The sequence below is a fragment of the Haliotis rubra genome, unplaced genomic scaffold (genome assembly GCF_003918875.1).
Source record: "Haliotis rubra isolate DU_JTF1 unplaced genomic scaffold, ASM391887v1 Scf703, whole genome shotgun sequence".
NCBI lineage: Eukaryota > Metazoa > Mollusca > Gastropoda > Lepetellida > Haliotidae > Haliotis > Haliotis rubra.
In genome coordinates, this window is record NW_025767417.1 from 221,519 (window position 1) to 464,580 (window position 243,062).

The 243,062-nt window shown below is 40.4% G+C and overlaps 8 protein-coding genes and 1 long non-coding RNA gene across 11 annotated transcripts; 7 read left to right on the forward strand and 2 right to left on the reverse strand.

The window, feature by feature from the left end:
- Positions 1-82,797: 82,797 nt before the first annotated feature.
- On the reverse strand, positions 82,798-137,396 carry LOC124258936 (abnormal spindle-like microcephaly-associated protein homolog). The gene is given in 28 exon segments (XM_046692995.1): positions 82,798-84,207; positions 87,051-87,200; positions 90,864-91,018; positions 91,788-91,980; positions 93,102-93,293; positions 95,656-95,805; positions 107,141-110,875; positions 111,946-112,064; positions 112,067-112,139; positions 113,430-113,444; positions 113,475-113,675; positions 113,826-113,899; positions 114,217-114,412; positions 115,037-115,134; positions 115,497-115,614; positions 120,883-120,968; positions 121,633-121,778; positions 122,205-122,380; positions 124,058-124,188; positions 125,039-125,180; positions 125,910-125,977; positions 128,166-128,399; positions 129,842-129,991; positions 130,909-130,987; positions 131,630-132,145; positions 132,265-135,235; positions 135,237-135,874; positions 136,740-137,396. Coding segments are annotated over 28 exon segments (11,628 nt in total). The 5' UTR covers positions 137,289-137,396; the 3' UTR covers positions 82,798-83,934.
- A 112-nt stretch (positions 137,397-137,508) lies between these two features.
- On the forward strand, positions 137,509-155,011 carry LOC124258954 (probable low affinity copper uptake protein 2). The gene is made up of 5 exons (XM_046693022.1): positions 137,509-137,673; positions 140,430-140,499; positions 149,954-150,152; positions 152,782-152,897; positions 154,124-155,011. The coding sequence occupies exons 1-5, from the start codon at positions 137,662-137,664 to the stop codon at positions 154,285-154,287; spliced, it is 561 nt and encodes a 186-aa protein (XP_046548978.1). The 5' UTR covers positions 137,509-137,661; the 3' UTR covers positions 154,288-155,011.
- Positions 155,012-166,152: 11,141 nt separating this feature from the next.
- On the forward strand, positions 166,153-169,276 carry LOC124258953 (microsomal glutathione S-transferase 1-like). The gene is made up of 3 exons (XM_046693021.1): positions 166,153-166,360; positions 167,326-167,417; positions 168,859-169,276. Exons 1-3 carry the CDS (start codon positions 166,238-166,240, stop codon positions 169,097-169,099), a joined length of 456 nt encoding a protein of 151 aa, XP_046548977.1. The 5' UTR covers positions 166,153-166,237; the 3' UTR covers positions 169,100-169,276.
- Positions 169,277-172,305: 3,029 nt separating this feature from the next.
- Positions 172,306-176,526, forward strand: LOC124258933 (microsomal glutathione S-transferase 1-like). The gene is made up of 3 exons (XM_046692992.1): positions 172,306-172,610; positions 174,355-174,446; positions 175,883-176,526. Exons 1-3 carry the CDS (start codon positions 172,329-172,331, stop codon positions 176,121-176,123), a joined length of 615 nt encoding a protein of 204 aa, XP_046548948.1. The 5' UTR covers positions 172,306-172,328; the 3' UTR covers positions 176,124-176,526.
- Positions 176,527-178,089: 1,563 nt separating this feature from the next.
- On the forward strand, positions 178,090-181,629 carry LOC124258935. Its single transcript, XR_006893714.1, has 3 exons — positions 178,090-178,100; positions 179,445-179,447; positions 181,565-181,629. It is a non-coding gene; the product is annotated as an uncharacterized LOC124258935 (long non-coding RNA).
- Positions 181,630-182,369: 740 nt separating this feature from the next.
- On the reverse strand, positions 182,370-188,543 carry LOC124258934 (microsomal glutathione S-transferase 1-like). Its single transcript, XM_046692993.1, has 3 exons — positions 188,380-188,543; positions 187,141-187,226; positions 182,370-182,625 (listed from the first exon to the last, which is right to left on the reverse strand). Exons 1-3 carry the CDS (start codon positions 188,503-188,505, stop codon positions 182,382-182,384), a joined length of 456 nt encoding a protein of 151 aa, XP_046548949.1. The 5' UTR covers positions 188,506-188,543; the 3' UTR covers positions 182,370-182,381.
- Positions 188,544-192,710: 4,167 nt separating this feature from the next.
- Positions 192,711-210,632, forward strand: LOC124258943 (microsomal glutathione S-transferase 1-like). Of its 3 annotated transcripts, none has more exons than XM_046693003.1 (3): positions 192,711-192,863; positions 195,745-195,824; positions 196,237-196,882. In XM_046693003.1, the coding sequence occupies exons 1-3, from the start codon at positions 192,747-192,749 to the stop codon at positions 196,478-196,480; spliced, it is 441 nt and encodes a 146-aa protein (XP_046548959.1). In that variant the 5' UTR covers positions 192,711-192,746; the 3' UTR covers positions 196,481-196,882. The 3 variants fall into 3 exon arrangements, with proteins under 3 accessions (XP_046548959.1, XP_046548960.1, XP_046548958.1); XM_046693004.1 differs by lacking the exons at positions 195,745-195,824; positions 196,237-196,882 and adding exons at positions 209,309-209,388; positions 209,836-210,632 and having other exon boundaries at positions 192,714-192,863; XM_046693002.1 differs by lacking the exons at positions 192,711-192,863; positions 195,745-195,824; positions 196,237-196,882 and adding exons at positions 204,143-204,306; positions 209,307-209,388; positions 209,836-210,632.
- Positions 210,633-220,413: 9,781 nt separating this feature from the next.
- Positions 220,414-225,876, forward strand: LOC124258937 (microsomal glutathione S-transferase 1-like; the record flags this gene model as incomplete). Its single annotated transcript, XM_046692996.1, has 3 exons — positions 220,414-220,590; positions 223,929-224,011; positions 225,082-225,876. Coding segments are annotated over 3 exons (504 nt in total), but the record flags the coding sequence as incomplete, so codon positions are not given.
- Positions 225,877-233,817: 7,941 nt separating this feature from the next.
- Positions 233,818-237,330, forward strand: LOC124258941 (microsomal glutathione S-transferase 1-like). Its single transcript, XM_046693001.1, has 3 exons — positions 233,818-233,955; positions 235,300-235,382; positions 236,330-237,330. Exons 1-3 carry the CDS (start codon positions 233,839-233,841, stop codon positions 236,571-236,573), a joined length of 444 nt encoding a protein of 147 aa, XP_046548957.1. The 5' UTR covers positions 233,818-233,838; the 3' UTR covers positions 236,574-237,330.
- The last annotated feature ends 5,732 nt before the right edge of the window (positions 237,331-243,062 follow it).

The following is a 243,062-nucleotide window of genomic DNA, read 5'->3' on the forward strand; positions in this document are numbered from 1 at the left end:
ATAGCATCATATCAAACAGCAACACCAATGACAACAATAATAAGACAACAACACAAAACATAGCATCATATCAAACAGCAACACCAATGACAACAATAATTTAGACAACAACACAAAACATAGCATCATATCAAACAGCAACACCAATGACAACAATAATTTAGACAGCAACACAAAACATAGCATCATATCAAACAGCAACACCAATGACAACAATAATTTAGACAGCAACACAAAACATAGCATCAAATCAAACAGCAACACAATGACAACAAACATAGCATCAAATCAAACAGCAACACCAATGACAACAATAATTTAAGACAGCAACACAAAACATAGCATCATATCAAACAGCAACACCAATGACAACAATAATTTAGACAGCAACACAAAACATAGCATCAAATCAAACAGAAACACCAATGACAACAATAATTTAGACAGCAACACAAAACATAGCATCATATCAAACAGCAACACCAATGACAACAATAATTTAGACAACAACACAAAACATAGCATCAAATCAAACAGCAACACCAATGACAACAATAATTTAGACAGCAACACAAAACATAGCATCAAATCAAACAGCAACACCAATGACAACAATAATTTAGACAGCAACACAAAACATAGCATCAAATCAAACAGCAACACCAATGACAACAATAATTTAGACAGTAACACAAAACATAGCATCATATCAAACAGCAACACCAATGACAACAATAATTAGACAGCAACACAAAACATAGCAACCATAAACATTATCCCATGTAAGACAATAGCAACGAACATAACATCACACCAGACAGCAACAAGAAACACCACATTGATTCAGACAGCAACAATGAAGATAACATGACATCACACCAGACAGCAAAAAGAAACACCACATTTATTCAGACAGCAACAATGAAGATAACATGACATCACACCAGACAGCAAGAAAAAACACCACATTTATTCAGACAGCAACAATGAAGATAAAATGACATCACACCAGACAGCAACAAGAAACACCGCATTTATTCAGACAGCAAGAATGAAGATAACATTTCATCACACCAGACAGCAACAAAAAACACCGCATTTATTCAGACAGCAACAATGAAGATAACATGACATCACACCAGACAGCAAGAAAAAACACCGCATTTATTCAGACAGCAACAATGAAGATAACATATCACATCACACAGCAACAACAACTATAACATCACATCACACAGCAACAACAACTATAACATCACATTACACAGCAACAACACATCACACAGCAACAACAACTATAACATCACATCACACAGCAACAACAACTATAACATCACATCACACAGCAACAACAACTATAACATCACATCACACAGCAACAACAACTATAACATCACATCACACAGCAACAACAACTATAACATCACATCACACAGCAACAAGCTATAAACAACAACTATAACATCACATTACACAGCAACAACAACATCACATCACACAGCAACAACAAACATCACATCACACAGCAACAACAACTATAACATCACATTACACAGCAACAACTATAACATCACATCACATCACACACAGCACACAACTATAACATCACATCACACACAACAACAACTATAACATCACATCACACACAGCAACAACAACTATAACAACATCACATCACATCACACAGCAACAACAACTATAACATCACATCACACAGCAACAACAAACACATCACACAGCAACAACAACTATAACATCACATCACACAGCAACAACAACTATAACATCACATCACACAGCAACAACAACTATAACATCACATCACACAGCAACAACAACTATAACATCACATCACACAGCAGCAACAACTATAACATCACATCACAGCAAGCAACAACTATAACATCACATCACACAGCAACAACAACTATAACATCACATCACACAGCAACAACAACAACTCTATCATGACGTTAGGCAACTATAGACTTAACATAAGATTATGTTGTTTGGTAAACGATCTGTATGGTCTTTACCCAGAAGGTGTGACCAGTGCTTACTTCTCCTGGTGTGGTAAACACATATAAAGACTATTGACGATTTTTGTCGTGAAACCCAACACATTTACATAAATCATTTTTCGTGTCAGTTTGCCTCACTTTTGTCAGTAGTGTCTAAAACCTAGTTCACAGGAAACGGAACCCAAATATCAGTTTGCCACGTCTGTCTCTTGTATTAAAATTAAGAAAAACAATAACACTAGTTTCATTGCGAAATATCTTTCATTACTATTCACAAAGTTGCCTCTGCGAATTACATGATACATTTCATCTTGATTTTGATGATACAAACGTCGTATCATCAAAGGCAGAATCTCAGTTCTAAATGAAACATTCATCCTTTCAATTTGGACCTTAGCCACGCTATAAATAACATGAAACCTAATGCAGAACGGTAGGATTCAAATATTATATCAAGCGAGGCCAGGTAACATAATACGATACGATACGTTTATTTCCATTCTACCGTTCAGCGGGAATCGTTTGGTGATAACGAAGACATTGAGTGAAGCGACATTTTAACCAGCTCCTATGAGTCTATAATCTCTTGCTTGACAACGGTAAAAGGATCTATACCGAAACGTCGCATCATATATAACAAAGAAGTTGTTATCCATAAATTATCTTACTTCCTTATTACTCACCAACTTCTAAAATACCAATCAAACAGACCAAGTTTATGATCAACGGCCCTGTATATGTTCAAACATGCACCATATACTTAGCTCGCACTTCAGCCAGCAAGCCTATAGTGTGTAGCACAGCTACGATATAAACTTATTTGAAATTGCCACCCTTCAAGACAATTCTAATACAGTTCGCTGAAAGATCAAAGCGCCTATTGTATCCGGCGATAAAATACTCCAAAAGCCCCAAGGGCATGACGTCACGCCGCTGTTCAAATACCTCCTTCGTGATCTAACGTATCAAGTTGGAAATTCACATTACTTATCTGTGAAATAGATTCTTTAGACTTTATAAAAAATTCATTTTATACCCAGGAAGGAATATGGCAGGACTAACTGACTGACTGAGTTTAAGCAATATTCCAGCAATATCACGGCGGGGGACACCAGAATATGACAGGAATATGTCTTTCATTAGTCATACAGACAGATGTTTCTGAACGTTTTAAAACCCGTCAACATCCGGGGTAGAATTGGTCTTCAGTAACCCATGCTTGCCGTAAGAGGCGACTAACGGGATTGGGTGGTCAGGCTCGCTGATTTGGTTGACAAATGTCATCGTATCCCAGTTGCGTAGTTCGATGCTCATGTTCTTGATCATTGGATTGTCTGGTCCAGACTTGATTATTTGCAGACCGTCGCTATATAGGTGGAACATTGCTGAGTGCAGCGTTAACCAACCAATCAACCAACCAACCAACCAACCAACCAACCAACGCTTTCAAATCATTTTTTTATTCATCTTGATTTAGGTACAAAATCATGACATCAAATGACAACCAAATATAAACCATGCGCTTGTAGGCAGAGTTTGGCGGTATCTCACATTGACAAGCATATCATAACAAATGACATTGTAGGAAAATAGGCAAGTTGTACGGTAATATCAATCAAACAATTAATGGCAATCAGACCAGAATCAAACAAAGTTGGTAAAGTGACAAGAAGAGATGGCATGTGTTGTCTCGATATTGTAAACTTGACTTATTTTCTTTCTGATCATATCGAAACTTGGTGTACAAGTATATGTTTGTATTTTAAAAAGAGTAAATTTGACAACTGTCATCAGGAGATTGAGGACATCGTTCCTTTTATCAGAGAATCCAAATATGATTTTCATCTTATCGATATTCAATGTGATATCTGTTTTTGTTCTTATCCAATTGAAAAATTGATTCCATATGTTTCTAGATTTTGGACAGTCGTAAAAGCGATGAATTCCGCTTTTTGGTGCATTATTACAAAATGAACATAAGTTACTCTCTACACATCCCATCTTAAACAAAAGTAGGTTTGTTGTCAAGATTCAATGCACCAAAGAATACTGGGACTATCTATCTAAAGTCTGAATTTGTATGAGCTCGAAATATAATCTTTTAATAGGATTTCCATTCTTTTTCACTTATATCTGTTTCAGGTTCATCTTCCAATTTCTTTTTATGGCTATATATAGCAGAGTCTAAATCTGGAATTATTATATCATAATGTCTTACAACCTTTCTTATTTTTAAAGATGTCTTCAATGTGATAAGGAATGAATGGTAATTCAAGTTTCTCTCCAAATGATATCTTGTATGTTTTAAAGAATTGTTTAACTGCTCTTATTAGGCTTGCATATTCTAAGAAATTCGTTTTAAGTGGTTTCTAGTTTGCTCATGAAACTTTGGATATGTATACATTGTTCCATCAGTGTTCAAATCATGTTGCAGTGCTACAGAGAGGGTTGTCAGAGTCGGGCGAATTCCTAGTAAATAGATTCTGTTGTTGTCTCTGGACACAAGGATGGGGACTTAATACCGAGTTCCACAACTGAATACACTCCAGTTGTTGATTGCAGTAATAAAGAATGAAGGCTGTCGCTCTTTCTCCGCCATGTTTGTCCCACGTGACGCCATATCAGCCCCACCCAGGCCGTCGATTCACGTCGTGTATGGTATCATGCAGTGCAGTGAACTTAAGGCAATTGCCTTAGTCTGTTAACAAAGAAACAAAGTTGAAACGTTGTCGACAGAAAAACGCCAACTCACAATATCATGCGATGCATAACGCCAGCCATGAGTATGTGCGCTAGCTCTGCCCGACAATCACCTTGTGGAATGTTTCGACTCGCGACTCAGTTGAAGCCAATTATCTTTAAATTTAAAATTTAAATCCTTCTATAGTGAAATAGATATTTTGTGCAGATAGCAACATAATAGTTTCTTGAACCAACGTTTTCCAGTGATGGGCCTAAAACTAAACAACAGATATTTGGGGTACAAGGGTATTCATTGGTTATGATTATTCCCGATTTTTAGTTATTTTGCAATTCATCGTTATCATTTGGAGGCAAACTGTCGTAGAGTGCAAATGAAAGTGTCCAAGTAATACAAGTACACAGCTACCCACAGATTCAATTGCCTGATTCCAGCGTATCCTGCTTGCCCCACCGGCGGCGCCCGTCATAAACACACGCAAAGGCAAAATAAGTACACGTGGTTCGCTTTTGCCACTGATGCCTACATTTAGAAATGTTCTTCACATGTCTGTCACAAAACGTTTTGAAGGCTTTAATAAGGCGTAGAATGTTGAAACAATGATCAAACAGGTTTCTGAGCAAGATATAATTCTCTTTCAAAATTGCGAACAAAGAGTTAGTTTGTACCTCAAAAGAACTGAATGGAGACACCAAAGGCTGGGTCTTCACGAATATTGGAAAGTTGATAGGGGATATCATTTTGTCTCTCTGAATCTTTTATATTTATAGTTAGGTCGATAAATTAGTGGAACTGACTATTTTATTGCTTTTGAAAAATCGATAAACCTGAAGCTCAAGTTAAGCTCCCTGGTGACTGTCGCTTGCTTTGATTTTGCATAAAGAAGCTGTTCTAGCGATGTCGACCTTGTTTTCTATGACATCCTGTGTCCTTACATTATTTACAAAGGTCATACAATAAGGTCACAGACAGACAGACAGACAGACATATTTATCCAGTAATGTGGGCCTAACGGCCTATAATACAATTGAAAGATACAATATTTTACAATGCCACGTGATATTTTCATGTATAATGTTTAAACAGATGTTTCAAAAACAGAGCAACTGATTTAACAACATTAGAATCATTAGAGTGTAATACATTGATCATGCTTTGTTCACATTGTGCCGAATTTCATTATGTTTTGTACATTGCATAAAAAAATGGTATTCATCTTCAATCCTCCAAGATTTACAATTTATACAGATACAACTAGTTATACCACTGTCTTTATTTCTCCTTTAAGTAACAAATCTAAAATTATATAGCGATATTCTGAATTTACAAACTACTCGTAGAAGAGACTTATCATTCAGTTGTAAAATATAACATTCAGGCTCCAAAACTGCTTTCAGCTTACAGTAGTGCGTTAAATAGTGCGAGTTACAAATAGAATCATGCCAAGTTTGTTTGTGCATGTCAATTAATCTTTCTCTAAACTTCAGTATAAACACATTTGCATCACCGACATGTTGTAATATCCACACAAATGAGAACAAGATAGTTGTAATGTTGGACACCCAATTACATATTCCATTTTTATCTAAATTTTTAAGTAATACCTAACATTGATATGGATAACGATTTACATTCATTTGCAACAACTCAATCCAATACTTAATACATCGTATTTGAGATAATATAAACATGTGATACCTACCAGTCTCACCAAGTATAGCCTTGTTGGATGCAAACTTTCCCACCCTTAAATATCGTTTAAAGTATGTAGTTTGCACTTGCTCTATTACATGATGATAATTATTGCCCCAAATTTCACTTGCGTATAATAAAACAGAAGCAATTTTCTTATCAAATATTTCGCAGGCTGTAGTAAATGAGATAAATCTATTCTTACTAAATAAATAAAATACAGAGAACATTGCTTTAGATGTCTGTGCAGCAAGAGTCTTACAAGCGTTCGACCATAAGAGCCTTGAGGAGAATATTAACCCTAAGTACTTATAGTAAGTAACACTTTTTAGCTGTTTATCACCAAAGTACCATTTCTCATTTCTCCGCAATATACCACAGTTTCTAAATACTATTATATTTGGGTTTTCTGTATTCACCTCAAGACTCCATTTTATACAAAACCATCTAATACATTCAGTTGTCTTTGTAAACCTGCAACTGTAAATGAAAACATTGTAACATCCTCTGCAAACAATAGCATCATTATATCTTCAATAGTTTGGCTTATAAATATTCCATGATCACATTTATTATACATATCAATTACAAGTTCATTTAAAAAAATTATGAATAGCACAGGGCTTAAGACACAACCTTGGCGAACACCACATGAAGTTTCAAACTGTTGTGTGATGCCCTCTTCAGATTTGATACCAGCTTTAACTGATGAATACATACTCTTCAATATTTTATACATTTTGCAATGACAACCTTTTGTTACTAACATATATAGCATTTTTTTCCTATTAATGTAGTCAAAGACTTTTCTAAAATCGACGAATGCCACGTTAAAATCTACCCCCCTTTTTACAAAGATATTTGCTGCACAACGACTGTAGGATAAACCTATTGTCTACCGTAGAATAATCCGGACGGAAACCTGCTTGAGACTCCGAAACGAAATTATTAACATCCAACCAAATTCTTATTCGTTTTTTCTAAAACAGACGTAAACACTTTACCAATACCATTTAACAACGATATTCCTCAATATTTATTTGGATTTGATCTGCTTCCAGACTTAAACAAAGGGGCAATCATTCCAATATTCCACGCTTCGGGAAAGTGACCTGTATCTTATATCTTATTTAACAATAATTGTAAGTATTTAACAACAGTTGTAGTGTCAGCTAACTTAAGAAATTCTAGTGGAATACCATCTTCGCCCGGAGCCTTGTTTCGTCTCAGCATACCAATACTATCTTCAATTTCTATTTCTGTGATTTGACCCGATAAGAGTTCATCAGTAAAAGGCAGGAATGAGAATGTACAAATTCGGATAAGGTTTCATCAAAAACATTATTTTCACTGCCTGCTTCAGGGCAGATTAGTGATGTAAAATATGACAACCAGATATCTGGAGAAATAACACTTTGTACTTTCTAACACATATCAGGGATTTCAAAGTATTCCAGAAGGAATGACAATCCCCATACCTTGCTGCAATGCTTATATCATCTGCATTTTTCTTATCGTAATAATCTTTTTTAAGTTGGCAGCACTTCTTAAAATCACACTTTACTGATATGTATTTCTTTAAATTTAACTGACACTTAAATTTGCGAAAGATAGATAATGCTTTTTGCTTAGCATTTTTTAGAATACGACAGTCTTGATCAAACCACGGCGGCTGTTCTCTTCGTCTATTTGAGCTTGGGTTAAACAGTGACCAAGCTGGGGAACAATGTATCAGAATATCACCCAGTTTTCTAGCAGCCAAGTTAACATCGACATCTAGTAATGTAACGAAATCTTCAAATATGCTTGACTCGATGGTATGCGTGAGACAGTTGAGACGAAGGCATCAGGAAGTCTGTATCTCGGTACACGGGGTAGCACAGGAGAATCTGTACACGCAGAAACATCAGAACCTAGACCTAACAATACACTACATAAAACGAAAACAAATTGGCAGATGGTCTGAATTTGTACGCTCTGGTATTTGGAAGTCTTGCAAGTAACCGAACATCTCAGTGGACAAAATACAATGGTCCACAACACTTGTACCCATATTGGAAATTTATGTATACAAACGAGAGGCAGTTGGGTTATAACGACCATTTACAATGTGTATACCAAACAATTTACACAATTTGAGCAAACATCTGCATATTTATTTGTAACATCATCTTCTGAATTTCGAGGTTGGCCAAAAGTGTCCGTGTTATATGTGGCGGATCCAGAGGGGGATGCAGGGGTGCGCGCACCCCCTTTTGTCCTGGAAGTTGATTAAATGACCATTGACACTACCTACTGAATCCGACCCTGCAAAGTTATCATAAAGTTGAATAACTTTCGTAAAAGTGTGGAAGTCACCAACTGAGCGGTATTGACACTACCCGGTATATCCTGATGTGTTAGTTTCAAGTAGCATTCGGCGGTGGGGTAGTCGGTGGGGTAGCCTAGTGGTTAAAGCATTCGCTCTTCATGCCGAAGGCCCGTGTTCGATTCCCCTCATGGGTACAATGAGGGACACCCAGATCCGGTGTTCCTCGCCGTGATATTGCTGGAATATTGCTAAAAGCGACGTAAAACTAAACTCATTCACTCGTGTGGCATTCTCGACTTTTGTAAGAAAAACTTTGTAAGAATTGTAATAAAGAGCCGAGGGTGCGAGATAGCGACAACGACTCCAGATTACGACCAGGTTTCGCGTTCTCGCGATTTCGCATTCTCCCACTTTTAGCAGTTTAATCTTGTTTCAAAAGCTCGAATTGCGAGAACGCAAGAAGGCATGGACCCGAAAACCCGAGAAGAGTGTTTGATAACAACTGGTTGACGTAGGCTATGCCGTTTAAATGTCCTATCCCTTAATTTTCACATACGTGTAATGATCAAATCCAGCATATCACATTGATCACTTTTCAGAGCCCCATTGGTCAAAGAATCAAAAAGTGATATTTGTTTATACGTTGCAAAATAACATGTCCTGATAAACTCTGCCCTTTTCTGAGATACTCCTTGATATATTGTCAATCAACATCTTATCAATTTTATTTGTCTCAAACTCTGCAAATAAATCCTTTATTTTTTTGCATTAGTGAGTGAGTGAGTTTAGTTTTACGCCGCCTTTAGCAATGTTCCAGCAATATCACGGCGAGGGACACCAGAAATGGACTTCACACAGTGTACCCATGTTGGGAATCGAACCGGGTCTTTGACGAGCGACTCTTTAACCTCTAGGCTACCCCACCTCCCTATTTTGTTAAGAAAATAATTTTATATTAAGGATTGAGTGAGTAAGTGAGTTAGTGAGTGATGTATCACCATGTCCAAACATTACACACATAGGAATGCCACAAAATGCGGTAAACATTGCACTCAGCGGGAACCGAACCCGGTACGAGCAGACACTATAACCTTCAGGCTACCTCCTTCAACCTCCAGGCTACCTCCTTTGACCACCAGGCTAGCCAGTGAAATGAAGAAACCACAATATCTCCACCTTGTAGGCAAACTGACAAACTAGGCCACCCAAACCTCGCCTTCGTTTATAAATGTAGCAATTCTATTACCTCACTCTATGATGTGTCAACTGAAGACAAAGGACATTTGGACAGGAATAACCTTGTTATATCAAAGAGCAGGTTCTAAATAGAACACGATAGATTGCGAAACGTGGCCCAGGGTAGACGGACCTACATCTGGAAACTGGGACTTGCCACTGCTGGTGGTGTTTCACAGCTAGGGCAAACTCGTGTCTCATCTACTAATTACCAGATAGTAGGTTAGGTGTGGTACATGCTTGTTTCGCAGCGTTATCGTTAATTGTAGAAATGTATATTTCTGTCTTAATAGGAGTGACAAAAGAAATAATTGACGGTCGACTGTTGAACTTCTCTCTTGCATGCCTACGGGAAACATCTTTCTGTTTAGACGTTTGCTGCTTTGGCGAAACTCGCTAGAGGTACTCAACAGTGATATCACAATGGTCACCTTTGATGAAATTTCAGTTTCAAAGACTAATAAGCGGCTGAAACAATTACAGTTTAGATAACAATATCTTGATTCCGTCTTATAAATTGAACGGTTTGCCCCGATTATGTTTTCAAAGTGTGTCAGCGCGATACCCATGATCATGGGTTTCACCAAAATGGATCAGCCTTTAACATCTGAATTACTTCGGGTTTTCTGCCTGTGAATATATATTTCCGTTGTAAATACACATCGAGAATTATAAATGTAAATATCCTTAATCATAAGTTTAATATCTTCTGTCAGGAATAAGTACAATAGCGTCAAGTTAACGTGAAACTAATATGATAGCCAAAATATAATGTGCTTCTCAGGTGTTAATATGTTTGGTTTTGAAATGAGTATCTTGTAAGAGATATCATATCCTAAAATAGAGTTAGCACGTATGAGGAATTATTCTACATGGTTTTATTTTCAAATATAATCAGAGGTAAAAGTTATTGTAACATGAACCTTTATCAATGGTAATCTTGTAAATTTCTTTCGGATCTGAACCAGAGAAAGTGTGTCATAAAATGATCAAAGAAATGCAACCAAGCCGTTGTTGTTCGAATTGCACCAAACTTTGCAAGAAGTATGACATTCGAGAAACATGGCCAGCAATGTTCACTTTAAAATACCAGACAACCAGACACTTAACATTTCCACCCAGTCATAAGAAGTGCTTATGTTAGAAAAACACACCACTATTTTCGTTCTGGAATAAATTCGATGTGCCACCCCTCGGGGAGAATGACAGATAGAGAGCTGTGGGTATGTTCAGTTTGGAACGTTGCATCGTGACATCACTTGTCAACAACTCACGCCTCGGGGAAAATCACAGATAGAGAGCTGTAGGCATGCGTCAATCTGGTAATTTATTAACAGATTATCAATTCCTTTAAGTGTCATTTATTACCAATTTGTTTTAAAACAAAAAGATATCCAAAGGAAATCTAGCACCATTGAAGTCTTGAATATAACAAGCGAGCTAGTGGTTTGGGTTTAACAGCATTCCTGTAATATACTCTGCAAAAATAGAAACGCAAGCATTGTTTTCAGAGGTATATTTTATGTAAAAGTTTTTATAATGTATCACAAGTCATTGACCCAGGTCTAGGTTCATCATTACACATATGAAACAATCGAATGTCAAGGTGAACGTCATTTGTTCTCAATATCTTGTATGGCCCCAATGAGAGTCTAGAACTGCCTGGCATCGTTATCCCATTGAACAAATCGTATTACGAATTGTGGCCTGGGGAGTTCACCCGCTCTCCCTGCAGTGCTTGTTCCAACTGTTGAAAGTTCTGTGGCTGTTCAAGACGTTGTTCAAGAGCGTCTCATAACTGTCCGATGGGGTTTAGAACTGGAGACTTTGCGGGCCTTGGTAGTACATGGAGTTTGTGGCTCCTCAACATGGATTTTCTCTGTTTTGCCGTGTGAGGTCTGGCGTTGTCGTATTGAGAAATGACGCTTGTTGCAAGATTGGAAGGACGTGTGGCCGAAGAAATTCATCATTATGTCGTGAAACTGCCATTGACATGTACCAAGTCTGTTCTACCGGTATGGGAGATGGCGTCCCACATCATTACTCTTGCAACCAAGCCTGTCCACTTTCTGTTTGCAGTTTCCAGTGTAACGTCTACGACGTCAATAAACACGACGTCTTCCGTCTGTACGGAGAAGTTAAAACCGTCACTAAACCAATTACTAAACCATCGCTGTTGTGGCCATACTCTGTGTCCCTGACACCACTGACGTGTCAGCCGACTGACGCCCCTGAGATCGGCCCATGGCGTTGTTGTGTTGAGCTTCTGTCAGTCGTTGCATGTTGTCACTTTTCACCTGCGATGTGATGGCAGACAAATAAAAATCCATTGTTTTTATAGCCCAACAATTCATGTTGCACATTCATTCTGTATTGAGGTTTTGGCCTCCACCCTCCACGTGACTGCCTATTTCTCATATATGTATATGATATACTCTGCAAAAAAACGCACAGGTGAAAACTCAGGAATGTAAACACTTTATTTTGTTTCCAAATAAAACTTTAACTAATGATCGCACGAACGTAAAATTTCACATGGATGTTGTCAAGAGTCAGCTTTACAACATGCAGCTATCATTTGTCTCTGAAACCATTGCACCGGGCGTACAGATGGCGTGGAGGTCAGTACCTGTTGTGACCACCTCGAGCTTGCAACACAGCTTGGCACCTCCTGTCCATGGACATGATCAGTCTTTGAATCCGTGCTTGGGGGATCCTCCTCCATTCCTCCTGCAAGGCTTAGGACAGTTGTTGCAACGTTTGGGGTTGAGGCTGACGACGTCGAACGCGTTTCCCAAGCTGGTCCCACAAATGCTCTATTGGGTTCAAATCGGGGGATTTTGAAGGCCAGGGAAGAACTGTGATGTTCTGATTCGTCAGGTAGTCCATCGTGATGCGAGCCACGTGCGGTCTGGCGTTGTCCTGTTGGAAAACGTGACGTTGAGGGTTGATGACAGGTAAAGATGACGTTGCAGAATTTCATCCCTGTAACGAATTGCAGTCAGGTTACCACGGACGTGCACCAAGTCACTTCTCCGTTGTAAGAAATGGCCCCATACCATCACACTTCCCCTCAAATCTGTCCGCTTCAACTACACAATTACGGGCGTAACGTTCGTTTCTCCGTCTATAGACCCTCGTCCTACCATCATTGTGTCTTTGAAGTTGGAAACGAGATTCGTCGCTGAACCAAATTCGCTGCCAATGTCTCCAATTCCATCTCTGGACGTTCCTGCACCATCGAACACGTGCCAGGCGATGATGAGGTCGTAGTGTGCATCCTACGTGAGGTCGTCGAGGGCGTATCCCGTGCTGTCTGAGGCGATTTCTGATGGTCTGGGCGGAGACGCGGCGAAGACCTGGGACGTTCTCTGCTGTTTGTGTTGCTGGGACGGCCCGGTTACGTAAATGGAACACCCGGATGTAGCGGTCCTGTGCAGCATTGGTTACCCGTGGTCTACCACTCCGAGGTCGGTCGCGGGTCGAGCCCAGTTGATTGTAGCGCCTCCATAAACGGGAAATTGTTGTGTGATGCACGTTGAAGTGTCTTGCAACTGATGACTGAGATTCGCCAGCCTCAAGACGTCCGATGGCGATGTTCCGGTCAGCTTCGCTAAGTCGTGGCATGTTGAATTCGTCAGTAAACTGGCGTTGAAAGTGAATTGAACACGTTAAACTGCCTTCCTCATATACCCTACACACTGGTGCATAGGTGAAGCAACTTTCACGTGCATATCGTTCGAAGTGTCATTTACACGTGAAAATTTCATGATATTTTCAAAAACCATCATCAAACAACAATATTTCATGAAATGGTGTGTTTGAGCGATACTTAATGGATATGAACAAGTATACATTATGTTTGGTTAAAGTAACCGGGTTTTGTTTGCATAGAAATAAAATAAAGTTAATTTTAAATTTCATTATCACCTGTGCGTTTCTTTTTTTTGCAGAGTATATTTCTCACATGGTAGACACTACTGTAACCTCGCTGTCTGGCAGACACTACCGATGACCTCACTAGTATGGAGAGCAGTAAGCTACATCAAGGATACTGCTGTATTTTGCATAGATATTTCACAAACTCAGAGAATGTTTCTAAGTATTGAACTGCTCACCAACAAGTTCGTGTCAAAATGAATCAAGTATTTTGTACAGTATACCGTTATAAGTTGAGTACAGATGTACTGTATGATCAGCTCAGACAGATGGTTTCATGATGTACCAAGTTTGCAAAGTTACTTATATGTGTAACAATTATGCTATCAGCGTAGGTTCGCTATATTGGACTATGCTAACCAGTAAAGCAGACAACTAACAACGCCATTGCTTCAGAATGAGTGTTGAATGAAGAGAAATTCCAAGTTTAGGGTTAGTGTTAGCTAGGATGAGGGGCTTTGCTAGGGTTAGCTAGGTTTAGGGTAAGAACAGGTTGGAGCTAGAGGTAGGTTGATGGGTTAGGGTTGTTGTTACAGTTACAATTCGCTTTTGAAGATGATTGATATCGTGCTGTTTTAAAGTGCATGTCATCTTATGACATGCATGTACGTGCACAAGCTGTGAGAGGTAACAGCAAATTCTGAAAGATTGAAACCTCAGAAATTCTGATGTTGATCCAGTGAACAACATGTCAACCAACCGCATTCTTCTTATACTCTATATCTTATACTCTATTTCTTATACTCTATTTCTTATACTCTATATCTATATCTATAGTGTTGTTTAGACACATTCTTCTTATACTCTATATCGTGTTGTTTAGACACATTCTTCTTATACTCTATATCGTGTTGTTTAGACACATTCTTCTTATACTCTATATCGTGTTGTTTAGACACATTCTTCTTATACTCTATATCGTGTTGTTTAGACACATTTGGCATACCGTTCACGACGTCGTCTCGGAGCTCTATGCCTGCCGTCCGCGAATCTGAGGGTAAACCTGGATTCATCGCTAAAGACGACTCGATTCCAGTCTCTCTGGGTCCATCGGAGGTGACGTTGGGCCCACAGCAGACGTTGACGTTGATGAAACAGCGTCAATATTGGCCCACGATATGGACGTCGAGAATGAAGATTGGCGGCCCGCAACCGATTTCGAATGGTCTGCGAGGACAGTCGACCTCTAAACATCTCAGCCCTGGTTCGTGTAGCCGGCAGAAATCTATCACGTAGGTGACGTAGGACGATTTGACGGTCTTCTGCTCGTGACGTCACACGTGGACGACCCGACCTTGGGCGATCAGAAGTGGTGCCAGTTTGTTGTAGACGACCTCGCAAGTCATACATACAGTACGACGGCTGCATCCATTGCTCTTGGGTGACGTCAATAACTGATCTTCCCGCTTGCAACATGCCAACGGCACGTTCTACGTTACACATTTGACAATCAGTGGCATTTCTATTGAAAAGGTTTTTACCGTTAGAACTTGAAGAAAACTTCGATGCGAAGATCACGTGATCGACTGCACGCAAAACCTGATTTGGCACTCAACGTCATTTGCACGACGAATGGATGGGGTTTGAGTGGTTTTGCTAACGTTTTTCTAGAGTCGAAAGATAGATCCCATTTCGGATACATAGATGTATCATCAGAGAAAATTATTCATTATTTTCAAATTACATTTTGTGAAGTTTCTTTTTGACTCAGTATATTCTTATTTTTCACAGAACGTGTTGAGTAGCTTGTCTTTCTCACCTGGTAACCTCGCTGTCTGGCAGACACTACCGATGACCTCCACTGGTATGGAGAGCAGTAAGCTACATCAATATACAGCTTTATTTTGGATAGATATTTCACAAATTCAGAGAATGTTTCTAAGTATTGAACTGCTCACCAACAAGTTCGTGTCAAAATGAATCAAGTATTTTGTACAGTATACCGTTATAAGTTGAGTACAGATGTACTGTATGATCAGCCTCAGACAGATGGTTTCATGATGTACCAAAGTTTGCAAAGTTACTCATATATGTAACAATTATGCTATCAGCGTAGGTTCGCTATCTTGGACGATGTTATCCAGACATAATATAAAACCAGTAAAGCAGAAACTAACAACGCCATTGCTTCAGAATGAGTGTTGAATGAAGAGAAATCCCAATTTTAGGGTTAGTGTTAGCTAGGATTAGAGGAGCTTCTGCTAGGGTTAGACACATTCTTCTTATACTCTATATCGTGTTGTTTAGACACATTCTTCTTATACTCTATATCGTGTTGTTTAGACACATTCTTCTTATACTCTATATCGTGTTCTGTAGACACATTCTTCTTATACTCTATATCGTGTTGTTTAGACACATTCTTCTTATACTCTATATCGTGTTCTTTAGACACATTTGGGATATTTCAGGCAGGCGCCATCATATACACCAATACAATACATACAAACACTATCACCTCCATGATGCACGTATTTGTCAAATCTCTTATAGCCTGTTGAGCAGCATCTTTTAAGAACATGGTACGTTCATGGAATGTTAATTCATTCAACCTCCATGGATAAGTAACGAGTGATCAATGTGACTGACATGCACCACACGAAATGACTGTATTAACCAAATTTTCTAACGTTAGTAAATATACGTGTCATCCGGCGGCCATATGAACAACGTTTGAAATCTACGAATCATCTGGCCGTCAGATTTACACATGTTTAAAGGGGTGTTAAAATAAACGAACACTCAACTCTGCAGTTACATGTATTTCACAGGTGTGTTAATCTGGCCATTGTTTTCATGTATTTTCTTGCATGTGTAACATATGTTAAATGCTGTGATTGTAGGCCATGCATTTCAATACCTTTGAAATCTCGTATGACCAGGGTTAGGTTTGTCATATATTTAGTACATGCGTAAATGGTTGGTAATGGGTAACAAGACTGACCCTACTTTAACATGTATTTCAATGGTTCTGTAATATACTGTCACATAGGGTTCGTTAGCGCGTCCGACCACGCCATAATGTACTGAGATAATTAGAAACACATGGTGAAGTGATACCCATGACTGAGCACCACTATTAACGTGCATGTATTTCTTAATATACACATGATGCCTGTTTGAAAGGTTCAAATATCGGGTCTATGGACCAGAGCGATATGTATGTTAGGGAGTGTGTGTGCATGTGTGTGAGAGGGAGAGGCATATGACTGCACCAAGCATGGTATCACTATCTCCTTACGCGCAGCGTAAGGGCGTCCTCAGTTTGGGAACACGAAGCAGGCTTGTATGTGATGGTTGCAGACTTGCAGTTCACGAAGAGTCCTTAACTTGTATCTGACTTTCCACACTTTTACGACGTATCCCAGTAGCTGGTATGAAGCGCTCATGGCTGATGGTGATGGCAGTATGAATACAACATCTGCCTTCCATTGGTCCAAACTGATCATAGTTCAACAGAGACACCAGGAACACGGCTTTAAATACACTGCCTGGTTTGGGAAAACTCTCAAAGATTACATGCGCTCTTAGTCTGGTATGGACTTGTCGATGTCATGTTTTTATCACGACCAACACATTATTTGGATGCTTGGTCTTGATAGCATAGTCCACTATAATGAACATACATATACATCATGACATATCTCATAACCAGTCAGGTTGTACGTGACTGACAGAAACATTTAACATTGTACACACGTAGGGAATAAACACACACACACACACACACACACACACACACACACACACACACACACACACACACACACACACACACACACACACACACACACACACACACACACACACACACACACACACACACACACACACACACACACACACCGGACTTCCACTTTAACTACCCAGCTAACCGGTTCATGATGTCAGTCACTGGACTGACTGGTCCTGTCTGGATTATTTAGCGACACATAGTTAGAATACAGACCAGAGAAGACGTCCAGACCAGATCAGATCTCCCTAACAGAGATTTCATTCTGAGCATCACCCTGAACAGGTATTTCGGGAGATGATAGAGGTATCAGTTTCGATACGAACAATCTAAAAACAACTTCATCGTGAATATTACTCTAACTTATTTTACAATCTGACAGATACAAGCATGGTATAAAAATGTCCATATTCAATTTGACTTTGCAAAATATTGTTTTTGGACAGGTTTGAGTTAAAGTTAAATTTGGTCTATCGTTCACGTGTGATGCATCTCACGCACAGCTTGTACGTTTGATGCTAAATGTGCATTGAGCCACAGTTTGTCATTTAGTTGCTGGCAGTGGGTAACGTATCCAAAGGTCAGAAGACCATGGTAATCCAGATTTGTCTCCTCAGTGTAGTGTCATATGTAATATTACACCTGTAATGTTGATCCACATTTAGTCTGATTAAACAGGAGGATAAATATAGACTGGTCTATGTATAAATGCAATAATATGGGTCTGATATGAGAAATATTAACCACATTATAAACTGGTGCTATTAATTTTTGACAGAATTTGGCAGAACACACAGCACTGCAAAAGATGACCTTACATGCACAAAATGCCCAATCCCGATTCCACAGCATTGTCTTGATAGCTTAACAAGTGTTCTTGCATGCGGACAGACAGATCAGATAATACTTAATACTGTCATCAAGCTGGGCAGATCAAATGATTTTATTTCGAACTGTGGGGGCCGGGGGAATTTGTCATCTTCTGGTAGCTATTACGTCTATTCTGGCTGACTTCCAGAAACGTATGGTTCAATGGTCATTACGTCACTGTGGTAACGCTGAACCCAAATATTTCTTTCACTGATTCAGCCACCGTGCAAGGAAACTTGATATTGTAATCTATATCCCCTTGCTAAACGCAAGTGTACATCTCGGCGCTGCACAAGAAACCAGTTTTGTCAGGACACGTGGGTGGCGAACCAGTCTGTCGTGTTAACTGACAAAATGACTGACCATAGTCGCCGAATTACGTCATCAGGTAGGAACCGCCTCACGAATCCACTTTTCGTGTAGAGATCACTGCGATCATAACCAGATTTTGAAAAATATCAGAACATTTTTGGGTATTAGTTCTTGCGACAAAATGCAAATTCAATGAAGTTATGCGACGTTCGGATAATATCAGTAAGAATTGTTCTCCTTTACGCCAAACACATTAGACGTACTCAGCTTTGTAATAGAGCCCTAATCTGGAGACGAAATTTAATGTTAATGGATGTTTATTTTTGTTTTAATTCATTCCCTCGTCCCATCTTCATTTTTAGATTTTGGCTGGTTTACTTCCACTTTGCTGATAACGGTGTTAGTATCAGCACGGAAACGTCGCATCTATTGCAATAAAGAAATTGTCAATCTAGAAAATGTGTTTTTCTTTATCACACCAGCTTCCAAAATGTTACCTGTAGAAGGTTTTACTTTGTTATCGTTATCAAAGGAAATTATTCGTTCCGGGGCCTGATCAGTTTTATATCTGATGATGAGGAATGGAACGTGTCCCTGTAATGTTAATATCAAAGGAATAAAAAAGAAGACGCCCTGAGTAAGAAATTGAATGAGTGAGTGAGTTGGCGAGTTGGTGGGTGGGTGGGTGATTATTTTCACGGTTTCTTACGCAATAAACATAGAACAGATAATGGACACAAATAAGTGTCTTTCAACAAAAAAATCGTATCTGGTCTTCAGTCGACGGACTAATGCTCAAACAACTAGTACCACACCTAAAAACACCGACGTTCAAAAACCTGCCGAGCCCAGTTGTTCCGTGTAGCTTCCACAGTTTTATCAATTATAGTGATCTCCTTCTAAACCGACATCGCTCGGGACCGGTGAAAAAATGTCGGTTTAAATGGATGTCGGTTTAGAGGGAGGATCTTATATGATAAGATTTGTCTCCTCAGTGTAGTGTCATATGTAATATTACACCTGTAATGTTGATCCACTTTTAGTCTGATTAAACAGGAGGATAAATATAGACTGGTCTATGTATAAATGCAATAATATGGGTCTGATATGAGAAATGTTAACCACATTATAAACTGGTGCTATTAATTTTTGACAGAATTTGGCAGAACACACAGCACTGCAAAAGATGACCTTACATGCACAAAATGCCCAATCCCGATTCCACAGCATTGCCTTGATAGCTTAACAAGTGTTCTTGCATGCGGACAGACAGATCAGATAACAATACTGTCATCAAGCTGGGCAGATCAAATGATTTTCTTTCGAACTGTGGGGGCCGGGGGAATTTGTCATCTTCTGGTAGCTATTACGTCTATTCTGGCTGACTTCCAGAAACGTATGGTTCAATGGTCATTACGTCACTGTGGTAACGCTGAACCCAAATATTTCTTTCACTGATTCGGCCACCGTGCAAGGAAACTTGATATTGTAATCTATATCCCCTTGCTAAACGCAAGTGTACATCTCGGCGCTACACAAGAAACCAGTTTTGTCAGGACACGTGGGTGGCGAACCAGTCTGTCGTGTTAACTGACAAAATGACTGACCATAGTCGCCCAATGACGTCATCAGGTAGGAACCGCCTAGCCACGAATGACGTCATCGTGTAGGAACCGCCTCACGAATCCACTTTTCGTGTAGAGATCACTGCGATCATAACCAGATTTTGAAAAATATCAGAACATTTTTTGGTATTAGTTCTTGCGACAAAATGCAAATTCAATGTAGTTATGCGACGTTCGGATAATATCAGTAAGAATTGTTCTCCTTTACGCCAAACACATTAGACGTACTCAGCTTTGTAATAGAGCCCTAATCTGGAGACGAAATTTAATGTTAATGGATGTTTATTTTTGTTTTAATTCATTCCCTCGTCCCATCTTCAGTTTTAGATTTTGGATGGTTTACTTCACTTGCTGATAACGGTGTTAGTATCAGCACGGAAACGTCGCATCTATTGCAATAAACAAATTGTCAATCTAGAAAATGTGTTTTTCTTTATCACACCAGCTTCTAAATGTTACTTGTAGAAGGTTTTACTTTGGTTATCAAAATTATTCGTGGGCAAAGGAAACAGCCTCGTTTCGGGGCCTGATCAGTTTTACCTGATGATGGGGCCGGAACAGGCCCCTTAATGTTGTATCAAAGAATAAAAAGATGCACGCACACACACGCACGCGCGCACACACACACACATCAAATTACAGTGGACTCCCTCTAAACCGACATCGCTCGGGACCGGTGAAAAATGTGGGTTTAAAGGGATGTCGGTTTAGAGGGAGTTTCTTACATGATATTATATAGGGACAAATTCGGGACCAAATAAATATGTGGGTTTACAAGGAATGTCGGATTAGAGGGATGTCGGTTTAAGAGGTAGTCCACTGTACATTGCGGAACCTTTGAAATCTATGGATAAACTGAAACAATGAATATATTGTCTGGTGATTTATTTGTAAGAAAACCCCATCAAACCCTGTTTATCCAGATTAAACCGTCTCAGGGAAATGTTCAGAACGGATAATTGACACATAGTGTTGTATCTAAATCCCCGACTAACGAGATTCTGCTCCACTCAATGTGCCATAAATTAGTTCTACATATTTCTGTATATGTTTATCAAACATAGGCAATATACCTTGTGTTGATCGAACTCAAGTCAGTGTAGATATATTATATGATAAAATCAAAACCAACATTACACAGAAGATGCCGTTATTGTTTCAACATGAAACAACAATAATAAAAATATAATAAGAATCAGATCTTCAAAACATAAATATTTGTATTTTCATAATGTCTTTCAATAAGAGTAAAACACATATTTTCTTATTTCTTTATTATGAAAAATATAATTCAATATTTAACGCATGATTTCATGGGAAATGATTTAGGCAGTAAATAATATCTCGTTAAGAGAATGAAAGAATTATCTTCAATATGGGAACAAGGTAAGCTCAAAGTAATTCAATTCCTTATTTCAAGATATATGTGCATAAATACACATTCAAAGGGAAATGCGTGTAAAGTTGGAATGTTCTATAACAGAGAGTGATGTATACATGTGCGTGTGCTGTTATCTGGGATTCTGGTGGTGTTATCAATATTATCCTCGAAAGAAAATCTTCATTTGGAACTAACATTAAACATGAGCAATACAACATGTAACAACCAAAGATGGATATGATGAGATTAGATACAATGAGAAGAAATGAGCATAAATCTCATTTTTATTAAGATACATTCAGTTACACCTTGATCTACTTACGCTGGACTCTCGTCAAATGTCCCGTTAAAGTTTAAATATATACGGTCATTACTATCAATTCGAACTGATTTTTATATTAAATGAATTGTTTACACATATGTCAAAGATTATCAGGCAGTGTCATCCAAAGTCTGTCATCCAATTTGTTCCTTAAAACTCATATATTGTAATCAGGAAATATGATTATGATTAATAAGGTAAGCATTTACTGAAGGACAAAAATAACAAACAAATAACTTCATTTAGGAATGGTTGACATGATTTCATGATTTGATGTTTTAGATTCGTGTTCTACTTATTGGAATTTCTTTCTATTTTTATGGAAAAGGTTTTTCGTTTCTTCGGAGGGAGATTTCGTAAGCATGGTCCATATCTTCATTAAATGTTTTGTTTTTGTTTTTTTATGTTATGACACTGTCATCATCTTTACAGTCAAACTGTTTTCAAATGTATTCTATCTCATATTTTGTATAAAAAATGAATTTGAATTGATTCAAGTGATGTATTCGCCGGAAAGAACATCCGTTCTGGGACATTACCACGCTGTGTTCATAAAGGAAATGTCCTATTGTCGACTGTTCGATGATGAATGCTTTTACCTTGAAATTTAAAAAAATAATGCTTTTGAAGAATATGTGGGCGAAGCAGACTATTTGAGGCATTTTTGTGACAGGATTCCCGTAGCAGCCAATGTGTTTGTAGGGAAGAGCTGGCACGTGTTCTCACATGTGGGCCATTCCTTCAGCCTCCAGCGGTAAGCTCTATCTGTTCAGTATGACTCGTTGTCTGATGCCCTCCCTCTAAAAACATTCCGTCACGTTGAGAAATCAGAACATTTGTGACGCGGTAATTACTCATGTGCATTTTCCATTTATAATCGTACTGGTTTTCATCAAGGTCTTTTCGTTTACGTTGTACGCATATGATTTTTAAGGATTCTCCCATGTCACACCCCCGCCTCGTTGATTCTATTGAAAAGGTTGCCAGCATTTAGTAAATGCAATGATTAAGATAAAGTAATTAACCCGAATCAATTACTGTCTCAACCAAATTGATTTCATCATAAATTGATTGTTTGATAATATATATTTACATACGCCGTTTAGAAATAATATTTAATTAATCTTTTATGTCCATTTCAAATCGTAAATAGTTGTTGGTTTACATATTCGTACAATATGTCATTATTTGATTGTAATATTGAAAAGTAAACACCCTCCACCATCACAATCCTTGTATGCATTGTATCGTAATTTTGTACTTCATTGTACTGATGTCTGAATAACGTGTGAATTAGTGTGATCAATAGATATTATTCTATAGGGATATGTGGCATGATATATTACAACGAAACAATGCACTCAATTGTGTCCCCTTTACTTGCCCTTGCGTGTGTTTGTGAGGGGTGTCCTCGATCGGGCAGGATAGACTAACCTTCTATCGAACACCCGGTGTCAACACTAATTGATAATGAATCCTAACCACATGTTTGTGATGTAATATATATCGTAAAATGAACTCCGATTTCAGTAGACAAACGTTATGATTATGGACAGTTTTGGTTGCTTGTATTTACGTAACGTTTATATACTGTACTTGTGATAAATTATTTAAAATGTCTATACACCACGCACCGCCATATAGCTTCTGAGCGCGGCCTTGACCACCAACCAAGTATCTTTCTCTGGACCGATGCGATATTTTACATTGCTTTAATATTTCTTGTTAGTGTGGATTAAAATTAGAAATCTGAAAATAATATACTTTGTGTATACTTTGAAGTAAAATGTCTGTATCTTATCTGTTTTACTTTTACGGAGTAAAACAGTATGTTAATCGGCACAAGGTGTCTGATCATAGATATTGTGACGTAAGATTTCTGATGGAAATTGTGCCTAACAAAAAGGATATCTATTCAAACAGTCATTCGTAAACAAATGATTTTGTAGGACAGGAAATTTGACCTGTGAATATATGCGATAAAAAGCTTACGGTAATCATGAGGAATCTTCACTAAAAGCACAGTCCACTACATGATTCTGACATATGTGTATGTGTTTATAGATCACTCAGTGATGACACCAGGTGTTCGCGAAAAGGGATGCGGATACTGATTCAAGTTTGGCCCCCAAAGTTTACAGTTTACTGATAAACAGAATTCGCTTCATCTTTTGATTTTATCAAATATTTGATTTTGAAATGAAAGTGTCCTTAGCGATATTATATCAATAAACTGTAAACGGAAAATATAGTTTTTCTTTAAAAAATATGGTTTGATTTGAAACGATTTAAAATCGCATAATGCATTACTGCTTACGACATATCTTAAAACCAGACTCTGAAAATCAATAAATTCATAAATGGTAGAGGTTATTTGGTGCCAAATAAATCCTTACCCTGGTCTTCACTGAACCAAAGCAACATATATGTTACACCAATTTACCAAAGATTATTAATTGTGGATTATCCTGATGCAGGTATGAGTGATGGTGAAAAATACATAATTTTATGTAAAATCATGTTTTTCTATTTTATGTTACTGTAAATAGAAAAACATGATTTCACATAAGATTATGTATTTTTCATACTTTCCTTTGCATCGTATTAAGTATGTTATGGATTTTAGAGTAGAATCTAGAAGATAATTAAGATAACTTTAGTGACAAGGGGAAGACCATTACACCTTATCTGAATACACATGACTAAGCAATAACTGAAATATGTTCATTTCCATGTAGCGTCAACGGCTAGTCCATAAAGGTTGGCGATGCTAAATAACAATAAATAGGCTAATGTGTTCGTTGAAGAGTCTTGTATTGTGCAAGGGTTAAGTGACGAAGGTGTTTATGTACTCCGTATAATAACTATAACTACAGCAATGATGGATAGATAGATAGATAGATAGATCGATAGACACACAGATGTCCGAACGAACGAACGCATGCACACACGCACGCACACACACACGCGCGGACGTACTAACTAACGAACGAATAACTAACTAACTAAATGAATGAGTAACTAACTAACTAACTAACAACTAACTAACTAACTAACTAACTAACTAAATCAATAAATCAATAAATCAATAAATAAACAAATAACCATTTTATGGAGTATGTCATGAACATATGCTCATGCATCATAATTAATTCTGACACCAGGTGCTTGGCAAAGGCGAACCAATCCTGCCCTTCCACAGGGATCCATCACAAACACATGCGATGGCTAGTCAATTGTTTAACTGACACGGAATACAGGATACAAGTCATAATTCGCTTCAACTGATATTCACGGTGTGGCCATAAAGTTACCTCGTCACAATCTTAGTAAAAAGCCTTGAGTAAATTAATTTTCACTTCACTACAGTCGGTTCATCACCTTCACGTACACAATAACAGTAAGTGGTATTAACACCGCCGCTTAGTAGACTAGTTCGGAGATCTGATGTGGACTGATGCATCTGTGTCAGAGTGATTGACAGCAACAAGGCAATGTTCTACTGAACAGATTAAACCGTGGGGACATCGGCGCCATTGTGTATGTCTTATTTATTAAAAATTGTGTTTCGTTTTCTTATAATTTCACAATTTAATGTTGCCCGAAGTCTTGTATATCACAAACTTTTTCAATTGTCTGGCGTTTATTAGCTCAGTAACACATTCGCACGGACTGGAAACGTTTTTCCGGACTTCGTATTTACACGACACAGAGTGTCCTCGTCCCAAGAATACCCCGTTCTTCTAACCATGGCGCCATATGTTTTGCAGCCTAGTCCTCTTAGTCATAGCTGGGGTTATCAGTGAAATGAGGGTGCACTGAGTGAAATTATTTGTACATTAACCTTTATGAATAATGGTGCTTCAGATACGAATGCTCTAGCCATATGTGATTAAATTGGTTACAATTTGGATAAGACGCTTTGATATTGGATATTAATGTATAAAAATAGTTAATACATGGGGTATGGGTCGGGTGGTTGTGTTCCTGTAAACTATACATCTCCTCGGTAAATCGTGATTCTTAGCATGGCAGAAGTGAATCAGCGCCATCTTTCTGTTTCTGTTAGTTATATCAAATCATCCAATATCGAAGGTTAAATAATCTTCGAGAAAGCCAGAACGAAACAAAACACAATGTGAATTTATGAATATGTGTGTAAATAATCACTGTTGATGGGACACGAGATATTCTTACAACAGATCATCTTGAACCAAAGACACTTAGTAAATTTGTTCAGTCATTACAATAATTAACGCAGTTTTCGATTCTGTCCTGACCTTGATTCATGTATGCAACACAAACAATGGTTGGGCTTCATGAATATTTTGGGGAATATTCTAATGAAAGTCTATTGTCGTTGCTGACTACAAAAAAATTCCCTAAAAAAAGTGTGACCCCTTACGTTTTGTTCAGTATTTGTTTTAAATACTTGTCGTGCCATTTATTATGGACTTCTGAGTGCATGGACTTATCATGGACCTCTGAGTATAGACTCCTGGTGCAAATACTTACGGTTTCATTTTGTCTGAACGTCTGGGGGCACATAATTAAATTGCCATTTTGTTTAAACTTCTGAGTGCAAAAGCTTAAATTGCCATTTTGTTTAAACTTCTGAGTGCAAAAGCTTAAATTGCCATTTTGTTTACACTTCTGAGTGCAAAAGCTTAAATTGCCATTTTGTTTACACTTCTGAGTGCAAAAGCTTAAATTGCCATTTTGTTTACCTTTCTAAATGTGCAAATGCTTACCTTGTCATTTTGTTTACACTTCTGAGTGCAAATGAATAAAATGAACACCGCGCCATTTGGAATTTTGTATGGAATATCTCGTGCAAATGCGTATCGTGCCATTTTGTGTGAACGTCTGAGAGCAAATCCATTTTGTCTGGACGTTTGAAAAAAAGACTTCGTTACAAATGGTATTATACCTTCCTTGGGCTTTAAAATATACCAGATCAAACTAGGGTACCGTGTTATATTAGACTTAGACATCTACACATGTTGTGCACGTCTGGTTACATTACAGATTTTCCATAATCCATTCACAATTTTCCTCTCTGTTATTTCTTAACGCCCTATGGAATCTGCTGCGACAGATAATGCAGACTAAATTATATTAGGCGTTAACGTTTTGAATACATAGCCAGGTTTGTTATTCACACATTGTTTGGTCCAATACAGAATGAGGACAGCATTCATCCTATATTCCATCCTTACCATGGAAGCCAGCTCCTGCTGTAAAGAACAACAAACTATACGGCAGAGACACGTCGCCTGTCATAGAGATATAACTTAGAGAGCTCGCACATAATGAGAGTATGGATCGATATTTCAAATTTACACAAAAACGGTTTCCTGAGAATTTCCATAGCTGAAGATATGAGAATCAGCTGGTAGACATAATCATGAACAGGCATGATGACGTATGCTAGACGCATTATGTTTATTAGATGGTTGTAACTATGTTACATCACACATTGTTTCGGATTGCAATAATGCATGTTCTTATGCAAGCATTCAGTTTAGAGTATTCATGTTGGAAAATTTTGCACGTTACTTGCAGATATCCATATTCGAGTCAAATATTATCGTTAAGGGCAAGTATGTATATTAGAAGCAAGTATCCCATTTTGAGGAAAGTATGCATGTTAGAAGAAAGTATGACGAGGCGAGAACGTACACATATTAGTGGCAAGGATATATGTTACAAGCAAACATTCAAGTTGAGACAATTATTCATGTGAGAAGTTATAGGCAAATATACATATTTGTAGCAAGTATTGTTAAAGGGAAGTATGCTTGTTATTGACATGTTAGTCCATATTTGAGGCACGTATTAATGTTAAAGGCATGTATGCTTGTTATTGACAAAAGGCATGTTAGAGGAAAGTATTTATGTTAGAGGAGTGAGTGAGTTGGGTTTTAAGCTGCTTTTAGCAATATTCCAGCAATATCACGGCAGGGGACACCAGAAATGGGCTTCACATATTGTACCCATGTGGGGAATCGAACCCGGGTTTTCGGCGTGATGAGCCAACGCTTTAACTACTAGGCCACCCCATCGCCCCCATGAGAGAGGAAACTATGTTAGAGTATTCTTGTTGCGGGCCAGAATAGTCGTTAGTATTCATGTTACAGGCAAGTATTCATGTTGCAGGAAAGTGTTCATATTGCAGACAAGTGTTCATGATACTGACAAGTATTCATGATAGAGTAGTAATAGTAATAGTTTAATTAATAGTAACAGCAGTAGCAGCATAGTAGTAGCAGTGTTTGGTTGTGGTCGTGGTAATCGTAGTAGCAGCAGCAATAGAAGTTGTGGTGGCAGTAGTAGTGGTAGAAGTAGTTGAAGTAGTAGTGGTGAAGGTATCAGAAATAGTAGTAGCAGAGGTGATACTGGGTAGGAAATTGTAGTAGTAGTGTTCATACTGGTAACAGCCTCAGTAGTAGTTTAGGTAGTAGTTGTAATAGTAGTTGTAGTAGTAGTAGTAATAGTGGTGGTGGTAGTTGTGTTGGAGTCGCAGTAGTAGCAGCAGCAGCCTCTGTAGTAGTTTAGATAGTAGTTGTAGTAGTAGTTGTAGTAGTAACGGTGGTGGTAGCGGTTGTACTAGTAAAGTGTTGTTGGTGTTGCAGTAGCGTCTATAGGTCGTTAGATAAAGGCGATAGCTGTAGACGCAGTAGAGACAAGCAGTAGTCGTTGTCGTTGAGGAGGGAGGAGGGAATGTCAGCACAACACTAAGACACGCAGTGTTTACCAGTAGGTCTGGATGGGTCAAGGAATACCCCACTATATATAGGCTGTTGAAGACGTGACAAGGCGTCCCTGAGCACTCCCACACGTATGCTCTGAAGAGTCCTTCAAGGCACTTTGTTTCGCGCCCCCACACAATAACAGTGAACACTCAGCTTCCGTGGGACATATTGAAAGTTAGCTGATTGGTTACTGGATCTCCCCGAAAATCGTGAGAAGCATAATATTACGGTTGAACGGCGCGTGGGAGTGTTTTTGCCCTGTTTAAGGTTTAAAGGTATATTTGTATAGGAAACAGTGATATGCTGATCGGTTGTTGGTTGTGGGTGTATTTTATGATAGGTCGGTATGAACAATGATTTGTCACCCTTTAACAGCTGTAACAGATCATCTCCCGTTGTTGGAGGTTGGTATCGTCGAGACAGTGCGCCAAAGGCTGGCCTCAAATGACCTTGTACTCAACCCACATAAACATTCTTTGAGAAAGGGAAATACCAGGGTGCAACGTGTCAATGACCTATATAGGTTGAACGTTATCCAGATTACATACAATGCACATAAGGAAGTAATACTCAACCGTGAAGAAATACGGAACAGCTCGTTTAAACATAGCTAAATGTACAGCTCTGTGCTGAGAGACACTGCGTCGTTCTAGACACCGACAAGACTTGGTGGCAGGCTGTTGACTTCACGGGGTTGTTGTCAGGGGTTTGAGGTTTGTTGTCAGGGGTTTGAGGTTTGTTGTCAGGGGTTTGAGGTTTGATGTCTGAGGTTTTGTTGTTTCGGTGCTGGATTTCAGCGTTTAAATGTACGGGCCTGATTGTTCGGGTTTCATTGTTAGGGCTCAGATGTGAGGGAGTGAGTGTGAGGGGGAGATTGTAAGGGTTCAGATATGAGGGGTTGGTTGTGAGGGCCTCATTCTTAAGGTTCAGATGTGAGGGAGTGAGTGTGAGGGGCAGATTGTAAGGGTTCAGATATGAGGAGTTGGTTGTTCGGGCCTCATTGTTAGGGTTCAGATGTGAGGGAGTGAGTGTGAGGGGCAGATTGTAAGGGTTCAGATATGAGGAGTTGGTTGTTCGGGCCTCATTGTTAGGGTTCAGATGTGAGGGAGTTAGTGTGAGGGGCAGATTGTAAGGGTTCAGATACGATGGGTTGGTTGTTTGGGCCTCATTGTTAGGGTTCAGATGTGAGGGAGTGAGTGTGAGGGGGAGATTGTAAGGGTTCAGATATGAGGAGTTGGTTGTTCGGGCCTCATTGTTAGGGTTCAGATGTGAGGGAGTGAGTGTGAGGGGCAGATTGTAAGGGTTCAGATATGAGGAGTTGGTTGTTCGGGCCTCATTGTTAGGGTTCAGATGTGAGGGAGTGAGTGTGAGGGGCAGATTGTAAGGGTTCAGATATGAGGAGTTGGTTGTTCGGGCCTCATTGTTAGGGTTCAGATGTGAGGGAGTAAGTGTGAGGGGCAGATTGTAAGGGTTCAGATACGATGGGTTGGTTGTGAGGCCTCGTTGTTAGGGTTCAGATCTGAGCGGCTGATTTAAGGGTTCAGGTGTGATGAGTTGGTTTTGAAGGGCTGATTGTTAGTGTTCAGATGTGAGGGGTCGGTTGTGAGGTGGGTGATTCTAAGGGTTCAGATGTGAGAGGCAGAGGTGATTGTAAGTGTTCAGATGTAAGGGGTGGGTTGAGGGGTTGGATGTAAGTGTCTGGTTTTGAGGGTCTGATTGTAAGAGTTCAGATGTGAGGGGTCGGTTGTGAGGTGGTGATTCTAAGGGTACAGATGTGAGAGGCAGAGGTGATTGTAAGTGTTCAGATGTTAGGGGGGCTGGGTTGAGGGGTTGGATGTAAGTGTCTGGTTTTGAGGGGTCTGATTGTAAGAGTTCAGATGTGAGGGGTCGGTTGTGAGGTGGTGATTCTAAGGGTACAGATGTGAGAGGCAGAGGTGATTGTAAGTGTTCAGATGTGAGGGGCTGGGTTGAGGGTTGGATGTAAGTGTCTGGTTTTGAGGGGTCTGATTGTAAGAGTTCAGATGTGAGGGGTCGGTTGTGAGGTGGTGATTCCTAAGAATGGTACAGATGTGAGGGGCAGAGGTGATTGTAAGTGTTCAGATGTTAGGGACTGGGTTTGAGGGTCTGGATGTAAGTGTCTGGTTTTGAGGGGTCTGATTGTAAGAGTTCAGATGTGAGGGTCGGTTGTGAGGTGGTGATTCTAAGGGTACAGATGTGAGGGGCAGAGGTGATTGTAAGTGTTCAGATGTGAGGGGCTGGGTGTGAGGTGGTGATTGAAAGGGTTCAGATGTGAGAGGGGCAGAGGTGAGTGTAAGGGGTTCAGATGTGAGGGGGCTGGGTGTGAGGTGGTGATTGAAAGGGTTCAGATGTGAGGGGCAGAGGTGAGGTGAAGGGTTCAGATGTGAGGGGCTGGGTGTGAGGTGGTGATTGGAAAGGGTTCAGATGTGAGGGGCAGAGGTGAGTGTAGGGTTCAGATGTGAGGGGCTGGGTGTGAGGTGGTGATTGTAAGAGGTTCAGATGTGAGGGGCAGATGAGGTGAGTGTAAGGGTTCAGATGTGAGGGGCTGGGTGTGAGGTGGTGATTGAAAAGGGTTCAGATGTGAGGGGGGCAGAGGTGAGTGTAAGGGTTCAGATGTGAGGGGCTGGGTGTGAGGTGGTGATTGTAAGGGTTCAGATGTGAGGGGCAGAGGTGAGTGTAAGGGTTCAGATGTGAGGGGCTGGGTGTGAGGTGGTGATTGAAAGGGTTCAGATGTGAGGGGCAGAGGTGAGTGTAAGGGTTCAGATGTGAGGGGCTGGGTGTGAGAGCCTCATTGTTAGGGTTAAGATGTGAGGTGGGATGAGGGAGAGATTGTAAGGATTCAGATGTGAGGGGTGGGCGTGAGGTGGTGATTGAAAGGGTTCAGATGTGAGGGGCAGAGGTGAGTGTAAGGGTTCAGATGTGAGGGGCTGGTTGTGAGAGCCTCATTGTTAGGGTTAAGATGTGAGGTGGGATGAGGGAGAGATTGTAAGGATTCAGATGTGAGGGGTGGGCGGAGGGTGGTGATTGAAAGGGTTCAGATGTGAGGGGCAGAGGTGAGTGTAAGGGTTCAGATGTGAGGGGGTGGGATGAGGGAGAGATTGTAAGGATTCAGATGTGAGGGGGTGGGAAGGAGAGGATTAAGGGTTCAGATGTGAGGGGTGGGCGTGAGGTGGTGATTGAAAGGGTTCAGATGTGAGAGGTGGGATGAGGGAGTGTAAGGATTCAGATGTGAGAGGTGGGATGAGGGAGAGATTGTAAGGATTCAGATGTGAGGGGTGGGATGAGGGAGAGATTGTAAGGGTTCAGATGTGAGGGGTGGGCGTGAGGGCCTGGATATGAGGGATTGGTCTGATTTTGAAGGAAGAAAGTATCAGAAATCTTAGGCAATGTCCAAGACAGATTTAAACAGGTGTTTTTTTCTGTATTCAAATAATCAGCGCCAGAACTGTTCGTGCAATGATCTAGGTGTAACTGTTGAACAGCGATGAAACCTAATTGCTTGGATGTCTTGAGCTGAATGATGATATCAGGTTCCCTGCTAGACCGGTAGCATCTGCCACTTTCTCAATTTTCATAAAAGGTTTTCCTTTCCAAATGTGATGCATCAGTGACAAAAATGATGTCCGAGGCAATTCCTTATTTGCACTTGTACCATACGTTCCCGAATTATTTCAGGTGAACAATTGACAAGACTTTACATGTTTATGACTGGTGTCACCGGTGAGGCAGGATACGCTCACCTTTTTTGCGAACACCTGGTATCATCACTATTTCATAGTGTTTCATAAACATGCTCTGTCATCGTATCATATGTTGACAATCACTGGATTGTGTGGCCCAGACAGCATCGTTAAGCTGTAATACTGCTGAAACAAACACACACACACACACACACACACAGACAGACAGACAGACAGACAGACAGAGACAGAGACACAGACACACACACACACACACACACACACACACGCTTGTATTGACTAACGCTTTGGGCGCTTGTATTGAGTAACGCCGCACCCGTCAATACCTGTCGGACATGGACCAGACAACCCCGTGATTACCTGCTGCACACATATTTAAAAGGATCAATCCATTTACTTCAGTTTTTCAACAACAATTAAGTTTCCGAACAACTGTTCCACTATACCACCCAATGTTTTCGTAAATAATGGCCTCTGGTTTAGGCAACGTAACTAAATGTGTTCCCAAAATGTCGCAGCGAAAAAGCAATTTTCATTTGTGCTTTCTAAACAGACATGTATGTAAAGACGTATAAAACTCAATGAATTCTTCCCCTCGGCCTAAACACAACACCGCTAAGCCAGATGAACGTCGACCAAACCGTTATTTTGGTAATCAACTCTGTCCTTGCTGCAGGCGACCAGAAGCGACCAGTCAAAAGGTGTTGTAAACAACGCATGAGTCACGTATTGCTGTCCATGAGCTTGTCAGTGCAGCTTTGGCCCATCACGTGGGCGAGTTACAATACTGCTAGTATGAATTTAAGAGACCTCTGTCATATGTGTTGAATGGTTTATAAACTAATTACCTCCTGACCAAACTTTGTCTCTCTATTATGACATGGTTTTAGTATGCAGTATCTATTTCATATAATTGATAATTAATCACATCAGAAATTATATTTTGGGATGTCACAAAATTCATCCTCTGGTATCAAAGGATTCATTGTCAGATATCACAAAATCATTTGATGATATATAAAACTTGACTATCCTATATCCCAAAATCGAATAAATTAAATAAATGAACTTCCCGTGGGAACTTCACTACCGCACCCTGTATGATGAACTCAATAACAAGGCACAACAAAGTAGCAGACTAACTGGGAGAAATAGTTTGTCCAGAAGTGGCGGGGCAGGAGGTGCTTCACACAATGTAACCGTCATGTGACTTTGATCCAGTTCTTGGTCGTGATGGTCGGTTGAAAAATGATAAATGTTTCAGGTCATCTGTTCAGAATCGCTGACTGCTAAATAAATATTCTCCAAGAAAAACACGCCGTAAGTGCCATGTTGGTAAATATTTCAGGAAGTACTGACACGTGTGAAGTGGCTTTTGAGTGTTTCATGTTCTCCTGGGATATGTTTCAAGATTCCATGTTAATGAGCATTCAGGAAATGTATTTTTGTGCAATGAAGAATGTATCATTTCTATACCACCAAATGCCTTATGGGCTTCCTGTATTGAAACCTTTGAGCCATATATACCATTTTCAAAAATGCCATGAGAGAATCTTACTGCGAATATGGACCACAGACGGTTCACAGGATAGAATCTTGTGTGGAGGTGGGTTGTATTTCATATGTTTTACTTCTCATTACTGAGAAGGTTCGCTTACATTTATCTGTAACACGAACTAAGATCGAAAGGAAAAGACGATTTGGCGTTATCAATAAGCCTTTATTGATCTTGGATGAAAATACTGTCATAAAGCAAGTAATGTCTTTTTCAGTCTCTACTCACAAACACGCGAAATAGATGTGTCTCATGGAACGTCTTATAGACTGTCTTATAGACTGTCTTATAGACTGTCTTATAAACTGTCTTATAAACTGTCTTATAAACTGTCTTATGGAATGTCTATTCTAATCGCTTATGCAAACCCTGTTTAAACATCACCTGGTTAAGGGTTTTATTTGGGGATGACACAAGAGCAAAATTATCATTGGGTATAAAAGAAAGGCCCAAAGGCCTCTTACATGAACCAAACTAATTATGAAAGAAGGTATCACTGGAACACAACACTGTCTGCAGTCAAATTTCTGTGAACGGTACTCATTGGCAGAAGAGCTGTTATTGTGAAAATGACAAAAATCTGGAAAAATGCCAAGTGACCATGAGCTTGATAACAGGAGATGAAAGTCTTTATAATGTATTGGCATCTGCGACCATAGTGACTCATATCTTACTATCAAAGGGGGATTCCAATGTCCTTGAACATATGGTCAATGCAACCATAATGCCCACGTGCAGCAATATCTACCACTTCCGGTAAGACCTTCCGCGTGCAGCATTCCATGTGCAGTAATATCGTTGCATTAAGTATGATATTTCATGTGCAGTAATATCGTAGTATTACGTATGACATATACTACCCATCAAAAGTTTAGACTCACTTAAAGCACTCACTATATGTTATGCATATATATGTAGTTACATCGAAGATGAATTTATCCACTAACATTTGAGAACCAACTGCAAACTTTATGCATATGAATTGCACGAGGATCATGCATTAAATTGCTAAAAAGTATGTGCAAATATCGTGCATGTGAACAGCTGTGTTGTGGTGTAAAATTTTGTTAAAAATTCGCCAATTTTCATTCAGTTTCATCATTTTGTTAACCCATGACAAAAATCTTTTCAACGTTACGAATTTGTTATACAATATACAGTACAACCAGAAATTATTGAGAATTTAAAGATTGTAAATTTTATATTTCTTTCACTCATTACTCACGTATTAAATGTGAATATTAGCAGAAAATAACTCCAGATTCAAAGACAGGTGAACAGTTAGTATTTTGTCAAGTCACCATGGGCAGCAATGCAGGCTTCAATGCGTCGGGGCGTACTACTGATCAAAGAAGTTAGAAAGTCGTGGTCCATGCTGTCCCAATATCGGACCACCTCTTCTTTCATTTCAGCAATATTTGTCAGATTTTTCTTATTGGCACTTTCCTTCAAAAGTCCCCAAACATTTTCTATTGGATTTAGGTCAGGGCTATAGCTTGGCCAATCTAATAATGTCATATTTGGGGTCCGAAACCAGGCCTGTGAATGCTTTGAACGATGTTTTGGGTCGTTGTCCTGCTGGAAAATCCAAAAATTTCCATAGAACACGTGAATGTCCAATGTCCCTCGAGAATATCTGTGTACCGCTCACTGTTCATATTCCCTTCAAATACACAGAGGGGCGTTGCCCCTAACACAGATATGCTACCCCACACGTTAAATTTCGGACTGTACTTTGGGCGCTGATACAAAGGTTTTTCAGTTTGTTTGGTCCAGAATTTCAGTGTATTAGGAAACAGCCACACAGAACTTTCATCTGAGAAAATCACATTGTCCCAGTCAAAATTTCTATGCTGTAAGCACCAGTTCAACCTTCGCTCCTTTTGTTCAGGTGTCATGATCGGTGATGGAATTCCTCGACTTTTCTGCCAACCCATTGCATGCAGCTCAGTTCTAATTGTCTCCTTACAGACAGCCACAGTTCCTCTATCAATCATATCCAGCCTTAAACCTAAACTTCTTCGTTACCAAGCCGCCTCCTGTCACCTACAGTCAATTTTCTGGGCCTACCTGCGCTTCCCTGGTGCTCAATGCCATGTCCATTTGCAATATTTTTCAAAACAAGATAAACAGTGGACAAAGGGATGCCTGTTCTACTTGAAATCACTTTAGCTGATCTGATGTCCTTGTTATAATACTCTTAAATCAACTTCCTCTTCTCTAAATCATCCATACTGAGGATCACTGAAAATGTCGTCTCCTAGCAAGTAAACAAAGGGGGATAACTCTTCACAAACTAATGAAAAAGGATTAACAGAGTTGTCTCTCTTGAATGAAACCAAGCGCTTGATAGCTGTTCAAGGTTGTTTATACTAGAAATCCAATTAAACATATTCCTAAAATTCTCAATAATTTCTGGTCATACTTTATCAGTTCATGTGTAAACAGTACCTTTAAACAGTATGGAAAATTTTGCAAAATCTAGTTTAGAAGAGTTGACTGAAGTAAGTGGCTACATATACAGTTAGTGAGTCTAAACTTTTGATGGGGAGTATACTATGTGCAATTACATCGTAGTGTTAAATGACCTTCCATGTGCAGTAATATGATAGTGTTAAGTATGACCTTCCATATGCAGTAATATCGTAGTATAAAGTATGACATTCGATATGCAGTAATATCGTAGTATTAAGTATGACATTACAAGTGCTGTAATATGGTAGTGTTAAGTATGACATTCCATATGCAGTAATATCGTAGTATTAAGTATGACATTCGATATGCAGTAATATCGTAGTATTAAGTATGACATTAGAAGTGCAGTAATATGGTAGTGTTAAGTATGACATTCCAAATGCAGTACTATGGTAGTGTTAAGTATGGTATTCCATATGCAGTAATATGGTAGTATTAAGTTTGACATTACAAGTGCAGTAATATTGTAGTGTTAAGTATGACATTCCATATATAATAATATCGTAGTATTACGTATGACAATAGAAGTGCAGTAATATCGTAGCATTAAGTATGACATTAGAAGTGCAGTAATATGGTAGTGTTAAGTATGACATTCCATATGCAGTAATATCGTAGTATGACGTATGACTTTAGAAGTGCAGTAATATCGTAGTATTAAGTATGACATTAGAAGTGCAGTAATATGGTAGTGTTAAGTATGACATTAGAAGTGCAGAAATATGGTAGTATTAAGTATGACTTTAGAAGTGCAGTAATATTGTAGTATTAAGTATGACATTAGAAGTGCAGTAATATGGTAGTATTAAGTATGACATTAGAAGTGCAGAAATATGGTAGTATTAAGTATGACTTTAGAAGTGCAGTAATATCGTTGTATTAAGTATGACATTAAAAGTGCAGTAATATCGGCCGTCGTGACAAACCACCTACGCTCAAACCTTCTGTATGAGGTCTGAAACTGCATCTATAACATTCCATGTGAGGTGTGACTTTTACACTATTGTACTTACTTCCGTGTTAAGTATGTCAATCCGTGTGAGGTATGACTTTTACATTGTAGTAATTACTTCCGTGTTAAGTATGGCAATCCGTGTGAGGTATGACTTTTACACTATTGTAATTACTCCCGTGTTAAGTATGGCAATCCGTGTGAGGTATGATATTCATAGTGATATTCATAGTGATACTTGTAGGTATATAATATTCATCGTGTATTGATATGTTTCGTGTGAGTTATTCAATTCAGCATGAGGTATAGCGTTCCTGGTGCAGTAGTATGTTCTGTGTGAGGTAAGACATTCCTGGTGCAGTAATATGTTCTGTGTGAGGTATGACATTCCTGGTGCAGTAATATGTTCTGTGTGAGGTATGACATTCCTGGTGCAGTAATATGTTCTGTGTGAGGTATGACATTCCTGGTGCAGTAATATGTTCTGTGTGAGGTATGACATTCCTGGTGCAGTAATATGTTCTGTGTGAGGTATGACATTCCTGGTGCAGTAATATGTTCTGTGTGAGGTATGACATTCTGGTGCAGTAATATGTTCTGTGTGAGGTATGACATTCCTGGTGCAGTAATATGTTCTGTGTGAGGTATGACATTCCTGGTGCAGTAATATGTTCTGTGTGAGGTATGACATTCTGGTGCAGTAATATGTTCTGGTGCATTCCTGGTGCAGCAAATAGGTATGTGGTCTAATATGTTCTGTGTGAGGTATGGCATCCTGGTGCAGCAATATGTTCTGTGTGAGGTATGACATTCCTGGTGCAGTAATATGTTCTGTGTGAGGTATGGCTTTCCTGGTGCAGTAATATGTTCTGTGTGAGGTATGGCATCCCTGGTGCCGCAATATGTTCTGTGAGGTATGACATTCCTGGTGCAGTAATATGTTCTGTGTGAGGTATGACATTCCTGGTGCAGTAATATGTTCTGTGTGAGGTATGACATTCCTGGTGCAGTAATATGTTCTGTGTGAGGTATGACATGACATTCCTGGTGCAGTAATATGTTCTGTGTGAGGTATGACATTCCTGGTGCAGTAATATGTTCTGTGTGAGGTATGGCATTCCTGGTGCAGTAATATGTTCTGTGTGAGGTATGGCATTCCTGGTGCAGTAATATGTTCTGTGTGAGGTATGACATTCCTGGTGCAGTAATATGTTCTCCTGGTGCAGTGTGTGAGGTATAAGCATCCCTGGTGCAGCAATAGGTATGACATTCCTGGTGCAGTAATATGTTCTGTGTGAGGTATGACATTCCTGGTGCAGTAATATGTTCTGTGTGAGGTATAACATTCCTGGTGCAGTAATATGTTCTGTGTGAGGTATGACATTCCTGGTGCAGTAATATGTTCTGTGTGAGGTATGGCTTTCCTGGTGCAGTAATATGTTCTGTGTGAGGTATGGCATCCCTGGTGCAGCAATATGTTCTGTGAGGTATGACATTCCTGGTGCAGAAATAGGTTCTGTGTGAGGTATGACATTCCTGGTGCTGTAATATGTTCTGTGAGAGGTATGACATTCCTGGTGCCGCAATATGTTCTGTGTGAGGTATGATATATCAATGCAGTAATATGTTCTGTGTGAGGTATGATATATTAATGCAGTAATATGTTCTGTGTGAGGTATGATATATTAATGCAGTAATATGTTCTGTGTGAGGTATGATATATTAATGCAGTAATATGTTCTGTGTGAGGTATGATATATTAATGCAGTAATATGTTCTGTGAGGTATGATATATTAATGCAGTAATATGTTCTGTGTGAGGTATGATATTAATGGTAATATGTAATGCTGTAATATGTTCTGTGTGAGGTATGGTATATTAATGCAGTAATATGTTCTGTGTGAGGTATGGTATATTAATGCAGTAATATGTTCTGTGTGAGGTATGGTATATTAATGCAGTAATATGTTCTGTGCAGTAATATGTTCTGTGTGAGGTATGGTATATTAATGCATTAATATGTTCTGTGTGAGGTATGATATATTAATGCAGTAATATGTTCTGTGTGAGGTATGATGTTATTGTGTAACGTTATCTCCAGGGTAAAGTATACATTCCATGTGTAGCATTATCTTAGGTACGGAGTATGACATTCAGTGTGTAGTATGACATTCAGTGTGTAGTATGACATTCAGTGTGTAGTATGACATTCAGTGTGTAGTATGACATTCAGTGTGTAGTATGACATTCAGTGTGTAGTATGACATTCCTGGTGCAGCTATATCGTCCATGTGAAGTATACCCGTGAGAAGTTCCCAGTGAGTCAACCCATCTGTCTTTTACGCTGATTGTCTTGTTAGTAAGTGATGTTAGAATGTGTAAATGTTTAATTGGCAAGGCTCCAGTGAACGTGGTGAACAATGTAACAAGACCATGTCTCTTGAATGTGAAGTATTTTGTTACTGGCTGTTTATGCAATGAATATAAGGCATATACAATACATATCATTAATATAGGGTAAAGAATATGAATTGTGTAGATCGATGCTTATGCTTTTGATCACTGGATTGTCTGGTCCAGAGTCGATTATGTACAGAACGCCGCCATATACCTGGAATATTGCTGAGTACGGCATAAAACTAAACTCGCTCACTCACTCCATGTGAAGTATGACAATCTGTTTCAGGTACGATATTCTTGGTGTAGCAATGTCACACCTATGAAGTTTTAGCAAATTGCTGAACACTTCTTGTTTCAACTTTGAAGATCTTCACTTCAAGCGACAGATGCCAGGGATGTACCGTAGTGTAATGATACATACCTAAAGCTCCCCAATAATGTTAAAACTATCGTCAACAACCATGTAGGTCAATCGCCTTTTTTGAAAGCTTTGTCGCATCTGGGATAGCGTCTTTGGATCAGGTTGTGACAAGAATTTAAATTGAACGGATGGAAATGTCATGTTATTGAACTTTGCAAGCTGACATATACTACTGGAACAAAATAACTGTGCATTATTTGATTTTATGCCATTTATAATACAAAAAGATAATGATTTGTGGTGTTTTCCTAAATCGCTGTTTAACTGTTGATAGAATAATATCGAAATCAGTATGATTTGGCATCGTGACACCCTATTGAAGAGATATGATGTCAAAAAGTTTACAAATTCAGTATCGTGTGTGCCCACCATTGGCGTTGGTGCAGGCTTGAAAGCGAGGATGCACAAACGACACTAAGCGATTGAAGAAAGCTTGGGGAATGTTGTTCCATGTCTGAACCAACAGTTGTCCCAATTCAGCTAACGTCAATGGATCTGGGCTTGACGTAAACGTCACTCCATTTCATGCCAAGCGTGCTCGATAAACAACAGGCTCTGAGAAACAGTCCGCCCGGAGAGCGGAAGGTCGCGGGTTCGATCCCCGACCGCGTCATACCAAAACACGTTAAAATATGGCACTTGTTGGTCCCTGCCTGGCGCTCGGCATTAATGGGTACAACAAGGACTGGTCGGCTCGGAGTCAGTATACTGTGTCTGAGTGGGGTATTCATGCTTCACTGCGGCATGGTATCTCAGTGAGCTAGCACTATAAAACCAGCTTAAGTCTGGGCTAGTACAAGCAGCCGCACATACACATACACACGCATGCACGTCGTCATATGAGCGAAATATTCTCAAGCACGACGTTAAACCCAATTTCACCTCACCTCACATCTGAGAAACAGCTGACCAGGAAAGTACCGGATATATGGATGGACATTATCTTGTTGAAGTTATGCCTCTGTCCATGAAAGAATGGCAGCACATGAGGCCCAATGATCTTATTCATGTATCGTAGACCTGTCAGATTGCCATTGACAATGACAAGTTGTGTCCGACCATGAGATGTGATGCCTCCTCACACCATAACGCTTTCGTCACAAACTGTCGACGGTGAACAACGCGCCCGTCATCGTACCGTTCACCTCGCCTTCTGTACACCCTTACCCTTCCACCTGAGCTGTCCAGATGAAGTCTCGACTCACCAGTGAACAAAAACACCATCCCAATCTTGTGTCCTGTACCGTAGATGCTATCTGCACCAGACAAGATGTGTCTGTAGGTGACATTGGAGCAAAACTGGACGTATTGCAGGCCGTCGGGGCCGGATGCTGTGTTCCCTCAGTCGTTTCCGTTCATTCCTGGAACTGATTGGACGTAAGCCAAGAATGGTCCGAGCAATAAAAAACTGGCAGTCTGGAATCGATTCCTTAGATGTGTCAACCGAATGTGGTTGTCTTGCTGACGTGACGTCATGCGTAGACTGCCGGTCCGATTAAAGTAGCTCGTGTTTCCATTATGTTGAAAACGTCTTCATAGAAATGAGATCGTGTCGTGTTTCGATGGACACCAAAATGTCTGGCCATTTCCTCTCCAGCGTATCCACGGAGCAGAGACGCTGATTTTCTGTAAGCCATGGCATGACGTGCGCGGGGCGTAAGTTGAAAATCATGTGTTTTCTTCAGAGATTGGAGAATAAACAACCGTTTTTTCAATTTTCAATATCAGGTGTGTGAACTTCAGGTGTCAGAAACCATGTGCATGTGCACAAAATGAGTTCATTGTCCCATGTGTGATACATGACATCAAATTTCATGCAAAGTGCTTTGCTACATGTTTATTCATGGCTATTCTTATAACTTCTTAAATAACTTTTATTTTATGCAATATTATGTTATGCACAGTTTCTTTTTTCTGTTTGTATACAAAAGAAAGTACACACCTGGGTATGTTGGAAAATTTCTAAAAACCCCAACTCAGCCTAAATATTTTGAAAAGTGTTTTTATTGTGACCTTACAAGGACACAACCACGTGTGCGCTGTGTCAATCTTATACGCTTCTGTCTTGTGGACAGAATGTACACATACTTTTGAAACTGATATCAATTCAGCCACTTTATCATCTTAAAATATTTTCAAAACCGATTATTGTCAGGTTGAAATATAAAGCGAATCATAAGATTATACTACCTACCATACGTCTCGGGTTATTTCCTAAGCATGTGTTCATGAATTACTATAAACTTATGATGACACAAGGTATTTGCGAAAAGATTAGCGGCAGCATCACAACCACGGGCAAAGAAAAGGTCAATGGTTCATCTTCAAATCATGAAATAGAAAGCTTCTGATTTAAACATGAATCAGTAACGTCATCGAGCAAATGACATGAACACATATCGTAGCACATCCCGTTAATCCTTGAAGAGCTGCAGTGAGGAAGATGCCCAGCTAGGTTATTGCACGACACGTAAGACCCCAGCTCACCTACATACCAGCCTTCCAAATTCATGTAAGCCTTTCTACTTCATACCTTCATGCCAGTCTCACCACCCTGTGTTAGCTTCTACGAGTTTGCCTCCACCTCTGTTAACATCCAAACTGCATGTTAGCCTGTCCCCTTAATTTTGAGCATGCAATCTACATATTTGACTTGGCACTTTATGACAGCCTCCCATCTACATGTTTGACTCGGCACTTTATGACAGTCTCCCATCTACATGCTTGACTCGGCACTTTATGACAGCCTCCCATCTACATGTTTGACTCGGCACTTTATGACAGTCTCCCATCTACATGTTTGACTCGGCACTTTATGACAGCCTCCCATCTACATGTTTGACTCGGCACTTTATGACAGCCTCCCATCTACATGCTTGACTCGGCACTTTATGACAGCCTCCCATCTACATGCTTAACTCGGCACTTTATGACAGTCTCCCATCTACATGTTTGACTCGGCACTTTATGACAGTCTCCCATGTACATGTTTGACTCGGCACTTTATGACAGCCTCCCATCTACATGTTTGACTCGGCACTTTATGCCTCCCATCTACTTGACTCGGCACTTTATGACAGCCTCCCATCTACCTGCTTGACTCGGCACTTTATGACAGCCTCCCATCTACATGTTTTGACTCGGCACTTTATGACAGCCTTCCATCTACCTGCTTGACTCGGCACTTTATCACAGCCTCCCATCTACATGTTTGACTCGGCACTTTATGACAGCCTCCCATCTACATGTTTGACTCGGCACTTTATGACAGCCTCCCATCTACCTGCTTGACTCGGCACTTTATGACAGCCTCCCATCTACCTGCTTGACTCGGCACTTTATGACAGCCGCCCATCTACATGTTTGACTTGGCACTTTATGACGGTCTCCAAATGCTACCTGCTTGATTCACAGCCTCCCATCTACATGTTTGACTCGGCACTTTATGACAGCCTCCCATCTACATGCTTGACTCGGCACTTTATGACAGCCTCCCATCTACCTGCTTGACTCGGCACTTTATGACAGCCTCCCATCTACATGTTTGACTCGGCACTTTATGACAGCCTCCCATCTACATGCTTGACTCGGCACTTTATGACAGCCTCCCATCTACATGCTTGACTCGGCACTTTATGACAGCCTCCCATCTACATGCTTGACTCGGCACTTTATGACAGCCTCCCATCTACATGCTTGACTCGGCACTTTATGACAGCCTCCCATCTACATGCTTGACTCGGCACTTTATGACAGCCTCCCATCTACATGCTTGACTCGGCTCGGCACTTTATGACAGCTACATGTTTGACTCCCATGACAGCCTCCCATCTACATGTTTGACTCGGCACTTTATGACAGCCTCCCATCTACATGTTTGACTCGGCACTTTATGACAGCCTCCCATCTACCTGCTTGACTCGGCTTTATGACAGCCTCCCACATGCTTTATCGGACAGCCTCCCATCTACATGCTTGACTCGGCACTTTATGACAGCCTCCCATCTACATATGCTTGACTCGGCACTTTACTGACATGACAGCCTCCCATCTACATGTTTGACTCGGCACTTTATGACAGCCTCCCATCTACCATCTACATGCTTGACTCGGCACTTTATGACAGCCTCCCATCTACATGCTTGACTCGGCGCTTTATGACAGCCTCCCATCTACATGCTTGACTCGGCACTTTATGACAGCCTCCCATCTACATGCTTGACTCGGCTCTTTATGACAGCCTCCCATGTACATGTTTGACTCGGCACTTTATGACAGCCTCCCATCTACATATTTGACTCGGCACTTTATGACAGACAGCCTTCCATCTACATGTTTGACTCGGCACTTTATGACAGCCTCCCATCTACATGCTTGACTCGGCACTTTAAGTTAGCCCGCAAACTGTATATATGTTGGCCTCCCCATCTTATGTGAGGCTCCTATCCACATCTTGGCCTCTCTACTTTGTTTCATCTCCAAATTGCATTTTAGCCTTCCCACTTTATGATGCTCTGCAATCTACACGGTTGACTCAGCACTCAATGATAGCTTGCCAACTATATTTTAGCTTCCCCACTTTATGTAAGCCTGCAATATACATGTAGGTTTAAGCCTCTCTACTTTCTGCCTCCCCATTCTTTATGAGCCTCCTGTATACGTTTTAGTCACTCTACTTTATGTTAATCTCCAAACTGCATGATACTCTTCCCACTTTATGATAGCCTGCAATCTAAATGCTTGCTTCAATATTTTATGACGATCTCCCATATTATGTTATATGTTATAAGCCTCCCTATTTTATGTTAATCTCCATGCAACATTTTAGCATCCCTACTTTATGTTAACCTCCAATCTACATTTTAGCATATCTACTGAATATTAAGCTCCGATCTAAATTTTAACATCTCTACTGAATATTACGCTCCAATCTACATTTTAGCATCCCTACTTTATGGTAACCTACAATCTACACGCTTGCCTCTCCACTTTGCGTTAACCTCCAATCTGCATTTTAGCATCCCCACTTTATGTTAACCTCCAGTCTACATTTTAGCCTCCCTACTTAATGGTAACCTACAATCTGTCAGTTATTTTCTCCACTTTATCTTAGCCTCCATCTATATGTTGACCTCGAGACATATTGAAACGCTTATTCCTATCCCCATGAGACGTGTTGAAACGCTTATTCCTATCCCCATGAGACGTATTGAAACGCTTATTCCTATCCCCATGAGACGTGTTGAAACGCTTATTCCTATCCCCATGAGACGTATTGAAACGCTTATTCCTATCCCCATGAGACGTATTGAAACGCTTATTCCTATCCCCATGAGACGTATTGAGACGTATTGAAACGCTTATTCCTATTCCCATGAGACGTATTGAAACGCTTATTCCTATCCCCATGAGACGTATTGAAACGCTTATTCCTATCCCGTATGAGACGCTTATTCCTATCCCCGTATTGAAACGCTTATTCCTATCCCCATGAGACGTGTTGAAACGCTTATTCCTATCCCCATGAGACGTATTGAAACGCTTATTCCTATCCCCATGAAACGTATTGAAACGCTTATTCCTTTTCCGATGAGACGTATTGAAACGCTTATTCCTATCCCCATGAGACGTATTGAAACGCTTATTCCTATCCCCATGAGACGTATTGAAACGCTTATTCCTATCCCCATGAGACGTATTGAAACGCTTATTCCTATCCCCATGAGACGTATTGAAACGCTTTTTCCTATTCCCATGAGACTTTTTGAAAAGCTTATTCCTATTCCCATGAGACGTATTGAAAAGCTTATTCCTATTCCCAATGAGACGAGTATCAACTTACGTTTCTGGTTTCACACTATGCCACCTACGACATCTCCCCCCACTCCATAATGAACTGCTACAGAAGAATCATGAAACAAATAATTTATTCCATCAGGAATTCTACGTTAGATTTCTACAGTGGTTTTTAATTCATTCAGTCACCCAAACCATTCGTAATAATCCTTGAACATCTGAGACAAAAGGTCAGTAATGTGAAATTGAATGACTCACTAGGTGTTTCGTTGGGTTTTCTGTGTTTTTGTCTGTTTTCTCGCAAGCCAAACTGCTAATACTATGTACTTTGTCTGTACGAAAAAAAGTCTTTTTTAGAATACGTTACCTTTTGCGCTCCGTTATGTATTCAGCATATCAAGTGTGATATGCTTTTTATACAGCTGATTACATTCGATAGGGTGCATAAAGCGTGAAATGTGAGTTCTAGAGTACCCATAAGCTATATCGTATCTACTGTATATTGCCTCGATCTTCATGAAAAGTTACACTACCCTGAAAAAGTAGGACCAAGGTACTGCAGAAAGTATGTCCCACCTTTCAGAATGTTGAGGAATAGTGTTAAAGCGATGGAACGATAAAAAAAGTGATCACAATGCTGCATTGCTGATAACAATGCGATATGACGTCATCCACCAACAGAGACACCACAAATAGAAAATTTTACGTCATCAATACAGTATGGTTTACTGCGATTAAGTTCTTTGGTACAGTTGATGTTTGCTATGTTGTTTTTTGTTTATAAAACCGACAGTTCTTTAAAAGAACGGCCATTTTGACACTCGAAATGACAAATGATATGTTCCAAGTAAATGAACGTCCCATGTCCTCCAACCCGTGAAGATCCGGGTTAGAACTGATCTTCAATAACCCATGCTTGTCGTAAAAGGCGACTAACGGGACATTGTCGGACTGAAGTTTCAGGCTATCACCCTGGGTGTAATGGAGCAGAAATTCTGCAAATGTTGGTGATTTCGCAAAGTCATAATTTGAAATCAAGGTATTGTATAATGCCACAACAGATTATTCAGTTCAGTTACGTATAAACCATACCGTTCCACAGCAGATTATATACTTCTGCTCTGAAATAAGGGTACAATATTCCAACAGATTATTTAGCTCTGTTGTATGTAAACAATACAATTCCACTACAGGTTATTTACTACCGTTGCACATAAACCATACGATGTTGCTAACGACGGTCAAAATAAGTGTTCAGTAAAACATGCAATGTTACAAGATGTTATCAAGTTCTGCCATAAAGGAACCTGATTTCATATCATGACAACCGTCACACCAGATTATCAACGTCTATAATCTGATGAGGCCGTATAGCCTTCATACATTGTAAACATTGATATTCTGTTGTGACCTTATAGCTTTCATACATTGTAAACGTTGATCATCTGTTGTGACCTTATAGCCTTCATACATTGTACATGTTGATCATCTGTTGTGACCTTATAGCCTTCATACATTGTAAACGATGATAATCTGTTGTGACCTTATAGTCTTCATACATTGTAAACGATGATATTCTGTTGTGACATTATAGCCTTCATACATTGTAAACGTTGATAATCTGTTGTGACTTTATAGCCTTCATTCATTGTAAACGTTGATAATCTGTTGTGACCTTATAGCCTTCATACATTGTAGACGTTGATAATCTGTTGTGACCTTATAGCCTTCATACATTGTAGACGTTGATGATCTGGTGTGACCTTATAGCCTTCATACATTGTAAACGTTGATATTCTGTTGTGACCTTATAGCCTTCATCCATTGTAAACGTTGATAATCTGGTTTGACCTGATAGCCTTGATACATTGTAGACGTTGATAATCTGGTTTGACCTTATAGCCTTCATAGATTGTAGACGTTGATAATCTGTTGTGACCTTATCGCCTTCATACATTGCCGACGTTGATAATCTGGTTTGACCTTATAGCCAACATACATTGTAGACATTGATAATCTTTTGTGACCTTATAGCTTTCATTCATTGTAAACGTTGATAATCTGTTGTGACCTTATAGCATTCATTCATTGTAGACATTGATGATCTGGTGTGACCTTATAGCCTTCATACATTGTAAACGTTGATATTCTGTTGTTACCTTATAGCCTTCATACATTGTAAACGTTGATAATCTGTTGTGACCTTATAGTCTTCATTCATTGTAGACGTTGATAATCTGTTGTGACCTTATAGCTTTCATTTATTGTAGACGTTGATAATCTGTTGTGACCTTATAGCCTTCATACATTGTAGACGTTGATAATCTGTTGTGACCTTATAGCCTTCATTCATTGTAAACGTTGATAATCTGGTGTGACCTCATAGCCTTCATTCATTGTAAACGTTGATAATCCGATGAGGCCGTATAACCTTCACACATTGTAGACGTTGATAATCTGGTGTGACCTCATAGCCTTCATACTTTGTAAACGTTGATAATCTGTTGTGACCTTATAGCCTTTATTCGTAGTAGATGTTGATAATCTGTTGTGACCGTATAGCCTTCATTCGTAGTAGATGTTGATAATCTGTTGTGACCTTATAGGCTTCATTCATTGTAGACGTTGATAATCTGATGAGGCCTTATGGCCTTCATTCGTAGTAGATGTTGATAATCTGTTGACACCTTATAGCCTTCATACATTGTAGACGTTGATAATCTGTTGTGACCTTATAGCCTTCATTCGTAGTAGATGTTGATAATCTGTTGTGACCTTATAGCCTTCATTCGTAGTAGATGTTGATAATCTGTTGTGACCTTATAGCCTTCATTCGTAGTAGATGGTGATAATCTGTTGTGACCTTATAGGCTTCATTCGTAGTAGATGTTGATAATCTGTTTTGACCTTATAGCCTTCATTCGTAGTAGATGTTGATAATCTGATGAGACCTTTTAGCCTTCATTCGTAGTAGATGTTGATAATCTGTTGAGGACCTTATAGCCTTCATTCGTAGTAGATGTTGATAATCTGATGAGACCTTATAGCCTTCATTCGTAGTAGATGTTGATAATCTGATGAGGCCTTATAGGCTTCATTCGTAGTAGATGTTGATAATCTGATGAGGCCTTTTGGCCTTCATTCGTAGTAGATGTTGATAATCTGATGAGACCTTTTGGCCTTCATTCGTAGTAGATGTTGATAATCTGATGAGACCTTATAGCCTTCATTAATTGTAAACGTTGATAATGTGATGAGACCTTATAGCCTTCATTCGTAGTAGATGTTGATATTCTGACTTTGTATTCTTTTCATAACAGAACAAGCTATATAGTTGTGACACTGTTCATTTATAACAGAACCAGGCAGTCTCTTCCAGCACTATGTGCTTGATTCATAACAATAGCACATAATCTGCTGTGACGCTGCATGCTTTCATTCATATCAACTCAAAACATACAGTCATTTGTACAGATTTCCCTGGTCATTAAGCCCTTGCTGTATCTCATACTGATGCATCCTGATGAAAGAGATGGCTTGAAGCCTATTTCTTTTGTGTAGGTGGGCCGTCGGGTTTTCCTTTGATCTGGCGTTTATAGATGTCAAAGGACAGTGTGTCTTGGTCGTAGCTGGCATGGCGCAGAATAATGCCTAAAGCAAGATTATTCATTAAATGTTTATTCACTCTGGAACATTTTTTTCAAGAGAACCATGAATGGTTTTTTGGTCAACAATTACTGAATATCTACAAACGTTGAATAATATTTTTCAGGTATGTGTTTGTTATGGAGAATAATTTTACTCATTAAATGTTCAACGCCGCAAAAAACAAGCTTTGTGACGATGTCCTGTTAATTAGCATGGGATAGGCATAGCGATGGATAATAACAAGACGTACCATTTCTGTTCATGTTGACCAATGTTCCCCCTACAGCCTTTTTCACAACTGTACATGTAAAGCTACAATCCAGCATGCTCTTTCTATGGAGACTTAATTAGAGCTTCATACGACTCTAGCTCAGAGATTGCTTGATCAGTGACACAAAGTGTTAAAAAGCTTTCAAACTATTTTATGATAGACGTATTGAGGACATTTTGATTTGACGCATCACCGATAAAAATGTCTCTCGCAGTTTCCTATTGTGTCTTGAACCACATTTACGTGTGTTTTCAGATGAATATTTGACTTGCCGTTGCATGTGTTCGTGACAGATGCCATCAGTCTGAAAGAATAGGCCAACTTTTTTGCAGACATCTGGTATCATCACTATCCCATTTCCATGTGGCAGGGAGTTATTGTAATTATGATAACAATTTTATCACTTATATCCTACAGTTTCTGCCATTCGTGTATGATGACACTCAGCCAGATAAGACGCAGCTATCAACCGATCCTTGAGTATACCTTATCCCACAGGTAGTACACAATAAAATGGATCCTGATATGATCTGGGACGTTGGGGTAGCCATGTGGTTAAAGCGTTCGCTTGTCACGTCGAAGACCCGGGTTCGATTCCCCACATAGGTACAAACCCATGTGTGTTAAACCCATTTCTGGTGTCCCCCGCCGTGATATTGGTAGAATATTGCTAAAAGCGGAGTAAAATTAAACTTACTCACTCACTGATACGAGCTCTTCACTGGAGTATTTTCTACAGGATGTGTGAAGTGTTGAGGTATCTTTAACTCCTTGGTGTATTTGTTCGCCTACAATATTAAAGGTTTTGTTTTTCGGGTTACGGATTGTAAAGTGTTTCTTTGATACTGAAATATGTGTGTTGACCCATGTAGAATGGGAATTGACACTTTGGCTCTTTTAATGTATGTCAAATTGTGAAATCTCATATGTTTTCAAACAAATGAATGTTGAATGGACTTTTAACGATTGTAGGAGGGAAGGGGGAGGTTTAACTGTGTCACAGTTTAACCTACTGACTTTTGGAAGAAGTAAGTCTGGCAATGTTTTTCAGCAACGTCTTTGAAATTTTCCATTATTTACCAGTTGGCCCACGCTTAAAATCGACACAATCCAACAATTATTTCTTTAAGGGTTGTCATTTCATTGACATTCAGCCAGTAATTTGAAAATAATATCCAGTCAAAGTCCAAGATGTCATATTAAAAAAAAAGATCAACCTCGTCTTGTTATATTGTGACATAGTATATCTCCTAGCTACAGTTCCAGAAAAGGTAAACATGGGGTAAATATTCCCCCTTATAAACACCTACAACATCGCCATATATGGTATTGTCTATTTTGCTGCTGCGAAATCTCGCCGTGGCTTAATAGGACAGCCAGCAGCGAAAGCAGGTTAAACTCGTGACTGTCACGTGACGTCATCCAGCCTACTCACGTGCCCCTGGTCAGCAGATCGATGTTGCTGCACGTGATTGAGTGACATACGCCTACGGGCCTCTCGAAGTAAACACAGCAGAGAGCTTGGACTGACGTGATGTCTTGGAAACGCGGTTATTCATAGACTGGCGATGCCAATCAGCATATGAAATTAAAACAAACGTATAGTTTCATTGCGTTTCTAACAAGAATGAATGGTTTAGACCACGAAGAGTTGGTCGAAAACGCGTAGGCGATGTTTATTCAAAGCATACGTATCTGTAAGACCGTCTCCCTTGTACACAGATAACGCCATTCTGTCGTTGTTTTCGCAAAGCGAAAATAGCATTTTCTCTTCGGACAATTACAGACCAAGTCTGGCACAGTTCCTGCAGCAGTTGACGTTAATTGAATTTATCTGATATAAGAATTGAATTCAAATAGCGACATGCCAGTTAATGTTTATTTGGAGACATATTACAAGTTTTCTTCAATAACATTATTTTGATATAAATAATATGTTGAACGGGGACAAAGGCTTGAACGTCATTTAAGCGAGTAGGTGATAGATCTTGTCTTGACTGCACATGGAAGCATCTCTATTTCTTTGTTTCATGATCAATGATGATGTTATTAACTCCCGAAAGGTTAAGCCCTAGATGCGGAATTGATTTATAGCAATCATGGGTACATTGTATGACGCCCTTTTCCTCTGTATCTGTCAGAATGAGAATGAGTGAGAACTATTCCAGTTCCATAATGGCGTATTGGCTTCATGTGGAAGAACGTCCTGAAGTAATATAGAACTTAAACATTGATCACTTTGGTAAAGCTAGAACCTAGAAACATTATCATGGTGATTTCTAGGATCGGAACCCACTAAAAGAACTTTGAATACAGTAGAGCAGTTACGATCTGTTTGTCCCCAAATGAGGACGATCAATTGCAAAATTCCTACTCGTGAATAGTCCATTACATATCTGTTCGGTAGAGGGCAATGAATACCCTGTACCAAACAATATCTGTATTTAAGAAACTTACATGTTGTCGTGTGTACAAGTCTATTTGGTGTCTCTTCAGCCAGGGTTCCCGTGAAGATCCGGGTTAGAATATTGATCTTCAGTAACCCATGCTTGTCATAAGAGGCGACTGATGGGATCGGGTGGTCAGGCTCGCTGACTTGGTTGACACATAACATCGGTTCCCAATTACGCAGATCGATGCTCATGCTGTTGATCACTGGATTGTCTTGTCCAGACTCGATTATTAAAACTAAACTCACACACTGACTCTACAGCCAGTGAATGCCCTGTACTCAATATTAACAATAATCGTAACTATAGCATGTCACATCTGACCACGGTCTAAATGGCAGTGTGTGTTCCTAGCTCTCTGGGGGCGGTGGCGTAGCCTAATGGTTAAAGCGTTGGCTCGTCACGCCGAAGACCCGGGTTCGAATCCCCAAGTGGGCAGAATGTGTGAAGCCCATTTCTGGTGTCCCCCCGCCGTGATGTTGCTGGAATATTGCTAAAAGCGGCGTAAAACCATACTCAGCAAGTCATATCAAAAGTATTACGAGTTACATCCTCTGTTTCCTTTTCCTATATCTATAAATTGCACAGCTTAGAAATGTAACAGCTAAATGTCTGTATTTTTGGACAACTGCCTTGTCTTACAGGAGCAATAAACAACGCGTTGCTGCAGCAACGGAATTAGTAACGTTCATGTTGTTGTGGAAATGCATAAAAAAGATATTGTCTCGAAATGATTATATACACTGTTCTAGATGCTCAAAAGAACATATAAGTTTGGAAATTCATTTTCACTTGAATGCTTATAGGAGATATTGTCTAGGAAATATTGATCAATGTTCAGGAATGCCAAGAAGATTTTGTCTTGTAATGGTTAACGTTAATATATTTCCGGAATGACAACAGCTATTACAGCTCTGGAATTCTTATAAAATGTATTGTCATGGAAGACAGCTCCAGCATGTCGTGGTTATATCGAGGCAATCTAATTATAGTTTTCATCTCCTAGCAACGGCTACAGGGGTCCAAATTGAACGACACACCTAGGATCTTGATCTTTTCTAGTTCTGTTTATCTCAGCATCTGAGTTTGGAAAATGATAGTGATTGATATGTAGTTTAGGTGTTAGCTGAGAAGAAAACAGTCTTAAGTTTACATGACCAGTACCAACGGGGATCAGGGATATTTCACTGAAGCAGATGGACTTCCTGGATCAACCTGTCACGTGCAACACGAGATGTCCGTGGTTTTGGCAGTGGAGAGACGTAGATAACGAAAACATCTCGAGGGTGGAGATATTTTGTTTTATTTCGAAACCACTTCATTTCGCTTTTTTCTGATATGCCATTTATGTAATCAAATAGTTGTATGCCTACAATCTTGACGATTATCAGATACATCTTGGTTAGACAATCTGGGATCAAATGTGTTGTTCGTTATTCAACCAAAATGCTCCTACAAATAGACAAAAGTCAAAAACAACTGATCGCAGTCATACGAAATCTGTCCACGAGTCCGACTATATCATAAGCAGAACTATTTGTTAACGCCGTGAATGGTGCAACCCTAATGAAATGACATTTGAGCAAGAGCATGGCGCTGTTTGCAATCTTCATGGAATGAGCATGCTCAACGCTACTTCAAGACTTTGAAATGTTAGCACCAAAGGCTGGTACTGCTGGATAGTTGACATTAACGGAAACTAGACAACCGGAAGCTAATTTCCCTTGTCATGTGGTCTTCTGGAGAGTTTTTTCGCGAACACCTGCTACCATCACTAGTTGATAGTGGAGTATAGTCACATGATCCTAATATAGTCGGAACTGTACAAATGACTCTTTCTTTTAGCTTAGATGTCTTAAGGATGTGGACATGGGTTTTTCACTTTTATTGTCTTATATAATATGTATAGGAATACATGAAACAGATGAGGCTGTTTCCATGGTTACTTATATTTGAAATTCCCCATGTGGAAGGGAACAGATTATTTGGCATATTATCGATCTACTTAAAGCTTAAGTTCAACTTAAGGAAAAAAATTCCTTGTTTTCATTAAGAGAATCCGAGCAGAATATCTTAAAGATATGCAGAAAAAAGCAGGTCGGCATAAAAGTGGTGTCGAGGAGAGTGCCTACATCTGGTCTCAGTGTTATTATTCCACATGAACGTTGGCTGTGAGGAAGACCAATATTCCACGTACGTATTTCTCAGTATCTGTCAGAAGGTATTTGCTTATTTTTGTTGTTGACAAGTTGCCCTGAATACCTTGAAGAAATGTAACTATACTGACGGGCAAAAGAAACTTTCTCCTCGTTCAATTTGATCTCACTTAAACACAACAACAACAAATCGAAGTTTGCAATTTATAATTTGTGAAGCCAATGACATAGGCACGTGCTAAGTACAAACGTTTGATTTTGAACAAGGCTGATAACTTATTGAACAGGTTATGGTCGACATGGGGTCAAACTATAGAATTCACGATCAGTGGGTCCATTCGGGAAACACAGCAAAGCGTGAACAGAAGTCTCTGATAGCGAGTTTGTCCACCCCTGGATAGAATACATGCAAACACACGTCTTCTGACTGAAGTTGTGAGGCGTCTGATGACGTCAGCTGGGATTGGCCTCCATTCTTCGACAAGGGCTTGAGTCATTTGCTGTACTGTAACTGGTGGATTCTGTCGCCGTTGAATAACTCTATCAAGGTGGTCCCATACGTGCTCGATTGGCGACATGTCAGGAGAGCGTGCAGGCCATGGCAGGACGTTGACGTTGTTGGCGTAAAAGAAGTTTTGGACAACTCGAGCGACCATGTCTGTCTGTCAGAAGCGTCCCTCGGTACGGTCGGTAGGCCCTGATACCACAGGCCCGTAGTCTCATTGCACTATCCTTCGACTCACTGGGTGACCGAGTGCTGTTGACGCTGATGACGTTACCGTCAGGAAGCGGTTTCTAAGGTGTAACGTCCTCAGGCGGTCTTCCTGCGCAGTTGTCACCCGGGGTCTGCCTGTCTGGGGCCTGTCTGAGGTCTGACCAGTTTGTTGGTAGCGCCGACGAAGGTTCCTGACGGTCACGACGGAGCAATTGAAGGTTCTTGCAACGTGACCCGTTGTAGCGCCCATTTGCAGCATTCCGATGGCCCTCTCTCGCTCTGCTGAAGTTAACCTCGGCATTGTAAAGTGGTTTTCTGTTGAAGTATGATCTCCTCTGTGCTGTGAGGTGATTTTATACCATGCATTCACGTGCATTTTACCCTTACTTGCAAAACACGTGCATTTTGCTGTTTTAGATGCAAAGTTGTCAAGAGGTGCGTTTGAGCGCTGATGTTGGCCAGAATCAAACCCTTGTTGTTGGCAATAACTATGGGGCAATTTACATTTGATTATACTTTCTTATGTTAATATTATGAAAAAAATTGCAAGAGAAAGTTTCTTTTGCTCATCAGTATAGATTCAAACACGGTTGTATCGACGTTGAAGGGGCCTAAGTAACTGCTTCGTGTTATCCGAAATTTGAAAATAAAAGTGGTTACTAAAGAAGGATTATACTTCGAGACAAAGTGCCAGACTTGAAAGTTCGACACAACAGTCTTTGACTCACATACTTAGATAAACACACAAACACAAGCACACACACAAAAACACAAGCACACACACACATCCATCTATCTATCTATCTATATACATACCTACATACCTATCTATCTATCTATCTATGTAACATATGCTATATTTAGGATTACACTTTCTTAGTAAAGTACAGATTCTAGTACTTCTTGGGTTGAGTTCCATCCGGATTCGAACCCACACTTTCAGAGTCAGGCACCTAATCGCCAGCCCACAAAGTCAGCCGCCTAGCCCGCTTACCCACCGCAACTTCCACAAGAACCTTATGGTGCAATATTATGTGTTATCATATCTATCTATGGTTAGAATGAGAACTGTGACTGGGGTTCTGAAGTCCTAGTTAACACTACTGCTTAATCTTCCTTTAATGTCTCTGTAACCGTTGACATGGAGCTGCCTGTAGGACGTCATATGGAGCCTGTGTCGAGGTTTTCTTTGGTTCATACCTGTCAAAACAAAGTTGTCATATGACAATATTTACTGATTGCTCTTGATATTCCCCTACTTCTACTGTTGGATGCTGTTAACTTCCAGAAGACTAAACAAGTCAAGGAACATTTCTTCTTGCCTATTCCCCAGAATGCGAATAAGTTTGAATGAAATCTGTCTAGAACAGGAAAAAGCTTTGGCCTTGGACTGTTTGAAACTTAGAGCAAAGATTGACAGCGTAGGTTGTTTTTCGTGTCCACGTGGATCAACAAAAATAGCACTGGGATAGGATATTGGCATCAACAATAGCTGGAAGCACTTTATTTAGGGACTGGACACTATAATTCTTGTTTTACCTTCAGGGCATTGTATGCAAATAACATCATGATCACATGTGAGCGGTTTTTACTTGCACCATAAGATTCTTGACTTTCCTTTGGATGTGTTTGTGAGGGCTGCCACCGATGGGGAAGGATTCATTTCACGAAAACTTGGAAATCAACAGTATTTGATTGTGATTCATAAAGAAATGCCTATGTACAGTGGACTAGGGTTATAACGAACTCGCCTAGAACATACTGACGGATATATCCAACACGCCTATAACATACTGACGGATATATCGAGCACGCCTATAACATACTGACGGATATATCGAACTCGCCTATAGACACTGACGGATATATCGAACTCGCCTTTAACATACTAACGGATATATCGAACACGCCTATAACATACTGACGGATATATCGAACATGCCTATAACATACTGACGGATATATCGAACTCGCCTATGACATACTGACGGATATATCGAAAACGCCTATAACACACTGACGGATATATCGAACTGCTTTTTTGGTCCCGGGCAGTTGCTGTATATTTTATTCGAAATGCATATGACGAACTACGTTTATTTCGTAGAATATTTAAGTAAAATTAGCGGTCCCTTTGAGTTTGTTATTATTTGACTGTAGTTGGAATCGTACACAGTAGTGGTAGAGATTTCTTGTAATCATCGAAATGTTTATGTCGTTGTAAATGCTTGCTTTGTGACTCACCAGACCACTTCCGGGTCTAGAAAATCAATACAGTAACAGAAACATCCTTGAATTAATCCACCATTGTGTGTCATCAGGCGATGTATTCGGACCTGTTTATCATCAGCATTCTTTCAGAAGTGCAACAAGACAAGATTCGTTAACTGGATTGCCGATGCTGTCTCTTCCCTTGACGGGGCGGTGGGGTAGCCTAGTGGTTAAAAAGCGTTGGCTCGTCACGCCAAAGACCCGGGTTCGATTCCCCACATGGGCACAATGTGTGAAGCTCATTTCTGGTGTCACCCGCCGTGATATTGCTGGAATATTGCTAAAAGCGGCGTAAAACCAAACTCAGTCAGTCATTCTTCCCTTGACATAGTTCGGCGTCCCGATTGTAAAAAGTCCAATTCCCTGAAAAGAAAATGAGAACTGTCTTTTTTTTAACCGTTTAACAATTTGCTGTTTGTAAAGTAAGGCGATAGTGACAAGGAAATGGTAAGAGCGGAGGTCCTGTAGATAGTTTATAGGCATGGATAAACGCTGGGGCCTTCTTCACTGTTTGAAAGGACCCGTGAAAGTCCGGGTTAGAATGAGCCTTCAGTAACCCATGCTTGTCGTAAGAGGCGACATGCTGTTGATCACTGGATTGTCTGGTCCGGACTCGATTATTTACAGACTGCCGCCATATAGCTGGAATATTGCTGAGTGCGGCGTAAAACTAAACTCACTCAATCACTGTTTGAAAGGTGAATGGACTAATTTCTTCAGTTGTGAAATTGACAGAGCATTTCGAATTTCTTCTCAACGGAGGTTCATACTCCAGTACAACGCTAATGGCACTTGTAACTGAAGCCCCTCCTGGCTTGTGAGAAATATTGTAAAGTTCAAGGACAACAGGCGATTCCCCTTTCTCTCTCAGACACATATGAAATACACAATGCCATTTAGAAAGTAGTCAAATGTAACATATGTAACATATGAATCCCGGATGGGACTCAACCCAACAAAAGTACATGTACTAGAATCTGTAATTTACAAAGAAAGTGTAATCCCAAATATAACATGTGTTACATCAGACACATATGTGTCAATGATCCTCATCACAGTGTGCTTTCCATCACCGCTATGGAGTTCAGGTCGTCCGTGTTCTCGTTTACTGCCTACTCAGCAGTTTGTTTTCTTTACGTGGATGGCTAAGCTACATGCCATGGCCATTCTTGTTTCATCACGGATTCAGTCAGTTTCAATACAATGTATTCAGTAGACATATGTTGAATAAAATTATATTAAAAATGTACATCAGTATATAAGCAAATCTAAACGATTCCAGTTGTCTTCTTTCTATACACCTTTGTATTATAATGTTCATGCTGTTGATCACTGGATTGTCTGGTCCAGACTCGATTATTAACAGACTGCCGCCATATAGCCGGAATATTGCTGAGTATGGCGTAAAACTAAACTCATTCATTTTACATTATAACATTTCCCCTAAACTGTCAATCATACTCTGTTTCGTATAATTGCATCTACCGAAATTTGTAATTGTAAATATCTTTGTGTCATAACTTGAAGAACTTGTCCCGATCCTTTTTACTTTGTGAATAAAATATGTTTAAACTAAACTAACTGTTGAATGTGCTTCCCTCAGTAGCAAACATATGTGAGCGGAGAGGTAGCCTGAGATAGCACTGCAGTAACGAGTACTCTATACTGGATGGGTTCAAACCATTCGTTGTACAGCCTGTGTTATATTTAAGATAATCACTTCAGACGGTGTGTTCTTTTCCGTACTGTTTGCCTCCATATTGAAAAATATAATGATTGGTGTCTTAATAGCGATCTTATCCACAAAAACAATTACATATTATGTTGATTTCGGATGGGTTGAGTTGCATGTGTGGTCGTGCTGTGTATGACCTAATCCAAGTCCAATTATGAATTTATTATTGGCATGAATAATTATAATTTAAAATAATATTATATATGTTTTCAAATGATCTGTGTTGGATATTTTATTATTTTTTTACGATTAAATTTACTTTTATATTTACGAGGATGAGTAATTATTTGTAAAAACATTTATTTAGGTCGAGATCTTGAAAGGAAGGATATGTTGATGTTATTAAATGTCGGAAATGTACCCAATTCGAAAAAGAAAATCTCTTTTCATTACACATACTAGATGCAAAGTCCTTTGTACGATTCCGACCATAACCCACCGGTTGTTTATGAATCACTATAAAATGGTACTGATGCCAGGTTTTCGCAAAAGGTGAGCGTATCCTGCACCGCATGGTGGCACAAGTTACAAACAAGTTGAGCAAAGGCACGTCATTGTCAGCTGAAAAGATTTGGGAGCACAAGGTACAAGTTAAAACAAGAAATTGAAAGTTTTCTCCTGAGGCTAGAAAATTCTCTCAGTCGATTTCTGTCGCGGTTTATTTTTTGGTACAAAACGTATTACCTTACTTGCTTTCTGCGTGTTACCACGTATGTAAATTCAAACTGACTGTAGACCCGTGAAGATCCGGGTTATAATTCAGTAACCCATGCTTGTCGTAAGAGGCGACTAACGGGATCGGGTGGTCAGGCTCGCTGACTTGGTTGGCACATGTCATCGTATCCCAATTAAGTAGATCGATGCTCATGCTGTTGATCACTGGATCTGGCCTGGTCAGACTCGATTATTTACAGACCTCTGCCATATAGCTGGAATATTGTTTAATGCGGCGTTGAACAATCAATCAATAGATATAATTATTGATTATATAATTATTTAAAAGTGCCTCACCACCCTGACTGATAAAGGAGATTTTACAGCTGCCACAGTGATCGTTAGGCATCAAACAACTGTAGTATGATCAAGTGTTTGACCTTCCAATTGTCGTTGTCATTTGTTCCTGATGCTATGTTCTGGACTAACGATACCAAAACATCTTCTGTAATCAATGTCCTGATTGACTGACTGAGTTTAGTTTTACGCCGCTTTTAGCAAAATTCCAGCAATTTCACGGCGGGGGACACCAGAAATGGGCTTAACACATTGTGCCCATGTGGGGAATCGAACCCGGGTCTTCGGCGTGACGAGCCAACGCTTTAACCACTAGGCTACCCCACCGCCCCAATGTCCAGATTGTGTTCAACAAATAGCTTCAACATGATAAAACACATAGGGGAGTTTTTTTACGGAATAAAACATAACAATGTGGTGTCTACAGAAGACTTCGTGTTTTACTTGATCTCGGTGGGGGTAGCCTAGTGGTTACAGCGTCGCTCGTCACGCTGACAGGCGCGTAGCTAGCCAGTTGTTTCGTGTAAGCCCGATAGGTTGCAAAGCTTTATATTTAGATAGTATTGGGGGCTTGCCCAACCTTTTTAGCAACATTCATGTGTAAGCCTGGGATTTTTATAACGGTAGCTACGCCCCTGGCTGAAGACCCGGGTTTGATTCCCCACATGGGTACAATGTATGAAGCCCATTTCTGGTGTCTCCGCCGATTATGTATTGCTGGAATATTGCTAAAGGCGGCATAAAACCCAACTCACTCGTTCTGCCTCTTTGTCACGTTTTTCCTGATGCTAGCTTCTGGACTAAACATACCAAAAAATTATACTGTAATCAATTTTCTGATTTTGTTCATCAACGTAATGTTAGCTGCAAATAGCTAAAATCGTGATTAAACACACAGATTATTTTTATTAAAGTATAAGCATGGCCAACGTGATATCTCCAGATTTCGTATGTCAACACCTTGACACTGGCTGCCAGCACGATGACCAATGCCAATCATCATCATTATTTCTTAAACACGTGCATTTACCTCCGTATAAGTCTCGTTCATATGAGTCACTGCATAACGTCATGGGATAGTTTACGTCACCCGCGTTACCACCACTGTGACGTTTCAGACGCGGCAGCATGTGTGCACGTGGCAGTTCGCATGACCCTCTCTGAATGATAGGAGGCAGATACCGCAGTGATATATGCAGGCGCTATGCTGAACAAACACGTGGGCGATGGAACTCGACAACAGGTTTCTCTCATTGTCGTGAACCAGCTATTCATAAGATCTCTGTCATATTCCTCGTGAGGATCACGTGATCTGATCAGTTGGTCGGTTGGAGGGCAGCGTTCACAGTTAATAAATGGGGGTCGAGGGTTAGATTTATTGGAGGTGGCAGTCTTGGGGTCACATAAAACAATCACGTTTCTGAATGTTAAGCGATTTCTCGCATGTTAGACAGCTTCCGCCTATAAAGGATGTGTCACAATTAGAAATTAAAAAATGACTTCTTAACCAAATGTCCGGAAAACAATATTTTTGGTACTATGGTTATTTATCTGAGTTCAAGGACGTTCTGTTAATACATTATCCTCGGGGAATTCGAAAACACACCTTGTTATCTTGAGTCTGGAGTGGGGTTTAGGGTCGCGTTCGTGTCACATAGCGTGACTGGGGAAGGGGGAAGACGTACGCCGATTTTAGAACTAGCCGACGGAGATTCCATGCCATTTTATCATAGACCTGTCCAATGAGGGGAAAGCAGACTGACGCTCAACTTCGCATTTTAACAGTATCCCACTTAGTGAACATCAATTTGATTTGTATTGGCGGAATGACTTTAAAGAACAATCAGTTTTCCTCATCTCTATCCTACAAACAATATATTTACTAAGCACCATAAAGAATCTATTGATTTTCTACTATAACATTAAATTGACGTTTTGGATTTATAAAATGTTCCTATTAATATTTCGATTTCAAGAAAATAATTGAATAAGATTAAATGTTCAAACTAACTTTTTTCTTCAATGTGAACACGCTGTTTTGTCATCATTCTTATGAAAACAATTCGGTTAAAATCGTACCAACAACGATCCTGTTGGGTACGTGGCGTAAAACAGGGTGGAATGACCCGAGTCACCCTCTGTAGTCCAGTGAATGAATCACTTGTGCTGTCATAAATACCCTGAAATCATTCGCAATCTGATTTCGTTTCGGAAGTGAGGTCACAATCTTTATCTCTCGTGTCACAAACACCGATTTCATCACTCACGCGAGAAATTTGATGGCGCGGTTATTTTAGGCCTCTAATGAAGTTATATTGGGGCGGTGGGGTAGCCTAGTGGTTAAAGCGTTCGCTCGTCACGCCGAAGGCCCGGGTTCGATTCTCCACATGGGTACAATGTGTGAAGCTCATTCTTGGTGTTCCCCGCCGTGATATTGCTGGAATATTGCTAAAAGAGGTGTAAAACTAACCTCCCTCCCTCACTCACTATAGTGATGAATGGATCAAGGTTATATAATATAACATACATGTAATGTCAAATTACACTCCGCACAATCAAAGATGTCTTACAGATTGCTGACTTAAGGACTACATGCCTTATAGCATGTGTACATCATGTCTTAGATCATGTGTACAGTATGTTTCATATCATATGTACACCATGTTTTATGTAATATGTGCAACATGCTTGATATCATATACCTACACACCTATCTTCAGAGGTTCAGATACCCGTGAAAGTCCGGGTTAGAATGAATCTTCAGTAACCCATGCTTGTCGTAAGAGGCGACTAACGGGATCGGGTGGTCCGGTTCACTGACTTGGTTGACACATGTCATCGGTTCCCAATTGCGCAGATCGATGCTCATGCTGTTGATCACTGGATTGTCTGGTCCAGACTCGATTATTTACAGACCTCCGCCATATAGCTGGAATATTTCTGAGTACGGCGTAAAACTAAACTCACTCACTCACTCAGAGGTTTCGGACAATTGAGAAAAATGAAAGCAAATGTCAATTGAGGTTTACCAAGAAAACAATATGTGAAATGCTGGACTTTCTCATTGATAACATCTTTGTGAAATTTGGGAGTAAAACATTTCGACAAGAAGTAAGCATCTACATTGGCACCAACTGTGCTCCCCTCCTTGCAGATCTGTTTCTTTATGCATATGAATCAGAATTTCTGCTTTGGTTTGCAAAATCAAAACAAGTTAATTTGGCCAAGAAGTTTAACTTAAGCTTCCGGTACATCGATGATCTTATATCGTTCAATAACCATCAAATAGCCAATTGCCTTCCACTGATTTACCCACCTGATCTTGACATTAAGGAGACAAGTGACGCCGCCTCAACTGTTTCATTTAAACTCGTTCGTAAACTCGCTCGTTCACACGAGTTTGAACAACGCTTTGGCATCATTCATTCTTCAGTGCAGACACACAAACTGACATTCAATTCTTATAATTTCGTACTTTGGAGTTTAATACCTGTAAAATGTTGTTATGCCATTTTGTTCAAGACCGTATTGCAGAGATGTTTGTATACTTGGCGATTTTTTACACATGTATCCCAACCCTTGAAGAAATAGTTCTCAAAATTCCTTAAAGTATAACAACAAATTCGTCATTAGGTTTGAAACTGCTTTAATAAGTATAACATCAATAAAATTATCAAACAGAAACAAATATCAATAACAATAACAATATCATTTTAACAAACTGTCATTGTACCTTTACACTATGAAGAATTCGTGTGACCGCGTAATAATACACTGACCGACTTCGAAGTTGTGCGGCGTGGCGAATAGAAAGCAGATCTCTTTGTTGTATTCTATTTATTTGTGATTGTTTATTGTGAAATATATTGAGCAGTTGTTAAACAGACCAAGGGACAGAACACCGCCAGATGAACCCGCAAACTGCGAGAGATTAAACTCTTGTGAAAAGGAACAATGTTCGGCAATTAGAAATCCGTTTGGTAGTGAAGAAGTCACATTGCCAAAATGAGGGTGACTTGAAACAGGTTCGGTCGCGAAATTGGCATCACCACTTGCAGCAAGATCATTGGGGTTCCTTGAAACCGAAGCGGAAATTTGAACATTAGGTCAAACTGTGCTCAATTGGTGCTTTTCGTAATTTGAAATGGACCTATTGGACCTATTTATTTTGTTTACGTCAAACTGAAAAGACAGTATCCTGTGAAAACCCGAAAAGTAGTTTCATGACCTATATCGGCTCGAAAACGTTCACACACGTATGAACGATGTTTACACACGTATGAACGATTTGAAGGGTTCAAGAGAAAATAATGAACCTTGAAGTTCAGATCACATGACCACTCTCTCAAACAAACATCGTTCGGGAAACTGTGTAAACTTCAAAGTACGAACTTATATTTGTATGACAAAGGGATGATTTCAACTTTCCAATAGTCAACTTCCTTTTCATGTCGAGCAATATTCCAACACCTTCAGCCTTTGGTGTTTATATTTGACAACGCTTGAGGAACAATCGAGCGTGCTCTTTTTATATAGGATTTCAAAGAGCGTCATACCACTCTTGCTCAGAAGTTGTTTGATCCAGGTTACAAACATTCAAGGTCTCAGTAACACTTTCAAGAAGTTCTATGGCAGACATGTGGAGGACATTTCCAAGTCCGATGCATCAGTGACAAACATGATGTCCAGTGCAATTCTCATGGATGTGGAAAGGGTTTTGTCCCTTCTAGTTATATCATATTACATCATGTTATGCGTCATATGTACAACATTTTCATATACACAGTACCTCCCTACAAGCTTAAGACCTTCGGTCACAGATCCTTCTCACAAACTGCTGCGGTCTTGTGGAACTCTTTACCCTTTGACCTGAAGCTCGCACCAACTCTGGACTTCTTTAAAAGCCATCTCAAAACTCACCTTTTCATTCAGTTCTATGACTCATAGACAGCTCACTCTTACTGTACATATTGTTTTAATTGTAGCGCCATGAGCATGCTTACGAGCGTGGATTTGTGCGCACTATAAATAGGCACTATTATTATTATTATGTTATATATCATTTGTGTAGCATGTACGTCAAGATTTAGTTTGTGATAATCATTTGCATACATATTGAAGCTTAATGCTGTATTGGGCTAGAACTAGTTCCTTTATATCATACATTAATGTTTTATATAACACTTGAGCATGAATCAAGAACCACTTGAATCCAAGGGCAGTTTTACAAATGCTGTTCCAAACAGGTTATAATACCCTGGCATTGTGGAGTGCATATGTTAAGCTTCACACAATATCTCAAGAGCTATGGGTCGTATGTTCACTTTGTAGTAACTGCAATATATGCACTACAGACTTTTTAACTAATTTGAAATAACAAAACATAATCCTTCTTGACATGACAAAACGTAGAGTTTAAAAAAATACACGATGGCAAATTCTTGGTGTAACCATTCCCTGGCCAGCCGTCCGATATTCATGGATGACAACGCTGAACTTTACCGTTCTCGAGACGTCATCGCCCATTTCCAGAACAGTGCCATCGAAACATTGCTATCGTCCGCAAGGAGCCCTGATATGAGCCCCATCGAACATCTTTGCGGCTAATTTGGACGCAAACTGAATCTGCTGGAATTGACTCCATGATAAATGGCAAAATATACTCAGCAGCAAAAAAACGTCAGTGCGAATTAAAAATTAGATAGGCACTGTAATCAAATCATTACAGAAATGGACATTATAAGCGGATCAAAAACACTTTCTGTGTACAATATCTTGACCCATAAATGAATAACTCATCACAATTCCACGACATTACGCGAACGTTTGCAGTCTATTCAGACCCTTGAATTCAGTATCTAGTGTGACCACCACGAGCGGCAATAACTGCATCACAGCGTCTTTGCATGGAGTGCACCAATCGATTGATGAAGGCCATCGGCACCTTGAACCACACTCTGAGAAAGGCCTGGCGCAATAAATCGGCTGTGTTCGGCCTTGGTATGACATTATTCAGTCTCCTCTGAATTTCATCCCAAAGATGTTCAATTGGTTTTAAATCAGGACTAAGGGCTGGTTACCGCATAATGTTGACACCGCTCTGCTGTAGGAAGTCCCGTGTAGCTCTGGCAGTATGGGCCCGGGCGTTATCATGCTGGAAAATGTTGTTCCGGTGACGTGCGAAATGTGGTATGACGAGGGGTCTGAGAGCTTGGTCGATGTAGCGCACCGATGTGATGCCGCCTCCTCTCCCTGGACCAAGGTTCTGGAACACCACAGGACCCACTCTCTGGTTCAGGCCTATTCCACCCATACCATGATGCTTGCACCTCCTCATGAGTCTCTTTCCATAACACATTGGTCTGAGTAACGCTGGCCACGCCGTCGCCATATTCTTGTTCTGCCATCTGCAGTTGATACGCAGTACCGACTCTCATCTGTGAACAGAACAGTTCTCTATTGCCTGTATCGCAATATACAATCAAAACATCAAATGAGTTTACAGTTATCCGTTTCTGCGAAGGAAAATTCCAAACTGACGTTTCTTTTGCTGCTTAGTATATTTGGATGCTGAGAAACTTGATTAACAGTATAAGGAGGAGACTGTCAGATGTTATTTGATGAGAGGTGGCCAGAGGTGGAGATCCTGATATGGTCGCTAGTGGTGGTTCATGAAAACAATCATTATCTGTGAGCTGTGTGACAATCAGACTGGTGGTGAAATCATGGTGGCCACATATTCCGACATTTTTATATTCACGTTTTTGTATTCCTCTCAGATCGCAAGTAAATTGTTACCACATTTCATTTTGAATTTAATCAGAGTAAAGTATGTTACATTTACCATTTTAATACGCTTTGGTTTCCACAGCACATACAACATGTAGCCTTTTTGCACTTACCATATTAAAGGAATGTTGGCGGTGTTGTACTTATGCTAATGTAAAAAAAAATAGGTTATGTGGACAGTAATGTATCCTTACATTCAATCACATACTATCGTATGGGGTTTCTAATGGGGAGATAAACCTACTGTGGAACTTGGCCTGGGCTAACTGTAGATTAGATCGATCATATATTTTTTAAAAACCTTGTCTGTCACCATATCCTAAAGAAAGGATTAAATCTAGGGTCTGGATTGCCTCAATAAAGCATTGGTCTGGGATCAATTTGTGAGTTTCCTGGGATTCAGTTCTGCCCTACTTGGAAGCACATCTAGCGAATGTGAATGAGTGACTTTTTAAAAACATATTATGCCTCTGTTATCAAGCAGCGGCTGGGTACCTCGTGGGATTAAATGGTGATTGTTTTCGTCACTAGTAGAATAGGCCAAGTTCTATCTATCAGTTGGACGTGTCAAGCATTGTGCTAGAAACGTTTGTTTTTAATGTTCTAAATTTGTTTAGCCTTGAATGTTACAGCTGGTATTACCATGCCTGTCAAAAAGATATGGCTCATAGGCCAATTTAGTGATGTCAGCAAATCAATTCTGTATGTCTCGATAGTCTTGAGCTGTACCAGCCTAATGTCTTGATTATAACACCTAAGTAGCCCTGGTGTTGCAGGGGCTTCTTCTTGTGGAATCTTTGTCATCTGAGTAAGAGGTCTGCAGATGTTGATACTGACAGACAGACAGACAGACAGACAGACAGACAGACAGATTGTTTATTAAAGTCTCACCTCAACATAAAATAGATTCAGTATTAAAAAAAAACAATAAAGATTGAGCCACTCCTATAAGGAGTTATGAGAGACAAGTTCTGTAAAACGTGCACAGAGATAAAAAAAATTATTGTATAGAATGGTATATGTTACGAAATATGAATAAAATCAATTAAAATATAATGAGCTGGATTAGGTATTATATACCGACGCTTTTGCATATACATAAGACGTACGCTTACAGAGGATAACATGATAGGTCTTGGCAGCAATGAAACATACATTTGGGCTGGATAAGATATGATATAACTTTTGATTGTCATTAAAACCATTAAAATTATCACATTCATCATTACATTTGTCAATTAAAATAGACCTTTCAGTCTTATACAATGGACATTTGAGTAAAACATGGCATTCATCTTCCACCTCATCCTTGCAATATAACAAACTCTCTCATTTATACCAGTGCCGTCATACCGGCCAGTCTCAACCCGAATCGGGGCTACACCACATCTAGCTATAGCTCTGCTGTGTGACCTGGGGATGGGAAATTCTACATAGTGTGCAACATCAAAAAATTAAAATTACATTACACTGCTAAGCCAAGGTTTGGCGGTATCTACTTGTGATAAAGGGGGCGGTGGGGTAGCTCTCATGGTTAAAGCGTTGGCTCGCCACGCCGAAGACCGGGTTCGAATCCCCACATGGGTACAATGTGTGAAGCCCATTTCTGGTGTTCCCCGCCGTGATGTTGCTGGAATATTGCTAGAAAAAGCGGCGTAAAACCAAACTCAGTCAGTCAGTCCTTTTAAAGGAATTGCAGACTCTTACATTTTCTTTATGATTGTAAACGATCAGCTCTACGTCTCCAACAGACGTATCTTAAAAATATTGATAACTTGATGGATTGGTGAATTCAGGTTGTACAACTGTCATCATTAGTTGCCACAAGTGGCTGTGGGAGGATCTTCTATTTTTGTGAGGCGTCATTACAGTTCTGTTGCTCTTAACACATATTTTGGAACTATTGCAGTTGGTCAAACTTTGCACATTGTATTTACTCTGTGCTACTCATATATTCTTCAACCCATAAAACTTCCAAAATCCGATCTTCAAAGCTTTTTGATAAAGTATCCTAGCTATTCATCATTAGATATCTGAATGGCTACACCCTCGTTGGGGAACACTCTGAATTGAATGTTTCGAAGGCTAATTTGGCTTTCTACTTACAAACCTAACCCCTGAACGTTTGCAGGCTATTGAACATTATTCATTTATTATTCAGTCAGCTCAATCACATAGCAGATCACATAATTCCCAAGCACAATGCATGCAAATAAGCATAAAATTAAGGAAAAATAACAGAAAACATATACAGTATATATCCGGCGACATCCCAGTTTAATATTTTGACCATTTCCACAAATCCTGAGGCGATGCGTGTTTTTGAGCAAAGTATGTGCCAATGTTAATAATAATAATATGTGTATTTATAATGCGCTGAATTCCACACTTAAGGGGCATGCTCAAAGCGCTACATATTTACAAATATTTACAAAGCAAAGGTTATGCTAGAACGAGGGTGAAATGTTTGGAAAGTTAAGTTATAGATTGTAATATTTTCTGAAAAGATGGGTTTTGAGGGAACTTTTAAATGAGTCAATGGAGGGAGACATTTTGAGTTCTGTTTGAGTTGATTCCACAACTGTGGAGCACCATAGCTGAAGGAGCGAAACCCGAATGCCCGGAGTTTCTGTCTGGGAATGGCGAGAAGGTGTCTATTTGCCGATCTTAACATTCTGGAAGGAAATAAGAACTATTTCTCCAAAAGGAATTCTCGCTCTCCTATGCCAAACGTGTAGAATATAATGCGAAAGGTTAAAGCATCATAATGGTCTCTGATATGCTATTACCGAATAAACTAAACGCCCTCAATACACTTGGTATGCATAAGCCAAAGCGTATATATATTCTAATCACGTTCCTGAATTTCACTAATATCACAAACATCAAAAGAAGAAAAAAATCAGTTTTAATTCTTCTAATGATGAATACGGCAATGACGTATTTATATAACATGGCCTTGGACAGCATGTGAGCTAATATATACTCTACTAGCTCCTTAATTACTTGTCTGTATCATCATACACTTTAAGATATATTTGTTCAAATATGAATGTTTGGAAATTGTAATTCCTATACCAAGCCTGGGCGGGATGATACAGATCCCTTCAATTATCGCCTTTAGAATTTGTTTTGTGAATGATATATAATACTTGAGTTATTATTTGGAAACCTATAATTTGATTAAAAGTATTGATTGATTGAGTGAGTGAGTGAGTTTAGTTTTACGCCGCTTTTAGCAATATTCCAGCAATATTTCGGCGGGGGACACCAGAAATGGGCTTAACACATTGTACCCACGTGGGGAATCGAACCCGGGTCTTCGGCGTTACGAGCGAACGCTTTAACCACTAGGCTACCCTTGAGAAAGCCTATGATACTGTCGCGATACATGACATTGTGAAGCGTATATACTGAGTACATATATACTATAGAAACTTCGCAATCATATATTAAATGATATATAAAAGAAAGGACGCGAGAATGTGGTATAGAGGTTATCATTTATTTGTTAAGGTCGATAGGATGAACTGAGAATGATCACAATACGAACATTCGGTTCCTTGTGGTTACAGAATATATCAATAAAAGGCGTAAACAAAGTGTCAAGTCACAAGAAATTAAATCTGATGTTTCAAACGTTCAGTAGCTTGTATGGTCATCCCGTGCGATCACAAGTGCCAAGCAACGCCTCCTCGTGGACTGTCTGATGCGTGTAAAGACATTACTGGTGAGTCGGCGCCATTGTTCCTGCAAAGCAGCACCAAGATCCTGCAAATTCTGGGGTTGGTTCCTGAGAGTACCAAGAGCATCCCAGATGTGCTCGCTTGGACTGAGATCAGGTGACCTTGACGGCCGGTCAAGAATGTTTCCTGCGTTCTGCAGGTAATTCCTGGACAAGATGGTTGTATGGGGTCTGGCATTGTCATGTTGAAAGTGCAGACCCGGACCATGTGCTGAAAATGATTGGAATAAGTTCGGGGGCTAGCACCTGGTCGCCGTAACCTACAGCATTAAGGTTCCCACGGATAACCAGAAGTAGGGAATGGGCAATCCCACAGAAAGCAGCCCAAACCACGACACGTCAGCCCCCAAATCTATCAACTCCCTGTACACAACACTGAACATAACGTTCACGGCGTCACCTCCACGGCGTCGCCTCCACACTCTCATCCTACCATCAACGACTCTGAGGGTAAGTCGATCTTGATTCGTCACCATAGACAACTCGATTCAAGTCTCTCTGAGTCCATCAGAGGTGTCGCCGGGCCCACAGCAAACGCTGACGTCAATGTAATAGCGTCAAAATGGTTCCGCGATATGGTCGTCGAACACGAAGGTGAGCAGCTCGCAGCCGATTTCGGGTGGTTTGTGACGACAATCGATCCATAAACAGCTCATTTCTGGTTCCTATCGCCGTCAAAATACGGAGGTGACGTAGCACAATCTGACGGTCCTCCGCCTGTGACGTCACAGGCCTAGGGCGATCAGCACTGGTGCCAGTTTGTTGCAGTCGAGTCTGTAAACAGTCGGACGGCTGCACCCCATTGTCCTTCCAACGTCACTTACTGGCACGTTCACGCAGCACACCTGAGAGGCGCGGCATTTGAGTGAGTGAGTGAGTTCAGTTTTACGCTGCACTCAGCAATATTCCAGCTATATGGCGGCGGTCTGTAAACAATCGAGTCTGGACCAGACAATCCAGTGATCAACAGCACGAGCATCGATCTACGCAACTGGGAACCAATGACATGTGTCAACCAAGTTAGCGAGCCTGACCACCCGATCCCGTTAGTCGCCTCTTACGACAAACATGGGCTACTGAACATCAATATTCTAACCCGGATCTTCACGGGTGCGGCATATGAATTGGGTGCACGATGTTTGGATTGACTTGGAATTTCTTGAGTTGATACTTGGGCATTGATATTGTGATACCCGAAAACTGTCTACTATAACAATTCATATTTTTATTTACAAATATGAATTGTTTGAATATTTTCATTGGCACGCGTCAGTCTCTATTCACCACTGTATCCGTTTTACGTGACTCACGTTTCTTTTGAAACTGAGTATATGTTGAGCCTTTTCATTGTCAGGTCGCAGAAGCGTCACCCATATGGTTTTACATATTTGGATCATGTTATTAGAAGCTGGTACATTGATTTGCAAGCTTTGTTGGTATCTGCCCTAATCTGAGTTAATGTCTACAACAAACAGTTAGTAACAGTTCATATGGAAGGTGGGTTAAAAAGAAACTTGGATCCAAGAGGTTTACCCTCTTTGGTGTTGGTTTATGCCAGACTCAGCAATTTTCCAGCTATATGGCGGTGGTCTGTAAATAATCGAGTCTGGACCAGACAATCCAGTGATCAACATCATGAGCATCGATCTAAACAATTGGGATACGATGACGTGTGTCAAGCTCTTTGGTGAAATCCACGAGCACAATATATACTCTTAGAAAAAGTAGGGGAACTTCATGTTTAATTTATGACTGAAAACATTGGAAGATATATGAGTCAATCAGTGTTGACATGGTAATAATGAATGTTTTGATAGTGCATCACCACTTGCACGTCCTTATGACCATAGTTGTTTGTACAGTAATCGCTTTTGAAAGATCATTGGTGTATAACATGAAATTTGCATGTGTACGATTGTCATTTTAAAAAATAATTAAAATAATAATAAAAATGGCCAGAAACAAACACTAACAACTGTGTGATGCAAGATGATTGACAAAATTAAGTGTCTACAGTGATTTATCGACCTTCTTGAAAACCGTCAAAATAACAAATGACACCCATGCACGTGTATGGGGCTACAGCGTTGTGCACGTGCATCCCATGTGTTGTGTTTAGGGTGGTGATAGAGAGAAATGGTGGTGCATCTATCTTTGAAAAGTTTGTTAACGCTTATACTTCCTATCCAAATTGGAAGTTCAGGTTCCCCTACTTTTTTTAAAGAGTATAGTTCTGACATCTGCGCCTAAATCATTGGATCCTGTTACTTCTAAGAGATGCAAATTGCATAATAGAATATCTTGCCTGGATAACGCCTCCCTGTGTGTATCCAATGTGAAGTGTGTGCCATGAATTTAACAGAGTACTAGAGTGACAACTGTTGCCAGAACCTACATGCAGAGATGCCAACCCCAAAGTGTTGCAAATAGTAGCTTCAAGGATCATAATTAGTAGTTTGACCATAAAATTAGTAGTCAACTAAATACTTAAAATCATGATGAATTCTGAGAAAGATTATATGACACTAATCAAGAGTGAAGCTTTAATTTCACATACCTCCAACAGCAGATTTCCAAATTATCAGCATTACATGTCTTCTTCTTGTATCTTTTTTGGCTAAAATGTTTTGATGAAAATGTAATTTTTTGGGTAAATTGATATTTTATACTTATCCTGACTCATGCTCTTTTGCTTGTCTTCTTCTTCTTTGCGAACATAGTGGAACACTTGTATCCCCTAATTGAAGCTCCTTCAATTTAAAATCACTAATTAGTATTCACCACGAGTTACCTCCTTTTCCACAAGCGCGGGAACAGGGCGCCACCTCTACCCATGTGCCTCACTCTCTCTCCTCATATACTGAGCCCAACATTTGAATTTGCAGGGAAATCTAAAAGTGTTATTTTTGGGGAGGATGGGAGGGCTGACCTCATGAGTCAGGATAAGTATAAAATATCAATTTTACTTCAAAAATTACATATTTTCTCTTATCCTGACTCATGCTCTTTTGTTTGTAGCATCCTACGGGAACGGAGGTGGGAATATCTAATACTTTGGATTTTTTAATAATTAGTGATTTGAACTGTGATGATTGTAATAACCCTATGGGAACTTCATAAAGGCACTGAACTGATGAATTCCTGCTGCTAACTTATCGGCTGCCATATAAAAGGTTATTACCATGTACTTTATTATGATAAAGTATATATAACATTAATACAATGCTTAAGACTAATAGACTTAAGCTTGTTAATATGCTAGTATAAACTCCTTAGAGTTTGTTAGCTAAAATACTTTTAAGATATAACATAGTACTAAGCTTAAGATATGATTAAACTTAAGCTAATTATATAATAGCAAACTCTTTAGAGTTTGTTAGTTAATATACTTATATGATATAGATATAATGCTGAGCTTAAGATATGAATAAGCTTTAGCTACATATATAATAGCAAAAACTCTGTAGAGTTTGTTAGTTAATATATTTTTATAATATGAGTATAGTACTGTGCTTAAGCTATAATTAACTTAAGCTACATATATAATAGCCAAACTCTGTAGAGTTTGTTAGCTAATATATTTTTTATAATATTAGTATAGTACTGAGCTTAAGATATAATTAACTTAAGCTACATATATATAATAAAACTCTGTAGGGTTTTGTTGGCTAATATATTTTACAATATGAGTATAGTAGTGTGCTTAAGATATAATTAACTTTAAGCTACATATATAATAGCTAAAACTCCGTAGAGTTTGTTAGCTAATATATTTTACAATATGAGTATAGTGTAGTGTGCTTAAGATATAAAGAACTTAAGCTACATATATAATAGCAAAACTCCGTAGAGTTTGTTAGCTAATATATTTTACAATATGAGTATAGTATTGTGCTTAAGATATTATTAACTTAAGCTACATATATAATAAGCCCAAAACTCTGTAGAGTTTATTAGCTAATATATTTATAGTGTAACCATGAGTACTAAGCTTAAGATAAGATTAGACTTAAGCTAAATGTATATATAGCAAAATAAACTCCTTAGAGTTTATTAACTAATATACTTTTATGTTAAAACATAGTACTGAGCTTAAGTTATGATGAAACTTAAGCTATATATATATAATAACAAAACTCCGTCGGGTTTTGTTAGCTAATCTGCTATAATGTAAACATACTGCTTAAGATATGATAAAAACTTAAGCTAATTGTATAATAGCGAAAACAACCCTTTAGAGTTTGTTAGCTATGATATATAAACCTAGTATTGAGCTTATGAAGGAAAACTTAAGCTACATATATAATAGCAAGAACTCCGTAGAGTTTGTTAGCTAATACATGTTATAATGTAACCATAAAAGCTTAAAATATGATAAAACTTAAGCAGGAAATATATAATAGCAAAACCCTCTTTTAGAGTTTGATAGCTAATATACCTATATGATATAAACATAGTACTGCGCTTAAGATATGAATAAGCAAGTTACATATATAATAGCTAAAACTCTGTAGAGTTTGTTAGCTAATACATGTTATAATATAACCATATTGCTTAGAAATATGATGATACTTAAATTAAATAGCAAAAACTCTTTAGAGTTTGTTAGCTAATCTACTTATATGATATAAACATAGTACTAAGCTTAAGATATGAATAAGCTTCTAAGCTACCTATATAATAGCAAAACTCCTTAGAGTTTGTTAGCCAATATATATTTAATAATATGGTATAGTACTATGCTTAATGTATAATTAAGCTTAAGTTACCTATATAATAGTAAAACTCCGTGGGAGTTTGTTAAGCTTAATTAACTTAAGCTATGTATAAAATAGCCAAAAAACTCTGTAGAGTTTGTTAGCTAATGCATTTATCATGTAACCATAGTATTATGCTTAAGATATGAATAACTTAAGATTAGGAAAATATATATAATAACAAACTCTGTAGAGTTGTTAACTTATATATTATTATGATGTAATAATCATAGTACTGTGATGATAAAAGGAACTTAAGTAAAATTATATATAGCATGAAGCTATTTAGTATTGTTATAAGATAAGTAAAAATCTGTTAGATTGACTTATCTTCCGAGTGAGAACTGTCAGCTGTTGTGCGAGGACCATGGGATCGAATTGGTGTATACCTGAGGACGTCCTCGGTGGTGATATCTCTAGATAATGGTTTGCAACCACCATATCAGTTCCAGAAATAAACCCTCCATTATTTCTTTAATCATATTTGTGTACAACAATTGTAGAAGTTAAAGCTATAATATCATGAGTATTAAGCTCATGGAGGGTCAGAATAGGTCCATCCGCGATGCACATTATTATGACAGTTCTGATCCAAATGGAGATATAATACATGAGACTTCACTCTGCGTAAGTTGATGATAGAGAAAATAATCTGTTGCATTTTTCCTCCTGTTTGGTTTGGTGGAGATAAATTTACAGTGCTCTTGCTGGCCATCTTGATAGAATCATCGTATCATGCAGGGTCCAAGTATGTCATCCAGGCGTGTTCATAAACCTCACTTGTGAGGTGTTGGAGCACTATATTCATATCCCAGGTTGGGCGTGAAATTTCCGTTTTATTCTCCAAACAGAAGTTTAGTAGGTTTACTAACCATCTAGTTGTGTTAGTCGCTTGATGAAATTCAGCTGTAGTCTGAAACGCTGTGGATTTAGATCCACTTGTATCTTTCGTCTAGGTAATTCGCTCGCGAAGTCCTTGATGATGTAGGTGCACAACCAGGTGTGTCTGTCCTCGTTGAACTTTATGTAAAATCGCCTGACTGCCGATCCCTCGTCTTAACTTGACAGGGGAGGTCTCTAACTTGAAGAAAGGCAGTCTAATCATGAGATGTTCAGGTTAACTGGACTGTAATGAGGCTTGCTCGTTCACTGATATATAGTTGTCACTTGTGACGTAAGTCTTGAACTGTGAATAGAGATCGACCTCTGTGTAGGTCTGTTGTCCCTCAAGCAGTCCAATCAGAACAAGGCATTTTGATTCTGTATAATACCCGCTGTGATGTCACCGGTGTAGCGGAAAAAACCCACCTTGAATAAATTCTTGTAAATTCGTTGATATTAGCATAAACGTCGGTCTTCCCGTAGCTTCCCGAAGTTATCCGAAGTGACCACGTGTTTCGAGGGTTAATGGTAACCGCGCTTGAAACCTCGGCGCGAAAAATCTCGCTCTGTAATTTTATGCTGGGTAGGTTATTTTCCTGGTTGTCGCGAAAGTAATTTCAGTTTTGAATATAATTCCGACTTCCTTTATATATAAGGGTATAAACAACTTGCAAGTTGTGAGCTTGTAGACTGTATACATGAATGTATGCGTCATAATTGTAGAATTAACGTTGAACTTGTACATATTTCTTCTCAGAAACTTTGACGATTAAGAGTTATACTCGCTGTAACAAGGCTGCTGTTCAATTTCGATATTGAATTGTCTGCAGATATGCGTAATGGTCACGCATGTAGATAATCGTATCGTGCGTCCGGGATTGTATATTAGCAATTTATCACGGAATAGTTGATTTCTGTGAAGATCTATGAAATATGTCGTTGACTAATAATACAGCGGCGTTCTGTGTTGTAAAATAGCCTGAGCAATTATCTTCGCGTGGAGGCTTATAGGCGGCATCTGGCATACAGTTGATACTCAACTTATCGACGTCTTGAACGGACTGACGAGTAGCTATATATGACGAGTGGCTAGTATATGGAAACCTTGGAGGAGACTTCCTCGGTGAGCTGGAGACTTAGCGAGAAGTTCTCGAGTATCCTTCTAGATCTTCTGGAGTGAAGTAGACTTGGAGCCCACTTAGCCTTAGCGACCATCGCGAAGGTGTCGAGAATCAAAGTCCCGATTAGTATATATATATATATATAAATATATATATAGCCGCTTGCTTCGTGAACAGCCTCTGTGTTTAACAGGATGTGGGATCGGCCGTAGGCTTGCCTAAATAGGGGCAGCATGGATCATCTTATCATATTCAGAAGTCGAGGTTCACTGAAGTCTGGTGATAAGTGTCTAATTGATCGTTCTAGATCTATTTAGGCCAGCGAACATCGCACGTCTCGTCATGGATTCAACAGAACCAATATACGCATTGTAGTTCTTATAGTTGATATCGATGATCAACTTGTCTATGGGTTGATCTTCACGAGACTTGTGAGGGGAACGTTGATAGTTTTCTGCGAAGCTCTTGTATAGTCCCTCGATGTCCTTCTAGATGATGATGATCTGGATTCAGGTGTCCTTTCGCGCATGCCTTCGCGAAGCTTCCTCTCAAGATCCGTCCGGGGAACGACGATATGACCTTCGCGAAGGCTTCCGTGATGTCTGATGGTCCGAGTCCACATCTAGGGATGAAACCGCGAAAAGGTGATGATCTATCCTGCGCCTCGCTAAGTCCTTCGGGCTAGCCTGTACATCTAGGTTCTTTCGCTCACTTTAGCGAAGGCTGTACATCTAGGTCCTTTCTCGCCTTCGCTAAGGCCTCGCGAAGGCTGTACATCTAGGTCCTTCGTCAAGGTGGTCCGTGACTTCCTTCGCGAAGGTGACATCGTCCCTGGCTGCTACGTTGGCGGGGGTGCCTCTGGGGTGCTGTATCACGTTGGAGCCTTCGCTTGTTCGACCCTGCTACCGCGAGATATTGGTCCTCCATGATGTTCATAATTTGTCGCATCATGTCTTCTGGGATGGTCTGCGGCGACAGGTCGCCGGTGCTTTATCTGCGGTGTTAATGTTAATGAAGGGGTCCACGGAAAATCGTCCGACATCAGTGTAGAGGCATCAGGCTGCATGGTGATCTCTGCTGATGTCGTTGTAGCTGTCACCCGGTCGTTTCTTGTAGAAAATGCGTCGCCGGGATGATGATCAGCTGATCATCGTAGAGGTCCAGGTCATCGGCTGGAACAATCTCGGTGAGAAAGTCCTAGTAGACCGTTGATTTTCCTCAGAGGTCGACGCTGCCCTGGGTGTCGACGGCTGTCGCTGAGTGTTGGTGTAATGATGGGACCCTCAGGACGCATCATCATCGCATATCGCGTTGGTACATCAGGCTGCATGCTGATCTGTGCCGACATCGGTCAATCTTGATGTACATCCGGTATGATGACCGGCTGATCATCATACAGGCCCAAAACTTCGATGGGAACGGTCTCGGTTGTTGAGATGTAGTAGAAAAACCCTCTAGTCTTCTGCTGCGACGATGGGATGTCTGGGGAAGCAGGATGCTTCTTGGAGATGGCGGACTACGTCCCACACCTCTCCACCACTCTAGCGGAACACCACACGGGAGGGGAGTCGGCCAACAGCAGTAGACTGGCGAGGGGTTCCGGTGTATCAGTCATACTAGACTCTGCATACGCGACCTATCTGCCAATAAGCGTGCCAAGCGCAAAGTAAATATTAATAAAAAGGTAGAATTGGATAAATTAGTACCGCAACTGCAATGTGAATATAATAAACATGGCGCCGTACATCATATTAAAGGCGGATCAGCAGCAGCATAAAAAACGTAATCTGCAATAGTACAGAATTTTCATCAAGCGTATCCACTGAAACAAACACGCGTCCATTGACTAAACTGTAGAAAAAACGACTATTGAGTTATCATGGAGGACCAATATCTGCGGTAGCAGGGTCCGAGATTATACAGAGAGTTATACTCGCTGTAACAAGGCTGCTGTTCAATTCGATATTGAATTGTCTGCAGATATGCGTAATGGTCACGCATGTAGATAATCGTATCGTCGTCCGAGATTGTATATTAGCAATTTATAATGAATAGTTGATTTCTGTGAAGATCTATGAAATGTCGTTGACTAATAATACAGCGACGTTCTGTGTTGTAAATAGCCTGAGCAATTATCTTCGGCGAGGGCTTATAGGCGACATCTGGCATACAGTTGATACTCAACTTATGCGGCGTCTTGAACGGACTGACGAAAGTAGCTATATATGACGAAAGTGGCTAGTATATGGAAACCTTGGAGGAGACTTCACTCGGTGAGCGCCGGAGAGCGAAGTTCTCGAAGTATCCCTTCTAGATCTTCTGGGTGAAGTAGACTTGGAGCCACTTAGCCTTAGCGACCATCGCGAAGGTGTCGAATCAAAGCCCGATTAGTATATATATATATATATATAAATATATATATGGCTTTGCTTCGTGAACAGCCTCTGTGTTTAACAGGATGTGGGATCGGGCGCTTGCCTAAAGTAGGGCGCATGGATCATCTTATCATATTCAGAAGTGGGTATTCACGAAGTCTGGTGATAAGTGTCTAATTGATCGTTCTAGATCTATTTAGGCCAGCGAACATACGTCTAGATCATGGATTCAACAGAACCAATATACGATTGTAGTTCTTATAGTTGATATCGATGATCAACTTGTCTATGGGTTGATCTTCTTCGGAGACTTGTGAGGGGAGCGTTGATAGTTTCGTGAAGCTCTTGTATAGTCCCTCGATGTCCTTCTAGATGATGATGATCTGGATTCAGGTGTCCTTGGCATGCCTTAGCGAAGCTTCCTCTGCGTCGGTCCGGGGAACGACGATATGACCTTAGCGAAGGCTTCCGTGATGTCTGATGGTCCGAGTCCACATCTAGGGATGAAACGCAAAAGGTGATGATCTATCCTGCCTTAGCGAAGTCAGCCGAAGGCTGTACATCTAGAGTTCTTTTCCGGCGAAGGCTGTACATCTAGGTCCTTTCCGCCTTAGCGAAGGCCTTCGCGAAGGCTGTACATCTAGGTCCTTCGTCAAGGTGGTCCATTGACTTCCTTCAGCGAAGGTGACATCGTCCTGGCTGCTACGTTGGCGGGGGTGCCTCTGGGGTGCTGTCACGTTGGAGCCAGCTGGTTGTTCGGACCCTGCTACCGCCAGATATTGGTCCTCCATGATGTTCATAATTTGTCGCATCATGTCTTCTGGGATGGTCTGCGGCGAATTAGGTCGTCGGTGCTTTATCTGCGGTGTTAATGAAGGGGTCCACCGGAAAATCGTCCGACATCAGTGTAGAGGCATCAGGCTGCATGGTGATCTCTGCTGATGTCGTTGTAGCTGTCACCCGGTCGTTTCTTGTGGCGTGCGTCGGGGATGATGATCAGCTGATCATCGTAGAGGTCCAGGTCATCGGCTGGAACAATCTCGGTTGAGAAAGTCCTAGTAGACCCGTTGATTTTCCCTCAGAGGTCGGCGCTGCCCTGGGTGTCGCGGCGTCTGCGTTGAGTGTTGGTAATGATGGGACCCTCAGGACGATCGCGCATATCTGCGTTGGTACATCAGGCTGCATGCTGATCTGTGCCGACATCGGTCAATCTTGATGTACATCCGGTATGATGACCCGGCTGATCATCATACAGGCCCAAAACTTCGATGGGAGCGGTCGGTTGTTGAGATGTAGTAGAAAAACCCTCTAGTCTTCTGCTGCGGCGATGGGATGTCTGGGAAGCAGGATGCTTCTTGGAGATGGCGGACTCGTCCCACACCTCTCCACCACTCTAGCGGAACACCACACGGGAGAAGTCGGCCAACAGCAGTAGACTGGCGAGGGTTCGGTGTATCAGTCATACTAGACTCTGCATACGCGACCTATCTGCAATGCGTGCCAAAGCGCCAAAGTAAATATTAATAAAAGGTAGAATTGGATAAATTAGTACCGCAACTGCAATGTGAATATAATAAACATGGCCGTACATCATATTAAAGGCGGATCAGCAGCAGCATAAAAGCGTAATCTGCAATAGTACAGAATTTTTCATCAAGCGTAATCCACTGGAAACAAACCACGGCGTCCCGTGACTAAACTGTAGAAAAAGCGACTAAATATCAATATATAATCGTTGAAGGATACTAGCTAAACCTCTATAGATGTCTATCACGAGGTAACTAACTAAATATAATTCAAAGGATATAGTGTGTCGGAGACACAGGCGCTCTCCGCGTCCAGCTCACTGGGAAGAAGAAGAAGAGTGTGAGGCACATGGGTAGAGGTGGTGGCCCTCGTTCAGCGGCTTGTGGAAAGGAGGTAACTTCGTGGTGAATACTAATTAGTGATTTTTAAATTGAAGGAGCTTCAATTAGGGAGATACAAGTGTTCCACTATGTTGCAAAGAAGAAGAAGACAAGCAAAAGAGCATGAGTCAGGATAAGGAAAAATATATGTTTTGTCTATATATCTGAATTTTAATTAATTTTCTTCAAATTTCGTAGAATTTCTAGTGCAATCATATTGGCACAGTTTGAGGCTAAAATTCGTAGTGACTACTCGTAGAGGTTGGCATCTCTGTACATGGACGACAGGTCTCAGGTTGAACACTTCAGTAGATGTCACCAGCATATTTTGGTGCTGACAAATCTAGAAACATGTTAATTGCAAATCTGGGGGTTTATAATCCACAATCTTATACTGTTAAAACAAGCTGCACTTTGAAAAGTGCTTCAGATGACTGGGCAACTGGTGGCCCCATGATGAGTTTTTGCACCAACATATCTTATGAATATACAGTTAGTCTCCTACAAATAATTCTCAGGACAAATCAGAACAACTCTCAGAAGAATACCATAATACTGACCAAAAGTTGTCAGACAGCAGCTTTGGAAACATGGGATGTTGGGATGAATGTTAATTTTGAATACAGCTGTGAATTTTGAGGTTTCATGTGAACCACAAGAAGCATGTGTTCTTATCTTGGTTTCAGACACCTACTCTGCTGAACGCTGGATATACCTTCACACCGATTACAACACAACAATGATTCATAGTTTTATACATAGTATTTATTAAATCAGATTTGATTCAATGCAGATAGCGGATGACAGATTTAGCAGAGAAAGTCAAGAAACAATGAAATCTTTTACATCATTGGACAGACAATACAAAGTTACTTTAATGACACATGTCAATTTGTATGGAGTTACTCTAGTTGTCACAAGCAGGTCTTTAGATACATAACTACAGCCTAAACTAATCCCATTATATACAGGGTACTAGTAATCGGGACATTGCCAACCTACATGGCTTAATGAGTGTGGGTTAACATGGCTTTGAAACATCATAGATTCAGTTATACTTGTGTGATGAAAGCCGGAGTTGACGCTGCCCTTGGATGATACTCAGGACGAATCTGGGATTTGTAACCACTATCAGCAGAACCTGACAGGGCTAAGGGACATAACTCTGGAAATGTGCTTGCTTGTGGCAATGTTGGGCCGGTTTGTAAACTAGTTTGTGTAAACCGTGTCCATGTATTTACAGTCTTTGTGTATTTATTCCGTAATGACCCACTGTCAGTGCTGAACAATTACAAGTGGAATGGGATGTAAAAGAGAGTTTACAAACTTCATTGATATTTCTGACACATATTCACATCACTGAAATGACATCCATTTCATGATTTATATACATGATAAAACAGACAAACTAGATTCCACACTTAGTGGCCATACCCAAAACTTGTACATGTACATGTAAAACAATCAGTATTGGCTTAACCTTCGCAAGCACAGAATGAGAGTGGAATCACTGGGATTTTCTGTCTGGAAAGTTCACCAACAGGGCTCCAGGAATCATGGAGCGTCAGTCTGCACCACTGGTTATAGCACTTATTGCCCAGTCTTTCATCTAAACTAAACTTTAATCCTTCTCCAGACAGGTCTCTGCCCTTGCCAACCCAGGTCAGACAGGTCACCTCTTGCTGAGGTATGACAGTGAAAGATCCAATCCAAGAATTTGGATGATGGAGTAACATTTCCAGGTCTGGGACTGGCAACTGATACATACATGAACTACTGCAGAGCATATACAATACTCAGCAAGCTCTAACTACACCCTGCATCAAGAGTGTATGTAATTCTAGCACTGGAATAAATATTGGCACCCTTCCCTCCCCTCCAGAATCACTTTGCAGACAGATGTAGGTTCTCCAGGACAAAGTTAATGGCTGGGAGTGGATCGGACAAGGCGTGAAGACTGTCACGTTTCAGAGTCCACTCTGGTCGAATACGTCTCCGCTTGACCGGTGTGGGTAGTGGTAGTGTGGAGTTGAAGCTGCGTGAGGCGGCCATCCTGGCTTGGACAAGCTTGTGACGTTCGTCCACCTTGTTTTTGCGAGATACCAGACTCTGGATACTGCGGATCTTCTCCATGAGTTTCGTCTGTTGCAAGATTTCCTGGAGGAGGAAGGGGAATATGTACATTCAGTTATAAAATTCAGTAAAACAATGTGAATTTGGCTGATGTCAGTAAGACTGACTGACTGACTGAGTTTGGTTTTACGCTGCTTTTAGCAATATTCCAGCAACATCACGGCGGGGGACACCAGAAATGGGCTTCACACATTGTACCCATTTGGGGATTTGAACCCGGGTCTTCGGCGTGACGAGCCAACGCTTTAACCCTTAGGCTACCCCACCGCCCCAATGTCAGTAAGAATTGTACACTTTGTGTATGAAATTTGATCACAAAATTGCAGAGGGGTGAAGATCATCAAAGAAAGCATCTGAACAAGACCAAAGCAAAAGATTCAATTTTGATGTATCGCGCTTTTATCCTTAAGAATTTCAGTCAATCTATATATTCAAAATTCCTTTGGCCTTTAATTTTTTAAAACTATTTCACAGAGCGAGAATATAGAGTTAGAAAACACCTGATTATGTTAAATCAAGAATGTTGAGGATATTTCATGTGTGTAGTGAAATATGATGTACTAGTATCTATCATCAAGTGACAAGAAAAAAGTGACAATAAAGAAAACGTTTCCTTTTCTTGCTGTTGGTCCCATTTTCAATGAAATGCAGTATTCATATCATTAGAAAACATTTCAGAAACTGCCTCAGGAAATACTATCCTTGGAAAACATTTCCACTTTCCTTTTTCATTTTCACCTAGTATAACATTTCCTAGGGAAAGAATCTCAAGGCAATTGAACATCCTATAACACAACTCCAATTTGTGAATTGTTATTTCTGCCAACTTGGGCTTAAACATCAACCTTTGAGCAGATCTTGATGAATCCCAATAAACAGCTCAAAAAAGTTACTTTAGGGCTGTGTTTAAATGTGCAACAAATGTTGCTGAAGGGAATCCCATGTCTGCCAATGTTTGACTTGCTGCTTTCAGCTTTTAGCAATATACTTGCTTAGGTATATGGTGTGAATCAACCCAGTGATTTATGTCATGAGCAGCAACCTATGCAGTTGAAATATGATGAGTGAGTGAGTGAGTGAGTGAGTGTAGTTTAACGCTACACTCAGCAATATTCCAGCTATATAACGACAGTCTGTAAATAACCGAGTCTGGACCACACAATCCAGTGATCAACAGCATGAGCATCGATCTGTGCAATTGGGAACCGATGACGTGTCAACAAAGTCAGCGAGCCTGACCAACCGATCCTGTTAGTCGCCTCGTACGACAAGTATGGGTTACTGAAGATCAATATTCTAACCTGGACCTTCACGGGTCTGAAATATGATCACAGGCTTTCACCACAACAGAAGTGTGACCAACAGATCCTGTTAGTCATCTTCACAAATGTTGCTTAAGACTGATCCTAACCCAGATACTCAGGGGTCCTTGTCTGTACTACGACATACTGATTTGTCTGCACATTGTTTGAACACGACATGACGTGATCTGTTGTATTAAGTTATTGTGCCTTATACAAACTACAACATTACGATCATCAAAGCGTTTGTAACGTTACGATCCATCATAACTCTATACTACAGCTGGTTCAGCTCGACCTGATCAAGTGAATACTAATGAATTGCATAACCGTGTCACAGCTGGTTGGGTCTATTATTGTGAAGGGGTGCACCTTTGTCAGTTGATTGTCAACATGTCTGAACAGCCGAGACTAGGTCGCCATTTCACATCTCAGTGTTGAGAAATCATCAGCAATATCCTAACTTTCTTTAAAATTGAAGCTACAAACATATTGCAGTTGAACATGAATTAGGAAAAGTGATAATTGAACTGGGTGTAGCGGATTGTGAAAGTAACTGACGTCTGTACGTTGTAAAGTTAGTAAACCAAACTAGATAGCATATGACTGTATAAACAATTCAATTAAAACATGAAATGATTGTTTTTTTCAGAAGTGTTGTCTTCCGGGACAAGTTCTGTAACAAATCCATGCATGCATGTTTCGCACAAACGCAACATTAATAATATTCTTTGCTCCCCTATTTAATGAAGTTAACTCGACCTGCCGTTTGTGCCATTTGACCTCCCAGGTCATGCATATGTAGAGTAGCTCAGGTCAAGCTGAACGAGCTGTACATCATTGACTTACGAAAGGTGTAAAACTATGAATGCTTTGTGGGTAGGGTCCCAGGTTTTTCCAAATAACATGTTGAAGGTATTTTTAGTCATCAGCATATGTCAAAACAAGCATCCAAAACAGTAGGGGGAAAAGAAGGAATGGTAGAACAACAGGTCAGACTATATCAGATGAGCGTGCACGTGTCCATCATGGTGGACGTGCCCTATGATATTTAAATTGAGGAATTGATACGGAATGCCACTGTAATACTATACAAGATAAAGCCTGATACAAAACTCGCCAACTTTTTGTATGTCTATACTAGGTATTTAAACTGCAAAAAAATGTGAAACATTTGTAAATTTAAGAGATCAGAGATTTTTTTGCACATAAGTAGACTAAAGAAATGACAGACAAATTGATGCAATATGACGTATTACATAAAAAAAAAATCACAACGTCAGGTGATGACGTACATGAAAAGAATGATTAATTAGCTTCAGATTCTCCATAGTTTAGACATTTCATACAGTTTCCATCGTCTTTCTTAATCTGACGGGTGATCCTAGAATAACCTACACCTACTATTTCACTGCTCTGACCCTAGTGTTCTAATACTGCTGACAATATTCATTAAGGTCAAACTGCAAATTAACAGTTGCTAATTGCTGGCAGGTTTCTGATCATTGGTATTAATCATAACGCACGAAGTAGACAGCAAACGGATCCCACAAGAAAAACACTAACCTGTCTTCTGTGGGGATCCAGGGCTAGAATGCCAAGAAGCGAGCATGTCTTGGCAAAGATGGCGCTGCCTTTCTCCCGATAAATCTGCATTAGGTCCACAAGGATGTCAGTTGATTCAACATCATGTACAGCATTCACAGTCTTGTCGTACTGAAACAAAGACAAGTAGACATATAACACTGACACTTAATATCTAAATAGAAAGAGCGGGATCATTTACAGGCCCTGGGTTTTCAGGATACACGATATTGCATAACTGAGAATAGATGCAGATCTTGAGATAGGGAGTAAACATGGCTGTAGGAAACTAACTGGTTGAACACTGCATGAGCAGTTTGATTAACACTGCTTTGATTCACAAGGATTACACAGACTTTCTTCACTATGTGTTTGGCAAAGGATTCCAGAATGTACATTTCTATTTCATGAAACTCTTGAAAGGATAGGGTGCCATTGTCATTAAATTTAGTGTTTTGAAAAATATATGTATATTTTGTAATATCATCATGAAAACTGCAAAATCTTCCATGTAAACCATCCTATGTACACTTTACATGTGTTCTTGTTATACCAAGTATCCCGGCCTGAGCTTAATAAAAGTTCTGATCTGTTCTCATACCCTTCAGATGTCAGATGTCAAATTTGGCAAACATGGGTACTCGGTCTTGCATGGGAAAGAATTCACTGTCCGAACTACCTGATAATGTTAGGATTTTTCATCCCTTTCAAGGAACTGCAAAATTGTATTCAACATCGTAGCATTGCCTAAAAAAGCATATATGCAACAACAAAGCTCATTATCAGATCTTAGACTGCCTCTCCGGGCAGATGTTCTAACCACTTGAGACGGTAAATAAATAGGAAGAAAATGAGATGTGTGGAGAGGAGAAACAAGACACTTTTTTCAACTACTACTATATAGGAGATATGGCTGAAGACAATGTGTGTCTCTGAGGAAGAATGGATAACTCCTGATTGTAAGGCGGGCTTACACTGGATTATTGGGTGTCACTAGTTGTAGGCGCTGTCCTTGGAACACTCGGAGAATGATTTGAAAACTAGGGAAACCTTCAGATTGAATGCAGACCTGGGAAAACTAAGCAAGCGGAAGACCAAGCTCTCAAGTGCCCTCTAACCAATCTCCTTGTGGGGACCACTTGTCACGATCATGCCGTGTCCTTATTGAGGGCATGGAGTTGACACCGCTTGACACTGCTTGACACTGCTGAAGTAAGCATGACTTCTTGACCTGGTCTCAAAACATAAGTCACTTCCTGGCTGTTTAACTAGATCCTGTGTGTGTTTTCTTTACTGAAAATGTTCAGTGGTTGGTTTTGATAAACAACAGATGGACTTATCCCCTGGCTGACACAGGACAAAGTCTAATATGATAAAGTGAGTGGATAACAAATCAGGTCTGCAAATCCAATATCTATGTGAAAAAAAGGTAGCAATTGTGTCCAGAAAAAATATAAACATACATGTCAGATTGTTTTGTTTGTAATTCCTACAGATGCCTCTCACACAGAGAACATTTCCATAAACAACTGGCCAGACATGCCTCCCACGAGTCATCACATGACACAGAATGAACAGATAAAGTACATTTCAAGATGCTTCTTGTGAAGAGGAAGCGTGGGGAAGGGAATGTGACCCACATAATGCTGAACGCCTTCAACACCCTCTTCTGAAAGGTCGTGCACGTGTCATGGCATGTGTCAAAAAACATCTTCTCTAATCAAAGCGGAAGAGCAGTTGTCAAGAAAACGTCATCATCATTCCAAGTGTAGTTTGTAGGTGAGGTAGATACTCTGCTGATGGCACCTGTTGCATAGAACAGATGGTGCCTGTGTTTACAGACAAGTAGTGCAATGAAGTCGGAATAACTGGGCACCATTTCACAGGTTATTTCATTACAGAGAGACACTGCTTTAACATGGTAACTGGAGCATTCTGGTCGTGTCTTCACATCCAACTATAGATGTTGGCGATGGGAAGGAAGATCTGTTTGACCCAGAATGTAGTTTGACTTTTGGCTCCCACTAGATGCAGATGCCCAGCAACATGAATAGAATGTTTAACAGGGACCCTGTTTAATTCAGGGTCACCTGAACGTGCAGCTCCTGCCAGCACTTTCAAACATAGCATCTTCCTTGTCAACACTCCAGTAATGTTGATGCAAGGCTCCTGGCAGAGGATAGGTGAGGTGGAGGTGAGGTGGTGAGGTGAAATTGGGTTTAACATCGTGCTTGAGAATATTTCGCTCATATGACGACATGCATGTGTGTGTATGTGTATGCGGCTGCTTGTACTAGCCCAGACTTAAGCTGGTTTTATAGTGCTAGCCCACTGAGATACCATGCCGCAGTGAAGCATGAATATCCCACTCAGACACATTATACTGACTCCGAGCAGACCAGTCCTTGTTGTACCCATTAATGCCGAGCGCCAGGCAGGGAGCAACAAGTACCATATTTTAACGTCTTTTGGTATGACACGTCCGGGGATTGAACCCGCGACCTTCTGCTCTCCGGGCGGACGCTCTAACCACTACACCACGGAGGCGGTGGCAGGCCAGAATCCCCAAAAGATGCCCACTTGCTATCACACAAGCAGCTAGTGGATGTTCAGTGTGCCCTGGCAATCACTTGCACAGGAGTGGGTAACCTTAGCATCTGAAAGTTAGTGGTATACAATCCAGACGGTAGATCGAGGGATTCTAATGCAGAGGGCAAATGAGGGGATGTAAGACCAATTGTAGCCTGTTTGTAGCAGACAAACAAGATACGGGAACCTCATGAAATTCTGGAGCCTCAGAGTAACAGAAGCCAGCACCTGAAGCTGTATCTCAATGCTCCCAATGTAACTGCTGATTCTCATGTTTGCTCCGAAATAACTGTTGATCCTCTCAATCATTCCTAAAATGCTAGTTAATCACGTTAGTATGATCCCTGTAGTGAATGTCCGATCCTGTGGATCACTCACAAACTAGACAGGAGTAGACATGGGCTCACCCAGAGGGTCTGCACGCAGGCAGTTACGAATGGATTGTGTATGGGTGAGGCGTTACGAGGCAAGAAATATAGAGGACACATGCTTTAAATCTTGTTCAAACCAGCATCAAGAGTATTTAGCAGAAATGCAATGTGCGATGATAGTATAAATGAAAAGATTTTTAAAAAGTCATTACAAAGACATGATTTAGAGAAAAACACGGCAGATTTTATGAATTTCCTTTGCTATGTTATTAATGAGTTTAATTTGCAAACAAGAAAAAGAACAAAAATAAATTCCACTCCTACATGCAAGATGTAGGTTGCTTCTCACTGCTTCTGATGAATGACACAGTGTTCCTGAGAGGGATTGAATATCAACCACTGGCACAAATTAATGGCCTGGAGAGCAATTACACCAAGGTTTTTTTCTTCAACTCAGATTAGATTCCAGAAATATGTGAGTAATGCAATCAGTTGTCTACATGTATAGGACTTTTGACCCACATTTGGAGTAATGTATGAGGAACCCACAGGAAACATGGAGAGATACTGACAGGTGGGAAATCATGTGGAAGTATATCACAATTATGCTGGTCTGGTTCCGGCAAAGTTCACAAAACTTTTAAAACTTGAAGTCATCTTTCTCCCTGACACCTTGGTGAGTCTTAGGGAAGAGCAGAGATACTTCGCCCACAGAAAGAGAGAACTAAAAATATTTTTCATTGCATCCCCAGCAATTCCTTTATGATTTTAAGACATCATATAAAACATAAATGATCCTCTTTAATTGTAAACAAAGCACTTGTTCATGTTTTACCTTGGCCAGGTTGAGGAGGATGTTGACGGAGTACTTGATCAGCTCCATGTGTGGCAGGCTGCGGTTGCAGCTGCGGATGAGGCGGTAGATGACATGGACGGCATGCACCTCCACCAGACGTTGGCAACATCGTGGGGACAGTCGAGTAGCCACATCTGAGGACAGGAAGGAAGGGGAGGTGAAATGTGGAGTGGAGTGGAAACGACTCATGATCTATGAATTGTTGATACAGCCTCCATACACTTCAGACTTAAACATTTTAGACAGAGGTAATACCATCAACACCATACACGTTCATGTAATCATCACATTTTACAACCTCTTGTACACAAATTACAGGGATGGCAACAGGAAAATCTATTTTCAGATGAAAACTTACCATTGTGTCATAGAATGGGAGGTTCAGAATGATCAATTTGAAATAAAATTGGCGGAAATCCGTGGATCAGCGGAAAATTGCCACCCCGGAAATTATTGCATCCAATATGAATACAAGCTGAGAATACAATGGGCGAATAGCTGTTTAAATCATCACTTTTATCACTACTGTAGACTACATGCATACCTGACAATTCTGGAAGAAATTCATCAAATGTTGTCAAAGGTTGGTTTCTTCAATGTAGCACTAAAATCCCATAACATCCTATTGATGACATCTATACAATAGTTGGAAATGAAATCATGTGTGCACTTGACACGGGCCCATTGATCATACCTCAAAACTGTATTACTGGGAGCACTCTGTATTTGAAAATAGATAGCCCGTGGTAAATCTTGATTAACTCAAGAATGAAATAACCTGTGTCTGTATCTATATATGGAACTTTAGGAATGATCTCTCCATGTTCTAGGCTGCTGTCTATGGACACAACTGTGCTGACCTTGCCCCACAAACTGTATACAACACGAAGCAGATGGACGTACCGAGATGCATGAGGGCTTCCAGGATGTGAGACAGACTCTTGTACTCCAGCAGGTAGTCCAGGGCGGAGGTTGTACGGTTGCCCAGCTTCTTGTCTTCTGTAGCATTCTGACTGGCTTCATGGCAACGGGCCCTCGCACGTCGGATCTTCTTACAAGTAATGTTCTTCCTGGCCCGATAGCCTCGCCACACAGCCTAGCAACAAGACAACATCAACACACTTGTAGTTGGTAAGCAAGTGTATAACACACACTGTTTGTTGTTGATGATGGTGTACTATTAATCTGTTCTACTCTATATCAAATCAATATCAATAATTATTGCAAATTTTCCCTCCAATATTTTTTCTATATGGATAGGGATTATATTTTATAAAATTGTCAAATTGTTTGATGAACACCTTTTGAAACTTGTGAATTTGTTATTATAAATGTCACGTTATTGTTTGCAAAAATGAAAATTATGAGGTTTACATTGAAAATTGCCCAAATGCTCACATGCAAGGTTAATGAACTGAATCTTTCTACACTTATGCCTGACTGACGGACTGAGTTTGGTTTTACGCCGCTTTTAGCAATATTACAGCAACATCGGGGGACCTTCTACACTTATGGATAGCATATCTTTTCACACTTTTTTTCAACATTTTTATCACAAACTCTGGCTAATGCATTTTCATGGAACTGAAACCCATCCTCACCCCAATATCCCACCCACACAGGCCACCTGTGTCACTACGGCAACCCACTGTACACCCTTACCTGTATGTGACCACCTCCCACTCCTTCTGTCAATAAACACCCGTGAAGATCCAGGTTAGAATACTGATCTTCAGTAACCCATGCTTGTCGTAAGAAGCGACTAACGGGATCGGGTGGTCAGGCTCGCTGACTTGGTTGACACATGTCATCGTATCCCAATTGCGCAGATCGATGCTCATGCTGTTGATCACTGGATTGTCTGGTCCAGACTCGATTATTTACAGACCGCTGCCATATAGCTGGAATATTGCTGAGTGCGGTGTAAAACTTAACTCACTCACTCCTGTCAATAAACCCATCCTCACCCCAATATCCCACCCACATAGCCCACCTGTGTCACTACAGCAAGCCACTGTACATCCTTACCTGTATGTGACCACCTCCCACTCATTCTGTCAATAAACCCATACTCACCCTAATTTACCACCCACACAGCCCACCTGTGTCACTACAGCAAGCCACTGTACACCCTTACCTGTATGTGACCAATAAACCCATACTCACCCAAATACCTGCACACAACTTCATCAGTCAGGATGTAATCAAGATGCTCACCTGTAGTCTGGCCACCTGTCTGTGGAGTCGGAGCTGCCTCTGTCTGACGAGCCAATGCCGCACTGCACTCTGGATGACCACTGCTGACCTCTGCCGCAACGCCAACCACTGTCGACACTGGTGCTGCAGCAGCACGGTACTCTTGCGTAGCTTTACGTAGTGCAAACGTACCAAGAAAGCTCGTACACGGCGCTGTCAACAATCAGCAGGACATCCAACTTAAGGATAGCATAACTTCTTCTGTCCAGGTCGTAATAAACACTAAGGGCCTGTTCGATTATTAAGTAAACTGGTTTTGGTTTCTGAAACTGGTTTCTTCTGTTATAACAAGTGTCCAGTTTCGGATACATGGTTTCAAAGTGAAACTAGTTTCTAGTTTCATAAACGAAAGTGGATGGTTTCACCATCCGGTTTCAAAATAGATACCCCAAAAAAATGTCTCAGCTCTATATGTGGAACTTAATTGGGATACAGCATTGCGAGAAGGTAAATTGTTTTGGTCATTTTATCAGTGAATTATTAAATAATATAGAGATGAGATACTTTTGGAGGTAAATAGCCAAAATATATGTAATTATACTGTTACAAATAATTATATGTATACAAGTTACATAAAATAGTCATGTTCAATAGACTTTAAATAGAGTTTTAAATAATATTTTCCTACTTCTCAGTTAATTTTTATCATTATTTTGGTTAGAAACTGCTGCTCTATTTTGCCACAAAGACCAGCTGAACTTGCTTCCGCCATGTTTGTGGTGAGAGAGGTTTGAGCGAAACTTTAAACCTGCCTCCAGAGATGGTTTCAAGTTTCAGAACCCTGAAATGGGTTTTCACGACATAATGCCCATGTGTGCATGGTTTACTAGAAACCAAAACCGGTTTGCATAATCGAATAGGCCCTCAGATTTTGTTGACAACACAGTAAAACATAGATTATGAGAGCTTCAAAGAATATAAACCCATACTAACATATGTGATCACTTTTCGTTGAAAACTTATGCTTATTTTTTCTCAGGAAAAATATAACAACTTCATTTAAACTGGAAAGGAGCATCAGTGAGATGGATATTCAAAACCTGCCAACAACCTAAACTGGCTTCACTTGGGGCAATAGCATTACAGTGCTGCTGAGAGGAAAGGACAATGCTGTTCTGGGACTGTGGTACAGACAACTTGAAAACATGACCAATGAGTTTATGTGAAAATGATTTGAGCATGACAAAGTTTACTTTCCAGTTCCTGGGAGTGTTTCGAGCTTTGATCAATGGATGATGACCTTATTATCTCTAAACCAGATCACTGACTGTCATTTGTGTAACAATCTGCCCACAATAATAGAAACTATAAACCAGATAATTGGCTGATGGTCTTGTGATGTATAAACCAGGTCACGGGGTGTCAATTTCCCGTAACAATCTGCCCACAATAATAGAAAATATAAACCAGATGAATGGCTGATGACCTTGTGATGCATAAACCAGATCACTCAGAGTTACGTTAGTGTAACAATCTCCCCTCAATAATCTATAAACCAGATGAATGGCTGATGACCTTGTGATGTATAAACCAGGTCACGGGGTGTAACAATCTCCCCTCAATAATCTATAAACCAGATGAATGGCTGATGACCTTGTGATGTATAAACCAGGTCACTGGAGTGTAACAATCTCCCCTCAATAATCTATAAACCAGATGAATGGCTGATGACCTTGTGATGTATAAACCAGGTCACGGGGTGTAACAATCTCCCCTCAATAATCTATAAACCAGATGAATGGCTGATGACCTTGTGATGTATAAACCAGGTCACGGGGTGTAACATTCTCCCCTCAATAATCCATAAACCAGATGAATGGCTGATGACCTTGTGATGTATAAACCAGGTCACGGGGTGTAACAATCCACCCACTGCTGTATTGAGCCTAACGAGATCCAAGTGTGGCCTCCCCACCGACACCCACATGAGAGTCTGACACTACCCCAGATGGCAGCAGGCGAGCCTGTCAAAGCAGCATGCGCACATCTCGAAGTATGTTTAGGACCACCAAGTACAATAATTTGTGAAGATTTCTTTTCAGTAGGACATTAGCCCCAGTTTTATGGTGAGATATTCCATATGTATAAAGTCAACATAAGGATGATACAGCAACATGCGACCAAACAAGACCAATGAAAGGTAAAAGAATTGTGAAGCAGATTTTGCACTCTTCATTACTCAATATCTTATTTAAAAAATCCAATTTATTCCTCCATGACTTCTTCCACACATACCTATCCATTCATTATCCTTGGATAATGTTATCCTTTCAGTGATGTTGCGAGACACCAAAGGGGAGATTTGTAAGTGTACATACTTTCATTAATTTGGACTTTATAATAAATTTCACAACCCCAATCAGAAGAGTTCCTTAAAATCAAATGAAACAAAAAGTAAGGACTAGAACTTTTTGTTGACATTACCATGGTTACCAGTGTTTTAAAAAGTGTCCAATCACACTAGAGGTTCTAGTAAGTCTTGCAATTCTGGTTGCTGTACCAGTGTTACACTCACCTGTATGCAGATGATGCTTGCAATCCTCTGCCGTGCCTGCCGTAGCATCAAGCACTGCCTGTACCATGTCTGTATCCTGACTGCAGCAAGATGGACCCTGGCACGGCGGGCGTACATCTCCAGCTGGGCTCTCCGTTCTGCTTGTAACTTCTTTATGAAATAAACATGGAATCTTTTGAGCAATATTCCTGGGAAGAAACAGCATCCCCCTGGGAGGTCTGTCTGGTCATCGGTCAAACACTGGCTGTACAACAGCGTCATTGTCACGGTAGGTATTGCACTAGTTGAAATAAATAAATAAATGTTCTGAGCACTAAGTCCTCTTTGAGGATTGACTGCCAAACTCAACAATCTGGGAGAGACTGTCAAGTACGTGAGTCAGGTACACCTTGTTGTCAGGCACGACTCTACAGTCTGGAGTGTCAAACCACCAATGAAGATTATCTTCGTCTAATGACCACCCGCTTGGGCAACAGCTTTCTACTCTGATTTGTGCAGCATAATTGAGGTAACAATTCAGTTTAGAGCTCAGGTGATGAGAGTCTTATATGCCCCACTACCATCAGTGTCTAACACCTGGTTGATGTTCAACAGGTGTGCTGTGTGAATCCACCAGGAACAGTCTAAGGAGAATATGATAGCTCTCCCTCTGCCCCTTGCCTTTAAGTACAAGATAGAACCGTACAGATCATCTGCACACTCTTACACAAACAAAACCCTTGACAATAGAGATTAAATTTAACGACACCCCGAATCTATGCAAGCGTCCCAGTCCAGTCCTGAAACAAAGGCCCCCCCTCCTATTGAAGTCTTGTTTTGCTTTGCACCAATTGTGTTGTGATAGCACCCCTTCCTCTCGCCCTCAATGAGTGTAAGACACTGGCCGGTACAAAGGGCCACTCTGCCTCAGGGCAAGGACAGCCCTGGGGGGTCAGTAATTAGCATTAGTGGGTCTGGCCAATCTGTGGGATGGCTCTCTCAGTGGCTGGGGCCTGAGTGGACGTGATGGGCAGCAGAACTTTGTTCAACATGAATGTGACAGACTGACATCGAACTCGTCAAAACAAACGTTGCACGGATTGTTTCTAGTCATGTTAATGAGGTGATGTGTGTTAATTTAATAATTACAGGCCAGTAAACAGAAACATCACATACAGATCGTGGGTGCAAGTGTCTTGAAATTGTGACATAATTGCTTTATTATCAATGCCACTGTCATAAATGCCATTACGACAGCACATTGACTGTGGAGGTTCCTAATTAGACAATAAACTCTATAGACTGGGCCATGTCTGGTATTGCTTCCAACAATCATGGACCATAATAATTTGGGAATCATTTCTATCACCTTCACTTGTAGCATCTTATCACTAAATCTGCAGGGAATATACTCTTATCTACAGCTGTAATCACATTAATCTAACAATTTTGAACAGATTTAAATTTGCTTTAAATTAAACTTTCAAAATCAATTGAATAAAATTAGTTTCTGTACATTAATACAGTTTATCTGTCATGGCAAAGAAAGTGAAACCACCTGGTTGTTTCTTTTTCATGTTAATACAGTTTGTCTTGGTGACTCATGAAAGAATGAAACATATTTTGAGTTAGTTTAAATGATATGTACATATTTATATATATTTGAATCTGAGGCAGAAAACTGTTGGACATTCTTATTTATAGATAAAGCTTTAAATAACAAAGTGAAAAATAAATGAGGAAGAATAAGTGGGTTGGAATAGATTTATTTTCAAAAAATATTTATATTTATCTTTAACTTTTTATCATGGAGTAATAATTAATAATGAATATTTTTATCAGGGAGTAATAATTTATACAAAAATTCATCATTAATTATTACTCCATGATATTTCAGTGCCAGACGTTTTGTTTGCAAATAGACTCAGCATAACATTATATACTCATAAAGATTTTTATGTTTGATAATAAGCACATAATTCACTTTTTCTTTGCAATTTACATAATTACTCCAAAATATTTTGTATTTTCCCTGGCCTTCTGGGTAGGAACATTTTGACCAAGAAATCTTTTAATTCTTGTGAAATAATAAACTAGCCTTATTTAACCATTTCTTAAATTGATAACAGTGTGATTTAAAATACACCCAGACATGTAAAGCATAACATTATCATTAATTCGAACACCACGACTCGTGTGTGGAATGGGTAATAAGTTGTGTATACAGTGACACGAAAACAGCTTGAGCAGTGTCAGAGTGCCAATCAGGGAAATGTTTTTAGAAATCTTTACAGCATGCTTCAATTAACAGATCCCACCTGGGTATAAGGAGATTACACAACACAATCACTCACAGTGTAATCAGAACTCTCACTGCTTTATCAGCAGGGAGGAAGATGGGGCTGAAGGACTTAGCATCCCTAGCGTGACCTCCACAAGAATCACATTATTGGTAAATTGCATGTACAGTGATATAATCTGACATGCTTGAGCTGCAACACACTACTCAAAGATAAATGGGTGCACCATTGACTTAGTGGGAATTAAAGGGGAACCAATTAAAGCACAAGGCCAAAACATAAATTCAGGGAGCGATTTATTTGGGATTCTTCTTTACGTGGGGCAAAAAACATGCTGCATTCATTGCAATACTGTCAAACTGTGACATGTGCAGATCTGTAAGTTGTAGAATTACTTAAATTTATGACAATTTTACAAATATTTGCTCTGATGCTGGTCTGAACATTGGCCTCGACAAGCTAGGGGAAGTGCATTTGCAACTTTATTATGTTAGTCACATGTTTCTTCGGAGTGAGTGAGTATAGTTTTAAGGAACTTTTAGCAATATTCCAGCAAAATCACGGTGGAGGGGACCAGAAATGGGCTTCACATATTGTACCCATGTAGGGAATCAAACCCGGGTCTTCAGTATGATGAGCTGATGCTTAAACCACCTGGCTACCCACTGCCCGTTTCTTCTGATAACAAGTAACAAGATTACGGAGGTAAAACACCACACAAAACAGATCTCCTGTTTTACACATTATTTGTCAATATAGCAGGACCAACTCAAGTCTGGAACAATTGGGTGAATGTAGATTGCTACAGATCTGAAATTTGGAATTGTTCATGGTTCCTTTACGATTTTATTGACTTATTTTGGGGGAAGATATATTTTTTGAATTAAGGTAACTATTTCTAGGAGCAAATGTCAGTCTAGAGTGGGTGAATAGTGAAAACACTGTTCTAAAGGTAAACTTGTATATGTTTTCTCAAACAGACAAGAACAAATAACTCATATAGATGCATTATCATGATTAAAAACACCGGCATAATATTTTTCAAACACTTTTAGAAACCAAACAACAGAATGTTGTTAACAAGAAGTGAAAATCACAAAACAACAAAAACATGTGCTGATTGTGTCATTGACTGGACTGGGACAACATGGAGCTGTTCAGCCTTGACATGTGGCAGCAGGAGAGGTGAGACACTGGTACTGAGAGCTTGTACAGCAGCAGCTAATTAACATGTCTCCCTGGGAGCAGCACAAGCTGACACACCATATGTCCACTGCTAGACTTCTCACTTTCATAGATACTTGCATGGATCTTTACTCTAGTAAGTCGTGACTGCCATTGTGGATAGACTGACATTAAGTCCAAGAAATCTACCAAATATCTAAAATTTATATATATTTATCTACCAAATTTATTTACCTAATGAAGCCCAGAGGCAATCAAAACATGCCAAATCATTCTAGACTTTAGTAGGATTCAAGGAGTTAAAAAAATCCCACCTTTTTTGAGCGCACGGAATAAACAATGAGGTAAAATTTAAAAAATTATTATATCGATCTGCTTCCAATATTGCATTTGTTTGTAACAAATAAACAGAAAGTATTGAATTTCTTGTCTTGCTCTCAGGAACAAACAATATTTTGCAATGTTAACAACTTATTGAGAAAAGATAACCAATTTTGACACTTAAAATTGCTTCAATATGTTATTTAGGAATACAAACTAAGAGCCCTTGACAAGCAGACAATATTATATTTTATTCAATTTTTGATTTACAAAATGTACTTGACTGATAACCTAATTATCTGTCAGCATAGAAAAACGTATTTTAAATTAACTCTTTACATGAAGAACCCAAACATTCCCTGTTGTGTTAAAAGTTGGCATATTGCTTGCAACCATTTATTTGCAAAAATGTTTCAGTTAAGCTCATTTCAAGTGCCAAGTGCTATAACTCCTTATATGTTTATTTTCTGAGTTTGACCTACAGAAAACCCTGAACATAATAACAATGATAAAACAGACAATTATCCAAGATTGTTTTACAATTTGGTGAAATGAACCAAAAACAACGGACTTTAACATGAGAAAAACTCAGTCATCCATATTTTTTTCTGTCTGCTGTTTAAAACTTGCTTGTTTTTCATTGTCTAATGCAAGATGGTAACTGATGTTGGTCTGATTGGTGATCAACACAATGGCTACCCTAAGAAGCACTAATCCAGAATCTCAGGCCAAATTAGGCCCATAGAATGCATAATCGTTAAACACATTTTGAACTAATGTCTGCCTACTTTTTTGCCTGATTCAATTGGCTTGTTAAGCTAGATCTTAAGATCAAACCTATTGACCTGATCTAAATACTGTAATAAAATAAATACCATGTCTTGATTTTTTTCTTTGAAGTAAGCATTCTGATACCTATCTCAATATCCAAATACCCTCAAGAAATTTGTCTTTCCAAACTGAGGGCAATAAAACCATATTGGTGATAATAGATTAGAACGATGTACATCACTTTTCAACCTTGAGGGCGGGGGTCTAACAAATCAGGTAAATCCCCGATTGAAACGACTTCAAAGAGGGTGATTATTCACTCAGCTAACAGGTATTTACTGGTGACATAACCCGTCACGCCTCGCTGGTCACAGTCTCCAGCTTCAGTGGAACAGCAGGATGATTATCACAAGTTGTGTTATCTTTGTAATCATCAAAGCAGTGAATACACAATGTGGGGTACAGGGATTTGTCAGTCTTTGTCCCCAGAAAGTAGAACTTCATGATTGATTGTCTGATGGTATAATCACAGTTTGGTCTGACGATTCATTTCTTGGTTCAGAGTACCGGAGGTCTTTCATTTTGCCAGGTTCCAGATACAACAAAGAGTGTGTTTTGTAACTTGGATGTAATGGGTTATCTTGACTGACTCAGAAGCCAATAGTCTTCCCAAAAATATGTGGCAAATGTCAGTAAAAATAACCAATCTGGAATGACTTTCACTAATTCATATTAATATAGGTATATCTAATGTAAAAGCTTGTGCAAGGAGGATTGTATTCCACTCAACAGGACAATAAATATAGAATATAACTGACCTTAAAGAGGACATGGCTTTGATCATTATAGTTTCACAATACTACATTGAACATGTTTATATCACTCTAAATGTAAGAAAATAAGATCTTAACACCCCTTCATCACCCTATCCTCAAGTTTGAACAAAATAACGAATCACTCTACAAAGGGGACTATTTGACTAGTCGGGGATCCAATTTGAAGTTCATTTTAGCTGAACTAGAAGTGAGAGGCCATCAAATAGGATTATAGGAAAAATGTCCTTGGTAAAAAGTCCTTTTGTAGTAAAAACTGATTCAGTTATTTATTTGACAAGATTGACATCAAAGATTAAACACTAAAAACCATAATAAATCATATATTATGACAGAAGAAATTAAGATGTTTGATCTAAAAAAACCATGATGTGCTCATGGATTAAATATCTAAACTGACCTTTGATCTGTAGTAAAAACAGTTGAAATTGTCTCAGTGTGTTTACTGATCACCGATTATAGTGTGATGTGAATTGATTGCATCTCACCCAGTGCTAGGAATATTAATTTAGAACATTAATTACGTGGACTCGCTTCTGTTCATATTGTAAGGTATAAATATGTATCCTGGTATGACATTAGTACCAATTCCATTCCATGATGGAAGTCATTCAGACCAATAAGGGTGGTTTGAAGCTAGTCTTAGATGGTCATACGTACACCAAACACACAACTCGAAAAGCCAAGATTGTATGGAAAAGTCCAGTACCAACTGCACAGGCCAACTGTGGTCTAACCTAGACAATGGCAACCCAGAGCTGACAAAGCCTGCAGTCACTCTCCTGATGAAGCTCAGATATCCGAGGACTTCGAAGGCTGGAATATAAAGTTCCCCTAACTTAGTTGGTCACCACCACCCATCTGTCTGGAAGACCATCGAATGGTTCCAGAAGGACCAGAAGGCACTCAACTGTAATTGCCCAGGATGCCACTGGAAATGTCCAATGAAGAAGAAAACCCAACATGTCTTCCTCAAGACAAACTATGTGGAGACATTGTCGCTGGAAGGAAGTCCATCCCTGAGTTTTTACATGGTGTGGCAGTTAACACCTATCTCATGTCATCATGTAATGCATGATATAATTTATAATGTTAACTGTAGTCATTTCGTACGATATTACATCAACATTTCAATACGTCATTATGTCACAAGACCTTTACATTTGTTGTGTGTGTGACAATGAAAATATAAAAACTAAAAAGCATTGTTTTTCTATATATTTCTTGTTAGAAAATGAAAAGGGGGACTTTTTAACCTAGGCAAATTTAGGACTTTTTCACCGAGGACTTTTACCGAACACCAAAAATAGAGATGATGAACTGGGCATCTCTCGAATGAAGTACACATAACACAGAATGAATAAAGATGTCATGAAAAGAGGGATTATGGATCTGAAAGACCGTCCCGTCTTCTGATGTCAGACAGACCTGAGCACTGATTTTATAACATAGTTCACGAGACGAACTGATGGCTTTTAACAACAGACAGTTGCACTCAAAGGTGACAGGCAGGACATCTATTTCTAAGGGTTGATGAAGTACACATTCTGCAGGCTTTCAAACTTCTTGTGCTAGGATGATTAAGAGTTCCAAGCAGTAAATGTCATTTAAAAATTCCACGAATAGATTTACAATTTTTCTAATTAATGTTAACATGTATAACAAATAACTATTTGGTGAAATATCCTGTATGTTACTGATGATAGGAATCATAAATAAGAAGTGGTTGTTCCATATATTGTTGTATTAAATTTAATCTCCATCCCAGATAGCAAAGGTGTGTTGGGCCAATGTTGGTAGATGGTTGGTTGGTTGGCCAACAGTTTGACAACATTGGTCCAACGTTATCTTAATGACTTAAAAGTAACGGTGGCTTTTTACACGTTGGTCCAACAGTGGGCCAACATTTGAAAAACTCTGCCTATTTTCCCTGATCTTACATCTATTTCACAAAGTTGGGCCACCGTTGGCCCAACATTGTGAATAAAAGAGTGAGCACACGGCCATTTTTAGCCATGTTTTCTTATTAAAATTTTGATGAAAGTTGAAATAATTACACAGGCAAAAAGAAAGAATCCATTTCCCTGTCTTTCAACTATGATGCAGTGAATTTTACAGCGTTGTTTTCTCCAAATTGAATACCAAACTTGTCATCATTGATAGCTTTACCTGATATTCAAAGAGCAGACGACACTACATTTCTGGAGGCCTTCAACTGGTAAATATGCATTGTTATTTCTGTGATACTGAATTGCGAATATATTGTGAAATAATTGGTTTAAATCATCATTTAGGCTAAAGAAACTGACACATGCTGTATTGAAAGGCAATTGATTGAGTAGATAAAAGATTTAATTGACTCTTTTCTTTAGGTAGCCTGTTTTAACCACTTTGATAAATCTCATTTCATTTTAAATTATTTAAATTTATTGTGTTTACTTTATTAACATTATATGTTTGTCAGTTACACTCCTGTTTCCATCTACAACTCTCTCTATTATTCATCTTTACAACCAACTTCTTGTTTATTGTATAGAGCGACTTTTCGATGTAGATTCTTACACCGTTATCAAGCTAAAAGTGACTACAACCAAATGATGAGAAGTATATATATATACATGTACATAGTATGTTTTGTCAAAAAAACATAATTGGGAGCGGACAGTTGGGGACCAAGAACAACAAATGGATCTAGTGATGAAACCAATTAACAAGGAAGGGAGGGGGGAGGGGTGTTAGGTTGTAACAACCTGATAGGGTGATTTGATAGAGTCTATAGTTTGATTAGTTCTTCATATCCCAATGGTATGTAGTATCCTTGGTCTCTATTGATCAAAGGTTTGTGGCGGCTGATTTCGATGGCTTCCAAAAGTTTTCTTTTTGTGAAGTCCTGATTCTTGGTGGATAAGATTTCGAATTTGTCAAACCAGCCCCCTAAAACTAAGTTTGGTGTCATCTCAACCCTGATCAAGCACTCTAAGAACATTTGCTCCAGCAGCCATGACCTAGAACATGAGCAGAACCACCTACAACATGTCTTCACGAGCCTCAACCAGTAGCCCACCAACTCATAGTCTGTTTGATTTAATTTGAGACCAATGAATTTCTCACTAACACAAAATCTAATAATTGCAACAAAACCAAATTTTGCAGTCACATGAAAACAACAGACCAATGAAGAACTAATCAAACTATAGACTCTATCAAAGCACCCTATCAGCTTGTTGTTACAACTGAATCCCCCCTTGTTTATTGGCTTCATCACCATTCCATTTGTTGTTCTTAGTCCCCATCTGGCCTCTCCCAATAATGTACCAGTCGTTATTCAATTACATGTTGTTGTTACTGTCAATCTGCTGATTGTCAAAACATACTACGTATATACTTCTAATCATTTGGTTTTAGCTTGATAACAGTGTAAGAATCTACCTCCGAACGCCACTCTGTGCAATAAACAAGAAGTTTTCAATCATTAAGTTGTATGTTTCAAATAAAACATAAGGTCAAATACTATGTCCTTTTACGATAGATCTCATGTCTAAAATTATGATATCTGACAGTTTCATGAAATTTTTGGGTTGTTTTTTTCAGGAGCAGTTCGAAAAACCTGTCAGCGGCGACAGCCAAAAGACCTAAGACAAGAATATTTTCAAGAAATACAATAATGTTCAAATAACAATGAAAAAAAGAATTAATTAGTTCACTTGATTAACTTGTTGTGTTGTTTATATGTTTCTGATTGCAGAGGTCAGGAAAGAGGTAAATGTTGAAATACAGTTGTGCCAACATAAGGCCAACTAAATCACATCGTTGGGCCAAGTATGGGCCATGGTTTAGTACAAAGGTCAAGAAAGAGCTAAATGTTGTAACACGGTGGTGCCAACATAAGGCCAACAAAATCACTACGTTGGGCCAACTATGGGCCATGGTTTTGTGTGAATTTTCATTTGTTGGCCCAACAATGAGCCAACATGATGGGCCACTGTGGAGCCGATGAGCATATCCAAGTGGGCCCATCGTCAGTTTGACAACCATGGGCCAACCAAACCGGTGATTATGGACCAACTATGGTCCAACATATCAATGCTATCTGGGAAATACACAATAAAACAGGCATACCTCTGAAGACAATAAGAAATCTGAACAAAATAATGTTTCTTCCCAGTTGGCCACCAAGGGGCACCTAGTTGAGAATCCTTGAACTGCAGCTAGAGAATGTCTAGGTCCCACAGCATAGAAAGTGTTTGCAGAGTGTATATTTGTCTAGTTTGCCACAACTTCTGGCGATAACAATCAATTTTTAAAAGCTATCCATGGCTGAAGTACTTAAAATTCCTAGTCTCTACAATAAGTTTGTCATGAAATTGACAGCAAGAACTAAATACATTGCAAACTGAAGCCCTGCAAATAACCTAGTTTTTTTATGGATGAAAAGCATACTAGTTTTCACACCTTACTTGTTAAGCTAATGCTAAAATATCTTTCAAACAGAAATTGCAGTCCCAACAGTCTTTTTACAGCTATTCTGTTGATCCCGATAATATCAACATAAATATAGTCAAAATGTTTCTATACCAAATTCCATCACTGGGGTGCCGCTTATTACTTTGACTACAAGTTAAGAATATACTCCTGACTAGTTTACAGGTAGATACCTGATACATACTAAATGTAATACTTGGTATTATTTAGAACAGCTGACTGAAGCAAGTGGCTACATTTACAATAGTGAGTCTAAGCTTTGAAGGGAAGTATACATGACAACCTTCCTTCGATATACATCTGTGTGTAACGTTAGTTCACACTCACAGTCAGTATTGATCCACGTTTGGGCTTTTCAAGCTGAGAGGTTTTATTCAGTACAAGCCACAATCCGCTTCTACTCATTGTCAAATACAACCAATATGGGCACAGATACACACACTTATTATTAGCAGTTCGCACTGAACATTTTCTGTTCTTGGATTTGATAGTTGGTTCTAGCAGTTCCGCTATTGTGTAATGACATATAAACACCTTGTTGTACATCACTGTAGATGATGTTACGACTTGCACATCACAAATTCTCTAACATGATTCCATCAATGGATCAACTGAGCTGACGAACTTACTTAAAATCATGAAATGCATGATTTTATACATTTCTCAGATTAAAAGTGACTGCTTGCATGCAAACTCAGAATTAAACACAATCTGTTTTGATGCTGAATGGTCTGAATTATACTTAATCCAAACTTGGTATCTGGAAGATGAGGTCTGCTTCTGAGATAATAAAGTTGTCAAGTCATTTTATGAATAGGTCCATATAGTCCATATCTGTTACGAAATTGGTTGCAGTTATCATTCAGCTATGTGATCAATAGTGGAACATGTTAAACTCACAACACAAGATTGCACCTGTTAACATGAGTATGGCCTTTTTAACGAATGTCTATTTGTCTAAAGCACAAAGTTCAAGGTCTTGAGCTAGCGCGGAGACGCTGTGATGATCTTTTGACATTATATATTGCTTATTAGCGACACTTTGACCCTTATCAACTCATGGATGCCTTCTAAACTATAATGCAAAGTGATAGTCCCTATACTCAACCTCAAAAGTATTTGTTCACGAGTACTGCAACAGTTCATATGAAACCAAAAACTGACAGATTTGACATATTTTAAATTACAATACGTCAATAATAGAGTTTTGAGATGTTTGCATGATGTGGCCATGTGGAGGTGTTTTGTGAAAAACAGTAGCATCTTCATTGTAGATTCTTCATCTCGGTGAGTCGACATTGCATAGTGCCACTGACAGTCCTATGTTAATGACCAGTTCCATCTTCACAAGATGCTATTAAATACTTTTAAAAAGGTGAATTGTTAAACAGGGGAGTCATAAAAAAGTTTTGTTTTTTTAAAAAGTGAAGATGATTAATTTTTCCCAAGTTCACTTAAGGCTGGATGAAATGGTCAGATATAAGATAACAAGTTCTATTTTATTGCAGTGTCAACCTATATCCTTTGAAAAATTTCCAGATATGTGTTTTGACTTGACAAATGTGTTTTGAATGTGAACATGGGAAAAAGGTAAAGCAAATAAGAGTCACTCACCTGAAGATGAACTCTAGCCTTGTAACCACGGTAACTTCTCTGAAGACACACTGCAGCACGATGCTTCTGTAGTGTCTGTCTGAACGTCCGTCTCACCATGTAGCCTCGCCAACTGCTCTGGATCAAGATGGCTGCTTGACTGGTCTGTCGGAAAGTCTTACGCTTAGAATGCATTCGGAATGTGGATTGAATAATTGTTGCTGCTTTGTGTTTCTTCAGTTCTAGCGTGTGCCTGTACCTCTTGTATGCTCTCTGGATCAGTATTGCTGACTTTTGTCTGTTCAGTTCTTTAGTGTGCCTATACATTCTGTACGCTCTCTGAATCACACCGACAGCATGTCTCCGTCGAGCCACCATCTGACGCAGGCCATTAAACAGTAGGAATGTCCGTGTGTTTCTCTGTATGACAGAAATAGCTTGCAGCTTGTGGCAGTAGGCACACCTCGCCAGGAACCCTCGGACAACTGCTTGGACAAGGACGACTCTCTGTCTGGTCAAACAGAACTGCTTCTTTACGACGAGCATCCTGAACACTGACTGTATGGTAGTAGCAGCGACATGTCTTCTCCCAACCTGTCTGTGCTTCCATCGTCTGTAGGCAGACTGGAGCGTGCATACTGACATCCTCATCTTCAAGAACTCCTCCCTCTGATTCTGTGCTTGGCATCTTCTTCGATACAGGGTTTGAATCGTACGAGCAGCTTCCTGTAAACGCTGATATCTCTTCCTGTGGAGGAATGCTCTGACATAAGCCTGGACTTGGATGATTTGATGGCGTGTGTGAAGGAAGTTCCGTCGAGTCCGATAGCTCCTGTATCCTTGTTGTATAGTGATTGCTGCTCCCACCACGATCAGGTACTGCCGACGCTGTTCCCGGGCGGATAAGGTCGCCCTCCACTTCTCCTGAATGACCTTTGCTGCTTCTCTCTGCAGGATAAATGCTGACCTCTCCTTGTAACAATTATATGCCCTCTGAATCTTCAGTGCTGCAGACTTCTGCTCCAAGTATCTCCTCCTTGCCAGGAACATTTTAACTGTTTTCTGAACGATGACAGAAGCAGATTTCTTTTGGACAAACCTCTGTCTCTCCAGTGTGGCTGCCTTGTTGTTTCTGTAGAGCTTCTGTAAGCTGATGGCTGTGGCCCGAAGTTGGCGATATTGCTTCTGCTGTTGGTGGGCACGGAAGGCAGACTGTATAACAGAAGCATTTCTCTGGTAGAGCGCCAACCGACATCTGACAATGTAGCCCCTCCAGACAGCCTGTATTGTCATAGCTGCTCCCTTCATGATCAGGAACCGTCTCCGAGATCTCTGACCATGTTTGATACTTCTGTACCACTGCTGAATGTGACAAACAGCTTGTTTCTGCTGCCTGTAAACATTCCTCTCCTTAATCATCCTCACACATGCTTGCAATTTAATTGCCGATTTCTTCATACATAGAAACCTTGATCTGATTAAATGTTTGCGAACGTAACTCTGAATAAGTACTGCAGATTGTTTCCTTTTAGCATCTCTTTTACAAACAGCAGCTCTGTAAGCAGCTTGTAAGGTGATCACTGCTTGTTTAATGTTCAGATACTTCTGTCGCTGCTGTCTGCCGGAACGCACAGCTCTGTACTGCTGTTGCACACAGACACACGCTGCCCTCATCGTTGTGAACCTCCTCCTCTCCACCAGCATCCTCCATCTGTTCTGCAGGACCACAGCAGCCCTGTCCATCCTGACATGCTGCTTCAGCTGCCTGTATCTCTTCACCTGCTGGTGCATTCTCACATGTTTCTGGATGGTCACTGCAGCATGTCTGGCCTGTGTGAACGCTCTGCGACAGATCCATCCCCTCACTGCCGCCTGCAGCTTCATCACATGGTTTCTATTGGTTACATAGACTCTCCTGTCTAGCTGACCGACTCTTACAGCTCTTAATCTCCGCTGAAGGACACACGTGGCTTGGATGATTTGTCTATATTTACATCTATCCTGATACATTCTAACAAACGACTGAATCTTTACAGCAGACATTTTTGTTTTCTGATACTGCTTGCGACATCTCTGTCCTCTGAACGCTGTCTGAAGGGTCACAACAGCAGATTTAGTACATACAAACTCTTGCCTGACACACTTGGTCTTCCTATTTGCCCTGTAAAGTCTTTGCAGGAAAACACAGGCATGTTTGAGGTTGTGGTACCTCTTCAAGGCAATCATCATTCTAACTTTGCTCTGAATCTTCACAGCAGACCTCCTCATGATAGAGAACTGCTTCTTGATGACATAGCTTCTCCAGCCACTCTGGATCGCCATAGCAGCACCAATCATCACTTGATACTTTGTTCTTGCCTCCCTAGCAGCTGTAGCAGCCCTGTAGTAGCTCTGAATAAGAACAGCTGCCTTCCTCTGTCGCATAAAGTCCATTCTCTGATGCCAGCCTCTCACATGGGCCTGAATGACAACTACGTTTCGCCTCCGTGAAACAAACTTTTGTCGATTCACCAACATCCGCCACCATGACTGAATTCTCACAGCAGCAGATGTCTGACGGGCTAGGTCAGACAAAAAGGCCTTCTTTTGTAGATAGCCTCGAGCGTAATGCTGTAGACAAGATATGGCTGCAATTTTCTTCTTGTACGCCATCTGAGCTTGCATCATACGCACATTCTTCTGAATGACCATCACCGCTTGTCTGATGGCGCTATATTGTCTCTCTGCTTGAAGTCTTCTCCAACATGTCTGAAGTCGCACAACAGCATCTCTCTTGGCCTGCATCTGGGACTGGATCTGTCGTTTGTTCAAGTGGAGCCTGGTGTGGTGTTGGAGGATGATAACAGCAGCCTTGGTATGAAGGAACTGTGCCCTGGCGGCCATCCTCCTGAAGGATGTCTGTAGAGTCAGCACAGCTGACTGTTTGCGCTGGTACTCCCTCCTTGCAATATGACATCTGTATGTAGCTTGGATGAGGGTAGCTGCTGTGTGTCGTCTCTCCATCTTCTTCTGCTGCAGTCCCCTCCACCAACGCTGTACTGTCACACAAGCAGCCGTCCATCTCAGCAGTGCCTCTCGCTCTTCACCAGCCATCTTGTGTAGTCGGTATGCACGCTGGAGAATTATCGCAGCTAGTCTCATTGCACGGAACTTCACCCGATACTTATGTCCACGGAAGTGTTTCTGAATGCAGATGGCAGCGTTTCTGTTTTGGGCGTACTTCATCCTCTGCTGATAGCCCCTGACACGCGACTGAAGCGTGGTTACTGCTGTCTTCTTCGTCAGAAAGTCTTGTCTTGCTGTGGCTGACAGTTTGTTGGCCCGGACTCTCTCCTGTAGTGAGACAGCAGTTTTCTTTAGTTCAAGATAATCCCTCCTCGTGTTCCTCATCCTCACAAATCCCTGCAGCAGGACCACAGATCTTCTTAGATCCACCAGCTTCTTGCGACAGCTGTATCCTCGCCAGGCTCTCTGGATCACGCCAACTGCAGCTGATGTGCGAGCCACACGGTTGTTGGCAGCTGCTCTGAATGCTCTCTGTACAGTAATGGCAGCAGATCTCTTGGCTAGGAACTCTTCTCGATGTTTCCGTGTTGCGATCAAGCTTCTGTAGGTGCTCTGAATGTTGCTTGCAGCTTGGTGTTGCTTAGCAACATGTCTCCTTGCTAGATGTCCTCTCACATGGGCTTGAAGGGTTATGGTTGATTTACGAAGACGCTGATATTGCCGTTTAGCAGCAAATCCCTGCATTGCGGCCTGAAAACACAGAACAATGACTGGTTACGGGTCAGTGTCTCCAGATAAATGTGACTCTATACACAGAGCATCCTTCAACAAAAGCACAAGACCCACTGCACAAGGTGATCTTACTGCTATGACTGTCTTAAGTTGAGTATGGAGTTATAGTCATCATATGCGAAGATCGCTTTGTGCAAGTGGGCCTTCATCCTCGAATATTTTCTAGGGTATATGTTACGATAAATCTCCACTATACCCTGGATGCATTTACGGACCTATGATTTTATTACCTCCCTTGGCTGGCTTTTTATCCAACAGGTGTCTACACTGGGAAGTTAAGCATACCAATCACAACTCACTTCGCTTCTCTTTTCTAACCAATTACACTTGGCAATACAATTGTTGCAGAAGTACTCTGAAAGAGGTAGAAGGAGTTCTTGCAAATATTTTTTTAAGGTTTTAGACCTGTCAATTTTTCTGTATGATATCTCCCCAAATCTGAGTTGCAATGCGAACAAACCTCCGCGGCTTGCGACCACTATCTTTGTTTACACTGGCAAGCTCGGTTGTAATGGCAGCTTATCTGATTGGCTACTGTGAGAATGCAGAGCCAGCAAAGGGAGGTAATAAAATTATCAGGCCGAGCCATAGATGCATCTAGGGTACTAGTGGAGATTTATCGTAATGTATACCCTGGAGATTATCGAGGATGGTGGGCCTTGGGAACACTTAGTCTGTGCTTGAAACATTGTACTTTGGGACATTTAGTATGTACTTGATACATTATACCCATATGTGGATTCAAATACAGTTAGTCAGGTGAAAACTTTGACCAATAGGTTTCCCAATCCCCACATACACAACCTGTGACTTGACTATTCTGATTACATGACTCTTGTAACATAGTTGCACTATTGCTGACTGTCATAAAACTGCTTCAGAACAAATTCGCCATCAACAATATTTTTCAGGAATTTTTAAAGAAAATATGAGTATGAATCATTTTTGGATAAATCACCATGTAGAGGTTGGTACAAATCGGAAGCGGTAACCACTGTTTAAGGTTTTACACTGGCCCATGTTCTGACCTGAATCTTGGTGACAGCGTCCCCCATGTTGGCGTTGTCTCGTGCCAGTCTCAGCAGACGTGCCTCTGACCTGGCCTTGTGACCCCTCCAAACAGCCTGTAGAACGATGGCTGCCCTCATCTGTTTCTCCTTTGTTTACGTTGGAGGAACTCTCTCACTCGAGTCTGGATGACTCGAGCTGCTTTGATCTCATGCTATAAAGGGAAGAGCAGGCATTAATCAGTTTGTCCTCAATGTGTAATACTTAATACATGCTGCCTTACAGACTACAGTAGTTTATGGCTTACAAAACAAAACAAATATGATTTGTGTGTGCTCAGATTCAGATTTCAGAAAGTCTGAGTGGAAAGGGGAGGGGAGAAAGAAACCACCAGAAATGGGCTTCACACATTGTACCCATGCGGGAATCGAACCTGGGTCTTCAGTGCTTTGGAACGCTTTAACCACTAGGCTACCCATTCAGAAAGTCCGGAGAGTCAGAAGTAATGCAGGTCTTAGACATGTATGGTTTCACAGAAACCCATAAGCACAGGTATGGTTCTGACAAAACAAGCAGTTGGAACCTTTAATCATCAGGATCATTCCATATCCATGGTATGCAACCAGGGAAAGAAACCTTTCTAAATTCCCACTAGACCACAGGACCAGTGAGTGGACAATAATTAGTGGTCCTGTCTGTACCATTATATAAGAGAGTTATGTGGAGTTCCTTGATCTATGTGTTGTCCTGGTAACTCTGCGGGTGTTATTTTATGACCTATTGCCCTAGACTTACATGTTGTGCCCGGAGTGCTGTATGGAGCTATTGCCCTAGACTTACATGTTGTGCTCGGAGGTGCTGGAGCTATTGGGACTTACAGGTGCTGTATGGAGCTATTGCCCCAGACTTACATGTTGTGCTCAGAGTGCTGTATGGAGCTATTGGCCTAGACTTACATGTTGTGCCCCGAGTGCTGTATGGAGCTATTGCCCTAGACTTACATGTTGTGCCCGGAGTGCTGTATGGAGCTATTGCCCTAGACTTATATGTTGTGCCCGGAGTGCTGTATGGAGCTATTGCCCAAGACTTACATGTTGTGCTCGGAGTGATGTATGGAGCTATTGCCCTAGACTTACATGTTGTGCCCCGAGTGCTGTATGGAGCTATTGCCCTAGACTTACATGTTGTGCCCGGAGTGCTGTATGGAGCTATTGCCCTAGACTTACATGTTGTGCTCGGAGGTGTTGTATGGAGCTATTGCCCCAGACTTACATGTTGTGCTCAGAGTGCTGTGCGGAGCTATTGGCCCAGACTTACATGTTGTGCCCTCAGAGTGCTGTATGGAGCTATTGCCCCAGACTTACATGTCAGAGTGTGTATGGAGTGCTGTATGGAGCTATTGGCCTAGACTTACATGTTGTGCCCGGAGTGCTGTATGGAGCTATTGGCCCAGACTTACATGTTGTGCCTGGAGTGCTGTATGGAGCTATTAGCCTAGACTTACATGTTGTGCTCGGAGTGCTGTATGGAGCTATTAGCCTAGACTTACTTGTTGTGCTCGGAGTGCTGTGCGGAGCTTGTAATGCCTCCAGGCTATCTGGATGACGCGTGCTGCTCGTGACTCCTGTCTGATGTCCAGTAGACGGCCACACAAATACGACACATAGGTGACCACCACCTTCTCATCGGGTATGGTGTTGGACATGTCAACAGACTTCAACATTAAGGGGATGCCACCGAGCTCGGACACCTGGAAAGTTTAAAATACAGTCTATATGTCATTTGATTTGACAACAAGAGCTCAGCTACAATTACACGAATAGATTATACACACAGGCACTGACAATCTGTTTGACAGGAAAGTGAAATATTACTGATTTGATATCAAACAAACTCCCACCTTCTCATACAAAGTCTTGAAGTTTTCTCTCTCGTTGACAAGCAGCTGCTCGTACAGCTCGGGGTCGTCTAGTCCTGTGTGGAGCACAAAACGTAAATGTCAGTCAAACCATCTAATACCTGTCACTCAAATACACATCTACTTCCAACACCTGCTGCAAAACAGTCTCTGATCTACATGACATACAGAGACTTTTTAAGACAGACATAACATTTGAGGCCAGCATAAATCCTGTATGCTACTGATCATTCTTGCAATTTTTGATGGGCTTCAAAAGCAGGAACACAGAAATACATTTATGGAACTTCTTTCAGTCTTGAATGCCCCTTCACCTTTTCTTGTTAACATGCCTTAAGTTCTAGAATCAAGTTTCATGCACAAAAGGCCTCACCTGTGCCATATTGGAAACTCCAATCTTGGCTAAGGTCAAGGTCACAAGCGGCCTCCTCCTTATCCTCGAGATCCTGTTGGCGACTCTGGGAGGTCTGGAAGTGGACTTGCGACAGCGGCAGCAGCCCAGGGTGGTAGTGGTGCAGCAGGCAGCACAGGGCACGCCCATCAGAAAATGACACCGTGAAGTTCTCCACCTGCATGTAGTGATTGTTTACAATGACTATATTCGGCGGACATGCCCTTACAAACATTACATGTCGTTGAGATCATCCAGAATGCTTTAATCAGACCTTTAATACTGATGTGATACCTCTCTGTCAAGATTTGTGAAACAGTCCATAAATGGTCACTGAGAGAACTTTGACGGCCAAATCAAAATGAAGGATGCTTGTGATTTGAGCTAGTTGTCAGCTTTGGACATGAGATCTGAGTCTGTTTCACTACATAAGACAGACATAACCACAGGTAAAAGAATGTGTTTTTCATAGAATGTTGAAAGATAAATATGATCGGAGTAAATGAAAACTATCCACAACCTCTGCTTGTAAGTGAGTGAGTGAGTTTAGTTTAACGCCGCACTCAGCAATATTCCAGCTATATGGCGGAGGTCTGTAAATAATCTAGTCTGGACAAGACAATCCAGTGATCAACAGCATGAGCATCGTTCTGTTGGGAACCGATGACATGTGTCAACCAAGCCAGCGAGCCTGACCACCTGATCCAGTAAGTCGCCTCTTACGACAAGCATGGGTTATTGAAGGTACATTCTAACCCGGACCTTCATGGGTCCCTGCTAGTATCTTTTCTTTATCACCGACCTTGACTCCGTAGTGCAGACACACAACTCGACACCACTTCAGCAGCATCTCCAGCCTCTCGTTGTCCTGGCTCATCAGACCCCCGCTGTCACGACGTGCTGCAAACAGAGGTGAACATCATCGTGGGTAAGTGGGTGAGCATCTCTGTGTGAACAGTTATATATAGGTTTATCAAGTTAATCATGTATCTGTGCCTATGTGAGACTACAGTCAAAGAAACTAACAACAGCTCATTGTAAAACGTATGGTATTTGATCTACTGACACATTGTGAAGGACAGCAACATTTTTAAAACTTTTTATTTCCCAATATCTGACTGACAGTGTTACGTATCCTGACGACACATAGTGTTCAAATAACAGCATATCACGCTGCTTTTAGAAAACAAATGAGGCAGTTTTTGTATCTCCTAAGACAAAGTTATACTTGCAGTCCTAAAACATGTCTTGGAGATACCTACCAAGGTTGTCTTCTTGTTTTATTTTGAGGAGTTTCTGCATGTTGACCTTGACCCTGAGTGACTGTTCGAGGAGGGATGTCTCCTCACGGAGTTGTTCCAAGTTGATCAGTACGTCAACCTGAGGGAGATGGAACTTGTTTATAAACAAAGGGACCATATTCACAAACACCGATAAAACACATATAAACACCGATAAAACACATATAAACATAGTTAACACACATATTATATATGCATAGGTAACACACATATATATAGGTAACACACATATGTACGTACACACACACACACACACATCCATGAACATTCATAAACATATAAAGTAACACATTCATACATACATAAGAGGTAACAACACTTTTCACACATAAACACACAGCAGCCATTCTAGGTAAACATAATGGTATCATAAGACTGTAACAAGTGGCATAACATGTCATATATAAGACTGCAACAACAGGCATGCCACTGCATGAAACACGATAACACATGATCCAGCCAACCAAACAGGAGGGTCAAGTGGCATAACATGATCATTATGATCTGTCAGCCATTGCAGAAACACGATACATGACAACCAAACTGAATGAAGTCAAACAGGCATGCATGCTCTAGGCAATTTGATTTTACAAAAAGACTGTTGTGATGTCTTTTTGGTCGCAGGGAGGTTAACTGTAATGGTTGCTGTGTTAACGTAGATACTGTCCTACTGAGGCTAAGGTCCTACTGAGGTTTTAGTGGTTGTACTGAAGATGTGATGGTTATATTTGGGTTGTGGGAACAAAAATGAGGTTGAGAGGCTGTATCGTAGGAAGGCTACTAAAAGGCTGTACTGAACTGAGGCTACTGAGAGGCTGTATCGAAGGAAGGCTACTAAAAGGCTGTACTGAACTGAGGCTACTGAGAGGCTGTATCGAAGGAAGGCTCCTCAAAGGCTGTACTGAACTGAGGCTACTGAGAGGCTGTATCGAAGGAAGGCTACTGACTGGCTGTACTGAACTGAGGGTTTACTGAACTGAGGCTACTGAGAGGCTGTATCGAAGGAAGGCTGTACTGAACAGAGGCTGTACTGAACTGAGGCTGTACTGAATTGAGGCTACTGAGAGGCTGTATCGAAGGAAGGCTCCTCAAAGGCTGTACTGAACTGAGGCTACTGAGAGGCTGTATCGAAGGAAGGCTACTGACAGGCTGTACTGAACTGAGGCTTTACTGAACTGAGGCTACTGAGAGGCTGTATCGAATGAAGGCTACTGACAGGCTGTACTGAACTGGGCTGTACTGAATTGAGGCTACTGAGAGGCTGTATCGAATGAAGGCTACTGAAAGGCTGTACTGAACTGAGGCTGTACTGAACTGAGGTTGTACTGAATTGAGGCTACTGAGAGGCTGTATCGAAGGAAGGCTACTGACTGGCTGTACTGAACTGAGGCTGTACTGAACTGAGGGTTTACTGAACTGAGGCTACTGAGAGGCTGTATCGAAGGAAGGCTGTACTGAACAGAGGCTGTACTGAACTGAGGCTGTACTGAATTGAGGCTACTGAGAGGCTGTATCGAAGGAAGGCTACTGAAAGGCTGTACTCAACTGAGGCTGTACTGAACTGAGGTTGTACTGAATTGAGGCTACTGAGAGGCTGTATCGAAGGAAGGCTACTGACTGGCTGTACTGAACTGAGGGTTTACTGAACTGAGGCTACTGAGAGGCTGTATCGAAGGAAGGCTGTACTGAACAGAGGCTGTACTGAACTGAGGCTGTACTGAATTGAGGCTACTGAGAGGCTGTATCGAAGGAAGGCTCCTCAAAGGCTGTACTGAACTGAGGCTACTGAGAGGCTGTATCGAAGGAAGGCTACTGACAGGCTGTACTGAACTGAGGCTACTGAGAGGTTGTATCGAATGAAGGCTACTGAAAGGCTGTACTGAACTGAGGCTGTACTGAATTGAGGCTACTGAGAGGCTGTATCGAATGAAGGCTACTGAAAGGCTGTACTGAAGTGAGGCTGTACTGAACTGAGGTTGTACTGAATTGAGGCTACTGAGAGGCTGTATCGAAGGAAGGCTACTGAAAGGCTGTACTGAAATGAGGCTGTACTGAACTGAGGCTACTGAGAGAGTGTACTGATTTGAGGCTACTGAGAGGCTGTACTGAACTGAGGCTCATGACAGGCTTACCAAAGAAAACTTTCCCACTGTGCAGAGAAACGCAGAAAAGTCCACATTAATCGTGGAAATAGCAACATAAACATAATACCTCGCTACTGAAATGGTAAAAATGGCAACTTTAAATCGCTAAAACTGGATAAAAAACCGAAGAGCCTGCAACTTCGATTTTGAGCATGCACACATGGAAGAGGAAGTCTCGACCGCATGTTCAACGCGTGAGTGCTTACATTCCCTTTTTAAAGTATTTCTGTTGTGTTATTTGGCATTTATCATCATACTTGTGTGCACACTTGTTTAGTTTACTTTCCATTCGTATGAAATGATTGACAGCAATTATTTCCACATATTCAATACTTTTTCTATGCGAGGCAATTCAAGGTTGTTCAGAAATTTGAAAGAAGCGCGGATGGTAATGGGCATGCACAGTAGAGGTCAAAGTTCGCTGATACAAAAATGTTGCAGTTTCATAGTCTTTCGTTGCCGTTTTCACTGTTTCAGCAGCGAGGTAATATGTTTATGTTGCTATTTCCACGATTAATGTGGGCTTTTCTGCACAGTGGGAAAGTTTTCTTTGGTAGGCCTGACTGAGAGGCTGTACTGAATTGAGGCTACTGAGAAGGTGTACTGAATTCAGGGTACTGAGAGGGTGTACAGAATTGAGGGTACTGAGAGGGTGTACTGAATCGAGGCTACTGAGAGGGTGTACTGAGTCGAGGCTACTGAGAGGGTGTACTGAATCGAGGCTACTGAGAGGGTGTACTGAATCAAGGCTACTGAGAGGGTGTACTAAATCGAGGCTACTGAGAGGGTGTACTGAATTGAGGCTACTGAGAGGGTGTACTGAACTGAGGCTACTGAGAGGGTGTACTGAATTGAGGCTACTGAGAGGGTGTACTGAATTGGGGCTACTGAGAGGGTGTACTGAATTGAGGCTACTGAGAGGGTGTACTGAATTGGGGCTACTGAGAGGGTGTACTGATTTGAGGCTACTGAGAGGCTGTACTGAATTGAGGCTACTGAGAGGGTTTACTGAATTGAGGCTACTGAGAGGGTGTACTGAATTGAGGCTACTGAGAGGCTGTACTGAATTGAGGCTACTGAGAGGGTGTACTGAATTGAGGCTAGCCCATCCCGCAGTTTGTGCATGGATATTCCAACCAGGGCCCACTTGCACAGAGCAATCTTAGTTACAATCAATCTAAGGTCCCTACAATCAACTTTACAATCGCCATACAATTCCCCTAATCCACTTGCACAAAGCCGATCTTAGAGCGATTGTAAGACGGCATATATTTAAGATCCCGATCTTAGCTAAGATCGAACTCTTCAACGGTGGAGGTACGAATTTCTTAAACTCGACTCCCGTCTACAGTTGTCTGAAAGTTAGCATAGCATGCTGCGCAAATAAAAAGTGATACTGGTCCCAGCACACAATACATACCTCCCTCAATCGCACCTTGCAGAATTTTCATAAAAAGTCCCAGAAATCTTAGAAGGAACCGATTCGTGGGGCGATAGCATATATTTTCTACATTCTAACTGTCTTGATTTATGAACTGAGAATGTGATATTGCAACCACAGAAATACCTACCCATGTTTTATGAAAATACTGAAATCTGAAAAAAATACATGAATAAATTTGAATCTAGATTTAGTGACTTAATTATGGAACATAAAATAACAAATATAAACAGTATTTCCTTATGATATAACACCTAGATGTATGATTTGCCAATGGTTGTCAATGAGACATTGTTTGATACGCAGCTGTTGGTGGTGGTAGGTGGGGGGTGTTTGTAAAATCCTAAATATATCGAGAACAAAATACAGTAAAATAATGGCTACAGAAGTGTTGTAAAGAATGCATGGCAGGAAATACCGTGTGTATTAAATAATATTTCAAGAGAGTAGTTATTAAATCACATTATTCACAGTGTATTAATTATTTAACCCAATTGCGTTGATAAATATTTTTCTTAAAGTGAAATTTTTTTGAAACATAAATTTGTAATGCCTCATCATGTGTATATCTCTATTTGATGACTACTTGTATATATTTAAATTGCATAATCAAATTTAGATTTATGGATGAGAAAAGAAACTTGATTTTGCACGTTAACTTGTATCTACTTGTAGATTACTTTAATGATAAACTAAGACAAAATCACTCCATGACCGAAAAGAGATATCAGTATGTTGAGCTCTGCAATGGGCATGACAGACTGTCTGACAACGGCATGCCAAGGGAAACCACTCCCATCTTATGATATAAAGTAAAATTATCTGTTCTTGAGTTAATGAAAAGGTCACGGCCATTGTTAATCGAACGCTGACACCATTCACTATTATCCTTTCCTTGATTATCAAGAAGGTATGTTGTTTCACACTTATTCCAACATTGAATCGGTGGGAATAGTACTTTGTGATATCGACTTCGATAGTTATGTGTTTCACTACAGTAAATAGCAATGTATCCGGCGTTAAATCGGTTGTGCAGTCTCCGTGTTGTTGAAGAGTCGAAGCGAACCACACAGTTTTATGCAATATAAGTCCAATCTCCAAACGTAAAGCTGATTATTTGCGTGAAACAGACACTAATTTGAATGAAATTTCTAAAATGACTTAAATGATCTTAGCTCCTTACAATTGGTCCGGACCAATTGTAAGTTTCGATTGTAACTTACAATGATCTTAGCCTACAATTGCTTTGTGCAAGTAGATGGCGATTGTAACCGAAGCCTAAGATCGCGATCTTAAGGAATTACAATAATTGTAGCGCTAAGATCGTTCTGTGCAAGTGGGCCCAGAACTATACACTGACTCTGAGTGGCCCAATCCTTATGTCAGCCACTCCCCAGATGCCGAGCACCATGCAGGGAAACAACATTGACCATCCTCCAGCTTCTGTTGCTAGGGCATCATCCACATGGCCTGGGATTGAACTGACAACCTTGCACTCTTCAGGGATTGGACTTACCATGAGGTTGTACTTGGGTGTTTGGGATTGTGCTGTTTATACTGAGGGTGTGAGGTTATGCTTGTAGGTCTGATATTGGGTTTATCTTGCTGAATTTAAATTGGTAGCACAGATGTTTCAGTTGTAGAGAGGTTTTCATGGCTGTATTGAGTTTGACACAGTTACAGTGCGGTTGTAGGGTCACAGTGAGACTGTATGGGTTGACCTGAAATTATGGAGATTGTACTGAGGTTGTGGGGGTTCTACCTGGAAGTGAAAGATGAGATGCCAAAGAATCTTGAGGGTCTTCTCACGATGTCCATCAACAATATCTCTGGCTCCGATTTTGCCCCCTGAAACCAAAACAAACTTGTAATGTGGGTGTCACATGCTCTCAGACTTACAAATGTATGGATAGTCACAACTGTGTAGTATGAGTGGCTTTAAGGCAGTATGATGTCAACGATTAACGCTCAAATGATCCATAACCTGTGAAAAGGCTAGGCAGGACAAATTTAAATACTTATTTTATTCTACATAATATACAAATTATGTACAAAGGGGGCATTCAGACAAAACATTTAATCTTTCTTTAATGGAACCGACGATGGACAACAGCAAAGATTTGAAAGGTATTTTCAGGACAGCACCAATTAATACTCCAGTAATATTGTGATGGCGTGTAGGAAACTGTATCTATACCATACATACAGATATTGATAAGATAAGCAATGCCCTGTATCATCATCACTGACACGCATTCAACCAAATCACTAATCAACCACCAGATCCAATACGTTGCCTCTTAAGACAGGAAATGTTATATCGGGACCAATTATGATAGGCTATTCCCATAATCGCCTTAATCGTATGTTTACATTATTCAATTACATGCAATTAGAAAACAACTTTGAATTAAAAACTGAGGACTTAAACTATTCTAAAGTTAATTGAAAAAAATTGTGTCTTTCTCAGTTTGCTGGTTGGGGATAGGTTTTGAATCTTGGAGAACCATACCATCAAGCTTGGCCACATCAAGTCCCCGCTCAGTCAGTGCCCGGAATACCATCTCTATGTTGTGTATCTTCTGTAGACGGCTGACTGCTGGAGCTCGCAGGCACTTCACTAGATTCCACTCCCCTGTCAGGAGCTCTAACACCCGGCTGTACAAGACGCACAAGTGTAAGAAACACTGACATTCATTATTTGATCAAAGCACAACATGAAGAATAATAAACTATCTTTTAAAGTGGAAAGTCAGTAAAGTCCAAAGTTTCATGTTGTTATTAATATTTCATTAAGTGAGTGAGTGAGTGAGTGTTTTAACGCCACTTTTAAGAATATTACAGCAATATCATGGCGGGGGGACACCAGAAATGGGCTTCACACATTGAATCCATGTGGGGAATCGAACCCGGTCTTCAGCGTGATGAGCAAACACTTTAACCACTAGGCTACCCAACCAGTAAATATCTTATTAAGAAGGATGTACTGAAAAATATGCCTCTCATTATGAGAATCAAACACAGCCTTGATTTTTCAACAATGGATAGAGATGAAATAGTTTTCCTCTATGCTTGTGTACTTACGAAAGCCTGACACCATCCCTGAGGTCAACACCGAGCTTGGTGACAGCGTAGTCAAATTCATCCATGGCTGTCTGTACGTGGGACACGGTGTAGCCGAAGTACGCCAGGTGCTTGGTGACATCCCCCTCCCCACTCAGGTAATCACGGGAAAACTGAATCAACATGTCCTTGCTGGCCTGGAGACAGGAAACTCACTTAGACACACGGTAAGATTAGAGTTAGTGAGTTTAGTTTTACGCCTAACTCAGCAATATTCCAGCTTATGGCGGTGGTCTGTAAATAATCGAGTCTCAATAATAGAGACACATGGAACTATGCTCTCACACGGTGAGACAGAGACACATGGAACTATGCTCTCACACGGTGAGACATAGAGACACATGATACTATGCTCTCACACGGTGAGACAAAGAGACACATGGAACTATGCTTGAGGACAGAGACAAAGAGACACATGGAACTATGCTCTCACACGGTGAGACATAGAGACACATGGAACTATGCTCTCACACGGTGAGACATAGAGACACATGGAACTATGCTCTCACACGGTGAGACATAGAGACACATGGAACTATGCTCTCACACGGTGAGACAAAGAGACACATGGAACTATGCTTGAGGAGTGAGTGAGTGAGTGAGTGAGTTTAGTTTTACGCCGCACTCAGCAATATTCCAGCTATATGGCGGCGGTCTGTAAATAATCGAGTCTGGACCAGACAATCCAGTGATCAACAGCATGAGCATCAATCTGCGCAATTGGGAACCGATGACATGTGACAACCAAGTCAGCGAAACTGACCACCCGATCCCGTTAGTCGCCTCTTACGACAAGATAGTCGCCTTTTTATGGCAAGCACATGGGTTGCTGAAGACCTATTCTACCCCGGATCTTCACGGGTCCTATGCTTGAGGACAGAGACAAAGAGACACATGGAACTATGCTCTCACACGGTGAGACATAGAGACACATGGAACTATGCTCTCACACGGTGAGACATAGAGACACATGGAACTATGCTCTCACACGGTGAGACATAGAGACACATGGAACTATGCTCTCACACGGTGAGACAAAGAGAAACATGGAACTATGCTTGAGGACAGAGACAAAGAGACACATGGAACTATGCTCTCACACGGTGAGACAAAGAGACACATGGAACTATGCTCTCACACGGTGAGACATAGAGACACATGGAACTATGCTCTCACACGGTGAGACATAGAGACATATGGAACTATGCTCTCACACGGTGAGACAAAGAGACACATGGAACTATGCTCTCACACGGTGAGACATAGAGACACATGGAACTATGCTCTCACACGGTGAGACATAGAGACACATGGAACTATGCTCTCACACGGTGAGACATAGAGACACATTGAACTATGCTCTCACACGGTGAGACATAGAGACACATGGAACTATGCTCTCACACGGTGAGACATAGAGACACATGGAACTATGCTCTCACACGGTGAGACATAGAGACACATGGAACTATGCTCTCACACGGTGAGACATAGAGACACATGGAACTATGCTTGAGGACAGAGACAAAGAGACACATGGAACTATGCTCTCACACGGTGAGACATAGAGACACATGGAACTATGCTCTCACACGGTGAGACAAAGAGACACATGGAACTACGCTTGAGGACAGAGATAAAGAGACACATCAAACTATGCTCACACACACAGATATAGAGACACGTGGAATCCTGCATATTTTTTATCCGTACATACGCCGATAGGGCCCTTATCTGGAGCCCTGGGTATCATCACTGAGCGAAAGATGAGATTTTCAGGAGTCTAAGTATCACACAGCTTCCTATAACCTCACCTTGACATCAGAGTCCTTACAGAACAGGCAGGGGTCATGCTGTATGAGGCGAGCAGTCTTGGCGTGGTCCAGGAAGTACACTAGGAGCAAGAACTTCTTCAGTGCATGCTTTGCAATGGCCTCCGCATACCCTGAAACAGGTGTTTTACAAGGATGGTCAGTTTAGCTTTAAGTAGTGCTGTCATGGTGTGACCTGTAGTAACAACTTGCAGCATACAACTTGGAGTAACAATAAAGATTGTAAACAACTTTGGATTTTTGTGTAGTTTTCAAGTCATGTACAACTCACATCTCATGAGATTCTAAAACATGTCTCGGCAACATGGATTTGTCAAGTGATTAAGAGATACTAGCAATAATGTCAGTATGTTTATCGCATCTCTACAAAAGAAGAACAGAGAGTGTAAATAAGTGTAGGTTCGCAACTGTATTCTCAGGCGAAACACTGTTCAGTTTCTCTTGTAAGATCAAGTCTCTTCAGTTATTTCACCTACATGTCAACACAAATGGATGTCACTTTGTGTGGACACCGATCTAAGTGATTTGACTGAACGATAGCCTTCAACTTGTAGTAGGAACTAGGACTAGGGCTATGTCTAACAACTCAGCTGTAACTAATCGAATGGGACCCTATATCGTTACCATCAGGGTGTGTTGACATCATCAATGAACGTGTGGCATTCAGTGATCACTGATGAATCAGCTGATTATTCCATGGTGATCATAAAGGATGTGTCAATAGATTTTTCATAGACTACAGTCACTTTCACTTTAGGCAGAGAGATAATTTTGAAGTCATTTTCGTGGTCAAGTGACAAGCCTCTCATTCAATGAAAAACTGTCTATTGTGGAAACTTTACATAAAATATGAGAGCATATAAGCCAGATGCATAACCCTGTACAATATATTAAATGTGAGCTGATATGATTAACATTTTGACCATTCTGGAAAATGTATAATACATGGAGGCCATGGTTTACCATCTCTGTAAAGATGTGGCACACTGGGGTGGGCATACACCTGAGCAACGTCTGGGTTGCCAAGGAGACGACACAAGACATAGCGAGACAGGCCAATCACATCACTGTTAGACTGCAGGGGCAGGACTTCACCATAGATAGTCTGAAACATGGACAAGAAAATGTCATGCGACTTTTTGAAAGCATTTAGGTCATATATGAAAAACATTAATCAATAGATACAACGATCCTAAATAAAAGAGTTTGATCAAGCATTGTTTTATGCCACATCAGCAGTTTTTCAGGAATTCTTGCTGGAAATGCCTACAGCTCTACATACTGAAATACAAACATGGGAAAACATGGTCTGAAAAACACCATATGTACCAACTGCTAATTGTATGTTGACAAAAACTGCAATGTCAACTAGACAAGCTTTTACATTCCTCACACTTTTTGCAGACTGACTTGCAAAATTAATCAAGCAAAACTGATACAATTTCTTTTGCAGATTTGTAATCTGATTAGATGACTGTGTAATCTGATTAGCATAGGACATCAAGTTTCTATCAAAAGAGCCAACTGTGTCTATCACTAAAGCCATCTGTGTCTATCACTAAAGCCAGCTGTGTCTATCACTAAATCCAACTTTAAGAAAGTCTCTTAACATGAGACATAAAGGAAAAGAGGTTGAAGATTCTGTTTATAAGGTAACAGTGTACTTCATCAGTTTGGTATGAGACTTTGACTAAATGACCCTTGTTTGTTTTGATTCACATCAGTCAATGATTGACACAGCATGTAGTTTGGGTAAACCATAAACAAAAACAGACACACTAAATGACTAGACATAACCCTGTTTAAACTGGACATGTAGATAGGCTGTGATTACCTCAAGGCCAATCCGCAGCCACAGTGGGTTGTAGCAGAGCAGCATGTCCAGGATCCGCTGCTTGATGCCTGAAACAAGTGGTCAAGTCTTCTACAACCCAGCACAACATCCACAACTCTAGAGCATGATCAGCCAAGGTGAAACACTAAATCTACCAGTATTCTATTCATGATATCATTTGTAATGCTGAAAGGTGGTTATGTAAATTCTTAATGACAGCAGAGACAATATTCACAAATCATATTTGGACATTAAAACCAGACACATTTTGCAGGAACAGTTTTGCCAAGAGGATGTAAATTGGTGTGATGTGTGACATCGGATACAAGACAATGCCACATAATGAAGCATCCTTGATGATTACGCTGAGGGACAGCTCACCAATACATTGATGCATCTCCCAAGTGATTACAGGACATAAATATCTCCATCTGATCCAATGATCCCCCTACCCCATCTTCCAATACACTCTCTCGACTACACACTAATATCTCCATCTGATCCAATGATCCCCTACCCCATCTCACATCTGATACCATCACCACCCTACCCCATCTTCCAATACCCTCTCTCGACTAGACACCTTTATCTCACATCTGATCCAATGATCCCCCTACCCCATCTTCCAATACCCTCTCTCGACTAGACACCCATATCTCACATCTGATACCATCACCACCCTACCCCATCTTCCAATACCCTCTTTTAACTAGACACCCATATCTCACATCTGATACCATCACCACCCTACCCCATCTTCCAATACCCTCTCTCAACTAGACACCCATATCTCACATCTGATCCAATGATCCCCTACCCCATCTTCCAATACCCTCTCTCGACTAGACACCCATATCTCACATCTGATCCAATGATCCCCCTACCCCATCTTCCAATACCCTCTCTCAACTAGACACCCATATCTCACATCTGATACCATCACCACCCTACCCCATCTTCCAATACCCTCTCTTAACTAGACACCCATATCTCACATCTGATCCAAGGATCCCCCTACCCCATCTTCCAATACCCTCTCTCGACTAGACACCCTTATCTCACATCTGATCCAATGATCCCCCTACCCCATCTTTCAATACCCTCTCTCGACTAGACACCCATATCTCACATCTGATACCATCACCACCCTACCCCATCTTCCAATACCCTATCTTAACTAGACACATCTCTCATCTGATACCATCACCACCCTACCCCATCTTCCAATATCTCTCGACTAGACACCTTTATTGCACATCTGATACCATCACCACCTACTCCCCATCTTCCAATGCACCCCTCTCGACTAGACACCTATATCTCACATCTGATCCAATGATCCCCTACTTGACACCCATCTCAATACCTCTCTTAACTAGACACCCATATCTCACATCTGATACCATCACCCCTACCCCATCTTCCAATATATCTCTCAACTAGACTGTCCATATCTCAACACCTGATACCAAGCACCCTATCTCCCAATCTTCCAATACCCTCTCGACTAGACACCTTTATTCTCACATCTGATCCAACATCCCCTACCCCATCTTCCAATACCCTCTCAGCACAAACTAGACAACCCATCTCTCACATCTGATACCACAGCACCCTACCCCATCTTCCAAACCCTCTCAACTAGACACCCCATATCTCACAATCTGACCATCATCCCTGGAAATGATTACACAGCACAATACCTACCCACAACTATCTGACACAACACCCATATCTCTGAAATGATTAGACAGCACAATACAACCAGACACCCTATCTCTGAAATGATTACACAGCACCTCACAACTGACAACATGACCCAGACACCCTATCTCTGAACACCATTACACAGGACAATACCCCATCACAACTGACAACCGACACCCTATCTCTGAAATGATTACACAGCACAATACCCCACAACTGATAACCCGACACCCTATCTCTGAAATGATTACACAGCACAATACCTCACAACTGATAACCCGACACCCTATCTCTGAAATGATTACACAGCACAATACCCCACAACTGATAACCCGACACCCTATCTCTGAAATGATTACGCAGCACAATACCTCACAACTGATAACCCGACACCCTATCTCTGAAATGATTACACAGCACAATACCCCACAACTGATAACCCGACACCCTATCTCTGAAATGAGTACTCAGCACAATACCCCACAACTGATAACCCGACACCCTTTCTCTCAACCCACCTATATCTCGACACCCTATCTCTCAACCCACCTATATCTGCGTGCACCATCCTGTCTCTCCTGACTGAGATCCTCTTCTTCTCCACCTCATACTCCAGCTTCATGATGACACTCACACTCTTCTCTGACTGATACAACTGACAGGCTGCGCGGCGGAGACGGTTGAGCCGTCGTCGGGCTGTGTATGCTCGGATAGACAGCACTTCCTTTGTTGGTGCAAGACAGGTGGATGTCTTCAAGTCCGTGTTGAGAGTACCAGCATCAACTAGATTGATACACACACTGTTTTAAACACCCACATATCACTAATGATTGAGCAGGATAAAATTGTCATGAGTGTATCACAAAGCATCAAAGACAAATAATAATGTTAACTTCTAACGTTAATTTGTGTGACACGTATCATCCTGCTTCAGATTCTTTACCATTACAGAAATAAGTGACAGGCTTGTTGTGAAGATATGTTGTTTGGGATCTGCTAACAATTCCATATATTTCACAGCCGCCAAGTATCATTTTGTCTCAGCACAGAATGACATGAAGTAACCAATGGACCAAGGACATTTCATCCTCTTGATATTGTGTAGTGATTCATTCATTTACATATTCCTTAAGCAGGCACCGAGCAAGCAAATTTTTTCGTGTAAGCCCGATAGGTTGCAAAGCTTTACATTTAGATAGTATTGAGGACTTGCCTAACATTTTTCGCAACAATCATATGTAAGCCCAGGCTTTTTTTTATAATGACAGCTACGCCCTTGTTATGTGACTGAGCAAAACTATTGTGCAAGTTCAAATTTCTTCATTTTGTCTTTTCATTATGTAAAACATTTAGAAGGTGTATAGCCCTGCAGTATTAGCACCATGTCCAGTATAAAGGGGTGTGTCTAAGTGTCTGGGATTACAACTGTCCTTTGCCAAAATTATTTTATTTAACTTTGGAATTTTGGACATGTTAGACTGCAATCAGTGTTATAGTGTAACACAGTGTAATGCTGAATACTGCCTTCTTTCTTCCCATTAGTTGTCACCCATACTAGTCACCTGTACAATTTACAAAACCATAACCTTGATTATCATTGGTTATAATTACTGACATGAGCAGCAGACAACATACTAGTGGTGTTCCAATTAATTGAAATAAATGAAGATTGGTCGCAGTGACCATACGACCAAGCAATCGATTACATTTTCTCATAATCGAACACAAACGATTTTGGAACTACTTTTTAGTGTTTGAAATGCTTGATGATGGAACAGATCTTAGAAGTTGACAGAGCCTGAGAACATGTTTAATTCTTAGAAAACTCACTTCACTTGCTGAAAAGTCATGAGTGAATATTTCTTGAAGACACTGGAAACTTTATGTTCTGAACTTCATGATATAATAGTCATCACTTTAAAGTAGCAAGTTGCATCATTTTACACAGACTGTGAAATTTGTCAATGCAATTTGCGCAGTTTCTAAATAAAACAAAAAACAACAACAGAGAACCACAAGTTTTTTTCTTTATATGTATCTGCAATAACAACTTAACCTGAATAGGAAAATCTGAAAAATGATGCTAACCAATTCTTTTCGATGATTGCTCGTTGGTAATGAACCAATCATCAATTGTGAGATTTCAACCAATTCCCAACACTACAACATATATCACTGACTGTATTATGACTAGTATTGAGCATTGTGAAGATTGCAGTACAAACCCCTGGTTTTGTTGACCACGTAGTTATATTCATCTGGTGGTGTGAGGACGAAGTTAAGCCAGTGCACGAAGCCCCGGTCCTGCTTCTCCATCCATCGTTCGTCATAGTACATGTTCTTGGCTGCGTATGGTAGAGGGTGCCTTGGCATACCTACAACACAGGACAACTCCCATACAGATATGAACTCGAAAATTCAAGGCCTAGTTCAAGGCTTACAACTGTCATTTCCAAGCCTTTTTACGGAAAATTTGGGTTCTTGGCCTTTGTCAATATTTTTTTCTGTAAAACCAGCATACTCCCCTACAAGACCTTAAAGTCAGTATGAGATGTATTAATACTTTTATTACTGACTGACTGAGTTTGGTTTTACGCAGCTTCTAGCAATATTCCAGCAATATCACGGCGGGGACTCCAGAAATGGGCTTCACTCATTGTACCCATGTGGGGATTCGAAAGGATTTTTGACGTTCAAGGCTTTATTCAATGACTTCCCTAACGCCCCAATATACTTTTATTAACTTGTAAAAGTCATTTTGCACAAATTCAAGGCCTCTAAGCTATTTTTGTTATTTTCAAGGCTTTTGACATTCAAGGGCTATGCAATGTTATGACAGAAACATAGAAACCAGAATGCTGTCACATTGAATCACACTCACTGTAATATGACAGTTTCCACTGAGAACAGTTACGAAAGTACTGTGTGACCTCAGATCCATGAAAATGAGATAAATATCCATCTTAAAACTGGCTGAATGTGACTTCACAAACATTTAGCCCCTCCTTTCCACACAGATTGATAGCGGCAGTTGGGCAGCCTAGTGGTTAAAGGGTTTGCCCATCACGCGGAAGACTTGGTTTTGCTTCATGCTGAATACCCACATGGGTACAATGTGTGAAGCCCATTTTTGGTGTGCCCCATCGTCATGATATTGCTGGAATATTGCTAAAAGCAGCGTAAAACTACTAAACTCACTCACTCACTGAGATTGATAACTATTCACATTGCTCTTTTCAATTTGTAATTCCCTGGTTTATTTTGTGAAACACATTACATATGAAACACTGACCTTGTTTTTCTTTCTTGAGAAGAATCAGCTTGGACTGCGCCAGCGCCTTTAACTGGAGGCTTACTTTTCTTGGTGGTCGCTGTTAACCGAGACAGGAACCCTGCAATAATCAGTCATCAGCTATAGATGTCACGTTTTTAAAAGAATATGCAAATCACATGGTATTGTGACAATTCTTTATAAAAACAATGGTGCAAGTGTAGAGGATGTGGTTAAAATATATTTTGAATTGGGAGCAATTTTGTGAACATGAGATGGTGGCGCCAAACACAAAGCATAACAGGTTTATGTTTTATCTTGAATCCTTATTGCATGTTGAAAGTTGGAAATTTTGTGAATTAAAACCCTGTACATGATATAGGTAGCAGGGATTTATTCAGGATTCAAAACTATGAGTTGTTGGCATTCAAACTGTAAAAGGACATGGAACAGATGATAGTTTGCAGGGGTGGAAATAACCCATTGCCCGACGTCCGAGTCCAGTGTTTTTTTCTGTCGGGCAAGCAAATTTGTATATCACACTGTACCGGTGTCCAGTTGACTTTCCAATGTTTATCATGTTGTTTATTTAAAAAATCAACAAGAAAACGGCGGTATAGTGGAAAAATTATCAGGGCAAGTGATTTTACATGTGCCACTGTACCAGATTACACTAGCAATTTTAAAGTTATTTCCAACCCGGGTTGCGAGAGTTGGTATAACAATGATTAGGAGTACAAACAAATGTCAGCTTACCTGGTTTCTTGGGCTGAGTGTTCTCTGTGGGGTCCGATTTTGACCTCTTCTTGGAGTTCTGCTTCTCAACAGTGTCCTTGTCTTCTGTCAGGTTCCGCTTCTTCGTCACCAGATTCAGTCCCCGGGACAAGAGGGGTTTCTTTTCTTGGCGCTTCACCTCAGCCTTCACACACTTATCTTTCTCGGCTGTCTCCATGGCGATGAACATCTTGATACTATTCTCCTTTCCATCTTTAACCGACTTATCTGTTGACATGTCAGACTTTACAGGTGTTGGAGAAACCTTGGATGCCCGCACCTTCCTTCTCTTCTTCCCTTCCTTTGTCTGATCATCAGGTGTTGATTTCTTGCCCGCCTTCAGTAAGTTCATAGTTTCTTTCACCTCAGGAATAGCAGGCTTCAGTGCTGTTTCAACAACTTTTTGTTGCATGTGAGTGATTGGTGGAATATTCTCAGCATTTTCATTCCTTTCAAATACAGAATCATTCATGCTCAGCTCTTCCTGGCAAATTGGTTCTTCAAATGATTCCTTTGATTCACAGTCTGGTGTTTTTTCAAAAATATCACCTGATTCTGACAGGCTAGACTTAGACCGACTTATATTAGACACATTCAATGAACATTTTCCACCATCCAGAATTGATCGTCAACAAGTTTCTTTGATTGGTCAGATGAGTTTTCAAACAGGTCAACAGATTTGGACTGATTTGAATCAGACAGGTCAGATGTATATTTTCTTGAGTCTAAAGAATCAGCAGAGTACACACTGCTCGTGGATTTGAGGGAGGAGACACTCTCTCCTTGTTTATCCTCCAACTGGCCGACAACTAGACTGTCCTGTTCATCATCATCCAAGGGGGGAAACAGACGACGAGGGTTGGCAGACACATCGAGGACTTTGGGTTTCGAGATGACATGGGTTGATCTGCGTGAGTTCTCTGAAGAAGGACTATTCGGAATAGCAGTTGGTGTGACAGAGAACATGGGGGATGTGATAGTGTAGGAGTTTGAGCGAGGCCTTGATTGTGGACTGCTGGTGATTTCCCATGAACGCGTCTGCTCCTGCAATGTCTGCAGCTCTGTGACATTAACAGTTTTCTCGTAACTGTCAACCTTCTTGAAACTGTAACTTGCTTTCTCGTTTTCAGTAGCCATGCCTAGTATCTTCTTTCTCTTGCAGTAGCCTTCTTTGGACTCAGAAACACTCACAAAGGTTTCTTCCTTGGCAGCAACAACAAACTGACCATCTGCATCTACTTCTGTCTCCTTAGTATCTTTAACAGTTGCTTTGGTAGCCTCAATGAGGGCATCTGAGGGTCTGGATTTTGTGACGGTTAGTGTTATCCTCCTGGTCACCTCCACATCAGGACTGGATGGGATTCTAGTCGGAGAACCAATATCCCTGAAGATGGATGACAGGACAGGGCTTTTACTAGGTGACATGGGGTCGGCTCCAAACAACTTCTTCCCAGAGAATCTCCTAGTGTTGCCATTCAGAGAATGATCTTTACAAAAGATACCACTAATACTTGCTTGAGTAAAGGACTTTGGTGTGTTTGTAACTGAGGATGTCATAGACAACCCTTCCCCTGACAGAGACTCTGGGACAACTGACAGAGATGGCCGCTCCTTCGTGACAGTCATTGACATCCGGCCAACACAAGACTCCCCCACAAATACGTTGTTGAACATCTTGGATGGAGAACCAAATTCAACCTTTTCCAATCTCGACAGTATCTGCTGTTCCTTCAAGTCATCTGTCATGGATAATTCTGAATGGGACTTCTCTGCATCACCTGCAGAAGACAGTCTTCTAACATCAGTTAACAATGGTTGCCAAGATCCTCTCTTTACATCCAACACTTCTACAGGTCTTTCTTTTGTGCGAGTTTCTGATGCGATTGATTTTGACTCAACAATTTTCTGTCCTTCATCAGCAAACAGTTGTTTTCCAGATCCTCTTCTCATATCTGATATTAGCACTGAAGGCTTTTCCTTTGTGACAGTTGCTGATGAGTTTTGTTCAAACTCATTCTCATCAGCAGCAAACAAACATTTCCCTGACGTTCTCCGTTCTTTGGTGACTTCCATGAATGGCCTGTCTTTAGTGACAGTGGCAGATGAATCCTTCACATCCTCTTCTACAAACAACTGCCTCCCTGACGACCGGTCCATGTCAGTAGTCATCATGAATGGCCTGTCTTTGGTGATGGTGGCAGATGAATCCTTCACATCCTCTTCTACAAACAACTGCCTCCCTGACGACCGGTCCATGTCAGTAGTCATCATGAATGGCCTGTCTTTGGTGATGGTGGCAGATGAATCCTTCACATCCTCTTCTACAAACAACTGCCTCCCTGACGACCGGTCCATGTCAGTAGTCATCATGAATGGCCTGTCTTTGGTGATGGTGGCAGATGAATCCTTCACATCCTCTTCTACAAACAACTGCTTCCCTGACGACCGGTCCATGTCAGTAGTCATCATGAATGGCCTGTCTTTGGTGATGGTGGCAGATGAATCCTTCACATCCTCTTCTACAAACAACTGCCTCCCTGACGACCGGTCCATGTCAGTAGTCATCATGAATGGCCTGTCTTTGGTGATGGTGGCAGAGGAGTTCTGATTGCCAACAGATTTTTTACAGTCAACATCATCATCACTTTGGTTCTCCTTCATCTCAGCATCAGAGGCTTCAACACTGGTCAGAAACACTTCTGTTCTAGTCTTCCTGGTTTTCTTCACAATAGACTCTCCATTACCACTGCTCCTCCGCCTTACTTTACTGTGGGACTTGGACATCGTCTTCTGTTCCTGTTGACCAGCTTTATGGATATTGGTGAATCTCTGAGACCTTGTCATCTTCTTCTGTCCTTTGGGAGGTTCTTGTGTTTTGGGAGATTTCTTCATTCCCTGCTTTTTCTTTGACACTAAGAAGGTTGCTCGTCTGGGGCTTGGTGCATTGGGAGTACTGGAGAGCTTTTCTTTTTCTGCTTTCTTTGAAATGAAAGTTGCTCGTCTAGCAGATGACAGAGTTGGTGCAAACACACCTGTCTTCCTTGTATGGTTTGTGGAGGTTTGTCTTGTTGTTTTACTGGCCACAATAAACTTGACATTTTGTGTCTTTCTGTTTTCTAACTCAAGGCTCTTTTCATAAAGGCTTGTCCTCACTGACTTTAACTGTTTCACCATAACATCATGAGGTACAGAGCCATTCAAGACTGACCCTGGACTTGGAATGCGAGAGAACCGACGATCGTCAAGGGAATCATTTCTCGTAGAGCTGAGCTCTTCAAGAAAAGAGTTTGGACTGATGATACTTTTTTCAAATTCATCATGGTTGAAATCTGGAGTTGTGTCAAAATATGGCTTCCCGGGAGTAGCACCAATACCAGAGATTCTTGAAGCAAGGGAATCATTTAGGAAACTTTCTGGTGACAAGTATCTTTTCTCGGATTTATCACCATCTGAAATTCTTAGTGGGTTCATCTTCTGCGGTGTCCATGATTTACGAGGTTTCCGAATAATACTTCTGTCCTCTGTGTCCTTAATCTCTTTCCTGTCCAGTGGTGGCCGGAAAACGAAGCGAGTCATTCAAAAAACTGTCTGGGGACAAATATTCCTTCTGTGATTCAGTCCGCTCTGTTGCTCGAAGATCATTTGCTCGCGGAGTTACTGCCCTTTGTGGATCTTTCACAGTTTCTCGGACCTCAACATCTATTATTTCTTTCCTGTCTAAGACAGAGAACTTCAAGTCAGGGCCTCTTGCTTCCAGCTTTGCCATATCTTTTGTCTTTGCCTCATTGGATCTGTTGATAACCACTTCTCTCAGAGGGGAGGTTTGCATGATAGAACAACAGGAATCCACAAGATGAATATTTTCACTCTCTGTCTTAGGAATGGGGCTGAAATCAGAAACAGGTAGTGTCGGGGAGCATCCAATGTCAGTCATCTTATTATAAACACTTGATCGGCAGATGGAGGAGTTTGTGTCCTTAGCAATGGCTGTTGACTCCATCCGTGGGGGAGGGAAAGAAACTGGATGTCCCTTGTTCTGGGCGGTTTGGTTTTGAACTTGGGTGTTTTCTTGCAGGACACGGAACTTCCCTGGAATGAATGGCTCTTTCTCAGCTTCTTGTGGACTGTAGTTGTCACGGATACAGGCAAGTCCTGGAGTGTGGAGGATGGAGAAGGGGCGTTTTACTTTGGCACCAAGCAATCCTTTCTTCTGCTGAAATGGCATAACATATTGTTAGTAATATTACTGCTTAGCCAGGCTGATGTACTGTTATTGTTAACACCGGTGACTTTTACACTCATTTATTGCATTCATAAACATTATAAATAAGAACAAAATCCTTTCAACACTAAACACGGTCAACCAGTATCAAAACCCAAGCCTAAAAGTGTACATCTCATGTATATCACTTGGATTAATTTCGTTTCAAATAATCATGTTAATTAGAGTATATTAACCCATCCCCATAATCCTGTCAAAGTGATCAGCAAGTTAACAGGTTCAGAACTGCTCTTCAACCTATGCTAAATCATAAGCATGATAAGAGGAGACCAGTATCAATGCTAACGCCTAATGTCTTATTGATGTCAATTGAATGGGATGGTCTGTCCAGGTCTTGATTACTTACAGACCGCTGTCTTTTAGCAGTTTAAACAGCCAATTAAGAAAACAAAAATCCTGACATGTTTGAATGGATCAATAACCAAACATATATATCTGTACAGTTCTGAATTCCTGTATCTTTCGAGTGAAATGAAGGGGCGGTGGGGTAGCCTAATGGTTAAAGCGTTGGCTCGTCACGCCGAAGACCCAGGTTCGAATCCCCACATGGGTACAATGTGTGAAGCCCATTTCTGGTGTCCCCTGCCGTGGTGTTGCTGGAATATTGCTAAAAGCGGCGTAAAACCAAAGTCAGTCAGTCAGTCAGTCGAGTGAAATGAAATGGTGGCTGGGTCTGACTCGGACCACTTCAACAAAAACAAAGAGACTTGTGTTTGCCATTAGGATAGGATAACAGCAAACTTAAAACAACTGTTAAAATAATCATAGAGCCGTAACGTGTTCCTATAATACATACCGTCCTTTTAGTAGGTTTTGGTGACTCTGCACAGCCGAGGAGAAATGCCTGAAGCCGGTAGGCAGAATCCACCTTGAACAAAATCATTTCCCGAACATTGCCATCTTCTTCAGGTGTCCAGGAAAATGTTAAAACTACGCTCTCTAGAGCTGGAACCGTAAAGGATTTTGAGTCAACCTCAAATTTCTTTTTGTGTGGAAATTTCTCAATAGTAACACTTTGTTCATAGTCGTGGACATTTTTCACAAGAAGATGTCGATGTCTTGATTTTCCAAGTTTGATTTTACCGAATGAAATTTTGGGAGGATTCGTGAAGTGTGTCAACAGAAGAGTTTCCATATTTTCCATGCTTTTCCGTTTTCCACCTCCCGAGGAACGTCTTTTCTTCTTTTCACAGGCGATCTCCAATTTAGTTGCTGGTGGGGTTTCAAACCAGGATTTTCTACTCCGTCTGCTTGGAGTGGCTGTCTGCTCCAAGTCATCACATACATTGTTCAGCGATTGCCACGCCGAATCGCCAGCCACACTACTAACGGGATTGTTATCCATGATAAGGAAGATCAAATCTTATCTTTTCACCGTTTCTACCATCTCTTCTCTAAAACCCTAACACACACGCATCCCCGTGAGTGTTTAGTTGGTGTTTGTGTTCGAATTTCGAACCGTTCTGCATGCGTCCAATCAAATTATATGTCTATCACAAATCCAACCAATCATATGCATGTTTACATACAAACCTCAGGTCGGGCACTCATCAGTCACATGATCTGAAAATGGCCGACATTTTATCTAAACATTTCCCGTTTGACTCTCTTGGTTGAGATATATTGTTTATCTCGTCTCCTTTCTTCACAATAGTCGGATATGTGCCATTTTATATAGATACAATTGAAAGTAAACCGAATTATTCCTCAAGATCATCATGGATATGCCCGTAAGTACTTCGTATGGTATATTGAGTAACAGTATAACTTGTACAATAGTACTTTATACGTGATAAACGAAATATCATACTGACAGCTACTTTTACTGTATTTTCCAATTAGCCAGTTTGTGTTTAGACATGGTAATTCGTATGCTGAAGGAAACTCAACTCGCATCGGGTGTTTATTAAAGTTATCAACCGCTTGATATATGTGCATCGTGAAATGTTTTGAATTAAAAAAAGCAATGACGGTGGTATAACAGCATATTTTTCAGAATATTTACAGTCATGCCAATTATGGACATGATTACACATGATGCAAACCATACATATATTTACTGGTTTGATATACAATAGTAGAAATAATCTAAATATGTTTAGAAAGTTTCTTTATGTCTTTTAATTTTGTAGCTCATAACATCCATTTACATTTAGATAAAGGTAGAATCTTTTCCCTGTAGATGTACCTGTCTTTCAGGACTGAAGTATGGTCATTTAGATGGATAATGAAATTCATATGCTGTAGTATAAATGGGGAGACAAGCACAGATGGCATTTTCTGTCTTCACAGGGCAAATGTCAGTCAGTTGACTCAGTCTGTGTCTTGATTATTTATTTGGGATACACCCGAACCGGCCCCAAGCCGAACCGGCCCCTGGATATTTAACCCAAACCGTCCCCTGGATATTTAACCCAAACCGTCCCCGCACCCGAACCGGCCCCTGGGTTAACGATAATCAGACAGACAATTAATGAAGATTTCAATTAATTTATTATATAGATACAGACATGGAGATTTCAATTAATTTATTATATAGATACAGACATGGAGATTTCAATTAATTTATTATATAGATACAGACATGAAGATTTCAATTAATTTATTAAACATAAGAGACATGAAGATTTCAATTAATTTATAATACATGTATATATATACAGACATGAAGATTTCAATTAATTTATTATATATATACAGACATGAAGATTTCAATTAATTTATTATATATATACACAGACATGAAGATTTCAATTAATTTATTACATAGATACAGACATGAAGATCACACACTGCAGGCACTGTTGTCTTTCGAGGCATCTCAATGAGCAGTAAACGCAAGAATCGGACACGTTATCCATGATGAACAAATTATGAATCATGTCCTTCAGATAATGTCTTTTTATAAGATTTTACGCAAGGTGAAGATAACAGTATACGGTGCAGTTGACATTGAGTGAACGCAATCAGTGTCAAGTAAGAGCATACGCTTAAGACAACATGTAAATTAATTCGCTCACGATAATCCGTTCAAAGAAATATTAAAACAACACATTCACTTTAATCGCTCAGTGAGACGCGAGTAAAATAACAGTTTAATTTTGGAGCTGAAGAATGTTTTAGTTTTCATAATGTTAGCAGAATTCAGTCTGTGAAAGGTGGTTAATGTGTGTTGAAAATCTTGACAAATGTTCCACACATGGAAACATGGGAAAAGATGAAGGACGACATTATTTTTCGTTACTGGAAACTTGGGCATAACAAAGGTGAAACGTGAATTCATTATATTGGATTTATGTGCTATTGTTGTATTGAATTAATGTGTCAATTCTGTGGATACGATACAACGAAATGTAAGTACACCTTTTACTTTAGTATTGTTTTGCAATTGATCTTCTAGATTCTTAAAAGAATTACATAAAATGTCCTCTACCATGGGATCTCCGTGATCAGCAGCACTTGCATGTTCACTTGCCTCGCATCGACACTAATATTCGCTAAAATTTTTTTACAGAACTCGTCATTACATGTAAAGACATATGAGTAATATGTTTTTGTCATTTATGTTAAAGGAACTTTAATTCATATGTCAATGTAGAAATATTCTCGGGGCCGGTTTGGGGCAAATATCAGGGGCCGGTTCGGGTTAAATTTCAGGGGACGGTTCGGCTTGGGGCCGGTTCGGGGGTAATTCATTTATTTCAGTGCTACTATATTTCAGTTTGCCAGGACTACCAGATTTTTCGCAGTGTTTATTCAGTCTGATCACACCAATATTTTAATGACTATTCAGGACTCGATTTAGTGCTTTGTTGCTTACACTGATGCAGGGCTCCAGATAATTTTTCAACATCAGGAGTACGTACTCCTTATTTGTTCAATATTGAGTACTGGAAAACCTTAAGTGTACATTTAGAGTACTGAATGGAAGCTAATGGACTATCAGTAATCTTGTGTTTCGTTTCATATATGCACCACAACGTTGCTACTCTTGTGTAAACAGGTCAATAAACAATAAAACAATACTTTTTTTCAGATAAATACGTTTGTAAGTGATTCTAAGACCGTACACCATTGCTGTGGTGCGTATCTGCTACGTTTTCTAAATTATTTCCTACCGTATCGTGCATATTTTTTATCCGTACATACGCTGATACGGCCCTTATCTGGAGCCCTGCTGATGCAACCCAATATTACAAAGTGCAAACTAGTTATTAGTCTAACTTGCACCAGGTGCAAGTCAATTTTTAGTGGGTAAACTTCTGAATGAAACATGTACATAATTCAATAGCATATTTCTTTCATTACATATTACAATAAAGGCAGTGCAAATGGAATTTGGCTTGTGCAACTAGGTTTTTATCTTAGGTTGCACCCGGTGCAAGTAGGTTAACATCTCTTAAATCGAGCCCTGCTATTTATATTACTTAACTGATGAATGATGCTGATGTTCATGTTTTGACGTTTGTGCCTTTCCAATATACAGACATACTTCTTCACGACAACGGAGCTGAAAAATTTCTTGTTCCAGAATCTGAACATATCTGGCGCGAAGGGTAAGTAATTTGAGGAATACTAGCATGAGTTTTGCATATTTCCATCTTAAGACTTGCTACAGTAGGTACAGTTATCTTAATGTTGTATTGTATGTACAGTTGATTCATTTTGAATTCTTAAATGTCTTTGTACATGGTGTAGGGACAGGTGTTTAAATATGCTTTGCTAGTCCTCCAATCCAATTCCTTTTGGGATTTGTTTTTGTTTAAATCATTTAGCCATTATTTATTTAGCCTGTTGATATACTTTCTATTTTATTTGTATGATCCTGGTATGAAGCATTTGATGTTAGTCTAGATAACATACAATTTTCTTTGCATGCTAGTAATGTACAGGGAATTATCTGGTGACTTGCTGAAGACTCATAATGGAAATGTCAGTGAAAATTCACAAATCAGAATCAATATTTTCCAATTTATATCAGTAATCAACAGGTCAAAAGGGCCACATTCACTCTAGTCAAAGCAACAACACCCAAAACTGGAAAGCCACATAACAAAATTTAAATAGTCACATGAATCAGTCAAATTGGCCATGCTAAAATTCAAAATGGCCACAAACCAAAAGTCAAAATAGCCAAAACGAGGAAGTGTAAAGCATAATTAGAGTTAGTTTCTATTTCTTTGATTTATTTCCTTAATCCAATGGTCATAAAATAAACTTTGATACTACGTCAAGTGACCTTTGATCACATACCAAACCTCTTTGTCCTTAATCAGTTTTTGTAACACATACTTTGATATGACCCAGTGTGAGAGTTATGGTTAAAAATGGATGATCTCTTGTCTTACTTGTCACTCACCATGCGTGCTAAGTGTGTGATGTCTAGCTAGACTGGTTGTAACTGAGTGTTTGTAGATGTAAATGTGTTATCTTTGGCATGGAAAGTTGAGTGCTCATTAAATCATTGCTGATAGTGTTCACTTGTGAATAGGTCTGTTAAAGCTTAGATGCAACCAACAAAATATACATAATTAAAGCACAATTATCATTTATTCATGACATATAATATTCATTGCTGATTATGAAGAAACAAATAAACAAAATTATAAGTGTACAATCGCAAATCAAAAGTGCAATATTTTGTACTAGGGTTTACTACCCATGAAATGAAGCACCCAGGATATCGAACCCAGTCAGAGCGGGTGGGAGTGCACTTAAGTGTAACAATGTCTTTCATTGGCTGGTTCATTTGTCGATACGCTCAGGGCTCTTTATGTGTGTATAGGCATCCCAGCTCAAGCTATGCAAACCTATTCATGTACTATGTGCGCAGCGCAGCACAGCTGTTGAAAACACTTTTCACCCGAGCTGGTTTTTTTTAGTGAATCATTTGAACTCCGATTTCACGCTGGACTTTTTTCATCGCGTTTTTTTTCAACTTTATAACTTGAATTTGCATTTTTGATTTGTTACTGTAAGTCCATACCGAAAGGTATCAGAATCTGCAAAGTTGTGTTTTGCGTTGCATGTAAGCTTTAAGCTTGACACTTGCTTGATAACGGTGTTAGTACCTACACCTGAAACATCGCACTCATTGCAATAAAGAAGTTGACTATCCATACAAATCAGTTTTCCTTGACATAGAAAGATATCATTTATAAGTAATCCCGTTTAGCTTGGCATGGAATGTTGACTGATCATTAAATTATCACTATTAGAGAGTGTTTACATGTTACATGTTATTAAGTCTGTTAAGCTTGACACTAATGACAGGGAAAGTTTTAGATCTATGGGTGTTTTCATGTAATGTAGCTCGTTAAGCTTGGCAAGGAAATGAAATTGATTGGTTTGTGTTTGTTGATTGAGTGTTTATACAAGTGAGTAAGAGGATTACCTTTGCAAAGGAAGTTGATTGATTGTTATTTTTGCTGGAGTATTTTTACTTGTAAGTAAGGCTGTTACATTTGGTATGAAAAGTTTATTGACTGATCAAGTTTTTTTTAAAGTGTGAAAATGAATATGAACATTTTGATATTTTGTTTGTGATTATTCACCTTTCAGTGTGCCAGTTTTACTAGGGATTTATAAGTGCAATGTTTAAATATTATGTTAACATACCCATAAATTTAAAAAAGACTAATTTCCAATTTGTCAAATTTTACTTATTTCAGAATCCTAGATATATCATTGTATAACAATGAATACAGTAATGTTCTGGAAGTACAGACAGCATCACAATCCTGAAAACCTAGTTTTGATGAAGAAACCAGTTATTTTGATTGTCAAGAGTAGTAAAGCAGGGCTCGACTTAAAGAAATAAAACCTACTTGCACCCAGTGCAACCTTAGGTAGAAACCTTGTTGCATCAGACAAAAACAGGTTGCACCTGCTGCTCAATGTAAAATCTTGTATAAAATATGATGCTTGAGTTTTGGTAATGATAGTTTAGAACATTATAACAAAAGAAATCTGGGACTGATAAGATTAGTTATCTTACTTCCTAAAATTTCATGAACAGTAAGTCCTTCAGTCACTGCTCATACAGTCATCAGATTCACTCTTCCAAGTCAGTTCCTCATCATACTGTTTTCCAGCTGAAGTCTAAAAAATTGGCTTGCACCTGGTGCAAGTTAGACTAATAACTAGGTTTCACTTTGTAATATTGGGTTGCACCAGTGCAAGTATCAAAGCACTAAATTGAGCCCTGTAAAGGCTTTTCGTATATTAACAATATGTCATGTAATGATGGTATATATCATAGAAAATTAGGTGCTTGCAGAATATGCATAATGTTTTTCTTCAGTGCCTTAATACAGGGCTCCAGATAATTTTTCAACACCAGGAGTACGTACTCCTTATATTTTCAACATAGGAGTACTGGAAAACCTTAAGTGAGTGAGTGAGTTTAGTTTTACACCGCACTCAGCAATATTCCAGCTATATGGCGGCGGTCTGTAAATAATCAAGTCTAGACCAGACAATCCAGTGATCAACAGCATGACATCGATCTGCGCAATTGGGAACCGATGACATGTGTCAACCAAGTCAGCGAGCCTGACCACCCAATCCCGTTAGTCGCCTCTTACGACAAGCATAGTCGCCTTTTGTGGCAAGCATTGGTTGCTGAAGACCTATTCTACCCCGGATCTTCACGGGTCCGGAAAACCTTAAGAGTACATTTAGTGTACTGCATGGAATTTAATGGACTATCAGTAGTCTTGTGTTTCGTTTCATATATGCACCACAATATTGCTACTTTTGTGCAAACAGGTCAATAAACAATAAAATGATACTTTTTCAGATACATACGTCTATAAATGATTCTAAGACCGTACACCATTGCTGTGGTGCGTACCTGCTACGTTGGAGCCCTGCTTAATATAATAGTAATCCCTTAGTCATTGTTCATCAGCTTACAGAAGATAATTCTAAAGTCATTCAGTACTCATGACAAGACAGCTCATCACACACTCTATGATCCTATCACATGGTTTGTTGACAGCTACTGTATTACTTGATGTTAAAGAACCACTAAACTTTGTTTTTTGTTACTCTTTTAACCATTACATATGAAAGATTTGTGGTTAGTCTTATGCGGAACACCAAATTTATTCTTTAAAAACTTGTGGTTAATTAATACCGAGCGATTAAAAGTGGCCAAAAAGTCGCCTGCTTCCCTCTCGCCCGCCAACGAAACCACAGACAGGTTACGTAACTCTGTCGCCAGAGCACTGCAGTGACGTCATATGAGGAGCGATTTTCAGTTAGTTGTATAGAAAATGTGTAGCACGCTCATCATTTTGATGATTTCTCGACATCAACGGCGACATGCGAATCGTTGCTTTGTCGCCAATTGCTCCTAGGGGTCGGGCGATGGTGTCCCCATGCACAGATTTCCACAGGACCCCCGCAGTTCGTGCTAAATGGGTTATGTTTGTGAGTGCGAAGCGTGGCGTTGTGGAAGCCTGAAACGATATCTTACTTGTGTTCAGATCGCTTCACGGAAGTTAAAGAATCAAAACTACTTACTAGTTGTAGTAAAATATGCATATGATTGATGACCATAAAGATTTTCTATGACACAACTTGTAACATAACGATTTCTTCCCTCGAAGTGAGGTTGTGGTCAAGTAACAATAATATTGTAAGTAGTATTATATTGACCCACCTCACTACCACGAGAAATTGTTATGATATACATATGTCATGTCATGCAAAATCCTATTAATTATCAATAAAATACATATTTTACTACCAGTAGAAAGTAGTTTTGATTTTGTAACTCGGTGAAAACAAACCTAAAATACCATTTATCCTCAGACTGGCGGATGTTCCCGACAGGAAGCGCCATTTTTAAAAAAATCAAAAAAATCTGTTAGAATTAATGAGATTATAGTTTGATTTCATCAAGTCAGAAAATCAAGACTACTTTCTACTCGTTGTTAAATATGTATTGGAATCATAACCAAACAGATTTTGCATGACACAACTTATAACATAACGATTTCTTCCACGGAAGCGAGGTGGGGGTCGAAGTCACAATACTCGCGCCGATAAATTTCTTGCTACATTCCCATGGTTAATGTCCACTCACCAGTATGTAGATACTAGTCAATGTAATGCGTCTTTATATTTGGTCTTATAATCCTAATTAGTTAATTATCACACTTGTATGCATTTGGAAACTAAATAAAAAGCAGACGATCTGCTGATACTTATAGTGAATTTATAACAGAACTGTAATATCTAGACATTTTATAGTTTGCCAATGTGAATCATAATTCGCACACACACCCTAGTGCATGTTGTCTGTCTCATTACACTTCACGGGCTAAAACAATGATTCTGTTGAATGCTACGACAAATGAATAAAAAAAAATGCAAATATTAAAATTAAAACAGATTAAAGTTATAGGAACAATATCAGGCCATTACCTTGTTCGAGGAATGTATCCATCAATATCCACAAAACTGTTCCAAATGATGTGTCTTTTAACAGTTTAATATACCTAAAAAGTGATAAATCTTTTCAGGTATTGGTGTATAGTCTCATTGGTCACCCAAGATAGCACACCTGGCAACTAATTGCATAATGTCCGCCTTTCTTTAAAACAGTAATTTAGTTAGCCAATAATGGGCAATCAATCAATGTATTGCCGGGTTAATCCTTTGAAAGAAGGACGTTGTTTTACGCAGACACCGACACCGACAGAGTGTATTCAGTATAGATTAGTAAATCTACATACATAAACACTACCTTTTGACAATTCCGCTGTGTAAGATAAAAGTAATTAATCAATCAGCGTGTTATCGGTTAATCCTTTGATCGATGTTTATAATGTTGAATATTTACTCCAGACACAAGAAATGCTAAATGGGAACCTTTGTCGGTAATCTAAGTGTGTTACCACTAATTATACCAGTTATAAATTCATTAACTTACCATCAAGTGAATGATGACAAATAACATGTGTAGGTTTATACCACCTAACACGGGTTAAAACGAGGGAGTATTAATTGCTGTATTGCATGTGAAAACTTATGGGCCGACACTGTTTTGAGAATACAAACAGATTTTTACATGACATGATTAAATATCGAGGTAAAACAACACAGAAATGGGATCAATTTGGATCAGTCATTATACAAATAGGGCCTAACGACACCAATCGATTTTGACAGAATCGTCTATGAAAACAAGTTGTAACCTCGAAACTAGGCAAAGCAGGAGACAAAATTAAATGACAGTAGATTGTGAGAACATATAGCTTTCATTTTCCACAACAATTGTCACGATTTCAGGTTTATACAAGCCTGTAAACACGATAATTTACCCCCTAAAATGTAGATGAATTCTGCATCGGCTCTCAAAGCTATTCCTCATATGACGTCACAGAGGCGCGCCGCTCTGATTGGTTGAAATTTCGTTCGCGGGTGAGAATTGTGCACTGTTGTCAAAAAGGTCGATTTAAGTCAATTAAAGGTCGAAATGAGTAGTTTTAATGACGGGGTTTCATTTATAACGATGCCAGTTAGTGATTTATGTATTTGTACCCCCTAGGGTTTATGTGACCTTTAAAATTAATGTAAGATTAATAATGTTGAAGATGTACCTGCTTACAAGGCATTTGTTGCTACTTTATATATACATTATTTATGTCTAAAAGTTGTGGACCGCCTCCGTGGTGTGGTGGTTAGAGCGTCCGCCTAGAGAGCGGAAGGTCGCGGGTTCGATCCCCGACCGCGTCATACCAAAAGACGTTAAAATATGGTTCTTGTTGGTCCCTGCCTGGCGTTCGGCATTAATGGGTACAAAAAGGACTGGTCGGCTTGGAGTCAGTATAATGTGTCTGAGTGGGGTATTCATGCTTCACTGCGGCATGGTATCTCAGTGGGCTAGCACTATAAAACCAGCTTAAGTCTGGGCTAGTACAAGCAGCGGCATGCACACATACACACGCATGCACGTCGTCATATGAGCGAAATATTCTCAAGCACGACGTAAAACCCACCTCACCTAAAAGTTGTGAGTCATTGAATTACTGAGTTTGAAAGTATTTATCCACTCAGCTAATTATGTGACTTTGAGACTGTATAAAGATGTGTCTATATGAAATCAAATTGTGTGTTACCATGGTTACTCTGATGCTGTCTGTCTGTTACACTTCACTGCAGTAATCTGAGTGTCTGGTAGCCTCTCTTACCAGTTTGTTTTAAACACCTATTCAAGTTTCTTGTTTGAATGAGAACAAGATTCTCTTTATGGCATAAATGTACATCTTGTGAAGATATAATGTCAATACCAGAGAATAGTCAGTCACAATCGGATTCCATTGGGTATAAAAGGAAAGTGTAAACATTCATGTTGTCATTAAAGCAGACATTAGTGTTGGGAATGGGAAACCAAATCCACAATCGATTATCGGGGGACTTGTGGTGAACGATTATCGATTATAATTAAAATGTATACATTTTTAATGTTATCACCAATTATAAGGATATTTCCCCAGGTTTTTCCTAATGAATGTTTTTTATAACTAATACTGTCATGCAATGAAATGCACGAATGCAATAAAAGTGGCTAAAATTTTACAATGTGCATAGCTTTACACTTGAGCGCAATTTTGTTTGTGAATATTCGTCAAATGTAAAGGTTAGTTTACTTCATTCAAGTGTGTTATACTAAACATGCTAAAACAACAAAATTCCAATCAATCAAAAATATGTTTTTTACAATCGATAATCATTTTTAATCCTTCTTTCGATCAATTTTTGATTATTTTCTATCATCGGAACACCACTAGCAGACATGTTACCATGGCTACATCATGGTTACTGGCATGCATGAAACAGTCTTGGTCACAGGCCTATAGTACAAAGTCAGTGAACAATAATGGCATTCGATCACAATATTTACAAAATTCTTTTTTTCTGTATACAAAAGCATGGTGGATGTACATACAAAGTTTATGAATATTACTTATAGTATCGATATTCATTAACAAATTAATTTGCCCTATATTATGGTATGGTTGGTAATACTGTGGTAGATATATAGTCCTTAAATCAATGTAGTAAGGACACACGAACAAAAAGTGGAACTCCTCTACAATTACATGTATTGTACAAAATTTACACAGTCTACTTTCTCTCAGAACATTACAAGGTCTACCCTTGTTCATCATAAGATCTACCCGTGAAGGTCCGGGTTAGAATATTGATCTTCAGTAACCCATGCTTGTCGTAAGAGGCACTAACAGGATCGGGTGGTCAGGTTCGCTGACTTGGTTGACACATGTCATCGGTTCCCAATTGCGCAGATCGATGCTCATGCTGTTGATCACTGGATTGTGTGGTCTAGATTTGATTATTTACAGACCACCGCCATATAACTGGAATATTGCTGAGTGCAGCGTAAAACTAAACTCACTCACTCACTCATCATAAGATCATGCGAAGAACACGTAAATCTGGATAATGAAACAAAGAATATGTTTTAGATTATAGCATAGAGGTATTGCTCTGTACTTAAAACTAATATAAAAGTACTTCAGAAAGTGCATTTAGGCGACTGTACTAAAGATGAATTCCATGTCTGAACTTAATTTCCCTTAACATTTGTGATACAGCATTACATAGTGACAAAAACACATCACTAAAACCACAATGATTAAGTACATTTCTAACATTCATTACCTAATTTTATTTTCTGTTAGTGTCATGTTATGACAGTTCTTAGGAAATCTTGATACAGGCATCTCCATGAGCTTTACCACTATTTGATAACTTTTGATTTTTTATGAAAGTGGGAAACAACCACATTCACCATAAATCATGACTTTTGGAGTGTTTAACTCCTAAAACTGTTTTACATCAGTGTATGAAATAAGGCCCGTCCGACCGCCCGAGACGGGCTAGATTTCTGCCGGACGGTCTAATTTTACAGCTAGCCAGCCCGATGGACGGGTGAAGAAACATATTCAGATACGTGTCCACTGGCACTGTCTATTTAGGACTTAAGAAGGACTGGTTAAATCTCTTCTGGGCTGATAAGTTTTTGAATTTACCAGCCCAGATGTCTGGCTGGGTTTTTGGCTTATTTTATACACTGTTTGCATGCATACCAGTTAATCTATTCCAATGCTTGGCAGTCAGTAGTTTCAGTGTGTCAGCATCCATGATCAGCTGTTATGATACAATTGTATTAGAGTCTGTAAGTATTAGTGTTGGGAATCGGAAACCAAATCCACTATCAATTATCGGAGGACTTGTGATGAACGATTATCGACTATAATCGAAAAATATACATTTTTAATGTAATCACCAATTTTAAGGGTTTTTCCCCAGGTTTTTTCTAATTGTTTTTTTTATAACTAATACTGTCATGCAATGAAATGTATGCATGCAAGTAAGACACTGGAATTGTAATTAAACAATAACAGTGGTTAAAATTATATAATGCGCATAGCTTTAATTTGTTGAGCGCATGTTTGTTCGTGAATATTCATCAAATTAAATGGTAAGTATACTTAATTCAAGGGTGTTATACAAATCAACAAAATTCCGATTAATCAAAAATATTTATTTACAATCGATAATCATTTTTAATCCTTCTTTCGATCGATTTTCGATTGTTTTCGATCATCAGAACACCACTAATTAGAAGCATGTAATCATGACAAGGGTTGCTGCGTATGACCACTTCTTTATACTGTACACACTTAGTTTCAGAGCTATATATTGCCCCTATTGACACCGAGTTACTTCTAGTTCTTTGAAGAAGACTTCTCTGGTCAGACAAGCAATGGCACCCTCCCCACTTGTATTGTTCCCCTGTCTTATTGGGGCTGTGTACAAGGTAGACATGATAGATGTTGTATACAAGATAGAAATGGTAGACATTGTTTATGGTAGACATGGTAGGCATTGTTTACAAGAAAGACATTGTAGACAAAGGCATTGTACAGTCAAACAAGTAATAACAACCTCCCGTCTTGTGTTGTTTGTCAGGTTTCGTGGTGCTGTGTCTGGTGATTTTCTGCATCATGGCACTTTTTGAGGGAATCAAACTAGTGAAGATTTTCTTTGAACTGAAAGTGAAGCAGGATCCGCTGACCTACAGTCACACGGACAGCTCAGCTGAAGACCGGGAGGGCTTGTTGTCCTCTCTCATGTTCCCTGCCGACATGGGGCAGATCAGGAGGAGAAGGTGAGTCTGCTGTAGCTCGGCTGAAGACAGGGAGGGCTTGTTGTCCTCTCTCATGTTCCCTGCCGACATGGGGCAGATCAGGAGAAGAAGGTGAGTCTGCTGTATCTGAGCTGAAGACAGGGAGGGCTTGTTGTCCTCTCTCATGTTCCCTGCCGACATGGGGCAGATCAGGAGGAGAAGGTGAGTCTGCTGTATCTGAGCTGAAGACAGGGAGGGCTTGTTGTCCTCTCTCATGTTCCCTGCCGACATGGGGCAGATCAGGAGGAGAAGGTGAGTCTGCTGTAGCTGAGCTGAAGACAGGGAGGGCTTGTTGTCCTCTCATGTTCCCTGCCGACATGGGGCAGATCAGGGAGGAGAAGGTGAGTCTGCTGTAGCTGGGCTGAAGACAGGGAGGGCTTGTTGTCCTCTCTCATGTTCCCTGCCGACATGGGGCAGATCAGGAGAAGAAGGTGAGTCTGCTGTAGCTGAGCTGAAGACAGGGAGGGCTTGTTGTCCTCTCTCATGTTCCCTGCCGACATGGGGCAGATCAGGAGGAGAAGGTGAGTCTGCTGTAGCTCGGCTGAAGACAGGGAGAGCTTGTTGTCCTCTCTCATGTTCCCTGCCGACATGGGGCAGATCAGGAGGAGAAGGTGAGTCTGCTGTAGTGCCTCGGCTGAAGACAGGGAGGGCTTGTTGTCCTCTCTCATGTTCCCGGCCGACATGGGGCAGATCAGGAGGAGGAGAAGGTGAGTCTGCTGTAGCTCGGCTGAAGACAGGGAGGGCTTGTTGTCCTCTCATGTTCCCCTGCCGACATGGGGCAGATCAGGAGGAGAAGGTGAGTCTGCTGTAGCTGAGCTGAAGACAGGGAGGGCTTGTTGTCCTCTCTCATGTTCCCTGCCGACATGGGGCAGATCAGGAGGAGAAGGTGAGTCTGCTGTAGCTGAGCTGAAGACAGGGAGGGCTTGTTGTCCTCTCTCATGTTCCCTGCCGACATGGGGCAGATCAGGAGGAGAAGGTGAGTCTGCTGTAGCTGAGCTGAAGACAGGGAGGGCTTGTTGTCCTCTCTCATGTTCCCCCGCCGACATGGGGCAGATCAGGAGGAGAAGGTGAGTCTGCTGTAGCTCCCGGCTGAAGACAGGGAGGGCTTGTTGTCCTCTCTCATGTTCCCCGGCCGACATGGGGCAGATCAGGAGGAGAAGGTGAGTCTGCTGTAGCTCGGCTGAAGACAGGGAGGGCTTGTTGTCCTCTCTCATGTTCCCGGCCGACATGGGGCAGATCAGGAGGAGAAGGTGAGTCTGCTGTAGCTCGGCTGAAGACAGGGAGGGCTTGTTGTCCTCTCTCTCATGTTCCCCGCCGACATGGGGCAGATCAGGAGGAGAAGGTGAGTCTGCTGTAGCTCGGCTGAAGACAGGGAGGGCTTGTTGTCCTCTCTCATGTTCCCGGCCGACATGGGGCAGATCAGGAGGAGAAGGTGAGTCTGCTGTAGCTCAGCTGAAGACAGGGAGGGCTTGTTGTCCTCTCTCATGTTCCCGGCCGACATGGGGCAGATCAGGAGGAGAAGGTGAGTCTGCTCTATAACTCCTGTGATCATCAAGATAGAATTATACAGACAAACTTTATGGATAACAACTTCTTATATTTCTTGAGTGCAACATTTTGATACAGGCTCTTGTGCCGTTGTTAAGCAGGTACACATTTAGATGATCAGAGACCATGTACCAATATCGGTATATGGTATTTGAGGTGATGTAGTCTTTTCAGGCCACATGTTGCCCTACCACTTGACAGTGGTACAAGAATCTGTATCACATGAAATAAAGAAGTTGTTATCCATAAAGATTGTCTATCTTGTACTTCCCAGCTTCTAATGCCACTCCCCTGTAAAGGTCCGGGTTGGAGTTGATTTTCAGTAACCCATGCTTGTCGTATGATGCGACTAATGGGATCGGGAGGTCAGGCTCGCTGACTTGGTTGACACATGTCATCGGTTTCCAATTGTGCAGGTTGATGCTCATGCTGTTGATCACTGGATTATTTACCGACTGCCGCCATATAGCTAGAATATTGCTGAGTGCGGCGTAAAACTCAACTCACTCACTCACTCTAATGCCACTCAATGAACATACAGATAGATGTAGATATTAATACAGGCTTGTGACAGGGGTGTCTGTGATGCAGATCAGTCGGGACTCACCTTACATCGGCTCTTTATATAGTGAAGTTCTATGTAGTTACCAGTTACCATAGTTACTTCGTCTTAATGTGTACCTATTAGTGATTGGTGTAGGTATATTGGTGGCAGACTCAACAAAGGTGCTGTGATGTGCTGTCAGAGTTATGTCCCTTTGAAACTCTAGAAATCTGTGATTTGGGTTCAAATCATGGTAAACCCTGAATATGTTTATAGGTTTGTCTGATGGTTTCATCGAATGAATATTTGAGACCTGTATCACTGTGGGCTTTTCTCCCACATCAAGATGACAAGCTGGGTTATAACTGACATTACTCATTCATTCTGGTTATTTGTGTTTTGATGCTCAGATTAAGAATTTGTGGAAAATCCGTGGAATTCTAAATATCAACATGATCAATGCTTATGATGATTGATGATGATGATGATGATGATGATGATGATGATGTTATATTTCAGAATGAAATACCATTTTCTGGGCTGCATGTCCCACATGTTCAACATGATCATCGCCTACCTCATCATGCTTGCCTTTATGTCGTACAGTGTGTGGGTCGGCATCGCCATAACGCTCGGTAAGTCTACCTGCAGCTGAGCAGCCCTCTGGGTGTTAGAATGGACCCCTAGAAAACAGTGTACATTTACTTGTGTGTTTGGCTATGTTAAAGATGACTATATTTGTGTTATACACAGAATCTGGTGTGGTCTACTGGGTGTTTAGCTATGTTAAAGATGACTATATTTGTGTTATACACAGAATCTGGTGTGGTCTACTGGGTGTTTAGCTATGCTAAAGATGACTATATTTGTGTTATACACAGAATCTGGTGTGGGCTACTGGGTGTTTAGCTATGCTAAAGATGACTATATTTGTGTTATACACAGGATCTGGTGTGTGGGCTGCTGGGTGTTTAGCTATCTGGTGTGAATACTGTTTGCTATTAAAGCTAAAGATGACTATATTTGTGTTATACACAGGATCTGGTGTGGGCTACTGGGTGTTTAGCTATGTTAAAGATGACTATATTTGTGTTATACACAGGACGCAGGATCTGGTGTGGGCTACTGGGTGTTTGGGCTACTGGGTGTTTAGCTATGTTAAAGATGACTATATTTGTGTTATACACAGGATCTGGTGTGGGCTACTGGGTGTTTAGCTATGCTAAAGATGACTATATTTGTGTTATACACAGGATCTGGTGTGGGCTGCTGGGTGTTTAGCTATGTTAAAGATAACTATATTTGTGTTATACACAGGATCTGGTGTGGGCTACTGGGTGTTTAGCTATGTTAAAGATAACTATATTTGTGTTGTCCACAGGATCTGGTGTGGGCTACTGGGTGTTTAGCTATGTTAAAGATAACTATATTTGTGTTATACACAGGATCTGGTGTGGGCTACTGGGTGTTTAGCTATGTTAAAGATGACTATATTTGTGTTATACACAGGATCTGGTGTGGGCTACTGGGTGTTTAGCTATGCTAAAGATGACTATATTTGTGTTATACACAGGATCTGGTGTGGGCTACTGGGTGTTTACCTATGTTAAAGATGACTATATTTGTGTTTATCTGGTGTGGGCTACACAGGATCTATATTTGTGTTATTGATCTGGTGTGGGCTACTGGGTGTTTAGCTATGTTAAAGATAACTATATTTGTGTTACACACAGGATCTGGTGTGGGCTACTGGGTGTTTAGCTATGTTAAAGATGACTATATTTGTGTTACACACAGGATCTGGTGTGGGCTACTGGGTGTTTAGCTATGTTAAAGATAACTATATTTGTGTTGTCCACAGGATCTGGTGTGGGCTACTGGGTGTTCGGCTATATTCAACAGCATATGGTGGACAAATACAAAAAACTGAACCAACTCCAGCTGACAGCAATGAAAGATCAGGAGCGGGAAGAGGAGTTTTCAGCAATCAACAATCCAGTACAGCCTGAACATTGTCATATGTGATGGGGTCGGGCTATCTCAGGAAGGGCAGGGCTTGGCATGATTGGCAGCTTATTTCACTATACTGTTAAGTACTGTTCACATATAGGGCGACATTTTAATATGAGGACAGTTTTTGTGGTATTGACAATTCTGATAGTTTTAATTTTACTTTATCAAGTTTGGATGTTTAGGTTATGAAACCATAAAATTGAAGAATTATGAGGAATTAGTGAAATTATTAAGAAAGATATTAAATTCAGAATCAGTGTGTTGCATGTTAAAAGTGTCAATTTTCATTTTGTTTGTATCAAACATTTTAGTTGAAATATAACTTCCGGTATATTTTTGTATTTTTTTCCAATATTACTTTTTCATGCTCTGGTCTTTTTCATTCGGTAGAGTCTAATGGTGATCGTACCATATTATCAACTCCATCCCAATCAGATGCCTCGTAATGTCCTCTTCAATACTGTAATCATCTATCTAGTCTATGGTGATGTTACAATATACTCAACCTATTCCTAATCATCTTCTATATCAGTCATAGCTCACTCTACAATCAAGCAAGTATCCAACCCAGAAACATGGAAATTGGTGTATTAATCACATTCTTTGTAATTAATACTTTAAATATACATTTAAATGTTAACTAGGGGTGGGTATTGCAGGAAATTTTCATATTGCGATATATTGCGATGCGAAAGCATGTATTGCGATATGTATTGCAATATATTGCAAGAAGGTTTTTTAAACAAAAAAATACTTATAATCGAGTTAATGCTTGATTTATAAAGCAAAAACACAACAAAATCACAATGCTTGATTAGGCTTTAATAAATAGTTTTAATCATGACAAAATAATAATGTAAATAATATTTGGCACAAATGAAACAAGGAAAGGAACAATCTAAAAAAACGAAAATATCCGAAGATTTCCGAGTGTTACGAAGTTTTCCGAATGCATGTCAATATACCGGTTTTCGATCAGCGTATCGCAATACGTATCCTTTTCATGTCTGAACCGGTAAATACCGGTAGACTGGTTATATTGCGCAGCCCTAATGTTAACATTTTATGTTAAATAAATAATGCTGCATATATTGCCGAATATTCAGATATATAGTATATATTTTTCAAAAATGCATGTTCCAAAACATTTATGACCCCATAGATTTTTATTATTTTAATTTTGATACATTTTAAAGCTTTGTGGTATTTGTAAACCATCTTTGATCTAGAACTTCTGAGGTAGTTGTGTAGATACTGTTCATAACAACATGTTGTGAGGTCTAGTTGATCTAATAGTCCTGAGATAGCCCAGTACCGCTGACAACAGCTAGTTGTGAAGTATAGTTGAGTCCTGAGATAGCCCAGTACCGTTGACAACAGCTAGTTGTGAAGTATAGTTGAGTCCTGAGATAGCCCAGTACTGTTGACAACAGCTAGTTGTGAAGTATAGTTGAGTCCTGAGATAGCCCAGTACTGTTGACAACAGCTAGTTGTGAAGTATAGTTGAGTCCAGAGATAGCCCAGTACCGTTGACAACAGCTAGTTGTGAAGTATAGTTGAGTCCTGAGATAGCCCAGTACTGTTGACAACAGCTAGTTGTGAAGTATACTTGAGTCCTGAGATAGCCCAGTACTGTTGACAACAGCTAGTTGTGAAGAAGTAGTCCAGAGATAGCCCAGTACCGCTGACAACAGCTAGTTGTGAAGTATAGTTGAGTAGCCCAGTACTGTTGACAACCTAGTTGTGAAGTATATGAGTCCCCAGTACTGTTGACAACAGCTAGTTGTGAAGTATAGTTGAGTCCTGAGATAGCCCAGTACCGTTGACAACAGCTAGTTGTGAAGTATAGTTGAGTCCTGAGATAGCCCAGTACTGTTGACAACAGCTAGTTGTGAAGTATAGTTGAGTCCAGAGATAGCCCAGTACCGTTGACAACAGCTAGTTGTGAAGTATAGTTGAGTCCAGAGATAGCCCAGTACTGTTGACAACAGCTAGTTGTGAAGTATAGTTGAGTCCTGAGATAGCCCAGTACCGTTGACAACAGCTAGTTGTGAAGTATAGTTGAGTCCTGAGATAGCCCAGTACTGTTGACAACAGCTAGTTGTGAAGTATAGTTGAGTCCAGAGATAGCCCAGTAGGAACTATCAACATCAAATGTAGGCTCAAACAAGTGCTTCTTGGTATGAGAAAAATATGACCCAAGAAAAACATCAAAAGGTATTTGTGACTTTGTGTTGGTGTTGGATATGAAACTATTTCCAAAAGCTCAGTAGAAGTTCCATACCACAGAGGATGCACAGCTCAGATATGAGAGTGTTCTTCTTGAGCGAAACTACAGTATTATGTATATATGCTGAACTGTTTTCATTGGGCACACAACCAAACCAGTATGTGACAGAAGGTCAGATGTGAACCTGTGGCATTGGATTGGACAACTAAGCAATTATTTAAAGCTTGTGTTTCTCTTCGGCTGTCTGTATTTTTATCTCTGTTTCTCATCTCCCACATGCCTGGAATTTTCAGTCTGACATGAAATAATAAATGTTTTTCTCATCTCAATGTTCCCCTCTTCTGTTGGGAAATTTATGCCATAATGTAATAGATAAATACTCTCACCCTTACACTCATTAAAAAAACAGGCCAGCTTGATCTTTCTTTATCTACCTTTATCAGAAAAATTGTCCTGATGCAAACGACTCGATATAAATCTTAAATTTATTTAAAAAACATTACATGTGATAAAAATAAATTAAATTCATAAAATATGTTTATGAAAGGTATGATTTTATGTTTTTTAATTTTCATTTATTTCTTTAGCCTGCCTGTTCTCTGGTTGAGGTTGGAGATGAGAAACACATAAGCAAATACAGATGGTCTTTATGGGAAAGACATTAGTAGTGTTTCTTGATTGGCTGATGATACAATAGACGTGGCTGATGTTGTGTAGTTGAGCCAAATGATATCCCTGACTTAGTGCTGTTGTCTTCAGGGATTTTATGTGTGAATGATTAAATCAGCCCACTGTTATATATATATATAAGTATGAGGAGTTATAAATGCAAAAACTGGTGTGCACACTCAGGATTAATCCATTTGGTAGTTATAACTCTCAGGTAGGTCACAGGTTCTCAGTAATGAACAGATTGTTTCCTCACTTTGAATCATGGGTGAGAGTGACAGAAGGGCTCTGAATGACAGTGTCCAGATTAAGAAGGTTTCATGTTACTGTATGATGGTGAAATGCCCCCAAATCCATATGCATAACCCACATTGTAAATACAAACATTGAATTACATTCCTGTTCATTTACCTCCAGTATTTTATTAACCAAAGTTCATTAATATATATGTCTTCCAGTTTGGCCTGAACTGACTGTTCAGATGGTGTTGGTGAAATAGTGTTAGTCTGAACTGTCTGTTCAGATGGTGGTGAGATAGTGTTAGTCTGAACTATCTGTTGAGATGGTGTTGGTGAGATAGTGGTGTGTTAGTCTGAACGGTCTGTTGAGATGGTGTTGATGAGATAGTGTTGGTCTGAACTGTCTGTTGAGATGGCGTTGGTTAGATAGTGGTGTGTTAGCCTGAACTGACTGTTTAGATGGCGTTGGTGAGATAGTGGTGTGTTGGTCTGAACTGACTGTTTAGATGGTGTTGGTGAGATAGTGGTGTGTTGGTCTGAACTGTCTGTTCAGATGGTGATGATGAAATAGTGTTCGTCTGAACTGTCTGTTGAGATGGTGTTGTGAGATAGTGGTGTGTTAGTCTGAACTGTCTGTTTAGATGGTGTTGGTGAGATAGTGGTGTGTTGGTCTGAACTGTCTGTTGAGATGGTGTTGGTGAGATAGTGGTGTGTTAGTCTGAACTGACTGTTTAGATGGTGTTGTTAGATAGTGGTGTGTTAGCCTGAACTGACTGTTTAGATGGCGTTGGTGAGATAGTGGTGTGTTGGTCTGAACTGACTGTTCAGATGGTGTTGGTGAGATAGTGGTGTGTTGGTCTGAACTGTCTGTTGAGATGGTGTTGGTGAGATAGTGGTGTGTTGGTCTGAACTGTCTGTTCAGATGGTGATGATGAAATAGTGTTCGTCTGAACTGACTGTTCAGATGGTGTTGGTGAGATAGTGGTGTGTTAGTCTGAACTGTCTGTTCAGATGGTGATGATGAAATAGTGTTTGTCTGAACTGTCTGTTCAGATGGTGTTGGTGAGATAGTGGTGTGTTAGTCTGAACTGTCTGTTTAGATGGTGTTGGTGAGATAGTGGTGTGTTGGTCTGAACTGTCTGTTCAGATGGTGATGGTGAGATAGTGGTGTGTTGGTCTGAACTGTCTGTTCAGATGGTGTTGGTGAGATAGTGGTGTGTTGGTCTGAACTGTCTGTTCAGATGGTGTTGGTGAGATAGTGGTGTGTTGGTCTGAACTGTCTGTTTAGATGATACTGGTGAAGTAGTATTGATCTGTGAGCTAGTGCTATCTAGATTACACTCTACAGATAGTCTAGCTATTTTTGTTCAGACAGTGCTTTTCAGAAATCTCCATCACCCCCCAAACTTGTCAGGTATTTCTATCCAGTTAATTTTGTTCAGATAATGTTATTGAGAAAACATTATGCATATATATGGCGTTCAAATAGTGCTGTCCAGAAATTGCCAGCGAGATTATGTTGTTCTGATAATGCTATCCAGGGCCTAGATTTTCGAAGCTCTCTTAGGACTAAGATAGTCGTAAGTGCCATACATTAACATTAACTTACGACTATCCTAGCGCTAAGAGAGCTTCGAAAATCTAGGCCCAGGTGATGCTGTTAAGATTGCACTGTTTGGAAAATGTTGTTTCAGAGTTTGTTGTTTTGGCTGAACATGTTCTTTGTTTGCTGGATGTATTACTTCAGGACAACTATTTATCTTGTTAAGTACATGTATATGAAACTGGTTATTGTTTTTGTTTTCTAGTCAACTTTGCTTGCATGCTTTCTCCTGGAAAGTCATCTATATTTTCATGTTTGACATGTGCTACCCTGATATCTTGAGATTTGTGTTGTCACAACTAATGACAGTGTGATTTGTTTAACCACAATTTCAGTGCTTGCAGGGAATCTTATGGAGAGTATTCATCAGAAAAGTCTGTTTTAACTCTGATTGGTGAAGCCATGACGTTTCTGTAAATTCTTGTTTATGATTTCCTTTCTATCATTATTTGCTTCAAGTTTAATTTCACCATTAGTAACCAGTAACCATGGTAACCTTAGTTGTTGCTCTTATGTTGCTGAAGTTATTCAGCGTTATTTTGTGTTTTATCCTGTTTCATCACATGTATTGTTTTAGCATTTTACGTGTCTTTATGCAGTTACTATATTTTACTATGCACATATACTATTAAATATTTCATACCTTTATTGGGCTATGCTGTTCTTTTGTTCATGAACATTGTTAATAATGGAATTAGGTGTAAGAATGCCAAGGCCCCAATGTATAGAGCACAAGTCTCACATAACTCAAATGCTCTAGGTGTATTTGGAGTAATACTGACAAATACCTTTGAACTTAAATGCACTAAAAAAGATACTGTGAAATAACTTGGGGGTAGAATTTAAACACACCAGGTGTATTAACAGTAAAACTGTCAGATAACTCGAGGTCAGAACTTAAATGCACTTGGTGTAGTAAAGGTAATACTGTGAAATAACTTGGGGGTAGAATTTAAACACACCAGGTGTATTAACAGTAAAACTGTCAGATAACTCGAGGTCAGAACTTAAATGCACTTGGTGTAGTAAAGGTAATACTGTGAAATAACTTGGGGGTAGAATTTAAACACACCAGGTGTATTAACAGTAAAACTGTCAGATAACTCGAGGTCAGAACTTAAATGCACTTGGTGTAGTAAAGGTAATACTGTGAAATAACTTGAGTGGGGAAGAGAACTTATAAGTTGAGGGTAATACTGTGAAATGACCGGGGTAGGAACTTGATTATTTCAGGGTAATACTGTAATCACAGATCTGTAATCTGAATTGATGTCTCCTGAATATTCACAGACTCGTTTAGAAAATGAAAGATATTTGAATTTAAAAGTGTAGAATCTTTAAGGATTTAACCTCAGCTTAAAAAAATAAACAAAAGCCAAGAGTTATCTCTTAAAATAACTGCTAACTGAAGTGCATCGTATATGGCCTTTAGGCTCATGCTAAGAACAAACAATCAAACAACAAAATGTATCCAGCTACAGCTGTGATACCAGTGAAACTAAAATAAACGCTTGTCATGGTCTATGGCAGCAGGTCACTCCTCATGGAATACGACACCATCACCACACTTAGGTCACATGGTGTCCTGAAAAACAAAAGGATCAACGTTGTTGGTTGGTTGGTTTGTTGTTTAAAGCGTCTTTACACGGCAAACTAAAGTTGACAACACATGTTGTCAAACTCGAGTTTGAGAGTGTGAACATTCCAACAACTCGCCACCGACACGAGTTGTCAAGCTGTTGTCGAGAAATAGGATCGGTCTCTCACCAACTTTTCCATGTGAAGTGCTGTCAAATTCGTGTTGTTCAGAAACAACCAATCGCATTCAACGAAATTGTCATGTGACCGCACCGATAGAGACATGGCGCTCAAATGTCACGAAAGTTTCACAACATATATGTGTTTGACGTGTGAAAACGCGAGTTTGACAACTTTCAAACTTTCAACATGTGTTGTCAAACTTAATGTTCTGTAAATTTAGAGGCCACAAGTGCCCACTCAGTATCACGTTTCTACCTTAATCGGGTATGTGTAGTGCCCGGGTGCCACACACCACGTGCGTTAATATTTGTTTGTTGTTTTACGCCGCACTCAGCAATATTCCAGCTATATGACGGCGGTCTGTATGTAATCGAGTCTGGGAGATACAATCCAGTGATCGACATCATGAGCATTGATCTACGTAATTGGGATACGATGACGTGTGTCAACAAAGTCAGCCAGCTTGACCTCCCGTACCCGTTAGTCACTCCTTACGACAAGCATGAGTTGTGAAGCCCAATTCTAACCCTGACCTTCACGGCCCAACGACTGAGATGATGAGATTAGAGTGAGTGAGTTTAGTTTTACGCCGCACTCAGCAATATTCCAGCTACATGGCGGCGGTCTGTAAATAATCGAGTCTGGACCAGACAATCCAGTGATCAACAACATGAGCATCGACCTGCGCAATTGGGAACCGATGACATGTGTCAACCAAGTCAGCGAGCCTGACCACCCGATACCGTTAGTCGCTTTTAACGACAAACGTAGTCGCCTTTTATGACAAGAATGGGTTGCTGAAGACCTATTCTACCCCGGATGTTCACGGGTCTGATGAGATTAGAAGTAGAAGTACATTTAAATAATCATCAACGATTCAGATCTCTGAGTGTCATCGGTCTCGCATCAACGGCATCTTTACATCCGGAAGAATCATCTGTTGTGTTTTTCACATAAAATGAAGTGACTCCAATTACATCCAACTGGTTGCTTAATGTTACGTGTGTCAGATGCTTTATTCTTGTGGGTTAGACAATGAGCAGGTAGTGTAACCGTTAGTGTCCGGTAACAGCTCACTGAACCTTGACATACAACCAGCTTAATTTGGGGATAAAATGACACTGCGTCTAAACCCTCACAGATAGAGGATGGGTAGTGATTTAGAGGACTGGGGCATGGGGTTAAAACGTTGACACAAACATATGTCTTGGAAACAACGTTTACATATGAGTTAATGTTACGTCACTGCCGACGGGGTAGCCTAGTGGTTAAAGCGTCCGGTCGTCACGCAGAAGACCGGTTCGATTCCCACATGGGTACAACGTGTGAAGCCCATTCTGGTGTCCCCAGAAATATTGCTGGAATATTGCTAAAAGCGGCGTAAAACCATACTCACTCACTCACCGCTGATGGTGATGACGAAGCTGATGTTTATGATGTTGCCAATGGAACGAGCGATTCCTGGGCCTTCGGGGCACCCCTGGACCAATGAACCAACTCGTTTCTTCGAATTTCGAGCGACAGGTAGACTTGATAACATTGGAATAATAAAAAGAGGCTTGATGAAAACACCCACATCAAGTTTAGTGTCATATGTAGACTAACAACTGAAATGAACCTATACGTCCAAGTTACAGTACACAGGAACAGCAGTCCGGGTTCTGTATTTGCTTCAGGGTCTGTAAACGTATGCAATAACAAGCCAAACACTCTGTTAAACACTGTGGACCTCATTCTGCCTAAAGGCAAGACAGGTAGAGTTTTTATTAAAGTCTCACCTTGCGTACAATAATTTAGACACAGATCGGAAGGAATACACAAGACTATCCCAATGAAACTATATATATATATAGTTGAATATACATTATACTAGTATTATAAAATACCACAGAGTTTTAAATGCCCATGCGTGTAAATATACTCACACAAAAAGTTAAGGACCACCCCAATTTTCAATATTAAAGTATTTGATCAATATAGTATTTAAATATTGAATATTGGGGTGGTCCTTAACTTTTTTGTTGAGTATATTTACATGCATGGGTATTTAAAACTGCGTGGTATTTCTCCGTCCTGTTCAGTCAGGACACGTGTCCAACCAAACCTCTCCTGCAACTTGACCAGCGGCTATTGCAATGTGAATCAGAACCCGACGGTTTGGCTTCCCCGACCAAGTGGTCAATGCTATTGCATCCCACAGAGTAATCAGGTCGCTTTACTGTTCAACACACCCGACCAGGAACGGACACAGAGTAATCAGGTCGCTTTAGTGTTCAACACACCCGACCGGGAACGGGCACAGAGTAATCAGGTCGCTTTACTGTTTAACACACCCGACCGGGAACGGGCACAGAGTAATCAGGTCGCTTTACTGTTCAACACGACCAACCAAGAACGGGCACAGAGTAATCAGGTCGCTTTACTGTTCAACACACGACCGACAGAGTAATCAGGTCGCTTTACTGTTCAACACAACGGGGGCACAGAGTAATCAGGTCGCTTTACTGTTCAACACCGACCCGACCGGGAACGTCGGTTCAACACACCCAGAGTAATCAGGTCGCTTTACTGTTCAACACACCCGACCGGGAACGGGCACAGAGTAATCAGGTCGCTTTACTGTTCAACACACCCGACCGGGTACGGGCACAGAGTAATCAGGTCGCTTTACTGTTCAACACACCCGACCGGGAACGGGCACAGAGTAATCAGGTCGCTTTACTGTTCAACACACCCGACCGGGAACGGGCACAGAGTAATCAGGTCGCTTTACTGTTCAACAAACCCGACCGGGAACGGGCACAGAGTAATCAGGTCGCTTTACTGTTCAACACACCCGACCAGGAACGGGTTAAAGCCGAGAAATGCATCTCACGTATAAGACAGGAGATATTTTTCCACAAGGGAAGTGAACACTTCCTCTGCGTTTAAGGGCACAACATACGTCTGCAAACTTCGTTTAAGTATAGTATTTGTCTGAATATCTTAGCCATTTATCTGCATATCTCGAGTTTCAGCCATTTAGCTACACATCTCGAATTTCTAGCATTTGTCTACATATGTCGAGTTTCAGGCATTAGTCTACATATGTCGAGCTTCACGCATTTGTGTACAAATGTCGAGTTTCAAGTATTTGTAAACATATGTCAAGTTTCAAGCATTTGTCTACATATTGCGAGTTTCAGGCATGTGTCTACATATGTCGAGTTTCAAGCATTTGTCTACATATGGCGAGTTTCAGGCATTTGTCTACATGTGTCGAGTTCTAAGCATTTGAGCCAACTTGAGCTGAAAACGAAATTATCTGGTAGTGATGACAGATGTCAGTGGCTTAAGTATTTCCCGAATTTGTTGTAATTATGTGTTATGATTAAACATAAACTGTGTATGGTAACACATTGAGCACTGAACTTCAAATCTTGAAAAAATCGCCTTTCACTAAGGTATAGTTTCAGCATTAGTTTGGTTGAAAGATACCTACCCTCCAGTATAAGGGTATTACTACAGCAAGTTCAGCGACGGTTTGCTCTCCTACGTTTTAGCACGTTTTTGATTAGCATAGTGTTTTCTACTTTTGAAGTGAAGTAAAATGATGCCGTGCTCGATCACAGTGGCTGAACCTGTTGGTCGCCGGAGATGTCTATCTATCGGGTGTTTCATGTTCGGTGACTTGGTTTATTGCATGTCAGAGACTCCGGCAGCGTGGACCATTGCTCATGACATCAATCACCTGTTTGTCTAACCCACATCCAGTCTTGCTTGTGCTTGCATCTTGCTCCAGATGGTTGTGTCACATAGCTGGAATGAGTGAGTGTTTAGGGCTTTATGCCGCTTTTAGCAATATTCCAGCAATATCACGGCTGGGGACACCAGAAATGGTCTTCACACATTGTGCCCTTGTGGGGAATCGAACCAGGATCTTCGGCGTGATGAGCGAACGCCTTAACCATTAGGCTACCGCACCGCCCCAATATAGCTGGACATGAGTCTCATTAACCTACTCAGACAATGACCTACTTTTCAGCCGATCCGAATTTTCTCGTGTGAAAGTGAAAACAGACATCACAAACAACTATGGTTACACTGAATTCCATGCCAATTCTTTGTTTCATAAGAAAATGGTATTTACAAATGGAATTTTAATTTCAAACTTTTATAACATCGTATTTCTATATTTTATGGCGAGGTGTAGGCAGCATGACCTTAACTAAGACATCACAGACTGCCCTATCAGAGACTAGTTGTTAGTCTAAGACTGCCCCTGTTTGATGAGGTCGTAAAATGATTCACAATGCATCTGGCTTACTGGTTACACCTGTTATGTGTTTTTCTGCGCTTATTCAATGTAGTTCTGTAACGCACAATGTGATTGATATAATGTCAAGTCCGTACCAGACCGCCAAACTTTTCTAGCGGCAGAGCCTCGTTTTGAGTTTTTCACGATTTCCAGGTTTCCGTTTGTCAGAGCTCGCTGTCATTCGTGACCAACTCGTATTATTCCGGGACAAGCCGAATAGGTTACGGAAAGTGGCGAGTGGTGACGAATGAGCTCGCTGTACGACAGAACACGCTGCACGACGTGTTTGCAAGGATTAGAGGGAGCGCAGTGTTGCAATATACAAGTGCTTAGATGTATAAAATATTACTGATTAATTATTATGTATCCAGTTAAATTGGTCCCAAAATTCTGGACTGGTTATTGTACTAAGTTGCGCAATAGGACGGGACCCAGTCAACAGGAAAAGAGACTGTTGTATTATCAATGTTTTGACTTGTAAGATTGAGAGTGGCGTTAAACAACAAACATTAAACATGGGTAAAAGTATACTTTATGACATCATAGTTCATTAAAAACTTATCAACACCTATCGACACACGTACCAGTGACGACACGGGTTAGAATTGGTCTTCAGCAACCCATGCTCGGCGTAAGAGGTGACTAACGGGACCGGGTGGTCAGGCTTGCCGACTTGGTTGATACATGTCATCGTATCCCAAAATTGTGCAGATCGATGCTCATGATGTCGATCAGTGGATTGTCTGGTCCAGACTCGCAATATAGCTGGAATATTGCTGAGTGCGGCGTTAAACAAACAAACAAATATTAACGCACCGTCGTGTGTGGCACCCGGGCACTCCACATACCCGAGGACGGTAGAAACGTGATACAGAGTGGGCACTTGTGACCTCTAAATTTACAGTACATTACATGACATCCTATCCACCCCACCAAAACACCTAACATGTTCTTTTCCTTTTCGTTATTTTGTGTTAAGGAGACCCGGTGGACCTCATTGTATGGGTGGGACGGATAGGACTGAGTCGTGAGTCAAGAAAAATAAGATATGTTAATCTCATCCGGGTGTCTTTTCGATAGTTTTACGGTAAGGTTGCTTAAATGGGACAACAGACCTGGAGTTTGGACCCAACCGGTCAACCGATCTCAACATAACCTTCAACATGGCGAGCCCGTTCTCTCTCGATAACCCAGTGTTTTCCAAGTTTGCCCTCTACTCGACGGTAGTACTGTCCAAGACACTATGCATGTCCGAACTGACAACGTTATATAGAATGCGGAAACAGGTATGTCATTCAGCTGGCTTGTCCACACTGATTAGCTTGTGTGTTGAGTGATTATATTCAAGGTTGTTTCCATATACTCGAGCAGGTTTGCAGCATATACTGTAGAGTGTATATCGAAACATCGATAATCCGAATAAAGAGTTACTGCTTTTCAAGATTTTTGCGTTCGGATTTTAAAAATCTGGAGGATTTCACTGAGAACTCATTGTACGAATCAGCAGGGTTTGGCGATGACATTTGCGACCCTGAACTAGGATTACGTGCTGACGCGTTTGTGATATTGCGCCAGATAACGAGAGCATAATAGGCAGTGCTCGCACTGAACAAAGTTGGTGAAAAGGCAAACTGGTTTACTAGGGTGTTACAGTATTTTCTGCTGTGGGGATGGCCGCTGTCTGTGTTTATCAGATGGTTCAGTATCATGATATATAAACCTCCAGTGACGTCACTATTGTTCTAGCGAGGCAGTATTTCTTGTCATATCCCGATGTCCCGTCGATTAGGGGGCATTACTTCAATATCGTCCCTCTGTCCGGGGATTTTCTGAGGAATAGCCCTTGACTTTGAATTATTATTTGTTTTGAGGATTGATACGACTTTGTCTTGCCAACACTGAATGCGATCGTAAAATATGACAATATTGAAAACTTCCCATGTAGCGCCGACACCCGGTTTCGAACCCGCAACCCTTCGCTTACTAGCTTCGCGGGGGGATACAACCGGGAGGGGATACAGCTTTTTGAGAAAGGGGGAGGGGGGAGGTCAGGTGTGTGTGTGTGCGCATTGCACTCTTGTGAAAGTGGGGGTGCACACTTCATTCCCACACCCACCCCTCTCTCCTTTTAGCAGGTTTTAAAAATAACAGGAGACGTTAGTTTCATGTAAAACTATATCTGTGTATGGTGAAACACAGAGTTTGTTTGAAAATCACAGGTTTGAAACATAAGTTTAAAAATTCATTCCAGGTGTTTGCCAATGAAGAAGATATCCAAGGGTTCGCCAAATCCAAGCATATTGAGGTTACAACGTCAGACGCCAGTGTCGAGAGGGTCAGACGGTATAGTTGTTTATAAGTTTACAAGTACAACACAGAGAGAGAGAGAGAGAGAGAGAGAGAGAGAGGTGCGCACACATATATATATCTATATATCTATATCTATATCTATATCTATTTATCTATCTATATCTATATCTATATCTATCTATCTATCTATACTTATAAGTTTACAAGTACAACGCACAAGAGAGAGAGAGAGAGAGAGAGAGAGAGAGAGAGAGAGAGAGAGAGAGGCACACATATATATGTCTATATATCTATATCTATATCTATTTATCTATCTATATCTATATCTATATCTATCTATCTATCTATACTTATAAGTTTACAAGTACAACGCACAAGAGAGAGAGAGAGAGAGAGAGAGAGAGAGAGAGAGAGAGACAGAGAGAGAGAGAGAGAGAGGTGCGCACACATATATATATCTATATATCTATATCTATATCTATATCTATATCTATATCTATATCTATATATCTATATCTATCTATCTATACTTATAAGTTTACAAGTACAACGCACAAGAGAGAGAGAGAGAGAGAGAGAGAGAGAGGTGCGCACACATATATATATGTCTATATATCTATATCTATATCTATATCTTATATACTATCACATATATCTATATCTATCTATCTATATCTATCTATCTATCTATCTATGTATTAGTGCTTTATAAGTGCATCTGAACACACAAAAGAGAGAGTGATTTCAGCCCATGCCACCGACAGTAGGAGTTCTGTTGTAACTAGCATCCAGCTGTGCTGTGTCGTATACTGCCGGGCTGAAATAGATACAGGTGATGTAAGGGACCACAACAACTCTGCGGTGTGTGACGGCCTCTGGAGAAAGCAATGACTGTAAAGCTGCTAGGAGTTCAGCCAGTCATGCGTCCCCTGACGAGGAAAGGCGAACCTGACCAGGCTCCATGCAGCGACCTTGACGCTGTATCAAACTTTGTTTGAACCCTCTCCCTGGTTGAGTTGGGTGTATGGCCGCTTTGAACAGTTTTCCTGTTATATATATCAGCTAAATTAGAAAGGACGACGATGTGGTATGCCTCATTAATCCTTTTGTCTTGACAAACATTATGGATAAGACCTTTTATTTCGAACTGTATTAGGTGATGTAGTTACGTGAACTAGTGAAACCAGTTCCAATATGGATTCCTGTATATATACTAGATGATTGATACGTTCTTCTCACTGGGACACTGGTGGACCAGTGGCCTTAGGCGCCTCAGTTCGCTGTGCAGAGTTGTGTCCCTTAGGTGCACCAGAAACCGATGATCACTGATTGGAATCCCTGAATCGTCCTGATTTTGTTCTAGACCTATGCGCATCTTTCTCGTGTGATTAACAAAGTGATAAACGTGTTGAACATATTGCCGTTGTTTTACCCAAACCAAGCTGACAAACTCACTCACTCATTTTATTCTCAGGTGCCACCTGAATGATCTCGAGAGCGTTCTGCCGTTCGTACTGGTCGGGTTAATGTACGTGTCTACGAAACCGGGAGTTGTCGAGGCGAGCCGAGTGTTTCAGGTATTCACGGCAGCTCGCCTACTCCACACAGCGGCGTATCTGATACCCCTTCCACAACCCAGCCGCGCTCTCACGTTCCTCACAGGCTATGGAGTCACTTTCTTCATGGCGTACAAGGTCTTCAAGGCTGTCTACTGAACAGGGACTATGTCGTTTTGATAATCTTCTGGACGAGGCATATACGGAGAGACGATAAACTGCTTCACAACACTGTCTTGTAACCTTCATATCTATTGGGGTCGATTGTGGTCGTTCACCAGATGTCCATCTGCATATAGTACCTGAAATGAAGGACTATTAAATAATTACCATGAACCGTTTGTGTCTTAAGAAATACGTGTTTTGTGAATCATGTCCGTCTTACGAAACCAATGTGATACACTCCCAGATTGCTTTGTAAATCGCCCGCGGCAAAAGAAAAAGAATGTGTTGTGGTAGTGTAGGAAAACGTCTATACACAAAGAACTTAATTAAGGACCCCCTGAATTTTTGCAATGATAGATTTTCAACACTTACATAAAACTTCTCATGGTGATCGCGATGGAAAAACGTGAGTCTGTACAAGTATGGCCCTGGAATGTTTAATGTTGAACATATTGGTGAATGTGAGTATTCAAAATGTTATATTGCGTGTCTTACACGATTCAAGGTCAATACCGAGTGTAACCTCCTTGTGACTGTATGACAGCCAGCACTCTCCTCCTCATACCCCCTGTCAGCCTCCTGATCCTCTGAAGGGGCAGTCTACGCCATTCCTCGTGTAAAGCAGCTTCCAACTGGACCAGGTCCTGTACAGGAGGATCCCTTTGTTGCACACGACAACCAATCATGTCCCAGATATGCTCCAAAGGGTGAACACCAGGGTTCAATCGTGAGATATGTCAGGGGGTGCCTAATTAACAATCGTTCACTTCTGGAAACAAGCACCAAAATTGGCACACATACTCCTGGGGGCTTGCTCCTTTGATAAAACCCGTTAACCACCTAAAAGTTCAAGATGGCCGCCATTTTTCAAGATGGCTGCCATTGAATATAAAGAAATATTGCGTTTCGCAATAAAATCACAGAGACCTGTCCGATTTGAACGATCTTGATGTCAAATCATACATTTTTGACTATTCAGAATCAAAATGTTCAACCCTTTGATAAAACCCGTTAGCCACCTAAAAGTTAAAGATGGCCGCCATTTTTCAAGATGGCTGCCATTAAATATAAAGAAATATTGCGTTTCGCAATAACATCGCAGAGAGCTGTCCGATTTGAACGATCTTGATGTCAAATCATACATGTTTGACTATGCAGAATCCGAATGTTCAACCTTGGACTCATTCATTAGCTTCCTTGTACCATGTATCAGTCCCCAAATCCAAACTTCACGTTACGTTTGACTAGGCTAAACTGCATGGTAATGTGTATGGCACTTGTGTTTGAAGCTTTGTATGTGTATCATCTTTCTGTGCAAGGATTCCAAACTGGACAAGAAACGAAGTGTGTGTGTGTGTGTGTGTGTGTGTGTGTGTGTGTGTGTGTGTGTGTGTGTGTGTGTGTGTGTGTGTGTGTGTCTGTGTGTGTGTTGTTGAGGGGAAAGGCGTTGAGACACTTGGACGTTGAGAGACTTGCAACAGAAGGTGTAGAGTAGTAGCTCAACAGAGCAGATGTCAACGCACAACCAGGGTACACTGGTGGCACCGCTGCTGTGGAGTGAGTGAGTGAGTGATATGCTGGCCGCTGCTGTGGAACTCAGCATGGGGGTTCAGTATCAGCTGAACAATTAATTTTGTATAGCTAAATCATTAGTTTAGTGTCCCAAATGCTATTTAATTAGCCCCGCATCAGTTAGTTAGTGTAGAGCACATGTAGTTTAACATAGATGTTTAGTTAGAAAACCGAGCCTGAATTGACAGTATGTGTCAGGGCAGGAAAGCCGAAGCAAGTGTAACGGGGTTTTACATTTAGTTACCCGGATGATGTACAGATCGAACGGGACTTACACCATACTGGATGAACGATCGAGCTTGGTGTAGGTCATATATTTTCATCCCCGAACCTAGTCGTATCCCATACCGTATTGTGCGTGATTGTGATCAAGGTGGTAAACGGATAACCCCTCGGCCTTGATTCACTAAATACAGATAATTATTATAGTGTGATACCCGGACAACTATTCACCAAGATGGCATATACAGATACAGGACCGTAGAAATTCCGGACTGACTGGAGCAAGTTTTATCGTTGCCAGAAAAGGAAGACGGAAGAGCTCCAGTCACCACGCTTACGTGTCGCCGATAAATCTAAATTTGCGGCTAAATAAACCACCGGTATACATCCCCAATTCGTCAAACATAGTACAGTTATCCCCATTCTAATTCAAGTTGTTTGAACATACAATGAGTGAATTTATGATACTGGTTTGTCTTTTTTAAACACAAATTCCATTCGAGTTTAGCGTAATAGGGGAGTTAAACTGACCTAGGGCTTCTGCAAATGACAATGCCCTGAAAAACAGCGTTACCCCAATAATGTAAGGGATACATTCAAAGGTTTTGGTGAATAGGTTTTCAAATAAATTGCGACCGTATATGTTGATTATACAAACGGAAATTTACAGCATTGACCAATCAGAACTCGTGTTACATACTAAGTTAAATAAGAATTATCAATATTCCAGCAATATCATGGCGTCGGACACCAGAAACCGTGTCGGGAATCGAACCCGGGTCTTCAGGGTGACGAGCGAACGCTTTAACCACTAGGCTATTCCCACTCATTTAGTAAGTAGGGTCAACTGTACAGTTGACAACCATGTCGGGTAACCTAATTCATTCGAAGATTGTATCTGTATTTTACCTCTCTGTCTCCACGTCAGTGTTTGAATATCTTACTCCTGAAATCCTACATACTGCTGTGCTATCATATCGTTGTCAGCACTGTCTGGTTTTATTCTGACATAACATTTACCACGAGCTCTACTTGGTCTTCAGAAACCCATGCTTGTCGTGAGAGGCGACTAACGGGGTCGGGTGGTCAGACTCGCTGATGTGGTTGACACATGTCATCGTATCCCAATTACGTAGGTCGATGCTCATGATGTTGATCACTGGATTGTCTGTTTCAGACTCGTCTATTCACAGACCGCCGCCATATAGCTGGAATATTGATGAATGCGGCGTAAAACAACAAACAAATATTAACGCACGTGGTGTGTGGCACCCGGTTAAGGTAGAAACGTGATACAGAGTGGGTACTTGTGACCTCTAACTTTACAGTACATTACATGACATCCTATCCACCCCACCAAAACACCTAACATGTTCTTTTCCTTTTCCTTATTTTTTGTTAAGGAGACCCGGTGGACCTCAGTGTATGGATGGGACGGAAAGGACTGAGTCGTGAGGCGAGAAAAATAAGATATGTTAATCTCAGCCGGGTGTCTTTTCGACATTTTTACGGTACAGATAAACTTACATGGGACAAAAGACCTGGAGTTTGGGCCCAGCCGCTCAACCGATCTCAACATAACCTTCAACATGGCGAGCCGTTCTCTTTCGATAACCCAGTGTTTTCCAAGTTTGCCCTCTACTCGACGGTAGTACTGTCCAAGACGATATGCATGTCCGAACTGACAACGTTATATAGAATGCGGAAACAGGTATGTCATTCAGCTGGCTTGTCCACACTGATTTGCTTGTGTGTTGAGTGGTTATATTCAAGGTTGTTTCGTTATACTCGAGCAGGTTTGCAGGATATAGAGTGTAGGCTATGTCGAAACATCGATAATCCGAGTAAAGATTTATTGCTTTTCATGATTTTTGCATTCGGAGTTTGAAAAAGTGAACGATTGCACTGAAAACCCATTGTACGGACCAGCAGGGTTTGGCGATGACATTTGCGACCCTGAACTAGGATTACATGCTGACGCGTTTGTGATATTGCGCCAGATAACGAGAGCATAATAGGCTGTTGCATAAGTGCTCACGCTGAACAAAGTTGGTGAAAAGGCAAACTGGTTTGCTAGGCTATTATAGTGTTTTCTGCCTGTGGGGATAGCCGCTGTAACACGTGTCTGTGTTGATCAGATGGTTCAGCATCATGATATACTGTACTTATAATACGCTGGATAATCCAGGCTGCAAACGAAGGCTCCTAAGTAGAGGGCAATGTCCGAGTAACTCTCCAATCCTTAAAAATAATGGAGCCGAGGCCATTATTTTTAAGGAATGGAGAGTTACGAGGATATTACCCTACTTATATTACATTCAAAGTATTGGTAATATTTCTGTTATCAAAATTAAATGTCAATATTCTCGATGTCCAATGTTTGAAAAGCTTCCATTTTATTTTGAAGGGATCATTAGCAAAGCCATATCCAAAAGCCATATATTTCGCATATGTGGGTAATGTGGTTAACGAGATATTAGTCATCACAACAAATTGGGGTATAATATTTCTTAAAAGAATGCAGAAAATGAAAAAGGATCTGTCATTTGGTACCTCTTGGATAATGGATATATTTCATATAAAATATGTTCAGTAGAGTATTGGATGACATAATGAACATTCAAAGATTTGGATTGCTTGATATTTATATACTCGGGGGCTGTAATTTAAGGACACCCCAATTTCAATCTTTCAAAAAGATTGTGTCCAGATATTCTAGCTGGCACTGTTTACAATATATTGAGAGCTGACACTTGTGTGACCATTCAGTATTTAGTTTGAACCTTTGGCATCATGTATGAATAGTGAAAACAGTAGAATAAGTTATATCCTTGTGATTACGTCATCTGAAAGGGGGTGGGTAGTGTCTCCAAAACAAGCTCTTTCAGTAAACAAGAAAGGGGCAGTCACTTTAACAAGCGATTGTAGTTACAAATTGCCTTTTTATGAACTTTAATATCTAAGTTTGATTCTAGCGGACTTCTGCCTATCTCAAACACACAAAATGTTTCTTGCATATTTTGTTTCCTGAAGTCGTGATGCATATATTGCAGATTTTGCGTGTTTTGGGGGTATCAAAATTAAGAGTCAAACAAAATGGGGATCGTGCAGAGGCTGGAACATGGCAAAACAAATTTGCTTGAGGTTGACAGATAATATGCAGGAAAATATAACATAAAAACAGCTGCATTTGTATCATTTTCTGTGTGAGGCTGACTACTTTTTGAACTCCCCTCGTATTAAAGAGCAACTGGAGTCTCAATACTGACTAGCACGCATATACTTAGCTGCTATAATTCCTTCCAAATTTGTCAGGTTACGACCAAATGAATTTTGCCAGGTTTTAAGAATAACAGGAGACCTTAATTTCATGTAAAGGTATATCTGTGAATGATGCAACACAAAGGTTGTGTGAAAATGAAAAATCTGAATCATAAGTTTAAAATTCATTCCAGGCGTATGCCAATGAAGAAGATATCGAACGGTTCGCCACATCTAAGGATACTGAGGTTACAACGTCAGACGCCAGTGTCGAGAGGGTCAGACGGTAATGCTGAGAGAGAGAGAGAGAGAGAGAGAGAGAGAGAGAGAGAGAGAGAGAGAGAGAGAGAGAGAGAGAGAGAGAGAGAGAGAGAGAGAGAGAGAGAGAGAGAGAGAGAGAGAGAGAGAGAGAGAGAGAGAGAGAGAGAGAGAGAGAGAGAGATACGTACATCTGAACACACAAAAGAGAGAGGATTTCAGCCCACGCCACCGACAGTAGGAGTATTATAGGCATGAAATTATAATATTGATAAAGATAGAATTTGGAGTGTTTGGTCAGAAAGGGGGTCCTATTATAGGCATAAAATTATTATATTTATTTCCATAATTGATATGAAGTCTAGATAATTAATATTTGGAATTGAGACGTAATGGGAGACAAATTATATCAGAATTAATAACATCAAGGTAGAATTCCAGTAGCTGGGGAAATGGTCGGAGAGGGAAGGTTAAGTTGGTGCAGTTGTGAGCCAAGTGAATATAGGTTAAGAAGATGTCTATATTATCAGGGCTGGGCACCTCACTGACAGTAAGACAGAAATGGTCAGAACGCGGGAGGAGCAGCATTTCTTGGAATCAGGGAGAGTAATTCTGGTAATTCAGGTAACACAACTACCTGTCAGGTAAAAGGGCGGCGTAAATAAGAACCCTTTCGATAGGAGTTTTGTTGTAACTGGCATCCAGCTGTTACGTGTCGTATACGGTAAGGCTGAAATAGATACAGGTGATGTATGGGACCACAACAACTCTGCGGTGTGTATCAACCTCTGGAGAAAGCAATGACTGTAAATTTAAGCTGCCAGGAGTTCAGCCAGTCATGCGTCCTGTGAAGAAGATAGGCGCACATGACCAGGCTCCATGCAGCGACCTTGACGCTGACGTATCAAATTTTGTTTGAACCCTCCCCCTGGTTAAATTGGGTGTAGGGCCGCTTTCAACAGTTTTCCCGTTATATACGGCGTGTCAGCTAAATTAGAAAGGTCGAAGATATGTATGCCTCATTAATCCTAATTAACTTAAAAACTATATTCTTATTTTTGTACATTAATCATATCTCATTTACTTTGTCATTATATTTTTGTCTTGACAAACATGGATAAGACCTTTTATTTTGGACTGTATTAGGTGATGTAGTTACGTGAACTAGTGAAACCAGTTCCAATATGGATTCCTGTATATATACTAGATGATTGATACGTTCTTCTCAATGGGACACTGGTGGACCAGTGGCCTTAGGCGCCTCAGTTCGCTGTGCAGAGTTGTGTCCCTTAGGTGCACCAGAAACCGATGATCACTGATTGGAATCACAGAATCGTCCTGATTATGTTCTAGACCTATGCGCATCTTTCTCGTGTGGTTAACAAAGTGATAAACGTGTTGAACATATTGCCGTTGTTTTACCCAAACCAAGCTAACAAACTCACTCACTCATTTTATTCTCAGGTGCCACCTGAATGATCTCGAGAACGTCCTGCCGTTCGTACTGGTCGGGTTAATGTACGTGTCTACGAAACCGGGAGTTGTCGAGGCGAGCCGAGTGTTTCAGGTATTCACGGCAGCTCGCCTACTCCACACAGCGGCGTATCTGATACCCCTGCCGCAACCCAGCCGCGCTCTCACGTTCCTCACAGGCTATGGAGTCACTTTCTTCATGGCGTACAAGGTATTCAAGGCTGTCTACTGAACAGGGACTATGTCGTTTTGATAATCTTCTGGGGTCGATTGTGTTCGTTCACCAGATGTCGAGCTGCATATAGTATCTGAAATGAAGGAATATTAAATAATTACCATGAACCGTTTGTGTCTTAAGAAATACGTGTTTTGTGAATCATGTCCGTCTTACGAAACCAATGTGATATACTCCCCCAGATTGCTTTGTAAATTGCCCGCGGCAAAAAAAAAGATGTGTTGCGGTAGTGTAGTAAAACGTCTATACACAAAGAACTTAATTGAGGACCCCCTGAAATTTTGCAATGATAGATTTTCAACACGTATATAAAACGTCTCATGGTGACCACGATGGAAAAAACGTGGGTTTTTGTGACCCGTATGATCCCTTGACTCATAAATAACGACATTTGAAATGACTGGACTCCATGTTGATGTTTTGATGATAATTGCTCATTTTGAAAAAATACAAACAGACACACTGATTTTCATGCAAACCCATGCCTGTACAAGTATGGCCCAGGCTGCCGTTGTACAAAGCGATCTTAGCGCTAAGGTGACCGTAACTCCCATACCTTAACATAGACTTAGGGTAACCTTAGCGCTAAGGTTGTTTTCTACAACGGCACCCTGGAATGTTAAATGTTGAACATATTGATGAATGTGAACGTTCAAAATGTTATTTTGCGTTTCTTACGCGATTCAAGGCCAATAACCGCCATGTGACCAATCATGTCCCAGATATGCTGCAAAGGGTTAACACCAGGGCTCAATCGTGAGATATGTTAGCATAACTAGGTTCTATATGAATAGGTGTATATATGTCTTAAGACACGTGTCTTAAGAGTCTTGTGAATCATCTCATTTCTAGCGAGAACCAATAACTGTCCCTGGTTTATTCCCATATTTCCAGCCCCAGCGAAGGCATAAACAAGTAAACAAGTTTCGTTAAAGATTTCAATAGTAAAAGCAATCCATCTATGTGGAATTCCTACATAACGGTATTCTCAGTATGCACACGCTAGACTAGTTCACTACTTCGCTTGGGAAGTGAAATATCATGTACATTTCCTTTGTCTGTTAGGGGCGACTAACGGGATTTGGTGGTCAGGTTAGCTGACTTGGTTGACACATGTCATCGTATCCCATTTGCGTAGATCGATGTTCATGTTGTTGATCACAGGATTGTATGGCCCTGACTCGATTATTTACAGACCGCCGCCATGTAGCTGGAATATTGCTGACAGTGGCGTTAAACAAACAAACAAACAAACCACTGCCGTGCTATAAAAGACCTGCACCAGTTCATGCATTCATCGACCGCCTCCGTGGTGTAGTGGTTGGAGCGTCCTCCCGGAGAGCGGAAGGTCGCGGGTTCAATCCCCGACCGCGTCATACCAAAAGACGTTAAAATATGGTACTTGTTGGTCCCTGCCTGGTGCTCGGCATTAATGGGTACAACAAGGACTGGTCGGCTCGGAGTCAGTATAATGTGTCTGAGTGGGGTATTCATGCTTCACTGCGGCATGGTATCTCAGTGAGCTAGCACTATAAAACCAGCTTAAGTCTGGGCTAGTACAAGCAGCCGCACATACACATACGCATGCACGTCGTCCTATGAGCGAAATATTCTCAAACACGACGTTAAACCAAATTTCACCTCACCTCATGCATTCACCCCATATTGAGCTGACATCCCGTGATGTAACAGGAACAGCGTTGAAACCTACATCACTGCATGACTCAGACTACTTCACTGTATCCGTCCAGCAAAGAATGCTGACTCCACAGTTTTGTTAGCTTGGACTGTATCATGGTCATCAGCTCAAAGTGGGAGCACGTGTATGAAGTCTTTCTCCCAGACCCGGGAGAATATATTAAATGTGTTATGGTTTGGCAAGTCTAGATTGTCCAGTTAACACGGTTCCAGTTTTCTATTTGATTTTTGAGTTTTTTGGTAGATATACATATACATGTTTTTCATGACAAAAACGTATTTCTGGTACTAGTGAGTCTAGTGTAAAAAGTGCTGACAGTCACAAGTGGGGCGGATTTTGGATTGGGTTAAACGGTCATAGGATTCTCGTACGGCTAATGGACGCAACTCTAGGCTTGTGATGGACACGAGCGTGGTGATCCTGAGCGATGCCTCAAGTCCCAATCCGGTTGTGACCCTCATAACTATTACACATAAATGAAACGACCGAGGATATCATAGCAGTTGTTATCGTACTGTTGCCCCGTACTGTTATTTGTCCATGGCTTTAACCCCATCATGTACAGTAACAACAACCCTCCGCTTATCAGGACGCTAGGCATTCCAAACTGGATAAACAAACATCGCGGATTGAGACATATCGTACGTAGTAACATGCAGTGGGTGAGTGAGGTTTTACAGCATTCGAAATATATTTCTGAATTATATCTCTGTAAATGGTAGAATGGGAACCAGGTAATCCCGTGATTGACATCATTAGCATCGTTCTACTCGATTGGGATACGATGACATGTGTCAACCAAGTCAGCGAGCCTGACCATCTGATCCCGTTAGTCGCCTCTTACGACAAGCATGGGCTGCTGAAGATGAATTCTAACCCGGATCGTCTCGGGTGATCTCGGGGTTACTGCATGATACCCGAGGAAAGACATCCAATACTGACAAATATATACTACCCATCAAAAGTTTAGACTCACCAATGAAATGTAGCCACTTACTTCAGGGCCGCCTCCGTGGTGTGGTGGTTAGAGCGTCCGCCCGGAGAGCGGAAGCTCATGGGTTCGATCCCCGACCGCGTCATACCAAAAGACGTTAAAATATGGTACTTGTTGGTCCCTGCCTGGCGCTCGGCATTACTGGGTACAACAAGGACTGGTCGGCTCGGAGTCAGTATAATGTGTCTGAGTGGGGTATTCATGCTTCACTGCGGCATGGTATCTCAGTGTGCTAGCACTATAAAGCCAGCTTAAGTCTGGGCTAGTACAAGCAGCCGCACATACACATACACACGCATGCACGTCGTCGTATGATCGAAATATTCTCAAGCACGACGTTAAACCCAATTTCACCTCACCTCACTTACTTCTAAACTAGATTTTGCAAAATATTCCATACGTTTTAAAGGTACTGTTTACACATGAACTGATGTATTGTAAAGCAAATTTGTAAAGTTGAAAAGATTATTGTCATGAGTTCAATAAACGGTGAAACCAGACTCGATTATTTACAGACCGCCGCCACTAGCTTGAATATTGCTGCGTGCGGCGTAAAACTGAACTCACTCACTCTTATCCCTTGATCGATGATCCGGGTTAGAAGGAGTAAGAGGCGACAGATCAGATGGTATGGTAGCCTGTCGTACAGACCCTGAAGCAAATATATCCAAGAAAGCCCACACAAGTCTAGAAAATGTGGCAAGTCTAGATTTCCTCAGCTTCTGAAAATGAAGAAAGTCTCAGGGCTCCTTTTCATTATATTTTATTTTATTTTACTATGAACTTTTTTCAGTAAAATATGTTCATTGCAGAGACTAGTTGTTAGTCTAATGGTATGGCTGTCATCATATCGACGCTCACTCACTGGATTGTCTGATCAAACTCGATTGTATACAGATTGCCTTCATATAGCTCGAATATTGCCGAGTGAGGCGTTAAACAACGAAACACAAAATATAAGATCTGCTAGCTGACCCCATGACTCAGTACTCTGAGGACAGTACCAGTATTTTACCAAATATTTGAACATGAAACACACTTAGCACTGGTCAGGTTCAGTTTTAGAACTAATCTTCAGCAACACATGCTTGTCGTAAAAGACGACTAACTGGATCGGGTGGTCAGACTCGCGGGCTTGGATGGAAAATGCCATCGTATCGTAATTTTGTAGATTGACGCCCATGAGGTCAGTCACTGGATTGTCTGGTCCAGGCCGTCGCCATATAGCTCGAATATTGCCAAGTGAAGCGTTAAACAAAAAGAAAACAACAAAAACACAACTAAAAACCAATATTATCTTGTAATGTCTTTCAGAATGAAGAATACACAACATATGGTCTATTACATTTCATTACAGATTTCTGAAATAACATAGCCTCTATTACCCAGTCAGAATAAGTACAGTACTATCACCGTGGAAATGACGACACATCTACAGTTATCTGAATAGTCTATGTGTTGTGAGATTTGCATCAGAATCAGGTAATGCTATAAATACCCACTGTCTTTCTTGTAGTGAGTGAGTATGGTTTTACGCCGCTTTTAGCAATATTCCAGCAATATCGCGGTGGGGACACCAGAAATGAGCTTCACACATTGTACCCATGTGGGGAATCGAACCCGGGTCTTCGATGTGACGAGCGGACGCTTTAACCACTAGGCTACCCGGCCGACTCGGCTTTCTTGTATTTATGGTAACAGAATGTAGATATAATACACTGGAAATATACGACAGTAAAGATCAGACATCTATTTTCAAAGAAAAAAACCCCTCATTTTGTTAGTAATATCAAACAAATACATACACTCTAGGGGCTGTTGTTTTGTTCTCTATAAACTGCTTAAAATTTAAACTCTTGCAATAATATAAATGGATGGACATATTCATATATGTGACGTAAATACGATTATTACGAGAAGGTTGAGCTGTAGTTAAAACGCTCGTCAGTACAGAGAGTGAGTTTGCTTTTAGCAATATTCCAGCAATATCACGGCGGGGAAAACCAGAAATGGGCTTCACACATTGTACCCATGTGGGGAATAGAACCCGGGTCTTCGGTGTGACGAGCGAACGCTTTAACCACTAGGCTACCCCACCGCCCCGTCAGTACAGAGTGGCATGAGATATTTTTGTTTACTGTAAATACGGTTTAAACACACGGTTACTACGCTATATGTAGAACGCCTGTAAGTGTAGAAAGGTACATGAGATATAGTACTCACGGAAATAGAAAGAAAATGTTTTTGGCGTTTATTTCGTAGTTTGGAACACAACTAAAGTTTGATTGTTCAATATTCTATGACTATCGTTTTTCACTTTTGTTTTTAAAACTTTTTGCAAAATCACCCGAAATAGATGAGTTTATAAGGAGAGCAATTGCATCAAAGTCAAAATGTACTTTTCTGATGCAAGATATAGTATGCAAATGAGATGTACTCTCCATAGGTTAGCGTACAGAGTATATTTCTCATGAAAAACGTCATATACCATTCATCCTTTATTCCATTTATCCTAATTGATGTACAAAATAATTGATTTAGGGATTTTCTCAGTACATTTTTCATGCTTGTACTCCTGTTGAAAACCAAATGCCTAAAAACATTTTATTTCTATTTCCGTGAGTACTTTAGTCAGGTCCTGTTATTTACTCCTTGTGCGGGTTATGGGACAAACCAGAGGGTTTTGTTTTTGAGACAAGATAGCTTTTCCGTCAAAATTGATAAAAACAAATTTCTGTTCTTGAGTATTTAGGGCCCATATTATACCACCCATCAAAAGTTTAGACTCACTTACACTTAAAGCACGCGCTGGAGCCATACCGGTTTCTGGGTAATTTGTAAGTTTCCGTTTTCCGGAAACGTGAAGGAAATGTAGAGAAACGGTCCGGAAACCAAACTAAAACCAGAGACCATATAATAGATATGTTTTCTGCTGAAACTTAAGTTTCCATTACATTTATTCTAAGTTATTTTTCCTGTGTATATGTTATGTATATATCGTATGGTTACTTCCAAGATAAATGTCCCCTCTAACTTGGGGTACCCGACTGCAAACCTTATGCAGTTGAATTGCACGAGGATCATGCATCAAATTGTTGAAAAGCATGTGCAAATATCATGCATGTGGACAGCTGCGTTTTGTTGTAAGGTTTCGCTAATAAATCGACAATTTTCAGTTTCATCATTTATTGAACTCATGACAATAATCATTTCAACGTTACGGATTTGTTTTACAATACATCAGTTCATGTGTAAACAGTACCTTAAGAAGTATGGAGTATTTTGCAAAGTCTAGTTTAGAACAACTGACTGAAGTAAGTGGCTACATTTACACTCGTGAGTCTAAACTTTTGATGGGTAGTATATGTGAGTTTCAGAACATACAGTACGCCCACTGATTGATTTATAAAGTTTAGGTAAAACCTGAGGAATACTCGATTTGTCCGTTTTGGGAACAAATAAAATAATCGCGGGTTCCGCGCGAATATGAAATAATCGTCCCTATAACGGTATACTGGGAAATATGTGTGCAAGTATATGTCGTATTGTCATCAACGTCGCATTAAAGGGTTCCACAGATGAAGACACGGCCGACCATCATCATGTTGACGACGGCGCCGACGCCGAAGGCGAGAAATCTGATTGGCTGCGGCAGCTGAGCGAGGTAGGCGACGGTGTGGATGAGACGCGCCGCCGTGAACGTCTGGAAGAGTCGTCGTGCAGCGACAGGGTGAGGATCTGATAGGACGAACAGTATACCAATCACAGCGAAGGGCACGATGTTCTCAATGTCATTCTGATGGCACCTGGAAAAATAAGTGGGTGAGTGAGGTTAATTTTACGCCGCTTTTAGCAATATTCCAATTTCCAGCAATATCACGACGGGGGACACCAGAAATGGGTTTCACACATTGTACCCATGTAGGGAATCGAACCCGGGTTGTCGGCGTGACGAGCGATCGCTTAACCACTAGGCTACCATACCGCCTCTGGAAAAAGGGGACAAGTGGCTCATAGGAAAATAGAGCCCCGTAAAAATCTCGGGCTAGACATGTCCACAGAAACATACAGGTGTCGTGTAAAGCGACTTGATGCATCTGGTGGCCAGACTTCTTGGCTTGGTTCATAAGATGTCATGGGCTTCGCATACTGTACCCATGTGGGGAACCAAGCCGGGATTTGGATTGACAAGTGCGTGAGTATGATTTCACGCCGCTTTTAGCAATATTCCAGCAATATCACGGCGGGGGACACCAGCGATGGGCTTCACACATTACACCCATGTGGGGAATCAAACCCGGGTCTCCGGTGTGACAAGCCAACTGGGCTACCCTAGGTCAAAGTCAAAGTCAAAGATCTTTATTATGCATGAAGGCCACCGGCCCATATACATATAACATATGTACAATCAAAATATATTGGCAACATGATGTAAAACAATTAAGAGTTTAACAAAGTCTGTCTCTTTATATAAGCAGTATATATGAATTTGCATAGATTTAATAATGCTTCCTTTGAAGTAGAAGTTAGCAGGTTTTTTGAAAATAAATATATTTGGAATGCGGTTGTAAATATGTGGAAAATAATAGAATCTTTCTTCAGAATAATATTTGCATACTAAAAGAAAATGGAATTCATCCTCTATACCGAGTTTACAGACAGGACATGTGCGTAGAGATACATCAATATTTAACCATCTTCCTTCATTTATTTTTAATCGTAATAGGCCTGCTCGGAATTTTATAAGAATATTACGATATTTGTTTTCATGTATAACACTTAAATATTTTTCCGGTTCTAGTAAACACTTACATTCTCTATACAGATTGTAGCGTGAACTGTTGTCGAGAGTACAATGCCAAGATTGGTAGAACATATTTACACATACATCTTTAAAACATCTAAGAAAATCGACCTTATTGCCTACACTTTGTGCTAACCATACAAAGCCAAATCCATGTGAAAAAAGTATGTTACGAATATGAGAAGCATAATTATTGCCCAATGTTATCTAAATATACTGACATGTCATATGATTTTTTTGGTATTCTACCAGAGTGCATTTCTGTAAGCTTTAGCCAATATTTAATAACTCGACATAAGGCATTTATATACAAAGGATATCGTCCACATTCACCGTATATTATAACATTAGGCGTTTGTAATCCTACATTTAGAAATCTCTTACATGCAAGCAAATGAACTTTTTCAATATTATCATAGCGGCTAATCCCCCCATACTTCCGCACCATAAAGTAAAATTGGTTGAATTTGTGAATCAAATATTTTAAAGAATACCCTAGGATCAACACATCAATCTTTCGTAAGTTATATAGTATTTGTAACAATGCTCTTTTTCCTCTCAGTGCTAGATCGTCTGTACATTTATTCATTTTAAACGTGGATGAAAATATAATACCAAGATATCTATATGAATTCACAACGTCAATAACAGAGTCTTTATAATACCATTTTTCTTTAGCTGATAATCGCCCACCCCTTCTAAAACAACAATATTGGTTTTATCGAGGTTGACGTCAAGTCCCCATTTATCAGAATATGATTCTAAGATGTTCAATTGTTTTTGTAGTCCCGAAGCAACGTCAGATATGAGAATGACATCATCTGCAAAAAGTAATAGCAATATCTCTAAAAAATCAGGGAACAGCTGTACACCAAATTTACCACTTTCTACAATATCAGTACACAGTTCACCAATAAAAATGAAAAAAGTGGACTTAAAATACACCCTTGCCTTAGACCGACTGGGCAATCAAAATAATCTGTATAAACATTATCATTGCATCTTACATGCTGTAACAGATACATATATACTTTTTATTGCAGCCAACATTTTGCCATTTAATCCAGAATTTTGAAGACAGTACCAAAGTTTATATCGTGAGACGGAATCAAAAGCTTTCTTAAAATCTACGAAGGCAACATACAGTTTCTTCTTTTTTCTTGATAAGCATTTCTGAATTATTGCATTTAAGGTGAAAACATGATCAGTTGTAGAATACTCTTTTCTAAAACCGGCTTGAAATTCAGGTATTTTATCTCTTATCGTAGCCCAGGTTGTAAGTCTGCTATGAAGAATACGTGTATATATTTTGCTGAGTGCACTTAAAAGGGAGATCCCTCTGTAATTATCGGGATTACTTCGGTCACCCTTTTTATGTATAGGAATTATAATTGCTTTAGTCCAGTTTTCAGGGAAAACACCTTTTTGAAACAATGTATTAAAGAGTTTTCTAAGAAATGGTAAAATGATATGTGTAGAACATGTAAGCATTTCTACAATTATACAGTCATTACCTGGAGATTTACCTCATTTTAGATGATCTAAGGCTGATATAATTTCAGAATCAGTGAACTCACATTCAAGAATAGTTGCATCAATATCATCAACGCAATCCTTATCATCTTGACATTCCCAGGTTTCTGTATCACTGGGCACAGGTCTATTAAAAACTGTGTTACCCTAGGTAGGTGCTGCAGATCGCAGCTGTTCTCTATTGAGGGGCGGAGACTGAAAGATCAGGATGAAGGAAAACAGCGGACTAGGACCCACGATCGGAAGATCTTGGCTTTGCAAGGCAACGCTCTGATTTACTAAGCTACCTCTTCCACGTTAAACAGCATAAACACATATCCTCAACTAATTTATAAACGCAACATGCCAAATGCCATGGCAGCCTTAGCATTTTGTAAATGATATCTATAAGTGTTCCGCGACGAAAATAAGGGGGCTATTTGTTTCGAAGTCTTGTGCAGAGGGCATTGGGCGGTCAACCTTAGCATTGTAAACGATACATGTATCTAAATCCAGTGTTCAGTAAGGTAAATACGGAGGAAATTTGTTTCGATGACTTGTGCAGGGGGCATTATCTTGACAACGCCTTACAGTCACCCACTGCTCAGGTTTAGCGTCAGAAGGGTGAGTGAGTTTAGTTTTACGCCGCTTTTAGCAATATTCCAGCAATATCACGGCGGGGGACACCAGAGAGGGGCTTCACACATTAAAATCGAACCCAGGTTCTCGGCGTGACAAGCGAACGCCTTGACCACTAGGCTACCCCACCGCCCCTAACGTGAGAAGAATTAGTTCTAACGCCGCTTTGAGCAGTATTTCCGTTTTACAATGTGTCATGTTGACGTGCGACGAAAGATGAAAGTCTTAGGAGTTTATCACTTAAGTAAAACTCACTATCGTGGTTTAGTGCAGACAAACCAGGAGTCAGGACGAATCTGGAATTCGGAAGCTTATGACAAAACAGAGCGACGTCCGGTTTCCGACGCCTGGGGCCCGTTTCACAAAGCGATCGTAGCGCGACGTAAGTCTATGTCGTAAGTCTATGTCAAAGTATGGGAGTTACGATCACCGTAGCGCTATAAACACTTGAGCCACGGCGTCCGCTTGCAGATCTGCAAATTGCGCTCAGCACAAACCGAAACATGAGTCTCATTAACCTATTCAGACAATGACCTTCTTTTCAGCCGATCTGAATTTTGTCGTGTGGAAGTGAAAAGAGACACAGCAAACAACCATGGTTACACTGAATTCCAATTCCTTGTTTCATAAGAAAATGGTATTTAAAAGTTAATTTTGATTTTAAACTTTAATAACATCGCATTTTATGGCGAGGTGTAGGCAGCATGACCTTAACTAAGACGTCACAGACTGCCCCTGTTTGATGAGGTCGTAAAATGATTCACAATTCATCTGGCTCACTGGTTACACCTGTTATGTGTCCTTTGTGCTTATTCAATGTAGTTTTGTAACGCACAATGTGATTGATTTATTATCAAGTTCATACCAGACCGCCAAACTTTTTTAGCGGCAGAGCCTCGTTTTGAGATTTCCTCGATTTCCAGATTTCCGTTTGTCAGAGCACGCTGCACGACGTGTTTGTAAGGATTAGAAGGAGCGTAGTGTTGCAATATACAAGTGCTTAGATATATCAAAGAACACTGATTAATATTTATGTATCCAGTTGAATGAAAATTCTGGACTGATTATTGTACTAAGTTGCCAGTCAGCAGGAAACGAGACTGTTGTGTAATCAATGTTTTGACTTGTTATCCAGCTATAATCGAGTCTGTAGCAGACAATCCAGTGACCAACATCATGAGCATTGATCTACACAATTTGGGATACGATGACATGTGTCAACCAAGTCAGCGAGTCTGACCACCCGAGCCCGTTAATCCTCTCTTACGACAAGCATGGGTTGCTGAAGATCAATCCTAGCCCGGATCTTCACGGGAAGGATCTGCATATGGTTTACAGCATTAGCAGAAAGGACTTTACAGCCTACCTTCGGATCCTCTCCACAGTTTGGTCGTTGAAGTTGACTTTGATGCCAGGTGCGCCCAACTTCAGGTCCTCTGAGTTTGAGAAGGTCTGGAAGCATCGTCACAGAAGTTAGGCTATTATACAGTCTATTCCTTATATATTCATTTATTTTCATCTTATATATTATATTTATATTATGAATATTTATATTATATTGTCATCTATTCCTTATATATTCATGCATTTTCATCTTATATTCACCTCTGTAAATTATTGTTTTACAAAATTAATAAACATGTTTAATGTTGTCAACCCATTTCACCTGTTGGGGTATATGGAATGATCATTGGGTTCTGAAGTCTTAACTGGCATGGTCTTTGAACATTGCGCTTTTGGAGTCATCTCACAGATACAGGCGATCTTACAAATCATTGGACGATGAAGTTGTGTCAACACCTGCTACTCATATAATAGTGAGTGAGTATCGTTTTGCGCCACTTTTAGCAATATCCCAGCGGGGGACACCTGTAACCATGTGGGGAATCGAACTCAGGTCTCCAGCGTGACGAGCGAACGCTTTAACCACTAGGCTACTCTCACTCATTTAGTAAGTAGGGTCAACTGTACAATTGACAACCATGTCGGGTAACCTAATTCATTCGAAGATTGTATCTGTCTTTTCCTCTCTGCCTCCACGTCAGTGTTTGAATATCCTACTCCTTGAAATCCTACATACTGCTGTGCTATCATACCGTTATCAGCGCTGTCTGGTTTTATTCTAGCATAACATTTACCACGAGCTCTACTTTGTGTAGCTTCATCAAACAGAAGATGTGACCGATGAATTTATCTCAGCTCCTCGTTTTTTGTTTATCCACTCGTCATACCAGCCGGGTGAGAATTGGTCTTCGGCAACCCATACTTGTCAGGCTCGCTGGCTGACACAAGTCATCGTATCCGAATTACGCAGATCGACGCTCATGATGTTGATCACTGGATTGTCTGTTCCAGACTCGATTATTTACAGACCACCACCATATAGCAGGAATATTGCTGAGTGTAGCGTTTACAACAATCCAACCAACCAAAATGGTCGTCATTCGGATTGACCCAGAACAAGTTTGTTACGAATGACTACCTTTGCCTGTGGAGGAAATGCAAGAAGCGTACGTAAATACTGAAGAAGGTTATCTGCCCTTGGTTGAACACACTGGCAAGCACATAGGAACAAAAGGCATTATAGCAATGTGTAAAAGCCTACCTGGTTCTTTATTCTGAACAGTCCCGTCAGCGGACTCATCAGCACTGTTTTCCCGATCAACACCGAGCCATAGAAGGCAAACTGGGAGAATACGGGGTTATCGAGGAAGCTCAGTTCTCCAGCCATCTTGAATGTGCTCCAGCAGAAAGGCAGTGAAATGTTACACAATACACGTTTGGGGCAGGTAGGAATGCACGCTGTGCACGGTTGCATGTCCTTGGTAGTGGGGGAGGGAGAGTAGGGGGTGGGAGCAGACAGGAGGACTGAGGGTTTGGTCACGCATGACGTGGTATTGTGAATAGCGGTGTATTGGTTGTGAAACTGGATATGGAGTCTGGAATGAAGCACAGTGACGGAGCGAGCAACTTTATCTATACACATAGACTAACGCTTAGCCTCTGAATGTATGTAATTTTAATAGAGACAAACAATTTTGAACCTGAGGAAATCTATCTAGACTTGCTTCATTTAGGGCTTTCGTACTTCAGGGAGGGCAAGGCAGTAGGGAAATAATCCGGGTCAGGGACTGTGAGACAGTCTAATATACATCAGACACAACCTCATGGTTTGTTCACACACGGGATCCACAAATGCTGGTGCACTCCTGAATAAATACATTGTCAAACACAGCAAAACTTTATTGACACTCCGATCGTGAACCACAGTACATACAATATATACACAAGAACGTTGTGAAGCACCCCCTGACATATCTCAAGATTGAATGAGCCCCGATCTGAACCCTTTGGAGCATATCTGGGACATGATTGGTTGTCGTGTGCAACAAATGGGATCCTCCTGTACAGAACCTGGCCCAATTTGAAGCTGCTTTACACGAGGAATGGTGTAGACTGCCCCTTCAGAGGATCAGGAGGCTGACAGGGGGTACGAGGAGGAGAGGGCTGGCTGTCATATTGACCTTGAATCGTGTAGAACACAAAATGACATTTTGAATGTTCACATTCTCAAATAAATTAAACATTCAAGGGCGATACTTTTTGTGTGGTTGTTTTTGGTTTTTTAAATGAGCAATTATCATTATAAGATCAACATGGATTCCAATCATTTTGTCGTTATTTATGAGTCAAAGGATCATACAGGTAAGCAAAACTCACGTTTTTCTATCGTGGTCACCACGAGAAGTTTTATATACGTGCTGAAAGTCTATCATTGCAAAAATTCAGGGTAGGTGGGGAGGTTAATTAAGTTCTTTGTGTACATGTATATATACAAGACTGCGAGTGTACGTTGGCAGCAACAGTTACGCTAATACGACACAAATAAAACTTTCAGGGTGGACTTTGATTTGAAATACAGCTGCACAATTTACTTAAATGAATACTAACTTTTCTGTAAACTTCAGTACGTTTTGATTAAGAGTGATTGTTGCTGACAGATATCTTACTTCACGTTGCCGATGTTGCACAATGCTACCCGGATACACGACTGTGGACTATATATAAATCCCTTATAATGAGGTCACGGTTGTGGTGTTAAGTATGTCTACCTGTCTCCGTAATGTGTATATTAGGCAACATGTTGTTATTAATTATTGTTATTAATCTAATATCAGTTGTCTTCGTGATTGTATTGTTGTCTTTGTACATTATCACCCCCCAACCACCCCTTCCCTCATCCCCTCTTTTTGCTTTGTCATTGTATAAAGTGTTATCTTTGTACATTCTGTATACATGTCTATCTATATATATTAACTCTGTGCACTAACTCAGCATTCATCTGATGAAGGAGCAATAATAAGCTCTGAAACGTGATAAAGAATAGAAACAAGTCGTTGTCCATAAAGCGTGTCAAGTAGTCATATTATTTGCTTTGCATCTAGACTAACATCTTGTCTCTGAAATGAACATATTTTACAGAAAACTTTTCATGAAAATAATAATAAAATATAATGAAAAGGATCCCAGAGACTTTCTTCAATCCGGACTTGCCACATATTCTAAAATTGCATGGGCTTTCCTCGATATATTTGTTTCAGGGTCTGTATGACAAACTACTTTGTACCGTTCAGCATATGTGCAAACAGGTGCTCGGCGACTGGACCTGAACATGGATAGTGTACCTGTAGAGATTCGGGTCGGTTCAGAGGTCTGTCCTGGTTCGTGTCTCACTGATTCATGTGTAGTCTGTACCTGAACTACCGCGCAGTGATGACTCAGCAGTACATCGTAATCAGTCATTTCTTGTGACAGTTGTCTGATACTGAATATAGGGGAAGGTTAAGGGAGAGGTGTGGATAATACATGCACGTACATCATGTTTCATGGCATTGTTCATTATTTCATCGTTATGTGTGTGCGTGCGTGCGTGCGCGTGTGTGTGCGTAAAGGGCGATTAACGGATCAGGTGCTTGGGCTTGCTGACTTGAAATATGTCATCGTATCCCAATTGTGTAGATCGATGCTCAGGTGGTCAATCACTGGCTTATCTGGTCCAGACACATTTATTTACAGATTGCCGGCATATTTCTGACAAGAAACACACATAATATACAGATCTGCCGGGCATCCCCTGGTCCTGTACTCTAGAGCAGGACCAGTATTTTACTAAATATTTACTAAATATTTGCACATGAAACACAGATATCCTGCAAGTGATCACTTGCTTACTTCATAACAGTGTTAGCATCTACACCCAAATGACGCATCGTAAAGAAGCTGTCAATCCACAAGTCTTGTTTTTGCATTCAAGACTGTCGTAATATACTATTACTATAACAATATTATATCTTTGAATGGTTTTGAAAGAGCACATTACTGGCCAAGAATATCACTGTCCTGAGAGATTTTCCTGGCGCTTAGCAAAACCAGAGACCATATAATAAATCTATTATATGGTCTCTGGATAAACCCGTTGCAGTATGTGTGTGTGTGTGTGTGTGTGTGTAAATACGATTTACTTAAGCAATTTATATGATGCTTAGATATTAAAACAATTCTACAAATTTGGCTAATTTAAGAAAAACTCTGTTATTATGCTTGGTTTACAAACCCAAGTTATAAAAACCGAAGTTGACTTTCCGCTTTCTTTGAATGCTATAACACTTTTAGTCACTGTGAGATTAAAACAAACTTCAGAATGTTTTGAAAAAAAATGTTATTATGACAAACCAGATGGACATTGATTAATATGAAATATTAAGGGGCCACAAAAATGACTACATTTTCCAATAAATTCCAGGATGAGACTGTATTTCACCTCTGTTGATCAATGTGAGGATAGTCCCACACTAGGAAATCCCGATACCACAACAGAATAAGTCACTGAGCATCAAGTGAATGACGACAAACACAGAAGTGTAGGGCTTTCTCGATAAAACATAGACACAAAGGAGTAGTTAATGTTGTATTACGTGAAATGTACCTGAAACAGTAACTTTTGTTATAGCTTTAGAGTGAGTGAGTGAGTTGAGTATTACGCCGCTTTTAGCAATATTCCAGCAATATCACGACGGGGGGACACCAGAAATGGGCTTCACACATTGTGCCCATGTGGGGAATCGAGCCCGGGCCTTCGGCGTGACGAGCGAACGCTTTAACCACTAGGCTACCCCACCGCCCCATAGCTTTTGAGTACATTGATTGAACTTCACCGTTGCAAAAATAATGAAGTACTTAAATACATATACTGTAATACATAATTGAACATATAAGATTTTACACACATATACGAGTTTGGTTTAAGTAAACCTAATCCGATCAAATATAAGAATTCGAGGGGATTATACACCGTTTGTCAACGAGGTCCTCCCCATGATTACACAATGCCATGTAGAAAGTGGTCAAATGTAACATATGTTATATTTGGGAGTGCACTTTCTCAGTAAAGTAAAGATGGGATGGGTCCCATCCGGGATTCGACCCACACCCTCAGAGTCAGGCACCTAACCCCCAGCTGGTCCGAAACCCAGTTCGTTGAGTCGCGGACGCCAAATGGCATCCGTTCATTACGCGGGCTAATTGCAATGGCGCCGACTAAAAGTTGGAGTATTGTTTCCCTGTGATGATATAATAAACACCGCCAGTTATCGTCTAAACGATGTTGGCCCGATGCCTCGAAAATCCCAAATTATAGAAAACCGAAACCGCGAAAAAAACATTGTATAACTGGCATCCGAATTGTGTGATACCATGCGCAACCAACTCGATCCGCCTTGGGACCGATTGAGCGATCCCTTTTCTCTGTAGTTTAAGAAGGATTTTCGCTGATTCGGCCATAAACCGTCTGAAGGGTAAACGTTGCCATAACTAAACGCTCCGGTTGGAGCGGACAACACTTGTCTGACGTCAATGTGTATGGTCACGTGACTCACCAAGCGATCACCCTGAACTGGGTCAAAGTCGTTCAAAATGGCTGGTGTGTTTGACAATCCCGTCTTCCCTTACTTCGTGTTCTATGCCACAGTGGTTGTTTTGAAAACCATGGCAATGAGTCTCGTCACTGCATTTCACAGAATTACGAAAAAGGTAAGAACGTGTTATGTCTGTGAGACAAAGGTGTTAAATGACACGTATGAATGCAAGAAATACTCACCGGATTCTCGGACTTTGACCGCGTACCCCATAATCAGATATGTCTGATGCTGCATTCGTATTTTGTGCTGTGTCATTCCTTTCACTTAAAGTGAAAAGTAAAAAAATAAACCCCCAAAACATTTACATTTTTCTTGAGGTGTATTTTTCACATTATTCTCCAAGTGGTTTGTTTACTTTACTCTTGAAGTGACTTTTTACATTATTCTTGAAGTGGCTTTTTTATATCATTCTCCAAGTGGATTGTTGACCTTTGTCTGGAAGTGACTTTTTGCATTATTCTTCAAGTGGCTTTGTTATAATATTCCCCGAGTGGATTGTTGACCTTTGTCTCGTAGTGACTTTTTGCATTATTCTTGAAGTGGCTTTTTTATGTTATGCTCCGAGTGGATTGTTTACCTTTGTCTGGAAGTGACTTTTTGCATTATTCTTGAAGTGGCTTTTTTACGTTATGCTCCGAGTGGATTGTTTACCTTTGTCTGGAAGTGACTTTTTGCATTATTCTTGAAGTGGCTTTTTTATGTTATGCTCCGAGTGGATTGGTAACCTTTGTCTGGAAGTGACTTGCACATTACACACTTTCTGAAATATTTCTTTAAGCAGAGCATTAAGGAGCATTGTTCACTTAATTACTAGTATTGAAGTAGATTGTTTACATTGTTCTTGAGCTTGATTGTTTATATAATTCTTGAAAGAAATTTTCACATTATTCCTAAATGAGCGAGTATGATTTTACGGCGCTTGTAGCAAAGTCACAGCAACATCTGAGGGATATCAGAAGTAGACTTCGCACATTGTTCCCACCTGGGGATTCGAACCCGGTCCTTCAGTGTGACTTTTATGTTTGTCCCTTATTATTCTTGAAGTCTTTTGTTCCCCTAAGTAATGGAAGTAACATGTATTTCGTTCACAGTAATAGTGATACTATTTTCTTATGTTGTATCGAAAACAATATCAATCATCCAGTTATTAATATGGTGCCTTTGATCATTTTAATGTGTAACCGAAACACAACACACCTGTAGATGTGAAATCACTTAATTGTGACATTCATGGTTGAGATAAACGCTCAACTAAACTAAATATTGTATTAATTTGAAGAATAATGGATCTGTTGTTATCCTGTCTGGTGTGACCCGTGAAGGTCCGGGTTAGATTATTGATCTCCAGTAACCCATGCTTGTCGTAAGAGGCGACTAACGGGATCGAGTGGTCAGGCTCCCTGACTTGGTTGACACATGTCATCGTATCCCAAGTGCGTACATCGATGCTCATGCTGTTGATCACTGGACTGTCTGGTCCAGACTCGATTATTTACACACCGCCTCCATATAGCTGGAATATTGCTGAGTGTGGCGTTAAACAACAAACCAACCAACCTGCCTGACGCTCAGCGTTAAAATGACCAGTCAAGCTTGAGAGTCTGTACCTGAGTGGAGTATCCATATTGAACAAGCCTGCATTCAGGCACGTGAATGAATGTCGCACGCACGCACGCACGCACCCACACACAGTCGGCCAGCTGTATTTTAAAATTTCTCAGTGGGCCAGTGTTTCAGTCTCGGGCAAGTACAAGCCTGCATTCAGACTCGTGAATGAATGTCGCACCTCTTTACCTTCTTCTACTTTAGCTGAATAAACATCAGTTGAAAAGTACTTCAGCTGTACTTTAAAATTTTAAAAGTTGTCAATCGCGCGTTTTCACAAGTCAAACCCATGTTGTCAAGCTTCAGGGTCATTTGAGCGCCACGTCTGTATCGGTCATGTGACAATTTCGTTAACTGCGATTGGTTGTTTCTGAACAACAGGGGTTTAACAGCACTTCACACGTCAAACTCAAGTTGGACAACACCGAAAGTTTGATGGAAAAGTTGGTGAGAATAGAGACCGATCGTATTTCTCGACAACAGTTTGACAACTCTGAAATTGGTGTTGGTGGCAAGTTGTTGGAATGTTCACACTCTCAAACTCGAGTTTGACAACATGTGACAACATGTGTTGTCAAATTTAGTTTGCCGTGTGAAGGCCGCTTTACTCTGTCGGAAATAAAAAGAAAAAAAACCCCTTCAGTGCATGTGGAAGCATACCATGGAGGCGTCACTCACAGCCATATCTTGTGCTCTGTCATCCCTTGCGACATTCGAGATAAATGACACATATGAATGCAGGACATACCCTCCGGACCCCCCGGACTTTGATCACGTACCCCGTTACCCGTACCCCGATATGTCCGATGTTGCATGGTGCAGACACACACTCCGTCATCTTCAACAACACCTGTCAGAGCATGTGCAAGCTTCACGTGGCGCTAGCAGTCACAGTCGTATTTTGTGATGTGTCATTACTTTCACCTGAAGTGGAAAGTAAGAAAATATACAAAAATATACATTTTATAGGTGTATTTCTCACATTACCCCCATGTAGATTGTTTACTTGATTGTAAACCCCGAAACCAAACACATGTAGTGCACGTGGAAGCACATCCTGGACCTGTCAATCACAGTTATATCTTGTGCTGTGTCACCCCTTTTACCGTAAAGCGTAAACACTTAACATCGATTTAAAAAATAAAATAAAATAAAAGTCGAACTGTTTCTGTATTTATGTTCTGTTTTGTATGTTTGTGTTTAACGTCGCACTCTGCAATATTCCAGGTTTATGCCGGCCTTCTTTAACAATCTGAACCAGACAGTCCAGTGATTGAGATCATGAGGAACGATCTATACAACTGGGATACGATATCATGTATGAACCAAAAATGCTGGCTGCCTCCTTTTGATGTGTCGTTTTCAGGACTGATGTTTCTGTATTACAGGTATTTGTAAATCCTGAGGATCTCATGGACAAAGGAAAAGGGAAAGTATTGACACATGAATCAGTTGAGAGGGTCCGCAGGTGAGTGAAATAACTCTTTGTAGTGTGTGGAGTTGTGGTGTGGAAGGCCACTGCTATAGAATGCTATACAACTCTGTAGTGACACGCGTTGCTTAAAGTACGCCTTACGTGAATTTTGCCAGGGTCCAGAGAGGGTGGGGGTGGGTGTATAATTTAGCCATTAACAGTTATTGTTTATTCCGCTTTGTGTGATTTTTTTAAATATTGTTTTTGATTTTACCAAGGGACTTTGTCGTTCATGGCTAACAGTGAATAATCTCTTTGGGCTGATTTTCACCAGTTATGGCAATCAATAGATTCTAAACTCTTGCAAAACAATATTCCATTGTCGTTTCCAATAAACCTTAAAGATATAATACAAAAGTCTCATTTACACCCATGTACCAAAACACACAAACTACATGTGTTTCAGGTGCCACCTGAATGACCTTGAGAATGTCATCCCCTTCGTTCTGATTGGTCTTCTGTATACAGCGTCTGGTCCAAGCCTCGGCTCCGCCCTCCTCCACTTCCGCATTTTCACAGGTGCCCGGATCTTCCACACCATAGCCTATCTCTTCGCCCTGCCACAGCCATCACGAGGCCTTGCTTTCTTTGTTGGACTCCTTGCCACAGTATCCATGGCTTACAACGTCTTGTCTTCTGCTAAATATTAGCACCCCATAAGCTCTCATGATGTAGAATGTAAGTCTTTATAAGATGGTGCGAAAAATATAATGCATTAACTGCTTATAGATGAGGAGTACACACGGTCACATTGTCAACATTATTTGGGGGAGTGCCTCCTCGCTTGCACCGTTTGTGACCAAAAGAAACAAACATTTGGCTTGATTGCCTGGACCTCAGTCCTGCTGTTTGTAGGGATCATGACAGGCAAATGATTCAGTAAAATAGCTAAAATTGTTCAAAATATTGTGTTGAGTATTAAAGAGAAATAGTTTTGTTCTTGTTTTCAAAGGTTGTTAAGAATTTTGTTGCATTACCCCTTAAGTGATTTCGTTTTATTACATGAAGCAAGAGATGTAACCTTTGTTGGTTTTATTAAATGTTTGAACAATGCTGTTTTCATTGTTAAATCTTAGCACGTTCCATATATACATCATATTTGTTTAAATGTGAACAACGTGCTACATGATCATTAAAGGCGTAATACGTCCCACCGGCGTTTAGAAAATAATTGGCAAAGAAGAGCGCTTATTAAACCCAACACCCGTGAAGATCCGGGTTAGAATTGATCTTCAGTAACCCATGATTGTCGTAACCCATGCTCGGCTGGTCAGGCTTGTTGACTTGATTGACACATGTCATCGTATCCCAATAGTGTAGATCGATGCTCATTATGTTAATACCTGGTTTGTCTGGTCCAAACTCTATAGGCGGATCCAGAGGGGGGTGCAGAGGTGCGCACCACCACCCCTTTTGTCCTGAAAGTTTGTTCAATGACCATTGAAACTCAGCTGAAAAGGAAGTGTGCACTCCTCCCTTTTCTCAAATAGTGTCCCCCCGGCCCCCTTCGCAAAAAGCTGCATCCGCCCTTGGACTCGATTAATTACAGCCCGCCGCCATATAGCTGGAATATTGCAGAGTGCGGCGTTAAATAACAACAAATAGATTAAACCAGTACACAAGTGAATTTGATACTAAAGATCAAATGGCAATCTGAAACCGGTTCATGGAACTAAAACCAATAATACAGATCCATCTTGGCGATACGACTTTTGTGAGCCAATGTTAAAGTGTGGGTGTGAGGATCGCCTTGCTATCAAAGTTGTGTTGTTGAATGTCGCACATACATATACAGATGGAAAACAAGTATCGCAACACCCAAGTCTTATGACAGGGCCTATATTTAATCACCGGTTATATATTTTGGATATGTAACGTTGTGTGTGTGGGCTGAAAATAAATATCTCTCTCTCTCTCTCTCTCTCTCTCTCTCTCTCTCTCTCTCTCTCTCTCTCTCTCTCTCTCTCTCTCTCTCTCTCTCTCTCTCGTGTGAAGGGTTAGAATCTCTCTCTCTCGCTCAGGTTCTGGGCTCTCTCTCTCTCTGCCCAGGTGATCAATGTGTGTGAAGGGTTAGACTAACGCTTCAACAACTCATGCTTGTAACGCGATGAAAATCGGAGTTCAAACGATTCACTGTGGTTTCACAAGTGGTTTAAACAGCTGGGCTGCGCTATAAAGCTGGGCACATGCGCAGTGAAATAGGTTCGCGCAGCTGTGTTGCGAGCGGGTTGTCCGGTGAAAATTCTCGGTGAAGGCTTTGGAAGTGAGCTGTCCGGTTTTCTAATGCTTTTGTTGATGTTTTCACAGGCGCGAGGCTTTTTATATGTTATGACAGTAGATGACCGATTTAACTGTTTATATAATTTCATTTGTCTGTTTCACCACACGTTCTTCTTACCGAGTCACTTTCTCAGTTCGATACTTAAAAGCAATGTCATTATTTAGCGTTGACAGAATTTCTAACTGTGATATAGATATGTCGTTGTCACAGACAAAACTCAATGTCTGTTTTATTGACACCTATGTGTCTGCTTGCCAGTCTGCTAATGACAATATTCAATACACAGCTTCGATCACTGACCACATGCAATTTGAACTCAACACATATCAAGCTATACACCATAAACAAAACGCATTGATTTATGGCCCGAGTTCGGTCTCTGTCACATTATGTAATTACACAGACAGGCAGGTGTGATACTTGTACACATGACATGTTATGATGTCTGTTGATTGCAAAATGTTATACACAAAAAATGAGCATGTATTTACAAAACCCAACATCTCTATATATACACACACAATAAGCCGTGAGGGCATCTGCAAATGAACCAGCCGTTACACTTGAGTGCACACCCACCCGCTCTGACTGGGTTCGGTATCCCGGCTGCTTCGTTTCTTGGGAAGTAAACACAAGTACAAAATATTGCACTTTTGATTTGCGATTGTACGCTTATAATTTTGTTTATATGTTTTTTCATAACCAGCAATGTATATTATATGTCATGAATAAGTGATAATTGTGTTTTAATTATGTTTGAATTTTTCGTTGCATGTGACCTTTAACCATGTTTGAGTTAACAATCAAGTGATCAAGTGATGGCTTCACAACAGTGCTTCACACATCTACACGAAACCCTTGCAATAGAGAAGCTGCTAATCCATAAGTCTTGTTCTTCTACGTGTTTAGACTGTCATGTCTTGTAATATATTGGTATTATACCAATGGTTGCTGACTGCGGCGTTTAACAAGAAACAATGAAAAAGACGAAGATCAAGGATGTCCCGTTCTGAGGGATTTCCCTGGCGCTTCACTAAACCCGTTGTAGTGTATATCTGCAACAGTGACTGTTTACCACCGGTAGTATTTGATATCTCTGCACACAACCTCACCGTTTCACATAACCGGAAGTGAAATAAAGTTTATAGGATTTGATTTGATGTGGTTTGGGGATGTCAGGGTGGTGACATAAACCTACACTCGCCATCATTCACTTGATGCTCTGTTGACGAATTTATAACAGGCATAATTGATGGTAAAACAAACTAAGTTCACCCGAAAAGAGATCCGTTTTGGCATTGTCCCAGGTATTTACTCAGCTTTACAAATTCAGGTCTGGTGTGGTGTGGCAAATATACTCTTGAAAAAATAGGGGAACCTGAACTTTAAATTTGGATAGGCAGTATAAGCGTAACTTACAAACTTTTCAAAGACAGGCATCTTATAAACGCACCACCATTTCTCTTTATCACCACCCCTAAACACAACACATGGTATGCACGTGCACAACGCTGTAGCCCCATACACGTGCATGGGGTGTCATTCTTGATTTTGATGGTTTTCAAGAAGGTCGATAAATCACTGTAGACCATTAATTTTATAATCATCTTGCATCACACAGTTGTTTGTGTTTGTTTATAGCCGTTTGTTTTGGTTTGAAAATGAAAATCGTACACATGCAAATTTCACGTCATACACCAATCATCTTTCAAGAGCTATTACTGTACAAACAACTATGGTCATAAGGAAGTGCAAGTGGTGATGCACTCTCAAAACATTCATTACTATTATATCAACATTGATTGACTCAGATATATCTCCCAATTCTTTCAATCGCAAATTAGTTCCCCAACAATTTTTGAAGAGTCTATATTACATGACATGTAATATGCACGTTAGAGCGCAGCAAGAGAGTGGAGTTGTCAGCTGTTAATGTCTATGTATGCACGTTTATTCACGCTGACTGAATATACCCGTATGCTGTCGTCAAGTGACGTGAAGAATATCATGTTTTCATCCGGGTTAGAATATTGATCTTCAGTAACCCAAGCTTGTCGTAAAAGGCGACTAACGGGATCGGGTGGTCAGGCTCGCTGACTTGGTTGACACATGTCATAGTATCCCAGTTGCGTAGATCGATGCTCATGCTGTTGATCACTGGATTGTCTGGTCCAGACTCGATTATGTACAATAGCTGGAATATTGCTGAGTGCGGCGTAAAACTAAACTCACTCACTCACCCGAGAGAAAATATCGCGTTTTTCACGTCACTCCAAGACACATACACCATATTTCACTGGACACATGCAATACCCTCTATATATACTACTGGAATAAAGTAACTGTGCGTTATTTGATACTACCGGGTATGCCTTTTTAATGCAAAAAGATAATAACATGATTTGTGGCGTTTTCCTTAATCACTGTTTAACTGTTGACTGGATAATATCGAAATCTGTATGATTTAGCTCTAAAATACTCACGGAAATAGAAACAAAAGGTCTTTGGGAGTTTATTCGTTTATTACTTCATGAAATAGGTAGTTTTAACAAATATTAAATAACTATGTTTTCCTTACTAGGCCTTTAAATATGGTCATCTAATCATCATCCAAAATACCCATTTATGAATTAAAAGTAACAAAAATTTGCATATTATCAACAAATTTAGAAACATGTTATAACTTACGTCACAATCAAAAATGGGTGGTAACAACTACCTGCAGCGCTGTTTAGACGGGAAGATGCATTTGCATGTGCGTTGCCATAGCGATTGTGCAATAATTATTGACAATCAAAGCTATGAATGAACTCGTGAAATAGCAAACTTTCAACAAGAGTACAGGCATGAAAAATGTACTGAGAAAATCCCTAAATCAATTATTTTGTACATCAATTTGGATAAAAGAAATAAAGGATGAATGGTATATGACGTTTTTCATCAAATGTACTCTGTACGCGAACCTATGGAGAGTACATCTCAGTTGCATACTATAGCTTGCATGAGAAAAGTACATTTTGACTTTGATGCAATTTTAAGGGGTAAAATTGACACGATGTTTGCAATCCTTGTAAACTCATCTATTTCGGATGATTTTACAAAGAGTGTTAAAAACACAAGTTGGGAAAAGCGATAGTCATTGAATATTTAACAATCAAACTTTAGTTGTGTTCAAAACTACGAAATAATAGCCAAAAAACACTTATTGCTATTTCCGTGAGTACCTTAGGCATCGTGACACGCCCTTGAAGAGATGTGGTGTCAAAAGTCGGTTCACAAGTCAGTTCGTGTGTCCACATTGGCGTTGATGCAGGCTTGACAACGACGACGCCTAGACGACACTAAGGGATTGCTTAGGTACTGTTGTCTGAACCAACGTTAGAGCTTGTCCCAATTCAGCTAACGTCAATGTCTCATCCTGGGCTTGACGTAACCGTCGCTCCATTTCATCCCAAAAGTGCTCGATAAGGGACAAGTCCGGAAAAAACATCCGGTGAAGGGAGTACCGGAATTTTTCAGGAAATCTGAAACACCACGAGCGATATGTGGACGGCCATATAATTATCTTGCTGAAGCGTGAAGTTACGTCTCTGTCCTTGAATGAACGGCTGCACATGAGGCCCGGTAGTCTCATCCCTGTATCGCAGACCTGTCAGATTGCCATTGACAATGGCAAGCTGTGTCCGACCATGAGATGTGATGCTCCCCCCATACCATAACGCTTAAGCAAAGAAACTGTCAGTGTTGAACAACGCACGCGTCAGCATACCGTTCACCTTGCCGTCTGTACACAACTTTTTTATTTTATGTAATGTTATGTTATACACAGTTACTTTGTTTGCGTTTGTATATTTGACAATATTAGGTTGTTAATGACATGTGACGTGGAACACGAAATGGCATCTGGTGATTACGGGGGTTAATTAAAATGGTTCATGTCCGGGAAGGCTAAAATCGCGACGCTTCTCGGTTCGAGATTCTTGAGAGGCATTTAGACGTTGATGAATATATAAGACGAGTATATGGATGACAACTTCTTCTATATTGTATAACACGACGTTTCTGGGCTACTTCTTTCCCCCCTTCTTCAGGTGATATAAAGACAGGGGTACAAAACATACTATATATACCAGAATTTACAGGAAGCCAGAGAAGTATATACAATGAATGAGAGGACCGATGAAAAGCAGTATAAAAACAATGATAATAGGGATAAAGTAAAGCCACTTGACACAAACAATGAGGATAAGGAGATGTGAATACAGCTAATGAAGTGATAATTATATTTACAGGAAGCCAGAGACGTGCGTCCATATACAATGATGTCACATCATCCATTTCATTTTGTATTTTATGTTGCATGAGAGCCGTGTTAACATAAGCAGTAATGCTTGCTCACCAATCCAATTCATTTTCATAAATAATAATAAAATATGTTTAAACCAAAATGACTTTCAAACTTCATAATAGTCTATTTCTTCTGTGTAAATAGAATCTTTGATAATCTATTTCATTAATTTACTCATCAATGACCCCTGTTGGTACTCTTCAACAACTGGGCTGATCCCACTTTCATTGTAGGGATGTGGAAACACCACCTATGTGCACTGAACCATTAATTAATGTGTCTCACAACTGGGAGTTCTCACAAATGGGAGGACACCCAATCAATGAGCGTAGCCTTCGCGGTTCTTGCAATGCAATGTTATGGCTGAATGAACACGGTGCTCCTCACTCGGAGGCTCTGACAAATTACGAAGAAAACAGGCTTACCGTGGACCCTCTTTCATTTGGGCACACATACAAATAGATATACAGTTATTTACTCATTTTTATGTCTATTCTTCATTATGTATTGTCTTTAATTCGACATTAAATTATCATTTTCCATGGAAAAACACATTTCTGTCAATCTACTTAACTGCAACTTAAAAATAACATTATAGCAATGTTTTGAAAAGAAATTCGTATGAAAATGTATTCCAAGGTAAGTATAAGTATCAGACATGCTCAAAGGTACATCACCAAGATAATTTAAAAAAAATTAACTCTTGCAGTTCCAGAGCCAAATACGACTACTTTAGTCTATATTCCATTGTAACTTCCACTTTACACAATATTAATATTATGCTGTAACTCATCCGGACTTTCAGCAAATGAGACCATGTCATCAGCATACATCAGTACAAAAATCTTAACAAATTCAAATATATTAGTCGGTAGATATGATTCAACGTCATTAATAAACAGTGAAAGAAAGGAGAGGTGGTAAATTTTCTCCCTGGCGTACGCCTTTACAACAGTCAAATAGGTAGAGTCATTTCCACCTGGTGAAACACTTGGTATTATCATAATTATTATAAATAACCTTTAAAACTTACCCGTGTTTAACAATTTTTGCTAAAGTCTCACACGCCAGACATTATCAAATGCTTTAAGAGTCTAAAAAAACACTATATAACTTTTTCTTCTTAGAGTTAAGTACATCAATTAATCCATTAAAAACGAAAATATTCTCTAAAGTAGAGTACCCCTTTTGGAAACCCGAACCGTAAACAAGCGAAGATTATAACAATGATTTGAAAAGAAATCTATCTACTCATGGATTATGCCTAGTGACTATTATTCTAATGGGGTTTTTTATAATTAAATACATCTGAAATACAATCGCCACGTGTATAAAGTTCTAACGTTTCAAAAATAAATCGCGATATTGGATTATGCTTTTCGGCACCGTATCTTTAATTTGGCAGTACCTCCCCTACTCCCTTGGAAATTAGCTCTCCCGGGAAATCCGAAATATACATTTTAGCCTTACCGGGACATCTGAAAAATAAATTTTAGCCTTCCCGGCACGACACTATTAAAATGGCACCGACTGAAGAACTACATTTGGAGTTAAGATTCCCTGTGATTATATAATATCACCGCCAGTCATCGTCAAACGGTAAATATGACTGTAACTAAACGCTCCGGTTTAAACTGGCTACACTTCTCTCAAGGCCACTGTGTATATCAACACATACGGCCACGTGACTCACCTAGCGATCACTCCGTATTGGGTCAAATTCTCGCTCAAAATGGCTGGTGTGTTTGACAATCCCGTCTTCCCTTACTTCGCGTTCTATGCCACAGTGGTTGTTTTGAAAACCATGGCAATGAGTTTCGTCACTGCATTTCACAGAATTACGAAAAAAGGTAAGAACGTGTTATGTCTGTGAGACAAACGTGTCAAATGACTCGCATGAAGGCAGGAAACACCCTCCGGACCCTCGGACTTTGATCGGGTACTCCGTTATTCAGATATGTCCGATGCGGCATGGTGCAGACAACTCTCCGCCATCTTCAACAACACCCGTCAGTGCATGTGCAAGCTTCGCCTGTCGCTAGCAGTCACATTTTGAGCTGTGTCATTACTATCATCTGAAGTGGGAAGTAAAAAAATAACATATACATTTTTCTTGAGGTGTATTTTGTTGTCATTCTCCAAGTGGTTTGTTTACCTTACTTTTGAAGTGACTTTTTACATTATTCTTGAAGCGATTGTTAGTATAATTCTTGTACATTTACGTTGTTCTTGAAGTGGATTGTATATATATAACTCTTGAAGGGATTTTAAAATTATTCTGCAATGAGTGAAGATGATTGTACGACGCTTGTAGCAATATTCAAGCAATATCACCGCGGGGGATATCAGAAATAGGCTTCACACAGTGCACCCGGGCGGGGAATCAGTGTGACGAGATAACACTGTAAGGGACCGTTCATAATTTATGGCTAGTGGTGTGCGTGCGTGCGTGTGTGTGTGTGTGGTGTGATGATGATTTTAAGAGGGGGGTCCACCCATTTTGTTCTGGGGATGTAGGGGGAAGGGGTCACTTACTTTGTACATAATCTTAGGGGGGTCATTCACATTGTACATGCTTCTCCATAAAATTCATAACACACCCACACCCACACCCCATAAATTATTAACGGTCCCTAGCCAACAGACTTTCCTGTCGCCCTTAATTATTCCTGGAGTCCTATTTTCAAGTAATGGAGCTAATATGTATGTCGTTCTCAGCCATCGTGATATTATCTTCTTATATTGTGGCTAAAACAACATTAATTATTAAGTTATTGTTGCCTTTGATCATGTTAATGTGTAAAGGAAACACAAACACCGGTAGATATGAAATCACTTGATTGTGACAGTCATGGTTGGTTGACATTAACGCCCAACTAAACTAAATATAGTATTAATTTGAAGAAAGATGGACATGAGTTTTTGTGCCTGAGTGGAGTATCCACATTAAACAGACATAAACTCTTCAGCAACTAAAATAAATAAATACTTTTTTGAATAATAATGGATCTTTTGATATCCTTGGTGGCGCTCGGTTTTAACGGGACCAGTCAAGTTGGAGTATGTATCTGAGTGGGGTATTCATATCAAACTGCAGGGCGGTTTCTCAGTGGTCTAGCGTTGCAGGTTCGGGCAAGCATGCGCATTCAAGTGATTGAATGTAGCTATGTACGTTAAATATTCTCAAGTATTGTTAACCCACGCACCGCACCCAACCCTCCTATCTCCCCTTATATCATACTTCCACTTTAACTGAATAAACACAATTTGAAATGTACCTCAATGGCCAAGAGATAAAACAAAATTATCAAAACAGGTTTATTCTCTGCCTGAATCTGACACAGACAGCATGAAACCGGTTACCGGGAAATGAAAAAAACCCCAAACCAAACACATGTAGTGCATGTGGAAGCATAACCTTGAGCTGTCAGTCACAGTCATATTTTGTGCTCTGTCACCCCTTTTACCGTAAAGTGTAAACAATTAAGATCAATTTTAAAAAAGAGATTATAATTTTGAAAATGCTTCTCTGTTTATATTTTGTTTGTTTATTGTGTAAGGCCGCACTCAACAGTATTCCATCTATATGGCGGTTGTCTGTAAATAATGGAATCTGGACCAGACAGCCCGGTGATTGACATTATGATGAGTGATCTAAACAACCGGGATACGATGATATGCCTGAATCAAGCCAACGAATCGGACTCCCAAATCCATCTTTCTGACAGGCATTGGCTGCTGTAGACCAATTTTAACACGGATCTTCACGGATCTCTCAGTTTGTGTAATTGGAAGCATACAAGCAACTGAGAAAAGCAAGAATAAATTTCGGTTAAAGCTGAGTCAAATTTACGTTTCCGTCCATATCTCAAGACTTGTTGTCATGGTTACCAGGTGTTCGTGGAAAGGTGTGACACCAGAATGGCTGGTGATTATCCTGTCTTCCCTTACTTTACGGGGGGCGGTGGGGTAGCCTAATGGTTAAAGCGTTCGCTCGTCACGCCGAAGACCCGGGTTCGATTCCCCACATAGGTACAATATGTGAACCAAATTCTTGTGTCCCCCGCCGTGATATTGCTGGAATATTGCTAAAAGCGGCGTAAAATCAAAACTCACTCACTCACTCACTCACGTTCTCTGCCACAGCGGCTGTTCTGAGGTCATCACAGTAAGAGCAATGACACTGAATGTGCGATATTTGGCCGAGAGGTCAACCATCCAAGATTTGGCTTAATTAAGACGTTGGGATGATGAACTGTCTCACAGATATTTTGGTATCCATTACTACGGCATGTGAACTACTGTTGATATGTGCAAGCTATTTGAGTATGTGTTCCTGTTTTGAATAACAATATAATAATAATAATAATAGTCCATTTATACTGCGCGTTTATCCATGCACATTGAATGCTCAAAGTGCTGACATATTACCCCTGGTCAACGAGTACAGAACACTCCATGTGGAGAATACAACCGGTCGCCTGTCAGGCGCTCAAGGTTCAAATTGAGTTAGAAACGGACCGATGAATTGCAAATTTTATCATTGTACAAAATTGCAACATAAATATAAATAGTACACATGTTTATCATTTACTAATACCCAACAGCTTTCTTATATTTGAAAATTTTCCTTAATCCACCAAAAAAGTTGTTTAAGAAACTATCATCATTGAATACGCAAAAGTTGTTATCTGTCGCGGCGGGGTGAAACCGCAGAAACGGAACAGCCAGTCATAGCGGGGGACATCTCAAAATCTATTCCGGGAGACCTGTCGGTTCCTCGTCCGTCGTAGTGTCATAGTCACGACTTAAAGGGATGAAAGTGGTGCCACAGTTGCCTGTTGTAAGCCATCCCGAGACCAGTAACCTTGTTCAATGACGTTAGCTACCTTGTTGACACAGTTTTGCCAAGTTTCAGGCGTGATTTTGTTAAGGGATTCCTTAACCAAAACCTCTACGTCACGTAATCTAAAAGTTGTGTTTGATCTGGCAACATCTCCTTTGACAATACCCCATATCATTTCAATGGGGTTAAGGTCACAGTGATAGGGTGGAAGTCACAGAATATCGTGACCCTTACTTTTTATGTAACTGTCAACTTTGTAGAAAGGTTCACCTTTGTAGGTTGTTATGATCTCATATAGCTGAGGCTTCGTTGCCTTTGAAGGCCGTGCGGTCTGAAATTTGTAGAGCCATGATATCATATCACCTTTACGACTGTTCGATGTCGGGGCTTTACTGTCGGGGCCCTGCACACTGTGGTATGGGGCATTGTCCATTACGATAAAAGACTTCTCTGGTAGAGCTGGTACCAATCGAGGAAAACCGCACCATTCATCTCGGAATGGTAGGCTCTGTTATCTGTGGACTTTGCCCTGAATATCAAGTCGCAGCCTGGGAGAAAGCCTTTGCTGGAGCAACCAGCATGGAGAATGATTAGTCTCTCTCCTTTCCCTAGAGGCAGCTTTCTACGTGACCCCTTATAACCCCCATCGGGTACCCACTGACTGCTGACAGTATGCGAGGCATTGACCCAGGTCTCGTCCAAGCACACTGGATCGTACCCTTCCTCGCGCTTCTTCTTTATAACCCTGAGAAAATTATTTCTCAAGCGAACGATATCAGGGCGTCCACAGAGTACTGACCTATTCTCCCACGAAATGTTCTTATAACGATACCCGAAAGAGTGTAAGAGTAGCCAGAGTGTGTACTTTTAAAAAAATTCAGCGACATATATTTGTTTTGAGAATAGAGCTTGTTGATAGACGGCCTTACAAGGTTCTTTTGAAAGTTGTCCAAATGTTTTAATTTGTGTGATTTTGACACGACCCCTACCTGCTTCGCATCACCCTCACAATGTTTGTGTTCCAGAACATTTGTCAGTACCCTTGCTGATACTCCTAAAGCTTTTGCTGCCCGCTTACGGAATTTATTAATGGCATAAAATGGTTTGCCCCTTTCGGCTTCAGCCCGGAAAAAATCGTACACTTTAATCATCAACTGTTTCACGTCAGCATTCAACTTCATTTTTCATCAGGCATGTGTATCCCGTGCACGACGAGATAGTGGCTGTTCCGTTTCTGCGGTTTCACCCCGCCTCGACAGATAACAACTTTTACGTTTTCAATGATGATAGTTTCTTAAAAAACTTTTTGGGTGGAGTCCGGAAAAATTGCAAATATAAGAAAGCTGTTGGGTATGAGTAAATGATAAACATGTGTACTATTTATATTTATGTTGCAATTTTGTACAATGATAAAATTTGCAATTCATCGGTCCGTTTCTAACTCAAACGGACTGTACCATCGTATCATACCAGGTACCCAATTTTACTGCTGGGTGGACAGAGGCAATTTTGAACAAACTCACTTACCTAAGGTGAGACCACATGCGCGTCACATGTGCTTCGTTGTGGGGCAGGACTGAAGTCCTAGAAACTCTCAGGAGTCAAGCTGCCAAACACGGTCACCCATCCGAGGACTGTCCGCGACCAACGTTGCTTAACTAAGGTGTGACAGATACTAAGGCTACCTGTATTTAGTTACTAATTAGGGTGTTCGATCTCAATCTGAGTAAAATCACTCATACAGTGTGTTATCATTTGACTGGTCTAAACGGCCAACTGGCCTTTCACCTTTGAAATACAGATATAGGACATGAAATGGATCGTCAGTTCGAGACGACAGTGGGTAGGGATCTGGGTAAAAGTGTCACAAAACCCTTAGTCAGTTGGGCTGCAAGGACCCTATGAAAGGCGTTAATATGAGGTAATTATCACGTTAGTTTCTAATTAGCCATGTTTATTTCATCAATCGAAATGATGTGAGTGATGGTTTTTTTGTATTACAGGTAGCTATTAATCCTGAGGACATCGTGGACAAAGACAAGGGGAAAATATCGACACATGAATCAGTTGAGAGGGTCCGCAGGTGAGTGAAATAACTCTTTGAAGGCCATTGACATTATAAAATGCCACTCAACTCTTTAATGACACAGGTTACTCATGATACAGCATATGTGAGTCGTGTGAGGGTCCAGAGAGGGAGGATGTTGGGGTGGATGCCGTTAGGAACAGATTGTTTAAGAAAGACTTTTAAATTTAATTTATTAAGTATGCAATGGAGCCCAGCAACAATTATTCTATATTCTGCTTTGTGCGTTTTCCCAAAGATATTTAGTCGATATAAAACAGGGACATAAATAGCCTACATTGGGCTGCTTTTAACCATCAGTGACAATCAATCAATTCTAATCTCATGACAGCAATATTCCATTATCGTTCCAATAAACTTTAAAGATATAATACAAGAGTCTCATTTACAACTTTTCTCATGTACAGGAGAGTGTTCATCTCCACCAAACTTCATGTGTTTCAGGTGCCATCTGAATGACCTTGAGAATGTCATCCCCTTCGTTCTGATTGGTCTTCTGTATACAGCGTCTGGTCCAAGCCTCGGCTACGCCCTCCTCCACTTCCGCATTTTCACAGGTGCCCGGATCTTCCACACCATAGCCTATCTCTTCGCCCTGCCACAGCCATCACGAGGCCTTGGTTTCTTTGTTGGATTCCTTGCCACAGTATCCATGGCTTACAACGTCTTGTCTTCTGCTACCTTTTAGCACACCATTAAGTTCTCATACTCTATAATGTAAATGTTTGTAAGATGTTGCAAAATAATACATTGAATTAACGGCTTATAGATGATGAACACGCACGGTTACCTCGTTGTCCTCATTATTTAGGGAGTGTTTAGGGCTTCCAAATTATGTCAAAGAGGGGATGAAGCTATATTCCAACTGTTTATGCCCATGGAAAACAACATTGCGTCATTGACTCATCCTTAGTCCTGCTGTTGGTCGGATCATCATAGGCAAATGATTCACCAAGATCGTCTTTAGCTTTGGAGGATTTAAAGGCTTTCAAATTTCAATGTTCATTAAATGGTGTTCCCTATATTCAAACCTGCAAAATATTTGTCCGTTTTCTGACGAGTGGGCGTAACACAAGTTGCGTGAGGGACCAAATATTCAGTACAATTGTTCACTGTCTGTTGTGGAGAATATTGTGACAGTTTGGCTTCTGTTTTCAAAGGCTGATAAGAATTTTTGTTATGTTAAATGATTTCGTTTTATTGCATTGCTTTTGTTGTCTTTATTAAATGTTTGAACAATACTGTTTATATTGTTTAATGTTATAATGTTACATATGTACACTTATTTTGTGAGGTGAGGTGAAATTGGGTTTATCGTCGTGCTTGAGAATATTTCACTCATATGACGACGTGCATGCGTGTGTATGTGTATGTGCGGCTGCTTGTACTAGCCCACACTTAAGCTGGTTTTATAGTGCTAGCTCACTGAGATACCATGCCACAGTGAGGCATGAATACACCACTTAGACACATTATACTGACTCCAAACCGACCAGTCCTTGTTGTACCCATTAATGCCGAGCACCAAGCAGGGATCAACAAGTACCATATTTTAATGTCTTTTGGTGTGACGCGGTCGGGGATCGAACCCGCGACCTTCCGCTCTCCGGGCGGACGCTCTAACCACTACACCACGGAGGCGGTTCATATACCGTTATATCCGTATTAAGTCCGACCAAAGGAAATTTGCAGCTTACTAAGTGAATTTGTTTACAGAAATCAAATGGTAATGAGAAAACGGTTCATGTTAGAGTGTGGTATTGGTGATGGTCTTGTTATGATGATTACAATTATGAATATTACCGATCTTTTGAAGATGCTTCTCTCTAAGATATCTAGGCATCACATACTAACATAAAACATGATATTCATTTTTATCCACTCCTAATCAACACTCTGGACAGCTATTGGTTTTATCATTTTTATGTTAAATCTTCTACTAAAATATACATTGAAATTGTGTAAAGACAATCTGCATTTACATAAGACATAGGTAATTTACACAGGGCATTTATCTTCTAACATTGATATACACCTCTCTGGTTCCATAGCTAACGTAATGACAGAGGAAGCGTGAGGAAGAAGTACAAGCATTCCATCTTGGCTGTAAATAACTTGTTTGAGTGGCATTTAGAAGTTGGTGTGATGAACAAAGAGGAGAGTTCTATGGATGTACAACTTCTTTAATATAATATGAGCGACGTTTCGGTGTAGCTACTTACACCGTTATCAAGCAAATGATGTACAATACTAGAGGCAAGGTATATATATACAGTGAAGCCTCATTAATCCGCACGGTTGCCTTTCTCAGCAAATTCGTCCGGATTGCGAATCGTCCGGACTACTGAATCAAGACCCAAGTTCAAAACGACACAAATCTGGATAAAACAAATAAGCATTTAATGTCATAGCTAAAAGTCTTTCATTGTTGTTTGTGTTCGTTTTACTTTCCTCATTGAATTCATCACATCAATAATTACATAGTAAAGTTGAACAGTAAGTGATCGATGTTTGCACAATTAAACATCAATCACTTACTGTTTAACTTTACTATGTATGCGTCTTCCTCTTGCTGCATACATTGCTGCAGTATAGATATCAATGCTAAGAATAGATCCAAACAACCCGTCCATGGCGTGTTCTGTAGTCAAGATAGTATTAACATGTCCCGTACACGTTGTGTTTGTCCAGTGGAGACCGCCTGCATGTGTCGTCTGCTATGGCTTACCTACAACCATAAACGCTATGAATACACAGTGCCATTTAGAAAGTGGTCAAATGTAACATATGTTATATTTGGGATTACATTTTCTCAGTAAAGTACAGATTCTAGTACTTTTGTTGCCCCCGCTAAATAATACTTGTAATAAGGTGAGGTGAGGTGAGGTGAGGTGAGGTTTAACGTCGTTCTTAAGAATATTTCACTCATATGACGACGTGCATGCGTGTGTATGTGTAGCTGCTTGTACTAGCCCAGACTTAAGCTGGTTTTATAGTGCTAGCCCACTGAGATACCATGCCGCAATTAAGCATGAATACCCCACTCAGACCCATTATACTGACTCCGAGCCGACCAGTCCTTGTTGTACCCATTAATTCCGAGCGCCAGGCAGGGACCAACAAGTACCATATTTTAACGTCTTTTGGTATGACGCGGTCGGGGATCGAACCCGCGACCTTCCGCTCTCCGGGGGACGCTCTAACCACTACACCACGGAGGCGGCCAATATTTGTAATAAAGTCATTAACTGAGCATCAAGTAAGTGATGACACGTTCACACAAGTGTAGGGTTTTTCCGATAAAACATGCATAACAAGAATGGGAGTAGTAATTGTTTTATCGCGAGCAATTAGTCTGAAAAAGTAATGATTGTTGCAGTTCTGTACATTAATTGGAATTCATTGTTGCAAAAAGAATGAAGTACATGAATATATACAGCAGTACATACAATTGTACACACATATACAAGTTTGATAGGTGAATGATTTCGTTTAGTATAATCCGATCAAATATGAATATTCAAGGAGATTTCCCTGGTTGTCAACGAGAACGTCCCCAGCTGGTCCCAAAACCAGTTTAATCAGTCACTGACGACAAATGGCAACAGGCGATTACGCAAGCTAAACGGTAAATGTGACTATAGTTAAACGCTCCAGTTGAAACATGCCGCAGTTGTCTGACACCACCGTGTGATAACACATAAGGTTACGTCACTCACCAAGCGATCACCCTGAGTGGATCAAGTCGTTCAAAATGGCTGGTGTGTTTGACAATCCCGTCTTCCCTTGCTTCGTTTTTTATGCCACAGTGGTTGTTTTGAAAACCATGGCAATGACCGTCTTCACTGTATATCACAGATTGACAACCAAGGTAAGACCATGTTTTATCGTTGCGACATACGAGATAAATGACACATAGGAATGCAGGAAAGACCCTCCAGACCCCATGACTCAGATATGTCCGATGTTGCATGGTGCAGACACACTCTCCGTCATCTTCAACAGCACCAGTCAGTGCATGTGCAAGAACCACGTGGCGCTAGCAGTCACAGTCGTATTTTGTGCTGTGTCATTACTTTCACCTTATACTCAATATATTATTTATACTTTCATTGGAAAAAGTCTGTTAACAAGAATAGCTTTTGTTTCTGTAAATGTCCACGTAATACAATGTTTTCGGTCATTAACCTTTGTGAACAGAAGTAACAGATGTTTATTCAACGGATTGTAAGTTTAGTCAGCTGCGACTAGATTACAAAGCATTGTTCTCATTGCAAGTTGATTGTCGGGATTGTTATTTTAGTCTGTAATCCGTAATTGAGAGAGTCCGGATTATAAAGCACGCGTTAATAATAACTTAAGAACAATTTTGACGGGACTCATTGTAGTCCGGATTATGAAGAAAAGCAGATTCCACTGTACTTGATTGTAAACCCCAAACCAAACACATGTAGAGCATGTGGAAGCATAACCTTGACCTTAACCTTTTGCTGTGTCACCCCGTTTACGGTAAAGCGTAAACAATTAACATCAATTTTTAAAAAGAGATTATAATTTTGAAGATGCTTCTCTGTTTTTATTTTGTTTGTTAATTGTGTAGGGCCGCACTCAGCAATATTCCATCTATATGGCGGTTGTCTGTAAATAATCGAATCTGGACCAGACATTCCAGTGATTGACATGATGAGTGATCTACACAATTGAGATACGATGATATGCATGAACCAAGTCAACGAATCGGACTCCCCAATCCCCCCAATACCCTTGGTTGCCTCTTTCGGTCAGGCATCGGTTGCTGTAGACCAATTTTAACACGGATCTTCATAGATCTCCCCGTTTATGTAATTGGAAGTGATACGATCAGCATAAAACAACGTATTGAGAAAATGTCAGAATAATTTACGTCCAGTTTACGTTTCCGTCCATAACTTCAGACTTGCTGTGACACACGCCACGAACACGTGAAAGGCAAGTCCGAAACAACATATGGTACTGGTCAAAACAAGAAATTGCATGGAAGACCTCTACTTGTGATCTCTTCCCCACCGGATCCATGACAGGGATACAAGCAAGGGGTGACCCGAAATACATACGCCAAACGAACAAAGTATGCTGGAGTTTTGCTGACCCGGAATCCGAACGGGGGAAACAACCAATAGTTGATCTGCCCAAGGTTCAATGCTGGAGATCTAGCCAGACGTATTTTCACCGTCAGTAGACAACACGGGTGTTGAGGATCTATTCAGGCGCGGATACCACATAGGTAGATAAACATGGGTGTTTAGGGTCTACTCAGATCTGGTAAGGAGACAAGCATGGTTGTTGAGTATCTAGTGAGACACTAATTCTAAGTGGACAAGCATGGGTGTTGATGATGTAGTCAGACCCCGATTCTCCATGAGGCACAAGCAGATCCTCATTCTTCACGAATAGACAAGTACGGGTGTTGAGGATATATTCAGACCGGATTCTCCATGAGTAGACACGCATGGGTGTTCAGGATCTACTCAGACCTGATTTGTTCATAAGGAGACAAGCACGCGTGTTGTGAATCCATCCAAACTGGGATCCATCCTTTAGGAGACCACCATGGATGTTGTGGATCCATCCAAACTGGGATCCATCCTTTAGGAGACCACCATGGATGTTGAGGATCCATCCAAACTGGGATCCACCCTTTAGGAGACCACCAGGGATGTTGTGGATTGCTACAAACTGGGATCCACCCTTTAGGAGTCCACCAGGGATGTTGTGGATCCATCCAAACTGGGATCCACCCTTTAGGAGACCACCAGGGATGTTGTGGATTGCTACAAACTGGGATCCACCCTTTAGGAGACCACCAGGGATGTTGTGGATTGCTACAAACTGGGATCCACCCTTTAGGAGACCACCAGGGATGTTGTGGATTGCTACAAACTGGGATCCATCCTTTAGGAGACCACCAGGGATGTTGCGGATTGCTACAAACTGGGATCCACCCTTTAGGAGACCACCAGGGATGTTGTGGATCCATCCAAACTGGGATCCACCCTTTAGGAGACCACCTGGGATGTTGTGGATTGCTACAAACTGGGATCCACCCTTTAGGAGACCACCAGGGATGTTGTGGATTGCTACAAACTGGGATCCACCCTTTAGGAGACCACCAGGGATGTTGTGGATTGCTACAAACTGGGATCCATCCTTTAGGAGACCACCAGGGATGTTGTGGATTGCTACAAACTGGGATCCACCCTTTAGGAGACCACCAGGGATGTTGTGGATTGCTACAAACTGGGATCCACCCTTTAGGAGACCACCTGGGATGTTGTGGATTGCTACAAACTGGGATCCATCCTTTAGGAGACCACCAGGGATGTTGTGGATTGCTACAAACTGGGATCCATCCTTTAGGAGACCACCAGGGATGTTGTGGATTGCTACAAACTGGGATCCATCCTTTAGGAGACCACCAGGGATGTTGTGGATTGCTCCAAACTGGGATCCACCCTTTAGGAGACCACCATGGATGTTGTGGATCCATCCAAACTGGGATCCACCCTTTAGGAGACCACCATGGATGTTGTGGATTGCTACAAACTGGGATCCACCCTTTAGGAGACCACCAGGGATGTTGTGGATTGCTACAAACTGGGATTCACCCTTTAGGAGACCACCATGGATGTTGTGGGTCCATCCAAACTGGGATCCACCCTTTAGGAGACCACCATGGATGTTGTGGGTCCATCCAAACTGGGATCCATCCTTCATGAATCTTTATATCTACATTAGAGCTGATTTGAAACACATTAATAGCGACATTCAGTTCTAGATATGTTTTGGTACATAAAGCCTGCAAAATAAATAAAATTATCAACAGCCGAATAATTCTCAACCTTTCAGGATAATGTCCATGACAATTCCTGGTCAGAAGGACTCCAGGACCCCAGGCATGTCACCATAGCAGTTGGTTTCTTATAACGAACACAGCAATGTTTTATATACAACACAACAATCTGTAAATAATTGGTTTCGGTCTGACAAACCAATCTTTGGCATTATAAGCTTTGTCCCTCAGCATAGGGGTAAAATGATATTCAAAGCCTAGGTTGTACAATGCTACACTTGGATACACGATAGTGGCATAACATCAAGTCTGAACCAGACAATCTAGTGATCAACATTCTGCTCAATGATCCTGTTCGAAGACATACAGTCAACCAAGTCAGTTGGACAGTCTCCCTGGCGACCCGTTCTCAGCTGAGATTTTCAACAGGGTACAGAATCATCTCGTCTGGCCATTATTATTATTATTATTATAGGATATTTATATAGCGCACATATCCAGGCAACTAGTGCATGCTCAAGGCGCTGGTATTTTCCCCTCGATCATTGGATGTCAATCTCAACGGCACATCGTATTATCAATTTCAACTCCCTGGGGAGTATACAACTCTTGCAGCCACTAGGTGCACCGAGTTATTGTGGCTTTCTCATCCTAACGAGGTATTCCCAGCTGGGCGGACTGGGACACATAGTCACAGTACTATGTCCAACTTCACTGCACGTTGCTGTACCCGCAAATAGGTGTTTGCACGTATTCATGTGTCCACCATCTGGTCATATACCAACGGATTCGTGGGTTCTTTTAAGTGCACAGGGTTGTGTACTGTACACTAGGGATTGTGACAACACTGAAAGACTCTGCACACAAAGTTGACTCCGAGGTTTCTACACCCGGTCACAGGTGGGCTCGATCCCGACACCTCAACCTCGCTGGATCACTCGCCTGGCGCCTTAGCCAGCTCGCCCACCGCGCCCCATTACATGCTAGCACATAGCCACTTTAGCGATATAATGTTGGTGACCAGTGCTAACAATGGGTAACAGATGCTGGCTGCAATAAAGATGCGACCTGGTTGAATATGTCCCAAGATGGTTCCATAGGGTGGATAGAGATTTGACCCACGGTCATAGGTTTTCCTGGCGTGGTATAGAGACAGAACTCTGCTCCGTGGCTTGTGGTAGCTAAGATGACCGGACCACAGTTGTTCCCCTTCATAACTGTTTGAGGAAACTCGTGAAGATCCCGGTTAGAATTGTCTTCAGTTACCCATGCTTGGGGTAAGAGGATCGGGAGTCAGGCTCGTTGGCTTTCTTGACACATGTCATCGTATCCCAACTGCATAGATCGATGCTCATGCTGCTGATCACTAGATTGTCTCGTCCAGACTCGACTATTTACAGACCGTTGCCTGCAACAGCTGCCATATAGCTAGAATACTGTTGAGTGGGGCGTTAAATAACAACCTAAGAAACAGACAACTGTGAAGAAGGAATATTTGCGTGTGCGCCGGTAAGCAACAGACAAACACATAAACACATAATATCAGCAGCAAAAAAACAACAAAGGTCAGTACGAATTCAAAATTAGATAGGCACTGTAATCAGATCATTACAGAAATGGACATAATAAGCGGATCAAAAACATTTTTTTGTGTACAATATCTTGACACATCGATGAATAACACAATTTCAAGACATTACGTGAAAATTTGCAGTCCATTCAGACTCTTGACTTCAGTATCTAGTGTGACCACCACGAGCGGCAATAACTGCAGCACAGCGTCTATGCATGGAGTGCACCACTCTGAGAAAGGCCCGGCGCAATAAATCGGCCTTGGTATGACATTATTCAGTCGCCTCTGAATTTCATCGCAAAGATGTTCAATTGCTTTTAAATCAGGACTAATGATGACACCATTCTGCTGTAGGAAGTCCCGTGTAGCTCTGGCAGTATGGGGCGTTGTCGGTGGAAAATGTTGTTCCGGTGACGTGCGAAATGTGGTATGACGTGGGGTCTGAGAGCTTGGTCGATGTAGCGCACCGCTGTGATGCCGCCTCCTTTCTCTGGACCAAGGTTTCTGGAACACCACAGGACCCACTCTCTGGTTCAGGCCTATAACACCCCATACCATGATGCTTGCACCTCCCCGTGAGTCTCTTTCCATAACACATTGGTCTGAGTAACGCTGGCCACGTCGTCGTCATATTCTTGTTCTGCCATCTGCAGTTGATACGCAGTACCGACTCTCATCTGTGAACAGAACAGTTCTCCACTGCCTGTATCGCCAGTTTTGGTGTTGTTGGGCAAACTGTTGACGTTCACGCCGATGACGAGGGGTGAGGATAGGTCCACGGTAAGGTCTACAGCAATGGAGGTTCCCGTTGTTAAGACGTCGGCGTACTGTATCAGTACTGATTGGTCTTCCGTGTGTTCCCACTGTCTGGCGTGCTGTTTCGGATGCCTGCATGAAGGGATTCTGTTCATGCTGTCGCACAACATGGCCAGGTTCCTCTGAGCTGTCGTGAGTCGCGGCATCCTGCCGACGGTGTAATGTGAATGTTTCAACCAGGTTTGGGGGTGCATTTTATAGGGCTGGTCCTTGCGAACCGCACGTGCAGCATGAGTTGCATGAAAAACATGGAGAACACCGTACCATCTCCGAGATCAGGTTGCGTTTTGAGACCATTTCCTGGGTTCCATTCTGGGTTTGGGAAGGAATGTCTTTGCTCGGGTAAACTTGGAGATGTTGTCAATAATATACAATCAAAACATGAATTGAGTTTACAGTTATCCGTTTCTGCGAAGGAGAATTCCAAACTGACGTTTCTTTTGCTGCTTATTATATTTAGAGCAACAAGCGCAATAAAGTAAACTACTGCATTCATTGCAATACAGAAGTTGACTATCCCTATAACTTGATTTTCAGACGTTTTTAAACTATACATCCGTGCATAAAATAGGCAGCACCCTCTATTTTTACCAATTAATTTTGTCTGAAATTAAATTATAAACTCTTTAAAAAAACATAACCTTTATAATTTGATAGAGCAAGCGTTTAACATTTCAAAAACGAAAACATCATTGAAATTACCATGTACTTTAATTAGGATTATTGTCTATTTTTAAAACAGGTGTTTTTCTGTCCTAAAACAAGTTACCTTATTTTGAAAAGTGAAAGTAATAATTGATTCTTATGTGGCGTATAAATTCGTTATTTATTGTGAACGGGTGAAAGTTTCTAAACTAAGATTTAGGAAAAGTTACAGTCAAACTAAAAAAAAGTAAAATTTTAAAATGCAGTAAAAGTTGCTTTACAAACAAAACAAACAGATTTTAGCTGTAATTATCAGTATCCGGCAAGGAGAAGTGTTTATTCAATACAATAAACTCAAAATCATAAAAGATTTATTCCAAAATCTTATTAATGTGGCCTTTTTCAGTATTTGTCAATTAGCAATCTGAATTGTTGGAAAAAGGTCTGAATCTTTGCCATTTACACTTGATGTGTAAATGTCATCTTGGTATATAACAGAATTGTTATTTTTAGTGAAAACTCAATTTAATTGTGTTGTTTGAGCAGGAGAGGAATAGTTATTTTGGGTAAACATTTAGTCCCGTCACATTTCCATCAACATATTCTTTCATAAAGAATAGAAAAGGTTATGGTATTTGTAAAACTGTCAATGGATAAAGCTTCTTTAACTATACGTTGATTAAATTGATGGCTATACCCTAACGTTTCCGTAGCATCACATCTTATTTTCAAAAAAAGAGTGGTGCTTAATTAATGCACGGGTGTATATATAACGAAGTGACAGATATAACGTATTTTTTCTCCCTGGCACTTGATCTTTATTTTAGTCGAAACGTGTATAACCACGATATGACACTATGCTTTTAAGACAAAATTACTTACAATTCAATTCGTTATTAGCGTAATTTATTGTAATTTCTGGCACTCAAATGTTTTTAAATCAGAGGTCATGAACATAGTTTTAAGTGTTGGATGACTATTTGAATATGGTTGCGGCACATATATTTAATAATAGGACATGGGTTAACAGCACCTTTGTTTTGCAAGTCACTTAAATGTCTACTGTCTTGCCCTTTATGGAGAGCAAGGCATTCACAACTATGATTAAACCGATCATATCTTTCGTCTGCACATGCGATAAAAAAATGCAGTCATGTGACTGACCCACAGCGCTCGTTACAAAGTCTGTCAAAGTTCTTGTGCTGATAGATCTCCCACAATGGCTGGTGTGTTCGACAACCCCGTCTTCTCCTACTTCGCGTTCTATGCCACTGTGGTTGTTATAAAAACCATGGCACTGAGCTTCGTCACTTCATTTCACAGAAGATCTACAGGGGTAAGTGCCTATTTTATCATGGAGCCCGTAACAGTAATTTCGTCGAGGTTGTCACACTTAGAGCTATGATGCAGCATGTGAGTACTTTGGTCAAGTAGTCAACAATTGCAATTAGGACGATGAACTGAGAACAAAAGACACCCAGACTTATTTACAACAAATGTCAGTGTGTGTGCGAGGTCGTGATGAAGGTCAGGACGCCCTGTACTTGTTGACTATTTGTGCAAAGTCATCTTCGTTATACCGTAAAACTGGCAAAATGCAGATATGTTTTGTTTTGTTTTGTTTTATTTGTTGTTTAATGCTGCTGTCAGCACTACTCCACCTATATGGCGGCGACCTGTAAATAATCGAGTCTGGATAAGTCAATCCAGTGATCAACAGCATGAGCATCGATCTACGCAGTTGCGATTTGATGACATGTGTCAACAAAGTAAGCGAGTATGACCACCCGATCCCGTTAGTCGACTTTTACGAATACGGTACTTCACTGGTAACCAATGGAGATGTTGCAGGACCGGTGGCAAGTGGTCATACTTCCTGGCTTTCCTAACAACCTTGGCTGCAGTGTTCTGGACCTTTTGTAGTTTCTTCAGTTGTTGATTTGTGATTCCAAAGAGAAGAGAATGACTATAGTGGGGGCTTGATGTTACCAGTGCCTGTGTCAGTGATGCAGTTGTGAGTTGATACATCGCCTGATAAGTCCAAGGCTGCGGATGTGATGGCAGGCTCGCTTGGAGATGAGGTTAACATGTGACTCAAAATTGACCTGACTGTCAAACATGACTCCGAGGTTATGTACTTCAGAGTGAGTGAGTGAGTTTGGTTTTACGCCGCACTCAGCAATATTCCAGCTATATGGCGGTGGTCTGTAAATAATCGAGTCTGGACCAAACAATCCAATGATCAACAGTATGAGCATCGATCTGCGAACTTACTTCAGAACGTACTTCAGAGCATGGTGTGATATTACTAAAGTGTTATAGATTGTAACATAAACTGTAATTAGTTACAAAAGAACTGATACTCTCTGTTATAATTTCACTGGTCCAAACGAACGTGGATTGACGAAAATGACCAAACGTTATTTCAGCGCGGAAAACATACTCACATATGACATCAAAGGGGCCGTTAAGATATTTGTCAGATATCGTCACAGTTCAACATGGTTATCCCGCTCAGACTCCGAGATTATCTTTCCTTGTTATATATCGAGCACCGGAAGTGGTCACAAACAACACCCCACACTCCGGCTCAGTGATGACTTAGCATACCATCACTGCCACAGGCTAATTTGCATATCACGTGACCGGACTTTTCTCTTGTTTGTACACAAACGCGCATATTCATAATAAGAAGAGACTGCGCTTACGCAAGCTTTTCGGCGCGCTCTTCACAATGTTTTACATTGTGACATATATATTCTTCCACAACTGCGACAGTAAGGTCTATGACAGTACATATTTAGATATCAAATTGGCTACATGGTTTGCTCTCCGTCGGCTTCGATGACCGCACATGGAGCCGTACAACCTATGTAAACAAAGGATCGCTACGCCAATCGAAGTAGTATTACATGTTTTAGGATATTTTCTCAGTGAAACTAAACTATTCTATCAAAGATGTTTAATTAGATGTGTAGACTCGTCAAAAATAAAAGACTTAAGAAATATGTACATTATAATGAATGGTCGGTGGCCTGTGGCAGAGGTACTATGCTTGCTTGCCGCATGGAACTCTGGGTAGGAGAGTGAGAGGTACTATGCTGGCTGGCCGCATGGAACTCTGGGTAGGAGAGTGAGAGGTACTATGCTGGCTGGCCGCATGGAACTCTGGGTAGGAGAGTGAGAGGTACTATGCTGGCTGGCCGCATGGAGCTCTGGGTAGGAGAGTGACAACACCCATAACTATCATTTGACGTCTTTTTGTGGCGAGTGAATTGTACAAGAGTGTTTTGTCTTGTAAATATTGTATATAGACTGTGTATTTGTGCTGGGAATTGGTCAAAATCTCATAATTGATGATTGGTTCATTACAACCGATCAATCATCGAAAATAATTGGTATGCGTCATTTATGAAATTTTCCTGATTATTTTATTAATGGACAAAAAAAATAAAGACAAAAACCTGTAGTTCTTTGGTGTTTTTGCAAATTGCACAAAAGGCATTCGCAAATTTCACATCTTTAAAGGATGACTAGTAGGCTAGGAACATTAATTTCGTGGAGTCTTGAAGATAAATTCAACCATGACTTGGAACGATCTTGTAGTGGTCATCAAATGTAACAGACAAAACCAACCTTGTGAAAAATATTGTTAATGCAAACAAGTGTTCCAGAATTGTTTGTTTTGGTTATGAGAAAACATGATCGATTGCTTGGTCGTTTAGTCACTGCGACCAATCTTCGATTATTTCAATTAATCGGACCACCACTACTGTGTATTGAATTAAATTGAAACATCCTAATTAGATCAAATCATGCGATATTTCTGTTAACAAAATACAATATTCGGACAAAATATCTTTGCTCAGTCATGTGGTTTTTAACCTAGGATATTACTTTCTATGAAAAAGAATGTTTCATGTACTTTGCATTTTATTTGCTTTGGTACAATGGTCACAATATGACTCTACTTCTAACTCACTGGTCTTGCATTAGAAGGGACATTGGTCTCAGGAGTGTTTCATATTCTGTTGATCCAGGCTTCTCATATGACATCTTCACCGATCCTACCTATCTCTACTCCTTCTTAAAACATGCAACATTTCTCCAGGGTGCCTCGTGTAGTTGACATGAAAGTTAGCTGTCCCCTTTCCGTGTGTCTCTGGATCATTTCTCCAGGGTGCTCCGTGTAGTTGACATGAAAGTGAGCTGTCCCCTTTCCGTGTGTCTCTGGATCATTTTTCCAGGGTGCTCCGTGTAGTTGACATGAAAGTGAGCTGTCCCCTTTCCGTGTGTCTCTGGATCATTTCTCCAGGGTGCTCCGTGTAGTTGACATGAAAGTGAGCTGTCCCCTTTCCGTGTGTCTCTGGATCATTTTTCCAGGGTGCTCCAGTTGACATGAAAGTGAGCTGTCCCCTTTCCGTGTGTCTCTGGATCATTTTTCCAGGGTGCTCCGTGTAGTTGACATGAAAGTGAGCTGTCCCCTTTCCGTGTGTCTCTGGATCATTTTCCAGGGTGCTCCGTGTAGTTGACATGAAAGTGAGCTGTCCCCTTTCCGTGTGTCTCTGGATCATATTTCCAGGGTGCTCCGTGTAGTTGACATGAAAGTGAGCTGTCCCCTTTCCGTGTGTCTCTGGATCATAAATAATGTGTGATTGTTTTTTCATGATACAGGTTTTTGCAAATCCCGAGGACGCCGCAACTTCCCCTGGTCAAGGGAAAGTAGCAATAAACGAATCGGTTGAGAGGGTCCGCAGGTGAGTGGATTAATCTTTTGTAGGATGTGAAATTGTGATGTGCAAGGCCATTAAGATCTTAAATTCATTAAAGTCAAAGCATTATTAGTAATAGATCGTCCCCGTAATTGCCGCCCACCATTAACGACGCCACTTAAAGAAGACGGGTTCGAACCACGCACGTCCGACACAGGTAACAGCCCAAAACACTTACATTGGTGTTTCTATGAGAACAGTTCGATGACGTCTAGGACATCTGTACAAGACGCCAAGCCCGACGGTAAAATCTGATGGCGGAACACAGACGTCGACGCCTCCGGCGTAGCAGATAACACTCCTCTTCCACGAGTCACGTTTCCTTCTCCACCGAACTGACAGTCGGACATGCGCACAGATGAAGGTCAAACTTGGCCACGTGTCTCGAAAAGGGGATTGTTTGGGATGTTGGGGCGTTACGATGTGGGGTGCTATGACAGCTGTAGCAAGAACGCCAATGATTGTGATTGAGGGAAACTTGAGGTATTGAGACGATCTTTTGCTGAAATAGAACGGCCCTGAGGTGATGTCACAACGTGATAATGCCAGACCACACGTTGCTTGAGTTCTACAGCAACTCTCTTACTCAGAACAATGTTCATGTGTAACCTCGGCCCGCACGATCCCCGATCTCTCACCCACTGAACACATCTGCTATGACATGAAGCGGCGCTTACAACGTTGCAGGAGCTCTGCGAAGTGTTAATCGGATGTTGAATGATCTTACGTAGGACTTTCTTCGACATGTTAGTGGTCCCAGTGAGGCAAAGGTACCAGACCTGCACCAATGCCTTTAGACACGCTCGCTACAGTCTGTGTGGAACCCTGTCTGGCTCATTTGCATATGTCACCTGCACTGTTTTTACGGTCTGTTGACCGTTTCCATACCTTGAAACATTTGTCTTACCTTGTAATAACATTTGCGGAAGAAAATGTTTAGCTCTGATAGCTCTGTTTGTGTGTCACAGAATAACTTTTGCCTTTGAATGTAATGAAAGAGTTCAAATTACACCTCTTTCCATGTACAGAAACACACAGCACTTGATCTATTTCAGATGCCACCTGAATGACCTTGAGAATGTCATCCCCTTCGTTCTGATTGGTCTTCTGTATACAGCGTCTGGTCCAAGCCTCGGCTCCGCCCTCCTCCACTTCCGCATTTTCACAGGTGCCCGGATCTTCCACACCATAGCCTATCTCTTCGCCCTGCCACAACCATCACGAGGCCTTGCTTTCTTTGTTGGATTCCTTGCCACAGTATCCATGGCTTACAACGTCCTGTCTGCTGCTAAATATTAGCACCCTGTTAAGCTCTCATACTGTAGGACATAAGTCTTTGTAAGATGGTGCGAAATTTCAGCACAACTGATTCTCATATAGACAAACAGAGATCTAAAATAGACAAAAGGCGCCAGCTGTAAGGCATGTGACAGAAAGTGGACACCATGCAGGAAATACAAGATAAAGAACTCATGACAAATCATTTGCTGACATGCTTTCAACAAATATAACAGTACATGGACTAATGTTTCATCATAATCTTCAAATTGTTTTAGAAACTCTTTTGCAGTACTAAATAGTGCTTTACTGTTTTCGAACTTGCAAAATGTTCGTCTGTTCAATATTATATTGGTTGCGATTATGACGAGAGAAGGACCAACTATTCGATACAATGAAAAACTCGTTCACTGCATGTCCTGGGGAAAATGTGCTCTACATTAAGAGGAGCACTTGTGATTTGTCAGGTGCTTGCAAATGTTTTATGTATAATCACTTTAGCTACTTTTTCTTTTTATTAGATGATGCAAGAGATGTAATCTTTGTTGGCTTTATTAAACGTTTAAATTATATTGTTTTTATTCCTTGATCTAATCATATTCCGTATATATTGCATATTTTTGTAAAATATGCACGTACAATCACATTGCTCTACTTGATACAGTACGGGCCCCGGAAAACTGATAAGTTTGGGCACATATTAAACACATAGACAAGTTACAATTGTTTTCTGAGATCGAACGGCGATGAATAAATTATCACTGGTATACATTTCGTGAACAGTTTCACTCGAGCCCCGTTTCGCAAAGTTATCTTAGTACTAGGGCGATCGTAAAAGACATACTTAAACATTGGACAACGATCGCACAATATGAAAGTGTTAAGATCTCCTTTGTGATCGTTTAGTGGAACGGTGTCTGTATGGTAGTTCTGTACTTCTACTTTCTGTAAACAGACCACATAAGCCAGAAACACAGACTGCATTGTAAGTCTAGTAGGGTAGTGTTTACAGACTTTCCCCGAGGATCTGTTCCAAGTTCAGCTCAGCTACATTGAGTATCAAAGTGACTGACCACTTGATGAAAGGAAGTAGTCTGTTCAGTAATTTAATGCTTCCGACCTATGTTACTCTGGTGAACTGCACTTGCAAGATATAAACCATTTAATATTTCAAAACAACTTGTGTGTTTCACATTTGACAAAGTGAGTTTTTATGGAACCAGGGTGATTGTATCTCCCAAGTGTTGGCCAACAAGACGTACGTAGGCTACTGTTGTAGGCAGTTTCACAGTATGGTTTCCTATTCATTTCAGTTTAGGACCAAGTCTGATCAGGCCCCGTGATCATGAAAATTTTTTGCTAAGCACAAAAAAAATCTTAAGTCTAAAAAATGTTGCTTAGCTAAGATTTTAGATAAGACTGGATCATGAAACTCTCTCAGCAAAATCTTAGCTAAGACTAAGACTAAGACAGTTACCATGGCAATTTTAGAAAGATGTAATCATGTCCGGTCACTCTTGAGGATAATAGTATGTAGTAGCAGCTATAGGCACCTGCTGAAATGTTCCAAACAAGTCAACTGACGCTTTTATCCCTTTAATAGTGCCTCTACGGTTGGGATGTTTTCGAAAATACACTAACACGAACGCATAAGTGCACTCTCTGCCATATTGCATTGTATGGACGGTGTTTACAAAATCACGTTTCGCGAAGGCCGGTATTGAGACGCCTATTACACGTATATTTCATATTCAGCTGCGACAAATGCATCACTGAATTCCTCATACATTTTATTACCAAGTAAGAAATGGTCTTTGTCACTAAAACTTGTTCATATTAAGATATACATGTACGATCAAACCGGATCTATGCAGGACATTATTTAAATGGTTTAATCAGTCATTGTTAGTTCTGTCGAAAGAGTGTTAAATTCTGACATAGAAGCAAAATCTTTACATACAATTCATGGACATTAGGTGAAATATGTACTAATCAACTATACCAATGTCGTCTTTTTCCGACGTCGCAAAATACATAAAACAAGCAATATTTGACGTCTTCTACAATGTTGTAATCTTTTCAGTAATTTCATTACATTTTGAAGATATGACTGGGCCTCGGTTAATAATAATGATACAAAATCAGTCAAACTACATCTACACAAACAAAGAGAATTTGTGAATCAAGAACTAATTTACATAATAATACATGAGGACCATCCAAATCGCGGTGCGTGCTGTCTCATGTAGTACATTGTCGTCTTTTCTTATATAAATTGTGAAACTGGTTTGACTGTGTCTGTGTATATGAACAACACGCGCACACTGTTTGGCATCAATCTGACATTATAAAGAATATTTCCACAACACCTGGCCCGGGGTCATGTGCAAGTTAAATCGCCTACTTGTTTAAAGGGTTAAGAAATGGTCTCACTACACTCACCAGCCGTGTCAGTTTTCTATGTAAATATTATTCAAACAAATACAAAACCCTTGAAAGAATAATAAAAACCGTTTATCCTTTATCCACGGCAAGGCTGCATATAGATAATAATACAAAGTATACTCTTATTGCAGCACTGAAAGTGTATAATCAGTGAGACATGCCGATTGTGTTTTACTATGATTCAATAGATAGCTTCACCTCATAGAAATTGCCAAATATGTAACAACAATACTAACATTTATGACATCACTATCGTTTGACCGATTTCTTACAAAATGGCGCTTCGCTGACATGGGTACATAATTTTGCGAGAACCTTTCACTTGATTCTACAGAATCGTTTGTACGCATGAATGTGTGATGCTTAAGTAATCAGAATGAATCTGACTATCTGTGTGTATTCTTATATGTTTTATCGTTATTATTGTAAGTAAGAGAAGAAGCCAGATATTTCGATCCTTCGTTGTTGTTCTGTCGATCAACCAGCGTCACGCTGCACAGACTTAGCTAAGATTTTAGAAAAGACTGGGTCATGAAACTGTCTCAGCAAAATCTTAGCTAAGACTAAGACTAAGACAAGTGGCAAGTTTAGAAAGATGTAATCATGTCCGGTCACTCTTGAGGATAATAGTATATAGTAGCAGCTAGGCACCTGCTGAAATGTTCCAAACAAGTCAACTGACGCTTTTATTTTCTTTAATAGTGTCTCTACGGTTAGGATGTTTTCGAAAATACACTAACACGAACGCATAAGTGCACTCTCTGCCATATTGCATTGGACGGTGTTTACAAAATCACGTTTCGTGAAGGCTGGTATTGAGACGCCTATTACACGTATATTTCATATTCAGCTGCGACAAATGCATCACTGAATTCCTCATACATTTTATTACCAAATAAGAAATGGTCTTTGTCACTAAAACCAAGTGTGAAGCGAAGGATATTGGGCATGAAAACGAACACTGTGCGCGAAAGACAGCGCTTGTTGAAATGTAAACAAAGACTTCACACTGTGTACATCTAACATTTTCTCAGACACCCATTCGCCTTTCGTAGTATGCATAGGCTCAATACTTTAAGAACATACATGGAAATATTATCGTAGCAAGAAATAGCAAATTAAAAATACTAGTAGGTACAATACAGTTATTTGATATGTTTATACGAAATTGTCAAAGTTTCTGTGCAGCGTGACGCCATGACTGCCGGAAAATCTCGCAGAACGACAACGGTAACTATCGGCATATCTGTCTTCTTCTCTTACTTGAAACAAATGACATATAACATATAACAATACAAAGATTGTCAGATTAATTCTGATTACTTACATCACACATTTATGTCACAGACGATCCCCGAATCAAGGGAAACATCCTCGAAAAATCCTGTGTACCCTTGTCAGCGAAGCCGCCATTTTGTAAGCGCGGTCAACGGTACTGATGTCATACGTCAACATGGTTACAAGTACATATTTGACAATTTCTTTGAGGTGAAGGTCGGTTGAACAAGAGTAAACACAATCGCCATGTCCCAACGATTACACTTTCAGTGTTATAATGTATATTTTGTGCATCATTCAGACATTTTTATATGAAACTAATTTCATTATCTACATTTAGCCTTGTTCTATATCATATTGGTTAAAGAATATTGCAATGACAGGATATCAAATTGTAACTATATTTCTACGAAAATTGTAAGCAAAATATAGACCATGTCATGTCTTACATTGGACAAAACTTACATCCTTATTCTGATAGTTCCATACAAAAAGAGCTATGTTTTTGCATCTTTCATTGTATACTTATGAAGAGAAATAGCCACATAGCCATAAACAAAGAATAGTCTTATCCTAAAATATATATTCAGATGTTGCGAAATATTCCTTTTCATTTACGTTAATTTGATGCCAAACAGGTGCGCGTGTTGTTCATATTAAGATACACATGTACAGTCAAACCGGATCTATGCAGGACATTATTTAAATGGTACAATCAGTCATTGTTAGTTCTGTCGAAAGAGTGTTAAATTCTGACATAGAAACCGAAATCTTTTATACAATTCATGGACATTAGGTGAAATATATACTAATCAGCATACCAATGTCGTCTTTTTTCCGACGTCGCAAAATACATAAAACAAGCAATATTTGACGTCAACTACAATGTTGTAATCTTTTCAGTAATTTCATTACATTTGAAGATATGACTGGTACTCGGTTAATAATGATGCAAAATCAGTCAAAATACATCTACACAAACAAGAGAATTTGTGAATCAAAGAACTAATTTACATATTACATAGGGCCATCCAAATCGCATTACGTGCTATCTCATGTAGTACATTGTCATCTTTTCTTATAAATTGTGAAACGGTTTGACTGTGTATCTTAATATGAACAACACGCGCACCTGTTTGGCATCAATCTGACGTAAATTAAAAAGAATATTTCACAACACCTGGCCCCGGGGTCATGCAAGTTAAATCGCCTACTTGTTTAAGGGTTTAAAATATGGTCTACTACACTCTGTATGTCAATTTTCTATGTAAATATTATTCAAACAAACAAAACCCTTGAAAGAATAAAAACCGTTTATCCTTTATCCACGGCAAGGCTAAATATAGATAATGATACAAAATATATATTATTATAACACTGAAAGTGTAATCGGTGGGACATGCCGATTGTGTTTACTCTTATTCAACCGACCTTCACCTCATAGAAATTGCCAAATATGTAACAACAATGCTAACGTTTATGACATCACTATCGTTTGACCGATTTCTTACAAAATGGCGGCTTCGCTGACATGGGTACACATAATTTTGCGAGAACCTTTCACTTGATTCTGGAATCGTTTGTACATGAATGTGTGATGTAAGTAATCAGAATGAATCTGACTATCTGTGTATTCTTATATATTTATCGTTATTATTGTAAGTAAGAGAAGAAGCCAGATATGCCGATCATTACCGTTGTTGTTCCGTCAGTCATGGCGTCACGCTGCACAGAAACTTTGACAATTTCGTATAAACATATCACATTACTGGCAGGGATAAAAGCGTCAGTTGACTTGTTTGGAACATTTCTGCATTGAAGGTGCCTGCTACTAAACTATTCTCCTCAATTAATTAAGAGTGACCGGACATGATTACATCTTTCTAAAATTGCCATGGTAACTGTCCTAGTCTTGGTCTTAGCTAAGATTTTGCTGAGAGAGTTTCATGATCCAGTCTTATCTAAAATCTTAGCTAAGCAAATTTTTTTAGACTTAAGATTTTTTTGTGCTCAGCAAATTTTAGACTTAAGAATTTTTCATGATTCCGGGGCCAGAACCTCCACAAGGAGGGATATATATATATTAGTGATAGGGATCTACTAGAATTCTCATTTATAAACCAAAAGTCACTGTCTTTAATCTGATTGCTTGAAAAACATGATCGAATGGTGTTTGAAGACCATTCGCTGCTTATTTTAAAATACGTACAAACATCGCACACATCATTGTATTGATACGTCGTCAGCAGTAGTGACGTCATTCAAATCATATTGTGACGTAATGTCCGAATGACGTCACAAATGAGGAGTTCCAGGTGTTACCATGGGAGACAACCGAAACGGCCGGCTGATGACATTTGACTGTTGTACCCGTACTCGATGTCAATGAGTGCAGACACACAAACCTGTGTGGAATTTCGGTTTACTTTTGTGCTTACAATGTCGATAAACATGATGTGTTGGCCAAATTCCGGGTGTTATTGAGTATTTGTTATTGGGTATTAAGCACGGGATTATTTCATTTGAGCTAATTCCATTCCAGCTAATGCCTTCGGTTCCAATTGAATTCCCGTGCTTCAAATACTCAATAACACCCAGAAATTACCTAACACATTATGTTTATCTCCTAATTGGATTCTCCATGTCATACAATAAATGACATTTGAAACTGCAAAGACAGTTGGTCATTGGAATCTGTGTGAGTGTGCCATACTAGCTCTGTTTAAATGATTAGGGGAAGAATATACAGATAATACAATATCAGCAATACTTTTCTACTGGGACTGGATTTAAGTAAGAATTGAATAGTTTAAGTTTTTCTCGGGTTTAAATGTTAAGTGTCATAAATCAGCTCATCCTTTGAAGTGAATTTTGAGACAACCTACTGATTCTTTTGGATGATTTACCAGTACATAGAGTGTAGTATCTTCTGCGAAAGGATGCGTTTTCGCTTTGGATGCTTTCAACAATGTCGTTGATACATATTATCAAGAGTATTGGCCCCAAGACAGAACCCTGCAGAACACCGGTTTACCTGGTTTAGTATCCGACGTTGAACCCATAGATGCTGTAATCCATTTAAAAGATATGAGCATATCTATATGAGAATGTTACCAGTAATTCCACATATTTCATCTCTAAGGTTTATCATAAGAACACATTTGAATACACAGTTTCCGTGGACCTTTCACAAACATCTTGTCAGAGCTACCGCCCAATCATTACTGCAATCATTTTTATTTCATCCCTTGTGAATGTGTATTACTGAGACCTAAATCCATTTGAAGGAAATGTTTATTGTTTAAGGAATCCGTTGACCAGGCTAGCAAGGGTATTAGCAATATCGGTCACTATCAATTTCATAATATTATTCCATATGCCATCAGGCCAGTAGGATTATTCTTATCTCTACGGGCTCTATGAGGAGACAAGCATGGGTTCTGATGACACATTCTCCACGATAGGAGAAGCATTGGTGTTGTGCACCTATTCTGACTCTATATCTCTACGAGGAGGCAAGCATGGGGCTTCAGGGCCCATGGTAGAATTTTATTGTTATTTGATTTGAATGTACATTGTTCGTTGAGAATGTTTCTTCAAAGCTTATTGAGGACAATGGGGTATAGGCAAACCTGTACGTCACACGGAAGACTCTGGTCCCAATGGGTGCACGGTTCCTCATATTATCCTTGCGAGATTCTGGAAACGTGCATCAACAAGATTAGCCTATAGACGGTCGTCCTCCATAGTCTCAAAGTTTCTTCAGTAACGGTGTCTTTACTCTTCTCTCTCCGAAGGCACAACACACTGCATACTACTATTTAATTTTTAAATTCAGTATCTCCAACCAGAAACGTTTTGTGACAAGGTCTCCGTTCAGTGTGAGAATATACCTCATGTAAACCATGCTCGTGAGCTCTCAGGAAAAGTGGCTTGTTTGATTGCACTCAATCGGACCCCGACTATGTGAAAATCTGGTGATTGTTTGAATCACTGCATGGTTTGTCTGTCCCAGGCTCGATTTTATACAGACAGCTGTTACCCGCGAAGATCCGGGTTAGAACTGATCTTCAGTAACCCATGATTGTCGTTAGAGGCGAGTAACGGGACCGGATGGTCAGGTTCGCTGACTTGGTTGACATCGAATCCCAATTGCATGGATCAATGCTCATGCTGTTAATCACTGGATTGTCAAGTCCAGACACGATTATTTACAGACCGCCGCCATATAGCTGGAATATTGCTGAATGTGGTGTTAAACCGCAAACAATGAAACAAACAACTTTAAAGAAGAAATATTTGTGTGTGTGGCTATAAGTAACAGACAAACACATAAACAAATATTTAGGGCAATACGAGCAATACAGTATACGTTTAAACGCTTATAACAAAGCCACAGATATGACATATTTTCGTTTCTGGTACTTGATGTATATTCTATTCGAAACTGGTATATACATGATAACGAACTACACTAATAACACACAAAAGATCAGGTCATTATAATCATAATTTATTATAATTCGAATGTTTATAAATCAGAGATCATGATCAAAGTTTTCAGTGTTGGATGAGAGTTGCGGCACGTTTATTTTATTATAATCCGACAACCTGGAGGTTAAACTCCATGTTTGTTTTGTAATTCACTTATATTTCTACCGTCTTGACCTTCATGAAGAGGCATGACATTGACAGCTATATTTAAACCGATCATATCTTTCGTTTGCAAATGCGAAAAAAATGCAGTCACGTGACTCTCCCACGCGGGGTTCAAAGCGTGTTAAAGTTTTAGTATTGAGAAATCGTCCAAAATGGCTGGTGTGTTTGACAATCCCGTCTTCCCCTACTTCGCGTTCTATGCCATAGTGGTTGTTTTGAAAACCATATCTATGGCCTTCTTGACTGTATTTCACAGACTGACCAAAAGGGTAAGTGCCTTATTTTGTCATGAAGCCAATAGCGATGATTTTGCTGAGGTAATCACAATAAGCCATGACGATACAAGTGCGAACTTTGGCCAAGAAATCAACCACCGAAGATTTTGCTTAATTTAGGCTAATGAACTGTCTCACAGAAATAGTTGATACTATATAGGGGAGAGCAACAGACATACAGACATATTTAAAACAAATGTCAGCGTGTGCGATCTCATGATCAAGGTCAGACAAAGGCGTCGCGTACTTGAAGACTATTTGCGCAATGATTTCTTCGTTATACCGTAAAATTGACAAAATGCAGATTAACATATTCTGTCTTTTGGGGTTTGTTTGCTGTTTAACGCCACACTCAGCAATATTTCAGCTATATGGCGGCGGTCTGTAAATAATCGAATCTGGACCAGACAATCCAGTGATCAACATCATGAGCATCATACTCTCTGTTATCAATTCACTGGTCTAAACGAACCTGAATTCTCTCTCTCTCTCTCGTTGTGTGTGTGTATACATCTCTCTCTCTCCTCTCTCTCTCTCTCTCTCTCTCTCTCGTGTGTGTGTATAAATCTGTCTCTCTCTCTCTGTGTGTGTGTGTGTGTGTGTGTGTGTGTGTGTGTGTGTGCATATGTTGGTGTATGTTACAGTATGTGTTTTTTTTTAATAAGGTCTTTTGATGCTGGTACACCCTGTTACAGATATTTGTCAGATATTGTCCTAGATCACCTGGATATCCCGCTTCTTATGTAAACTGGGACGGTGGTGTAGCCTAATGGTTAAAGCGTCTGCTTGTCAAGCTGAAGACAGTGTTTGATTCCCCACATGGGTACAATGTGAGATACCCTCTTCTAGTGTCCCCCGCTGTGATATTGCTGGAATATTGCTAAAAACGCGTAAAACCATACTCACTCACTCTTGTGTGACCTTTTCATGCCCTTCCGACCCCCGCTCCCTCTTAAAACATGCTATATTGTCCATGGTGCCCGCGGATGGCTGGTTGGTGTTATAGTTTTAGGGCAACATGGGCCAGTAAGACGCCCCGTGAAGGTCCGGATTAGAATTGATCTTCAGTAACCCATGCTTGTCGTAAGAGCCGACTAACGGGATCGGGTGGTCAGACTCGCTGACTTGGTTGGCACGTCATAGGTTCCCAATTGCGCAGATCGATGCTCATGCTGTTGATGACTGGATTGTTTGGACTCGATCATTTACAGACCGCCGCCATATAGCTGGAATATTGCTGAGTGCGGCGTAAAACTAAACTCACTCACTCACTCATTGTTGTGTCAGTGTTTCATGAATCATGTTGAATAATGTGTGGTTGGTGTTTTCATGTTTCAGATTTATATAAATCCTGAAGATACCAGGATTGCCGGAGGACAAGGGAAAGTAGCGACAAATGAAACGATTGAGAGGATCCGCAGGTGAGTGAAATCTTTCTTCTATGTTCTTAACTTGTGGTGTGGAAGGCCATTGAGATCGTATAATGCCTTACAACTCTATAGTGACACACGTTACTTGTGGTACAGCTGACTGATGGTTTGATTGGTAGTTTGTTGTTTAACGCCGCACTCAGCAATGTTCCACCTATATGGCGGCAATCTGTAAATAATCGAGCCTGGTCTAGACAATCAAGTGATCAATATCATGAGCATCGATCTTGGGCTACGATGACATGTGTCAACCAAGTCAGCGAGCCTGACCACCCGATCCCGTTAGTCTTCTCTTATTACAAGCATGGGTTGCTGAAGACCAATTCTAACCCGGATCTTCATGGGTTACCCCTGGCTGTGGTGAGTGAGAGCCCTGAAAGGGGCATGTGTGCTGCAGAAGGTCAGTCATCATAAACTAATTGTTTAGAAAAGACTTTCAGATGTCTATCTGTATTTGATAGAACACAGCAACAATTAATTATTACTCTTTGTTCTGATTTGGGTTAAGTTTGGTTCAAAGAATTTGCTATTTATCCAAGAGCTTTGACCGAACGTCTGAAAGCTTTTAATAACTTCGACTGGCTGACTGAGTTTGGTTTTACGCCGCTTTTAGCAATATTCCAGCAACATCACGACGGGGGACACCAGAAATGGGCTTCACACATTGTGCCCATGTGGGGATTCGAACCCGGGTCTTTGGCGTGACGAGCCAACGCTTAAGCCATTAGGCTACCCCACCGCCCCTTAATAACTTCGATGTGAAGAAGGAACAAATATAGTCCATTTTGTTTCTTTTCGACATTTCATTGACGTCAAAGCAATATTTCAATGTCGTTTACAGTAAAACTAGATATATACTAAGAGACTATCGTGCATAGCAATATTCAACTGTAGTTTCAATATATTTACAGCAACACAGCTCACTTCATGTGTTTCAGGTGCCACCAGAATGACATTGAGAATGTCATCCCCTTCGTTCTGATTGGTCTTCTGTATACAGCGTCTGGTCCAAGCCTCGGCTCCGCCCTCCTCCACTTCCGCATTTTCACAGGTGCCCGGATCTTCCACACCATAGCCTATCTCTTCGCCCTGCCACAACCATCACGAGCCCTTAGTTTCTTCGTTGGACTCCTTAGCATAATGTCCATGGCTTACAACGTCTTGCCTGCCACTAAATATTAGCACCCCGTTTAGCTATCATAGTGTAGGATGTAAGTCTTTGTCAGAGGGTTACATACATTGTATTAACGGCTTATAAACGAAGAGTACGCACGATTACCACATTATCTTGAGATCTTGACACCTTATTAATTAGTAAGTGTTGCAACATAGCGATGCCTGATGTCAAAGTGTGTTTAGACCTTCCTGAACATGTCTCGCAAACACTTCTACCCGAACCGTTGGAACTAAATGATTTTTATTCTAGTTTCCACCTTTGTCGAATTCCCTGGAATTTTTGAGTGATGTTTGGGCTGGGCTTTCGTGTCTGTGTATAGGCAAATCAAAATCGTGTAATAAATCGACATCCGGGTCTTCAAAAGCACTGCAGATTTCGGTCGACTCCATCAGTTGCAAAACGTGTAGGTTTATTGGCATCTGGGCAGTGACAGATATTTTCAAATAACATGTCTTTAATCAATGTGCACGAGTAAAGGTCACACACTTCGGGTGATAAAACCCTTTCTGTTACGAATCAGACCTGCGTCTTGACCAGGCGCGGCGTGTTTTTGTAATACAAGTACTGTAATGGACGTTGAAAGGGACGTTACTCGCAACAGCCACCCGTTGTGCTGCGACAAGATCTATAGTCCCTTGCTTCGGACAAATGGTCCTACAGCTCTACGTTTATGACTCAGATATTTTCAGAACAGCTGATTACCATATTTACATACAGAGGAGATCAAAAACAGACAAAATGCGCCATCTGTAAGGCCTGTGACAGGAAGCTAACATCATGCAGCCTCCGTCTCTTTAGCAAACACAAATACCAAGGGCAGGACAGTATGAAGAACTCATGATTCATCATTTGGTAACATGTTTTCAACAAATATAACACTACATGGACTCATGTTTCACCATAATCTGCAAATTGTTTCAGAAACTCTTTTCCCGTTTAAATTGTGCTTTACCGTTTTCGAACGTGCAAAATATTCTTCTGTTCAGTGTTACATGGGATACGATTGAGACGAATAAAAGCCCAAATATTCCTTACAATGAAACAATGGTTCACTGCATGTCCTGGAAAAGATTATGTTGTGCATTGAAAAAGAAATAGTTCTGCTTCTGGTTTCAAACACTAAGGGAATATTATTCAGAAGCTGCTTGTAATTTGTGAGGTGTTTTCAAATGTTTGAAGTATCATCACTTCAGTGATTCTGTTTTTAGAAGATGATATGCAAGTTCTGACGGCTATATTAAATGTTTTTCATTGCTTAAACTAATAATGTTGTTTATATGTTCACCTGTTGAACTGTTTTAGAACTTGGTTTCATTTCCGTGATGTGAGGGGCGGTGGGGCGGTTGTAGCGTTCGCTCATCACGCCGAAGGCCCGGGTTCGATTCCCCACATGGGTACAATGCGTGAAGCCCATTTCTGGTGTCACCAGCCGTGATCTTGCTGGAATATTGTTAAAGGCGGAGTGAAATCACACTCACTCACTCACTTCACATGCTGCATATGTGTAAAATATGTACAGAAAATCACACTGCTGCGGTTATCTCCCAATTGACAGACACCAATTTGACAGACAGTCGATTGGCAGACAATGGAAGAAGGTTGCTGTAGTCACACACACACACACACACACACACACACACACACACACACACACACACACACACACACACACACACACACACTACTAAAGAAGGGCACATATTATATACATAGACTAGTTAAATAAAAAAAATGTCTGAGATTGGATAATTTGTCACTGGAACTATAGTCTTTTCGATAACAGTTTCCCTGTTACCTACTTATACATTGGATTTAAGATCGTCTTGGTGATCGTTCTGTTGAACATTGTCCTAGCAGTATCCTGTTATAGACCAAACACAAACTAGAAATACTGACTGCATTGTAAAGTCGGGGGCGTAGCAAGCCAATTTTTCATGTAAAACCGACAGGCTGCAAAGTTTTATCTTCAAATAGTTTTGAGGGCTTGCCCAACCTTTTGAGCACAAATCACGTGTAAGCCCGGGCTTTTTCTTATAATGGTAGCTTCGCCCCTGAAAGTATAATTAGGGAGCGTATATATAAAGGTACGTTGCTTACAGTCTTGACTTCAGGTTGATCAGGGGATGTCTGATGGACCATGTCGCTTAATACAGCTTGACTCCTGAGTTTCTAGTACTTCAGTCCTGCCCCACGAAGAAGCACGTGTGATCTCACCTCAGGCAAGTGAGTTTGTTCAAAACTGCCTCTGTTCACCCAGCAGAAAATGGGTACCCGGTGGGAGAAGTCATGTGACTATAACCTTCTAGCACGCTTGAGTTATCAGGGGTAATAACTATCTGTGCTATGAGCATGCTGTCTCTGTGGATTTAGTGCAATATTAATGGATTAAATTATAATTAATTATAAGATAGAATAATATGTCCACCTTACCAACTGCATCCAGTGATATTAGCGAACATTAAAAGTAGTTACTACCCGATGTAGATAATAGAATAATGCACATTATGCCTTGCCACCCAGGAATTGTGCGTTGGAATTGGAAGCTATCACCAAATGCAGGTCGGAAGTGGCAACCAAATGGGTCGGGTTTTTCGAAGATTTTGCCGATTGTTTGTTTACTAACAGTATTAATCTCTGGATAGTCTGACCCTGACTCGAATTATTTACTTTCATCCATCATATAGTTTGAATACTGCTTAGGTGTTGGCAACTAACAGCATTGCTCCAGAAACTGCTGTTGTCACCTCTTGTATTGTTAAGATCTACATAGGAAATACACACTGCCATTTAAAAAGTGGTCAAATGTACGAAACATACAACTTTATGGATGACAACTTCTATTTATTGCATAGAGCGACGTTTCGATGTAGATTCTTACATCGTTATCAAGCTAAAAGTTAAAAAAAAGCTAGTACTTTTAGCTTGGTAACGTTGTAAGAATCCACGTTTCGATGTAGATTCTTACATCGTTATCAAGCTAAAAGTTAAAAAAAAGCTAGTACTTTTAGCTTGGTAACGATGTAAGAATCTACGTTTCGATGTAGATTCTTACATCGTTATCAAGCTAAAAGTTAAAAAAAGCTAGTACTTTTAGCTTGGTAACGATAAGAATCTACACCGAAACGTCGCTCTATGCAATAAATAAATTGTCATCCATTTTGTTATAAGTTTCATTTTTGATTCACCAACGTCTAGAATGCCCATCAAAGAATTGGTCAAATGTAACATATGTTATATTTGGGATTACACTTTCTCAGTCAAGTACAGATTCTAGTACTTTTGGTGGGTTGAGTCCCATCCGGGATTCGAACCCACACCCTCAGAGTGGGTCACCTAATCGCCTAGACCGCTCAGCCACCGCGGCTTCCACAAAAAATGGAAGTTGGACAACTGGTAGTCTAGACTGCGGACTGGTAGTCTTGACTGTACCCCTCTCTAAGTGTTTTGTGGAAGAGTCTTCAGAGTGACGAGCGAACGCTTTAATCGCTAGGCTACCCCACCGCCCCAAATTTATGCTGCCTAAAGATGACAGGCCCACACTTGCCCCATCATAACTGAATGATACAACATGTTTTGTATACACTGACTGACTGACTGAGTTTAGTTTTACGCCGCTTTTAGCAATATTCCAGCAATATCACGGCGGGGGGCACCAGAAATGGGCTTAACACATTGTGCCCATGTGGGGAATCGAAACCGGGTCTTCGGCGTGACGAGCGAACGCTTTTACCACTAGGCTACCCCACCGTCCCTTTTGTATACACACTTGTGGGGTAATGATGATGAGGATACAACAGCAACATGATTGGATGAAGAAACCCGGAAGAACAACTGAACACATTTGGCATTTATAAAACTATAAAATTTTATATTTTCATACAAGAGAACAAGGTGTTGTTGTGCAATATATTTTAGTGAGAAGATATTACAGTACAACAGTGAACTAAACGAATATACAGCGACACTGACATGATGCTGAATGTTACACACGGACCTGGCAGTACATGGATAATAAACATCTACCTTCTACATAATAATTACTACACATAGTGTACAGAACAAATAGAACGGGTAGTACATCACTTTGATAATGCAGTCACTACTTGTATAACTGAGACAAATTCAACTGAATCTGTGTAATAAAACTAGCAACTATGGAGTAGGGGTGAAACGGTATACCGCGGTATTAGTAGAACCGCGGTATTTTGCCTTCGGTTCGGTATACTGTAATGTAATAAACAATTCGGTATTTTTGTTTTTGTACCATTATTTTATTAACCTTTTAAAACTTTTTCTTAAATGTCTAGAAATCGAAACAAATCCAATCACTTTGTCAAAATGCATGTATTGCTTTGCTAAAAGGGCCACTATTTTCCCGGATGTAAGTTCTCATATACCGAACCGAAGGCCTTGTACCGCAATACGTACCGTACTGTGGAAAGAGCGTACCATTTCACCCCTACTATGGAGACAAACATGTCAAAATATTACTTGACACAGATGTTGATTACATGTATATCTCACAACATCTGTATAGGAATAACATATATGAAAATATATTTTTAAATTAGTATCAACATTGAGTTAACATAATCAGGTAAAACTGTAACAAAAAACCATTTCTTTCCTGAAGTTCTGTGAAGACCACATGGAGAGCACTCTGGTGTTGTCGTCGGTCATGTAAACAAAATGATACTGTATTCAACCCAACAAATCGTCAGTTTCACACAGTATTCTTCCAACAGGGAGAAAAAGGATACTTATGATGGAGTGAGTGAGTGAGTGAGTATGGTTTTACGCCGCTTTTAGCAATATTCCAGCAATATCACGGCGGGGTACACCAGAAATGGGCTTCACATAGTGTGCCCATGTGGGGAATCGAACCCGGGTCTACTGCGTGACGAGCCAACGCTTTAACCACTAGGCTATCCCACCGCCCCCTTATGATGGATAGCAGTAGTGTTACATTTTCACCATCACTTGAAAGGTGTAACAGTATATATACTTTTTTAAAAATATGCATGTTATCTTCACCATCGCCTTTCACAAAGTGGTCTTAAATAGAACCAGGATGAGTGTAACGTCAGTGAGTGAGTCTAGTTTTACGCCGCTTTTGGCAATATTCCAGCAATATCCAGCTAGGGACACCAGAATGGGCTTCACACATTGTACCCATGCGGGGAATCGAACCCGGGTCTTTGGCGTGAAGCGAACGCTTTAACCACTAGGCTACCCCACCGCCCCTTTAAGGTCAGTACTTTCATGTAGACATCTGACAGTTGTATCATCAAGACTGCCTTCTAGAATAGGGATGAACTGTTACCTTATAAGCATACGTTGTTGATGCTTAATAGGATGGTTTCAACTGCATTCACATTTTGTAGATATTTCACACACAAAAAATCCATATGAAACGTGTTCTGAGCAATTACTTTTCATTGCAACTTGTTGAAAAGTCATCAGTTTGTCAACTCTTAAAGCCTTCATCCAAACAGCTGCCAAATACATTAATATCAAGTTCCTGGATCAGTCGACCCTTCAAAATCTGTTGTCATTTTCAAAAATGTTTAATTAATTTTTTCAGACAAGTCAAGACAAAATTAATTCTTGGTGTTAATATATTTATAAAAAGTCTTTTACAATGAACATACACAATATCCTCCCTCATCAACAGCACCATTAGGCAATCATACAAGTGGCAAGTGGAACATGAGATTCAGATGGACAGTTTGCTGGCAGTTAATAGGAACATTGTGCAATGTACCACAGTTCACTCATTAAACATGCATTTGTACAGACTTATACTTCAGCATTACATTTAAAGGTATTTTCTTGATTTTCTTTAAACCTGTTTGATTGAAGACAAAACTCTGAATTGGTCAGACCTCATGGTTTGACATAACCTACCATTTGTATATTGACAATTTTAGCAGTGCACTGTAAACAGGGTAGGTTAGTGTTTTCAAAATCTGTATGAATTGGTGTACATTATTCTCAGTGACAATAATACACAAACATATGAACAATTTTCCCCCAATTGATATCCTTCTGCTGGTAGATTACACTACAAAGTTTGACCGGCGAGAAGTTTGGTTAGCTGAGAAGCAAAGATTGAATACAGATCACATATAGATAGACGTACAGTGAAAACCCTTGTCAGTACGGATCCTGCTTATCTGGAAATGACACCTTACAGACAATTAAAGACAATCAAAGTTATCTTCCTTGCCTTGCTGAACAAGGATGGGATAACAGGAAACTGGACTTTCGCAGTCAGTTATCTTCCTTGCCTTGCTGAACAAGGATGGGATAATAGGAAACTGGACTTTTGCAGTCAGTTATCTTCCTTGCCTTGTTGTACAAGGATGGGATAACAGGAAACCAGACTTTCGCAGTCAGTTATCTTCCTTGCCTTGCTGAACAAGGATGGGATAACAGGAAACTGGACTTTCGCAGTCAGTTATCTTCCTTGCCTTGTTGTACAAGAATGGGAT

Excerpts from the sequence above, each read along its gene's own strand:
- LOC124258943 (XM_046693003.1), top strand. The coding sequence starts at position 192,747 with ATGGCTGGTGTGTTTGACAATCCCGTCTTCCCTTACTTCGTGTTCTAT. Across the intron at positions 192,864-195,744 it reads TTCACAGAATTACGAAAAAG|GTATTTGTAAATCCTGAGGA; the intron begins GTAAGAACGTGT and ends TCTGTATTACAG. Across the intron at positions 195,825-196,236 it reads TCAGTTGAGAGGGTCCGCAG|GTGCCACCTGAATGACCTTG; the intron begins GTGAGTGAAATA and ends CATGTGTTTCAG.
- LOC124258953 (XM_046693021.1), top strand. The coding sequence starts at position 166,238 with ATGGCGAGCCCGTTCTCTCTCGATAACCCAGTGTTTTCCAAGTTTGCC. Across the intron at positions 166,361-167,325 it reads TATATAGAATGCGGAAACAG|GTGTTTGCCAATGAAGAAGA; the intron begins GTATGTCATTCA and ends AATTCATTCCAG. Across the intron at positions 167,418-168,858 it reads AGTGTCGAGAGGGTCAGACG|GTGCCACCTGAATGATCTCG; the intron begins GTATAGTTGTTT and ends TTTTATTCTCAG.
- LOC124258934 (XM_046692993.1), bottom strand. The coding sequence starts at position 188,505 with ATGGCTGGAGAACTGAGCTTCCTCGATAACCCCGTATTCTCCCAGTTT. Across the intron at positions 187,227-188,379 it reads TGTTCAGAATAAAGAACCAG|ACCTTCTCAAACTCAGAGGA; the intron begins GTAGGCTTTTAC and ends CGATGCTTCCAG. Across the intron at positions 182,626-187,140 it reads ACTGTGGAGAGGATCCGAAG|GTGCCATCAGAATGACATTG; the intron begins GTAGGCTGTAAA and ends TTATTTTTCCAG.
- LOC124258941 (XM_046693001.1), top strand. The coding sequence starts at position 233,839 with ATGGCTGGTGTGTTTGACAATCCCGTCTTCCCCTACTTCGCGTTCTAT. Across the intron at positions 233,956-235,299 it reads TTCACAGACTGACCAAAAGG|ATTTATATAAATCCTGAAGA; the intron begins GTAAGTGCCTTA and ends TTCATGTTTCAG. Across the intron at positions 235,383-236,329 it reads ACGATTGAGAGGATCCGCAG|GTGCCACCAGAATGACATTG; the intron begins GTGAGTGAAATC and ends CATGTGTTTCAG.
- LOC124258933 (XM_046692992.1), top strand. The coding sequence starts at position 172,329 with ATGGGACGGAAAGGACTGAGTCGTGAGGCGAGAAAAATAAGATATGTT. Across the intron at positions 172,611-174,354 it reads TATATAGAATGCGGAAACAG|GCGTATGCCAATGAAGAAGA; the intron begins GTATGTCATTCA and ends AATTCATTCCAG. Across the intron at positions 174,447-175,882 it reads AGTGTCGAGAGGGTCAGACG|GTGCCACCTGAATGATCTCG; the intron begins GTAATGCTGAGA and ends TTTTATTCTCAG.
- LOC124258954 (XM_046693022.1), top strand. Across the intron at positions 140,500-149,953 it reads GAACATATCTGGCGCGAAGG|GTTTCGTGGTGCTGTGTCTG; the intron begins GTAAGTAATTTG and ends GTTGTTTGTCAG. Across the intron at positions 150,153-152,781 it reads GGGCAGATCAGGAGGAGAAG|AATGAAATACCATTTTCTGG; the intron begins GTGAGTCTGCTG and ends GTTATATTTCAG.